The sequence below is a fragment of the Haliotis rufescens genome, unplaced genomic scaffold (genome assembly GCF_023055435.1).
Source record: "Haliotis rufescens isolate VD_foot unplaced genomic scaffold, xgHalRufe1.0.p SCAF_6, whole genome shotgun sequence".
NCBI lineage: Eukaryota > Metazoa > Mollusca > Gastropoda > Lepetellida > Haliotidae > Haliotis > Haliotis rufescens.
The window spans coordinates 51,889,561-52,122,685 of NW_025964334.1; the positions used below are offsets into that span (position 1 = coordinate 51,889,561).

General features: G+C 39.7%; 6 protein-coding genes across 7 annotated transcripts; 4 read left to right on the top strand and 2 right to left on the bottom strand.

Moving 5' to 3' along the window:
• Positions 1-6,193: 6,193 nt before the first annotated feature.
• LOC124138155 (phosphonopyruvate decarboxylase-like) lies at positions 6,194-38,030 on the top strand. Its single transcript, XM_048386627.1, has 12 exons — positions 6,194-6,222; positions 6,359-6,475; positions 18,351-18,440; positions 20,809-20,947; positions 22,303-22,433; positions 24,104-24,263; positions 24,905-24,960; positions 26,996-27,102; positions 27,542-27,652; positions 29,083-29,188; positions 30,502-30,702; positions 36,249-38,030. Exons 3-12 carry the CDS (start codon positions 18,408-18,410, stop codon positions 36,426-36,428), a joined length of 1,224 nt encoding a protein of 407 aa, XP_048242584.1. The 5' UTR covers positions 6,194-6,222; positions 6,359-6,475; positions 18,351-18,407; the 3' UTR covers positions 36,429-38,030.
• A 10,464-nt stretch (positions 38,031-48,494) lies between these two features.
• On the bottom strand, positions 48,495-80,110 carry LOC124138156 (26S proteasome non-ATPase regulatory subunit 2-like). The gene is made up of 22 exons (XM_046504683.2): positions 79,997-80,110; positions 79,371-79,427; positions 78,418-78,582; positions 77,677-77,798; positions 76,004-76,228; positions 74,992-75,150; positions 72,582-72,726; positions 71,970-72,030; positions 70,990-71,136; positions 69,828-69,934; positions 69,183-69,310; positions 68,811-68,898; positions 64,611-64,773; positions 64,028-64,129; positions 63,134-63,204; positions 61,598-61,694; positions 61,015-61,097; positions 60,362-60,530; positions 59,089-59,310; positions 51,027-51,145; positions 50,561-50,675; positions 48,495-49,016 (listed from the first exon to the last, which is right to left on the bottom strand). The coding sequence occupies exons 1-22, from the start codon at positions 80,087-80,089 to the stop codon at positions 48,949-48,951; spliced, it is 2,706 nt and encodes a 901-aa protein (XP_046360639.1). The 5' UTR covers positions 80,090-80,110; the 3' UTR covers positions 48,495-48,948.
• A 222-nt stretch (positions 80,111-80,332) lies between these two features.
• LOC124138158 (kinesin-like protein KIF17) lies at positions 80,333-114,832 on the top strand. Of its 2 annotated transcripts, XM_046504685.2 has the most exons (18): positions 80,333-80,543; positions 82,830-83,079; positions 84,010-84,125; positions 87,945-88,114; positions 89,637-89,870; positions 92,020-92,394; positions 92,887-92,981; positions 94,372-94,531; positions 96,120-96,161; positions 101,783-101,989; positions 103,887-103,942; positions 104,085-104,218; positions 106,423-106,541; positions 107,567-107,673; positions 108,136-108,403; positions 108,781-108,881; positions 109,216-109,309; positions 109,666-114,832. In XM_046504685.2, exons 2-18 carry the CDS (start codon positions 82,843-82,845, stop codon positions 109,872-109,874), a joined length of 2,724 nt encoding a protein of 907 aa, XP_046360641.2. In that variant the 5' UTR covers positions 80,333-80,543; positions 82,830-82,842; the 3' UTR covers positions 109,875-114,832. The 2 variants fall into 2 exon arrangements, with proteins under 2 accessions (XP_046360641.2, XP_046360642.2); XM_046504686.2 differs by lacking the exon at positions 96,120-96,161.
• A 12,579-nt stretch (positions 114,833-127,411) lies between these two features.
• LOC124138159 (xanthine dehydrogenase-like) lies at positions 127,412-163,065 on the bottom strand. Its single transcript, XM_046504687.2, has 35 exons — positions 162,917-163,065; positions 162,308-162,447; positions 160,649-160,818; positions 160,170-160,330; positions 159,716-159,792; positions 158,485-158,567; positions 157,634-157,844; positions 157,287-157,366; positions 156,996-157,145; positions 156,127-156,229; positions 155,305-155,453; positions 155,115-155,225; positions 154,246-154,312; positions 153,648-153,748; positions 152,535-152,693; positions 151,479-151,601; positions 150,149-150,241; positions 149,492-149,549; positions 148,354-148,503; positions 148,108-148,187; positions 145,839-145,954; positions 145,314-145,418; positions 144,656-144,734; positions 142,772-142,886; positions 142,346-142,426; positions 141,244-141,353; positions 139,341-139,454; positions 138,227-138,388; positions 137,155-137,283; positions 136,350-136,480; positions 135,430-135,558; positions 132,196-132,319; positions 131,009-131,105; positions 130,334-130,441; positions 127,412-129,537 (listed from the first exon to the last, which is right to left on the bottom strand). Exons 1-35 carry the CDS (start codon positions 163,051-163,053, stop codon positions 129,464-129,466), a joined length of 4,077 nt encoding a protein of 1,358 aa, XP_046360643.2. The 5' UTR covers positions 163,054-163,065; the 3' UTR covers positions 127,412-129,463.
• Positions 163,066-165,510: 2,445 nt separating this feature from the next.
• On the top strand, positions 165,511-196,965 carry LOC124138161 (indole-3-acetaldehyde oxidase-like). Its single transcript, XM_046504690.2, has 35 exons — positions 165,511-165,662; positions 167,330-167,469; positions 168,749-168,918; positions 169,220-169,380; positions 169,723-169,799; positions 171,494-171,576; positions 172,316-172,526; positions 172,788-172,867; positions 173,053-173,202; positions 173,633-173,735; positions 174,229-174,377; positions 174,455-174,565; positions 175,994-176,060; positions 176,816-176,916; positions 178,411-178,569; positions 180,106-180,228; positions 181,003-181,095; positions 181,842-181,899; positions 182,752-182,901; positions 183,337-183,416; positions 185,300-185,415; positions 186,314-186,418; positions 186,833-186,911; positions 187,072-187,186; positions 187,573-187,653; positions 188,325-188,434; positions 188,746-188,859; positions 189,664-189,825; positions 190,690-190,818; positions 191,761-191,891; positions 193,812-193,940; positions 194,595-194,718; positions 195,509-195,605; positions 195,766-195,873; positions 196,229-196,965. Exons 1-35 carry the CDS (start codon positions 165,610-165,612, stop codon positions 196,300-196,302), a joined length of 3,993 nt encoding a protein of 1,330 aa, XP_046360646.2. The 5' UTR covers positions 165,511-165,609; the 3' UTR covers positions 196,303-196,965.
• A 4,408-nt stretch (positions 196,966-201,373) lies between these two features.
• LOC124138160 (xanthine dehydrogenase-like) lies at positions 201,374-232,169 on the top strand. The gene is made up of 35 exons (XM_048386250.1): positions 201,374-201,497; positions 202,349-202,488; positions 204,010-204,179; positions 204,497-204,657; positions 204,925-205,001; positions 206,313-206,395; positions 207,102-207,312; positions 207,588-207,667; positions 207,851-208,000; positions 208,484-208,586; positions 209,143-209,291; positions 209,371-209,481; positions 210,422-210,488; positions 211,515-211,615; positions 213,197-213,355; positions 215,026-215,148; positions 216,701-216,793; positions 217,240-217,297; positions 218,210-218,359; positions 218,560-218,639; positions 219,745-219,860; positions 220,719-220,823; positions 221,267-221,345; positions 221,636-221,750; positions 222,037-222,117; positions 222,457-222,566; positions 222,716-222,829; positions 223,378-223,539; positions 224,636-224,764; positions 225,130-225,260; positions 226,780-226,908; positions 227,534-227,657; positions 229,387-229,483; positions 229,709-229,816; positions 230,020-232,169. Exons 1-35 carry the CDS (start codon positions 201,445-201,447, stop codon positions 230,091-230,093), a joined length of 3,993 nt encoding a protein of 1,330 aa, XP_048242207.1. The 5' UTR covers positions 201,374-201,444; the 3' UTR covers positions 230,094-232,169.
• The last annotated feature ends 956 nt before the right edge of the window (positions 232,170-233,125 follow it).

Sequence of the window (233,125 nt, forward strand, 5' to 3'; positions counted from 1 at the left end):
TTGAAAATACATCAGTCAATCAAAGATGAAGGTAACTTTATACATCAGAGTTCTTTAGAATTAGTTCATGTTTTGTTCTTAGACTAACATTTCAACCATCGATTGTGTTCACATGTAGACTCAAACTGGTATATTAAAAAAATGTATACAGACAACAACAACTGTATTAGAAACAACAAGTTCTGTAGAGACTCATGTCACCCATCCTTTTTTTGGTATGATTATGTCTTATAATTATTTTAGGATGGAAGGTACAGTTACCAAATAAAATATTCTGAAATATCAATTCATTATGACCATATTTCATAATCTATTTTTTAAAGTAACCCTCCTTACATTAAAGATAACTATTTAAAGAATATAGTACTTAAAGACATTGCAACAAACCGAATAATCAGGGGGGAGACTTTATACTGAGGGGGGCGCGAAATACATCCGCCCGGGGGAGATTTTATTTCAGAACAGATTCGCCGGGGGAGAATCTGTACCGGTATAAAATCTCCGGGGGGAGAATTTGTACGGGGGAGAGTTTATACCGGGACACCGGCATGGATGAGGTTGATACGGACGCAAGTTCCTTGACTCTTTCCATGGTTTCTTTCACCTACAAAAAAAAAAGAAGAAGAAAATTGTATTATTTAGTATTTTTTAAAATTTCAACATATCGAATGAACAACTTAAGAGAAAATTTGAGCTAAATTTTGCTGAAACTAAATGTTATTTCTTCCTACCTTAATATCAACAGAAACAGGTTCGTGGTTGTGCTGGTAGCTTTGTTGATCTTGTCGTCTTTGGTTGATAACCTCGCAGACACGTCTTTTCCATACATTCCCAGTACTGCCAGACTCTCTTTTGTTGTTGCTTTTAAACATATAGTTTTGGAAGCAAAAGATACGGCCGCCAAGATGAGAAGGGATGAACTGGACTTTTAGCTGTGCGTCTGCCATTTTGCAATGATTTCATGTCCCCATTTTGCTATATATAAGGGTGATGTATAAATTTAATTTGGCATGACTCATTTAACCATCAGCTGTTTAATCCAATCAAGTAATGATTACCTTACGAGTTTCTCTCTTGAGCTCGGCCACAACTGTAAAAACACTTACTTTTTGGTAACAACACCATTCACATCAAAGAAATACCGCAAGTCGGCCTGAGATGTATTGCGGGGACTTTAACTCGCGATTAGGGGACGAACAAGATCTGATTGCAGGTGTAGATGATGTACCAGAAAGGGAGGTAATCGATTTTGTAAACAACAGTTATGGTGATCTATTCTTAAACTTTCTTACTGGAAGTAATTAATGTGTACTCAATGGTCGCGTTGGCCACCGGGATTTTACATATGTGAAGAATGGTGCTTCAGTTGTTGATTATGTTGTTACCGCTCAAGAAAATCTTAGTAGCTATTTAGATTTTAACGTTGTTAGGATGTCAGATATGGTAGACGGTACAAACATGCCGGACACTATCCTGATCATTCATTTTTGAAATGGGCAATTGCTCTCCCGCACTCTGGCGCCCCAGATAACGTTGATCAAGGTCCTGTCTTAAAAAGTGGTGAAACGTTTCGACAAGATAAGATAGGATCAGATTTCTTAACTAACGATGACTCATTCAATAGGGTTAATACAACTATTCATAAAATAGAGAATATGCTACAGACTGCTGAGAATATTGATGATGCTTATCAAGAGTTTGTGACACTCCTGCAAGACGAAATGGAGAGGACGGTTGGATCATCGTCAGGACAACCGAGGAGACCAAAGAAATCTCTGTACAAGCCCTACTGGAATGAAGAGTTGCAACAGTTGTGGGAAGTCTCTAACACTGCTGAGAAGAACTGGTCCAAATGTAAGTCCACTGTTTTCGTAAACGTGAACTTAGACATGTTTCCGTTAGTGCTAGGAAAACATTTGATCGAACTCTACGTAGGTACAAGAGACAACATCAATTAGCAAGTCAAAAGAAACTACTGGAAAAGTATGAACATACCAATAGTAAAGAGTTCTGGAAGGTCATAGGAAAGATTGGTGTCAGTAATGAAAGGTCAAGTCAAATCCCATGGGAAGTGGTGAAGGGACAATGGCACATTTACAGATAAGAGGCTAGTGCTTGAGACATGGCAGGAATCTTTTGAAGACATATATGCTGCAGATGGAAACTTTGATGATCAACATATTCAACACATACGTCAACAGCTGTATAATGGTAATATCGAACCTGATTATAACGTTGACATTAGGGTTGCGACGGGTACTCGAGTACCCGATAACGGGTCGGGTAGCCTAGGACTCGAGTCCAATTTTCAGGACTCGAGTACCCGTTCAGGGGAGATAACTCGCAAGTCACTTCAAAATGGACGACAAAGCGGACAAACGTTCAAATGTTTGGGTGTATTTTGACCTTGATGACACAGAGAAAAAGACCAAATGCCGTTTCTGTGCCATATGTATCAGCTATGCAGGTAGTTCGACGAGTTCCATGAAAAAGCATCTAAGTTTTAAACACAAGAGCATTTACTTTGATATTCAGCGTCACTTGTGGTTTTAGGTAAGCAATGCAGGCATTTAATAAAAAAAACATAATACCTTAGAATAGATCAATAGATGTTTGATGACCTTTTTTTCGCAAAAGCATTACAAACAAGTGGGACAACATTGAACTACGGGTACTCGTCCGGTTCGGGTATTCTCTGCCGGGTACTCGAGTTCAGTTTGCGTACCCGGTCGCAACCCTAGTTGACATAACAAGGTTGAATTGCCCAATTACTCAAGCTGAAGTCGAGCAAGCAGTTACCAGGGCAAATCGTGGCAAATCGTGGCAAATCGGTAGGAGTAGATTTGATCTCAGCTGAAGCACTCAAAAATGCATCCTGTAAAGACATCTTGTTTAGAATGTTTACACATTGCTTTGAGAATAACATCTGTCCAGAGACATGGAAGAGAGCAATCATTCACCCATTGAAGAAAGCCAATGCTGACCCTAAAGATCCATATGGTTATCGAGGAATATCACTACTTTCTATTCCATGCAAGATATATGCTGATATATTGAATACCAGGTTCAGTAACTGGTTAGAAAGCAATAGCGTGTTAGTAGAGGAACAGAACGGTTTCAGAAAACATAGGAGCACACAAAAACACATACAGTAAACTACGGTTATAACGAACTCAAAGGGACTACTAATTTTAGTTCGTTATAACCGTAGTTCGTTATATATATGTACATATACAGCATGACTACAGCAAGTAGTCGGGACCAAAAAGTAAGTTCGTTATATCCGTCAGTTCGTTATAAGCGTGTTCGTTATAACCGTAGTTTACTGTATACACTTTATTCTCGTTAATTCACGGTAGAAACCAGAGTAAACAATCAACTTTTGTTTGTTTCATAGATGCGATGAAGGCATTTGATAGGGTGAACAAAAGCTGCCTGTGGTACAAATTACAGAAGCTTGGAGTGTCTGGAAAATTCTACGACGCAGTGGTATCCATGTATGAGAATACAACGAGTCAAGTTAGAGTAAATGGTTACCTTACTGACCCGTTTAATGTGTCCAGTGGAGTCCGTCAAGGCTGTATCTTATCGCCGTCTATGTTCTCCGTTTTTGTAAACGATTTAGCAATTGAAATCAATAACCTGCAGTGTGGAATCAAGGTCAATGACAGTATGTTGAGTATACTCTTATTTGCAGATGATATTGCACTTATTGCTCCAGATGAAAGAAGTTTACAGCGTATGTTGGACACAGTCAGCGCCTGGTGTTCCAGATGGAGACTAAAAGTAAACATCAACAAGACTAATGCTGTCCATTTCAGATGCAAAGGGAAAGACAAATCTGACTTTATTTTCTCAATCTCGGGACAGGTTGTGCACTATACAAAGGCATACAAGTACCTTGGTCTGTGGTTCGAAGAAAACTTGGACATGAATTTCGCTACGAAAGAACTAGCTAAGTCAGCTAACAGAGCTCTATCAGTTATAATCAGTAAGTTCAAACAAACTGGTGGCATGGCGTTTGAGGTTTATAATACACTCTACAACAATTTAGTTGTACCGATCCTAACGTATGGAGCTGGAGTGTGGGGAACAAGGGAGTTTAGATGCATAAATAATGTTCACCACCGTGCTGGCAGATTTTTCCTTGGAGTTGGCGCGAAAACCCCTAACCCAGCTGTCAGAGGCGAACTGGAATGGTACTCATGCCTCACCCAACAACAGATTGAAATAATCAGACTTTGGAAAAGGATCAATCGTCTTGACCCAAATAGAACGCCCAGAGTTGTCCTAGCTTGGTCTCTTCGATACAGGAAAGGATGGGCAAACACAGTGATTACTCTGCTTCAAAGACTGAACTTGAATATTCAGGATATACACAACATGAACGAATTTGAATTAAACTGTGTCAAATCAAAGCTGTTAGAACTTGACAAAGAAAAGTGGCTTACAAGTCTCCATGATGATAGTGGACAGAGTAATGGAAACAAGTTGCGGACGTATAGGATTTTCAAGACCTACCTGACAACAGAAACCTATGTAAACAAGATAATGCCAAGATCACACAGAAGTATCCTAGCTAAGTTTCGCTGTGGAACTCTCCCTCTAGAAATAGAGACCGGTAGAATATGTAGGCCATCTGTACGGCTGCAAAATAGAGTCTGTAAATTCTGTCACCATTCATATGTCGAGGACGAAATGCACTTCCTTTTAAAATGCCCCTTTTATTCTGATTTTAGAATCTTACTGCTCGAAAAAGCAAATCTGGCCAACGCGACCGTACATGATGTAGATAAACTTATGCTCTTGATGAATAACCCACATATACAAAGTGTTTTAGCTACAACAATTCTAAAAATGTTTCGCAGGAGGATGCAGACTAAAGACGTGCTTGTCTGAGATGTAAAGTCACTTTCCCTGAAAAATAACGGTCTTCATATTATTAGATCAATAATTTCATTGGAAAAGAGTTTAAAGATGTAAAGGTTGGAGTTATCACTTGTTATATTTGCTCACATTATTTTCTAAATTGAGAATTTAAAGACTAATAAGGTTACACAATGGCAACAGTCTAAACTATGTCTGCTGAAAGTATAATTTGTTATGCTTAATAGAAGATACTCTCTAATATTAACAGCTTGCAAGTATGTGCTAATCAAAGGGTTAAACAATGTCGGTGTTAACTTGCAGGTAAAGAAGTGTTTGTCTTGTGGTAGAGCGTCAGCCAGGAGAGCGGAAGGTCCAGGGTTCGATCCCGGGCCGCGTCATACAAAAAGACGTTAAAAGATTGTACTTGTTGTTACCCTGTCTGGCGCTCGGCATTAAGGGGCTAAAACAAGGACTGGTCGGCTCGGAGTCAGTATACTGTGTCTGAGTGGGGTATTCATGTTAAACTGCGGCATGGTATCTCAGTGAGCTAGCACTATAAATCGGCATCAGTCCGGACTAGTATAAGCAGCCACACACACACATACACGTGCATACACGTCGCTATATAAGTGCAATAATCTTGGACGCGACGTTAAACCCAATTTCACCTCACCTCACCTAACAGACCTGTCTCATCTTATGGTGATATTATTTGAATACATGTGTTGTGTCGGATCTTTCTGAAGAGCATGTTGTGCAAAACACGCTCATGTCAACTCTCTTTTTGAGTAACTAGTTTATTCCGGGATACAGCTGGTTGTTGTATGGCTGTCAGTGTAAACATGAAGTCACGGTATTAAATAAAATTGTGTATAGATCTAGAAGGCCTACATTCTTTGAGGTTCGAAATTGTGATAAAAAATTAAAAGAATTGACTTTTACTTTGTGTGAGTTCATTGGAATATGAACCTTTATAGAGTTAGGGCAAACTCGCACAAAGTGAAAGTCTTAAATATCCTTCTTCAAAAAGTGACTTCTACTGCAGTATAGGTATATTTGATATGCAGAATTATTCGCTTGGGCAATCACTCGTGTCAATACAAAACCTGTTATATCCAGGAACTATATACGCTATTATTAGTATTACATGTTCATTCGAACTGTGTAGTTGATAATCATTATCAGTATATATAAAATAATAACCATGTTATGCTAAACGGAACTTCGATGATTTTCATGAAACACTGAAGAACATAGAACACTGAAAAGATCGAGTGAATGGGTTTTCTAGCGGTATTCAATTGGGATGCATAGAGTTACCTACCTTCTTTGATCGGAACATGTGCTACATAGGTTGTTTATTATGAATGACTAGCTTAAATTCTTTTAACAATGTATGCGCATTTATTGATTACTTTAGATTAAATTTGCTGGTAACAATAGTACATGATTCCATATGCATTTTTTCAGATAGTTTTGTGGTTTACAGTTGGAGCCGGCTATGAGGGCGTGGCAAGTGTGTTGATTTTGACCTGTCATTCACATAGCGGTGTCGTCGATTTCAGCGGCAACACGTGCACTTCCCTGTTCGCCACCCTTCTGGTAGGTAAGCGTCATACACTTTTACCTTCTTATCAAAGTAGTGTGCGAAAAACGTTAAATCATGTTGAAAATAATCAAATGATTGCTTATAAATAATATGAGTCGACAAAAATACGAAGGTAGGGGTACATAATACCATATAGGCCTAGGCCCTAGCTTCGTTATATCACCGGCATTTCTCTGTCAGCGCTGTCTTCTCGGTGTGCCTATCTTATCTTAGCAAAAAACTGATATACAATAGTGGTCCAGTCCATTTATCTAAATAGAAATAAAACTGAGTTCCCAATGTGCCTACAGAATATCTGTGGCCCAGTCATCTAAGGTGCCGCGATTCGCAGTGCAGAGTTGTGTCCCTTGGGCACACCATAAACCTATGATTGTGGGTTCAATCCCGGTTCACCCTGATTATGTTCTAGGTTTGTCAGCACCATACCTGTCCTCGTGGGTTTCACCGAAGTGGTAAACGTCTGAGACCTGCATGATTTCGGGCTTTCCTCCCACGTTAAGCTGACACACCGTGATATAACTGGAATACTGTTAAAAGCAGCCTTTAACCCAACTCACTCACTCACTCACCTTAACATATACTGAACAACAAGAGTTCCGGTGACATTGAATAAGATTTAATGCAAAGTTATGTTTTTTACCAAATCTGAAACAATTTCAGTTTGCAACTGATAAATGACTCCTGTAAGTGTTCAAATGGTTTAATTTGCCATACTGTCTTCAGAAAATGCGTGATTTCATAAAAAACATGAACATGCCAAAATGTCAGTTTACAAATCAGTAGCATGTGTGTCCACTTCTGGTTGCAATGCAAGCAACACATCTTCGTCTCATGGAATTGACCAGGCGTCGCACAAAATCCTGTGGGATATCTGTCCACATCTGCTGGAGCACAACTTTACTTGTTTGAAAAATATACTAAAATATTGGTGTCACAGGAACTTTTGTTGTTGAGTACCGTATTTTTCTTGAGTAAAGTGCGCACCTTTTTTCCAAAAAACACAGCTGTGTAGAAGGGGGTGTGCATTATACACGAATTAATGAGTTTTGATGTTTTTCCCCCATGGAAAGACATTACCGTGAGCGCGTAACAACGGAAATACCATGTAAAAAAATCCATACTGAACTAGGCAAATTAGTCATGTAATTACACTGTCTGGCTATAAAAAGTGTTCTTTGTTTATCTGGGCTTATGTTTGTAACTTATTTCATTAATTTTATTCAAAATTCCTTTTAATATTGTTTTAATTCATTTCGGCGAAATTGTGTGTGAAGCGATCGGAAGATCGCACAACTCACCATTATTAACAGCAACCACGTTTAGATTAACGCTATTAACGCCTTGAAACAAACTTTAGTTGACAGAGAATGGATACATATATCATAAATGCCATACTGTGACTCGGTACATATCAAAACCCATAAAAATGACTGATCCTTATCATGCCTTAACTGTTTAGCGGTTTGGTAAGGACTATAGGATTAGTGCCAATTTCTATTGTTGATAATTACAAAGGTGTGTTAATATGGTCATCCTTTTCATTACTTTTCTATCATTTGCAATAATGATAAATTCTATGCATATCTATGTATTACACCGATTTCAGTACCTTTGAAATCTAGAATGACTGGACAGCTCAATTTATTTTATGTTTCATACGCTCCTAACTGATAAGTTGTAGGTATAGATCTAAATGGAAGATTACCATATGGCCAAAAATTAGCATTTACCGTATTCGACGTAATAAGCGCCCAGGGCGCTCTCAAAATTAGAAATAGGGGGCTCTTATTAGAATATTATTTTGGTGGAAAAAAGTGAGTTGAAAGTTAAATTTCGTGGTTTATGCTGACACACTGAAATGTTTATTTGCGACAGATACATTTTTCCAGAAATTAATTACCCATAATTAAGAATGCATATAACACACGAGTGCATATTATACGCGAATAAATAAGTGTTGTGTACATTGATCAATCGGAAGGGGTGCTAATTGGAATTGTTCACTAGCCAATATATTAGCAAATATCGCTGTGGGCGCTTATTAGAGCAGGGCGCTTATTATGTCGAATACGGTATTTATTATTATGGGCTCGTTTGTAGTGTGTATCAGCCACATCAGTGGTATAATGATGTAAGTAGTAACACATGCAATAACTACCATGAGACATGTATCAAACGATTAGATTATGCGTACTCTGAATTGACTCAAGCTTTATCTTTACTCAAACATATACAAGTCAAAAGGAATGTGTGCATTGTCAGAAAGAAATGCAAACATTAGCGACTTATAGTGTAACCACTGAGCTATAGTGAGTTTTTGTCATTAAACAATATATCACGTGACTAACCATGGATCCGGGTAGTCCTGTGGGTACCCGGGTCCTACTCAGGACCCACCCGAACCGAGTACCCGAGTTACCCGTCTCAGCCCCAGCACACGTGCTTTGCAGATCCTGCGATCGACCGAAATCTGCAGTTTACAAACCGGATGTCAATTTTGTTATGCGATTTTGACTATGCATTACTCGTTAGTCCAGCCAAAATATAACTCCTTAATTTCAGCAAGGAAAATGGACACAGCAACTTAATTTTGTTTTCAGAGATCAACGGGTAGTGAACAAACCCAATTCAAATGTCGATGACACGAAACCTGTTTCGATAATAGTTGCCAGGCAATAATATAAATCTGGAGTGCTGTTTTCCTGAAAAAGTCCCAAGACAATATGAACTGTGATGTGGAGTTTCAGTCTTAGTTGGGGCGCTCAAAAGGATTACTTACAGACTTGTCTAGAAGTTAGTCAGGTGTAGCTAATTGGAGCTGTGTGCTTAGTACGAGGAATACGGTAGTTTAACAGTGGCTACATTTAGTCCTCTAGTTGACTAGATACCGTTTTGGCAGCTGTTTCATCCCTTGGCAATATTCTACACGGAATGTCCATAAATTATTCTGTACTTAAAATATTCTTGACATCAATTTTGTAAGCTATATCAAAGTGTGTCGTAAAAATCAATGAAAAAGTGGGTGACATATGTGGACATTATTTCTGCAAAATATTAATTGAATCTAACTGTCAACCTGTCACTGGTTTCATAAAGCAGAGAAAACCAATACTGTCACGCCAAACATAATTTCAATTTTTTATGGTTAGGGTAACTCACTGAGCATATCTGGAGTTATCTGCCCTTGAGCAAAGTGCTGAGGTTCGTCCTTGACCCCTGGCTGTCCTCTCCATCCAATCAGAAGGAGCAGTGGAATACTGTAAACTTTTGGAGATGTCGGTGACATCAAGGGGTTCACAGTATTGCCCAGACCTGAGTTCTACAGGAAACAAAATATTATTACCTTGTTATTTTCAATTAAGGCTCAGAATTGTTCTGAAAAGAAATATACTGTTCCATTTCCGGGGAATTATCTTGGATTCCAAACTAAGTGCTCTTCCAGGCAAACTGGGAAAAAATCATTATTTTGTTCCAAATTGGGATTTTTTAAAATGTCTTATTTTCCTTTGATTGAATTTTAACAATGCGTTTAATGCAATAATGTTAAACTAAGCATGGAAGCCTCTACCTCTTTATTTGTCCTCAGTGATATGAATCACATTACATTACAGAAAGACTTGAAGGGGTGGCAACTGGACTTTTATAGTCAGTTAACTCCTTTACCTCTGGAAGACCGCCTCTGTGGTCTAGTGGTAGAGCGAAAGGTCTGGGGTTTGATCCCCGACTGCGTCATACCAAAAGGGGGCGGTCGGGTAGCCTGGTGATTAAAGCGTTCGTTCGTCACGTCGAAGACCCGGGTTCGATTCCCGACATGGGTACAATGTGTGAAGCCCATTTCTGGTGTCCCCCGCCGTGATATCGTTGGAATATTGCTAAAAACGGCGTAAAACCTCACTCACTCACACCAAAAGATGTAAAAAGATGGTACTTGTTGTTACCCTGTCTGGTGCTCGGCATTAAGGGGCTAAAACAAGAACTGGTCGGCTCGGAGTCAGTATACTTTGTCTGAGTGGGGTATTCATGTTAAACTGCGGCATGGCATCTCAGTGAGCTAGCACTATAAATCGGCATCAGTTCGGACTAGTACAAGCATCCAAACACACACACGTGCATGCACGTCGCTATATAAGTGGAATAATCTTAGACGCGACGTTAAACCCAATTTCACCCCACCTTTACCTCTGGAAGATGCAAGACAGTTCGTGTGATTTCTAGGTTTTGGAAATAACAGAGGCAGTGTAGTTACAATGTATGTATAAATGTGTTATAGGTTGTGGTAGACAGACTGTGAAGACTGTCAGATGTGACTCAAAGTTTAACATCAAGCATTCTTAAATAGTATTAAGTGCTCGACCTGTGCGCATTTGGTTGAAAGCTAAATGGCATCAAGATGACTGCTAACTAGGGACCCGGAAATCGGTCTGTGTGCCGGACTTGTCTGATTGTGACTGCAAAATGTCTGATTTGAAATAGTGCTGACCGGACATTTAAACATTTGGACAACATGAGTCGGAAACAGGGACATTGATTCTCCCCCATATATATCTACGATGTGTTTTACTGCCAACAACACTCGATACATACAAAGATCTAATATATATATATATTACATCTATGTATGTATCGAGTGTTGTTGGCAATAAAAAACATCGTAGATATATCCGTGAATTCAGGTGAACGAAAAGGTATAACAAACTTGGTCGATAAAAATATAAAATTTGATATAAAACTTCACTACACATGATGATTTACCATTAAAATTGTATTTCCTGCTTTCCAAGGCAATGTTTTATATGCAGAGGTAAGATTACCGTGTCTGTTTTCTCGTAAACTAAACAATCAGCTGTGCACACGTTCTCGCAACAATCTACTGGTGATTCAGTCAAAAAGTACCCAATGATACACCATCAAAGAAGTTTGATGCAATGGTCGGAACAAACTGTATCTGAAATTATTATTTTATCAGGAAGAATGTATTCCAAAATCATGTTATTTTAGTTGCGGCTTTTACTGTATACATTTATAATTATAAGAATCATAAGCGTAACACTTTGGTACAGTCGATTGCTATTTGCAGGATATTTTTACGTATGGACCAATTTGACCAATCACCGTAGGGACTTCCCGTCTTACATGTATTTTGATCGTGAAAACGTAATGTTGACATGTTTCTGTCACATTGCCACAAATATGACTTTTAACGAGTCAAAATATGGCATTTATGATAGATGTATCCATTCTCTGACAACTATAGTTCGTTTCAAGGCACCAAAAGCGGTAATCTGACTGTGGTTGCTGTCAATAATGGTTAGTTGTGCGATCTACCGATCACTTCACACACGATTTTGCCAAAATTAATGTAAACAATATGGAATTTTAAATAAAATTGATAAAATAGATTAATTTAAAGTCCAGATATATAATGAACACGATCTCTGATCTCAATTCATGAATGAGAGAATCTGGATTGCTGATCTCAGTTCATGAATGAGAGAATCTGGCTTGCTGATCTCAATTCATGAATGAGAGAATCTGGCTTGCTGATCTCAATTCATGAATGAGAGAATCTGGCTTGCTGATCTCAATTCATGAATGAGAGAATCTGGCTTCTGATCTCAATTCATGAATGTGAGAATCTGGCTTGCTGATCTCAATTCATGAATGAGAGAATCTGGCTTGCTGATATCAATTCATGAATGAGAGAATCTGGCTTGCTGATCTCAATTCATGAATGAGAGAATCTGGCTTGCTGATCTCAATTCATGAATGAGAGAATCTGGCTTGCTGATCTCAATTCATGAATGAGAGAATCTGGATTGCTGATCTCAATTTGAGTGAATGAGAGAATCTGGCTTGCTGATCTCAATTCATGAATGAGAGAATCTGGCTTGCTGATCTCAATTCATGAATAAGAGAATCTGGCTTGCTGATCTCAATTCATGAATAAGATAATCTGGCTTCTGATCCCAATTCATAAATGAGAGAATCTGGCTTCTGATCCCAATTCATGAATGAGAGAATCTGGCTTGCTGATCTCAATTCATGAATGAGAGAATCTGGCTTGCTGATCTCAATTCATGAATGAGAGAATCTGGCTTGCTGATCTCAATTCATGAATGAGAGAATCTGGCTTCTCATCCCAATTCATGAATAAGAGAATCTGGCTTGCTGAACTCAATTTAAGAATGAGAGAATCTGGCTTGCTGATCTCAATTCAAGAATGAGGGAATCTGGATTGCTGATCTCAATTAATGAATGAGAGAATCTGGCTTCTGATCCCAATTCATGAATGAGAGAATCTGGCTTGCTGAACTCAATTTAAGAATGAGAGAATCTGGCTTGCTGATCTCAATTCATGAATGAGAGAATCTGGCTTGCTGATCTCAATTCATGAATGAGAGAATCTGGATTGCTGATCCCAATTCATGAATGAGAGAATCTGGCTTCTGATCCCAATTCATGAATGAGAGAATCTGGCTTGCTGAACTAAATTTAGGAATGAGAGAATCTGGCTTGCTGATCTCAATTCATGAATGAGAGAATCTGGCTTGCTGATCTCAATTCATGAATGAGAGAATTTGCCTGTGACTCCAATTGCAGTGATTTCCAATTTTTCTCAATATTTTTAAGTTTGACCTTGTTTAATCGTGCTCTTAAATGCTCTCATAATGCATATTTGGCCCTGTAAACTTCTTCTCAGTAATTTCCCGACCTAGATACCTGAACTCTTGCATGTATCATGCTATATATTCCTTCTTATGAGAATGTAATAATTTATTCAAATCATTAGGGTTTTAGTGTTAGTGTCTTATCCTCAGTAAAACACTTGAATATCATGGTGACAGTAACTTTTGTTAAAGGGCAAGTTCACACGGAAATGACCCTATTTTTCTTGTACTTTTTCCACATTAAAAGTGTTAACCTAGAAATGTCATAGACAAAAATATAAAAATATCACAATTAATCAACATATTTTTCGCATTAAAACGATTTATATTTTTCACATTTACCAAGTGTTCTATTTCCACAACAAAAACACCATGGCTTATGCCCCTTGCAATATGACGTCATTGGTGCCAATTGATAAACATTATGACGTCATCATGCTTTGTTAGAGCCGCTTCACGTGGTGTAGGTACAGGTGTGTGATTCTAGCGTCTCAGATGCCAGCCAGCATAGTGTTATGCTGAGTCACCACTGCGCCGGAGTGTGTCGTAGGCCATGTTGTTTTACCGCAAACTGGTACTTGATATCTTTTGCGTTGAGAATAGACAGGGACCCAGTTGAATTGGCACCAATTACGTCATAATCTAAGGGGGATAACTCAGGCCTGTTTAGCTCGAAAAACGAAGGCCTCATAACGGCATATCATTTTCACACTATTGTGAGCTTCCTACGTTAACTGTGAAAGAAATGAGTGTATATTTTCAAACACAGATACTAATTAATTCTAAAATTGCGTTTTGTTTAGAAAAAGAAAGAAAGTGATTTTTGCGTGTACACTTCCCCTTTAAGGAACCAACCATTTAATATTCTAGGGGGGTCTGACATTTTGTATTTATTTCAAAACTATGAGCCTGAATTGTTTTTGAGCAAAGAACTTTGCAACAATGTAATTTTTGTGGCTGGCAATGTCTTTTTTTCCCAACATGATTATTTTTTCAAGAATTTTCGGGGACAATATATATATTTTATATATCAAACGGTCGGTCCCCAAGAGGCTGACATTTCAAACTGTTGTCTCCATATGCAGGTGAGCTACAGTACCATGGATGACCTGTAAGGTCTAAATATGATAAGCATGTGCAGAATATTGAAGAGAAGAATATGCTGTGTTGACAACTAAACTTTACATGACAATGTGGCTTAGCTGTTCTGGGAGTTCTTCCAAGTTATCTGAAAGTTGCAGTCAGTAAAGAACGGGAGAAGAGAAGGTTGACATTGGAGCTGTCCCTTCAGTAGAACATAAGGGTTATGCAGTTGATTTCAGCAACAACACGTGAACTGCCTTGGTTTTCAACTACTAGTAGGTAAGCTTTATATGCAATTACCATTTTAATACTGAACTCTGAGTAATAATTTGCAAAGGACACATTACCGTATTTTCTTGAGTATAGTTACGTGTTGACATAGAATCGTCCAACAAAAACAAATATGACTTTTAACGAATCAAAGTATTGCATTTATGATATATGTATCCATTCTCTGTCAACTAAAGTTTGTTTCAAGATGTCAATAGCGGTAATCTGACCGTGGTTGCTGTTAATAACGGTGAGTTGTGCGATCTTCCGATCACTTCACACACAATTTCGCCGAAATTAATTAAAACAATATTAAAAGGGATTTTGAATAAAATTAATGAAATAAGTTACAAACATAAGTCCAGATATACAAAGAACACTTTTTATAGCCAGACAGTGTATTTACATGAATAATTTGCGAAATTCAGTATGGATTTGTTGACATGGTATTTCCGGTGTTACGTGCTAAAGGTAATGTCTTTCCATGGGGAAAAAACATCCAAACTCATAATTCGTGTATAATGCGCATCCCCTTCTACACAGCTGTGTTTTTTGGAAAAAAAAGTGCGCACTATACTCAAGAAAATACGGTAATACTTCCAATCCAAAAGGTTGAATTGGTTGAATATCAAGGGGCAATCTTTTCCACATTGTATTCACGATGAGGGTTCGCATCAGGCTGCATTTAAAAAAGACTGGCAAATGTTAACAGAATAGATCCTCCTTGAGTTTCGCTGGGATCATACCCGGGGACCCACATGATTAGCCAGACCCGTGGTTAGTAGGGCTTGGACGGGTAACTCGGGTACTCGGGTCGGGTGGGTACTGATAAGGACCTTGGTACCCACAGTACTACCCGGACCCGTGTTTGGTCATGTGATATATTGTTTAATGACAAAAATGATCTAGAACTATATGGTTACACCACAAGTCACTAATGTTCGCATTTCTTTCTGACTATATGCATCCAGACTTTAATATGTTTGAATAAAGATACACTAAAGTTGACTGAAGTTGTATCTTTATTCAAACATATACTTCAGTCAACTTTAGTGTATGCATGACCAGATCGATTCATACATCTATCTAAATATATTTTGTCCAGGGCTACAGTCAAACTATTCCCAATTGGACATATTATATCTATCTCTTGAGACCTACAGTGGGTACCCGGGTAGGGTCGGGTAATAGGGGGGTGGGTACCGGGGTAGTAAATTTGGACTTGTCCCAACCCTTGTGGTTAGTCATGCGATATATTGTTTAATGCCAAAAATTATCTCGAGCTCCATTGTTATGCTACAAGTCGATAATATTGGCTTTTCTTTCTGACAATGCATGCATTGCTTCTGCTTACATATGTTTGAATAACGATAACAACTTGATCAGATCGTCTTATACTTTTTGCCAGAGCTCTGTTCAAACAACTCGCAACATTTTGTACCCATCTCTTGAGACTACAGCGGGTACCTGGGTAGGGTCGGGTAATGGGGGTTTGGGTACCCGGGTACTAAATTTGGAGTCATCCCAGCCCAATCCTCGAGTCTGTGGTCTTGATATATTATCAAACAAAAACTGGTTCACCTCATTGATGGCATCTATCAACGCAGCCAAACCAGCACTGTTGCTTCCTCCTGTCGCCATTTTGTTTTGCACAAGGCTGCAGCTACCAAAACTCTGCCCTGAGGCTGGAGTTTATGACCAGCTGCATTTGGTCAAGTCGCGAAAACATACCCCTTTGTCGAACAATTGTTCTCCTAATAGTGGCAAAGACATGCTTTGTTTGATTTTATTGCAAGAGTTGTATTGTGATATGTTTTAAGACAGAATGCCTTTGGTGAATTTTGTTCGTTTATCAACACTAAAGTTGATCCCACCAGCCTTCATATCTATAACACCGTGAAGATCTGGTTTAGAATATGTCTTCAGCAACTCCATGCTTGCCCTAAATGTGACTATGCTTTTCAGAATAGGGGACTAGCAGGATTAGTCCGACTCACTGATTTATAGTCGTGGGACAATACATCGCTGGATCGTGTTGTTTTAATTTCCCGATACAAGTAGCAACCACAGTCGCTCACTGAGTAAAAAATATTGATTCTTTCCTGAGATGATTGCTTTAATAACTGTTACACCAAACAAACACTAATCAGAAGTGAAAATATATGGTGATCACAGCTCAGTTTTCTGTTGTTTGTTGATGTGCAACCATTCCTTACATTTTAAGGAGACAACAAATAAAATAAGCGACAAAGTGCTGTGTATAATTTTATTTAAATGTTTGCTGAAGTACATGCAAGTATCGCGGTACATATGGGATCAGGTGTATCGTTCCAGCCCTACTGACTCGGTTGATGCATGTCATCGTATCCCAATTGCATTGATCAATGCTATGATGTCAATCATTGGATTATCTGGTCCAGACTCGATTAGTTATACAGCTGGAATACTGCTGAGTGCATTTTAGACAACACACAAGCAAACAAAACAAACATACAAACAAATCTGGTCTTAGACAAATATGGGTGGTTTTTTTTATTTTTTTATTTTTTATTTTGACATCGCAGCTTGAACAGTTGAACACCACCATTGATATCAATTCATTGTCAGTCATCACCCAGGTCATACAAGCACACGCTGTCATCAACACCTGCCATGTGTCAAGGTCATGTAATGTCAAGGTCACTGACACATAGTCAAGGTCATCCAAACATAGTTGCATAAAACTTCGTTATTTAAATAGTTCGAAACATGGGACTGACCATTGGCGTGTGTTTTCCCAGCCAGAAGCAATGTTATTTCACATGTTAAACCAAAAGTGCACCCTGGTCGCTGGTGTAGCCTATAGTGGCCAAAGCGCTCGTTTGTCATACCAAAGGCCCCTATTTGATTCCCTACATGGGTAAAAATGTGTGATGCCCATTTCTGGTTTCCTCCACTCTGAAATTGCATGAATATTTCTAAAAATTAAAGCGGGGTAAAACCTTACTCACTCACTCACCAGAAGTACACCCTATTTTTGATGTAGCTATCGGCATGGGACCTTCTGGTCTGAGCTTGTCAGCATGTGTTCCTCGAAACTGGAAGTCGTGTCATCAGTCTGAATGAGCATGTTATGCATTCTTAGCTCACCTGACCGAGAGACAAGTGAACTTATGTCGTGTCCTGCATGTCCGTTGTCCGTTGTGTGTCATCTGTTGGAAACATCTTTTCCTCAGACACCACTGACCAATTAATGAAGCTGAAACTTCAAATGCTTGTTCCAACGAATGTTGGTCAAATTCAATTTCTAATATGGTTTCCATGACAGTCATATTGATAAACCTATTTATGGCCATTACTCAGTCATTTTTGTTCAATTTTGAATGACATTTGGTACATCTGTAGTCAATACTAATAATTTTAGTGCGGCTCAATATGTATTTTTTGCTACATTTGTTTTGACCATACTCTTAAGGGGCGGTCGGGGAGCCTAGTGGTTTAAGCGTTCGCTCGTCACGCCGAAGACCCGGGTTCGATTCCCGACTTGGGTATAATGTGTGAAGCCCATTTCTGGTGTCCCCCACCGTGATATTGCTGGAATATTGCTAAAAGCGGCGTAAAACCATACTCACTCACTCACCATACTCTTAAATTCTCTCAAACTTATGTTTATGGCACTATTTTGAGACCTAAGAAAACACATTTCAATTTCGTTCGTTCGTTCGTTCGTTCGTTCGTTCGTTCGTTCGTTCGTTCGTTCGTTCGTTGAAATCGCTTTGACTAATTGTGCACATTTCTAGTTTGTTCTCTAATCACTGATTCCTTCCTTCATTCACTTATTCATTCACTCACTCACTCATTCATTCAAACAGGTAACATAGCTTCAAGAAGAAATATCAAAGTGCAGTGTGGTACCAACATCATTTACGATGACAAGGCATATATTCACACACCCTGTGATGGTAAGCATCTCTTTATCTCCAGTATCCAGAGGGAAGGAGGGGGGAAGGAGGGTGTGGTGGTGTGGTGGTGTGTGGGGGTGGGGGTTGGGGGGGTGGAGAAGAAGAGTCTGGTTCTCATCCATTTGAACACTTCTGATTGATTCATGTCGATTTATATCTCCTTCTTACAAAAATGGAGGGCAATCGATTAGCCTTGTGGTTAATAAGTTCGCTCATCATGCCAAGAGCCCAGGTTTGATTCCCCACATGGGTACAATGTGTGAAGTCCATTTCTGGTGTCCTCCATGATATTGCTGGAATATTGTTAAAGTGGCATACTCATTCACTCACTCACTTACCCACTCTTTAAATTCCTCACAGAATTCTTATCCAATTTTAAGCATGGGTATTATTTTTTCAAAATAGTCATCTCAGGTGCCACAATTTGCTGTGCAGAGTTGTATCCCTTGGGCACGCCAGAAACCTATGATTGTGGGTTCCAATCCTGATTATATTTCTAGGCCTGGGTTTCTTCAAGCGGTAAATGTCTATGAAACAACACTGAAAGCTGGAACTTCTCATGGCTTTTACTGAGCCATTTCTGTTCAAATTTAATGAAATTTGGAGTACTGTACTCGACATAATAAGCGCCCAGGGCGCTCTCAAAATTAGAAATGGGGGCTCTTATTAGAATATTATTTTGGTGAAAAACAATTGAAAGATCGTAAATTTCGTGGTTTATGCAAGACAGCCTGAAATGTAAATATATGTTTTTCCAGAATTTATTTTCCCATAATTAAGGATGCATATAACACACGTATTACACGAAGAAATAAGTCTTGTGTACATTGAATAATCGGAAGGGGTGCTAATTGGGATTGTTCCCTAGCCAATATATTAGCAAATATCGTCGTGGGCGCTTATTAGAGCGGGGCGCTTATTACGTCGAATACGGTATGTATAGTTAGCAATGGGCTCAACACACACGTTCTCTCTTTTTCAGGATAGTTTGCATTTCGACGTTGATTTTGCCTTTACACTTTGACCATGCTCCTAAAATATCTCAAAATGCATTAGCTGGTGAAACTAAAACTTGCCACCAATAATGATAATTGAGATTCAAATCTGGTTTTGAACATGGCCATCTCACCAGACATTTTTGGCTTTTAGACCTCAAATGTTTGAAAATATTTGACTATCATTGCTGTCAGCAACATTTGTAAAGTGTCTGACTTTTTTGACATTATGTGCTTATATAGTTGAGCTACAGTACAGTGGCACTAAGTTTCTAAATAATTGCACCAATTATGTTGATTGTGGGGCGGTCGGGTAGCCTAGTGATTAAAGTGTTCCCTCATCACGCTGAAGATCCGGGTTCAATTCCCGACATGGGTACATTGTGTGAAGCCCATTTCTGGTATCCCCTGCCGTGATATTGCTGGAATGTTGCTAAAAGCCAGCAAAACAATACTCACTCACTCACTGTTGATCATGTCACCATAAGGTGGAAGCATCATAACAATATTTCTTTAAAGTGCAGGTGAGCTACAGAGCCTTGTTGCACTATTTGCTATTATATTGTTTACAGCCCCCCACTCCCCTATAAATTGTCTTGTAGATGGGACAGTGCCCCAAATACTGTGTCTTGTACTAGGGAAAATACCAAAAATATTGTGTCTTGTACTAGGGAAAATACCAAAAATATTGTGTCTTGTACTAGGGAAAATACCAAAAATACTGTGTCTTGTACTAGGGAAAATACCAAAAATATTGTGTCTTGTAGAGGGAACAATACCCCAAATACAGTGTCTTGTTAAAGGGTCAATATCCAAATGATTGTGTCTTTTAGAGTGGACAATACCCAAAATACAATGTCTTGTACAAGGGACAATACCAAAAGTACTGTGCCTAGAAGTGGGAGACAATATTAACATTATTGTGTCTGGTAGAGGATACAATATGAAAAATACTGAGTCTTGTACTTGTCTTGTCCCTTTCTTTGTCCAGTAGAAGGAGGGGGCATGGGTGGCCCAGTTGTCTAAGGCGCTGCGATTCGCTGTGCAGAGTTGCGTCCCTTGGGCACGCCAGAAACATATGATTGTGGGTTCGAATCCTGGTTGCTCTGATTATGTTTCTAGGTTTGTCAGCACCATACCCGTGCTCGTGGGTTTCACCTAAGTGGTAAACGTCCGAGACCTGCATCATTTCGAGCTTTCCTCCCACATCAAGCTGACATGCCATGATATAACTGGAATACTGTTAAAAGCGGCGTTAAACCCAACTCACTCACTCACTCCAGTAAGAGGGACAATATAAAGACGACCATTCTTTTGGAAAAGGGGATAATTCCAGTGTGTATAAATTATTTGTTATTCTGAATGAATTCCAGCGAAGAGTCTGCAGCTTTGCATTACGCAGGATGTCCAGTGATGCAAGACAGATGAAGTTGAGTCCCGCCTTTTTCCATCAATGCGTCACTGACATTGGTGTGAACTTCTTCACTGGGGTCCCCGACTCCTTGCTCAGTGGTAAGTTCTGTGATGACAGTGTGGTTAGTTTTTATTTCCATGTGGCAGTTTCACCTTTCTTTCACCTTTTCATTACTGGTACTTTGGATTAGGGCTGTTAAGAGTCACTTGCGTATTCGGTGAATCAAACCGTATCCAGTCATGAATTAAATTCGTTATTTGTGGTCACTTGAATCGAATATTAATGAATATACAGTCATGTGCATTTACATACCCTGACCAATATCCATAAGAACATATTATATCTGTGTAGATTTCTTCAAAGACAACACTCTTTTATATATAATTTGACAGTATTGTAGTCACTGGTCATTGTCGCATTTTAACAGATACTACTATCTGGATAAGCAAAGTATATAAATGTGTAATAAATTAATAATTAACAAACCATCTCAAATAATGTATTTTGTTATTGTTTCACTGAATATCATAAATAATACATCAACTGCTGACCTCCTATTGTATTCGTGAATAAATATTCATATTCGTTACCCTATATTCATGATACAAATTGTATTCGCCTCATAGTGTATTCGTTGCAGCCCTACTTTGGATGTGTTTTTGTAAGAGTAGCAAAGTTACAAAGTAATTGTTGAAATATTGCCCAAGCTGCACAGCCAAATGTTTGACAATAAATAATTAATAGTAAGGATGTTGTTTAGAGCCTGAGGCTGGAACAAGAAGTTGATTGTGCTGTCGTACAACTTATTGGAATATGATAATATGTTAAAAATACCTCAGATGCTGACATATGTTTTCTTATCTGAAGGTCATATTACATAGATTTATGAAGATTTGCTCAGAGGCCAATATTCGGCCCCAAGTTTTCTAAGCAAATGTCAATAACAATTCCAAATTAAAAGGAAAAAATTGTCATGTTGTGGTAGTATGTTACGTGGTAGCAGTATCTTGAGGAGTATATATATGGTTTTATGCGCCAGCGTCAGGTTTTTATGCCACAAGAGGAAGGCTACCTTCTTAACTCTGATCTTCGTCCTTACTCTGATCACCGTTCCTTACTCTGATCACCGTCCTTTACTCTTACCACCGTCCTTACTCAGACCACCGTCCTTTCTCTGAATACCAATCCTTGCTCTGATCACCCATCCTTACTCTGATCACCCATCCTTGCTCTGATCACCCATCCTTACTCTGATCACCCATCCTTGCTCTGATCACCATCCTTACTCTGATCACCCATCCTTGCTCTGATCACCATCCTTACTCTGATCACCATCCTTACTCTGATCACCCATGAGACGCGACGTTAAACCCCATTTCCCCTCACCTCGCCTGATCACCCATCCTTGCTCTGATCACCCATGCATCTACCCCTATTGTTTGTTCTCTTTCAGACTACTGTGCTTATGTTCAGGTCAATGTACCAGAAACAGATCATGTGATCGCAGCTAACGAGGGCAACGCAGTAGGTTTGGCTGCTGGCTATCATTTAGCTACTGGGCACCCGGGGATGGTTTACCTACAGGTGGGTAGAGTGGATACATACTTCCTGATTGACAATACAATGTTCGATGTTTGTGACAATTCAAGTTGCCATCTTTGACTTGAAAAAAAATACCATGTCCCAAAGATCCATGACTCTGAAACGCTATAAGTGAGATTGATACATGTCGAAAACAAACATACAGCGATGGTTCTTGTGTATTCTGTTGTCCTCAAACAATTCTAGTCCTGTTATTCCATTATTATCCCCCTCCGTGAAGTAGAAGGGGGATATGGAAATGGGTGCTGTCTGTCCGTCCTTCATCCGTCCGTCACGTTTCATTTCCAGAGGGGCAGTCAGGTAGCCTAGTGGTTAATGAGTTCGCTCGTCACGCCATGGGTACAATGTGTGAAGCCCATTTCTGGTGTCCCCCGCCGTGATATTGCTGGAATATAGATAAAGCGGCGTAAAACCTTATTCACTCACTCATTTCCGGAGCTTAAAAACCATGAGAGATATCTCAACCAAACTTGGACAAGGATAGGTCCTGGTGGTGAACCGGTGCCTTTTCATGGTTTGAAATTTTAGAACAAATTATTTTTCGAGTTTTCATGGCAATGACTTTTTGACTTAGACTGAAAATGGCGGTATTGACAGGGGACAAGAGTATTTCATGCTTGTTAATTATGCAACATAAATATTAATGAATGATATGACTAAAACCAATTGTCATATTTATTATGGCTGATCCAGGGTATTAATTCTGTGTGCTACTTTCATTTTGGGGTACTGCATCGACTACAGATTGTTCAGTGAATGTCATTTTGAAATCCAGTTGGTCATATATATGTTATATGTCATACCATCAATGAATTAAAATATATCTACTTAAGTGGAGTTTGAAGATAAGCCCACTCTGTTTGATGTGTTTGAATTTTCATTGCTGACCTGTGAAGATCTGGGTTGGAATTGCTCGTCAGAAACCCATGCTTGTCGTAAGAGGCAACTAATGGGATTGGGTGGTCAGGTTTGCTGACTTGGTTGATACATGTCATCGTATCCCAACTGTGTTGTATCCCATCGATGCTCATGTTATCAATCACTGGATTGTCTGGTCCAGACTTGATTATTTACAGACTGGTTTCATATAGCTGGAATATTGCTGAGTGCGGCGTTAAGCAACAAACAAACAAACAAACAAACAAATAAACAAACAATTGTTGAACTTTAGTAATTCTTCATATATGAACCAACATGTTTAGTATTCACCTTTCTTTTGTTGAGTAAGTGGCATTATATTGATATAAAATTGTATTATGCAAGCCTTTGGCAAGCAATATACATATGTTTTATTCCTAATATTTGATATTTATGATATGGAAATACATATGGATAATTATCATATAATGTCTTTCTTTTATGTAATGTTATTTATTTCTCTGATAACAAGACAAGTAGAGGTAAAGCTTCCATGCTTAGTTTAAAATTATTGTAGTAAATGCATTGTTTAAATTCAAATAAAGGAAAAAAAGAAATATTAAAAAAATCCCAACTTGGAACTAAATAATGATTTTTCCCAATTTGCCTGGAAAAGCACTACGTTTGGAATCCAAGATACGTCCCTGGAAATGGAACAGTATTTTCTTTTCAGAACAATATTATTCTTAGGCATAATTGAAAATAATAAGGTAATAATATTTTGTTTCTTGTAGAACTCAGGTCTGGGCAATACTGTGAACCCCTTGATGTCACTGACATCTCCAAAAGTTTACAGTATTCCACTGCTCCTTCTGATTGGATGGCGAGGGCAGCCAGGGGTCAAGGACGAACCTCAGCACTTTGCTCAAGGGCAGATAACTCCAGATATGCTCAGTGAGTTACCCTAACCGTAAAAAATTGAAATTATGTTTGGCGTGACAGTATTGTGTCTCTGCTTTATGAAACCAGTGACAGGTTGACAGTTAGGTTCAATGTAGGGGTGTCACAATAAATCAAAATATTGATATATTGCTATTGGTAAGCACTTAAAGTCAATAAATCGATTGTTAAATCAGTTTCCGATCAATAGTATCGATTTCAGTTAGGAATATCGATAGTTTCGATTGTATTTACCATATCAACAAAATACATGCAATGCTGTTCAAATTTGTTTTTCTTTTGATCATGAGTGGTAGTAATTTACACAGGCTAATGTGGAAGTTTCTTTTTCTTAAATTATTAGGGTAAAGAAAAAAACAAATCAGTCATATCTCAAACTTTACTTTTTATTTGTTATGATGGTTATCTCATTCAAAGGAAACTTCAGTTCCAAGGTTTAATTCAACTCTAAAATCCATGTAAAATGATGCACTGAAAACTATCGATATTTATCACAATAGTTTCTTTCAATATCAATAGTTATCCCAACTGTCACCCCGAGTTCATAGAGAAAATACTGTCAGTCATAACATAATACCTTTGAAACAACATATGTCACCCACTTACTCATTGATTTTTTGTCATTTTTGTTACAGAATTGATGGACATTCCGTGTAGAATATTGCCGAGGGATGAAACAGCTGCCAAAATGGTATCTATTCAACTAGAGGACCAAATGTATCGTTTGTTAAACTATCGTATTCCTTGTATTAAGCTTTCTGTTTATGACGTCACCTGTTGCGAGCCCATGTTCAAGTCTTCAGAAATGACGTCATGATAACAATGTTTTATCGTAAAATTCAAGTTGGTTGTTTGGTTTGTTGTTTAACGCCACACTCAGCAACATTCCAGCTATAGGACGGCTGCCTGTAAATAACCGAGTCTGGACCAGACAATTCAGTGATTGATATCATGAGCATCGATCCACGCAATTGGGATCAATGACATGCTTCAACCAAGTCAGCGAGCCTGACCACCCGATCCCGTTAGTCGTCTCTTACGACAAGCTTTGTTGCCTTTTACGGCAAGTATGGGTTCCTGAAGACCTATTCTACACCTGATCTTCACGGGTCCCTTATGATTAAACACAATGTGATGAAATGTAAAATCCAATGACAAATGTTTTCCTTGTGATTACAAAGAAAACATTTGTCATTTAATTTTAAATTCCATTACATTGTGATGCAATGCAAATTCAATTTCTATTGATAAACATGAATATGTTACAATGTAACGGAAGTTGTATTAATAAAATCTCCAGGATATTATTTAAAATCCTGGGATATTATATAAAATCCCGGTGATATTGTAACATTATGTAGCAAATATCCCGGGGATATTATAATATCCCTGTTTGTAAGATTTAACCCGACTGGAGAAAATTACAGGGGTGAGAATCTTCCGCGGATCTGCAAATTTCTGCAAATTTTAGTGAGTACAAATTTGTTAAAATCTGATGGCTTCCCCCATAAACACCTCCAAATTATAGACCACACTCCATTGCAAAGAAGCCGCCTCCGTGGTCTTGTGGTAGAGCGTCCGCCCGGAGAGCGGAAGGTCCGGGGTTCGATCCCCGGCCGCATCATACCAAAAGACGTTAAAAGATGGTACTTGTTGTTACCCTGTCTGGCGCTCGACATTAAGGGGCTAAAACAAGGACTGGTCGGCTCGGAGTCAGTATACTGTGTCTGAGTGGGGTATTCATGTTAAACTGCAGCATGGTATCTCAGTGAGCTAGCACTATAAATCGGCATCAGTCCGGACTAGTACAAGCAGCCACACACACACAAACGTGCATGCACGTCGCTATATAAGTGCAATAATCTTGGACGCGACGTTAAACCCAATTTCAACTCACCTCACCATTGCAAAGAAGTTTCAGCTGGAAAGGAAAATATCCATTCTCATCCCTGACGATAGGATGACGTCATTGGGGGTTTATAAGTAATGTTAACCCATCAACCCATTCTCATGTATCCCATGTGTTCTGTTCCCCGTTGTGCATATGATATTGCTGGAATATTGCTAATAGTAGTAATAAAATCACTCACTCATTCATTAACATGACCAAAATGATCCTGTTTTAAGTGAAGCTTGAAGGTCCAGGTTAGAATAGGTCTTCTGCGACCCATGCTTTCTTAAGAGGTGACTAATGGGATCGGTTGATCAGGCTCGCTGACTTGGTTGACGCATGTCATCGTATCCCAAGTGCGTAGATCGGTGCTCATGATGCCAATCACTGGATTATTTATAGACTGCCGTCATACAGCTGAAATGTTGCTGAGGGGGTGGGGGGGGTTAAACAACAAACAAACAAACATTGTTTCATGTTCTCCAAGAAGCTCCTTACAGTTCTGTTTTGTTCCTTATGGAGAGCATTACTGATGCATCACATGTTGCCATGGAGCACTGCAAACAGTAGATGAGTTACATAGAACATGTTCACTGATTCTTGTCACAAAATCTTGTCTGATTTCTGTTGACTTAACCTTTTCAGACATGTTATGGTAATATTTATGTGCCTCATTTTGTTACTTGTTTTCCCTAAAAGATAGAAAATATATTAAAACCATGGGAATCTGACCTTGCATTGTAAAAGATATATCTAAAACTTTCTTTGTATGTAAGTAATTCCTCTTTGCTAAATTTTAAGATGCAACGCTTCTACTAATAATGTTTATTTTCAGGTTGTACAAGAAGCTGACCAACATTTCAAGACAAAGAAGTCCCCTTTCAGTATTCTGGTGGAAGCATCTACATTTTCAGAGTACAAGCAACCTCCGTTACAGGCAAAGTAAGCTATCTCCGTTACAGGCAAAGTAAGCTACCTCCGTTACAGGCAAAGTAAGCTACGTCCGTTACAGGCAAAGTAAGCTACCTCCGTTACAGGCAAAGTAAGCTACCTCCGTTACAGGAAAAATATACTACCTCCGTTACAGGCAAAGTAAGCTACCTCCGTTTCAGGTAAAGTAAGCTACCTCCGTTACAGGCAAAGTAAGCTACCTCCGTTACAGGCAAAGTAAGCTACCTCAATTACAGGCGAAGTAAGCTACCTCAATTACAGGCGAAGTAAGCTACCTCAATTACAGGCAAAGTAAGCTACCCCTGTTAACTACCTACTAGTTGATTTCTTACCTTCAGTTACAGTCACAGTATAAGCTACCTCTGCCCTTCCGTTACACTGAAAGTAATCCACGTCTTCCCATCTGTTATGTTATGTTTTGATGTTTCAGCTTCCCCCTACTGAGAGAAGAGGCTTTGAAGACTGTTGTAGATGCACTAGAAGAGTCAGACATCATCGTTGCGACCACAGGGAAGCTGTCTAGGGAACTGTTTGAATACAGGTGTTGTTAACAGATTCTTACACTGGTCTTGGTGCCACTGATTTTGCAAGTCAAGTGCCAAAACGCATGGATTTTGATCAGATTGTAATAATCTTTTTCTTATCCACACTTCATGATGAGCTGCACTGATGGAGACTTCTATTGATGCAAGTTCATTGCTGAAAGGATGGTGATGCCAACAATGATATGCTTTGATGTCATTACTGTTTTGACATTGTTAAACATGACCACCTGCCGTGGTGTTCAGGTTAAACTTGGTCCACAGCAACCTATGCTGGTCATAAACAGTGACCTGAACATCTTCCTGAGTCAAGGGAGTTACCTGCCTTTGAAAGTCCAGTTTCCACCCTTGCCGAACTAGCCTGGTCTTATGGAGTTATATTTTGGCTGGACTCACAAGTCTGTGCATAGTCCATTCGAAATGGTATAACAAAATCGAAGTTAGGTTCGTAAACTGCCAACTCAGGGTCAACAGATATTTTCCAAATCTTTTCATGATGTTAATCAAGGTGCTCACATGATTTGATGCACTTCGTGATGTAAGACACGATTTATCACAATATGGATATTGATTATTGATCAGATTGTCTTGACTGGGCGTTGCCATTTTGTTTGAAGCAAATGTAAGTGATACAAGAGGTGGAATCTGATTGGTCAATACGAGAGGCATAGAACTTGTAATAACCACTGGTGGCGCTGTGATGGACACCAGAAATTCCAGCCGAGTTTGGCAAGGGTGGAAACTGGACTTTTATAGTCAGTTAACTCCCTTGCCTCGGGAAGATGTGACCTGAATGGATTCGGTTGTCAGGATCTGTGATTTGGTTTAATGCGTGTCATTGTACCCTGATTGTGGGGATCGGGGCTGATGATGTCAATCACTGGATTGTCTGGTCCAGACTCGATTATCTACAGGCTGCTGTCACATGGCCGGCATATTTCAACAAACATCACGTCATCCAGAGTTGTTGCTTTATAAAGCTGGAGAGTGCATGAAGTACAGATTGTCTTTACACCCATGAGGATCCGGGGTAGAATAGGTCATCAGCAACCCATACTTGTCGTAAAAGATAACGATGCTTGTCGTAAGATGCGACTAACAGGATCGGGTGGTCAGGCTTGCTGACTTGGTTGATACATGTCATTGATACATCCCAATAGTGTGGATCCATGCTTATGATATCTATCACTGGACTCTCAGGTCCAGACTCGATTATTTATAGACTGCCGCCATATAGCTGGAATATTGCTGAGTGTGGCATTAAACACAAATTGTCTTGAACATGTGGATAATATAATACTGTACTGACAGAGCGGGTCGTTGAACCCTGAAGACTTTGGTTGTCTCATGCTATCAACCACTGATAACAGTGTGCTTGATTTAGGTCACTTTTCTGATGCAAACAATTTTGTTCAATGTTTCTTCTCAGAGAATCCAAAGGTGAAGGTCATGAGAAGGAGTTCCTCACTGTGGGGTCAATGGGTCATGCGTCTTCTATAGCACTGGGTATCGCTAAACACCAGCTGGACAGGAAGGTAGGTACATTGCTTGAATGAGCTGTCAGCATCAGTAAGTCCGTAAGTCCCCTATCTGTAAAACACTCAATGAAAAACTTCTGAGTCACGGCCCATGACGATTCGGGGTAGAATAGGTGCTTGCCATAAAAGGCGACTATGCTTGTCATCAGAGGCGACTAACGGGATCGGGTGGTCAGACTCGCTGACTTGGTTGATGCATCTCATCGATCCCAACTGCATGGATCGATGCTCATGATGTCAATCATTGGATTGTCTCGTCCAGACTCGATTATTTACAGACCGCCGTCATATAGCTGGAATATTGCTGAGTGTGGCGTTAAACAAAAATACTTCCGTGTCAGATAGACAAACACTTAGCAGTCAGTAAAATATTCCCCTTTGTTCCCAATGGTGTGGATTGATGCTCATGACCAGTGTCCAACCAAGGCGCGATTCACGCTAAAAATAATCAAATCGCCCCTCATAAAAAAATCAAAGCGCGATCTGTCGCGCACAGTAATTTCTTGTACAGTAACTTACTTCATCAGCTGTTTATCCCTACCTTTAGATTCAATACTCACTAAATCTTTAATCAATTAAAGAAGAAAGACAGTTCACAGCAAACACTGTAAACAACTGTCGAAGACTGATCGATATATCAACCGGAAGTTCGAACACGAGTGACGTCCCTTGGGTTGCTGAATAAATTATCGCCAGGATTGGCATAGGAAACGAAATTTGATTTACTTTAGTAGAAAACGTATCAAAACTTTGATCAAAATTTTGTTGTATTTTGTTGTCTTGAATAGTTCTGAAAATATTTTTGAGCATTTTACTTCATTTTAGTTTCGTTTCTGAAATCACACAATATGAATCGCCGACTGTCATAGCAGACAATCTTTTGAATAGTGAATGACCATCTCGCGCAAAAACAAAAGAATTACAGACTTTTTTAATCAAAATAGAAAAAAGCACAAAGCATTGTTATTCATTTCAGTTCTTTATTCTGATCTGTTACACTTTTATATGATGATGTTCCAGTACATAATACAAAATAAGACATTTTTAAAGAAAGTAATTATCCCCCCTACTTTTTCAAAATCCCTCCTATTTTCTACATGATGGGGGGACAAGTCCCCCCTTGATTTTCAATTCAGGGTTGGACACTGCATGATGTCAATCACTTGATTTACTTAATTTATTTTCAAACCGCCGTCATGTAGCTGAAATATTGAAAAATTAGTGTGGCATTAAACAACAAACAAACAAGAAAGAATTGTGATGTTGTATAAAATGTTTCACTTACACATTCTTTCCTGCTTTCATTAAAGGTTGTGTGTCTAGATGGTGACGGCGCAGCTCTTATGCATCTTTGTGCCATGGCAACTGTAGGTCAAAGGGCGCCCTCAAACTTCAAACATATTATCTTCAACAATGGATGTCATGACTCTGTCGGAGGCCAACCTACAGAAGCTAGCCATCATGAGACGTTCTCACTTGGTGGTATAGCTCTAGCCTGTGGGTATAGGAAGGTGGGTTACTAACATTCTCACTTGGTGGTATAGCTCTAGCCTGTGGGTATAGGAAGGTGGGTTACTAACATTCTCACTTGGTGGTATAGCTCTAGCCTGTGGGTATAGGAAGGTGGGTTACTAACATTCTCACTTGGTGGTATAGCTCTAGCCTGTGGGTATAGGAAGGTGGGTTACTAACATTCTCACTTGGTGGTATAGCTCTAGCCTGTGGGTAAAGGAAGGTGGGTTACTAACATTCTCACTTGGTGGTATAGCTCTAGCCTGTGGGTATAGGAAGGTGGGTTACTAACATTATCACTTGGTGGTATAGCTCTAGCCTGTGGGTATAGGAAGGTGGGTTACTAACATTCTCACTTGGTGGTATAGCTCTAGCCTGTGGATATAGGAAGGTGGGTTACTAACATTCTCACTTGGTGGTATAGCTCTAGTGTGTGGGTATAGGAAGGTGGTTACTGAGTGACATTCTCACTTGGTGGTATAGCTCTAGCCTGTGGGTATAGGAAGGTGGTTACTGAGTGACATTCTCACTTGGTGGTATAGCTCTAGCCTGTGGGTATAGGAAGGTGGGTTACTAACATTCTCACTTGGTGGTATAGCTCTAGTGTGTGGGTATAGGAAGGTGGTTACTGACTGACATTCTCACTTGGTGGTTTAGCTCTAACCTGTGGGTATAGGAAGGTAGGTTACTGACTGACATTCTCTCTTGGTGGTATAGCTCTAGCCTGTGGGTATAGGAAGGTGGGTTACTAACATTCTCACTTGGTGGTATAGCTCTAGTGTGTGGGTATAGGAAGGTAGGTTACTGACTGACATTCTCTCTTGGTGGTATAGCTCTAACCTGTGGGTACAGGAAGGTGGGTTACTGACTGACATTCTGACTTGGTGGTATAGCTCTAGTCTGTGGGTATAGGAAGGTGGGTTACTGACTGACATTCTCACTTGGTGGTATAGCTCTAGCCTGTTGGTATAGGAAAGTGAGATACTGACTGACATTCTCACTTGGTGGTATAGCTCTAGTGTGTGGGTATAGGAAGGTGGGTTACTGACTGACATTCTCACTTGGTGGTATAGCTCTAGCGTGTGGGTATAGGAAGGTGGGTTACTGAGTGACATTCTGATTTGGTGGTATAGCTCTAACCTGTGGGTATAGGAAGGTGGTTACTGACTGACATTCTCACTTGGTGGTATTGCTCTAACCTCTGGGTATAGGAAGGTGGGTTTCTGACTGACATTCTCACTTGGTGGTATAGCTCTAATCTGTGGGTATAGGAAAGTGGGATACTGACTAACATTCTCACTTGGTGGTATAGCTCTAACCTGTGGGTACAGGAAGGTAGGTTACTAACATTCTGACTTGGTGGTTTAGCTCTAACCTGTGGGTCCAGGAAAAAGGTTACTGTCTGACATTCTCACTTGGTGGTATAGCTCTAACCTGTGGGTATAGGAAGGTGGGTTACTGACTGACATTCTCCCTTGGTGGTACAGTGATCGCTCGCTATTGCGCTACCAATGGGGTCCAAATAATTGGTGGGCGTTATAGACGATGAGCCGTTTAACCGAGGCCGAGGCTGGGGAGCGCGCTCGGCAAATCTCAAATCATTAATAGGCCTATGTGTTTATCTCACGTCACGTCAAAATAGTATATATTTTTATGGACCTAGATCTACCTGTAATATCATTCATTTATTAAATCTGTCATATTTCACAATGTATGAAATACGTATTCCATTCTAATTTATCATTTTTTATCAATAAATTAAAAAATTATTCACTATTTCCCGCGATGTTATTGAAAATAAAATTCTCGGACACACATTTCGACAACGGGTCCGCATCGAACATGTCAAAGAGCAAAATAAAGACTATTTTAAGCAAATCTTTAAATATATTATACAAAGTGATAAATAAAATCAACAAAAATATATCTAAAAGTAATCAAACTTACATCTAAGTTATTATTTCCATCGTTTCGTGCGATCGCGTGTAATGTAAGTCAAATGACATCTCGGCTTTCGTCGCCTTGAATTCTCGGCTCGGACACAACGTTTAATGCAAAAATATATGCATGAAAAATCTTTGTCACAGCTCGTAACCTAGCACGATACATTCGCGAAGTTCCATATTTTTAATATATATCGTGATTTCCTGCTTAAAACGTTCAGAATAACACGATTTAACAAAAAATCTTTCGCTAACTTCTGAAATTTATCAAACACGAGCTTTGTATCAAAGCTTGATTGGCTGCCTGAGGTCACGTGCTCAAAATTGACCAATCACGAAACTTGTAGCAGATTTCGGCAAGAAAGTGTCATTAGAAACAAATTTTAATCCAATGAAATCGCTTGTTATAACTACGGGGAAAAAACAGGCGATGTTACGAAAGCGCGATTACGAAATGAATGACCGCCGTGTTGTGACAGCAACTACATTTGTGTGACAGTTTAGCCTTAAATTGGATTGCCCACTAATTAAGAATATAAACTTCACTTGTGGTTCTCTTTTATTGCATGCATGCGCTTCTAAGATCAAAGGATGTATAGTGTGAAAAGTTAACTAGTTGAACAATCGTATTTCCGGGACTTGCCGCGGATGTTTTCAAACAGATTATTAGAACTCCATTCAGCGATAAACCGTTGATTATGCAATGAGAAGCGTTATGTGCAAATAAACAACGAACAACAATACAATCATGTCTGTGTAAAACTCTCAGTATTAAAAGTGTACATGAATTTTGGGAGCCATGCGTTACCGCGCGTAATAACCGAAGTAGCGCTTTATCGAAGAGCGCAATAGCGAGCGATCACTGTATAGCTCTAGCGTGTGGGTATAGGAAGGTGGGTTACTGACTGACATTCTCACTTGGTGGTATAGCTCTAACCTGTGGGTATAGGAAGGTGGGTTACTGAGTGACATTCTCACTTGGTGGTATAGCTCTAGCCTGTTTGTATAGGAAGGTGGTTACTGAGTGACGTTCTCACTTGGTGGTATAGCTCTAGCCTGTGGGTATAGGAAGGTAGGTTACTGACTGACATTCTCTATTCGTGGTATTGCTCTAACCTGTGGGTATAGGAAGGTGGTTTCTGAGTGACATTCTCACTTGGTGGTATAGCTCTAACCTGTGGGTATAGGAAGGTGAGTTACTGACTGACATTCTCACTTGGTGGTATAGGTCTAACCTGTGGGTATAGGAAGGTGGTTACTGAGTGACATTCTGACTTGGTGGTATAGCTCGAGTGTTTGGGTATAGGAAGGTGGGTTACTGGCATTCTCACTTGGTGGTATAGCTCTAGTGTGTGGGTATAGGAAGGTGGGTTACTGGCATTCTGACTTGGTGTTATAGCTCTAACCTGTGGGTATAGGAAGGTGGGTTAGTGACTGACATTCTCACTTGGTGGTATAGCTCAAACCTGTGGGTATAGGAAGGTGGGTTACTCACTGACATTCTCACTTGGTGGTATAGCTCTAACCTGTTGGTATAGGAAGGTGGTTACTGACTGACATTCTCACTTGGTGGTATAGCTCTAGCGTGTGGGTATAGGAAGGTGGGTTACTGACTGACATTCTCACTTGGTGGTATAGGTCTAACCTGTGGGTATAGGAAGGTGGTTACTGACTGACATTCTCACTTGGTGGTATAGGTCTAACCTGTGGGTATAGGAAGGTGGTTACTGACTGACATTCTCACTTGGTGGTATAGCTCTTACCTGTAGGTATAGGAAGGTGGTTACTGACTGACATTCTCACTTGGTGGTATAGCTCTAGCCTGTGGGTATAGGAAGGTAGGTTACTGACTGACATTCTCACTTGGTGGTATAGCTCTAGCCTGTGGGTATAGGAAGGTGGTAACTGAGTGACATTCTCACTTGGTGGTATAGCTCTAACCTATGGGTATAGGAAGGTGGTTACTGACTGACATTCTCACTTGGTGGTTTAGCTCTAGTGTGTGGGTATAGGAAGGTAGTTTACTGACTGACATTCTCACTTGGTGGTGAAGGCTCTAGCCTGTGGGTATAGGAAGGTGGGTTACTGACTGACATTCTCACTTGGTGGTATAGCTCTAGCCTGTGGGTATAGGAAGGTAGGTTACTGACTGACATTCTCACTTGGTGGTATAGCTCTAGCCTGTGGGTATAGGAAGGTAGGTTACTGACTGACATTCTCACTTGGTGGTATAGCTCTAACCTGTGGGTATAGGAAGGTAGGTTACTGACTGACATTCTCACTTGGTGGTATAGCTCTAGCCTGTGGGTATAGGAAGGTAGGTTACTGACTGACATTCTCACTTGGTGGTATAGCTCTAGTGTGTGGGTATAGGAAGGTGGGTTACTGACTGACATTCTCACTTGGTGGTATAGCTCTAACCTGTGGGTATAGGAAGGTAGGTTACTGACTGACATTCTCACTTGGTGGTATAGCTCTAACCTGTGGGTATAGGAAGGTGGGTTACTGACTGACATTCTCACTTGGTGGTGAAGGCTCTAGCCTGTGGGTATAGGAAGGTGGGTTACTGACTGACATTCTCACTTGGTGGTATAGCTCTAGCCTGTGGGTATAGGAAGGTAGGTTACTGACTGACATTCTCACTTGGTGGTATAGCTCTAGCCTGTGGGTATAGGAAGGTAGGTTACTGACTGACATTCTCTCTTGGTGGTATAGCTCTAACCTGTGGGTATAGGAAGGTAGGTTACTGACTGACATTCTCACTTGGTGGTATAGCTCTAGCCTGTGGGTATAGGAAGGTAGGTTACTGACTGACATTCTCACTTGGTGGTATAGCTCTAGTGTGTGGGTATAGGAAGGTGGGTTACTGACTGACATTCTCACTTGGTGGTATAGCTCTAACCTGTGGGTATAGGAAGGTGGGTTACTGACTGACATTCTCCCTTGGTGGTGTAGCTCTAGCCTGTTGGTATAGGAAGGTGGTTACTGACTGACATTCTCACTTGGTGGTGAAGGCACTGTTTCTTTAGGCGTTAAACAACAAACAAACAAAACAAACAAAACAAAACTATTTCTTTAAATGTGTATGGTTTGTAATAGTTTGTGATCCATAACTTTTTTCGTTCAGTATGTATAAAACAGTATGTTTTAAACTCAGACACATTAAAGTGAAAAAAAAGAAGATAACTTGAAGTTGACATGACGGCTGTTTATTGGCTAGCACTTCATATGGACCTGTTAAGATCTGGGTTAGAATAGGTCTTGAGCAATCCATGCTTGCAGTATAAAGTGACTATGCTTGTCGTAAGAGGCGGCTAATGGGATCGGGTGGTCAGGCTCGCTGACTTGGTTGATGCATTTAATCGTATCCCAATTGCGTGGATCGATGCTCATGATGTCAATCACTGGATTGTCTGGTCCAGACTCGATTATTTACAGACCTCTGTCATATAGCTGGAATATTACTGAGTGCGGCGTTAAACAACAAACAAACAAACAAATCAAGCCATATATGTGTGTATATTAATCTCAACACACATAAAGTTTCTCTTTTAAGTTTATGGCTGCACCTTGACCACATCGTTGTTTCACCTCTTCTTCAGACTCTGATAGCCGAGACTGCAGAGGAACTGGTCACAGGTACTAGGCAGCTGTTGGACACCCAGGGGCCAGTTCTGATGGAGATTAAACTGTCCGTGGGCTCTCGGAGCAACTTGGGTCGACCAACTCGAACTCCCATAGAAAACAAGTCTGATTTTATGAAATACCTTGGGTCTGCTTGACGATCTGCTGTTGTCTAGTGCTGTTGTTTAGTGTTGTTGTTTAGTGTTGTTGTGTACTGTTTGAGCTTAGTATACACAACTCCAAAGAAGTTAAAGAACATCTGATTTTTTACATGATTATAGTTAATCTGTCATGTGACAGATAAACTATAGTCATATGAAACAAATCGGTGTTCTTTAACGTATTTTGAGTATTACATTTACATATAAAGATATATTCATATATCATTGGATCATTCGTTTTCGGACATCATACGTTTTCAGACGGCCATGTTTATCGCGATTAGTCGTGCTATAACACAGATCTTGTAAGTACTCAGATGATGGCCTGTTTTTAAGATAAAGTCGTCTTTTATAAGTGAGTGAGATGTTTTACAGTTGTTCTTGTAGTTTGCCAAAAACTATGATTGTTTCTTAAGTGTCTGATAAACTCATAACACATGGATATATATATATATTTATTATTACTGTATGCCCATGATGATTATTATTATTTCAGTGGAGGACAAAGTGGGGTTTACTGGGAGGTGTGTCAAATTTATTTATCATAATCAGCTTAGACTTTTTCTTTGGGACAAACCTGCCTAAAAGATGTTAAAAGGTAAAAAAAAACAATTGTTTGATTGCATTTCTTTTTCACACACATCTTTTATCCATTTATTATTCTTTTAAATTAATCTTTTTTAATTTTAATTTTAATTTTAATTTCATATCTGCATTATTATTGTTATTTCTTCACCACTGTAGATTGATAATAATTGAATAGATCAGGCAGAATTACCATGATTATAGTTATTTATTTTATATCAGAGGTTTTAGATCATATTACTGTTAGAACAGGTTTAGGAACGCCAGGATTAGATAGCACCAGGATTAGATAGTGCCAGGATTAGATAGCGCCAGGATTAGATAGCGCCAGGATTAGATAGTGCCAGGATTAGATAGCGCCAGGATTAGATAGCACCAGGATTAGATAGCACCAGGATTAGATAGTGCCAGGATTAGATAGCGCCAGGATTAGATAGCACCAGGATTAGATAGTGCCAGGATTAGATAGCGCCAGGATTAGATAGCGCCAGGATTAGATAGTGCCAGGATTAGATAGCGCCAGTCATGCGGGTGGATTGTTTTGGGCTTGAAGTTCCATTCTGTTCGATGGATCTGCGCTTGTATTGTAGGTGTCTGGTAGAGTGCCCTGCTGAATCGAAGTAGCTAGCGACAGGTTTGTCTTGGGTGATTGACATCGGCAAAGTGTTCTTTAAGTCGGATGTAGAAGTGATGTTTTGTTTGTCCTACATATTGTTTATCATATTTCAAACAGTGGGGTAAGTAGATTACATTTCTACAGGTGTGTAGAACTTGTATGTCTTGCCTAAGTGTGACTCCTGAATGTGTTTCTAGTTTTAACATTCATACAGATTTTGCAGCTCTCTGAGTAGCGACCAGTTTGGTGGCCAAATGCAACTTAAATCTTTCACTGGTGACCTACCATATTCGATGTAATAAGCTCCCAGGGCGCTCTCAAAATTAGACATAGGGGCCTATTATTAGAATATAATTTCGGTGAGATAAAAAACAGAGTTGAAAGATTGTAAATTTTGTGGTTTATGGTGACAGCCTGAAATCTGTGCGTATTATACACGATAGATATATTTTCAAGAATTTAATTGCCCATAATTAAGGGTGCATGTAATACACGAGTGTGCATTTTACACGAATAAATAAGTCTTGTGTTCATTGATCAATTGGAAAGGGTGCTAACTGGCATTGTTCACTAGCCAATATATTAGCAAATATCGCCTTGGGCGCTTATTAGAGGGGAGCACTTATTACGTCGAATATGGTAAATTTATCTACTACTTACCACTTGGCGACCTAGAAGTAAACATAATTGGCAACAATATCTGTTTTGAGATCTCTATTGGCTCCTAAAAACTTAGGTTTGGCTCCTAGAATATTCATGTTAAGAGCCGCTTGGCTCCTTAACAAAAATTGAACTTAGAGGGCTGTTTTGCAGACTTGTTTTTGGCAGTTGTGATCTACATCAATGACAGTTTGACCGCTAGTTTGTTGTTTGGTTGTGGGTATGTAATGGTCTCATCATAAGAATGTCACTTAGTGTTCGTTTTTTCCTGTATGCTGTGATGTGAGGGTCTTTAACCGTTTTTGTGCAGGCGTCTGACCTTTTAGGTAGGCGCCAAGTTTTGGAGCTGACCTTGACTGCAGGAGGGCTTTAATCTGTGATAACTGGTTTAGTGTTTTCAGAAAGTGTCTGTTTGTTTGTTAAGAAGAGCGTTCTCTCTTCGGTGTTTGCTCTAAGTTTGTTATTCTTTGGGTGTTTCTTAGGATAGCCTTTCCTTGGGTAGTACTTGACCAGATTGTTGCTGTGGAACTCATATTGTGATCGTGAACTGCATATCCTTTAAGTCCTAGGAATTGACCATCACTTGACCTTGATGTGACAAGGCCGTGTGTAGTAGATAAGACTGTGTATATGTTGGCTTGCAGTATAGGTCAAGTTTCAACTTGGATGTGTGGTAAAAAATGACCCATATGTCTGAGAAGGCTCCCATGAATATTCAGCACTGAATTTTATGCGGCATGGAAGTTGGAGTGGTCTAGTCTCCCTTCAAATTTCAGTGCCTTTCACTTCTGCATCTCCTGTGCCTTATTAACATGAAGCTTTTGAATGCAATATTAATCACTGATGATAAAATTGGGAAATAATCTTGATTCCTGGTGATCAACTACATGATCTGGTTTAGGTCAAAAGATGACACTATAAATTATGATTATGATTATGTTTTGACTTTAAATAAGACACGCTAGATCCGACACCAGTGTCTTTAAAGAACTTGCCTGAGACCTAACTGTTAACGTCCTTTCAGCCTTATAGTACTTTTAATATGGTGTGTGTTCATAATGTATAAGCAGCATAATTCTGTTCATTTTTTGTTGATTTTATTGATTTTTTTATGATTAGTGTCTTCGTTATTATTTGATCTGATATTTAAGCCTAGAAAACACAAGTAGAACAGTTAACAAACAAGGCCAAAACATGAACAGCGCTCCTGATGTTGAGCAAGTGAGTTTTTACTTTCGGGTTTCTATGTTAAATGAGTTATTGGGCTACCAATATTTTTGAAAAAAATGAAATAATGTTTTAGATGTATATAACTTTTCTAAATAGATGTGCTTGACTCGGGAAGTAAATTAGCTTGTAATTGTTATTCGGAAACAAGCACCTTTGTACGCATGCTGAAAAAGCTTCATTGGATATTTACGAGTGCTGTTTTTATACATTTGAGTTTTTCATTTAATGCATGTGTTTCTGTACGCAAGTAAATTGAAAGTAATAGGGTTTTGAATATTTTGGGGGGATATTTTTTACGCAAATACGCTGCTTATCTGTCGCTCTGCTTGAATGTCCATAATAATAATAATAGTATTAAAAAAAATGATTTCCACCTGAGCTTTCCAAATGTTGGAAAATATTTTTATAGTATATTTTTTGCTGTTGTGATGTTATTGTATCTGAGTTGTTTTTCTACATGTATTCATGTATTTGTTACATATTGAGCTCAACTGGGTAAAATTAATATCCCATTATGTTATTGCTGTGTGTGCAGATATTGTCTTGCGTGACAACCATATTAGGAATGCCATTTTGGCAGAGGAATATTAATTACATTCAGGGAAGCTTGTAAAAAGTAGCTTTCATTTTGGTTTTATTGGAACTTTTAATCAATTTTCAGTGTTCTTATTATATGAGGATTTAAGACACAAGTGCCTTTGGTGAATGTTGTTTGTGTATTAACGTTTAAATCCCACCAGCCTGCATACTTAAATTCTGTTGCACTTCTGTTTAAAATGTTAGACGTCATAACATTTAGAGGGCACATGTACCATGTTTTTTTTTATTCTGAGCAGCCTATAACATTGATATATCATACGTGTACATATACTGAAATTATTACACAATTAATGCCATCACCAACGGCTCTGCTACTGAGGCTGTTAGCAGTACTTTTTACACTTAAGACACTGCTTATTACTGTCTACAAACTGAAAAAGTTAGAAGAATGATTTTAGACGATGAATAAAATCTCACCTGTGTGTCTTTTGATATCAAATATATCAACACTTGTTGATTAAAGTGATATCAAAGGACACTCGGGTGAGATTCTTTATATATCAGAACTCCAGATAATTTTGAAGCCATTGAGTATTTACTTGTGTGTTATCATTCTCATTGGGTATTTGATTGTTTTCTATGGATAAACACGTAACTCCCTTGAATCCAATCTATTGGGTAATTTTAAGTGAGTGAGTATGGTTTTACACCGCTTTTAGCAATGTTCCAGCAATATCACAGCGGGGACACTAGAAATGGGCTTCACACATTGTACCCATGTCGGGAATCGAACCTGGGTCTTCGGCGTGACGAGCGACTGCTTTAACCATAAGGCTACCTGACCGGCTGGGTATTTTTAAACCTATAAGTAGACATTTTAATAAAAGAATCCGCTTACGATGCTGTTTCGTGATACTTCTAATTTTCTTCTCTGCATGGCCAAATGTAATATACCGTATTCGACCCAAAAAGTCCCCAGGGCGCTCTCAAAATTAGAAATAGGGGGCTCTTATTAGAATATTATTTTGGTGAAAAAAAAAAAGATTTGAAAGATAAGTTTTGTGGTTTATGCTGACAGCCTGAAATGTTTATATACGACAGATATATTTTTCCAGAATTTAATTGCCCTTAATAAGGGTGCATGTAACACACGAGTGCGTAATAAATAAGTCTTTTGTACATTGATCAATCGGAAGGGGTGCTAATTGGGATTGTTCACTAGCCAATATATTAGCAATATAGCCGTGGGTGCTTATTAGAGAGGGGCGCTTATTACGTCGAATACGGTAAGCTCAGAACAGTGATACATGTCTTTGTTGAAAAAAGTGAAATGTAGCTGTGATAGGCAGATCCAGAGGGGGTCCAGGGGGTATGACTGAGAGTGGATTTTGATATTTGGACCCCCCCCCTTTTAAAAATGATGGCTTCATCCTTGGCTGTAAAGTTAACGAAAAGGTGATACCGACATTCGATAGTAAATACATCTTCCCGAGGCAAGAGAGTTAACTGACTTTAAAAGTCCAGTTTCCACCCTTGCCGAACTGGGCTGGAATAACTGGGCTCGATCGTAGCACCACCAGTGGCTATTACGAGTTATGTCCCTTCTGTGTTATGACCAATCAGATTCCACCTCTCGTATCACTTGCATTTGGTTCAAACAAAACGACAGCGCCCAGTCAAGACGTTCTCATCGATAATCAAGATGTATAGATTGTGATAAAACGGGTCTTACATCGCGAAGTGCATCAAATCGTGTGAGCACCTTGATTAAAAACATGAACAGATTTAGAAAATATCTGTTGACAACAAGTTTGTGGTGATCATGCTTTGCAAATCCTGCAATCGACCGAAATCTGCATGGCAGTATACGAACCAGATTTCAATTTCGGAGCACGATTTTGATTGGACTATGTATAGACTTGTTAGTCCAGCCAAAATGTAACTCCATAATACCTGCCTCATTCGGCAAGGGTGGAAACTGGACTTTTATAGCCACTTAACTCACTTGCCTCGGGAAGATGTAGTAAATATAGATGAAAAGCATACTTCGCGTCATTATGCGTTATTGTTATACTACCGGTATTCTTTGTTTTTTTAGTTTCATGTGTACTTGTATGCAAGCAACTCAAACTTAATTTGGTTGTGGTGATAAATTTCTAATTTTTTAAACGTATCATATCTCACACTATGCATTTCTTCTTCTGTCTGTCCTAAAACCCGTCAACATGCGAGACATGCGGGATGGCGTGTGGACTGAAAAATGTCCGTAGAAACGAAAACTGGCCAGTTGAAGAGGGAAAATTAACCAAAAAGGCAAAAATCAAATGTATCCCCTTGGTGTATAAACACGTCACTGCAAGGTGGCGATGAGATTTGTTTGTTTGTTTGTTTCTTGTTTAACGCCGCACTCAGCAATATTCCAGCAATATGACGGGGGTCTGTAAAAAATCGAGTCTGGACCAGACAATCCAGTGATTTACATCATGAACATCGATCCACGCAATTGGGATCGATGACATGCATCAACGAAGTCGGTGAGCCTGACCACCCGATCCCATGAGCACCATACTTCATGGGTTTCACTGAAGTGGTAAACGTCTGAGACCTGCATCACTTGGGGCTTTCCTCCCACATTAAGCTGGAATACTGTTAATAGCGGCGTTAAACCCAACTCGCTCACTGACTATACCATGTTAGACTGACATAAGAAGATAAATCTACTGTGTTTTTTTATAGTGATGTGGCTTTGAACACAGATTCAGGACCTGTAAATTTCATTCAAAAATGATCATGTGAGCATTGATGTTTTTTATTTATTTGGAAAATTCATTGGATTTGAGTGAGTGTTGTTTTACGCCTTTCTTCAATATTCATTTGCATTTGTGATTACATAGTGTTGATGATAAACAGGTTATCATTGTCTTTGCTTCCCAGTTGTTTGCAAACCTAAAATGTTCATAAACATAGAAACTGAAAACCAGGCAATGTTAATACGAAGTGACATTCATTGTGATTTGCAATAAATCAATGTGTTCTTAATGCTGTAAAAGTTCACGGAATGTCAGAATAAATACGACTTGACAGTCAGCAGATAGGAACAAATTTCATGTAAATGATAGCAGGCAGGAAGCTATTTTGAACACTGGTGTGTTGATTTACACAACGTCGAGTTATGCCAAACACGTACGATTTGTGCAACTGCACAATAATGTGCACCCGATCCAACAAGGCTGATGCATGCCGCTCTTCTTCAGCTGATAGAACAATTAGATGTGCAAGTGATGTGCAAGTGATGTGCATGTGTTAACTGGTGCTGTACATATATGTCAGTGTAAAGCCAGTCCCTCATGTCTTCGACAGATATTGCTGTGTGTTTCGTTTTTCTTTCGTGCTTTTCATATATAACTTGTGTAGATTGGAAAAACTGAGTGACATATGATGGAATAGTTTCATGACTGATTGATTGATTCTTTGTGTTGTGGTGAATCTCTAGAACTTTTGGGTTTTTCTATTTCTTGTTTAACGCCGCGCTCAGCAACATTCCAGCTATATGACGGCGGTCTGTATATAATGAAGTGTGGGCCAGACAGTCCAGTGATTGACATCATGAGGATTGATCCACGCAATTGGGATACGACATGCATCAACCAAGTCAGTGAGCCTGACCACCCTATCCCGTCAGTCGCCTCTTACGACAAGCATTGTCACTTTTTACTGCAAGCATGGGTTGCTGAAGACATATTCTAACCCGGATCTCAATAGGTCTGTACAATCTCATTAAAATGAGATCTTAGTTCTCGCTACTGCTAAACAAAGATCTGGTCACGTCAGAACGACCTTTCATCCGACCAATCAGTGCGTCGCTTAGCAGATTATGAAAGTGACAGTCGGAATGTGATTTCTTAGCATGCAATCTCGAAAACTTTAACATGGGGTATTCCGAACGATAGTTACAGGTTTAACGACTGAATCCTTGCAGTCTAGACCATCTATTAGCCATTCCAGAATGTTTTTTTGTTCAGGTTTCAAATTTGTAATCGAGAATTTGTCAAAATATCTTTCGAAGCGTAGTCGCCAATTTGAAATTTGTGTCGTAAAGCACGAGAAAGTTGCCATCTGATTGGTCATTCCATTGGTCGGTCAAGGTTCGCGCAAGGTCGTTGTGACGTGACCCGTAATGGGATGTCCTCAGATCTTTGTTTAGCAGTAGCGAGAACTAAGATATGATTTTATTCATATTACAGGTCTGTATGACTTGAAGAGGCTTGAACATGTTCTGCAAGCTGAAAGTGCAAGCCAATAAACAGCCTTGCGAGCAATTTAGAGAACAAAGATTAAGGTTTCATTGAGGCCTGGTTATGAGTTTCCAGAAATTTAATTGTGGACACTCGGAGAAATTGACTAAATATGATGCAACATTTGTCAATATGATGCTATCCCATGCTATGATCTCCACATTGTTTTCACTCCTTCTCACTCATTTACTTTTCAGTGAAAATTATGTTTGGTGGGTGCTATTGTTGAGCAGGCCATGATTATCCTTTTGGCAAACACTTGGTGTCATCACTTATTTTCAGTGAATGATTTACATGTTTTTTTACTATTTTGGCTTTTGCACCCTATGTAATCTGTTTTGGCAGATATTCAAGACTGTTACCAAATGAAATATATACAGCGTATCATATGTTCACCATGTTTGTGTGCGAGATATCAGCAGGGTAAATTTCATACCAAACAAGATTCTATTTTGACAGTTCTTTTATTTATTTCCGTATTACAATTTATAGTCTATGTCCTACCTGCAGTAGATCTTACAATATGTCTACAAAGAGACATGCAACTGTTTTACATTCGAGTGTTCACACAAAGAACATATACTGTATTCGACGTAATAAGCGCCCCGCTCTAATAAGCGCCCACGGCGATATTTGCTAATATATTGGCTAGTGAACAATCCCAATTAGCACCTCTTCCGATTGATCAATGTTCTCAAGACCGATTTATTCGTGTTTAATACGCACTAGTGTGTAATATGCACCCTTAATTATGGGCAGTTAAATTCTGGAAAAATATATCTGTCGTATATAAACATTTCAGGCTGTCAGCTTAAACTACAGAATTTATCTTTCAACTGTTTTTTTTCACCAAAATAATATTCTAATAAGAGCCCCCTATTTCTAATTTTGAGAGCGCCCTGGGCGCTTATTACGTCGTATACCAAATTCTGAGATGGGTAAATTCGTCATACACCATATTTTGACACTGTCTGTAGGCATACAGGGATGAAAATGTTCCATGGATTTTGTTGCATCAAGGGTCACTTTTGTGATACATACCATTATAATATACGCATCACTCAGTTCTAGACCTCCAGCTAACTCAATTGTTTTTTATTCAAGAAAACAAGCCAAAAAATGAGCAGGGCTCACTAATACCCCCAACCTTGGTTCTGACCTCTCCTATTGGTATAGAAACTGTACCCCCAATTGAAAGGGGCCATGAAATAGTTTTCAAGTTATAGGTCGCACAAATGTTGAAGTAAAGAAAATTGAAAGTTCAAAACTTGAGAACAATCATCTTTTTTCCCAGATGACACATGTCATGTATCTAAATATGTTTTGCCAGGGCTATGCTAAAATTTTCCCAATCGGACATTTTGAGACATCTCCTGAGACCTACAGTGGGTACCCGGGTAGGATGGGGTAATAGGGGGTTGGGTACCCGAGTAGTAAAGTTGGACTCGTCCTAGCCCTAGATGTAGTAGAGTAAAATGTTTATGACTTCCTCCCACCCAAGCCTTGCAATTGGTGCCAAAGATATTGAAGGGCTATTTCATGTGGGCATAGGAAGTTTTAATGTACTGGCTGTGAATCATCCATTATTGATTCCCAGCCCAACCAAGGCCTTATCAGTGATGCCAAAGACATTGATGAAGATTCAGGGGCCCCACTGAGGGTGCTTTTCCAGGTTGGCTTATACAGTTTTCATATTGTCTTATTCATGTGCATTCACTTGAAAGTTCTATTTATTTTCTCTTTTTGCATTTATTGGCTCTTACTAATAAAATATTTTAAGCAGTTTGTCTTTGTCTGTTGTTGAAATTATTAAATGAAAAATTTGTGTCCCGATGAAATATTTGTATGTTAATGTGTGTGGTTCGGTCTTCATCAACCATTGCTTGTCGTAAGTGGCGACTTACGGAATTGGTTGTTCAGGCTTGCCGACTTGGATGATGCACGTCATCGTATCCGAATTTTGTGGATCGATGCTCATGGTGTCAATCACTGGATTATCGGGTCCAGACTATTATTTACATATCGCTGGCATTAAACAAAAAGCAAATATTTAAAGCTACACCCAGCTGCATGTTTGAGTGACAATAATCGAGTCTGGACTATCCAGTGATTGATATTGTGAACAACAATCCACAATGTCTGTACGATGATACATCAACAAAGTCACAGAGCCTGCCTGACCACCTGATCTGTTTGGTTGCCTCGTACGACCAGTGAAGATTGAAGAATTGATCTTCAGCAACCCATGCTTGCTGTAAGAGGCATTTAACGGGATCAGGAGGACAGACTCGGTCGATGCATGTCATCGTATCCCATTTGCATAGAACAATGCTGATGATGTCAGAGGATTGTCTGGTCCAGACTCGATTATTTACAGACCGCCGTCATATAGCTGAGTGCGGCATTAAGACAACAAACAAAACATCTTACTTCCAGCATAGGTTGCTGGGGACAAATTCTAACCCGCAATCCCAACGTGCTGTGAGTCAGTGTTTAACACCACAGTCAGCATGTAACTGAATCTGTTCCAGACAAACCAGTAGCTGAATCCACTGTTGGGGTAAGATTGTTCACAATCAGCATGGACAGGCATTGTAACCGTTTGGCGTGACCCAGTCAATACGACCTCTGCTAGCACTGACCGAAGTCCATAGTGGACCTAATTTCATGGATGAAATGGAATTATCATCATACATCCTGGTGGTATTCATGGACAATAAGCAACTGTTCAAATGGCATCCATTTGCATTTTGTTTACACACGTTCAAAAGTCGAATAGTATGTGATGTGGCATCAAATGTATCCATTCTTTTGAGTACGTTACCTTGGTTACAGCCTATCTGATTCACTTGTCAAGTAGGCAAGGATTGGAAACAAGGAATGGCCTTGAAAACATATTGCTCTATATTTTCTCAAATTTTTTTTGTAAAATATTTAACTGTCAGGGATGAGGATCTTCAAAAATGAGTAGCACAAGTACCTTGTAAGCAAACATTGAGTGAACATTCCACATTTGTTTTGAAAAGCTCACAGAATTTTAACCTCACTACAGGGTTTTACCTTGTCTTACAAAGTGGGGATTCAGGGAACACCCAATAATAAATATAAATGTCCTTGCAGGCAATATGAGGATCCTGTAAAGTAATGAAATTGTGGTCTACGTTTTGATAATTACTTTAGAGCCTGTAATGAATCAATGATATGTGGACAGTGGTCATGATTGATGGGTGAAATAACACACCTCTTACTGCTCTTGATGCACTGTAGGTACAATGAATATTATTGTGCGTCCCCTGGGACGCAGTATATGCTTTTTCTGCGTCCAATCTGAACATTTTTGTATCACGTAAAACCTTGTCATAATGTCCTTCAGACAGGACAGGGAGTCACAGAATTGTCATACCATAAACATGGCCACGTATTTTGCTGCATAAACTCAGAATATTCCAGAAACGGCAACTCTGCATTTTGGAACTTACAGTTGACAATATTGAGATTTGAAACTCTTACGGACCATACTGAGAAATTACTTTCCTATAATAGACAAGCAAATAATATACGTCAAATCAGCTGTTTTGAAACAAATTCCTATGATTGTGGCGTGAAACCTCTGATATACCAATCAGAAAAAAGTATGTACCAAAGTAATGGAAGAATGAGAAGTTGAGAGAATTCTGAATAACACAAATTGAGAAGCTTCAGTCAGCCTTCCTCATTTTAAAGTCATTTTACGGTGTGTCCTTGTATGTATCACTATTTGGGGCACTAAATGTTACATACTAACCAGCGTCCCTGACATTGCAGTCAACATTCCAACCATATCATGGCATTCTGTAAATATCCGAGTCTGGACCAGGTACATCAGTGACTTGAAGGATTGAGCAATGAAAGTAAGAACGTCACGGGTACCTATTGAGTGAGTGAGCATGGTTTTACGCCGCTTTTAGCAATATTCCAGCAATATCACGGTGGGGAACACCATAAATGGGCTTCACACACTGTACCAATGTCGGGAATCGAACCCGGGTCTTCGGCATAACGAGCGAACGCTTTAACCACTAGGCTACCCGACCGCCCGTACCTATTATGAAGGTCGATGAGCAATATTGACTGTGTAAATCAATCCCAAGACAAAAGTCAAGATTTCAGTATTTTATACATAGCATTTTATATATAAAGCGATGACATGATCATATATCAAACAATGTACAATGAAATGTTCCAAGTTTCACAAAGATTAACAAACATGACCAGTTTGTATAGTCATTCATACATTTTCATTTGACATCCTTGCTTGACACCATCACAATTAGATTTGAAATCTCATCAGTTCACTATGAAGGCTTCGTCGTAGGTGATATTCCTTCCAAGTAAGAAGCAGTAAGAAGCCAGTTGCAACGATCAGACCTAAGACTGTGTGTGTAGTATAGACCAGTCAACAAGCTGTTGCTTTCAAACTGAACTAAGTCCACAAAAGCAACAGAACAATGACTCTAGAAATCCAGAGATTTTCATTATAAATAACCAGTCAGGAACAGCATGTTGGGCTCTCCTGGACGATACAGCACTCATACATTGGTGTGAAGTCTTCTCATTCATCATAGTCGGGATTCTTCCTCAGGACAACAAAACCTTCCATGATGGGTGTGAGGGGAAGATCTTACATGGGTTAAGGAAATAATGATCAGGCTGTTTTTGACAGTGTATCAGTCACATCTTTAGTCAGTTTAAAGTATAGGAAAGTCCCATATGATACAGGGCCCAATTTCAAAAACAGGGTTAGAAACTAAAAGTTTTTGTCCACTAGTCCTTATAATGATAACATATAGCAAAACCCTTAAAATGGGCCAATTTCTACTCGTCCTTAGGATACCTTTACTATTGGGCAGTTTCGTAAGGACTACAGGACTAGTGCCCATTTCTAACGCTGAAAAAGTGATCTTAGTGCTAAGATGAGTACATACTTTAACATAGGCTTACCGTATTCGACGTAATAATTCGCTCTAATAAGCGCCCACGGCGATATTTGCTAATATATTGGCTAGTGAACAATCCCAATTAGCACCCCTACCGATTGATCAATGTACACAAGACCTATTTATTCGTGTATAATACGCACTAGTGTGTAATATGCACCCTCAATTATGGGCAATTAAATTCTAGAAAAATATATCTGTCGTATAAAAACATTTCAGGCTGTCAGCATAAACCACGGAATTTATCTTTCAACTCTGTTTTTTTCACCAAAATAATATTCTAATAAGAGCCCTATATTTGTAATTTTGAGAGCGCCCTGGGCGCTTATTACGTCGAATACGGTATTTGTTTTGTTGCTTTTATTATCATAAAGGTCATAGCACCAAGATTGCTTTGTGGAACTGGGAGCCGTTGTAGAAAGCGATCTTAGCGCCAAGGTGATTGTAACTCCCATACCTTAAAATAGACTTATGACAGTCGTAGTGCTAGGGTTGTTTTGTACAATGGCACCCTGGACCAGATCAGGGTGTTGTTGTACAAGACAACCTTAGCCCTACGATGATCATAAGCCTATGTTAAAGTATCGGAGTTACGATTACCCTAGCACTAAGATCCCTTTGTACAACGACACCCTGGACTGGGACCATAGTAGAGGTAAATATGGACTGCGGAATGAGTGAGTGAGTGAGTGAGTGAGTTGGGTTTAACGCCGCTTTTAACAGTATTCCAGTTATATCACGGCGTGTCAGCTTAATGTGGGAGGAAAGCCCGAAGTGATGCAGGTCTCAGACGTTTACCACTTCGGTGAAACCCACGAGCACGGGTATGGTGCTGACAAACCTAGAAACATAATCAGGGCGAACCGGGATTCGAACCCACAATCATAGGTTTCTGGCTTGCCCAAGGGACGCAACTCTGCACAGCGAATCGCGGCGCCTTAGACGACTGGGCCACCCGTGCCCCCGACTGCGGAATGACAAACAGTACATCCAAAAGTACCTTGCACCAAACAATCTTAGCATTAAGGCTATTGAAATTACTATGATTAAACACACGCTTACAATAACTGTAGGGCTACCTTACCTTTGTGCAAGAGAGTCCTGGTAGCAAGGTACACAATGCTGCACAGCAAGTTGTAGTGCATAAAATCAACTGATCAAACCCTTAAGTCAAGAACTTGCATGACAATATTCCAAGAACTCCTGTCATTTGGTAATAAAGGATACATTCATCTGTGGCCAGCTCTGCCCTCTCTCCATATGCCAGCAACACTGGTGTGGTGTGTGTCTGGAAGCCAGTGATTGTCTTCGGTTTACCGGCTTGTCCAACAACATCTACAGCCTGTACACGAAAGACAAGGAGAAAGTGAGACATTTATCTGTCTTATATTGTTGCTGCCTTAGATTAATTTCATCTGGAGCTCTGACACAAGGTCTTTCCACACAAAGTTCCCATTATGTTCAACATGTTCATATTTCTGTCACTTATTCCAACCAGCCAATTCAACATGACAGATAGCTTTCACTTGTATCTTGTAAGTATCAGCTTATAAATTTCACAATAATTGGCAACAGAAATCATGGACTTGTTACAACTGAATTAGAGGACTTATTAACCATGATGACAGTAACCACTTCAATAAGAAATAGTTTTACAGATGTAGAACTTTGACACAACAGAAGAAATCCCTACCTGGCCAACTCGAACAGACACTGCAAGAGGTCTCAGATCTTCATCAAATGTGACTAACATCCTGGGCTGCATAGCAGCAACAAGGTGGTAGAGGACATAGTGGGACTTGCCCAGGATTACTGCAACAGAAACAACAATAGGTGAGGAAAAGTTGAGGGGGAAAAGGATTTAATGTGAGTAATGAAAGCACATTTGTGCATCCGTAAAACCCTGCATTATACAGCGACGTGCACATGTGCACATGCAGATTTCGTGGCATTCTCATAGTGTGTCTAGCAAAAGAAAAAATGTATGTAAAACAAGAAAAAAAAATTCACCTTAAAAGAAACAAACAAGTTGATGGTGTTACACATTCAGCAGAATAACCTTAATTAATATATGTAAGCTGAACTTAGTTTGCAAGGTTTATACAAACAGTGCAAGTGGAATGTCAACATTTTACTCTTTGCCCAATTTGACAACACAGAAACATTACTGTAACCATGACAACACATATGGGCAATCATATCATCACTCATTTCCATGATTAAAGCAATCTTGATATCTGATTACCCTCTATCACACTGTTGACTAAATCACAAACCACAGTGCAAGTGGAGGTCAACACAAAGTTAAAACGTAATTTGACCACACAGAAACATCTCCATAACAATGAAAACAAACCTTAGACTTCATGTACCTGGGGAAACCCACTCAATACACAGGAATCATCTTCCCGAGTCAAGGGTGTTAACTTACTTTGACAGTCCAGTTTCCACCCTTGCCGAACTAGGCTGGAACTATGGAGTCATATTATGGATGGACTAATCATGCTAATGAGTCTATGCATAGTTCAATCAAAATTGGGTAAAGAAATCGACATCCGCTTCATAAACTACTGTGCAGATTTCTGTTGATTGCAGGATTTGCAAAGCATGTGTACTGCCAACTCAGTGTCGACAGATATTTTGCCAATCTTTTTATGTTTTTTATCAAGGTGCTCACATGATTTGATACACTTCGCGAAGTAAGACTCGTATTATTAAAATATAGATTTTCATTACTCATCAGATCGTCTAGACTGGGCGCCACCATTCTGTTTTAAGTAAATGCAAGTGATATGAGAGGTGGAATCTGATTGGTTGATAGGAGGGTCATAGAAGGGAGGAAACTTGAAAACCACTGGTGGTGCTCCGATTGAGGTTGGAAATTCCAGCCTATCACAGGAAGGGTGGAAAAAGGACTTTTACAGTCAGTTAACTCCCTTGACTCATGAAGATGCACCGGAATGGGCAAGAGTTGTACACTCTCTAATTGACTGTAACAATGCATTCCTTATCATGTTATTATACTGGTTGGTTAAGGGGGAATGTTCGTTGAACTTAGTTTGCAAAGTCCATACAACCACAGTGCAAGTGGAATGTCAACATTTCAATTTATGCCCAAATTGACAACACAGAAACATTACTGTAACCATGACAACACATATGGGCAAGAATATTTCAAGAACAATAGATTATCCTCAAATGGCTAGCTCCAACAGTTACTTTGTTCCCATACACAAACACATGGTAGCTGTTAGCACGGTTAGCACTATCTTCAGATAAACATGTCAATTGTTTCTTTTAAGGCAACAGACAAGATCATGGTGTTACAATTACTTGATGCCTTATTTCACATTACTAATCCTTGAGGGGTTTAACCAAGTCATAAGGAGTGTACACAACTTAAACCAAGGTAACACTGAGCAGTGATTAGAAGAGGGACACTAATTTCACAAGTAATATTATCATGATGATTTGATCATATTTTTTTCAATTTTTAATGTATGTTTGCTGAACTTAGTTTGCAAAGTCCATACAACCAAAATGCAAGTGGAATGTCAACATTTCAATTTATGCCCAAATTGACAACACAGAAACATTACTGTAACCATGACAACACATATGGGCAATCATATCATCACTCATTTCCATGATTAAAGCAATCTTGATATCTGATTACCCTCTATCACACTGTTGACTAAATCACAAACCACAGTGCAAGTGGAGGTCAACACAAAGTTAAAACGTAATTTGACCACACAGAAACATCTCCATAACAATGAAAACAAACCTTAGACTTCATGTACCTGGGGAAACCCACTCAATACACAGGAATCATCTTCCCGAGTCAAGGGTGTTAACTTACTTTGACAGTCCAGTTTCCACCCTTGCCGAACTAGGCTGGAACTATGGAGTCATATTATGGATGGACTAATCATGCTAATGAGTCTATGCATAGTTCAATCAAAATTGGGTAAAGAAATCGACATCCGCTTCATAAACTACTGTGCAGATTTCTGTTGATTGCAGGATTTGCAAAGCATGTGTACTGCCAACTCAGTGTCGACAGATATTTTGCCAATATTTTTATGTTTTTTATCAAGGTGCTCACATGATTTGATACACTTCGCGAAGTAAGACTCGTATTATTAAAATATAGATTTTCATTACTCATCAGATCGTCTAGACTGGGCGCCACCATTCTGTTTTAAGTAAATGCAAGTGATATGAGAGGTGGAATCTGATTGGTTGATAGGAGGGTCATAGAAGGGAGGAAACTTGAAAACCACTGGTGGTGCTCCGATTGAGGTTGGAAATTCCAGCCTATCACAGGAAGGGTGGAAAAAGGACTTTTACAGTCAGTTAACTCCCTTGACTCATGAAGATGCACCGGAATGGGCAAGAGTTGTACACTCTCTAATTGACTGTAACAATGCATTCCTTATCATGTTATTATACTGGTTGGTTAAGGGGGAATGTTCGTTGAACTTAGTTTGCAAAGTCCATACAACCACAGTGCAAGTGGAATGTCAACATTTCAATTTATGCCCAAATTGACAACACAGAAACATTACTGTAACCATGACAACACATATGGGCAAGAATATTTCAAGAACAATAGATTATCCTCAAATGGCTAGCTCCAACAGTTACTTTGTTCCCATACACAAACACATGGTAGCTGTTAGCACGGTTAGCACTATCTTCAGATAAACATGTCAATTGTTTCTTTTAAGGCAACAGACAAGATCATGGTGTTACAATTACTTGATGCCTTATTTCACATTACTAATCCTTGAGGGGTTTAACCAAGTCATAAGGAGTGTACACAACTTAAACCAAGGTAACACTGAGCAGTGATTAGAAGAGGGACACTAATTTCACAAGTAATATTATCATGATGATTTGATCATATTTTTTTCAATTTTTAATGTATGTTTGCTGAACTTAGTTTGCAAAGTCCATACAACCACAGTGCAAGTGGAATGTCAACATTTCAATTTATGCCCAAATTGACAACACAGAAACATTACTGTAACCATGACAACACATATGGGCAATCATATCATCACTCATTTCCATGATTAAAGCAATCTTGATATCTGATTACCCTGTATCACACTGTTGACTAAATCACAAACCACAGTGCAAGTGGATGTCAACACAAAGTTAAAACATAATTTGACCACACAGAAACATCTCCATAACAATGACAACAAACCTTAGACTTCATGTACCTGGGAAAACCCACTCAATACACAGGAATCATCTTCCCGAGTCAAGGGTGTTAACTTACTTTGACAGTCCAGTTTCCACCCTTGCCAAACTAGGCTGGAACTATGGAGTCATATTATGGCTGGACTAATGAGTCTATGCATAGTTCAATCAAAATTGGGTAAAGAAATCGACATCCGGGACACTAATTTCACAAATAATATTATCAAAATGATTTGATTTAATTTATTTCAATTTTCAATGTATGTTTGCTGAACTTAGTTTGCAAGTTTCACATTTATAACATTATACACACTTTGATTTCACACATGATCAGGAGTAAAAGATGCAGAACTTGGCGTCCTCACGCATCTACAGACAAATACATTGTTTGCTGAACTTAGTTTGCAAGGTTTATACAAACAGTGCAAGTGGAATGTCAACATTTCAATTTATGCCCAAATTGACAACACAGAAACATTACTGTAACCATGACAACACATATGGGCAAGCATATACTCTGCTTCAAAATGACTAATCATCCTTGTTCATGTCTAACACCCCCACATAACTTTACGTGTGTAAACTAGACAATTTGGATAGTGACAGTTGGCAGTCCCATAGCCATGACATGATCACAACCAAGGGCTAATTCTATCCAGGAACAGCCACTAGACACCCAGGAATGGGTAAGCGTGATACACTGCAGGGATTATCCTGGAAATTTTTACCTATGAGAGAAAATCTCCCCTGGTCCAAAAGCAATTAGATTTTATGGCGTGTGATGGGATTTTGCTAAGTTTCAGAGATATTTTGTCTTCTCACAGTGAAAACTGTATTTGACTTACAGTATTTGTGACTCAAATTATGTTGCAATTAATGTTACGAGATAATATAGACATATCCTCAGATATCCATTTTTGAACATTAATGTGAACAGTTTCCAATGTGAATATTTAAACATATTACATTGGTATGAAAAGAAATAACATTAGTATTTATATTTCTGTTCATTGTCTACTTTAGGAGAAATTACATTAATATTTATGCATTTCTGTTTATTGTTGACTTTAGGAGGAAATATATGCAAGGACAATTATAGATCGTTTAGGTGTGTTTACCACCGTCAGCTGTTCATTTCGGTGGCATGCAGGAGACAACAGTCTGCAGTTATCAAATATCTAGGTCTTTGACAATGTGTGTTCAGATCGTAATTTAATATATTCGAAGTAATGACATGAAATAGAGACTGTTGTAAATGTTGTTACAGTTTGTTGGCAAAAAATATATTTACACAGAATGAGATAACACATGGTGCTTTGTCAATATTGCTGTCTATGTCCGTCTGTAGTGTGTACCATATCAAGGGAAATATTATGGAATTTTTATTTCCCGGAGAAGGCGGCGTGTTTGCATGTGCAGCAGCCAGAAAATTTGTACGAACATCCGGAAATAGAAAAGACTGTTGACATTCAAAAAGTTTATGAGTATGAGTTAGATCTGAATAATAAGTCACAGTTTTCAATTTTTATGAATCTCTGACTAAGTCAATTCATGACAGTGTATCTAGTTACAAAGAGTACACTGACATATTCATACTTAATTGGTGGTATTACCCATAAACCTTAAAAAGCATCTAACAATGTATGTATGTATGTATGTATGTATGTATGTATGTATGTATGTATGTATGTATGTAAACATTTTCTTTCATAGGAAACACAAGCTAACAAGAGTGAGTGAGTTGACTTTAAAGCCGCTTTTAACAGTATTCCAGTTATATCACGGCATGTCAGCTTAATGTGGGAGGAAAGCCCGAAGTGATGCATGTCTCAGATGTTTACCACTTCGGTGAAACCCACGAGCATGGTGCTGACAAACCAAGAAACATAATCGGGGCGAACTGGGATTTCGAACCCACAATCATAGGTTTCTGGCGTGCCCAAGGGACGCAACTCTGCACAGCAAATCGCGACACCTTAGACGACTTGGCCACCCGTGCCCCCCACAAGCTAAGAAGAAAGGATACTTTGGTATTCAGAATATTCTTAAATTAACTTCATGTAACAAAATGTTTGTTGAACTTAGTTTGCAAAGTCCATACAACCACAGTGCAAGTGGAATGTCAACATTTTAATTTATGCCCAAATTGACAACACAGAAACATTACTGTAACCATGACAACACATATGGGCAAGAATTTTTCAAGACTAGATTATAATCAAATGGCTAGCTCCAATAGTTATTTTGTTCCTACACACAAACACATGACAGCTACTAGCATCATCTACCAACAAAACAGACACAATCATTTCTTTTAAGGCAACAGACAAGAGTGAGTGAGTGAGTGAGTATGGTTTTACACCGCTTTTAGCAACATTCCAGCAATATCATGGCGGGGGACACCAGAAATTGGCCTCACACATTGTACCCATGTCGGGCAACAGACAAGATATGGTGTTATGATTACTAACAGCTGAGGGGTTTAACCAAGTGATAAGTAGTGTACACAACTTAAACCAAGGTAACACTGAGCAGTTATTAAAAGTGGGACACTAATTTCACAAATATCATAAACCTGATATAATTTTATTTAGTTAAATTTTCAATGTATGTTTGCTGAACTTAGTTTGCAAAGTCCATACAACCACAGTGCAAGTGGAATGTCAACATTTCAATTTATGCCCAAATTGACAACACAGAAACATTACTGTAACCATGACAACACATATGGGCAAGTCTATTGTCTTCAATTGTATAGATTGTCATATGCCTAACCATCAAATACAATGTTAAGAAATGAAAAGCATAATTTGTTCAATTATCAAATTACCTTATGAGGAAGTTGGCTACAATATTGCCTGAATTATTTAGTTATTTTGGTGTTGACTGGTTGTAAGATATTACCACGAAGGAATTTCCAATCTGATGATGACTTTTTTGTTGTCTTGGATTTAATTTTGAAGGATCCATTTGTTAGGATATTCTGCTTGTATAAACTTTACAAAAATTGCCAAGTCCATTTTGATAGCTAAATAACGAATGGTTTTCCCTCTCGATGTTTTAGGCAAGACATGATATATTTCATGCCTCATTCAATGTTATGGTCCATTGATTGTTATTTTACATATGAACAGTTTGAGTAGCCCTAATGAGGTGAGGTGAGGTTCAAGATCACGTCTAAGATTATTGCACTCATATATCTATGTTTGAATGCACGTAAGTACGTGCGTGAGTGCGTGCCTGTCCAGACTAATGCTGATTTTATTGTGCTAGCCCACTGAGATACAATGCCGCAGTTCAACATGTATACCCTACTCAGACACAATATACAGACTCCGAGCCAGCCAGTTTAAACCCCTTAATGAGGAGCGCCAGGCAGGGTAAGAGTGAGTGAGTGAGTTTGGTTTAACGTCGCTTTTAACAGTATTCCAGCTTTATCACGGCGTGTCAGCTTAATATGGAAGGAAAGCCCGAAGTGATGCAGGTCTCGGACGTTTACCACTTCGGTGAAACCCACGAGCACGGGTATGGTGCTGACAAACCTAGAAACATAATCGGGGCGAACCGGGATTCGAACCCACAATCATAGGTTTCTGGCGTGCCCAAGGGATGCAACTCTGCACAGCGAATCGCGGCGCCTTAGACGACTGGGCCACCCGTGCCCCCAGGCAGGGTAAGAACAAGTACCATCCTTTAACATCTTTTAGTATGACATGGCGGGGAATCAAACCCACCTTACGCTCTGCGGGGCAAGCGCTCTATCCACTTGGCAACGGACGCCCCTAATGAGAAAATAACCCCAATGTTTGTTTCCCAATGTGCCGGCATCAATAGGTGAATGACCATGGTCAGAAGTGTACTACTCAACATTTGCTAAGGACCACAACAGTCATCTTTAGTCAAAGGTGTGGTCCTCAGCAAATGTTAAATAGTATAGATGAGGTGTGATCTCCAGTGGCCTAGGGACATTGGGAAGTTGGCAAAATGGGACTCAACCATTCTGATAACTCAGTAATGGATAGTAGATATTAGGGGGATGGTTATAGGGAGAGAGGCACTGATTAGGTAGATCTATGTATCAAAACCTTTCTTTCAAATAAAGTATATGTTTGCTGAACTTAGTTTGCAAAGTCAGCAAAAATAACAGTGCAAGTGGAATGTCAACATTTCAATTTATGCCCAATTTGACAACACAGAAACATTACCGTAACCATGATAACACATATGGGCAAGTTTAACATCATCAGCCATCGCAAGTCCAAAATCCATCACAACTATATCTCTATTCATGAGAAAATGACTGATGAATCATCCGGGATCATAGTGAGTGAGTGAGTATGGTTTTACGCCGCTTTTAGCAATATTCCAGCAATATCACGGCGGGGGACACCAGAAACAGGCTTCACACATTGTACCCATGTCGGGAATCGAACCCGGGTCTTCGGCGTGACAAGTTAACGCTTTAACCACTAGGCTACCCGACCACCCCTCCGGGATCATAAAGGACCAATGTTTTCCAAGGAAGCGAAAAAGGAACTCACTTGTTTTGACATCTAAAGCTGAGACCAAGACAGCCAGCAAACCAGCCACAGCTACTGGACTCATGAGGGCCCTGTCGCTGTGGTAGGGGCAGAGTGTGAGGGTGCCTTTACCAAGGTGAGTCAAGCCTTGTGCCAAGCGCACCATGAAGAAGTTGTTGGGGTCTTTAGCATGGTACACTGCAAGCTGGCGCAACATGGCTGCTAGACGAGCGTTGTTTGTTCCTGCAACCATAGAAGTGATGATGACTAGTGAATTAAAGCATCATGGTATAAACTTGAATATTCAAGGAAAAACATAACAAATGTGGGATACAGAGACGATTACTCTGAGCTAGTAAATGAAATTATTTTAAAGTTACTGTATAATGGAGAGGATAACTATACAGTGAGTGAGTTGGGTTTAACGCCGCTTTTAACAGTATTCCAGTTATATAGCGTTGTGTCAGCTTAATGTGGGAGGAAAGCCCAAAGTGATACAGGTCTCAGATGTTCACCACTTCGGTTAAACCCACGAGCACGGGTATGGTGCTGACAAACCTAGAAACATAATTAGGGCGAACCAGGATTCGAACCCACAATCATAGGTTTCTGACATGCCCAAGGGACCCAACTCTGCACAGCGAATCACGGCGCCTTAGACGACTTGGCCACCCATGCCCCCAATATGCAATGATTGAGCAAGTGGATCCAAGAATGGGGTCCTCTCCAAGACTCACCACCTATTTTTGGTGTGGTGGTGGGGTGTCATTTTCTAAATTTGAGAGTCATGATTTTCCTGGCCATGCCTGTTTGCTGTCAAATACACTGTGACCGTCAGTTATGACTTGTATGAAAAACTTATGCGATATTCCAGGATATAACTGTCAAATACGCAGGAATTACACGTCATGTAAAACCCTGTTCTCTCATTCTTCTGACACATGGATACCACCTTGTTAAAACCTGTCAGAACTCTTATGGTGCAGAGACACAGAGGATCATAATCAAGATTCAAAACCAAATCTGATTTCAAACCCACGTCCAGTACACGGATCCAAATCAAAGGGAAACAACTGTGCACAATGATTTCAGGCACCTTAGATCACATTCCCCAGAGAATGAGTGAGTATTGTTTTACGCTGTTTTTAGCAATATTCCAGCAATATCACAGTGGGGACACAAATGGATTCACACATTGTACTGTGGGTATTGGAGTGACGAGCAAACACTTTAACCACTAGGCTACCCCACCGGAGAATGACAACACAAAGATGAAGCAGCTATATGTTCTGACCTGCTCCTGTGATTCCCATGGCAAGGATGGAGTTGTGAGCTACTTCAGGGTCATTGTCGTGAGAGAACTTGCTGAGTGTGTCCAGGATCTGGAGCTTGGGGTTGGACACAGAGATCAAGGAAAGTGCCAATGGCACAGCCCTCTTGATTGACATCTCTCCGTACCGCAACTGCAACAATCAGATGTTTCACTGAACGTCCCCTAGTATCATAATTAACCTAAAATTCTCAAAACATTTACAATGACTTATTCATCATCCAAAACTGGCTTCCACGGGAGCTATCACTTGGGTGAGATCATGCAATCTCTCGCTGCATTGAAATTGCATCACATTCTTTGTAGACCATTATGTCATCGGATACCATGACGTCACAATCTAATAACATCACTAATCCCTCTGCCACTGAAGCTGCTTAGCTGTTATTTTTAGGCTCAAGAAACTGTTGTACAGTTTACAAACTGAAAAGGTTGGAGGAATTATGTTGGATGAACTAGTCGATACAACATTTATCAATGACTGTTGATATATTTGATATAAAAAGACACTCGGATGAGAATCTCAAAATCTCAGCACGATTTCAACCACAAATATGAACATGATGAAACAGTAAAAATGATCAATCTCCAAATAAAAAAAATCTTGCAATACTCACCAAATGCCCAAATGTACGGAATGACATTTCTGCTCCTATTTCTTCACCCATAGATATGAGAGCAATACCTAAAACTGCTATGCCTGAAAGTAAACAAAGAAGACTTGTATTACTGACGAGAAATTGAAAATAAAAGACCTAAGTTTCTGTTAAAGGACAATGCCTTTTATTTTTCGAAAGTTTCTTCTGTTTAATTTCAAATAATATGTATGTTTGCTGAACTTAGTTTGCAAAGTCGGTAAAAATAACAGTGCAAGTGGAATGTCAACATTTCAATTTATGCCCAATTTGACAACACGGAAACATTACTGTAACCATGACAACACATATGGGCAAGAATATCCTGTGCTTCAAAATGACAAATCATCCTTGGGCATCAGCCATTGAAAGTATATTAAATATCTGTGCTAACAAAAGCAACCATTCACAGAGGTAAATTTACGAAACATATTCGTCGGAAAGTTGAGTATTGTGGCAACAAAAGTAACATGTACAGAACATGAGTTCCTGAATTTTTCTTGTCATATACAATTGTTCCACAAGGCTGTAGCATGATGCCAATGTGAGATGAACGTCCAACTACCTTGTTGTATTGACAGGTCTGGCCCTGCTGGTTCCTTCTCCTTCTCCTTCTTATCATCCTTCTTCTTGTTCTTGTCTTCCTTCTTCTCATTGTTATCCTGGAATAGACACCAGTGTAAGTACAGTTTTCTGTTTTCTGGAGGTGAGGTGGTGAGGTGGTGAGGTGGTGAGGTGAAATGAGTGAGTATGGTTTTACGCCGCTTTTAGCAATTTTCCAGCAATATCACGGCGGGGGACACCAGAAATGGGCTTCACACATTGTACCCACATCAGAAAACCCAGGTCTTCGGCGTGACGAGCGAACGCTTTAACCACTAGGCTACCCGACCGCCCCTTGAGGTGAAATGAAGATACCCACCTTCCCAAGGTAAGGGGGATAACTGACTATAATAGTCCCGTTTCCATTCTTGCCGAACTAGGCTGGAATTTTGGAGCTACCTTTTGGCTGGACCAACAAGTCAAATCAAAATTGCGTAACAAATTGATATCCAGTTTGTAAACTGCTGTGCAGATATCGGTCGATTGCAGGTTTAGAAAAACATGTGTACCGCTTACTTAGCATTGACAGACATTTCCAAATCTTTTCATGTTTTTAGCTCAACTAATTTGATGCACTTCACGAAGTAAGACCCATGTTATTACAATATAGATCTTCATTATTGATCAGATTTATGTTTTGTTTGCCATTTTGTTTGAAGCAAATACAAGTGATATGATAGGTGGAATCTGATTGGTCAACGGGAGGGACATAGAAGGGACATAACTCGTAAAAGCAACTGGTGGCGCTACAATCGAGCCACGAAATTCCAGGCTAGTTTGGCAAGGGAAGATGGGAGATACCACGCCACAGTTTAACATGAATACCCTATTCAGACACAGTATACTGACTCCGAGCCGACCAGTCCTTGTTTAGTCTCTTAGTGCAGAGTGCCAGGCAAGGTAACAAAAAGTACCATCTTTTAACGTCTTTTGGTGTGACGCGCAAGGGATTGAACCCCAGACCTTTCGCTCTCTGGGAAGACGCTCTAGGTCACGGAGGTGGTCCATTTTCTGGAGATCTTTAAAGTTTATTAGCCAGTCTAAACAGAATTCTTACTGGACTTGGGTTTCGGACTTGTGGCTATAGTCACAAACTGTACACATTAAAGTGTAGGCAAGAAGAGAGACTCTTGTACTTGAGCGACAAGAAACAAATGTGTTCAAGTGTTCAGCCAGTTGGTAATAAGTCAGCTAATAACCGAATCTCGTCCAGACAACCGGATGATTGCTATTGTAAGCAATGATCCTCGTCATCAGGGTATGATGACACAATGAACCAATTCACCGAGTTCTACCACCTGACCCATTTGCTCGCCCCTTATTTGGTCAATATCAAAACAATAAATATGGCTGAAAAACACATATGAACAGGCAAGAGTCCAGCGTCCAGGGCCGATACAAGACACAGAAATGCCCTAATCTATATCCTAATACTTTGAAAGCTTCCCGGAAGATTGACTTTATATAGAGTTTGATATCATGAACATTGTTACCATACCTGATCTTTCGAATCGTCATGTTCCGAACATATATGTAACAGGTGTTGAATCTTCAGAACATTACCAGTGCCTGGAAGTCAAGAAGAAACATACTTTACAAACAACACCAAGATGTATCAGATCATACAAACTGCCTCATAGTGTACATAGTCTACCCATGGCATCTGTTCTCTACTTCTCACAAAACACCAATCATATAATGGAATTTTTTCTCTTTTTTCCAGATTGCAAATGGCTAGTCTGGCAAAGAAAACTTGAGTTGTTCTGATTATTAACTACATAGCTCGCAACTTTCCCAAATTACAATCAGTAATTAGTTATGATCTTCTGGACGGTACACCAATACCTGATGATATTGCGAGGGTGACAACAGTACAAAACTGTCATGTGATTCACAAACTCAGTTGATAAATGTATGGCTTAGTTTCCATCTTGACTACAGGAACTTCCAATAATACAATAGGAGTGTTTGGATTTGACAGATGCAACACTTTCAACATATTTCATACCAGTCAATAAACAAGAGGGTCTCGCATTTGTAGCAGATGGTGTAAGGCTAAATACTGACCCTCTATGAAAAGTTAGGCCTTGTGATTATATTTTTGTAGATTGGCATGTAAGTTATGTGAAATAAGGAAGAAAGTATATTTTCATAGTTTAGTTGCAAATTCGTAACAAACACTGAAAGAATTGGGGGTTATTTAAGTCCTTTTGAGTAGTACATACATATGTTTGCTGAACTTAGTTTGCAAGGTTTAGACAAACAGTGCAAGTGGAATGTCAACATGTTAATCTTTGCCCAATTTGACAACACAGAAACATTACTGTAACCGTGACAACACATTCTGGGCAACCATAAAGATGATATTATCATCAGTATCCTCTGTACATACCTGCATATGCACAGACATCAACCAGCATGGTCGCCATTGACTTGAGTGGCTCCCCTACAACCTCCAGAGCTACAAGTGTGGCATCCACAGCGTCTTGTTTACCTTCACGTACAAACAGGAGACATTAAACATTCAGTTCAAAAAGATTTATAACACACCCAAAGTATGTATTGAAAAGCACAAATTTTCAGCGAAATATAAGGCAAATACAATCTTCAAGGGATTTGTTGCACATAAGTTATTGTAGGCAGGGATGCAAATTCGTACTAGCCTGCTGGCTTTAGTGAAGATTATTTATTTTTAAGATATCCCAAGGGCTAGTAGAATTTCAGACATTTCACAGGTAGTCCTTATATTGTATAACCTTAACTAAACAGAAGTAACCTTAATCTCTCTTCCCTAAATTGCTTGCATATGGCCCAGTTGTATAGATCGATCCTCATGATGTCAATCACTGGATTGTCTAGTCCAGACTCAATTATTTACAGATCGTGTCATATAGCTGGAATATTGCTGAGTGTGGCGTTAAACAACAAAGTAGCAAATTTGACTTTTCTGAATACGATTTCAACTGTCATCTTACCTAAATAAGTTAATGCAAGCCCAAGAGCTAGGTATCTTGAGTATGTGTCTTTCAGGTCTGCTTCCGACCTCTCCATCATTGTCTGAAGAACTGTAGACGTCACATCACCATTGCAACTTCCAACTGATATCATGCCACAAGCCAAGGCAGCCATACCTATCACCTGCAAACAACATATTTTCACATTTTATAACATAATACACACTTCCATTTCACACATGATCAGGAGTAAAAGATGCGGAACTTGGTGTCTTGACGCATCTACAGATAAATACATTGTTTGATGAACTTAGTTTGCAAGGTTTATACAAACAGTGCAAGTGGAATGTCAACATTCTAATCTTTGCCCAAATTGACAACACAGAAACATTACTGTAACCATGACAACACATATGGGCAACTACGTCGTCAGCTGATCAACAGGTCACCCAACATAAACAAGTTTCTCTCAATTCTGTTGAACTAAATATTCTCATTACCATCTTGGTCAGAGGATGTTATAAGGGAGAAGCACAAGTAACACTGATTACAACCATAAATGTTTTAGAAAAGTTTTGGCAAGTACACATATAAACTACTCAAAACAAGCTGAAGAACTCCCAATTCTTTCACATAACTTCAGTTAATCTCATGACAGACAAACCATAGTAATATGAAAAAATTGGGTGTTATGTAAGTCCTTTTGAGTAGTACATATATACATATGTATGATGAACTTAGTTTGCAGGGTTTATACAAACAGTGCAAGTGGAATGTCAACATTTTAATCTTTGCCCAAATTGACAACACAGAAACATTACTGTAACCATGACAACACATATGGGCAACTACGTCGTCAGCTGATCAACAGGTCACCCAACATAAACAAGTTTCTCTCAATTCTGTTGAACTAAATATTCTCATTACCATCTTGGTCAGAGGATGTTATAAGGTAGAAGCACAAGTAACACTGATTACAACCATAAATGTTTTAGAAAAGTTTTGGCAAGTACACATATAAACTACTCAAAAAAGGTGAAGAACTCCCAATTCTTTCACATAACTTCAGTTAATCTCATGACAGACAAACCATAGTAATATGAAAAAATTGGGTGTTATGTAAGTCCTTTTGAGTAGTACATATATACATATGTATGCTGAACTTAGTTTGCAGGGTTTATACAAACAGTGCAAGTGGAATGTCAACATTTTAATCTTTGCCCAATTTGACAACACAGAAACATTACTGTAACCATGACAACACATTTGGGGCATCTGTATTTCATAAATATGACATCATGTCTGCAGGTAAATATATCTTCAGAGGTCAATAGCTCAAACATGCCATTATCACCTATGTCATTAACATAACACATTTCGTATGAGGTGGTCAAGAATGTTTTTGGAGTGTGGGAAACTTATCTTTAACAGCACACAGTTCATGAGCAACGCAACAGTGAACAACCATCTAAAGTCAGTCTGATACATTAATAAACAGTTCCAGAAAACAGAAATACAAACTTTAAGTCACATCTGACATGCTACCTTTGGAAAACACAAATATAACTAAAAGATATTATTTTGTAGGCCATAGGTAAGGTAAAGGCAATAGGGTAATTTAATATAACACAAAGCATACATGTATGCTGAACTTAGTTTGCAGGGTTTAGACAAACAGTGCAAGTGGAATGTCAACATTTTAATTTTTGCCCAATTTGACAACACAGAAACATTACTGTAACCATGACAACACATTTGGGGCAACTATATCTTATAAAGTTGATATTATGTCTGCAGGTAAATATACCTTCAGATGTCAAAACTCCAGTGTGCCATAGAATCTGTAGATGTTCTAGCCTTATTACCTGTATCAATAACACATTTTGTATGAGATGTAACCATGTTTTTGGTTTGTGTGAAACATACCTTTAAAAGCAAATGGTTTGTGAGCAAACCGACAATGTGAACCATTTTAAAGTCAGTCTAACTGATACATTGATAAACAGTTCCCTCACACAGAAACTGAAAGTCACATTTGACATGCTACCTATGAAAAGTCAAACAGAAAAATTCAAACTCAACTAAAAGCTTTAATATTGTAGTTTATAGGCAAGGTAAAGTGAGTGAGTGAGTGAGTTGGGTTTTACGCCGTTTTTTAACAGTTATTCCAGTTATATCGCGAAGTGTCAGCCTAATGTGGGAGGAAGCCTGAAGTGATGCAAGTCTTGGACGTTTACCACTTCGGTGAAACCCACGAGCATGGGTATGGTGCTGACAAACCTAGAAACATAATCGAGTTGAACTGGGATTCAAACCCACAATCATAGGTTTCTGGCGTGCCCAAGGGACGCAACTCTGCAAAGTGAATCACAGTGCCTTAGATGACTGGGCCACCCGTGCCCCCCAGGCAAGGTAAAGGCAACATGGCAATTAGATTTAATATAAACCATACATGTATGCTGAACTTAGTTTGCAAGGTTTATACAAACAGTGCAAGTGGAATGTCAACATTCTAATCTCTGCCCAATTTGACAACACAGAAACATTACTGTAACCATGACAACACATATGGGCAGCTAAGTTGTCAGCTGATGAACAGGTCATCCTCAGTGTTCCAACATTATGAGTTTGTCTCAATTCACTAGTAACAACTATCAGTCACTTTAACAGGATCAGGACCAAAACTGGTGATTTATTTCAAGTAGGTAAAGTCAAAATCTTACTTATACATGTTTTTATGGTTATAAATACAAAGAAAAGTGTCTTATAAACAGATTGATACCTCATTAGTTGTAATATATCTATAATTTCAGGATCTTAACATAAATGTTTACAACAGAAATGAAACCTTTCTTCTCAAGTTGTGCATTCACAATAATGACAGGATAATCTGATTTATGCAATAAATGCCCAGAGTGTTTAACTAAGTCAGACAAGAAAATAATGCCCTCATTATCATCATGGTCAAAGGAAATCAAAAGAGAAGAGGCAAAAATAACACTTTACACCTTAACATGTTTAGAAAATCACGTTCAAAAGTATATATTGTATGCTGAACTTAGTTTGCAAGGTTTATACAAACAGTGCAAGTGGAATGTCAACATAATTATCTTTGCCCAATTTGACAACACAGAAACATTACTGTAACCATGACAACACATATGGGCAACTGCAAGGATGAGCTCTAGAAGTTCTGGTTTTCTAATCTGTATCATAAATATTACCCATTTTGTAGGAGATCGTTAACCATGTTATTAACATAGACATATAGGTGTGTGTAAAACATTACAGAAACCATGACAACACATGTCACAACACATGCAATGACTTCCCTAATCATAACTAAGGTGGCATGTTGGATTATTTGTGAAATATATGATCTGGCGAAGTTCACAGGCTGCAATAACATCTATTAATTACTTCATCTACTGTCTGTGCCAAATACTTTTCAGCGGATGAAACTAATTTATAGTCCACTAGTACTTATATGGATAACATATAGAAACACCCTTAAAAATGGCAAATTTCTAATAGTCCTCATGATACCGTAACTATTGGGCAGTTTGGCAAGGACTACAGGACTAGTGCCAATTTCTAATGCAGCTTATAGATATCTAGCCCCAACTTCGCTCTAAGCATACTTTTCAGTGGATTTTAGTGTCATCATGTGGACTATTATTAGCTGAGCTAACCAGGTCGAACAGGATTTTACTAGACCTGAGTACCCTAGTACAAAACAACCTTAGCGCTAGACTGTTGTAAGTCTATGTTAAAGTATGGGAGTTACGATTACCTTAGTGCTACGATCGCTTTGTACAACAGCTTCAGTCACAGATTGCATGTATATATAGTGTTTATTTGATGTTTCTTGGTCCACACCTTCCTGGGGTACTGATAATGAATAGCGACACTACCAACAGCTGACGTCGTACCATCATCAAATACGAGTGAGTGAGCGAGTATGGTTTTATGCCCCTTTTAGCAATATTCCAGCAATATCATGGCGGGGGACACCAGAAATGGGCTTCACACATTGTACCCATGTCAGGAATCAAACCTGAGTCTTCGGCGTGATGAGCGAACGCTTTAACTACTAGGCTACCAGACCGCCCCCATCATCAAATACGACTTGGACTATGTAATAACCCATTTAACAAGAAAACTGTTCCCTCAACTTAAACTGATCTAAACAAGAAAGGAAACACTTGACATAATACAAACCTCCATAGATGATTTAGTCTCTCCTAATACTGGCAGAATGAGACTGAGCACATCTTCACGGTTTGAACCAGCATACGCCAAACCAAGACTGGAATAGAAGCACGTCATCTTATAACAAGTAAAAACAGTGCATGTTGCTCTTCAAGAATCTTACTGACATTCCAGTGTGCTAGCCTGCAAGTACATACATGTTGAAAGAAAACAAACGATTGCTGTTATGGTATCTGATTAATTCAACTGAAAAGGATGCAGTCATGACATCTAATTAATTCAACTGAAAAGATCGCAAGTTATGATATCTGATTAATTCAACTGAAGACTGCAGTTATGAACTCCAAATAATTCAGCACATGAATAACAAGCAATGCTTACCCCACTATGGCTCCTATCCTCATGACATTGCTGGTGTGTACAACGTAGTCAGTAAGCAGGGCCAGGGCCGGGTCACACTCATTCCTCACTCCAGAATTGACAATACCACACGCGAGGAGGGCACCAGCCTACATGATAAACACAACCATGTTACCTTGATGTAACTTCACAATACGATTTCTAATTTATGTTCATATTTCATTACCAATTCCATCTTTCACCTGTAAGAATCTCACCTGAACATTGTTCATTTTCGGCAGCACTGTATATATACTTGACCAGGGCTAACTAATCATAAATACTACAGATCAAGTTCAAGAACAGATATCATGCATCTGTGTGGTGTGGTGTGGTGTGGTGTGGTGTGGTGTGGTGTGGTGTGGTGTGGTGTGGTGTGGTGTGGTGTGGTGTGGTGTGTGACACACTGCACTGAGCAATATTCCAGCTACAAGACAGTAGCCTGAATATAATCGAATCCAGACAATCTGGTGATTGATATTATGAGCAACAATCCACGCCGTCAGGGCACACTGACACATCAAACAAGTCACCAAGTCTGACCACCCGATCCATTAATTCAGGCCCAGAATCCCTAAAGATTTGGTAAATGCCTATTCTCAGATCATAAAACCAGTCTGCACCTACCTTGATATGATCCTCTGCAGAGTAGAGGTACTTATCAATCTGTGTGAGACCTCCATCAACATCCCACAGCAGAATCAGACCCAGAGAAGCTGTCGCACTCAGCATACCTACAGCACATTCAGGCTCAGTTGAGATCACAAAATAATAGTCAACTGTGAACTGATATTTGTAAACAAACCACAAAACATCTAATTTTGACAAGAGATGGTGAGGTGAAATGGGGTTTAAAGTCACGTCCAAGATTATTGCACTGCGATGTGCATGCACGTGTGTGTGTGTGTGTGGCTGCTTGTACTAGTCCGGACTAATGCCGATTTATAGTGCTAGCTCACTGAGATACCATGCCGCAGTTTAACATGAATACCCCACTCAGACACAGTATACTGACTCCGAGCCAACGAGTCCTTGTTTTAGCCCCTTTTTGCCGAGCGCCAGACAGGGTAACAACAAGTACCATCTTTTAACGTCTTTTGGTATGACGCGGCCAGGGATCAAACCCCGGACCTTCCGCTCTCCGGGCGGATGCTCTACCACTAGACCACAGAGGCGGTTTTGACAAGAGAACAATTCAGAGCGCTGTATAAGGCGAGGTAAAACAACGCGTCCAAGATTATTGCACTTATATAGTGACGTGCATGTGTGTGTGTGTGGCTGCTTGTACTAGTCCGGACTGATGCCGATTTATAGTGCTAGCCCACTGAGATACCATGCCACAGTTTAACATGAATACCCCACCGAAGACACAGTATATTGACTTCGAGCCGACCAGTCCTTGTTTTAGCCCCTTAATGCCGAGCGCCAGACAGGGTAACAAGTATCATCTTTTAACATCTTTTGGTATAATGCGGCTGGGGATCGAACCCCGGACCTTCCCCTCTTTGGGCGGACGTCTCTACCACGAGAACACGGATTCGGTCAGTGCTTTATAAAATGGCATCTATACTCATGTCAAAACATTAAAATTTCCAACACATAAGTACATGCGAGTGTCTATTTAAGAATGACAGTGTAGCTGTTCTCATGATAATCTTAAAGATACATGTAGGGGCCGAAAGATGCAAATACCATAGCCGAGTCTATCTTCATTTTTAACTAAGTACCCAGGAACAAAAACACCAGTCAAATTCTATTTCAAATTACTTGAAACAAAATCCTAGCATACCATGTTCCTTGTTCTTGTACAGCCACTTGTTGCCATCCTCCATAAGAAGCTTGTCTTGACCAAATGCAGCATTGACAAACCCATTGACAAATGAAGATGCCAGGTTTTGGCGGGCCGAGTCCACATTGGAAGGACCAATAGAAGAACCTGAGGAATTGATAGATATCGGTTTGGTAAATCAGTATTGAAACGTTTAACATATGGATCATGACACCATACATCAAATCTCATCACTTTGAAAAGATGCTGAGGATGTGGGCTGCAGACAGTTTGCAAAGTAAGTTTGAATAATCCAAGTGGAATGACAATTAACATATACATGCCCAATTTTACCATCAGAATTTGGTGCCTGTCTGTGCTTTAGCCTCTGGTCCAAAGTCTGAGTCTGGTAACATCTTGTTTAGGTTAGTAAGTTCAGCTTATAAAAGTCTTTATGATAACACTAAATTATCAGCCTGAGCCAAAAAGCCCTTTCGAGACTACTCTTTTTGTTTTTTTGTTGTTTAACACCCCATTCTGCAATATCCCAGCTATATGATGGTGGTCTGCAAATAATCGAGTCTGGACCAGACAATCCAGTGATTGATATCATGAGCATTGATACACGCAATTGAGATACGATGACAAGCATCAACCAAGTCAGCGAGCCTGACCACCCGATCCCATTAGTCGCCACTTAAAACAAGCAAAAATCGCTTTTTATTCTACCCCAGATCTTTATGGGTCTTTGAGACTACCCCATTGTTGCCTCTTAGCATAATTTTCATTAGAATTTTGTGTTAGTATATGTACTATTATAAACCGAGTTTTAACCAGAACAGAATTTTGCTAGATTCTGGCTTTGGACAGTCACAGACTGGAATGCAGTTCGGGCTAGTATACTAAGTGTTTGGCACAGACTGTAGTGCAGTCACCACATCATTAAACTAGTAAATAATTCTCTTTTCATTATGGGAGGCAAAATTGTGAACTCCACTTACGATTTGGCTCAAGATGACTCTTGTAGATATCCTCTGGCACCTTAGCCTCTATGATGTCCAACTGCAAAAACATGTTACATATTTTCATGTTCTCAAAAACAACTTCCAAACAAACTGAACAGGGACTTTCGTTTGCCTGTTTCTACCACCACGTAGTATCACTGACTAAATGTATGAGTGAGTGAGTGAGTTTGATTTAACGCCGCTTTTAGCAATATTCCAGCAATATCACGGCGGGGCACACCAGAAATGGGCTTCACACATTGTACCCATGTCGGGAATCGAACCCGGGTCTTCGGCGTGACGAGCGAACGCTTCAACCACTAGGCTACCCGACCGCCAAACTAAATGTATGAAAAAATTAACTTCATTGTCTAACCCTCCCTAACCTATCACTTTTTCATAAAGGAAACAAAATGCATGACGGACAGAAATGTATGCTGAACTTAGTTTGCAATGTATATATATTTATACAAAGCAAGTGGAATGTCAACAATTTACTCTTTGCCCAATCTGACAACACAGTAACATGGAGTTACCATGACAACACTCATGGGCTGTACACTGATGTTCCACTGTATGAGTAAATGTGGGATTGTTAAATGCACTTGCCTCTCTAGCAAGAGCCAAGAAGTTGTTGTTAAGGTGAGCGTTGGACATGATCTCCATGAGCTCATCAAATTCTTCCATGTCATCATTCAACTCAAGGAAGATCTGCTGGCGACCAAGCATGTAGGCAAGTTGTTTCTGAATTGTCCTGTATGAAGAATAACAATATAACTTGTCAGAGAGGTGCACAAAGTATGTAATCTAGACAACCAGTTGTCGGACTTCAGCGATAGAAACTAACATTTTTGGTCCACTAGTCCTTATAATGATAACATATAGCAAAACCCTTAAAAATGGCAAATTTCTACTAGTCATTGATATCTTTACTATTGGGCAGTTTGGCAAGGACTACAGGGCTAGTGCCAATTTCTAACCCTGGACTTTCTTTTTTTTGGAAGCCTCGGTGGCTGAGTGGGTTAGATTGCTGACTTTGTGTGCTAGCGATTAGGTGTTTCACTCTGGCAGTGTGGGTTTGTCTCAACCCAAAAAAGTATGAGAATCTGTGCTTTACTCAGAAAGTGTTAACCCAAATATAACATTTGTTAAATAACAATAACAATAAAAAATAATAATAAAAGATAACAAGTATTTGTCACAAAGTGATGAAATGTCCCCCACCTGTATATACACCATAGTACCAAGTATGAAGACAATCCAGCGATTAGTTCTTGATATATTGCGGCAACACCGTTTTCCAACTCCAAAAGCAGATTTGCCTGCTGTGACCTTGAAAATGGGGTCAAGGTCACCAAAACCGACTGGTGTCTGCGGTGTCTGTATATACACCATAGTTCCAAATATGAAGACAATCCAGTGTTTAGTTCTTGAGATATCGCGGCAACAAACAGGTGGGACGTACGGCGGGGGACAATAATATGCCAAACCACACACCAAAGAATACTCAATGTGTGACATTATTACTCTGGTCAATGATTGATGAATCATTGTGCACTCTATTTTCATTCTCAGCTTCCTGGGGAGTATACAGCCTAAGCAGCCTTTGAGGCGCAAGAAGGTTAACAGTCACATTAACATCTCATCTACCGTGTACCTTTTCACTACTGGGTGAAGAGGCATATTTCGAACAAAGTCACTTGCCCAAGGAGACACCACATGTGCTACATGTGCTTCAGTGTGGGGCAGGACCGAAGCCCAAGAAACTCGTGGGAGACAGGTGCTGAACACAGTCACCTAGCCACCTATTCTCCATGACCAAAGTTTCTTAGCCACTCCTGATTTATGACATGAGCGCTGTACACAAGACCGCATGCCACCATGGATGACTGAATAGAATTTCTTTTAAGCTTGTATAGGTACTAGGTAATGCTCATCTTTGATGGATAATTTTCATTAATTACACTAAAAATAACTACAGGGTTCACTCTAGGAATGTTCTGACACAGGCCTTTTATGTGAAAATTTCACATACTCCAGACGAACACCCACACTTGGCCATACAGCAAAATGTTTAAATGCCCCATTGTATTTGAAAATGTGGGCCCTTTTTCAAACTTAGGGGCTAAAAGCACAAAGACCCACCCTAGAATTATCCCTGTGTTATCATAATAAGGACTAGTAGAAATAATACTCGCTTAGAACAGCCTTCTACTCGCTTGTTAAAATTATGCAGTGCATTTAAGAAATTATGAGGGAGAAAAATTTAGGGGCCACAAGGCTCCACCTTAGAATTATTCCTGTAACTAGATGACTGAAATGATACACCATTAACTCCTTAGATGATACTGCCATCTTCTACCAGTATTGCATCAATAATCATATCCTAGTGGGAGACAAAACATACACTTCATGTATTCAATACAGTGTTGACACTTGACACTAGTCCTATAGTCCTTGCCAAATCGTTAAGTTATCATGAGGACTATAGGTATTTTCTGACATGGGCATTTTATGTGAAGATATTACATATTCCAGAGGTTAACCCACACTTGCCCATACAGCACAATGTTAAAATGCCCCATTGTATTTGAAAATGTGGGCCTTTTTAAACTTAGGGGCTAAAAGCACAAAGAGCCACCCTAGAATTATCCCTGTGTTATCATAATAAGGACTAGCAGAAATTTTACTTGCTTAGAACGGCTTTCTACTTGCATGTTAAAATTCTGCATTGCATTTGACAAATTATGAGGGAGAAAAATGCAAAAGTCTGCACAGAGTTGATATTTCTGCAAAAGATTCCGCGGAATCACAGAATACGACAGGAACTGCCATGTCACTGATGTATGCTGATCTTAGTTTGCAAGGTGCATATCAGCTCAGTGCAAGTGGAATGTCAACAGTATACTGTATGCCCAATTCGACAACACAGACTCACACAGATGTCCATGACAACACATATGGGCAATAACACACATCAATTTAACAAATATCACAAAAACTGATAATATCTACTCACAGATCCTTGCAGGACATGAAGATCTCTTCAACAAGTTTCAGGTCATTCAGCTGCATGGCAAACCTAAGAGCTTGTGGGAACTGCTTGAACTTTCTGTACAGCTCCACAGCAGTTTTCAGGAGCACAATGTTCTCAGGGTCAGGGACATATGGCACACAGCTGAAAAGCAACAGGTTTGCAGGTGAATCACAACCAGGATTCATTTGTTGTTAAATTTCAGAGATCGAAGATGAGATATTGTATGTCAGAAACATATAGGCTAGAGGAAACTTTGAATTTTATGATAAATAATTTCAGTTCTGAAATAACTGCTTGTCCGCCTGCCAAGGGCTAGTAACTTTTCTGTGGGGCTGCTTGAAATTTTCCTCCACCTGCCCGACTGTCTGGCAGATAATATTTTAAGGCTACTTACGTATTCTACTCCTTGTAGATTATCTGGTAATTGTTTGCATTATTTCAGCTGAATCATGACGCGATTTCTTATATTAATAAAGTCTGAATGCAGGCATATAACTTTGAAGATGGGCAAGCAACACTTATGGGTTGCCTGCCGACTGTTTTCGGGTTATAAAATTATTTCGAACACTGTTTATAGCCAACAGGGAAATACTAGGGAATCTATGTAGCCTGGTTGGACAGTTTCTGTTATTAATCACATGTTTTTCCACCAACATAACTGTAATGTAATGTAACTTTTGTATCGCGATACAGGGGTTTAAATTAATGGATTGTATCTTGGGCCTTATATTGGGATACAAAACTGTATCGCCATATTGTATATTGTTTGAAAATGAGTTGTTAGATGATGATGCAACTGAATATTATTTTACTTCATCATGATCATGTCATCAATAAAAGGTTACAACTATTGTTCTAGTGGTTAGAAACATGTGAAACACTCTTACAAGCACATACAACCAACCCCCATATACAACAAGATATATCATTGCAAACCACATTTACTCATATAGGCAATAATCCCTTTAACACCGGTTACTGCATAAATTCCTACCTAGTGAGATAGAGACACACTCTAGGGTAGGCGTTCTCATCAACATAGTCAGTGAGAAGATGTAATTTCTCCATCTCCATGAGAACATCACATGCCTCAGCCTCTGCATTGTGATCCATGTGGTAGGGTACAATAGCCTTGGCCAGTCCGGTCAGTTTGTCACGCATATCAGTGTCCTTCTCTTCTGTGTCCTGCCACTCCTGGGCAACCTGACCGGCCAAGTGTCTGGAAAAGAACAATCATTTACGTGTGTCAACAATGTGGGCTTTATGAACAAAGCACATTCCCAGGCATTAACAATAAGCATATGCAATTGTCTGGTTTGTAACAAAGGCAGAGATGCAACCCTCATTAAATCTTTGGAATAATCAGTGGGGTAAAAAGTTTCATTTTATGTAAAAAAAAGAGTAATGTTAACAGTACATTGCAGGTTTTCGCTTCGTCCTTCCAATTAGGTGAAACGAGGTCAAAACTCCACACATTCATTAAATTCATCCTGTCACTAACTGTTTCAGAAAGGCAATGTGATGTTTCGAGTTTCAAAGTAATATCAGTCTACAGGTAAATAGTTTCCAGTCTGCTACTGCAAATATCCATCAACAAAATGACTTGAGTGTGTTTTAACATAACAACCAATCAGAGATATTGTATCAACGCGCAATGGATATTTTTACACTTTGAGAATTGAATGAAAGCATGGCTCATATTGTCTTTCTGTAGAGTGAGTGAGTATGGTTTTACGCCGCTTTTTACAATATTCCAGCAACATCATGGCTGGGGACACCTGAAATGGGCTTCACACATTGTACCCATGTCGGGAATCGAACCCGGGTCTTCAGCGTGACGAGCGAACGCTTTAACCACTAAGCTACCCAACCGCCCCTAAGCTGACATGAAGTGAAATAACTAAAAATACCATTCAAAACAGTGCTTAACCCACACAGAAATGCGAATGTTTACACAAATTACTGCGGGTTCAATGCTAATTTCATCGATATCGCAGAAGATGCCAATGCTTTTAAAAATCAAACACTAAGGTCGTCAGTAATACAAGCCCAAGAAAGACATTTTATACACATTCGATCTGATATGTACATGTACTACACAATCACTTATCTTGAACAAAGTACAATGGCGACCACTAGAGTATACCATCCAGAATAATTTTGTTTGTCGTTTAACTCAGCACTCAGCAATATTCGATCTCTATGAGAGCGGCTGTAAATAATGGAGTCTGGACCAGATAATCCACTGACCGATATTGTGGAAAACGATCCACAGCATCAGTGTACGATGACACCATCAACCAAGTCTCTGAGTCTGACTACCTGGACCATTGGCTGCCTCTTACAACAAGCAGAAGTTGCTGGGGCAACCAGAATCACAAATATTATGAAGCAGGGTATAAAATTAACATGAGTTCGCTAGCCTGAGACAAGCAAAATCAGGAAGGACTAGTGACATTTCCTTGTGGACAGCCAGTTTTACAATTCGGAAAATTGCATCTTTGTGCAGATAATTTTTACGGACAAGTGAAAACAAAAGTAAATTTGTAACCCTGTTAAGATCAAAAGTTCAACATTACATTTGGAAGCACATGCTAATGACAAAACATTTACATATAGTGCAGCATGTTTTAATTGTTAGCCGTGTGAAAGATCAGGTTTGCTTACCTTACATATTCATGACCCCATGAACCGATTTCTTCCTTAGACCCCTTCAGACGATACTGAAGGCTGTCACGGCCATCACTCATAGTCATGCCAAGAACAGAAACAATATCGGCACAGAAATTCTGAAATTGAGCATTAAGAGATTTTACAAGGGAAGCACTCATAAAATACACATGTCATGTGGATAACTCAGAACTATGCTTAATTTGAATACACAATCAAGTTAACATCGTACATATGGAAGTGATTTGATTGCAGGACTGCGTATCATGACTAAATGTTATTACTAGTCATCACTATTTGGGCTAGAAAACTTTATAGGTCAATTCTTATAGCTGATCATACCAAGATAATTGGATCCTCTATCCTACAATTTCAGTCCAGACTCCACAGTGAACGATGGTGAAGGAAGTCTAGATTACTCAGATTTTTCTGGATGATTTACCTGGTCAATTACAGATGCACATTTGACTGAAATTAGCCTGGTTTGACCAATTCAACTATTAATAAATATGTTATCTCATCAAAAGTTGAGTAATATACATGTCTCTATCATCTCTAACAAGGAGTCAGACAGTACTGATAGGAAATACATACCTACAGAATTCCAGCCAACTCACATTTGTATCTTGCATTTTGAAACATTAAATTTGGAATTACAAATATTTTCCAACAGTTAGTCTTCACTTGTACTATTGCCTCACACAGCATTCTTCATTGACCAGGATTTGTTGAGCTTACCTTAGTTTCAGTGTCCTTGATTTTCTCATGTATTTCCTTCATGGAATCATAGTGTTGGCGAAGAAACTTCAGTGGTTTGGGAACTGATGTCATTGATGTTGTAGAAGCCCGAATTAGAGATCGTAAACTCTCCAAAGCAGGTTTGTACAATTTATCATCTGATTCCTGAAGGGAAATATGTAACATCAGTTAGCAATTGCAGTATCATACACGTACAAACAAAATAGACATGCAACTTACAGTCGATGTATACAGTCTGCGACTTGAGCAACTGGTCTGAAGGCAGAGATTTAAAAAAATCTGTTCAGCTCAGTAAGCTAACTTAATATAAGTCCATACGACTAAAACTGAGACTACTAGACTCAATCTTCGGACTAATGACCAAATTCACCTGTAATAGTTAAAAAAAAGTAAGAAAAAAAGTAAGAAAAAAAGTAACTAATGACATAGTAACATTACTAATGCATGAAATATACGTCTTTGAGTTGCTCATGTTTCTAAATATACTCCTGACTGTCCCTGAGCATGCTGACCATGCTAAACAGCTGCTCTACATTCATTGTTCAATTCAGAGAATCATCATTATCACTACAGAAACTGAATATCTTAGTAATCATTAATACTACAGTTCTATCCTGTTAATGTTTTAGGTGATTTAAAGAATTAAAAAATTGAAAGAGTTATCACAATGAATATGATGACTACATGTGCCAAGCTAAAACACATTGGATGTACACAAACAAGTCTTGGGTACCTTCAAAAGATATCATTTGGAAGTATACTGAATTTTTTTTAGTAATACCAATTACATTTTGAATGCATCGAGTAGAAATATAGAAATTTCAGTACTTTAATATTAACGGAAAGCACAAGCACCAGGCATCATCACATGAGGAATAATTCACTTATTGCCTTCTCCACATTAATCATGTTAATGACTTATACACTCCTACCTTCAACCTCTCCACCAGCATGTCCAGTTCTTCACTGAGTAATCTGTCCTCTTCGGACTGAAACAAAAGGGATCAATACGAGTACAGTACATAGGCATTTTATCATTACCCGGGCAAGCAAAGTTTTGGAGTTTAGTTCTAAAACTGAATACTTGACACACATTGAACTTGCATTACTTTGTCACCGTTGTTTGCTGATTAATACAATTTTTAAATCTGTTTCAAATTTAGTTATGCAAAGGACTCTGTGATTACAATTTCACCATATAAACAAGGCCGGTAACACGAAAACAGGGGTCACACTCGTGTTGAGCACACGTGATGCCATCACATCTTTCAACATGATCCGAAGAGAAAGCTAATTGCGTTGCACGTGTTGAAAATAACACCAGCCTTAGGTCACTAAAGGATAATGCAAAAACAATGTCCGAAACATTGTCAACCAAATATGCAAACTTCAACTTGACGCCTCAATACCGACATGAGCATAAATGCTTGATATGACAAGGCAGTTTTGAATGCTCGGTGTTTGCTGTCCGTTGGTTTAAGATTACTAGTTAACATCAATAGGAAATCAAGCTAATTAAGAGTGAATTAATTGACCAGGTAATTATGATTAAAACTACCATTTCAATGGGTTCCTGTTTATCATCTTCCTTCTTTTTTTCGTCCTTTTTCTCAGACGCTGTTGGCTCTTTCTTTTCCTTCTTGTCCGCCATGTTTGTAGAATAACGCTGATGATCGAGAGTGCGAGATTTGGAGAGAAACGATACATTTCAATACAATTAATAATGTTTAAAATCCGTAAAGTAGTTTTAATCATAAAAAAATAGTTTCATTATAATATAGTTCTTTTATTTTATATTTTATCATTCCATAAATATATTGTAGAAGTAATACACATGTTGTATTACATAATGTTTCTCAATTTTGCACTATCATTATTAATTTCATTTACTAATTATTTTTAGAAATGTAGTTTATATGTTAATACTACTATTTTGTATTGTTATTAAGTTTTGCTTAGTGACAAAACAGCAAAAGCACATGTTCAAAATATGAGTAGTTGTTGTGTAGTGTTAGGAATATAGTATTACCCATAGACCAATGGGGCAAATATTTTTGACGGACGCCAAAGGAGCACTTGTTACAAGCGAATAGGAATAATCAACGGTAAGAACAATATTTTAAGAGCATTCACTTTTGATGTATTATATCTTCTCGACGTTCTTCGAAATAGCGAATATTCGTTGGAAGAAATGTGTGTTACTTTTGTTTTATTTGTAAATTTATGTCAACATATTCACGGCACCATCCCTCAGTTTACACGTTTCCAAGACAACTGTAAGAAACAGCTGATGCGGTTATAAAGTAATAATTTAAATGATCGGTTTATCCATGTTTATTTCTGCATTGGGCGGTTACATGTCACTGTATCGCTTCTTCATTCATCAATTTTCGCAAAGATGGTATCGATACATCTAGTTATCCGCTGATAATGTTTAATATAATTAAATCCGTACCCTGAGCTATTTAAAGTGTTCGAACAGATTATCATCTGCTTCCTTACATATGCATTTTTAGGTTTCCTGAATTTAGCTATCTTTTGTTTTCATTCCATTTTTAGAATCTAGATTAAATCATTGAAACGTCTTAGTTTAACTGACTGTTTTAAATATCAAATCATTAATATCGTTAATTAACTGCCCATGGGATCTAGGCCTAATCAATTTATGACCAAACCTATCTGTGACGGTTCACTTCCATTTGTTACACGTCATTTGTCACACGCTCTGTTTTTGCCAGTTGTCACAGAGGATAACGTGATCATTAAGACAATACCAACTGTTGCGATGGAATAATCCAACTTACTTCTAATAAGCAGTAGAAAATATGCTGAGAGCTTGAGGCACAGTTTATAGTAGACTCTATATTATCGCGGGCTCTATATTATCACGGTATCGGTACATCTCGTAATCCACATCCCCTGTCAACTGATGTAAATCACATAATCCACACCTATCACACCACAAAATAGTGATGCTGCGATAATATAGAGTTGCCTGCCCTTGAGTGGCTTATGACAGGTACTTTGTTTACCAAACTCGCTAAAGAAATTCAGCATCAATCAATCCTAACTGATGTGTAAAAAAACTTGAACAAAGAACAAGAAACATTTTGCTTATGACATATTCAATATGTTAGTCACCTTTACGATCCATTATAAAATAACTACCGCGATAATATAGCATACCATGCTACAAAGCTAATCCATTTTCGAAAACACACTGTAAACATTACTAAAACATAAAGTTGATACAAGTATTCCTATTAAACGCACCATAAACCAACACTTACTCTTTGATCTCCTTTTACTTTTAATTTGACAATTCTGCATGTAGTAGTTAACATCGGTAGAAACTAACAGTTTCAGTCCACTAGTCCTTATAATGATAACGTATAGCAAAACCCTTAAAAATGGCAAATTTCTACTGATATTATGATGGGCAGTTTGGCAAGGACTACAGGACTAGTGCCAATTTCTAACACTGAGTTAACATGTCGGCTCATCCATTTATTGTTTAGCATGATATGCTATTTTATCGCGGTAGTTATCGTAATCTTTCCTCCCACATAAAGCTGACACGCCGCGATGTAACTGGAATACTGTTAAAAGCGGCGTTAAACCCAACTCACTCACTAGTTATCGTAATGGGTAGATTGTAATGGTGCACACTTACTAAACTATCAAATATCTCATACGCAAAATGTTTCCTGTTCTTTGTTCAACTTTTATGACTATTAGGATGAACACATGAAAGACTACACTGCAACTGCAGTAGGCCTATAACAAGGATACATATTGCTCAAAGAATTGAAACAACAAAACCTACTGAAAACAATTTGGGGCTAGTTTCCAGGGCTGCATTAAGACACATTCAATATATCTTCATAAGAGATATCTTTTTAGAGTCCCCTCCCCCCCAAAAAAACATCCTCTTTAATCTTATTTCCCAAATCATCAAACAGGAACTTGTATGTACATTTGTTACGTACGGGATGAGTGAGTGAGTGAGTGAGTGAGTGAGTTGGGTTTAACACCGCTTTTAACAGTATTCCAGTTACATCACGGTGTGTCAGCTTAATGTGGGAGGAAAGCCCGAAGTGATGCAGGTCTCAGACGTTTACCACTTCGGTTAAACCCACGAGCACGGGTATGGTGCTGACAAACCTAGAAACATAATCGGGGCGAACCAGGATTCGAACCCACAATCACAGGTTTCTGGCGTACCCATTTGCAGTACGATTATTTGCAGACCGCTGTCATATAACTGGACTATTGCTGAGTGCAGCGTAAACAAACAACAAATCATTGAGAACAACTTAATTGTATTCTGTCTTTTTTGAACATGATATTCATCCATCTATATATTTGATGATCTTTTATGTGGTTTGCAGACACAAACTCACCATGGCGTCGTCAGGAGAGTGTGTCAAAGTCATAGTGCGATGTCGCCCCATGAACAGCAGGGAGAAAAACTTGAACTGTAAATGTGTTCTGGCCATGGAGAGCAGTCGAGGATCGTGCCAGATCACTAACCCCGGAGATGCGAAGGCCCCTCCCAAAGCGTTTACTTTCGATGGCTCCTATTTTACAGACTCCACAACAGAACAGATTTACAACGATATTGCCTACCCACTTGTTGAGGTTAGTCATTGATGTACTTAATGTATACAATTGTTTTATAGCGATGCATCATGAGTATTTCACAATCCGGCAAGGGAGTTAAGTGACTATTAAAGACCAGTTTTAATCTTTGCCGACCTGGCTGGAATTATGGAGTTACAATTTGGCTGGACTATCGAGTCTATGCATAGTCCAATCAAAATCGCGTAACAAAATTGACATCCGGTTTGTAAACTGCTCTGCAGATATTGGTCGATTGCAGGATTTGCAAAGTATGTGTACCACCAAATCGGCATCAACAGATATTTTCAAAACTTTTCAGGTTTTTAATCAAGGTGCTCACATGATTTGCTGCATTTCGTAAAGTAAGACTTGTTTTATCACAATATATATAGTTCTATTATCGATCAAATCGTCTTGACTGGGAGACGCCATTTTGTTTGAAGCATATGCAAGTGATATGAGAGGTGGAATCTGATTGGTCAATAGGTGGGACATAGAATGGACATAACTCATAATAGCCACTGGTGGCACTACGATCGAGCCCAGAAATTTTAGTCTAGTTTACAGTCAGTTTGCTCTCTTGCCTAGGGAAGATGGTATTTCCACAGATTTGCATACACAATGTTGCTCCTTTCACTTGAAACTATCAGACTTGTGACTGTTTTTGTGACATTTATTTAAACATATTGATTTATTTTTTCATTCATAAGTAGATATAATCACACCTGTTATTAATACACCAACAATAAGTCATTTTGATTTACAAAATGAAAATTTAAAACATATCAAATCAAGAGGATAATATATATATCTAATATATTACATGATATACTTTCTAGATAATAATAACAGATTATTATTGTTGATTGGTTGGTTGGTTGGTTAGAACTAAAGCACTACCGATTTCCCAAATGGTTTAACATCAGGTTTGATGATCTCTTCTTGTAGGGTGTGACAGAGGGCTACAATGGCACAATATTCGCTTATGGACAGACTGGATGTGGCAAGTCTTTCACTATGCAGGGAATAACAGACCCCCCATCACAACGAGGAATTATACCAAGGTAACTGTATAAAGAATTTAAAAAATAGCAAAAATTGCTGAAGAATGAATGTGCTATTAAATGAAGACATGATTGATTGACTTCTTCTGAAAATATGTACTCATATCTTTACTGAAAAATTGTATTGCAATGATGAAAAGTTGTTGAAATCTGCAAGTCACTCCTCTCATTGTGTTACCACAGCTTCCTCAAGCCTTTTGTATACTATACTCAATTATCTCCCTTTGGCCAGTTATCTCCCTTTGGCCAGTTATCTCCCTTTGGCCAGTTATCTCCAATAGACAACAATTTGTATCAGTGCTTGACAGCGGAGCTTGTAGATTATGTTCAATACCCACACAGTGACATAATCTTGTGTTTTACCTTACCTGACGCTACATAGTGCCTCAGCTTCCCTACCTTATACAAACAGACAGTTCTGGAACAGAGAGACTGTTGAAACAGGCCATAGCCTGTGACCTGATACCCAGGAGTTATCCACCTTGGTTTGTACTCCCTCATATTCATCTCTCTCTTTGCTGTCATCTGGGTTCGACCTTCCATCCAGATCAGGCAGAAACATTACCCTTTCCTTTCAATGGGTTTTGCTGACACATCTCATCCCATGAATGAAGATGTGCGGCTGCTCGTGGGGACGTCTTACCCCAGTTCATCGGTTCCCATGACAGATGCTCAACTTGTATGAATGCAGCTCTTTGCCACTCTCCCTATCCCCTGTTGGTGGCGGCCTCCACAAACTCGGCTATCCAAGAATGATTGGACAAGAATCCTTCAGAAGCTAATGAACAACTTCTCTCAGTTTTGGATTGGCAGCAATGCCAGCTTATTTATATGTCTACATATATACAGTATTGCCTCAGCTCTATCACCATTGCTCAATGCACAGCTTTCCTAAACCAGTCTTCATGGGATCCTTCCGTCAGAAACCCAAATGATGCGGCAACCTTGGTCAGGTCCTGCTCTCTTCCACAACCAGATCCCTCAAATCACAAAGGGTGCCAAGAGCGGTTTTGTCTCCTCAACAAAATGGAGCATTGCCTATCTTTATCACTATCTATCTAAAGGCCCAGTCTCACTAGGAAGAGCTCTTCCTTTCGGCCATAGCACCAATCCCCCAGAAAGGACAGGAACACAAAGGCCCCCCTACGAGGAGGTTTCCTTGGTGGGAATTGCAGACGTAAGTGACTTCTCACATGCACCTGATATCTGGCACCTCCTTCGGCCATTTGTCCCTGTCCGTTAGGACGGAGACTTCAGACTTACTGGAGGAATTGGCAGTTACTGTGGGACCAGTTCATCACTCAAATGCCATGGTTTCCGCCTACATTTCCATTCCATTCCTCCTCTCACCTCCAGGCCATTGGAACCTTGTTATTGGTCTCTAGATCTTCCAGCTCTGCAGGCCAATGTTGACACTCTTATCACCAAGAATGCAGTGGAAGCCCTGGATGTTAACAACATCATTCTTGGGTTCTACTCCTCTATCTACCTGGTTCCCAAGAAAGGTACCGTAAAGATGCAGATGATTCACAACCTTGCCATCTTCATTCAACACTACCGCCACATTTCCAGATTCTCACCATCTGTACATTTTCGCCACTTGATCCAGCCGATGGACCACCTCATCAGTCTGGAGCTGCTGGATGCTTAGCTGCACCGGACCATCCAAGCAGCACATCGTCGCTTTCTCTGTTTTGTTTTTGAGGCCATCACTTTCAGTGGAAACTGCTCCCAATTGGACTTTCACAGCCCCGTGGTTATTCACAAGTATAACCAAGCTCAACATTGCTTTTCTGCAATGGGGATTTGATTCGATGCATACTTCATCAGCTGCATCCTCGGCCACAGCATCCCTCAGGTCTTGGGCTTCACTCTTCATCATCTGGGTTGGGTGGTCAACTTGGAGAAGTCAGATCTTACTAACTCTCGCCACTACGTTTTCATCAGCGGCTGCTTTCTGACGGACCTCAACTTGATCCAAGTTCTGCCAGACCAGTTGGAAGCTATTTAATCCAGGGTTCAGCAAGCACTGTGTCAACCCCTTGACCTCCGCCACTGGCAAACCCTTCTCAGTCTTCTGACTTCTGCTCAAGATCTTACCTCCAGGGGTCATCTTCAACTGCATCCCCATCAAAGATTTCTCCTGTTTCTGCGCTTCAACGGGAACTCCCATTGATCTGATAGTAGAGTTACGCCCATTTCTGGAGTAGTGTCTAGTCCCCTCAAATGTCTTAAGCAGTACCTCTATAACAAGATGAGGCCACCCATTTTTGTCGATGCATCTCTTCAAGGATGGTGGGGGGACCGCATCCGGTCTTTGGACTCCGGACGAATGCTCCTGGTATATCAGCTATCTGGAGTTGGAAGCCTTCATTAGGGCCATTCACCAATGGCAATTGACCCTCCACAACACCTGTGTACTGGTCACCTCGGACAACTCCACCGTAGACAACAAGCAGAATCGACTCAGTCAACAGCTCTGTGAAGCAGACTTTTCATCTGTTCTGGTCAAGGCCTGTCACATCCCTGTGTGTTGCAACATGATAGCAGACTACCTGTCCAGGCCAGATCGTCCTTCACCCACGGAATGGATGCTTCATCCAGAGGCCTTCTGACTCTAGTGAGACTGCCTGGGCACGCCCAGCATGTATCTCAACGCCACACTGAGCAATCACCAACTTTCTGTGTACGTCTCGATTGTTTCGGAGCCAGCAGCCTGGGAGGAGGACTGTCTGACAATCTCCTGGGTCAGCCTAAGCACGTACGCTTTTCCATCCCCATTCTTCATCCCAAGGTCATTCACAAGGCAGACCAGACCAGGCTTCTGAGTTAGGTTTAGGTCATGCCTTACTGTCTGGCAAGAGTGTGGTTTCCTAGTCAACTCCACCTTGCCGAAGATCCTGTCCTGTGTCTACCACCTTGGCTTCTCAGCCCCCACACCAGACGGCCTCATCCTGACCCCGAAGTCTATCTTCTTCATTGTCCATGGTTTCAAGTTCAGGTCAGGTTTGATCTGCGGCCATGTCTGCCTTGGTCTCTCCTGGGACAGTTCCACATCCCGCCACTTTCGGAGATTGTCTTCCAGGTTGATTAACATGAACTCACCTCTGCCCAACCGTGTCACAGCAGCGGTGACCTGCAATATTGTCTTCTTTTTGCTCCAGTCGGTTATCATTCGTGTGTATCGCCATGCTGGCCTGCCGCCTCTTGTCGGCTCACAACCCACATGAGGTATGAGCCTCATCTCCGTACATCTGCAACTGTATTTGCCAGTTCTTATCTTCAAGGTCTCTGCAGTGACGTTGAGGGAACTCACAGCTTTGGACCCAGCAAATGCTCATGGGTATTAGGGCACGGACTATAGTCTGTTTCAACTGTCTGTCTGTTCCAGTAGTGTCTGTTTGTATCCTATAGGGAAGCTAAAGCAGGTCGTTTCAGGTCAGTATAAAAACATAGCATTTAACCCGAAAGGCTCATTTTTGTGATTTTCTTCAAAAGATAAATTGTCCAATGAGGATTATAGGGCAAAATGGATCCCCAGTACTCACTCCATGCTTGATGTACAAGGCTAGAATACCCATGGTTGGTTTGACCTTAAAGGAATGGTCCAATCCTTGCCTTATCAACTCCTGTGCAATCCGAGGAAAGGGGCTTCTCACCCTAAATTCCACCAGTATCATCACACTGTACTCCAAGCCTCATGATGACATTTTGTATTTTTTCTTTGTTGAATTTCAAAGATCTGATTCAAATTTCCTATATACTACTAGCTTCTCCTAAAATGTTTTTATGTTGATATTAGTTTTTATTCTATTCCAGAGCTTTTGATCATGTTTTTGAGACAGTGTCAGTTTCGGACGCAACAAAGTTCCTCATCCATGCCTCCTACCTGGAAATTTACAATGAAGAGATCCGAGATTTGTTGGGCAAGGATGTAAAGGCTAAGCTAGATCTGAAGGAACATCCAGAGAAGGGCGTCTATGTTAACAGTGAGTAGCAGTAGGACTCATAGTGATACATAAGATACATTACATTGCAAGTTATAAAAGCAACTGTTCAACGGTCAGCTTACGCATATTCCCTAGTTTTTCCTGGTTGGCTGTATATGACATTTACATTGCAAGTTATAAAAGCAACTGTTCAACCGTCAGCTTACGCAGATTCTCTAGTATTTCCCGGTTGGCTGTATATGACATTTACATTGCAAGTTATATATGACATTTACATTGCAAGTTATAAAAGCAACTGTTCAACGGTCAGCTTATGCAGATTCTCTAGTATTTCCTGGTTGGCTGTATATGACATTTACTTTGCAAGTTATATATGACATTTACATTGCAAGTTATAAAAGCAACTGTTCAACGGTCAGCTTACGCAGATTCTCTACTATTCCCCGGTTGGCTGTATATGACATTTACATTGCAAGTTATAAAAGCAACTGTTCAACGGTCAGCTTACGCAGATTCTCTACTATTTCCCGGTTGGCTGTATATGACATTTACGGTGCCCTCGAGCGTGTTTCTGCCCTGCAATGTCACAACTCTTTCTGAAATTTAAAAACAAATGATTCTGGGTTATGATTCACCTGCAAAAAGAAAGAATATCAAGTTATGAAATAAAAGTTCTGTATCAGGATACAAATCATATCACACCCATGGTATCGGGATATGTATCATATCTCAAATCACCTATCATTACACCTCTGGAGACCAACCAATGTTTTTGGACGAAAATAAACCAAACTCAGAGTTGTGTTATGCAGTGGAAGGCGACGATAACATATCTACCTTACATCCTAACATGAAATTATACAATTAATGGGGAACTAAAAGTGATTCTCTCATAACATATATGGGGAACTAAACATGATTCTCTTATGATGACATATGGGGAACTAAACGTGATTCTCTTATGATGACATATGGGGAACTAAACATGATTCTCTTATGATGACATGGGGAACTAAACATGATTCTCTTCTGATGACATAAGGGGAACTAAACATGATTCTCTTATGATGACATATATGGGGAACTAAACATGATTCTCTCATGATGACATGGGGAACTACAAGTGATTCTCTTATGATGACATAAGGGGAACTAAACATGATTCTCTTATGATGACATATGGGGAACTTAACATAATTCTCTTATGACATATGGGGAACCAAACGTGATTCTCTTATGATGACATATGGGGAACTAAACGTGATTCTCTTATGATGACATATGGGGAACTAAACATGATTCTCTTATGATGACATGGGGAACTAAACATGATTCTCTTCTGATGACATAAGGGGAACTAAACATGATTCTCTTATGATGACATATGGGGAACTAAACATGATTCTCTTATGACATATGGGGAACCAAACGTGATTCTCTTATGATGACATATGGGGAACTAAACATGATTCTCTTATGATGACATGAGGGGAACTAAAAGTGATTCTCCTCAACAAGTTGTTTCAATTGATTTTTTCTAAGACTTGGTATGTATTGCCAGGTTTATCTATGCATCCTGTACACAATGTGAAGGAGTGTGAACGCATCATGGAGAAGGGATGGAGGAATCGGTCCACCGGGTCCACGTTGATGAATGCCGACTCATCACGCAGTCACTCCATCTTCACCATCTGCATGGAGATGGCCACGGAGGATGACGAAGGGGAGGAACATATACGTGCAGGCAAACTCAACCTGGTGGACTTGGCAGGAAGTGAGAGGCAGGGAAAAACAGGTAAACAGTCTGTGATGGTCTTTGTTGTGATTGGCAATCTCATATTTATATATATATGTATGTCCACCTTACAGTTAACTGACTACAAAAGTCCAGTTTCCACCCTTGCCGAACTAGGCAGGTATTATGGAGTTAAAATTTGGCTGGACTAACGAGTCTATGCATACATAGTCCAATCAAAATCACACATCGAAATTCGGTTCGTAAACTGTCGTACAGATTTCGGTCGATTGCAGGATTTACAACTCATTGTCAACAGATATTTCCCAAGTCTTTTCATGTTTTTGACCAAGGTGCTCGTGTAATTTGATGCACTTTGTGATTTAAGACCCATTTTATCACAATATAGATCTTGATTATCGATCACATCGTCTTGACTGGGCCATTTTGTTTGAAACAAATGCAAATGATACTAGGGGTGGAATCTGATTGGTCCATAGGAGAGGCCTAGAAGGGACATAACTCGTAATAACCACTGGTGGCGCTACGATCGAGCCCAGGAATTCCAACCTAGTTATGAAAAACACATAGTGAACTTTTTAATGCAACATTTAGATGGTCTTGTTTAATATACTGTTGCCCTGTGAAGATCCGGGGTAGAATAGGTCTTCAGCAACCCATGCTTGCCGTAAAAGGCGAATATGCTTCTCGTAAGAGGCAACTTACGGGATCGGTGTGACATGACATCGGTCCCAATTGCGTGGATCAATGCTCATGATGTCAATCACTGGACTGTCTGGTCCAGACTTGATTATTTACAGACCGCTGTCATATAGCTGGAATATTGCTGAGTGCAGCATTAAACAAACAAACCAATCAATCTAATGCGACATTCTGTCTAGTCTAACAAAAGGTTTTGGTTCTAGTACAGCCCCCCAGGGGCGGTCGGGTAGCCTAGTGGTTAAAGCGTTCACTCGTCACGCCGAAGACCTGGGTTTGATTCCCGACATGGGTACAATGTGTGAAGCCCATTTCTGGTTTCACCCGCCGTGATATTGTTGGAATATTGCTAAAAGCGGCATAAAACCATTCTCACTCACTCACTAGTACAGACCCCTACATTATCATATATTATCTCGGCGTCATTCGACATCTGTGCATTCTGAATTCTGTCCCTGTTTTGTGTTCCATGAGCAAATCCACCCTGTGTAATCTGACTTCAACACTTAGGCTTTGTTCCCACATTAAGCTGAGGCACCATGATAGAGCATTTGTCAGACAGAAATTAGTTGTCATTGTTTTGAAATTTTTGCAAAGGAACTGCTGTGACTAGTGGTTTGTAAACACAGATTTGCCCTGATGATAGCTCAGCTCATTTCATTCATATAAGGGTAACGCTATTTTTAAGGGCATTATCATTTGCAGATGCCTGAGGTCTTCCATTAACGGCCCGACGAGGAGGGCTTCTGAAATGATAATGCACTGAAAAATAGCGTTACCGTTATTATAGCCAAAATGGATGGAATTTGTTATCAAATAAAAAGAAACAACAATATCGGTTTTGAAACATTTACTGCAATCAACACGAATGCCACTGACCCACTTTTACAAATATGGAAACGTCATAGAACAAACCAGATGACGTCACTATTCAACGTGACGTCACCTATCCCTATCCTATGACGTCATCTAACAAAGGGCGTGATAATGGTCCGTCGTCAAGTAATATGAGGGCATTATCAAGTTACAGTGGCCCGCTGATTTCTGATAACATACGGGCGGTTTAATGATAATTCTATTCATTTTAGCTGAGCGGAGGTCAGTGAATCGATTCAGGGCCATGTCATACCAAAAGACGTTAAAAGATGGTACTTGTTGTTACCCAGCCTGGCGCTTGGCATTAAGGGACTGATCGGCTCAATCAGTACACTGTGTCTGAGTGGGGTATCCATGTCAAACTGCGGCATGGTATCTCAGTGGACTAGCACTTTAGATTTGTTTGTTTCTTGTTTAACACCCCACTTAGCAATATTCCAGCTATATGACGGCGGTCTGTAAATAATCGAATCTGGACCAGAAAATCCAGTGATTGACATCATGAGCATTATCTCCCTTAGGCTTTGCTTCCACATGAAGCTGAGGTACCATGATATAACTGGAATACTGTTCAAAGCGGCATTAAACCGAACTCACTAACTCTGTTTCGCAGGTGCCACAGGTGATCGACTGAAAGAGGCCACTAAGATCAACCTGTCTCTCTCTGCCCTGGGTAACGTCATATCAGCCCTAGTTGATGGTAAGTCAAAGCATATACCATACAGAGACTCCAAGCTGACCCGGCTGCTGCAAGACTCACTGGGAGGCAACACCAAGACCATGATGGTGGCGTGTCTGTCTCCTGCTGACAACAACTACGAGGAGACCATCAGTACGCTCCGCTACGCCAACAGGGCCAAGAACATCAAGAACAAGCCCAAAATCAATGAAGACCCTAAGGATGCTCTCCTCCGAGAGTACCAGGAGGAGATCGAGAAGTTGAAGGCCATGCTGATGGGTCAGATGCCACTTGCTGATGGCTTTTCTGGTGAGTTGTTAGACAGAAATTAGTTTTCATTGTTTTAAAATCTTTACTAAGGAACCACTGTGATTACTGGTTTGTATATCGCAAATTTGCCCTGATGATAACTCAGCTCATTTCATTAACTATCATTTACAAGTGGCCTAGTGGTGAAATGTTTGTTGGGAGCCATATCATACAAAAAGACGTTAATACATGGTACTTGTTGTTACCCTGCCTGGTGCTTGGCATTAGGGGGATAAAACAAGGACTGATCGGCTAGAGTCAGTATACTGTGGCACGTCAGAAGCCTATGATTATGCCACACTTATGTTTCTTGATTTGTCAGCACCATACCCATGCTCGTGGGTTTCACCAAAATGGTAAACGTCTATGACCTGCATCATTTCTCCCACATTATTATGATATAATATAACTAGAATGCAGTTCAAAGTGGAATTAAGCCTAACTCACTCACTTTATTTGGAACACGACACTACATACTCTTTCGTGGTTTAGGTGTACAGAAAGCAGCCCAGGCCAAGGCTAACAGACAGTCACCAGGGGGCGTCACACGGGAAGAGCTGGAGGCAGAGAAGGAGAGACTGAGAGAGGTAGTGTAGATTCTGCAGGGAGAAATACTTAGCACAATTGTGAAGAGCATGGATGGCGCTGTGGTCATCACGTCACACTGTGCAGAGTTCTGCCCCTTAGCTGCCAGGATCTGCTGGGTTGGTTTTGAAAAACTGGTTGAATGAAAAATTGTGATTCTGATCTGTCTGTGCCATGCCCATTTTTGTGAATTTCACCAAAAATGTTATTTCTTATATTTAGAGCTTTAAGTCCTTTTTCATGACATGTAGTGATATAATTATAAGTAATACAGTGTTCACAGCACATATTAATCCCGACATACTCTCTCACTTTAGTTTTCCTTTAAGTGGACAAAGGTTTATGTTGTATTTCCCCCAAATACAGCACATTATGGTAAATGATATGTCAATTGCTAATAAACATACAGAATTAAAATGTCAATCAATTAACAGGGTTTCAGATCGGCTCATTTCTTGGACATTGACCCATCTTGAGACATTAAAATTAGATCTTAGTGCTCGCTACTGCTACATAAAGATCTGAGGATACACCATTAGAGGTCGCGTCAGAACTACCTTTCAAACACTTTGACACAAATGAAATGACTAACATGAAGTCGACATTAGTCAATGAGAAAGCAGCTTTCTTGAGGTTTACAGCAATAGTTTTTAACAGGTGACTTCCATTCTAGACTACGCCTTCCAACTGAGATTTTATAGCAGTACAAAAGTCTCTCCGGTTTTAAATGTTTATCCTACTGAAGTGAGAGATAGATGATGATATTGATGGACAGCCCGTAACTGTAATTCGGAATGCCTTGTATTAACCTTTTCATACTCCAATGAACTCACACAAAGAGAAAGTCAATTCATGATTATATCATAAGAGATCTGTTTGTCTTCCATGTCTTGATACATAAGTCATCTAATGCACTGCAATTTGCTGTGCAGAGTTGCGTCCCTTGGGCAAGCCAGAAACCTGTGCTTGTGGCTTCTAATCCCGGTTCACCCTGATTGTGTTTCTAGGTTTGTCAGCACCATACCAGTGCTTGTGGGTGTCACCAAAGTGGTAAATGTCTAAGATCTGCGGGGCGGTCGGGTAGCCTAGTGGTTAAAGGGTTTGCTTGTCACGCCGAAGACCCAGGTTCAATCCCCGACATGGGTACAATGTGTGAAGCCCATTTCTGGTGTCCCCCACCGTGATATTGCTGGAATATTGCTAAAAGCGGCGTAAAACCATAATCACTCAATCACTCTAAGATCTGCATCACTTTGAGCTTTCCTCCCACTTTAAGCTGACATGCAATATATTCCTGGAATACTGTTAAATGTGGCGTTAAATCAAACTCACTCACTCTTCATGAGGAGCAGCTGGGATGAAGGTTCAGAGAATACTTTTCTGTGTTTACAGGAGTATGAGACACGGATGGATGACATGGCAGATAAGTATGAGATGGAGAAAGTTGGGAAGGCCAAGCTTGAAGAAGACATGACCAAGCTCCGTAGCTTTTATGATGAACAGCTGCGGTCAGTGGACGGTCAGCTGGCTCACTTGCCTCCATCAGCAGCAGGTAATAGTTGCACTAATTTCCTTTCCCCTTTTGATCTAATCTTTTCCATACTTGCTTCTTCAAAAGTAAACCTTTTAAATAGATAGTGATAGTTGTTTAACAGCTTCAGCTTTGTAGATAAGTACTATTCATTTTCTTTCATCTTTTTGCTTTGATTTCTAAATTTAAATATGTAAGTACTGTACATATCAATAAAAAAATGTAGAATAAAATTTGTATGACTATGAAAAAAGTTACCGTATTCGACGTAATAAGCGCCCAGGGCACTCTTAGAATTAGAAATAGGGGGCTCTTATTAGAATATGATTTTGGTGAAAAGAAAAGATCGTAAATTTCATGGTTTATGCTGACAGCCTGAAATGATACAAAAGAAATGTCTGTGCGTATTATACACGACAAACATATGTTTCCAGAATTTAATTGCCTATAATTAAGGGTCCATATAACACAAGAATGTGTATTATACACGAATTAATAAGTCTTGTGTACATTGATCAATCGGAAGGGGTGCCAATTGGGATTGTTCACCAGCCAATATATTAGCAAATATCGCTGGGGGCACTTATTAGATCGGGCGCTTATTACATCAAATACGGTATTTAGAATGATGAGACTGGTAAGTAAAAGGATGACATACCGTAGAAAAGCTTTAAAGTACAGAATTTTTCTATGGGTCTCTTCAGTTTCTCACAGCTCAGCTCTTAGAATTTCAATCTGGGATTACTTAAAACTTTGTTGTCGTGACGGACATAATTTTATTCGTTGGTGATCCATTGTTCAATGTGTTGATGTCGTCTAAGTTTGTAAAGATCAATATTGATGTGAAATTGTTTTTGATCCTTAGTGCAACAGTGCTCCTCATCGGATAGTCAAGTCAATTTGTTGTCATACATATATATACTTTTTCTAGAACAGCTGGTCCTATGCAGGGTTTAAATATAGCTAACAATATAGGGTGTTGCTGTGTTTGCAAAAAAATATTTGAAAGTGATGCAAAAAATACTCTTTACAAATAGATTGATCATGGAAATATATTAAAATCTCGAGCAAGAGTACGGTGTAACAACCCATTTGCCTAAAGCACAATGGCGTCAATTAAGGATGCTTTAGAGAATTCAATTAATTTTCTTTATATATCAGCTTGAATTATTTTTTTGGTTATGATCTACTTCTTAGTAATCATGGTCATGTGATTTGAAATTGATTGAGATAAATGATTCATAGATTGAGTGAGCCAAAAAAACCATTCCTTAATAAATATCATTTTTGCTCAGAAACAACTTTTTCTAACTATCTCCAGATAGAAATAATGATGTCATATTCTAAATGTTCTATTAACACCTTTATCCAACTTTGTTTGAAATGATTACTTTTTGAAGCTGAATGTATGGAAGAATGTTAATATTTCTTTGTCCATTGTGATATTGACATCCACCACATGATGCTATTTCTCATGAACTAATTTCAATTACTAAAAGTTTGCAATCAACATGACACTGCCGTTAGAGTCCAATGCTATTTTAAGTACTAGATGTGCTATGTACACCCCATGTAATTGACTAATTGCTTACTACCTCATCACTGGCAGTGCTTGGAGAAATAGAGTGGTCACAAGAGGGAGTGAAGGACAGTGAGTGACAAGTTTGACTATTTCAGAGTGACGTGCATGTTGTTGATCCATGTCAGTTTCTTGCTCTCACACACCGGTTTACCTACACACTCACCAGTTTCACAGTTTGTTCGCCTTTTGCAATCAATCTCACCACAATTGACAACTTGTACATTTCTGTCATGGCGATTGATGTATCTGGTTTGATTGATTGGTGTTAATATCAAGTCAAATTACAATTCTAATGAAATAATTGTTGTGAACACAGTTAAGGATTGTATGTTTTAGATTCAATTGAACTGGTACAATGAATCATTGTCTTTTTGATGTAACTCCGTTTGGATATATATACTGTAGTGCACAATGGATGTTTAATATTGTTTGAATATTGAAATGTAGTCATGAAGACGTTTCATTTCATCTCTTTTTAGTTATGATTCATATGTTTAAATAGACATTTTGTATCCCCTTATCCCCATGTATACTACTGAAAAGAAGTTAAGGGCCACCTGATTCTTTCATGTCATGATGTTAATATATCATGACACATTAAGTACAGTAATATGAAAGAATCATGGCATGACACATTAAGTACAGTAATATGAAAGAATCATGGCATGACACATTAAGTACAGTAATATGAAAGAATCATGGCATGACACATTACCTATAGTAATATGAAAGAATCGTGGCATGACACATTACCTATAGTAATATGAAAGAATCGTGGCATGACACATTAGCTACAGTTATATGAAAGAATCATGGCATGACACATTACCTATAGTAATATGAAAGAATCGTGGCATGACACATTACCTATAGTAATATGAAAGAATCGTGGCATGACACATTAACTATAGTAATATGAAAGAATCATGGCATGACACATTAACTACAGCAATATGAAAGAATCATGGCATGACTCATTAACTATAGTAATATGAAAGAATCATGGCATGACATATTAACTACAGCAATATGAAAGAATCATGGCAAGACACACTAACTAGAGCAATATGAAAGAATCATGGCATGACACATTAACTACAGCAATATGAAAGAATCATGGCATGACACATTAACTACAGCAATATGAAAGAATCATGGCATGACACATTAACTACAGCAATATGAAAGAATCATGGCATGACATATTAACTACAGCAATATGAAAGATTCATGGCATGACACATTAACTACAGCAATATGAAAGAATCATGGCATGACACATTAACTACAGCAATATGAAAGAATCATGGCAAGACATATTAACTACAGCAATATGAAAGAATCATGGCATGACACACTAACTAGAGCAATATGAAAGAATCATGGCATGACACATTAACTACAGCAATATGAAAGAATCATGGCATAACAAATTAACTACAGTAATATGAAAGAATCATGGCATGACACATTAACTATAGTAATATGAAAGAATCATGGCATGACACATTAACTATAGTAATATTAAAGAATCATGGCATGACAGGTTAACTCGAGTAGTATGAAAGAATCAGATGGTCTTTAACTTCTTTTGAGTAGTAAGTCATCAACTTGAACTATTGATTATAATTCATTCTAGAAACAAACAGTGATGCCTCTCAAATTTGATGGCAGTAGAAATGAAAACAACTTTTATCTGAAGCGTCAATTTCAAAATAAGGCTGATTACCCACAGCAGTGTCTCATTTCACTTTGACTGACACCATCCAGAACAGTAGAAGTTGTCAATATCAGTTTTATTACACATACCAGGCTTTCTGTGGCCAGGCTTGTGTTGTTAATCAATTTCACATGCATTTGCTTGTATAATGTGGTTATTTTGAAATGATTTCTTTTTCAGCTATGCTTGCAACATAGGGAATGTATCCTTGTGCTTTGAATACCTAGAAAATATAATGCCATTAATAGTATGCTTGTATATGCTACTTGTAGCTTACTTGTATCGTCTTGGTAACCGTTGCACAGGAAAGCTACATTATGATCATCTGTTTGAAGAAAATGAATGTTTTTGCTGTTTTTTTAATATTTTTTATTGGTATTACTGGTTATAAGTGAATTGGCTTTTTATGTGTTCTGAAGTTTTAAAATGGGAATGTTTTGTTTTGTTCCGTAGACCAAAACTTAAATTGATAAAAGCAATTTCAATCACAGTAAATTTAGTGGCCATGTCTATTAAGTTCTGTTAAGGAGTCAGTGGGGTAGCCTTGTTGTTTAAGTGATTTCTGACCACAACGAAGACCGGGTTCAAATCCACACATGGGTTCATTGTGTGAAGCTGGTTCTTTTGCATGGAATATTGGTAAAAGAGATGTGAAACGATGCTCATTCAATTCTGTTTTGTTAGAAATCGGGGACGTTTACTGTTTGCATTTATTACTTGTTTTTTAGTCAACACGACAAGAATTCATAGTTTAGAAATACCATGAATCAATATGTGGCATGTCCACTTCGTAACTGATAGTATAGTGATACTGTATGTGAGTTAAGAACAAATTGGGGTAGCCTAGTGGTTAAAGCGTTCGCACGTCACGCTGAAGACCTGGGTTTGATTCCCCACATGAGCACATTGTGTGAAGCCAATTTCTGGTGTCCCACCGCTGCGTTATAGCTGGAATATTGCTGAAAGTGGCGTAAAACCATTGTCACTCACTATGATCAGATTACTATGAACACCCATGCCCTCTATAAGGAATTCCCAATACAGTTTGCAAGTTGTTGGAGTTAATCGATGCATGTGCCTCTTGCTGCATTTGGCTTTTGTATATATATATATATCCCATATGTTATACAGACTGTTTTTCCTATGCTGAATCCCCAAGTTGGATATGTATATTTCAAGTTTATTACCTATGCAGCAACTGTCAAACTGATGTATAGCATTACTTAATTGTTTATTTAAGTGAAGTTGGGCAATGCCATTGTGGGTGTATCAGTTTTAATTGCTAGTTCCTTCTCTTGAAATTTATGCTGCTGTCCCAGTTTGCCCCAATTATGTTTCTAGGTTTGGCAGCACCACATTGTGCTCGTGGGTTTCATTAAAGTGATAAATGTCTGAGACCTGGATCATTTCAGGCTTTCCTCCCACACTGACTGAGTGAGAGGGTTTAACACCGCCTTTAACAGTATTCCAGTTATATCGCGGCGTGTCAGCTTAATGTGGGAGGAAAGCCCCAAGTGATGCAGGTCTCAGACGTTTACCACTTCGGTGAAACGCACGAGCACATGTATGGTGCTGACAAACCTAGAAACATAATCAGGGCGAACCGGAATTCGAACCCACAATCATAGGTTTCTTGCGTGCCTAAGGGACGCAACTCTGCCTTAGACAACTGGGCCACCTGTGCACCCCCTCTTCCCACATTGAGCTGACGTGTCTTCATATAACTGGAATACTGCTCAAAGTGGTGTTAAACCCAACCCACTCACTCACTCATACTGCTGATTTCCAAACTGAAACACAAAGCTTAATCCAGAAATCGGTCTTACAGAACTGAATTGTGACATGGATACATGATCACACAAGATTAATGAATAATTAACAAGTTATATTGAAACCCACAGTATTAGTTTTTCAATCACAAAAGGCAATACAATAGGTCAAATATGTGGCAGCAGCATCAAGAAACAGACCCTATGATATAAATCGGAGCACTCACTAATGTCCAGAATATTTTAACTGTTGATTCTGAATCAGGAAGAGTGTTGGAAGCTGGTGTGAAGGTGGTATTTTCAGACAGGTCCTCACTTGACAAGAAGACGAGAAGTAAGTCAGGTCATAAAAGGCCTCAAATCTCCCTCGTGTTGCTCCCAGGCTTATGGAAACACCCACACTGCGAAATTGCTCGAATGCAGTACTGCATGTCTTGTTTGTCCACAAGGTAACTCTGTTTGTTGTTTAACGCCACACTCAGCAATATTCCAGCTATATGACGGCGGTCTGTAAATAATCGAGTCAGGACCAGACAATCCAGTGATTGATATCATGAGGATCGATCCACGAAATTGGGATCGATGACATGCATCGACCAAGTCAGCGAGTCTGACCACCCGATCCCGTTAGTCGCCTCTTACGACAAGCATAGTTGCCTTTTACGGCAAGCATGGGTTGTTGAAGACCTATTCTACCCTGGATCGTCAGGGGTCGGAATTGCTGTGGAATCTCGCTGTGATATTGCTCAACTGTATAGGTGAGGACCTACTCTACCCTGGATCTTCACATGTGTAATGTCAGTCTGTATACTCATAATCCCCGACCACGTCATACCAAAAGACGTTAAAAGATGGTACTTGTTGTTACCCTGTCTGTCGCTCGGCATTAAGGAGCTAAAACAAGGACTGGTCGGCTCGGAGTCAGTATACTGTGTCTGAGTGGGGAATTCATGTTAAACTGTGGCATGGTATCTCAGTGAGCTAGCACTGAAAAATCGGCATCAGTCCGGACTAGCACACACACACACACACACACACCACACACACCACACACACACCACACACCACACACCACACACACCACACACACACACACACACACACACACACACACACACACACACACACACACACACACACACACACACACACACACACACACACACACACACACGTCGCTATATAAGTGCAATAATGTTGGACGCTACGTTAAACCCTATTTCACCTCACCTCACCTGTATACTCATATGAAAAATTTGGGTGTTCTATTACTTCTTTTGAGTAGTATGTTCACCAGGATTATATTCGGAGCTTAGTGTACTCATAAAAGTTATATCATTAGGTGCATGGGACAGGAGGCAGTATAGTAATTCAAATGATCAGTTTGAACAGTTCTATAAAGGGGAATAATCGTCACCAGGACATTGTTTTCACTTATCACTTGTTTGTGTTCTTTGCTTTGTGTTAGAATTTTGAATGTTTCACGGGTTACATATTGTTTGTCTAGGTGGGGCTTGACGGGTACACTCATCAGTGTTGTCAGAAGAGATACTTTAATGTTGTTTGGGTTTTAATGTTGGTTTTTGCATTTTGATTGGTGGAAAACTATTTGCATTCAAATATATGTTTTATTAATCCATTTCTTTCAGTTAGCCCAGAATGAGTGTGTTTTACTAATTATGACAACTGTTTGAATTAATACTTCATATGCACACCATGACGTAAATTCATTGTGATTTCTGATAACCATTTTCCCAAAATCTGCTACCGTATTCGACGTAATAAGTGCTATGCTCTTATGAGCGCCCACAGCGATATTTACTAATATATTGGCTAGTGAACAATCCCAATTAGCACCCCTTCTGATTCATCAATGTACACTAATTTATTCGTGTATGATACGCATTTGTGTGTTAAATGCACCCTTAATTATGGGCAATTAAATTCTGGAAAATATATCTGCCATGTATAATAAGCACAGACTTTTCTTTTGTATCATTTCAGGCTGTCAGCATAAACCCCGAAATTTATGATCTTTCAACTCTGTTTTTTCTCTCACCAAAATTATATTTTTATAAGAGCCCCCTATTTTTAATTTTGAGAGCGCTTATTACGTCAAATACGGTAATTCAAGCCTTTGAAAACCTTTTCACCTATTTTCTAGCTTATTCATGAATATTAAATGTCTCCTGTGTTATCAGAACAATCTCCTGAAGCAGTAGGTGACAATGATGAAGAGGAGGAGGAAGAAGGGGAATTTCAGGAAGAAAGACCAACGAAACCTCGGAAGAAGGCCCGGTCAGGGACTTCCACTAGAACCAGTGGACGTGATGAACGTCCAGGATCGGCAGCTCCACGTGAACGGCCGACATCAGTGATGTCCGCAAATGACTTGCCAAGTGGACCGGGTAAGATTTGTGTTTTGTTTGTTGTTTAACGCCGCACTTAGCAATATTCCAGCTATATGACAGCAGTCTGTAAATAATCGAGTCTGGACCAGACAATCCAGTGATTGATATCATGTGCATCGATCTACGCAATTGGGATACGATGACATCCATCAACCAAGTCAGCGAGTCTGACCACCCGATCCCGTTAGTCACCTCTTACGACAAGCATTGTCACTTTTTACGGCAAGCACAGTCGCTTTTTACGGCAAGCATGGGTTGCTGAAGACCTGTTCTACCCTAAATCTTCACTGGTTGGAATTGCTGTGGAATCTTGCTGTGATATTGCTCAACTGTATATGCTGATAGGCTGTTGATAATGTACACTTGTCCAGTTTTACATTTTAAATGGATCAATGTCTTCTTTGAATATGGCCACAAATGGTAATCGGGATAGAATGTGCTTTGAATTATGTGTTTGTTGGATACTGGTAAAGACACATGTTATTGAGATAGATATTTTATAAAATGTACATACAGGACTAAAAAGTTAGTGATGAGAAACTCTTCATGGTGAGTTAAATTATAATTTGAATTTGACCCCATTGATAATTTCTAAAAACAGTATGAAGGATGTCGACTGGGATGTGGCCATTAAGCATCCTGAACTGTCTGCAAAAAATGCAATCCTGTTAAACTAAAATAACTAAAATCCAATACCATTACCATGATATGTTATCTGTATCTGAAGTGCACCTGGCCCTAAAAAATATTGTGACTTGATATTGTTTGATTCAAACAGTTCGGGTTTAATTGAACTATATGAATTTTGAAAATAGCTTTCTCAGAAAAAGACCCGTGAAGATTCTGGGGTAGAATAGGTCTTCATCAACCCATGCTTGCCGTAAGAGGCGACTATGCTTGTTGTAAAAGCGACTAACGGGATCGGGGGGTCAGGCTCGCTGACTTGGTTGATGCATGTCATCGATCCCAATTGCGTAGATCGATGCTCATGATATTAATCACTGGATTGTCTGGTCCAGACTGGATTATTTACAGACCGCCCTCATATAGCTGGAATATTGCTGAGTGCGGCGTTAAACAACAAACCAACCAATCTTAGAAAAACGTTACTAAGGATCAGCACACATCCTGATAATTTTATTTTTTTTAATATAATGTTAGTATTCCATAAATTTGATGTATGTATACTTGTGTCAAGTATTCTGGCTGTGTATATTCTGTGCAGAACTGCGTTCCTATTAGGGCTGGGATGAGACCAAATTTTCTACCCCGGGTACCCACACCCCTATTACCCAACCCTACCCAGGTACCTGCTGTTGGTGTCAAGAGATATGTACAAACTGTCCGATAGCGAATAGTTTGACAGTAGCCCTGGCAGAATGTATTTAGATACACGTAGAAAACGATGTGGTCATACATGGACTGAAGTTGATTGAAGATTTGGCTTTGTTCAAACATATATAAATCAGAAGGAATGTGTTCATAGTCATGAAGAAATGCGAACATTAGAGACTTAAAATTGTCATGTAACTATATAGTGAATTTTTATCATGAAACAATAGATCACATGACTAACCACGGGTCCGGGTAGTCCTGTGGGTACCTGGGTCCTACTCAGTACCCAACCGACCCGAGTACCCAGTTAACCGTCCCAGCCCTAGTTCCTATGGCAACCTTTGATCTCGGTTCAAATCCAGTTTTACCCGATTATGTTTCTAGCTTATCAGCACCATAGCCATGCTCGTGGGTTTCACCGAAGTGATAAACTTTTAAGATCTGCATCACTTTGGGCTTTCCTCCCACATGAAGCTTATACGCTGTGATATTTATAATTCGAATAATGTAAAAAGCAGTGCTAAACCCCACTCACTCACTCACTGGTTGTATGTTACAGAGATGGAGTACATGGACCCACAGGGCGAAGCAGTAGAAAGAGAGACAATGGCCAGTGTAAGTACATAAATGTGACTTCATAATTATTTCAAAGGTTCAAAAACATGTTTCAAAAATTGTGTATTTAGAACTTAGAATAGTGTAATGTTGTGTTCCAAAATAAGATCTATGGTATTTTTATTGTGTATTATGTTATCAGCGTGGATCTGAGGGTGAGAGTGCAGCTAGTCAGGTGCTGACCAACACCCCAACGGATGCTCCTGGTCAGCAGCAGCAGCAGCAGCAGCAGCAGCAGGCCACTGGTCAGATACAGTCCGAGGAGGCAGTCAGGAAGTGAGTCAAGTTACAATATGGTTAAGGCTAAAAAAAATAATAGTCTTGGTTCTCAGGCACCGCCCGCATCATCATGAAGACTGCCACACGTTTCATTTTTATTTCCAGATCTTAAAAAAATCTAATATGGCACACAGTTATTTCCTTTTACATGCACACTGCTTTACTGTGCATCTCGTGTTATGGTCATGGCAGCAATGGGAGTTTGTATGCTTGTTTATATAGTGTCCAAGTTGATGGTATACAACTGTTTATTTGGGAACATACTAGTTTGAACAAGCAAAAAAAAAAAGAAAATGCCACCTGTCCCTACTCTATTTTCAAAAGTCATTGCCTGAGAACCAATTTTTTAATTTTTTTTAAGCCTAAATGACTCTGGTGGGGATTCCAGGGTAGAATAGTTCCCTGTACGTCCTGCTTGTCGTGAGACCGTGCAAGGGGATTGGGTGGGCACAATACGTGGATTGGGTGATCCACAATATGGGACCCAGTTGATTGAATAGCATCGTGCTGTGTTTTTTTTTTGTTTTACGCTACACAGCAATATTCCAGCTGTATGATGGTGGTATGTAAATAATCAAGCATGGGTTCGCTGTAGGCCAATTCTAACCCAGATTTTCACAGGTTCATAATACCTGATTACATTGCTTGTTGGTCATTTGTTTGTTTACCTGACCATGCTTGAATTTCGGATAATGCAACAACTGCGTTCACTCACTCAAACTAATTTGTTATTATGAATGGCCTATGGACATTAAGCTAAAAGAGTCATACTATTGCCTGTATGCCTCATGGTTTTGTTCATGTTGAATGCCTCATGGTTTTGTTCATGTTGATTGTTTCTCATGTCTAAAACTGTATTATCCAACATCAGAAAGACTGTATTGTTCCTCTGGTAACCGACTGTATTGTGTCCTGTGACAAAGACTATAGTCCCTCATGTCACCGTCTGTTTGTTCTTCATGACAAAGGTTGTTGTTATCTGTATTGCTCCTCGTGTCACAAACTATATAGTTCCTTATGCTAAAGACTGTATTGTTTCTTATGCCAAAGACTGTATTGTTCCTTATGACGAAGACTGTATTGTTCCTTAGGACGAAGACTGTATTGTTCCTTATGACAAAGAATGTATTGTTCCTCATAACAAAGACTGTATTGTTCCTGATGACAAAGACTGTATAGTTCCTCATGACAAAGACTGTATTGTTCATTGTTCCTTATGATAAAGACTGTATAGTTCCTTATGACAAAGACTGTATTGTTCCTTATGACAAAGAATGTATTGTTCCTTATGACAAAGACTGCATTGTTCCTCATGACAAAGACTGTATTGTTCATTGTTCCTTATGACAAAGACTGTATAGTTCCTTATGACAAAGACTGTATTGTTCCTAATGACAAAGACTGTATTGTTCATCATGACAAAGACTGTATTGTTCATCATGACAAAGACTGTATTGTTCATTGTTCCTTATGACAAAGACTGTATTGTTCCTTATGACAAAGATTGTATTGTTCCTTATGACAAAGAATGTATTGTTCCTTATGACAAAGAATGTATTGTTCCTTATGCCAAAGACTGTATTGTTCCTTATGCCAAAGACGGTATTGTTCCTTATGACAAAGACTGTATACTTCCTTATGCCAAAGACTGTATTGTTCCTTATGACAAAGACTGTATTGTTCCTTATGACAAAGAATGTATTGTTCCTTATGACAAAGATTGTATTGTTCCTTATGACAAAGAATGTATTGTTCCTTATGACAAAGACTGTATACTTCCTTATGCCAAAGACTGTATTGTTCCTTATGACAAAGAATGTATTGTTCCTTATGACAAAGAATGTATTGTTCCTTATGACAAAGAATGTATTGTTCCTTATGCCAAAGACGGTATTGTTCCTTATGCCAAAGACGGTATTGTTCCTTATGACAAAGACTGTATACTTCCTTATGCCAAAGACTGTATTGTTCCTTATGACAAAGACTGTATACTTCCTTATGACAAAGACTGTATAGTTCCTTATGACAAAGACTGTATTGTTCCTTATGACAAAGAATGTATTGTTCCTTATGACAAAGACTGTATACTTCCCTATGACAAAGACTGTACACAAAGTTTATTGTTCCTCATGTCACTGTCTGTAATGTTCTTCATGACAAGGACTATTGTTCCTCATGTCACTGTTATCACCGTTGTGCAGACGTCTTGAGGAACTTCAGCAGCAGATGGTTGGAGGAGAGAACAAGAACAACCGTGAGGTGAAGGAGAGGAGGAAGAAGAGGAAGAGATATGCTGAAGAGCGGAAACAGAAGCTTGCAGGTATGAACTGTTGAGAAATAGTCACAGATCACGCCCTCTCAGCCATTTCGATCTGTACTTGAAGCTGTCTAGAGACCAGTGTCCACCTTTCCTTTTATCTCACAGTATATACTACTTAAAAGAAGTTAAGGAACACATTTTTTTCATATGACCACAGTTAATCTCTCATGGCCTGACAAATTAACGATGGTCATATTAACAAATCGGGTGCTCTTTAACTTATTTTGAGTAGTATATATTAAGTTGTATTGTGATACATGTCTGTAATTGTCTGTGCTTGTCATCATTGCATTTCCAGAATTAGCTTGATGTCCATTCAATTTCTTTTTCTGGGAAACTTTGCTCTCTTATTAACATCATGATCATACTAAATGTCTGTAGATTGAGGTTTGTACAGGCTTGAAAAAGACTTGAATTATTGTAAGGCCCTCTTGAAAAGCCATGTTTTTTAGTGTCAACCTTGAAAAGCCTTAACAATCACCAAAATGGCTTGAAATTTGAAAAACAAATGATATAGATATATACTTGTTTTTGAAAGTATTAAATTTCTGTTATTTGTTGGTTGTGAAAGTAAATCTTGTTGGAAAATTTGTTATGTTTATATTGCTTCTTAGGTCTTACAACTGATATATGGTATGCTGGATTTAAGAAAAAAAAAGAGACTAAGACTAATAACCCAAATAAATAAGTGTCTTGTATAATGTATGAACCTTGTTGTAGTTAAGTGACACTTGACACTTATGTCTTTCATATATTAGTGTGTACTGCCTTTTGATGGATTACGGTAATTAGAGCATAACTGTGAAGATACAGGTATTTTTGTACTATCTCTACGAAAAGATTCATGAAATTCAGGTAGGTGTGCTATCATTACCCACAATAACATACAGAAAAACATGTGTTTTCTATTGCCCCAGTCAGTGTATTATTAAAGGTCACATTAATCCTAAGTAACTCAATATGTCTCAGTGGACTATGACACATGAAATAGAATGTTTGTGTAATTCATTTTCTGTTTTTGACAGAGGCCATTGCCAACATGGATGATGATGGCATAATGATCGCCATCTATGACAACATTCATGATGAAGTGAGAGCTAAAAACAAACTTCTGGAGAAGGAAAAAAAGAAGGTAAACTGAATGCCTGTATCTTCCTGAGGCAAGGATGTTAAGTGACTATAAAAGTCCAGTTTCCACCTTTGCCGAACAACCCTGGAATTTCCAGGCTCGATTGTAGCGCCACAAGTGGCTATTACAAGTTAGTCCCTTCTATGTCCCTCCTACTGACCAGTCAGATTCCACTTGCATTCGCTTCAAACAAAATGGTGGCGACTTTTAGTCACTTAACACCCTTGCCTCGGGAAGATGGAATGTCTGGTGCATTTCAAGCCACTATGTAACTTCTACCTGATAAAGTTGATATATTTACTCTTAAAAACTTGTCAGATGAGATAGATTCACAATTTCTTTGACAAGATTAGCCATTTTGACGAATGCTACAGGTACATTTCTGGATCCAGGTGGGCATTTCTGTAAATATTCTGCGATCGCAGAGTACAGCGGGGACTAACTCAGCCTCTTGTATTTTGACAGATAGAGGCACTTGAGATTGAGATCACTGACCAGCGGTCTGAGTTTGAGTTTGACCGTATCGACTACCTTGACACCATCCGGAAACAGGAGAAGCAGATGCTGTTGATTCAGGCGCTTCTGGAACGTGTTCAGCCTTGTATACGGAAAGACTGTAACTATAGCAACCTGGATAGGGTCAAGATGACATGCAAGTGGGATGAAGACGGGCATAAGTGGGTCCTCCCCAAAATGACCATCGAGAAAACAGCACTGCCATCTAGTGGTCCTGGTGAGTGATTGGAGTTATCTGTCCTGATTTGGTGATTACAAAGTAGAAGTAGGTCCTTTGTGTGTAGTTTGAAGTTTTAGAAGTTTCAGCTTATTCAGTGTTAGAAATTGGCACCAGTTCTGTAGTCCTTGCCAAACCTGCCAATAGTTTAGGTATTATAAGGACTAGTATAAAATAGCAATTTTTAAGGGTTTTTCTATATGTTATAAGGACACGTGGACTAAAAATGTTAGTTTCTACCGCTGTTATTCATAACGATAATTATGTTATCCAAACATTAATGGGTACTCGAGTCAACAACTTTTTTGACCCATTGAAACCCAAATGGCATGTTATGACAAGCATTGATAAAAAACGACCCTCTTGTCTGTTGTCAGGTGGAGGGATGCCCGGGGCATCTGGCAGGGCCTACGACCCACGAGGACCAATGACAAATGGAGACTCGTATGAAGGGTTTGATGACCAGAGACTTAAAGAGGTGACTGAATTCAGACATTTGTGTGTGTGACATGAAAATTGAACTTAATTTTGTTTAAAAATGACTCCAAATTATTTTGATGACAATTCACAGCTACACCTCCCCTATGCATTTGAAAGAGGCCACTTATCTGTTTACCATCTGGGTGCCGGTGCACAAAAGCCATCTTAGCGCTAAGGTGATCATAAGTCCCATACATACATACACTTACGATCATCGTAGTGCTAAGATCGTGTGGAACAGGCCCTATAGTGTCAGAGCTGAGATGTAATCTCCATGTGGGAATGACTTAAGTTTGATGCCAGGCTTATATTTGATGCGACTTCTGTTACAGAAACTACGACAGAGTGAAGACATTTCCAGCTCGTACTTCCAGTCACGCCGCACTAGTCAGCTGATGCAGTCTCCAGATCCCGTCAACAAGATCAGTAAGTTCTCAAGTATAGGACAAATCAAGTTGGAAATATAACTGAAATATAACATCAACAGTATTCTTGTGTGTGGAAGCAGTGGTATTTTGTGTAAAATCAAGGGATTACAGATCAGCAACATGTGGTCAGCATACTCCCAGTGTTCCTCGTCCACTGATTGACACAAGGCAGTATCATATAACTCAACAAAAAATCAGGTGCCTAATCAGGATAAGTTGCATCATGAACAGTATGTTCTTGTCAAAATGGACCTGCTGTCGATGGACTGAGACAGGTGTACAGCTAATTTGATAAGTGGATTTTGTAATTTTTAAGGACATTGTGTCACTGTTGTGCTTCTTCTTATTCATCAGATATGCGTGAAATCCGTGACTCCTATGCCTCCAATGGGAACTCATTCTCACGAGCGGAGGAACCGGTCAGCCGGGAACTCCGAGCAGCCCAAGTTCACGGTCAACTACACAGTGATGAAGGTGTGTTTCGGCGACCAAATCGACTCGATGCTTTACCAACAGTCTCCGGGAAGAAGTCCAAGAAGAAGAAGGGAACCTATGATTATTGATGCTGGCTGTTTTGTAGAAACACTGAAAACTGGGTTCATCAGCCTTTTATCACTGTTGTCAGGGACTGATTTGAACTTATCAACTGATATTGAGTCCCATTTAAGATTGTTGAACATGATATGGATGATTGGGGTGGGGATGGCTCAGTGGTTTAAGTGCTAACATTTATGTGACAAGAGCTGCTTATAGTGGGTTTGAATCCAAGATATCATATTTGTCTATCACCTGTATGACATTTATTTATGCTGTCTGAAACTCACTGATTACTTGGTGCACAATGACAGGTTTTATTCACGGGTTCCATCACTTCTTCAGTTTACCTGTGTGTTCAGGTACTCTTTCAAAGTTGGCTCTGCAGAAGGAATATTTGCAAGGGAAATAATTTGTAGACCTTGATTGCTACAGTACTAGTCCCTTGTAATTCAATGTTTGAGACAGTAGACAGGTCTGAATACCAGACAAGTGACCCAGGTTGTGGCTGGTACACAGCATCTTCAGGAAGCTCCGTCCCTTACCCACTTTATATCATCGCTGCAACCTGAGTGCAAGTGGCCAAAACAAGAATTTTGAACATTTTCCCTCTTATGTGGTGACATTAATGACTTCACAGATGAATTTCGGTTTGTTCAATAAGATCAGTTGGAAATTGCAGAATAATGAAAATGCACCCTTGCATTCTTACTACAGGGTAGTTGAAATGGAAAATAAATTCAAATTGACAAATTACCTCTGGGAAGACGTCACCCCCTTAATTGTTTGAGTTGTGACAGTATGGAGAGGTGCACCTGAGATAATGCAGTTTGCTGTGCAGATATGTCACTTAGCTTATGGGTTCAAATATACGTAAGCACATTCCCATGCTTGTGGTAAAACAACTTTGACCTCAGTCACTTTGGGATTTTTTCCCACAGTGTGATGTTACTGAAAAACTGCTTTACGCAATGCTCACTCATCCACATACCATCTTTGTGGAGTCCTGTAGGTTTGACAGGAAGCTTACCACATCTTCATCTCGGAATTGTACTGAGATTTATGGATGCACCTAATGTGTTGAATGATGTTCCAGCACACATGTATTGATTTGTTGTGCCCTGGAGAATTGTTTCCCTATCTTCACTGTTTGTTATATCAAAGCATATTCATGTGATGTTCCTCGATACTTTTCACATTCCAAACACTTCTTTCCGTCCATTTTACACTGATTTTACACGATTTAAGCTTTCCATTGTTAAAGAATTGTTCTGATACGATGTGATCACTTTTATATGTGGACTATGCAATGTCTGTATGCGATAGTAACTTACAGTCTAGTCCTTGGTGTATAGAACACTGGAAGTGATACAATGTCCTTCTGCATCTGAATCTAAGGATGTTGTCATTTGCTATTGACCAGATATGTACGTATGAACCATGACTTGTACAGATGCCAGGTTGTTGGATAAAATTGATTCTACCCATGCACAAATGTGGAAAAAACATGACTGTCTCCGTGCCACTTACATCACCAAACACACAAAATGTTTTTGATTCAATTTATGATCATTTTAAGGGAGAGTTCAGATTGATAAATGTTAGAAGTAAAAGTGCTTTTAGAACGCCTTTTATTTTTTATTATGAGAAGGTTATGCTTCAAACCCGCATTTCTTTTATCCAAGTCTTGTTTAATATCTCAATTTCGGAACATCCCTTAAGGGGGTAACATTTAGAAGTTGGTGTAAAGGTAAACAAATTTTGTTTGAGAACTGAGCCATATGGTTTATTGATTTATCAAAAACATTGTTTACATAATGCATACTCATTTCATCCATAATGAATATGAACTGATCTGCAAACAATGGAAATACCTACTTACCTAAAAGCCAGTTAAGAGAATGCGCAAATCCAATGTTGAATACATTGAAGATGATAATACGGAGAATCAGCCATAATTCGAAAACAAACATTGGTTACTTGAGAAGAAATTGTTTATATTTGTTACTTTGTTGGTATTTCTCAAATGTTTTATATTTGTTAAAGATTTGGTTAAGGTTTAACCTACTTTTAATGTTTAATGTTAAAACCTACATCAATTTTTCCGTCCAGGTTTTTTAACTTTTCAAATATGTTGAGACCAACTGTTTATCTTAAAACTGGTGAACATGACACAAATTATACCATTGTAAATAGTCCTGATACTTGTTGTACCCCGTGGTATTCATCATCAATGTTATCTTTTATCGCTTATAAAATATAATTTCATATGTTCATTATTATCATCTACAATCATTTTTCCAATGCTTTAACTTATTTACGTGGTTTTAGGGTCTAAATAGGGTCACTCACATGAATCTCACATTCTCAACATGAATTGGTATTGAACATATTTCCATATCAAAGCTTTCTGTCTGTCATGATTCACCGACACAAGATTGTTTTTATTTGTTAAGAAATCATATGCTTCGCCCATTTTGGAATTATCTGATCTGCTATCAATATTTCTCCCTTGACAAGGGGCGATCGGGTAGCCTGGTGGTTAAAGCGTTCACTTGTCATGGCGAATCACCACTTGGGTACAATGTGTGAAGCCCATATTTGTGATACTGCTGCGTGAAACCATACTCACTCTCCCTTGACAAAACTGTTACCGTATATATCACTGATTATAATGCGAGCTTTTGGTACCAAGAGGGGGTTGTCCTGTGCACAGGGTAGAAGATCTCGCATGTCACCAGCTGTTTCAGGTTTCACTGCTGATGTCATCCCGCGTCGGAAGCAAGCTGGCACTGACGATTTTGTCTGAAAATACTACTACAACATTATAAATACCAGTTTGTGTGATATCCTTATCCATACCAAAAATATTTTCTGCAAAGCTAGCCCAAAGACAATCACAGATGAGGTATATTAGTTAGCACTGATTTGGATGGTTTCCACTGGGTTGTAGTGGGGTGTCACATTATAGGTGGGGATGTATTATAGACGGTGATATACGGTATATATTCTTGCCCAATGCCTTTACATTTCAGTCCTGTAAGAGGTGACTAACGGGATCGGGTGGTCAGGCTCACTGACTTGGTTGATGCATTTTATCGATCCCAATTGTGTGGATCGATGCTCAAGATATTAAGCACTGGATTGTCTGATCCAGACTCAATTATTTACAGACCGCCATCATATAGCTGGAATATTGCTGAATGCGATGTTAAACAACAAACCAACCAACATGTCTGTCCTCCCATGTATTCAAGAATTGTGATAACATTTATGTCTATAACATCTTTTTGGGGGGGATGAGTGCTTTAGCCGAGGTTTCAAATGTATGAATAAAAGGTGTTCACAAGATAAATGAACTGTGTATAGAAGTTTGAGAATTTAAGTAAAAACCTTCTGATTTATGCTTATTTTTTTTATTGACATCTATTCCTAGACTAGACTTCATGCCAAATGTTATACACCACAGAATGATCTGTATGCAGAGAATTTTCAATCAAAATAGTATGTTGTGTGTGATGTTGCCCGTCTGCCAAATGTTTATCTGTGAAAAAGAATTTTACTTATTCATTCATTCCCAGTTAAGTGATGGTGATGCCAGAGCAATGTTCCACTAAGATGGGTTATGATAGTCATCATGCTGGGATGACCTGGGACAGAATAGGTCCCCAGTCATCACGCTTGTTAAAGATTGAACTGAACTGGGGGTTGCTTGTCTACAACATCCCTTTCTGTTTTTGATGGTTTACAAAAATATAACGACGAAACAGAAGACATTTGTTCAAGAATGAACACTGGTTGAAACATTCCACTAATGGACCAAATTACATAATGCCAGAAAAAACTCACAAGAGTTCACTTTGTTATTGCTCACTCAAGTTATATTATATGTAATCTGTCTGGAAAGGTTATGCTAGTGTATGCTGGGATGTGGTGCATGTTTTATCACAATGTTTTATCATCGAAAACTGGCTTTGACAGGAAATATTGCTACAATGAAATGATGCTATACAGGCCATTGTGATGTCATCGGTTACCATGACATCAGAATCAAATGACATCACAAATCTCTGAAGCTGGTTAGCTGTACTTTTTACACTCAAGACACTGATACTAAAAAAGTAGGCAGAATGATTTTGGATGATGAATAGAATCTCATATCAAAAGACACTCAGGTAAAATAAAAATGGACAGATATATGAAAATAATATTATCTGTGTGACTTTATCATTGCAGTGTCACAACATTCCAGTTTAAACATTCTCACATTTTTTCAGAACCCTGGGCTCTTTAAGCTGAATTTCACAATCATTGGATATGATGTAATGTTAATGTATGTACAATGTTATTATGTGATATTTATGTAAATAGTACAAACAAGGCCATCCGTGAAGATCCGGGTTAGAATAGGTCTTCAGCAACCTATGCTTGCTGTAAGATGCGGCTTACAGGATCGGGTGGTCAGGCTCGCTGACTTGGTTGATGCATGACATTGTGTCCAAATTTGATGCTCATGATGTCAATTACTATTTTGTCTGGTCCAGACTTGATTGTTTACAGACCGCCGTCATATAGTTGGAATATTGCTGGGTGTGGCGTTACACAAAAACATAAAACAAAACAAACTAGGCAAATGAAAAGAATTGCTAAGATGCAAGTCAACGACCTATATCAGAATCACAGGGCTGCAGCCGGAATGTAGTTCTGGTGAGAATATCCTTGAAACTATATAAAGGCATATTGTGTTAGTTCAGATAGAAATTCCATATTTTGCGAGGGATTTTGCAATAATAGTGATATACTTATTGATTTGCTTAGACAGTTGAGAAGAGTATTTTTCAAGATGATTGTATTATTGTTTTTTCATTTGTATGATGTTGAGATTCACAATCTATACATTGTCTTTCATCACTGGCTGATCACATCATCATATGAGTTGTACACATTATTATGTTCCAGATGTTGATAAAAGTGTGAAGAAACTGGAGGTCTTTGTTATATTGTACTCTTAGATTCGTTTATGTTTACAGGTTTGTCAGCACCATACCCGTGTTTCACCAAAATGGTCAAGGTCCAAGAATTGCATCACATAGCTGGAATCAGAGCGGTGTTAAAAACCCAATCCATTCTCTCACTTTTAGATTCATTCTTGTCATAGGCAGTCACAGCAGTTTGCTGTTTTTAGACTGCACTCTGCAATATCCCAGCTAAGGAATCGAGTCTGGACCACACAATCTAGTGACCGACGTCATGAGCTTACATATTTGAAATTGGGATATGATGACATGCATGACCAAGTCAGCTAGCCTGACCACCCAATCCGATAGCCTCATACAACAGGCATGGGTTGCTAAATTCTGACCAGAGCTTCATGGGGGTACCCAGATAATGTATATAACATATATACTCTTAAAAAGAAGTAGAGGATACCCAGAAATAACTTGAAATGTCCCGATATTTAATACGTTATAAAACGATATAATAGTTTCTAGTAAAAATTATAGCCTGGTGCAAACTCCACATGTTCTGCTTTTTTATCATACCAGGTTTTCATCTCTTGGCTAACCTGCAAGCTTTTTCTTTGGGATGCTGCAAGCCTTAATAAACCTTAATTACTTTGAAACATAATCTAGCAAACTGATTTTCATGTCCTCATCTTACTACTACTCCTTTAGGGATTTTAATCGTCCTCCAACTGTACGTCCAAATGCCAACTCAAAAGGACTGAAACCCAGTGTACAGATTCACCAGCTGCAAACAACATGTATGGATCCCATCATCCCAATCTTTCTGTTTGTCCTCACAAGAAAAACTTAAGCATGTTCTTCAGAGTACACCGTGTGACTCAGGATGAGGGGCACTGGAACTGTACTGAGTAATACCCAACCCATTCACAACCTGTCGAAATATCCCAGACAAAGTTAGATCCCTGATCTCATTGGATGGACTTTGGTAACCCAACTAGCGTGAAGGACGCAATTAAAGCCTTAATAATGAGAGGAGCCTTAATATTCCTCAATGGAATAGCTTCTGGAACACGTGATTATTGTCAACAAATTGACATTTACTGTCCAAGTACGAGGGCAAGGTCCAACCCTGCTGAATGGTTATTCAAGTGTTGGAATTGTCTGCAAAGGATATCGTGTGATCTTCTGATTTGGTTTAACCAACCATCTGACAAGTGAGACATTTTCTAAAGACTTTTTGTCATCATTTTGAACTCCTGACCAACAGAAATGAGTCAAGATCTTTTGATAGTCAGAATGTCAGACTCAGCTTTCTGTTGAGTCATAGTTCTAGTAGCAGTACGTGAAGGTTACATTTACACTCTTCCCTCTCTTCCTGTTTTGCACATGATACATCACTGGCTTCAGGAAGATCAGATACAACCTTATCTTCTGCAATATCATTGCGATAAACGATATGAACGAACTGGCCTTAAAATCAATCAGACTGACATTACTGTATTATTCGCCTGAGGAGAACTATCTGCCAAGTGACACCTGGTTGTTGCTAGGACCTCCAAATGATGACTGGGAAAATCTATGACCTGCCATTTTACGACCTCTAACATTTGACCATGGATAATTAATCCCTGTAGCATTTGACTGACTTTAGAACTAAACCTTCCCCCAAGATAAACTGCATTTTGCAATGAAGCTTTATGTGCAAGTAGATAGTCATCTGCTGGAGTAGTTGTTTGCACTTATGGTTAAGTCTTTTGTTCATTCAAATAAGTTTTAATGTCACATAGAATTCACCTTTTGAACTCCTCATCTGGCGTAGGCTGCTTCAACTTCTAACAATCCTTCTTTATCTCTTTGGAGGAACACCATCTATCAAACATCATAACCTTGTATCTGGCAAACCCAACATAAATCTGTTGTTATGCTTTTTGCAGACTCTAAACTTTAGCCGATAGGCCTCAGCTTTCAATAGGATACTGTCAACCACCTCGTAATCAGAGCTCTGCTCAATGGATGTAACCAACCCCCCACCCACCAGAGATTGATTTATTTATACTTTATTAGGTCATTTATGCTAAAGCGATGTAAACCATTATATATGCCTATCAAAGACTTCGCAGAAACCGTGCTTGTATAAATTTTGTTGGCTTCCTTTGGATATGGCTGACACAGCCTACCCACATGTGTGATTCGAGTTGCTAAGCGAAATCAGTATACACGTCCCTGATATGCTGCCGATTGGTGCGAGTAGTGATTCAACTTGGATTGGAATTGACACTTATTGAGGTTAACTAATCTGCATAAGCACCGGTTACGTGTTCTTTCATAATGGGATTATCAGAGGATAGTAATTGACACAACTGTTCCCAAGACTTATTTATTCATAAAACTATACAATGACAAAAAAATCATGATAATATACATGTGTGTCTGTCTCAACAGTACAAGTCATCTTCTGGAATCCTGCCAGTTTTCGGTTTTTGATCAAGCGTGTGCCTGTTGGAGACTTAAAAGGGATTAACTTTGGACCACTGTCGTGGTGAATTTACTGCACTAAATTTATCGTGAAAGAACGGGGTAGCGTTCTGCAGAGATCCATCATTCATCGCTGACGTGATGACGCCAGGTCTTTGGGACCCTACCCACACATTGTCCATCTGGTAGCAGCAGTTGATGGCTGAGGTGTCGAATTGGTTGCCCGGTTCTTGGTGAATCTTCATCATGTTCAACGGCAAGGCGATTGGTGGTTATACCCGGAAAGCATGATATCTGCAGAATAAAAAAGACATGTCGATTTCATCCAATTGATGAATACCTGTTTTTCAGTTATTTCGAATACATCGAATGCTGTGTGTATAGCTGTTTGTAGACCATTTATGAAAATTTATGATATCTTTGAACGGTTGCATGTTCCACAAGTGTGGGTTTCATCTTTACTTCGCAAGCCTCAGAACTGTCGAGTCACCATTAGGGTAAGTCGAGTTGTTTCGGCATATGTTATATTCCCAAATCCCGTCGAATCAATGACATCAACTATTATCAGTAGTATATTTGTTGTAGCATAACACGTCATCCGTCTAACGTTTGCGGTTACACGCATGCGCTTTTAAAATAAAGTTTGGTAGCGGAATAGAAATTGAACTAGTACGCTGCTACAGTTCCTTACTTACCCATAAATTGTGGAAAATACCACTACAGGATACACCGACGCGTGTGTAGTGACTGGAAAAACTTCGAATCCCCATCCAGTAGGTCCACGGAAAGAATGCACATATTGAACTAAGGACGAAAACCTTTTCGTCAGCAGATCCATAACTTTAGTCTAGTGTGGATGAATAAACGGTTATGCTCACGCTTGACAAATCTAAATATGACGAATGAATTAACAATTGTTGAACAGTTACATTAATTTACATGACATCAACCACTACGTCGTGCATGGATATTTGTTCATAAAATAGTAATTGCTAAACGGTAACAACATATATTCAATATGAAACAGCACGGATCTACATGTGATGCAGGTGATTAAAATCGCTTAGTTGTGGGCATAGTCTGACCACCGACTGGCTCACACTGGCTAATCCCCTTCTGATCGATCAATATACAACTGTATCGTGTTAAAATATGCACTCGTCTATATTTATATTATTTCAGACATTGTCATGTTACTGATAATACGGGATTAAATACGAAATGCTATACATTATCATTGCCTGTTTTCAATTGTGTTCATACAAGAACATAATTCAATTTCGTCTGCTGTCATTACACCACCAGTTAAAAAATTATATGGGAGGGGGCATCAATTGGTGCGGGAATCGTATATAGGTCACTTTCGGGTCTCTCGAGGGGATACGTATAAATAGTAATCCTCCAGACTTTTACAAACGAAATATATTTTATACTGTTAGCACCTTCTTTGTTTTTAACGAGCCTACTATCAAAGTTCTTGCAGCAAATACTGTGCTATAGTTAATCACTGTCACTGTCACTGTCCCTGTGTAATTGAGGCTGTAATTTGAGAACACGGTACCAGCACCAATTGCCTTCAGTTGTATATTGTCGTTTAACAACGCGCATTTTGATAGGCTGACTGTTGACACGTGAGCAGCCAAGCTCAGGTATTAACCGTTCGCTATCGTAAACATTGTCGTTGACAATACACACGGGTTCTCTCTATACCCGTTATTTCGTTATAAGCGCTTTCATCATTGTAGTATCTATTCTATTCTCATCACTTTATTATGAGGACAACAAAACGCGGGTCAGTCGTCTCGCCGGCGCCTCTTCAATTAGATCGCGTAATCACAAGATGCAAATTAGCATAACACCGGAAATCCTGTTATTACACGATTGAATATTCCATTCAATACTTTTCAGATATACGAATCGTGCATCAATGAACGGATTTATTTCCAGAAACACAGCTGACGAACAGGTAGATGTGAGCTGATTGCTATTTCCGGCCTATAATTTACGAGAAAATACATGCGGTATTTTTAATATCTGCATATAAAACAATGCCAAGCAGAACAGAAAATATAGGATACTGCGCATAATATGATAATGATCGTGTATACACTAATCGACAACAAAAACACGTCAATGTGGCTGCTGCTCAGATAGGTGTCGTTTGGCGCAGCAAGAATAGAGCGAACCGCAATCAGGCGGATTTATCATGATGACTAAGCGTTTCTCCACTGCCACAAAAGGCTAAATTGTATATCACGTGATCGGACATTTTGATAGTTTTTCTTGTTATATCGCCGAGGAACAATTATCGCTAACCGTTATAGCGCGCACGTGGTTGCATCTCATTTTAGTTTTGAGAGTCTTAGTTTTCATAAGAGGAGAGAAATATTTATCCGAAAACAATGATCAAAAGGACTCTTGTGCGGAAATATTTTTCAAAACCCGCCATAATCACCTTGCTCAATATCTTCAATATCCTATCTTCCTCAAAATACAATTCTGAAATCTATTTGAGGTACACATAGGGATAAGCAAGATCGAATTTGGGGAATATTGTCAGTTTGCAAAGAACAAATTGATAATAGCATTTCTTATTAATTTTGGTGAATTAAAATAATATTGAGCGCGATAACTGAAATATCCCCAAAATGTAATTTGTAAACTGGAACTGTGGGCGTGATCACGTGCTGTAAGGCGATTGCGAGAGCTGGTACAATAAGTCACCGGTAAAGTTTCCACTGTTCCCTATCGTAGCACAGACAGACATTGTAACGCTATAACCGAAATCAACTGAATCTTATTCAAGAAAGCGCATATGCTCACAGTTTCACAAAAATTAAAGTTATTGGTACATTCAACTTTGTACCCTGCAGCCTCGGGTTTCGCGGGGCTGTCAGACTTCAGTGATTTGTCCAAAGTCAAATTCTGAATGTGTTATCATTAATACATATTCAAAGCATATTTCCTGAAAAGTAACTGAAAAGTAACTGAAAAGTTAGAACAAAAATTGAAAACTAATAAAATATCAGAAATGATATTTTAAGATTTTTGGGGATAAAAATTGGATGAAAATAAATTGTAAAAAAATGGAAACATGTTAAAAATATATATAAAGCACTCCTGTTATGCCAAAAGTATGTATTTATGATTTGGCTACTAGTGAAGAAAGTACTGCTAAGTATGACATTTTGGCCCTAATTATCTCCTAATATATCCTGACCACAGCGCGGGAAAATGTGCGGGCTACGTAACTTCCGTTACCTTATTAGTCGCCATGAATATGTAGATGAGCTAGTTCAGGTCGAGAGAGAAAGTTTATTTGGGAAACTGCCGGTCATATCGCTGTCCATTGACAGATGGGGGTAAGGCAATAATAAAAAAATAAAAAGATACCAGAAGTAAGTATCAATGCGATAATGACCCCTAACTTGCAGCAGACGGAACATTCCGAGGAAATTGAAATTGTTTACGGAGCGAGCACTTCCTGGTTACTGATTGTCATAACAGACACCCGCTAAAAGGCGTGTCCCGCGTGAGCGACCGGAAATCACAAATGCCGCGATACGATGAATGGCGCGGTACCAGGAGGTCAGAGTATACACGGAATATGCCAGAAATAACATGAAAAAATGGCGATAACTGGTCGCTAGCTTCGACGTGTACACTTTCAAGTGTATCCAGACCAGAATGACATGTTGACATGTTTTAACTGTTCGAAAATAGGGTATGTGAAAATAGGAAGGCGGATGCCCCGATGCACACGCGACCCGCCAGTCACGACCTTGGGTGGATTGTTGTGGCCCCTCTCGGCAGTGGGTGATTTTACACAGCGCTTTAATTACTTTCGCGGAGGTCGCGGGTGACAGCACAGCCACGGTGATTGAATTAATTAGTATCAAGCGCTTCACTGAGTACTGCGGACCGCACCGTCTCGCGTACAAGAGACGGCAGAGCCGTCACGCGTACACGTTACGTCTGTGACTGGTAACTGCATGAACTTCCCGAGCTTTGCCTATTAAACCACTGTGAATAAATGTAGTTGTACAGAACAACCTTAGCGCTACGATTGTCCTAAGTGTATGTTAAGGTATGGGAGTTACGATCACCTTAGCGATAAGATCGCTTTGTACAATGGCACCCAGCTCTCTTTCTGTCTGCTCTGTTTCTTTCCTACACTCTTATTCCATAAAGATTATTTTTTCACTCTTGTCTGTCGACTTAAATTCTAGACACCGATCTAAATTATTTTCATTCACAAGTTTTGAATATGGGATTTCCTAGCAAATGGGTCAGTTTCAACCTGGTAATATGTGGCTACCTGTATAACTTCAGATTTCTTCAGAGCAAGGATACCTTCTACACTAACTGTCCCTATAAAATCGTTCACTTTGAATTCCGTGGCTACTAATTGTGCTTTCTCTATTTACAACAAAATAAGATCAATGAACAATTTGAATTTGGAATTGAAAATCAATGGAAGTAAGTGCTTTCGTTGCACTTTAGTTCTATCTCCCTTTATTAAGCATTCCAATTTGTTATGAGTCGATCTAGTTTACAGTCTCCATACATAATGATGTGAAAGCCTAGCGAACGGGAAAGGGTTGCTTACCTCACAGCGTAAGCTTGGTGAGGGGGGGATCGAGGTGGTGTAACCTTCTGTGGTTCAATATTCGTCCGTTCAGTTCAGTCTCCAGTCTCGATCTGTCTCTTGCCACCTGTCAGATTTGGCGGGTAAGTTGTTCACGTGCCTCGATCACACCCGGAAACATACGAGTAACATCGGATGGTCAGTCCGATGTAACCCGATGTACGAGTGCTGAAGCACCAATCACTACAATAACTAAGAGAGACCACAAAACAGTTTAAAAACAATTTAATTCTGTCAGTCTAATCAAGCATCACATTATACACAAATATCAAGAGCAAGTATCAGAGATCACAATTAAAAAGTCTTACTTCATGCTGAAATGTTCACTCATGTGCCAACAAGATCCATGAATTTGTAATTGCACACAATCCACTGTACTTCATTTCTTGCAGGAAGTTCACCTATCGCCGACATGGCGCATCAGCTCACAACCGATCCCGACCTGGGAACTGACCACTTTGTCTTGATCAAGCTTGAAGAGATAAATAGCCAAGCTACAATTACATAACACCAGTCTTGACTTGGCCGTGAGCTGCGAGGCTTAAACTCAGACAATGTAAGGTGTATAATTGGTCAGTGCTAATCAGTGTTAATCACGGTAATCCCCACACAAGCAATATAATATATGGAAAGGATGAATATGCAGTTGATGAAAACTAAGTATATTTAATATATTCTTCATGAAAGGCAATACACACACACACACACACACACACGTACGCACGCACGCACGCACGTACACATACATACATACATACATACATACATACATACATACATACATGCAGAGTTGCGTCCCTTGGGTTCGAATCCCGGTTCATCCCGATTATGTTTCTAGGTTTGTCAGCACCATACCCGTGCTCGTGGTTTCACCGAAGTGGTAAACGTACTCACACACACACACACACACACACACACACACACGCACACACACGCACACACACGCACATATATATATTTCTATACAGGCCAATTCTCACGTACACCAGTTATTTTCATGAGGCAGAATACAGGAAAGATGATATAAGTAATACATTCCAAAGTAATTTTCATAGAAGGAACAAGACAGCAAAATATCAGCACAGTGAACATCAGAACTGTCTCTTTCCCGGTGATATTGCCGGATGAACAGATGTCCGGATTAACGTAGCTTGGGTTGAGGCTAATGTCCCTTGTGTGCGTTTCTGAGGGGTTGCTGAATACAACAGTCAGGGAAACCTTGTTCGGCTCCGGGGCGGTCGGGTAGCCTAGTGGTTAAAGCGTTCGCTCGTCACGCAGAAGACCCGGGTTTGATTCCCGACATGGGTACAATGTGTGAAGCCCATTTCTGGTGTCCCCCGCCGTGATATTGCTAGAATATTGCTAAAAGCGGCGTAAAACCTCACTCACTCACTGACTTGTTCGGCTCCAGCGTATGGCGTCTTCATTTCTTATTTGTTTAACTACTTAAGCGCATGGAAATATTATTCCAGTGCCAAGGAAAAACATATTTGCTTACAACTGAGCTTTTTCGTCTGGGTTTAACCATGAAATACCTGCCAAATAATTCCTGAAATGTTATGTTAGACATTCGGAGGAACTCAGTAAATATGACAGTAAATATCGCTTCAACTTCTAAAAATCCTTCTTTATCTCTTTGGAGGAACACCATCTATCAAACATCATAACCTTGTTTCTGGCAAACTCAACATACGTCTGTCGTTCATGCTTTCTGCAGACTCTAAACTTTTGTCAACATGTTTCGCAATGCTATCCCATGCAATGACCTTTACATGGAGTTTTCACACCTTCTTGCTCACTGGCACTTTGATAATGCAAATTGTGTGAGTTGCTTGTGCTACCAGAAGAGCAGGACATGCTTGCCCTTTCGTATTGGCTTTCGTTAACGATGTTACTGGACATATTTGTTTCGTTGTTGTTTAACGCAGCACTCAGCAATATTCCAACTATATGACGGCGGTCAGTAAATAATCGAGTCTGGACCAGACAATCCAGTGACTGACATCATGAGCATCGATCCACCCAACTGGGATTCGATGACATGCATCAACCAAGGCAGCGAGGCTGATCACCCGATCCCGTTAGTTGCCTCTTACGACAAGCATAGTCGCCTTTTACGGCAAGGATGGGTTGCTGAAGACCAATTCTCCCCCGGATCTTCAGGGGTCCACTGAAAATGTACCTTAGGCAAACAAACACTTGTGTTAACAGGTATCATGGTCCCAGTAGTTGGTGTCGGTGGGTAGGGGTTCTTTTCTATTTAATAAAAAGCTTGATATGGTTTGCTAAGTATCTAAAAATCATTCGTTAATTATAAATATAAAATAACTACGGGATAAGTCGCAATAAACAGTGAAAATGAAGTGTGGTTTATTTCACGATAAAACATTGTTTTATCCTGACGTCATTTCTGGAGATTCGAACATGCGCTCGCAACTTTAGTTTTTGTTATTCTTTCTGTACTTTTGGCTTGATCAAATTATCTGTATGCTACTTGTTATCTATTGCCTGTTTTATCTGTGTTAATATGCTGCTTATCACAGCATGTCATGCATATATACCTCTCATCGTTTGGGACCCGTGAAGATTCCGGGGTAGAATAGGCTTCAGCAACCCACGCTTACCGTAACAGGCGACAATGCTTGTCGTAAGAGGTGACTAACGGGATCGGGTGGTCAGGCTCGCTGACTTGGTTGATGCATGTCATCGACCCCAATTGCGTTGATCGATGGTCATGTTGTCAATTACTGGATTGTGTGGTCCAGATTCGATTACTTACAGACTGCCGTCATATAGCTGGAACATTGCTGAGTGCGGCGTTAAACAAAAAAAAAAGAAACAAACTCATCACATGGTTGATGTCACTCCAGCTTGCTAACCGTGTAAGAATCTCAAAGAAACGTTGCTATATGCAATGAACCACACGTTGTTATTCGAAAAGTTGAATAGCCAAGAACTATACCCCTCGTTGATTGATCAGTGGCAATCATATCGTATTGACCCCGAGCCGACTATGCATATATGTTGCTGCAGCATTCGCCAAGTCACCCTTGCGACTGACCAGAGCGCAGGTCTTCCCTCACGGACAGAGGTCAACATGACCCTGCACCATGACCTCCAGTCAGCGCCGATATGGATGTTGGCACAGCTCTTACTCATGCAACGTAATTCATCTGCTTCAGAAAACACACCACACTCCTCCAGAGGTCCATGTTGCCTCAGTCTTTTACAGCTCAACAGGTCTTCAGTGGGAGACTAAAGGGCGCCAAGGAGGAGATCACCAGGGCAACCAACCAGAGGTTCCAGGAATCAACATCAAAATGACGTCGAAGATTCAGAAGCGACTGGCAGGGACTACCAGAGCCCGCAAGATCCTCATAAGAGAAGCCTAGAGACGCCGGGGCCATTAGTGCAACCATCTGGAAGGATATATCTTCACGTTCCATGACAGACTCTCCAAGAGCGATCAGCCCTCATCAAAAGCTCAGCACATCTCTCCAAATCTTGTCGACCTTGCCTGTCTCACAGACATTGATTGACTACAGATATTCAACACTATGCCAACCCCAGGTCGGCCGTATGATGCAATACTCAGAAAATTGGTAAACCATCGCGGACGACACCTGGCTGTTAGAAATTATAAGAAAACATTCGTGACCAACTCGTGTTATTCCGGGACAAGCCGAATAGCGACTCGTGCCCCTCTCATGGCCATTTTTGCGACCGGGTTCCGTCTTAGCGCAAACGGGCATACCTAAAACAATTGTCAACTCGTTGCGTAATGGTTCACATATATTCCCCCATATATTATATATATTTTAGATGCAATTTAAAGCACATCGGGACATGCGGAATTTTACAGTATGATTGACCACATTTAACTGTGTCTTGGGTATATTTTTAGATGTAAGACGTATGTTAAATTAAAAATTGTTTCTGAGGGATTCTTTGACGAAGAACTTGAAATCATACGCGCATTCTGATTGGTTTGTCGTATTTTCGCACATAACATTCATCGATAGGGGGACGAGTCTTCTTGCAGGTTACGGAAAGGGGCGAGTGGTGACGAATGCACCTGGCTGTTAGAAATTATAAGAAAAGTGTACAAGCTGCATTTCCTGCAACGACCAATTCGTGTTTGTGACTGGACACTGTTTCCATCTGGCAGGGATCAAGATTCCAGGAGTATGTCAGAACTCATTGTTTTATTGTACGATAAACAACGAACACGAGTCGTTTATTTCTTTTATGAAATGTCAACATTATGTACATCCATTTTAAGGATGTTGTTAAAATGTGCACGCTTTAAAAATAGTTACCGTAATTTTATAATGAATAGAATCCGACCTCGGCAATGTCCATTTTACGAACAGGTGGGTTAACAGGTGGGTTAAGTTTGGTATTTACCCCATATTCTAACAATCATGTCGTCGATGATCTGTACCCTTTCTCCTAATACAGATTGTCAGATCCCTCCCACTTTTTAATGCGATCGTTCGGCTACTTCGTTTATCTGCGTAGCCCAGCTACATGTATGGGGAACAACTTACGAGACACTCCCAAAAATGCCGTCGTCCAATATATGACGTCATCAAGTTGCGAGCGCATATTTTAATCTCAAGAAATGACGTCAAGATAGAACAATGTTTTATCGTGAAATAATTCCCGCTTCGTTCTTCATTGTTCTTTGCGATTTATCATGTAACTATATTATATGAGGTGATATTTGGTATCTACATGATCCTGGGATAACGTCAAACTATACGTTTTAATATGATTAAGTGACGTCATCAGTAAAATAATAAGGCCTAGAAGAGGTAACATATCCGGAAGTCGCGTCATAAGAGGTCTCTGAACCGGAAGTGACGTCATTAAAGACAGCACACGAAGTGGCGTCATAGAAGACACCATAACCGGAAGTAACGTCACAGAAGACATCCGAACAGGAAGTGACGTCACAGAAGACATCGGAACGTAATGTCAGAACCAGAAGTAACGCTATAAGAATTCATCCACAGAACGGGAAGCGACGTCGGAATGACGGGCTACGAACTGACGAACTGACGAACCGACGTCAAAAGAAAGTAAGGTGAAAACATCAGGTAAACAATTTCCATTTTCCCGAAATGTGTACATGTACATATGCATTCCTACTTCACAAATGGGCATTTTATGTCAAATAAAGTATCCAATAACATGATATCTTAACATGACGGAAAAAGATTGGCAAAGGATTAATCGTAGCCCCCACAGATATAATGTGTCCTCAAAACAAAAATGGTTCCAATACAGTATTATTCATAGAATTATACCAACAAACGAGTTACTGTACAAAATGGGATATAAAGAATCATTTCATTTTTGTAATCGAGAAAAACAAACCTTAGTGCACATGTTCTTCGAGTGCAAAATTGTAAAACATATCTGGAACAACCTTACAAAATGGATCAAAGACAAAACTGGAATAGAACTAGAATTTTCAAAATTGACATTTTTATTAGGATATCAACAAAAACGAAATGATGTATTAAATCATATTCTAACTGTAACAAAGCAAAACATATTCAAATCAAACATTTCCGACTACCACACATCAAACAAGAAATAACCGATTTATATTACATCGACAGAAATATATCATATTCACAATGTAAATACACACAGTTCATAACATTTTGGTCTCTCTGTCACCACCTATTCGTTTAAAACCAACTTGCACAATCCAACAATATGACACTGAAATAGATTTTGTTTGTTATCATCTATAGATATACTTTGTAACTTGTATGTATTTAAGATTGCATGTGAACTATATTCTGTAAACATATTGTTTGTGTACTCAAAAAAGAAATAAAATAATAATAATAATTAAAAAAATAATACTTATGATTGTGCATAAACCTCAATTACATCAGGAATTTGTTCCCCTCCATACCCCTCACAACCACATCCTCCGCAATGCGGATTCATACAGTTTGCACATCGGTGTTTCGATTCATACCTCAATGAATCGAAAAAAAATACAAAGTCAATCCTTAAGAAACAGGGTATGTTTTAAGTTAACAAGTCACGGCATTGCATAGAAGAATTTATTTCGGTCTAAAAGATGCCATTTACAATCACCAAAGAAGGAACTAAAAAAATGGAAGATTTCTCAACCACACACATCTTTATCATGAGGCAGGATATATGCAAAACAATTATAAGTAATACATTTCAATACTAATTTTAGAAGGAACCAGATACAAACATGTCAACATTTTGAATATCTTAACATTGTCGTTCACGGCGATATTGTCCGGTTTAACGAAGCATGGCTTGGGGGGAATATCCTTTGTGTGTATTTCTGGAGACGTTTCTGACTGCAATCGTGTGGAACACTGGGTTTAACACCAGTTTATGGCGTCTTCCTTTCTCAAATGTTTGGATACTTCAGAGCATTGAAATTTTAAATCAAGGTTTTACCATCAAACCCTTGTTTAGTAATTCCAGAAATGTTATGGTAGACATTCAGAGGAATTTATTAATACATGATGCGCGATGCTGTCCCCTGCAATTGCCTTTACATGGAGTTTTCGCACCTCCTTTCTCACCGGTTCTTACTTTCTTCACGAATAGCAGGTGCTACCAGTAGAGCGGGTTCGTTATAACCGTAGTTTACTGTATATAATTTTCATTCACAATCTTACCTTTTACGCCTATGCATTCTATTTCGGCAGGTATTTGAGACCGATTTTTCTCTGACGTTAACAGGTAACATGGCTCAAGCAGTCAATATTGAAGGGTAAGGGTTCTTTTTTATTGAACAAAACAGTTTGATATGGTTTGGTTAGTGTCCAGGAATCATTCGTCGATTATAACACATGTATATAAAATGTAGTACGTGTCAATAAAGTAATCGTTTACATTAAAGTTGGTGAACAACATTCGATTACATATGGAAATACTCTCCGCTGAAACGTAGCCTCCACAGAAACAAATTTGTTTCTAACGATTTTCTGAAACATATAACCCGCACGACACACATCGTTGATTAACAATGACAATGACCTGATTGATATATGTAGCATACATAACGTTCCACTGAAGGAATCATTTTTGTCATGTTTGGTCTACGTCATTTGATTACTTATGGTAAAAACTCTTCAGAGATCTAGATCTGATTCAGTCATAAAACATTAAACCCGCAAACATAAATTTAAGCGGAAGATCCGATTTTCTTATGAATGTAACATGGGTCGATCGCTCTTTTGTGTGTTTTTTGGGTTGGGGTGGAAAGGGGGGAGGTATGCGTTGTACAAATGCTGATATGGAAATTGTAAATTTTACATTAGGAGGAGTCTTGCTATCACGTGTTATAGCGATTTTGACTTTCAATGCGTTATTGTAACAGCAGTTTGATTGTGATCAGTATCAAGGTATAATTGCGCGAAGTATATTTTGAAATCAGCATTTCAATGCTGCATATTTCTTTAATCTCCATCACTGATCTATGCTCTACAACACTTCTGGGCAGAATCTAGTTGACCTAGGTCCCATACACCAACTGGGAGCTGTCAAGTTGACAGGCTGTCTGAATCATCTCCACTGTTGCAGGGCCGTCTGAAACATAGTAATTTATTATTTATTCGATTGTGTAGTGGATGCATCAAATCATGAGAGAATCATGTCATTCTGCCCAAAATGGGGTTTTAACTTCATAAACCTGATGACAAATAGAGCAATGACATACATCAAATATAATGAACTATATATCACTGATAAAAATGTATTAATTAATGACCACATCCGTCATATGTAGTTCTATCTACTTGAAAACGTAGTTCAGGTAGAATTGATCATTGTTTTGTATCTGGTGTCATCACTGATTTTCAGTAACCCATTTACATGATTTTATCACCATGTTGCCTTTTAAGTCCAATGAAATCTGTTTCGGCATTTAATCGAGATTGATCACACTCTGGCGTTGACGCTTTTTTTTATTTGTGTACGAATCATATCATGAACCACGTAAGCAGTCTAACAACGACGAACACTGGACCGAAACTATAACGTTAAAGGATAACGGTTGTCTTATAACAGTATTTATCATGCCGTTAAAGATAAGAAAACTTTCAAAAATCCCTTGTCTTCGTTTTAAGGGAATACAAAAACTGAAAATACTGCTGGTTAATATAACAATCGGGATTTGAACAGCCAGACTTGATGTCACACAATGCAGTGATTAGTACGTTATGAATCAGTCCTCTTTTGAAAGATATGTGTACATTTCCAAGGTGAAAGTGACTTTGGATGAATGGATTCATTAAAATATGAATAGTTTTAGTCTTTTTAAAGATATTATTGTCTGACAGTAAAATATATTTCTTTAAATTTCATTATGACACAACATTAATACCGAGGGGGAAGAATGTGTCCTGTGAAATGTCCTTTCTGGCAGCCTCGATGGCGTGTTTCACAGCAAACAAGACTGATGCAGACAAACACACGGGTGGTTCCCCCACAGCTGAAACACAACAATTTACTGTTAACTATGAAATACCAACGGGAAATGCTGGCATCATATTTCAAGTAGTACCATAGGAGAAAATGCTCGACTTCTTTTGAAACTGCTGTATTTGGGAAATTGAAAAGGTAATATAAAATATATTATAGCTAAAATGGATAGAATAATCATTAAACTGCCGGCCTGTTATCAGAAATGAGCGAGCCACTGTAACTTGATAATACACTCATATTGCTTGACGACGGGCCATTATCACGCCCGTTGTTAGGTGACGTCATAGGATATTGTTGTTTCTTTTTATTTGATAAAAAAATCCATCCATTTTAGCTATTATAAAGGTAACGCTATTTTTCAGGGCATTATCATTTGCAGAAGCCCTCGGTCTTTTCAACTGCCCTCCTTCGTCGGACAGGTAATGGCCGGAAGACCTCGGGCTTCTGCAAATTGTAATGCCCTGAAAAATAGCGTTACCCTTATATTATAATGCATATTTAATCAGTGGTAACATTGAGCTGCACTTTCATATGCTGACACTGTTACAGGGCTGTTACAGTGGCTGTCATTTACCTTTTGATCTCAGGACTCCGCGTGGGTTGGGTGCATTCTTCAGGAACTGGATCCGGAAGTCGATAGGAATATCCTTTCCCATTGGAGGCTTGTATTCCTGTACAGACAAAACATCGTGTTGTACTGGTTACACTGCCCTTGACCAAGCGGAGCAACGTCGTAGCTGCATGCATATGTACATATTCGTCCAATACTGGCAGACCCACACTTCAGTATAATGTTGCAATTTTAAAAATCTAGCAACAGGCATCTCAATTTGTTTGGAGTTTGCAAAAATCAACATGGGCAGATGTTTTCTATTTGATCCGAATCCGCAAATTTCATTGTTCTTTAGAAAGTTATGAATCATACATCAAACAGGACATATACTGAGGGGCAGAAGAAAGTATACCGCGTTTGATTTTTATGCAATTGAAAATTCAAAGAAGCTTTTGCTAAATTTCAATGTGTCTATTGAGCCATTTATTATTCCTGCAATAGTTTTAAAAAGCAATCGGTTGTTAGATAATTGAGTGTAAAGGTGTATTGGTTTAATAAAGAAACGAATTTGCTACTACATGCCCCCTACTATGTTTGAAATATAAATTGTGCCGGAAAAAGCAAATTCATATATTTTCAAAGATATATGTGCTGTAACATTAACACATTTTGCACATGTCATCATGACCATATCTTGAGGGAAAATTTTCGCGCAAAACAAATACTAAGTTGTATAACATTGTTATGCACTGCGACTTCGTTACACAGTTCCTACGTCAAGACCGTTCTTGAACGGAGCTCCAGGTGGCTGTATTATGGCATATTGTTAAGTGAGTGAGTGAGTATGGTTTTACGCCGCTTTTAGCAATATTCCAGCAATATCACGGCGGGGGACACCAAAAATGGGCTTCACACATTTGACCCATGTCGGGAATCGAACCCGGGTCTCCGGCGTGGCGTGCCAACGCTCTAACCACTAGGCTACCCGACCGCCCCGCATATTGTTAAGATACATCTGTGCTCCGTGTCACTTTGCTGCACATGCATTCAAGGACGTAAATATTTTATGAAACCAGTCAATGACCAGGGATATGCTATCACCCATAAACATATAGATACCAAAGGTTTGTTCTTGTTGCTTTTCTGGCAGCTCTATTCTGTATCTTCTGAAGTCGGTTCAGCTGATCTTCTGATATTATTATACTTACCCATGTGCCATCCGTCAGGGCGGTGCCAGTCTGTGGGTCAAAGATCATCTGTTCGGTCAGCCAATATCCCACGCCCATCACAAAACCACCTTCAAGTTGGCCGATGTCAATATCCGGGTTCATACTGAATGAACAATGGAAACAAAATAAAGTAAACAAGTAGTATCTGGTAAACAAATTTGCTCTGGGGCATACATGAATAAAATAGTTCGTGAAAATCTTACCGTGCCTTCAGTCAACGCCCAGTCAAAAGGTCTGGCAGCCTTCGGCCAATAATGAAACATTGGTCATCCATATATCACAACACATACCTCAACAACACACTCTTCTACTTTCTGGCAGCTTTCGGCCAATGATGAAACATTGGTCATCCATATATCACAACACATACCTCAACAACACACTCTTCTACTTTTCGGCAGCTTTCGGCCAATGATGAAACATTGGTCATCCATATATCACAACACATACCTCAACAACACACTCTTCTACTTTCTGGCAGCTTTCGGCCAATGATGAAACATTGGTCATCCATATATCACAACACATACCTCAACAACACACTCTTCTACTTTCTGGCAGCTTTCGGCCAATGATGAAACTTTGGTCATCCATATATCACAACACATACCTCAACAACACACTCTTCTACTTTCTGGCAGCTTTCGGCCAATGATGAAACATTGGTCATCCATATATCACAACACATACCTCAACAACACACTCTTCTACTTTCTGGCAGCTTTCGGCCAATAATGAAACATTGGTCATCCATATATCACAACACATACCTCAACAACACACTCTTCTACTTTCAAACTGATCGAAATAAAAATTACACGCAGTAACCATAATCTTTCCACCTTTACACATCGCCTTTGTTGCCGCACCCCATTGTATGAGGGGTTGCTGAAACGTTCTGAACCCAACTACGAATGATGTACAGTCTTGACAGTTAACCTGTATCAAGTACAATACTTTCCATGCTAACAGCGTGCATGTGAAGGAAATACAGAACCAGACAGCATGTTTCTGGAGGAATCAAAATGGCTAGTATCTCTCTTCATGAGAATAGACAAAACTGGCCACTGTGCTGTCTTCAAGTATCTCTAACTGAAAGGGCTCCAATAGCCATCCACGCACTCTAGGGTTTGATTACCCTTCTTTCGCAAACGTGGAGAAGAGGGGAAGAGAAAGCCTCGAAGATGGCCCAAGACCTTCAAATGCCGACACTAAGGAAAATGTTTTTTGATACAGTTTATAATTATGGATGACCGACGACTCACCACAGTGAGTGAGTGAGTATGGTTTTACGGCGCTTTTAGCAATATTCCAGCAATATCACGCATTGTACCAATGGAATCGAACCCAGTTGACGAGCGAACGCTTTAACCACTGGGCTACCCGACCGCCCTTACGACGACTCACCACACGTCACATAGACAATACAGTAGGCATATCTCATTAGAGCAATGAAAACATTCTGAGGAATGTACTGAGCAGGACAGAGGTTTAATCATGCTGGGTACCAAGACTTCCGACTTCTGACTAGTAACGCCCCAGGTTTGTCATCTTTTGTGAGAATGTACTTCGTCTTGAAGCAGACCCAGATGATTCTGTTCACCATGGGGGAGTATTGGATTCACCAATGTCAGCCAGGGACTACAAACAGTAACAGCAACGGAAACAGCCAACGTTTCCTCCTCAGAAGAAGGCAAATTCTGTTCCATCAGCTGGAAAGGTGATGACTTCGGTTTCTGGGATTCCAAAGGATTGCTACTTGTAGACTACCTACCGAAAGATCTGACCTTTAATGGCCAATCTTATGCTAATCTGGTAAGACAACATGTTAGGACATTCAATACTAAACATCTTGGAAAACTCGCAGAAGATGTGTTTTTCCTGTGCACAAATCTGTTTCCCCCACAGCCATAATGTATGACTGTGGATTCGAACTCAATGAACATACTCCGTATCATCAGATTTGGCACCGTCAGCTTTCCACCTATTCCCAGCTTGAAGAAATAACCGCCTGGTTATGGAAACGGTCATGAAGACATTTCTGCCGTGCTCACACAGAAGGTCATCTCTGTTGCTCTCACCTCTCTCAACAGTCATACAGAAGGTCCACTCTGTTAATCTCAGCTCTCTCTACGGTCATACCGAGGGTCCACGCTGTTGATCTCACCTTCTCCACAGTCATACAGGTCAAGTCTGTTTGGCCTCAGTTCTCTCTACAGTCATACAGGTCAAGTCTGTTTGGCCTCAATTCTCTCTACAGTCATACAGGTCAAGTCTGTTTGGCCTCAATTCTCTCTGTAGTCATACAGGTCAAGTCTGTTTGGCCTCAATTCTCTCTAGTCATACAGGTCAAGTCTGTTTGGCCTCAATTCTCTCTACAGTCATACAGGTCAAGTCTGTTTGGCCTCAATTCTCTCTACAGTCATACAGGTCAAGTCTGTTTGGCCTCAATTCTCTCTACAGTCATACAGGTCAAGTCTGTTTGGCCTCAATTCTCTCTACAGTCATACAGGTCAAGTCTGTTTGGCCTCAATTCTCTCTACAGTCATACAGGTCAAGTCTGTTTGGCCTCAATTCTCTCTACAGTCATACAGGTCAAGTCTGTTTGGCCTCAATTCTCTCTACAGTCATACGCGATGTGAACTCTGTTGTCTCACCTCTCTCCCCAGTCATACAAACGGTCCACTCTGTTGGTCTCATCTCTCTCCACAGTCACACAGAAGGCCAAATCTGTTGGTCTCACCTCTCTCCCCAGTCATACAGAATGTCTTCTCTGTTGATCTCACCTCTCTCCACAGTCACACAGAATGTCTTCTCTGTTGGTCTCACCATTCTCCACAGTCATACAGAAGGTCCACTCTGTTGTCTCACCTCTCCCCAAAGTCATACAGAAGGTCAAGTCTGTTGTCTCACCTCTCTCCCCAGTCATACAAACGGTCCACTCTGTTGGTCTCATCTCTCTCCACAGTCACACAGAAGGCCAAATCTGTTGGTCTCACCTCTCTCCCCAGTCATACAGAATGTCTTCTCTGTTGATCTCACCTCTCTCCACAGTCACACAGAATGTCCACTCTGTTGGTCTCACCATTCTCCACAGTCATACAGAAGGTCCACTCTGTTGTCTCACCTCTCCCCACAGTCATACAGAAGGTCAAGTCTGTTGGTCTCACCTCTCTCCAATCACACACAGAAGGTCAAGTCTGTTGGTCTCACCTTTCTCCACAGTCATACAGAAGGTCCACTCTGTTGATCTGGTTCTCCCCGGTCAGGATGTCTACTTCAACTTCAGTGCATATGGCACCGTAAATGTTGTAGTTACTGAAGTCTCCTGTTGGAAAGGTTCTGAAAAAAGATGAAATCAATGTAACGCGTCTAGAGATTTCTTGATCCGTAAATAACCTCGTGTAACAAAATATTGCCTCATAACGCCCAACTTTTGACTCTGCATGAAGCACATTTGATCTCCCAGAGTTTTATATGGCAGGCATTTTGGTCAAATATCGTACCGATTTTAGCTTCCTGTATAAAACTAATGATTGGAACTGACCAAGCACAACCAACCAGTTCCGCCATCCTTATGTCCTGTGGATGCGGCGCAAAAAAACAATATGTATTAATTCATCATTATGGTCATTTATAATATAGTAACTTCATCGTCGATATTAAGACTAGGAAAACTTTGCTATGAAGCATCTTGCCTTGTGTGTTTCTATGTCACCATTATGACGACTATGAATAATCTTGTCTTGTGCGTCGCTGTCGGCATCTATATCACAAGGGTACCATCACAACGACTATGGAAAATCCTTTTCTCCGCGGCTCCATCACAACAGCATCAACACAACGACTACCATCATCTCATTCTGCGCGTGGGGCGGTCGGATAGCCTAGTGGTTTAAGCGTTCGCACGTCAGGCCGAAGACCCGGGTTCGATACCCGACATGGGTACAATGTGTGAAGCCCATTTCTAGTGTCCTCTGCCGTGATATTGCTGGGATATTGCTAAAAGCGGCGTAAAACCAAACTCACTCTCTCACTCATTCTGCGCGTCTCTATCACTTCGGCGTCATCACTTACAATTGTGCAGTTTGTTTTTAGAGCAACGCATATCTTATTGTGAATGGCATATTTACGAGCTTCTGGCTGACAGATCCACCCCTTGTTTGTAGCACTGAGCAGCAAGCTGTTGCCAGGTAGGGTTGACCATCTTGGCTTTGACCGGAGCCAGCCGAGCCTTCAGCTGTTGACAACACTGCACGACCCCCTTTAAGAAAATATTCGAAAGCTTGACAACATCGTTATTTGCCAGCTAGTTGAGATAATGATTGAGTGAATACGTTGAACGCAAACGTGCAACAAATGTTTAATATGGTATGCAACCTCAGTGAAACAAAGATCAAATGTAAGAGATTTAAGAAAGTCAAAGCAACTTTTTGTCTTTGTCATCTGCTTTAAGGAGTTCATACATGTAATGTGAGGTGAAATGGGGTTTAACGTCGCGTCCAAGATATTTACGCTTATATAGCGACGTTCATGCACGTGTGCGTCCGTGCGTGCGTGTGTGTGTGTCTGCTTGTCCTAGCTCGGGCTGATGCCGATTTGTAGAGCTGGCTCACTGAGATACCATGCCACAGTTTAACATGAATACCCCACTCAGACACTTTATACTGACTCCGAGCCGACGAGTCCTTGATTGAGCCCCTAAAAGCTAAGCGCCAGACAGTGTAACAACAAGTACCATCTTTTAAAGTCTTTTTGTATGACGTGGCCGGGGATCGAACCCCGGACCTTCCGCTCTACCACTAATACAAATACATAAAAAGCTGCTTGCACAATTCCGACGAACGACAGTAAGAGGCAATGAGCACTCCACCTTAACCGAAAACTAACACAACTGAACGTTCTAAAATCCTGGTCAATATAAAGATACATTCTTACCAAAGCATTTATTTCGGTCGTGATGCTGCCTCCAGTAGTGAACGAGTTAGAGTCGGACAGGGTGTTCGTTGCTTTAACCTTGATCGTATCCATTGGGATACCCAGCTCAAAGGCACATACTTGCATCATCTGTAAGCAATTTCAAGTATTCAAATCCTTGTGTATTTAACTTTAGTTATAAACTGTTCGAGTAAAAGTAATATATAACAGTATAATATATGTTGGTTGGTTGGTTTGTTGTTTTACGCCGCACTCAGCAATATTCCAGCTATAGACGCCTTTTACGGCTAGCATGGGTTGCTGAAGACCTATTCTACCCCGGATCTTCAAGGGTCTATAATATATGTATAACAGTATAACATACATTCAAAAGTAACAGTATAACAGATATATAACAATATAACAGCAACCCATGCTTGTCATAAGAGGCGACTAACGGGATCGGATGGTCAGGCTCGCTGACTTGGTTGATGCATGTCATCGTTTCCCAATTGCGTAGATCGATGCTCATGATGCCAATCACTGGATTGTCTGGTCCAAACTCGATTATTTACATAAAGCTTGAATATTGCTGAGCACGGTGTTAAACAACAAACAAGCATACACGCAAACACAGAGTCGTCAACATGGTGGCCTGTAAATAATCGAGTCTGGACAAGGCAAAGAGAAAGCATGAGCAACGATCCACGCCATAATGGCATCATGCAAGTAACAGTATCAACCAAATTACAGATCATGCGCACCCGGTGCCCCTTTTAGTTGGCTCTTACGACAATCAGGGATACTGGTGACCTACGAATTCTGATAAAGATGGCACTGTAGCTCTTGTATGCTATTGTATATCTCTGAGAGTGAGTGAGTAAGGTTTTAAGCCGCTTTTAGCAATATTCCAGCAATATAACGGCGGGGGACACCAGAAATGGGCTTCACACATTGTACCCATGTCGGGAATCGAACCCGGGTCTTCGGCGTGACGAGCGAACGCTTTAACCACTAGGCTACCCGACCGCCCCGTATATCTGTGAGATGCGTATATGAATACTGTTTCTTTTATTTTCATTAACTGAACAACCTTTATGTTGATTCCCTGTCCCATTTCCACGCCACCGATTGAGAGGGCCACGGACCCATCCCCGTGGTAGACAGTCAGGTAGACGTTGAACGTTTCATGGCGATAGTCCACGTTCCATCGGATAGGCATCACCGCAATGCCCTTCTTCTTCCATCGGTTGGCCTAGAAATCAAATTGTGTGAGTGAAAGAAAAGAATTTTATGTCTCAGACAGAATACATTCCCGGTTACTCCTTCAAGTTTCACAATTGTATTTTCTGATAGGTGGAGGTGTTTGCAGAACAATATATCACGTAGCTATTTGGTTGGTTGGTTGGTTGGTTGGTTTGTAGTTTAACGCCGCACTCAGCAATATTACAGCTATATGACGGCGGTCTGTAAATAATCGAGTCTGGACCAGACAATCCAGTGATTAATATCATGAGCATCGATCCACGCAATTGGGACCGATGACATGTATCAACCAAGTCAGCGAGCCTGACCACCCGATCCCGTTAGTCGCCTTTTACGACAAGCACAGTCGCCTTTTTACGGCAAGCATTGGTTGCTGAAGACCTATTCTACCCCGGAATCTTCACGGGTCACGTAGCTATTTGGAATATCATTTGAACCTTACATAGTTTAATAGACATCTGTGCTGACTTATGAACCATGTAACACTGTCAAGAGTAAAATATTCTGCTCTTTTTCATCCTTCTTTTTTATGTTTGTAACTGTTATGTTGAAGTTTTGTTGTTAGTTTATTTGTAGAGTCTATCAGTGGCAGCAAATGGGTGAAACGCTCCTCAAATATTTGGGTGTGTGACTTACAGGTACCTCCCTCAGTTGTTGACAGCTTTATCGTTCGAGTAGTTTCGTGATGACATAGGTTCAACACGAGGGATACTTGAGGATTTCACCAATTTCACGATTCAGTTCTGTACAACGATTTTGGGGTTACATCTTTCACATTGGAATCACCATTATCAGCAATATTAACACAAAACTTGTAATAGCCTCAGGATCAGATGCACTTCTTATCGTTTTTGACTACAATAAAGTCAAGTTTTGAAGCTGATTCGATGTTTTAATAATCAAATATTCTTCAGAGTAAAACAAAATAGAAGTATATTTACCTGGTTGAATGTTGCCACCTGTTGTTTTCTGGCCTTGACATCGGCCCACGCCTCCAGCTGAGCCACAATAGCCTTGATGTTGCAGTACTTCAGAACCCTTCCATCGACAGTTGTCTGAGGAAGAACAAAAACAAACTTTGTACAGTCTTAATTGAAAACAACTTTTCAAACTTTTCACTTCGGATCTTACACGTAAGCATGATTGCATTAATTGTTTGATCAAAGAACTTGGTATAAGTGACCTATAAAATAATGCAACATTTAAGGCCAGTATGTACTGAGGAAGAAACTTGCCCAAACCATGCATCAGTATTCTAAATTTTTTACTTGACTCTAAAACCTGAAGGTTGGTCCATTCCTCATTTGTACTGGATTGCAAAGCTCCATAACAATCCGTACACAGAGAGGTATATTGCAGGTTCCAGCAAATGTACACCAAACCCTGTTGCAACGATTAATCACAATCCTTAATACAATCAAGGAAGGATTTTTTTATATTCATATGTATTTATGTATTTGCGACAGGTGGAATAAATACCATGTGGATTCTCCATGACTCAAAGGATTTCCTTTCTCAGAAAGGAACTTTGAACACAACTAACTAACATGACGAACTTGAAGAAACACTTCCTTCCTTGATCCATTGCGCTTTTGTTACAAAACGTGGTGACAATAGATACAGTTACGTATCTATCTTCAGATGTTCAGGTCAGTTTGCCAAAAAATAAAGCCAATACCAAAACAATGATAAAACAATATATGAAATGCTGGACGTCCTAATTGTTTGGGTAAGACATTTGGCAAGAAGTATCCATCCCCATGCATCAATTGTGCTCTTCGTCTTGCTGATCTGTTTCATCATACACATGAATCGCAATTTCTGCTCGGATTGGCGAAGACAAAACAAGGTAATCTGGCCAAGAAGTTCAACTTAAGTTTCAGGTATATCGATGGTCTGATTTTGTCTAATAACCATAAATGGCAAATTTCATTCCACTGATTTACCAACCTGAACTAGAAATAAACGAGACCAGGAGTTTCACCTGTTTCATATTTAAATCTATGAATAGAGATTCAGAGTGACAAAACACTCTCAACAGGATTCTATGACAAGAGGGATGACTTCAACGTTCCACATTCAACTTTCCCTTTATGTCGAGCAATATTCCTGCAACTCCAGCCCTTGGTGTCTACATTTGACAACTTCTGAGAGAGTGAGTGAGAGTGAGTATGGTTTTACGCCGCTTTTAGCAATATTCCAGCAATATCACGACGGGGGACACCAGAAATGGGCTTCACACATTGTACCCGTGTCGGGATTCGAACCCGGGTCTTCGGCGTGACGAGCGAACGCTTTAACCACTAGACTACCCGACCGCCCCTCACAACTTCTGAGGTACAATCGAGCATGCTCTTTCTACCAAGAGTTCAAAGAGCCTCAAACGACTCTTGCTCAGAAGCTGTATGATCAAGGTTAAAACCTTCAAGGGCTCATTGAAGCTTTCAAACACAAACAGTTTTATGGTAGACCTGTGGGGGACATTTCGAGATGTGGTCAATGACAAGAATGATGTTCGATGCTATTCCCTATTTTGACTTGTACCATATATTCCCTTGTTTTTTCAGGTGTTTTCTTTACATTTCTTTGCATGTGTTTGTGACGGTTGCCACCGGTGGGCCCGGTCAAATAGCTGGAATATTGGTGAGTGTGGCGTTAAACAACAGACAAACAAACAAAAGTAAATCATAAAGCTCATGATGATGTCGGAATCGTACCATCGGCTTTGCTTTTGGGAGAAATTTGTTATGAAAATGGAAAGAGCTTTGTCGCTTTTATTCTTTTTCAGCCAGGTGCAGCACATGCAGTCTAGTTGAGGGAAAGAACTTTCTGACATTAACTCACCTGGCCTTTGTTGAACAGGTTCAGCTTCCTGAACATCAGCGGATCCATGTCCAAGACTTTGGCGGCGTGATCCATCATCGTTTCCATCATGAAAATTGATGGAACGGATCCTGAAAGAAAACATGAGGAACATTAAAAGATACTGCAATTTGTATGTAACCGTCCTTCCATAATATATGACCCATACGTTGGACAAATTATAAACGCTTACGCTGTGGTCATTATAATAGTGGTCAACGCTGCAATTAGTATATCTGTATCCTGAGGATATTTAGTTACTCTTTCATGAACACCCGAAAGAACAGGATTACTGTGATGGGCAGATATTTCGTGGTTTTCAACTGCTGTCATAACCGTCAGCGGTGATGAGTGAGTGAGTGAGTGAGTTGGGTTTAACGCCGCTTTTAACAGTATTCCAGTTATATCATGGCATGTCAGCTTAGTGAGGGAGGAGAGCCCGACGTGATGCAGGTCTCAGGCGTTTACCACTTTGGTGAAATCCACGAGCACGGATATGGTGTTGACAAACCTAGAAACATAATCGGGGTGAATCGGAATCCAAAATCATAGGTTTCTGGCGTGCCCAAGGGACGCAACTCTGCACGGCGAATAGCGGCGCCTTAGACGACTGGGCCACCCGTAACCCCGTCAGCGGTGATGACTGAATGAATGAATGAATGAATGAAAAAGGTAACCTTTAAAGATCATTATAGTAGCATTAACAGCACAAATGTTTATCACTTCTATTCCAGCTGAAAGTGACCCGTGAAGATTCCGGGGTAGAATTGGTCTTCAGCAACCGATGCTTGCCGTAAAAGGTGACTACGCTTGTCGTAAAAGGCGACTAACGGGATCGGGTGGTCAGGCTCGCTGACTTGGTTGATGCATGTCATGGATCCAAATTGCGTGGATCGATGCCCATGATGTCAATCACTGGATTGTCTGGTCCAGACTCGATTATTTACAGACCGCCGTCATATTGCTGGAATATTGCTGAATGCGGCGTTAAACAACAAACCAACCAACCAACCAACAACCAGCTGAAAGTCCCAGATGTTTAAACTGGAATCATGTCTACATATGTATTATGAATGGCAATTACCTGGCCCCCTGCAATATGTGTTGGTAGGGAGATTGGTCTTTAGGGCTACAGGTGTGAAATCCCATGCTGGACAGTAGTATGCTGAAAAGATTCGACACCAGTGTGCACAATACGCAGTGCCTTGTTGAAATCACCTTAAACAACCTAAGGATAATAACTTACTCTTATATGTTAAATAACAGACCAATCTGCACGGTAATAATTACTCTTGAGATATGTCGAAATGTATCAATCATTAAATCATTTGTGTCACAAATGAGCTATGAATATACCCCAAAGAAATAGCACATACCATTAAATGCCAAAGTATCCATAAATAGTTTTATTTTGGTTTTTTTCAGCCAAATAACTACATAAGGGTTACAGCGACATTACAAATTGAAACAAACATTATTTCTTAAAATTATGAGTGTGCTCATGTATCACCGTTGTCCATATGTCCAGGAAAGTCAAGAAAGTAACAGTCATTGGGTGATATTCCACAGTCAGCATGGGCTGTAAGCTGGATGCCATTAAGTTTCCCATCATTGCTGACCCCGATCTGGATACAGAGAAATTAGGTGAGGTGAGGTGGGGTTTAACGTCGCGTCCAAGATTATTGCTCTTATATAGCGACGTGCATGTACGTGTGTGTGTGTGTGTTTGTGTGGCTGCTTGTACTAGTCCGGACTGATGCCGATTTATAGTGCTAGCTCACTGAGATACCATGCCGCATGCGGTTTAGCATGAATACCCCACTCAGACACAGTATACTGACTCCGAGCCGACCAGTCCTTGTTTTAGCCCCTTAATGCCGAGCGCCAGACAGGGTAACAACAAGTACCATCTTTTAACGTCTTTTGGTATGACGCGGCCGGGGATCGAACCCCGGACCTTCCGCTCTCCGGGCGGACGCTCTACCACTAGACCACGGAGGCGGTCTACAGAGAAATGATACGGAGTGAGTGATAAGACATTGTTCCGAGTCAGCCACATCATAAACAGCAGACTGTTCCTATTATAACAACATGTCTCATATATCTTGCCACAAAGGATATCTTGACAGGCGGTGGATCACGCATTCAAATCCACTCAAAGCCCAATCTTCACAATGGCAGGAATATCATCAAGGACAATATTTTTTGTTCCTGCCATGGCTCCAAACATTCCTGAATATGAATTCAAAATATCCAGTGACCATATAAATACCACTAGTTCCGCCATGATGTAAACCTCTGGGCAAAGGAAAGTATGCACTTCAAACATGAATTACAAACGTTATCAAAACGTTACTAGGCTGAAAATATAAGGCCGAAACACCGCAAGCGTAAGACCCAAATCACACCTATGATTCCCGTATCTAATGCATCTCCAATGAATAACGGTTTATTGTTTGTCTCATATTTAGCCACGATCAAACATGGGTGTATACTGTATTGGTGACTGCGGCGTTAAACACACATTGGCCTTCTGGGTCTTAGAACTTAACACGGGGATATACGGTTTGGGAAAGACAAATCTTCGTAAAAGATACTAAATAATGATGACATCACTTGCATCGCTCAACCATGGCTGCTGTCAGAGTGAGTGAGTGAGTGAGTGAGTGGGTGAGTGGGTGGGTGGGTGAGTGAGTGAGTGAGTGGGTGGGTGAGTGAGTGGGTGGGTGGGTGGGTGAGTGAGTGAGTGAGTGAGTGGGTGAGTGAGTGAGTGGGTGGGTGGGCGAGTGAGTGAGTGAGTGAGTGAGTGAGTGAGTGAGTGAGTGAGTGAGTGAGTGAGTGAGTGAGTGAGTGAGTGAGAAGGTGGGTGGGTGGGTGGGTGAGTGGTTGGGTGAGTGGGTGGGTGAGTGGGTGGGTGGGTGGGTGTATGGGTGAGTGAGTGAGTGAGTTGGGTTTAACGCCGCTTTTAGCAGTGTTCCAGTTATATCACGGCGTGTCAGCTTAATGTGGGAGGAAAGCCCGAAGTGATGCAGGTCTCAGACGTTTACCACTTTGGTGAAACCCATAAGCACGGGTATAGTGCTAACAAAACTAGAAACATAATCGCGGCGAACCGGGATTCGAACCCACAATCATAGGTTTCTGGCGTGCCCAAGGGACGCAACTCTGCACGGCAAATCGCGGCGCTTCAGACGACTGGGCCACCCCTGACCCCGGCAGCTGCGTATCATATCTCAAGCCATTATAGCAAAGGGAGGTGACTAACGTGGCACACTTCAAACTGAAGTACTTTCAGAACCCAGAATTGGACCGATGATAATTAAGCGGATCCTGTTCTTGTCTACATTAGTTGAAATGGAGGAACGTGACACTGGCATTTTCATTTATCTCTTACTGTGTAATTCGCCAGGTACGGATAACGTTTTCCAATTGTCTTCATGTTGGTATGGAAATTCATATTCAGGCGGACAGGTCTGAAAGTTTGAAACATAACAATTCAACGTCTCTGTTATTAGGACACGAGTGGAATCTTTTGTCTCAGTCATTAACCATAAACATTCCAAAAATTACTTAAAATTTCGTGTTGCATTAATATTGAACATACACACAGAGACATACACAGACACCCACAGGCACTGATACTCACAAACAGACACACGCAGACACACACAGACATACAAAGAGACACAGATACACAGACAGACAGACACACACACATGCACAGGCACATACAGACACACACACAGACAGACACGTAGACAAACAGACACACGCAGACACACACAGACATACATAGACACACACAGACACAGAGACACAGACACACGCAGCCAGACACACACATACATACACAGACACAGACACACAAACACAGAGACAAAGACACGCAGACAAACAAAGACACGCAGACAAACAGAGACACGCAGACAAACATAGACACATACACACTCAGACACACAGACACAGACCACACAGACACACCCAGACAAACAAACACACGCACACAGAGATACAGAATACCTTAGATACCAGAAAAGCAGTATTCAACCCACCTTTTCATGACGTGCGTGGCGAGAGCAGCAGCACACGCTGTCATATTCGCTCGTGTTATCCGCCCTCCAAAAGATCCTCCAAGACGCTTGACCTTCACACTTACGCTATAAAATGTGAACACATGCCCCATTTAAGCATATTTACAGTGGAACAATAGAGTAAACATTCATGTTTTATTTGTGTGCTTCTCTTTCTGTAATTATACGCTGTTTGGACAAAGGATAACCTCTTTTTGTTAAAGGGACTTGATTTCTCTATGCCTAACATGTTTAGAGCAAACCTGATTAAATTGCCAATGGGTAGGGTACGATCTCAGATTTCTGTATGTACATGTGTGATTATGGAACTATGACGGTCAGCACAGTGGTCTGGTTCATTGTATGTCAATGCATCCTGTCGGGGTGGAACGTTGCTCATAATATCAATCACTAGTTGTTTGGTCCAGACTCGAGAATGTACGGACCACCGTCATTTCGCTGGATTATTTATTAGTGTGACGTTAAACAACCAATAATCACAGATACCTGCTTTCCGTGATGTTAAGTACTCTGGCTACGGACTGTTGGACAAGGTCTGACCACTGTGTGGCCGAGTAGAGATGTACTCCCACCCCATCCTCAGCTGGGTAGCACAGGCAGAACTGGAAAGTAGATATTTGTTACACCTATACCAGCCAGGCAAGGACATGTAACACGTACATTATGCATAGCCTGTGCCTGACATGCAAGGAAATGTTACACCTAACACAGTGTGTTATGCATAGCCAACACAGTCCATGCAATAACGTATTACATCTAACACAGTGCATTAGGCAAGGATATTTTACACCTAACACAGTGTAATTATACAGAGCCTTTTCGGGACATACAAGGATGATGAAGTAGAAAACGTAACAACGCCATTGATTAAGCAGGAAACACCAAGCCAAAGTAGGAACGGTAACTATTAGTAAAGCAGGAAATGTAATTACATAATTTGATAAGTAGGAAACATAACTACATCATCTATAAAGATGGAAGGTAACAACGTCATTAAGTAAGTAGGAAACGCAACTACGTCATTGATTAAATAGGAAGTGTAACAACTTTATTGATTAAGTAAGAACCGTAACTACAACATTGATCGAGTAAGAACCGTAACTACAACAATGATCGAGTAAGAACCGTAACTACAACAATGATCGAGTAAGAACCGTAACTTCAACATTGATTAAGTAGGAACCGTAACTTCAACATTGATCGAGTAAGAACCGTAACTACAACATCGATCGAGTAAGAACCGTAACTACAACATTGATCGAGTAAGAACCGTAACTACAACATCGATCGAGTAAGAACCGTAACTACAACATTGATCGAGTAAGAACCGTAACTACAACATTGATCGAGTAAGAACCGTAACTACAACAATGATCGAGTAAGAACCGTAACTACAACATTGATTAAGTAGGAACCGTAACTACAACAATGATCGAGTAAGAACCGTAACTACAACATTGATCGAGTAAGAACCGTAACTACAACATTGATCGAGTAAGAACCGGAACTACAACATTGATCGAGTAAGAACCGTTACTACAACATTGATCGAGTAAGAACCGTAACTACAACATTGATCGAGTAAGAACCGTAACTACAACATTGATCGAGTAAGAACCGTAACTACAACATTGATCGAGTAAGAACCGGAACTACAACATTGATCGAGTAAGAACCGTAACTACAACATTGATCAAGTAAGAACCGTAACTACAACAATGATCGAGTAAGAACCGTAACTTCAACATTGATTAAGTAGGAACCGTAACTTCAACATTGATCGAGTAAGAACCGTAACTACAACATTGATTAAGTAGGAACCGTAACTACAACATTGATCGAGTAAGAACCGTAACTACAACAATGATCAAGTAAGAACCGTAACTACAACATTGATCGAGTAAGAACCGTAACTACAACATTGATTAAGTAGGAACCGTAACTACAACATTGATCGAGTAAGAACCGTAACTACAACATTGATCAAGTAAGAACCGTAACTACAACATTGATCGAGTAAGAACCGTAACTACAACATTGATTAAGTAGGAACCGTAACTTCGTCATTGATTATATCACCGTTCTTTTTAAAGCAAATTGTGTGATTGTCGGGTGTTGTCGATGGGGGTGGGTGTGAGAGGTGCATGGTGGGTGGTGGCGACATGCTCACTTATTAAATCCTGTAGCTATATATCTTTAGAATGATTAACCCAAAGCCTCTGTAATGTATCTAGTCATGTACACATATTCTAACCCAACATATAAACTCAAGCTCTACGGATATCTCACCCGATGACAACGAGAAACTTATAATAAAAGGGTAGGACATTAATGACTTTTCTAGGCTGAATGGGACGAGGGGGATATGTGTAACTAGAAACACGTGTCAAGTGGATATCCTACACAACTGCACCTTACCATATCATATCCTGAACCACTTGAGATACTGCACATGTACATGAAATATCGTGCTTTACTGTATATGCCTACCCTTTTCGTGAACACCTGGTGTCATGACTGCTTTTCAGAAATATTTTCATATTATTTTCACCGCTATTTTGCTTTTTACGCCCATTGGAATCTGTTTGGTAAGATAATCGACGTTTAAAATGTGAAGCTCATCACTGGTGCCACCTCTTGACGTGAATGGAGTGCGGCGTAAAACAACAATCCAACAAGACAACCAATCCATACATATAAACATACATCTCGCCATGACATTAGAACTCATGTGATCTCTCGGTATATGACTGACCTGTGTTTCCAGGTGGAAATGGTACTGATGTTTTATCTTGATGGTGCCAGTTATCTGTTTGTCAGACCCAGCTATTGCAGCTGAAAACAACAACAATTTCAACATTTTCCGTTGTCTGTTCAGTGACTTGTTCACCGGGCTTACATAATTAAATCAGTGAAACAATATGACTGGTCACTTTAAAAATATTCATAACAAGATTCAGCTTGATGTACTGAAACCGATATCTACAGAATAATTGGGCACCTGCAGCATCGCCAACTTTTAGCTCTTGGGCAACATTTGGAAATATGGATTTCTTCTGAATGGCATCTTCCATTGTAATGATGGGAGGCTGGACGTTCTTGTAGGTAACTTTCACCATGCTGGCTGCTGTGTCCGCTGATAGTTTGTCCACTGAAAATAGATAAAGTGCAAGTGAAATTTGATTTGTTAACCAAGCAAAATTCTTACTGTTAATGTTTCCATATCCCGAAAAAGATAGGCCACGCCTGCTAATGGACTACTATTTCCTGATTGGCTGATAACAGAACGGGCGGGGCTTGTGTTGCCTTTTTGCGCTTAGCTATGTCACTAATTTCGTGTTGTCGTATACCGTTTTTATGTGTTAATGAAGAAATAAGCTGTCTGTGAAGTTATTATTTTGGTGGGTACAATGTGTGAAGCCCATTTCTGGTGTCCCCCGCCGTGATATTGCTGGAATATTGCTAAAAGCGGCGTAAAACCATACTCACTCACTCACTCACTATTATTTTGGACGTATTTATTTATAAGAATTGACTATTTGACTTATTATGTAAATATACGCGAATTTACACAGTTTGCACAGAGACTTTTGAGTCTATACCTTCATAACGCAAAACATATTGAAGTCAATTCCTAATACTCACACATATTAGCTTCAAGAAATAATGTCTCGAGACAAATGTTTCAAATTCGTTTGTTTTGTTTGTTTGGTTGGGTGATGATTTACTTGTTTTGTTCCAGTCATGAGTGACACGAACCAAAACAATTTGGAGTCATACCATACATAACATGTCTGATCTTCATGGAAAAGCGCGCAGGTAAAACATACAATGAGGTCACAATGAAGGTTAAACAAACGTCATCAACATGACAAGATAAATATGCCTGGTTTGACAACTGATAAATGAACTAAAATCATTTTAAATGTATGTATGTTCCTGAACATGTATGTACAATGATACCAGGTATTAGTTGTTTTATTCAGAACAAGATAGTTCAAAGCTTTTGAAACTATAATGATCAAATACACATTATGTTTTGTTTTATCTCTTTGATGTTTTACACATCACTATTCCAGATAAATGACAGCTAGAGGATGATACAGTCCAAATACTGTGGTCGTGTCAAGGTTCTCTACCTGCCACAATGAGACCGATTGGCTGTCCACTGTACAGAACCCGTCCACTGCAGAACAGCTGGCAAAATGAAAGGGATTGAGACATAATTTTTAACAGCTGTAACTAATTTCCAAATAAATGCATAATCTTTTAGCCACACAGTGGACAACTATTGACAAACGCAGATTAATGTCCACCTTAAGTGCAGTTCACTTCACATATGACTAAATCGGATATAACTTTCCTTTAATCTATAATATGAAATCAAATTGTAATCCCATATGGGTACTAATAACACATGTTTATGTCGACAACTAACTATGGTTTCAAAAGCATTAATTTGAAGGTCCTTATATTGATTGCATATCGGTTATGAAGGGTGTGTTTTAATTTGGTTGTTTTGTAATGTTTGAGTTGCATTTACCATACCGTGGTAAATCGCATATCCATTCCAGTATGGATGATTGACATCATTGAAATTTGAACCTTAAGTAATGCTTCCCAATGTCCTTTCATAAGAAATAAAGAACATATAGGCTGTGTAGTTATTTAGTTTGTTTGATTGAAACGACAGAACATATCAATGAGGGTGGATTCAAAATAAAATCAATGCAAACAAAGACAGTAGTTAAATTGAAGTGCACAACATCGAGTGTACATCTTCTTCTAGTCAGTACCTCCTCAGCAAGGGCGGTGGCTTCTCTGAAATTGTTCAGTCCTCCGGTCGGTATATCTGCTGCAGATATATACTTGAGCGCTCCCGGATAGGACTGTGGAAACAAAGATAGCATGATTAAGTATCAAGCTGCATACAAGGAATTATTTTGTCATTCCTCATTTTCTGGATCCATGTCCAATTATTTATTGTAATTAAGAACTATTTATAAACATTGCAGAATAGCATCACTTGAACACCATGATCCGCTGATGTGGATTCAAAATTTAAAATTTGGCATGAATGTGATCAGTGATTCCTCATTTATTGGCACCATCAGGAATCGCGGGTACCATCGGCACTTTGACCTCCCCAAACATTAAGCTCACAATTGTGATAGAGCAGAAATAGTGTTCAAAGCGGGGTTAAAATAAGTCATTCTCATTCACTTATTTAGACAGCACTGTAAGTAAAATTTTGCACTTGATTCATGCTTTCATTCAAGCTGCTTTGCTTTTGTAAAATGGTCCTTTTCAAAAGAAAGAGGTTATGTGAGGAATATATACATTGCTTTTAGCAGAAACTGACTTGATGAAAAACCTAACCAGTGCAGGTCGTAGTTTGTTGGAACCCAAATCCAGGTGAACGTTGCACAGCGCGATGGTTCATGTTATAGTAACATTGACTACGTAACCGATGTTTCATCATTAGCAAGCTGGACGAACACTACCCATAATCAACCTTAACTTATCACAGAAATGTAAAGAAACTATTATTTCATGATGGAGACTAACAATTGGTCGACCTTATTAACTTCGGTACATGCATGTGCTATCCCATTGCATCCCGTCTAATTGACATCTGATCGAGTTGATCATGCAAGTTGGCCACTCTTCTGTGTATCAATTATCGTTCTCACCTGCTTTGGGCCTTTGCTAGGATTGTCAGTACTGATCATAAGAGTGTTACAACATCGACTCATATCATCTTTTAACACTTTCACACACAGATAGAAGCTAGTGTGTTCTGTCAGATCTATAGGGGAATATTGGTACTGTGCATGGCCAGACAATTGGAATCCATGTGTTTTTCATGACACACATTACCAACATCATTCATGAAGACAGCTCACTATTTAAAGGTCCGTAGCAAGAAGGATAAAACAATATTTTGGAAGGAGACACAGAACTGCTCTTATACATTAATAATGCAAATATTTTCCAGATCTTAATACAAAGTTAATGAAAACACTAATCACTTTTAACAGATTTAAAACTACACTTGTCCTTCAAGAAAATAATTGATATTTTACGAATATATTTGAATTCAGTTTATTAATCTGTTTGGGTTACCATGGCTACAGATGTATCTACAGTGTCGATCTCGGCGTTGCCAACCCTGCTGATGACGAATGATGCAGCCACTTCTTGTGGAGCAGGAGGTATGTCCGCAACGAACTGGACCCGACCTGAAGTCTGAAATATATAGAGAGAATCTCACCCGAGTGTCATTTCTATCAACGAGTGTGTTGATATGTTTAATATCAAAAGACACGAGGGTGAGATTTTAGTTATCATCCAATATCATCCTTCCAACTTTTGCAGTTTGTAGACAGTAATGAGCAGTGTCTTACGTGGAAAAAGTACTGCTAACAGCTTCAGTAGCAGAGCCATTAGTGATGTCATTTGATTGTGACATCATGGTAACAATGATGTCACAATGGTCTGCAAAGCATTGTGATGCAATTTTATTGCAGCGAAATACAGATGAGGAGATGAATTTTGTTTGTAATTTACAGCATAGAAACACATTGTTTTGCCATTTAAGAGTATATATGTAATCATATTGAAAACCAGTACCAAAACCTTGAAAAATGTAGATGGTGATCGATACACGTATGCAAAAGAACATGACATACTCTTACACCCCGTTCTTTCGCAAATGGTACGTGGAGCGTAAGTAAAGAACAATGTACCAGTGCAAAAAGGCAAAGGGGTGCCTACGCCGGATCAAGAATGACATTCATTTATCCGATAACATAAAATGAGTTCTAACAGCAAGTATAGCTATAATTTCCGGAAATGGTTGACTCGCCGGGTTGAATGTTTGAAACCTGCGTTCGGCATTTACATGCATTATCCCTTATCCATGCAGTTGACAAGATGACAATAATCATGTTCTGATAAAATCCGAAATTAACGTTGTAAAGTTAACATAAGAAAAACAGAAGTATCCAGACATAAGGTCAGACATTACTGAATTGATATGTTAGTGAAAATGCGAGCCAATGGGTGGAATAGTTGAGGCCTGCGTCTGTCGTACATATCCATCTTCCATGCAGCTGACATGATGAGAATGACACTCGTGTTCTGATATAAGCATCGTAAAAAGTTAATGAAAATACACACCTGTAAGGTTGCATCCGCTTTCGTCATAGGTTGAGTCAAGGGGTATTCATCTTTACGACTGTCATATGTCTGAGTGCCGGATGACACGGGCCGCATCAAGTTGGTGCCTCCACTCTGGAATCTTGATGCTGCTTTCCGACCACACATGCCGAGCACACACTAAAGTAAAGAGTCAGAGGGAACATGGGTTTATACTTCATGGGGAGCTGAGAATATAATTTTACGACACTCTTATCCGTTGACCAGATAATAATGTAATTATGATTATGAAATTGTAATATAATAGTTGTATATGGATATGAATAGATGCTATTTTAACATGCCAGCATATCTGGATATTTGTGACGAGATAAAATTAAACAGAACAAAAATTCGCCAGACCACGGAGCATGATCATATGATTCCACTTTAGCCGGGGCTCACAACAAGGATGAGGTACTTGAAACCTGACCCCAAATCGTCAGCGAATGTTTATCATTGTCATCAGCGATGACATTTACGGCGTCGGTTGTGTTATGATTGTTGAAACTGTTATCAATATCACATAGATGTGTGTGACATATACAGATATCCCAATCTCATTAAAATCAGACCTCAGTTCTCGCTACCGCTAAACAAAAGTCTGAGGACATCCCATTAGTGGTCACGTCAGAACGACCTTTTATCCGACCAATCAGAGCATCGCTTACCAGATCATGAAAGTGACAGTCGGAATGTGATTTCTAACCATGCAGCCTCGAAAACTTAACTCCGTACGATAGTTACGGGTTTAACGACTGAATCCATACAATCTAGCCATTCCAGAATGTTGTTTTGTTCAGGTTTCAAATTTGTAATCGAGAATTTGAAATCTCGTGCCGTAAAGCACGAGAAAGCTGCCTTCTGATTGGTCATTCCATTGGTCGGTAAAAGTTCGCGCAAGGTCGGTCTGACGTGACCCCTAATGGGATGTCCTCAGATTTTTGTTTAGCGGTAGCGAGAACTAAGATCTAATTTTAATGAGATTGACAAATATCCTTGCAGTTGTACACAGATAACGCCTAGCTTCTAGATAAGTTTGACACCGTGACAGTGGCGACTGATACAAGGCCTCGGCTGTGTATGTTGACCGACCTTGTAGAACAGGCAGATGGCCAAGTTCTTTCTGTAGGCTGGACTCGATAAACCCGCTGTAGCGTCTGGGATCAGCTCGGCGGACAGACTGGCAATTGCAGCTGAATAATGAATTAGGTTGCATGAAGAGCGCGTGTTCATACATCACTGTTCAAAACAATAAAAGTAGGATTCACCACCATTTTATCATAGGTCGGACGAGAGCGAGTAATTAAATTCTGCCATGAAAGAGCCAATACGCATGCATGCACCCGTGAAACAGTATCATGTATACACACCATCAACAGGATTTACATCCATCTGATTCCTAGCCTCAATAAAGCTAAGAAATTAACTAGATTTGGTTGCAGCAACACATGAGCTCAACAATACCATTGTAACCATCTCTACCAGGGTGTACTATCTACCAAAGGCAACCATTTTATCCACTCGATCCCCACATCGCAACATGCCAGCCAACCAAGTCTCTACTCAGTATCTTATCTTGTAGAAACATGGCACCCTACCATTACAATGTTCTCATCATGATTTTATCCTTCGAAGCCATCCAACTGATACTGGATTTTCACTTGAATGTAAATCAAGACCTGCATCTCACCTTTAAGAACTGAAGTAGACCCCAATTGTTTGCCTTGCAGAAACGCCTCCGTATTGCTTGCATGTACCTGGATGTATAAACAAAAGTTAATGTTTGAATAACAACAAAGAGGATGACAAATGTTTGGTTTTTTAAATCCACTAAATCCGTAAGTGCACAATATATATCTGGATATATAACATGTATACCAACATTAGATTTTAATTTATAATAACCAGAAACGATTGGTAGAAAGACTTGCATGGCTCTTTGTTCAGTCGCACTGTGCATTTATGCACGTTGTGTGTAAGTTTTTGCAAATTAGGAATTGTTATCCAGGCCATTCCCAGACTTAGCCCCAGTGACTATTTCCTGTTCCGGCAAATGAAATCTGCCCTACGTGGAAGACGCTTCCAGGGTGACGAGGACGTAAAGGATGCCATAGAGGCGTGGTAAGAGGGCCAATCTGCGGATTTCTCTAAAAGCGGTATTTGTGCGTATGTGTTTCGTGCGTCTGTTCGGGATTGAAAATCGTGTCAGTGTCGTTGTCTGGTTTAACATGTAATGATTATCCTTCCTGTTTTGGGCTTTTGAAAATTATTATATATGATCTTTGGATGAACTATTAATTCTTTGAAGATTTATCAGAATTGTAGAAAATGTAATAATCTGTCAGGGGCATTTCAATTCATACTCAGACCTGGGAGTCCCTGTAGTTAGTGCCATCCATACTCGGATTTCGGGAAATAGGCATATGTAGCTATATTTAGTATTTCATTTCTACCACCGGAAATGGTGGTGCTTCCTAATTGCTTCATCTTTGCCGTCGTGGTTCACACACCACATTTTTGAGAAATCATCTGACTTGCTTTAGAATGTCCCTGACTTACCAGTGTCTTGTTGATGCCTCCATACACCAGGGATGGTTTTGTCTTGACAGTGAAGTTGTTGCTGCTGTCCAGCTGCAACCTGAAGCCTGCTGTCACATAGGCGTGGGCATTCTGTAACAAATGAGTGAGTGAAGTGATTGTTCCCTCTAATATACAATGTGTGGTCGTCTCATGAACTGTGCATAGCTACCTGGTGTCTGGGGGTAATCTTGAAGGTCTTGACATACACGTCTCCGGATGGGAATGTTGGAAGTATGACAGACAGGATGACCTTGCCCTTCATGTCGAGGTTCAGGAAGTCCATAAGACTGTATGACTTCTCTGTGCCATCACTTGATCCTGGAAAACGTAACCAGTATATTTTCACGATGGGGTATATTCTCATCTTTAGCTAAATGTTGTTTCAACATTGACATTCAGTGAACAGCATAGAAAATGCCTGATATAACAAATGACTGGGAAAGAAGGAACGGATACTTGAACTTCACTGTTAATAGTGAGGATTTTGCACTCTGATTTGTGTTTGTTTGATGTTTAACGCTGCAACCAACACTATTCCAATATTTTATCCCTTTTACATTTTGATATTGCCATTCACTCAAATCTTTCAGTTTGTTCAACCGTTCTACATGTTGTTATTTAGAGATTGATATAGACTACAAATATGGACAGGTAGGTAAATTGATTATAGTTTCTACACCAGAACACATTTGTTTGCTTCAAGTTGAATGCATTAGGGACCAAGCTTGTCCACTTCTCAATGAATCCTTCGAAACTCTGTATTTGCAGGTATACATTTAGCACTATACACTTTAGTTAAGCCCTCGGTATATATTTAAATATCAATGCTCATGCTGTCGTGTCAACAACTGTGTCAGGGATTTGACCATGATCCAGAAGCACATGTGATATGTCAATTAGGAACATATCTTTTTCTAATTACATGTATACTACCAGTCTGATGTTTTTCGTATTTTCCAGTTCCAATATTGAGCACTAACATACAGCCTACCGATGAACAGAGTTGCTCCGACTGTCTCGAACATTGTGAAGACGTCCGACGGGAACTCAGTGTGCAGGTTCTTCAGCATCAGGTTACCTGCCCAGCTGCCCAACTGAAACAGATGACTTGGTCATCTAGTAACTTCCAGACAACCCCTTCTGTATCATGTTATTACATTCAGCTAAGTGTACATTAGGCAAAAAGGTATTCCTTGAAATCAAACGAAGTGATGAAACCAAGAAAAACAATTCAAACGTGGTATTTTTTTACATATTTACTCAGCAAATATGCATATGAGTGAGTGAGTGAGTTTGGTTTAACGCCTCTTTTAACAATATTCCAGTTATATCACGACTCGTCAGCTTAATGTGGGAGGAAAGCCGGAAGTGATGTATGTCTCGGACGTTTACCACTTCGGTGAAACCCACGAGCACGGGTATGGTGCTGACAAACCTAGAAACATAATCGGGGTGAACCCACAATCATAGGTTTCTGGCGTGCCCAAGGGACGCAACTCTGCAAAGCGAATCGCGGCGCATTAGACGACTGGGCCACCCGTGCCCCCTGCATATGACATATAAATGCACATGTAAACTGGAACGGCAGGACCACATGACTTCTCATATCAATTGTCAGTCCTACTGCATCTACAAGGATAGTTCGAAGAAGATAATAATGGTGTGTGATAATTACAAATACGATTAGGCTGAGTCGGTTAACTGAAGCACAACACCCTTCCCTCAATACAGTGAGATAGTCTAATGGAAAGTCAAGTTCATACGGCTAACTGCACAAGATGAAAAACTGGCATAAAAAAACCCATAATATATGATAAAAACATGGTCAGTCACTGATGACATAAACTGGTGTCTTCTTACATTTCTCACTCCGATGTTACCAATGTAGGCCACGTGGCTGGTGAAATCCCGGAAGTAGGACAAAGCAGGGTTGGTGCTGTTTGTCTCAAACACCTCCATCATGTTGGTCAGAGTGATGCAAGGACCAAACATCACTTTGGAGGAGTCCACCTGTGCAATAAGAAGCCTTTGCGTTATTGGTATTGGATATGTGGACTTTGCTTGCTTTGAATATCTAAGAAGGATTCCATTTGTTTGGTATTCAATATTATATGCCAAGTATATCATTAAACATGTGTCCACTCAACTTACAGAAATGCTGTAAAACTCTTGAATTCCACGCAGGTCAATGAGGACATCATACATCCATGGGCCAATTTCTTTATACACTCCTGGAAATATATCAGTTAACAATACTTTAGTTCGATTACACAGATGAGCGATGTCTGTGTCAGAAACTGTCAGTCATAGCTATGGCAGAGTTGATGAAAAGAGCCGTTAAGAGTCTGTGTCACCATACCATGCCAGTCTTCATCTTGAAATAAGTACTTCAACATATGAAAAAATACCCATCACAGTCTTATGTTTTAACTAGAGTCTCTCTGGAACGTAATGCGTCTCCTTTATGTACTCGCATGTCAGCGATCACAATCGTTTACCGAATCCTGAATTTCCGAACACGAGTCTGTAGTTGTCCCCCTTGTGTTGGCCGAGGAGGGCGTACAGCTGCTGTCTGGTGGTGGGTTTGTACCACTGTGACCCCTGCAGCACAATGTGGAGGGGGACGTGCTCCGGGTCAGTCTGTCTCTCAGAGGAACAGCGTCCTGTGCAGGTCTTCCCGGTTTTGCTGCATATCTTCTTGTCCAGTTCCTGGAATTAATAATTGAGGGAGACAATCAGTTAGACTTCAATATTTAAAACATAACATGAGTGTTTATGTATTAGTTTTCAAATAATCGAGGTAACATCACTTTTCTTGAACACATGGTATCATAACTATTTGATAGTGATTCATAAACACATGCTCATGAAACAGTCGGAATCGTACAATCGACTCTGCTTTATGAGAGATTTCTATTGGATATGGAAAGGGTTTTGTCGCTTTTTGTATAATCTATCTGTAAATGGATATTAAAGGACTACAACCATTGCATGACATGAACCATCCCTTCATACTGCCATAGTTACACATGTATTAGGGAAGAACAAGTGCCATTATAGACCGACCGACCTGTACCCCTTTATATGACAAACCTGTTCGCCGCTATGAAACTTGATACTTAAATACATCCATATCAGTGCGAGGAAATATATACTCACTGTCATCATCCCATTGTTTAACAATATATATATTAACAGTTGTAGTTTGTAAACTATTCTCTTGTTATCACACCCAGGCCATTATTGTAGTGAACCTATATATCTTCTTTGAAGCAGTATCACACCTAGGTAATTTCTAGGAATTGGACGCAATAATGTGAAAGTTCTATATGAAGATGTCCAAATTCACCTCAATGTCAATAGTACCGCCGGGTAGTGTTGGTGGGGCGTCAGAGGCAAAGGACTTCATGGCATCCAGAATCGAGCGATACCCTGTGATAAGAAGAATGTGCAGCTTCATTATCATGATCAACACTGTAAATACTAATATCCTCAATATATGATCGCAAACAAATCAAGGATTCAGAATTAAATGGTCTACTAGTATTCATGTATTCCAAGTACTCAAGCACGAACCCACTTTCCAAATATATTTCTGCCAAATGCTGATATATGTAAGAAAAACCGATCATCTATAAGAAGATACCAGGTTCCACGTCAGTTCAAATACAATGGACTTCCTTCCTATAACCTTCTATTTGCAATGTCCCCTTTCCTGATTTCCCACTACATCACGATATTTTCACGGGTGTGTCTGGTGATAACAATGTGTGACATGGTTGGGTGTCATCGTGCTCTGATTGGATTGTTGCTCATGCTATCAGCCACAAGTTTCCCTGGCCAAGCCTCGATTATTAAGGCAATAGGTTTATGGCTCGAATCACGTTGACTGCATCATTGTTGATATATACCTTTTTACATTTATTTAAAAAATAGTCTTGACAAATGCTTAAAATATTACTATTCACTGAAGTAAAGTGTTCAACAAAACAACATGTGACACAAAGGTGTGGCGTTTTATGTGGTAAACATCATGACGAGGACACTTATATCTTTAGAATGAAGAAGGATAGTGTTGTACTCTCCTCTAACTATAAATGTTTAGAATTATTAGCCTAAAGCCTCTGTAATGTGATCAGGCACGATCACATATTCTAACCCAACGTATAGACTCAAGCTCTTCGGTTATCTCACCCGATAACAACGAGATATGACTATGATAAAAGTGCATTTTCTAGGTTGACATGACTGGTGTCACGACTGCTTTTCTGTGATAATTGTCATCGATATGTTGCCTGTTATCCTACAGGGAATCTGTTAGTTGGTCAATCGAGACTGATTATTCCTTGATGCTGACCTTTTACATTTAGAAATAGCTTCAACTGCGTTCTTAAAAGTTGGATCCAAAATTACTTTTAGTATGGACTGATAAGTGAAATGATGTTTCAGGAGTATTACAGTCAGAAAAGTACATAATTACAATTTGAAAACAAGATACATGTTTCTTTTAAATGAAATCACTTGGCCAGCAAGATTTATAGGGCGTTGCGTTTATTTCGACATTTTGAGCTACAACTAACCTGTACATCGGCAGATGGTTGCATCAAATGTATTTTCTACTTGCTGCATGGTAGGAGTGGGTGTTCTCTTCAGTAAGCTGAAACACAAATCAAGTCTTTATATTCTTTTAGAAGATTTGTCATGCTATCCATCGGCATATGTTATGGGTGTACGTGTCAAGGAAACAAAGTATGTCTCTATTACCACTGTACAAAATACAGAAGGAGTTTACATGAAACTAAGTTAAAGGGGAGTAAAATGTAAAATTTAGATATATATAAGGGCAGGGTTTGCTTTGAGTGAATTCCAAATTTAATTTCTAGATTTGAAACGTGAGCAATTGTTGCAGGGAGCACTGTAAGGCCCAGTGCAACAAACTCACACATGTTTCGTGTACAACTTGTGAAAATCTTTAATACAAGTGAAAACATACTTGTACCTATGTTGCAATAAACACTTAATTCATAGTCTTACCCATACATATTCATAACCTGGCCGGGGCTACAGAAGCCACACTGAGAGCCATTATACTGTGCCAGGCGGTCTTGTAACGGGTGTAGGCCATCCCAGGGGTTGCCCAGACCCTCTATGGTTGTCACTTGCATCCCGTCACAGGTGTAGAGAGGAACCAGACACTAATGGAATTAGAACGTTTTTCAGTTTCTAGTGTACGTAATACACCATCGTACGCACTTTAGGTTCAAATTGAAATAACACTCACAGATATGTAATTGTGCAGTAATACATCTATACTTTCAATACTATTAATCAGGGAGGTCTTCATGGTTTCCAAGATATCCTTAGTATGTCCATCAACAATCAGACAGTTTCGACCTTGACACTTTACTGCAGTCTAAAGAGGCCTCCAATGTTTTATTGACATATCATACATTGTCATGTGTAACTAAGAAGGGACTATTGCATGTAGTGAACATTATTAAACAACTTCTTACCGAGTTGACTGTGTAGGTCTGCACGGCCTTTGTGATGGGATCATACAGTGTGGTAGTGACGAGACACACGCCACACCCTCCCTCCATACACATCACCTTGGTGCCATAGGACACACCCTGGGATCTCATGAACTCATTCAGGGACAGAGCTGCGGCATACTGGTTGCCAACTGGAATTATTACACATGGCGAGTAGGTATGTGTTTGTATCACTGAAGATGTGTTTACATTATATGCACAAATTGTAGCAACCCAATCAGCACTATTCCCTTACCATCCTGAAAACTTCCTACCAGAAATACTTTTTCTACCTTTAACGGCATTTATTCATCATGACAAATATGTATCATGAATCATTCAAATTTTCTAAATCTTATAGTATTTGACCACACCAATATCCATAATTGATTCCTACTGTTGTACAAAGCAGTATGGCTCTAAAACTTGAAAGGGCTGCACATAAGCTATAAGACACAAAACCATAAAATCGATACAGTCCAACTTTGAAACGGGCACCTTAATAGCTAAGTTTAAGCACTTCTTGTTTAATAACTATATTTTCTGTTATCCACGTGTTCAAAACAGTTCAGCTTTGAAACAGCCCGATTAATGACATACTTTCCAGTTTGGATAATCATATGCCTAATGCAGCAACACTTTGAAACATAAAGCCTCTCAACTACCTTAATACATAAAGTTATATATGCACTTCTTTTGAATGACAACATGTCCTTGGAGAAATTTCATATGCAGTAGGGGGCACGGGTGGCCCAGGTGGCCCAGTCGTCTAAGGCGCCGCGATTCGCTGTGCAGAGTTGCGTCCCCTGGGCCCGCCAGAAACCCTTTGATTGTGGGCTCGAATCCCGATTCGCCCGGATTATGTTTCTAGGTTTGTCAGCATCATATCCGTGCTCGTGAGTTTCACCGAAGTGGTAAACGTCTGAGACCTGCATCACTTTGCATCGCTTTCCTTCCACATTAAGCTGACACACCGTGATATAACTGGAATACTGTTTAAAGTGGCGTTAAAGCCAACTCACTCAATCATATGCACAATGAAAGTTCCGTGATGCTAGCAACATCAAGAGAATATATTATATGCACTTCCGGTTGAATGAATACACTTCCGGTTTGGTTAAAACATAATAAATGCAAGACAACTCTGAAAATTTAAAGAAAGCCCAAATGCCTCTGATATGAAAGTTATATTCACGTCCATACACAGGTGTTTCGGAACACAATGAAAATAAATTTGTCTGCAGCCCACCATCTTGAGGATGACACCTCGTCGTTAAGACAAAATCACGGGCATAAAAGCTATGTCCATCACCAATATATCCAGGCTCCGTGTGGTTAAAAAAAACCCAGTCAAAATACAAATGCTCCCCATTTACACTGAAATGCTTAATTATATTGGCGAACAAGGGTCACACACAAAGAACATTCTTAATTTTATAAGGAACAGTCTCGTGTTTCAATAATTGTTTGCATTCTGATTTGGCTTCATTATTGATAACCATATATCTACTCTCCACATCTCTGTACTGCAGATTTGGAATGCATATAAACAGACGCCTACCTTCAAAAATCACATGACAATAAAGTGTTATACAAATGAATAACAAAGAAACGTTACATGTGACGGAACAATTCCTGTACCTGTGTAGGAAGTCCCATTGATGGTGAAGGTAACAGAGGACTTGAGAGGACCTGTTGCCTTGAACTTGAAGAAGTGGCCACAGTTTTCACAGGTAGAAGCATAGACGCCATCCTTCAGTGCTCCGTTGGTTGGGGCGTGGCTGTGGAGAAATAACTGTCCAAGAAACAATTGCATACACTATAAAAACACAAATGATATCAGTTCGTGATGCTTATTATGTGAATTTATTATGATGAGGAATGACATCGACATTTTTCCAAAACTAATTGCAATATTACTGAGGCATGAACTGAGGATAAATTAAGGATTAGGGCGATTCACAAAACACTAATCGTAAAAAAGTGTATGCCTTCAATACGAATGCACAGTTTGATCTTTGTTGTTTGACGCCGCAATCAAGCTATAGCAAGGCGGACTGTAAATAATCGACTCCCGTGACTGGTATTGTGAGCAATGATCAACGAGCAATGAGTCATGTATTTGCCACCGGAAATGCATTACGATACGTCTAGAGGGCCCGTATCGTTACAACAATCATACATCTACGATCACCTTAGCGCTGCGATCGCTTTGAGGAATCGCCCCAAGGATATGTTCCCGTCTCTTACCTTGTCCTGCACACCGGGCACTGCACAAAGTTCCCCAGCGACGTTGTCGTCATGTCTGCTGCGTCTGCTGCCGCTCCTCCACTGGTCCTATTTATTCCCGTGTTGTCTACGCTAGCAGCGTGATTGTCACATGACATGACATGGATGTGATGATATGTTTATTATCTTGATAAGTCTTTATCTGTGTACAGTCCATCTAAACGTACTTGCAGTTGCACACATGTGGAAGCGGTGTAGATGAAATGTACATCATGTATCCACACAATGAAGAACAAAGTTCACAGACGTACTTTACCTATCTGTATTCATACACTCTGTCTGTGTGTGTTTTATAATTGTGTGGAAGTGTTGTTTACAAATATCAAATGTGTGGGTATGCGAGGTAGATATAATTCATGCTATGATGAATGTACCACTAGCAATCTCGACAAAATAGGACATCATTTGTGCATGACAACTGTGAGTTTACCTTGGCGTTATCCTTACAATTTTCGCTTTAGGTCTCCATTTGTTCACCTCGTGTTCTAATTTAATTCATGAAATCATGATTTTTTATTGACAGTACAACAACTTCAAATAAACCTTCTTTGTCTGTTTGTTGTTTAATGCCACACTCAGCAATATTTCAGCTTAATCAGCAATTCAGACAATCCAGTGACTGATATCATGAGCATCGATCTACGAAATTGGGAAACGACGACATGCATCTACCAAGTCAGTGCGCCTGACCACCCGATCCTGTTAGTCCCCTCTTACGACAGTCATTGGTTGCTGAAGACTAATTCTAACTTGATCTTCACGGGGTACAAACTTGTCGAGGTATGGATTAAAACGTACATGGGAGCATGGGTTTCCCAGTCGTCTAAAGTGCAGAGTTGCGTCCCTTCATCATGCCAGAATCCGATGCCTCATGGGTAAACGTCGAGGGCGTGCATCACTTTGAGCCTTCCTGCAACATAAAACTGATTAGCTGTGATATAACTGACGTGGCGTTAAATGCCCCTGAACTGCCGGGCAAAAGTACAGATTCGAAAACTAGAATTGACCAAAATATTACAAACGTTATAAAACGTTTCAAGGCTGAACAGTCGCCGAAACACTGCAAACTTAAGGTCCAAAACACAACTATGATGTCTTGCATTTGTTTGTTTCATTTAAGCCACCATCAAACATGGGTGTATACATTCTTTTGTCCGGCATTTATCTCAATACAATACACTTAGCTATAGATCACTGAGCGAACACTCATTCGAGATCTTTGTATCCTTACCAGATTGGATCTTACTAATAGATTAGGCTCTCACATTGCCAATAATATTATGTTCAAATGATATCATACAGTGTTGACGACATATACCTATAAGTAATGAGTAGGACATTATCTGATAGTCATTATCTGATATCAAGGTTCATACACAGTTGGTTAATACATGTATGAACTTCTCAAGTTTTTTGTTGTTGTGTGTGTTGTTTTTTGTTTTGTTTTTGTTGTTGTTGGTTTGTTTGTTTGTTTTTTTGGGGGGGGGGGGGATATATTTATTTTCTTCAAAATTGGATATTAAAAAGAATATTTTAATAGTATTTTGGACTTCTCAAGGTTTTAGAGTGCAACTTAAAAATACGCTGATATCATCCATGCTTATTTTATAGTACTAGCGCACTGACAAACCATGCCGCAGTTTAGCATGAATACCCAACTCATACACAGTATACTGAGTCCCGGTTCACCAGTCCTTTTTTATCCCTTTAATACCTAGCACCAGGCAAGGTAACAACACGTATCATCTTTTAACGTCTTTTGGCATGACGCGGCTGGGGATGGAACCACCGATGTTTCGCTCTTCGGCTCTCCATACACTCCACCACGGTGGTAATCCACAGTGTCCAGACACAGGTATCAGCGCTATGTGTACACTGAGGCATTGTGTGTCCGTGTGGGTCGGTTGGTTAGTTTAGTGGTTAAAGTGTTCAGTCGTCACGCCTAAGACCCGGGTTCGATTTCCGACATGGGTTCAATGTGTAAGGCCATTTCTGGTGTCCCCCGCCGTAATATTGCTGGAATATTGCTAAAAGCGGCGTAAAACCATACTCACTCACTCACTCACTCTTTCATTGTGTCCATGTAATCATACCCATTTGATCAATGCATCGTAGCATTTAAGTTGTGCACAACTATGGCGCAAGCATGCCAACAATCTTCAACAGGGGCTCGCACCCACAATTATCGGATTCGAACATGAATATGGGACGAAACTCTGCACAATCAATTGCTGCACTTTGGACACTGCCGTAAGTGGAGGAGTAACCTAGTAGTTAAGTTGCTGGGTCGTCACGACGAAGTCCTGGGCTCGATTCTACACATGGTTCATTTTGTGAAGCTCATTTCTGGTGTCCGTCATGTTTCTGAATTCATATTTCTCAAATAACCATAGAAGGACACTCACTCACTCACACATACTTAGTTGCACACATAATTAATTACATACATACTAGGTGTACAATTTATGTATACCTGTTGCGTTTGTATGATTACATATGTGATCATGCACTTGTTTGGATGGACTGTACACAGATAAGAGTCATAAAAATATCATCACATGCAGGTCATGTGACTAGGATGCAGCTGCGCACTGGCTACTCAGAACAAGTATTAAGAACAGAACAGTGAAGGAGCGGCAGCAGATGCAGCAGACATGTCGACAACGTCGCTGGGGAACTTTGTGCAGTGCCCGGTGTGCAGGACAAGGTAAGAGACGGGAACATATCCTGGAGGCGGTTCCTCAAAACGATCGAAGCCCTAAGGTGATTGTAACCTCACGATTGTCATAGCGCTACGGTCGCTTTGTGGAACGGACCCTGAAGATGTATCGTAATGCATTTCTGGTGGCAAGTACATGACTCACTTAAGCTTCAATGTCAACACGATTCGGGTGTGTGCATGTTTATTAATACCAACATTGCCACGTTGAACTCAGACAGTGACAGGGGCGGTCGCGTAGCCTAGTGGTTAAAGCGTTCGCTCGTCACGCCGAAGACCCGGGTTCGATTCCCGACATGGGTACAATGTGTGAAGCCCATTTCTGGTGTCCCCCGCCGTGATATTGCTGGAATATTGCTAAAAGCGGCGTAAAATCAAACTCACTCACTCACTCACCATGCCTTATATTAATTAACAAGCTCGACAGATAACATAATGTCTTTAACTTGTAAATATAATCGTGAAGACATCGTTTTGGTCACTGATGCGTCGAATTTGTAAATCTCCTCCTCATGTCTCGCATAAAACGTTTTGAAAGCTTCACTGACGCTTTGAATGTTTAAAACTGATCTACAACTTATCAGCAAGTGTCGTATGATTGTCATCTAAAACTGCTCGATTGAAGCCTCAAAAGTTGTGAAATGTAGACACTATTAGATTAGATTTCGTTTTATATTGTATGACATAAGGTAGAGTTGATAATAGTAAAGTTGAAGTCATCCCTCTTGCAATATTATCTTGTCGATAATTTCTTGTCACTTTCAATCTTTATGCCGAGATAAGGGGCGGTCGGGTAGCCTAGTGGTTAAAGCGTTGGCTCGTCACGCCGAAGACCCGGGTTCGATTCCCGACATGGGTACAATGTGTGAAGCCCATTTCTGGTGTCCCCCGCCGTGATATTGCTGGAATATTGCTAAAAGCGGAGTAAAACCTCACTCACTCACTTATGCCGAGATTAAAATATGAACCAGATGTAGCGGTCTCACTGGTATGTCTTATTTCTAACCCCGATGGGTAAATCAGTGCAAGAGAATTAGCTATCGTCCATTATTGAATAATGTCAAATCATCGACATAGCTGCAGTTGAATTCCTTGGTTTTGATTGTTCCTGGCAGCAATGCATAAAGAAACAGATCAACAAGGTGGGGAGCATAATTGGTGTCAATGGGAATGCCAACTTCTTGCCTAAATGTCCTTTCCCTAAATCTCACATTGAGGAAGTCCATACCGTACCATATTTTCTCAGTATACTCAGATGATATTTGCGTTCATTATTGACTAATCATTGTATGATATTCTTAACGAGGTTTTCGTCCCTTGGGCACGCCAGAAACCTATGAGTGTGGGTTCGAATCCCGGTTCGCCCCGAATATGTTTCTAGGTTTGTCAGCACCATACCCGTGCTCGTGGGTTTCACTGAAGTGGTAAACGTCTGAGACATGCACCACTTCAGGCTTTGCTCCCACATTCTGCTGACACGCCGTGATATAACTGGAACACTGTTAAAAGCGGCAACTCAACTCACTCACTCACACTTAACGAGGTTCTGTGTTGTCAGTATTAGAATTATTATAATATTTTTTTTATACAAGATTATGATACCTCGTTCATGATGTATTCACCTTGCACAGTTACTTGGATAGTTTTCTCCACAGCCACGTCCCCACCAACGGAGCACTGAAGGATGGCGTCTATGCTTCTACTTGTGAAAACTGTGGCCACTTCTTCAAGTTCAAGGCCACAGGTCCTCTCAAGTCCTCTGTTACCTTCACCATCAATGGGATTTCCTACACAGGTACAGCAAAAGGAATTGTTCCGTCACCTATAAACATTTCTTTGTTAATTTTGGTATTACAATTTATTGTCATATGATTTATGGATATAGGCGTCTGCTTATTTGTATGACAAATTTTTCAGTACAAAGATGTCGAGAGTGTATATATTGATTTAGACCTTAAGTCAAATCAAAATTTAAAGAAATATATAAATAGATGAGGCTCTATTCGTCATTGAAACAAAAAAAAATCTTTTCTGTCCCTTTGATAACTGATGGGATGCTTTGGGGTTTTGTCTGAATCTGGCCGTCGCACGGCGCTTGGATGTTTAGGGATATCAATTACATCTACTTTCTAACCCCTGGATTTTGTCATGCCAGGACCACTCAAGGCCAAAGTTATCTTCAAGGTGATAGCCTGAAAAAAAATTTCACATTCGTTATGTACTGAAACCAAGCCACCCACCCCATCCCCTGTTGTTGAATGTGCATATTACTTTCATATGAGGGTAGTTACTGCTTATTATTTTTTACCTTACGTAAGACAAAAGCAGATGGCTAAGTCGTTTGTTTGTTGCTTAACGCCGCACTCAGCAATATTCTAGCTATATGACGGCGGTCTGTAAATAATCGAATTTGGACCAGACAATCCAGCGATTGACATAATGAGCATCGATCCACGCAATTGGGATACTATGACATGCTTCAACCAAGTCAGCGTGCCTGACCACCCGATCCCGTTTATCGCCTCTTACGACAAGCATGGGTTGCTGAAGACCTATTCTACCTCGGGTCTTCACGGGTCGGCTAAGTTGTACTGCAGTAGACAACATAAGGGCTCAAAGATGTTCAAGGTTAGATGTCACGTGAATCAGGAACATATTGGGGCATTCTTGAAATGGTGGGGATGGGGATGCTACTCAATTTGCATGTAAAAATGAGCGACAAAACACTTTCCATAATCATTAGACGTCTCCATCAGTGTACGATTCTGATTATATCAAATAGTGATAACATCACATTTAATTTCGTTTTGAGGTAAAACTGCAGGAAAATACACCAATATCTGGCAATGAAAGCAAGTGATTTATGTGCCAAGAACAGTGAACTAGTGCGCCACCATCTCACCACACCAAACATCAGAACATATTAGATCTGATCGCCTACTCCTCAGTAGATATGATCATATCATTTGCATTTGCCAATACCATATAGATCAGAAGATATGTCTTTATGATTCCCACTTTGCTCCTTTTTGGGCATATTATACATTGGTACTCGTTATGTATAATAATTCCAGTTGGCAACCAGTATGCCGCAGCTCTGTCCCTGAATGAGTTCATGAGGTCCCAGGGTGTGTCCTATGGCACCAAGGTGATGTGTATGGAGGGAGGGTGTGGCGTGTGTCTCGTCACTACCACACTGTATGATCCCATCACAAAGGCCGTGCAGACCTACACAGTCAACTCGGTAAGAAGCTGTCTAATAATTCTTGCTCACCACAAGCAATAGTCCCTTCTATAGTACAAATGTCAAAGTATAGCCATAAAACATCGGAGGGTCTCTCTGGCCTGCAGTGGAGTGTCTAAGGTCAAACTATCTGTTTGCTGACGGTGAGGTTACTATGGACACCGTAAAGATCCCCTTGCCACAAGAATCGCAATACATTTAGCTGTCAGTATTTCATTAATGTCATCAATGGTATGCAATTACATATTGCGTACGATGGTGTTATATATATACACTAGAAACTGTCTTCTTATTCATTTAGTGCCTGATGCCTCTCTACACCTGTGACGGTATGCAAGTGACAACCATCGAGGGTTTGGGCAACCCCTGGGATGGCCTACACCCGTTACAAGACCGTCTGGCACAGTACAATGGCGCTCAGTGTGGCTTCTGTAGCCCCGGCCATGTCATGAATATGTATGGGTAAGACTATAAATTTCGAGTCAACTGAAACATAGATACAAGTATGTTTTCAACTGTAACATTAAAAATTCTCACAAATTGTACAGAATTCTGACCTAATATAAACATATATTTAATTCTAAAATGGTCATTCTACTTCCCTTTAATGTTTTTCATCTATACATACACTGTATCAGATGACATGTTTTGGACCAGTGACAATATTGGTGAGAGAGGCACACTTTGTTTGACGCTTACATTCAGGACGTATGTCGAAGATAGTATGAAAACTACTGAAAAAGGATATGAAGACTAAGTCGAAATGTGCTACAAACTTTATGAATATTGATATAAACATTTCAGAATGCTTAAGAGAACACCAAACCCAACCATGCAGCAAGTAGAAAATGCCTTTGATGCAACCATCTGCCGATGTACAGGTCAGTGGTGTTTCACACTAAGCCGGTCAAAATTTATATGTGCCTTCAAAAGTTGATGTCTTCTTCAAGTTATTGTGATGTGTACCTTCCTCGAGGTATGCTTGTAATATGTCTGAACCCAAATTTCATGCACGATGTCTGCACGAAAGTAATTCTGGATACTATCTTGGTTGTAAAAGAACAGCTATTTATATAATACGATTTTCATTCACATGTAAAAACGTCTCAACTGGTTCAGGAAATGATTCGGTATTTCAGGAAGGGAAGCATATCCATTTGACACAATATATTAGTAGTGATATAAACGCAATCATATAGGTATATATATGAACCTCCTCATCGTCTTCCTTGAGGAAAGCCTCACGTGTAAGTTGTAGCTTATGCTGAGACTGTGAAAACAAGTATACGCCATGAAAACATCTGCCAATTGCTGGCCATTTTTGTATTTAAACGAAACATGTATCTTGTTTACATCTTCAGCTGGTAATATTAGGCCTTTCTGGTGGTAAGCGTGTGATATCCCCGAACCAATATGTCATTTATCAATCAACACGAAAAGTAATTTTGGATACAATTTTCAAGAACGCGGTTGAAGCTATTTCTAAATATATAACGTCATCGCCAGAGAATAATCAGACTGCCGAAACATATTCCATAAAGCAATACAGGCAAAATAGCGTTGAAAATCAGTGACGACACCAGGTGTTGGAGAAAAGGGTACGCATGTACGGTACACCACGTTTACACAGTATCTCAACTCGTTCAGGATATCCACTTGACACAACAGTTTATCATAGTTATATCTCCTTGTTATCGGAAAGTAGACACAATTTATCGATAACTTTTTTATTTATTGTAAAGGCGACAACGGTATACGGATAAAAAACGAAACGTCCTCTTCACTGTAAATGAAGTAGTTATCCAAACATGGTGTTTTTTTTGTCATTCGTCAACTTCTATGTAATGCCTATGAAACAACTTTTTGTTATCGGATGAGATATCCGTTCAGAATGAGTCTATACATCAGGATAGATACTTGTACATGCCCAGTTACATTACAGAGGCTTTAGGCTAATAATTCTAGACATATATTGTTATAGGATAGTGTAAGAGTGTCCTTCTAATGATATTTACTATATGAAACTCCATAGCTTTGTACCAAATGTTCTTATGTTTGAACACTTTACTTTAATATTTACTTACTGAAAACTATTTGTTCCATAAATGTCAGAAGGTATATGCCCACAATGACGCCGTCAACAGGTTTCAAGCCATAAACCGATTGCCTTAATAATCGAGTTGTCATCAGGAAACGAGTGACAGATAGCATGAGCAACACTCCACAACATCAGAGCACGATGACACCAAGTCAACCTGGTCACCAGTTGTGACCACCAGACACCCCCGTGAATAAAACTTGATGTTAATTGAAAATCAGGAAAGGCAATATTGCGATCAGTAGTTCGTCATATGAAGCAATGATTTTAGTCCATAGTGTGTGACGTGACGTGGAAGCTGGTGTGGTGTATTCACATTAATCAGTCTTTGGCAGAAATATATTTGGAAGGTTTGTGCTTGAGTGAGACTTAAACTTCAAGTCATGGAATTGACCACTTGATTCGGAATCCTTGATATATTGTACATATTTCGAGTCTTCTAAATTTTCAGGAATTTACCCGTTCTTCTGATCGCAGGGTATCGCTCGATTCTGGATGCCATGAAGTCCTTTGCCTCAGACGCCCCACCAAGCCTACCTGGCGGTACTATTGACATTGAGGTGAATTTGGACATTTGGAGCTGGCATTTTATTGCACCCACTTCCTAGAAATGGCCTTGGTGTGATACTGCTTCAAAGACGATAGATAGGTTCACTACAATAATGGCCTGGGTATGATAACAAGAAAATAATTTACAAACTACAACTGTTAATATATTTATGGTTAAACACAGGGATGATGACAGTGTGTATAAATTTCCTTGCAATGATCTGGATGTATATAAGTAACAAGTTTCATAGCGGCGAACAGGTTTATAATATGAAGGTTACAGGTCGCGTCAGTCTATAGTTGCACTTGCCTTGGTGTGATACTGCTTCAAAGACGATGGATAGGTTCACTACAATAATTGCCTTGGTGGAATGGCAAATGAATAGGGATCATGACAGTGCCACTAACCTCTTCGTACTGATCTGGATGTATTTTAGGATCCAGTTTCATAGCGGCGAACATCATTTAAAGGTTACCAGGATGTCTAACAAAAGTGCCTCAGGCTACACTCTGGAGGTCACAATTTCCGATTCCTATAGTTTCAATTGTTCTTTCCAAATACAGGTGTAAATATGGCAGAATGAGGGGATGGCTCATGCCATGCAATGGCTGTAGTCCTTCAATATCCTTTTAAAGTTAGATAAGTGATGTTATCTCGATTATTTGAAAACTCATACAGGGACTATAATTATCCCTCATGTTATCTTTAAAAATCAAAATCTGATTGACTCCCTCAATTATTAATTCCAGGAACTGGACAAGAAGATATGCAGCAAAACCGGGAAGACCTGCACTGGACGCTGTTCCTCTGAGGGACAGACCGACCCGGAGCACGTCCCCCTCCACATTGTGCTGCAGGGGTCACAGTGGTACAAACCCACCACCAGACAGCAGCTGTACGCCCTCCTCGGCCAACACAAGGGAGACAAGTACAGACTCGTGTTCGGAAATTCAGGATCCGGTAAACGATTTTAAACGATTGTGATCGCTGACATGCACAAGCGTATCTACTTAAAACAATAGACTGTGATGGGTATTTTATAATGAAGTGCTCATAACTAGATATATATGGATTGTCGTGTGTGGTAACAAGGACTCTCAATGGCTTCTATTTTGATTCAACTCTGCCGTACAATTTGTTTCAAGGTGATGCATGTTTCTGCCACAGATATCTCTCATCTATATTATCCAGATAAAGTATTGTAAACTGATTTTTTTTCAGGTGTGTATAAAGAAATTGGCCCATGGATGTATGATGTCCTCATTGACCTGCGTGGAATTCAAGAATTTTACAGCATTTCTGTAAGTTGAGTTGAAACAGGTTTAAAGATACACTTGCCATGCAATATTGAATACCAAGCAAAAGGAATCATTATTAGATATGCAAAGAAACTTAGACTGCGAGTATCCCCCTGTTGTTTTAGGACACATTAAGCAGAGTCCACATATCCAGCACCAAATCAGCAAAGGTTTTTTTTATTCCACAGGAGGACTCCTCCAAAGTGATGTTTGGTCCTTGCATCTCTCTGACCAACATGATGGAGGTGTTTGAGAAAAACAGCACCAACCCTGGTTTGTCCTACTTCCGAGATTTCGCCAGCCACGTGGCCAACATTGCTAACACTGGAGTCAGGAATGTAAGAGGACACACTATATGTCATCAGTGACTGACCATGTATTTACCATCTCTATGTTTTGCATTCATTTCTGTTTTTCATCCTGTGCAGTTGGCAACATGAACTTGACTTTCCATTAGAATATATCACTGTATTGAGGGAAGGGTGTTGTGCTTCAGTTAACCGACTTACAGCTCAGCGTTTATTGTATTTGTAATTATCACACACAGTGGTCTTCTTCGGAATATCCGAGTAGACGCAGAAAGTTAAAACCATTCCAGTTAAGCGAATATTTAAAAAAATACCAATTTGAATTTCTTTTTCTTCATTCTATTATTTCGTTTGATTTCAAGAAATACAATTTTATCTATTGTACACTTAGGTGAAACTAATAACATGATACAGAGGGAGGTTGGCTTGAAGTAGTAGAAGAGCACATCATCTGTTTTAGTTGGGCAGCTGGGCCGGTAACCTGATGCTGAAGAACCTGCACACTGAGTTCCCGTCTGATGTCTTCACCATGTTCGAGACAGTCGGAGCAACTCTGTTCATCGGTACAAAATACTCAAATATTACGTTGGTTTTGAAAAAAACGCTAGAACTAGAAGAAAACTAGTAGGCTCCATATTTGTAGTTAATGACATCAATATAGTCATATTAGCGATAATAGATTGACAGTGTGCTTGGGGGTAGTATGTTCCCATGTAACTTGTGATGAACCACTTGTATGTACATAACAACAATTATTGATTGTTGAATAAACTGAAACCTTTGAGTGAATGGCAATATTAACATGCGAGAGAAATATAACACTTTTTTGTTTTCTGGTTGCATAGTGTGCTATGATGTTGAATACCTAAACCAAAAGTTAATATGAACTGACCAGAGTGCAACTACTCATCACATAGAGTGAACGAAGTGTCCTTTTCTTCTTTCACTTTCACTTGTTATATCAAGCATTTTCAGTCATGTCAATTTTACAACATGACAGTTTGTTAAAAATGAGAATGTACTTGGTCATGAAAATATACTGGTTATGTATTGCAGGATCAAGTGATGGCACAGAGAAGTCATACAGTCTTATTGACTTCCTGAACCTCGACATGAAGGGCAAGGTCATCCTGTCTGTGACACTTCCAACATTCCCATCAGGAGACGTGTATGTCAAGACCTTCAGGGTTACCCCCAGACACCAGGTAGCTATGCACAGTTCAAGAGACAACCACACATTGTAGATTAAAGAACAATGAAATAACTCACTCATTTTTTACAGAATGGCCACGCCTATGTGACAGCAGGCTTCAGGTTGCAGCTGAACAGGAACAACAACTTCACTCTCAAGACAAAACCATCCCTGGTGTATGGAGGCATCAACAAGACACTGGTAAGACAGAAATACGTGAACGCAAGTCAGAAGGTTGAAAAAGATTTCCCAATACCAAGGATTTTGTGTTACACTAAGGCATAATGGAACGTCCAACTTTTTCAGTTTGTAGACAGTGATAAGGAGTGCCTTAAGTGTAAAACGTACTGCTGTCAGCTTCAGTAGCAGAGCCATTAGTAACAATGACGTCACAATGATATGGAAAGCATTGTGAAGCCATTTCGTTGCAGCGATACCTGCAATGTAAAAATCGTTTGATCTCACCCAAGCCATATATCCTGTGGGAGACAGTTTTGGATGTCTGTAGAAAATCAAAGTATAAAAAATACAGACTACAAAGCGAGTTGAAGCATGTGGTTTGTTTGGTTTCATAAAGTGTTGATCTCGAAGACATCTTGGGATTATTTAAGAAAGCAGACAAAACTTCGTTACGTCCTTTAATGTGTGGCCTAAGTGAGATCACAAATTGTGTTAATGGAATATGAGTGAGTGAGTGAGTTGGGTTTAACGCCGCGTTAAACAGTATTCCAGTTATATCACGGTGTGTCAGCTTAATGTGGGAGGAAAGCTCGAAGTGATGCAGGTCTCAGACGTTTACTACTTCCGTGAAACCCACGAGCACGGGTATGGTGCTGACAAACCTAGGACCATAATTGGGGCGAACCGGGATTCGAACCCGCAATCATAGGTTTCTGACGTGCCCAAGGGACGCAACTCTGCACAGCGAATCGCGGCGCCTTAGACGACTGGGCCACCCGTGCCCCCTAATGAAACATGGGATTTGGTGAGGTGAGATGAAATAGGGTTTAACACTGCGTTCAAAATTATTGCACTATATTGCATTATAGCGACGTGCATGCGTGCGTGTGCGTGTGCGTGTGCGTGTGCGTGTGCGTCTAAACTTTATCAAACATACTATCACTCAGATTAAGAAAATATACACCCAATTCTAAAGATGTTCACACATTAATATTAGACACGGTAGATAGCGACTATTTGTTTTTGTGTCTGAAAATACCCTGGATAACAATTTCTGATGTTTAACGTTTTATCCACAACGCTGAGCACTGCACAATGCGACTGAACAAAACATGAAGAACCGTTCAAGAAATCGTTTTTTTATGCTACCCATTGTATACTATTAACTAAAATCAATTTACTGAAACTGGTGTTGAGGATGACATGAAGTTGTTTATTGCTTTTGTGGCACTTTTATAAGGACGAATGAAAGGCTAGCTTTCTTGTGGCTCACACATGAAACATCATTCAAGCTGCCCAACGTTACAGCTGTGCACAGCTGATGCGTAATACAGGTTACATACTCCGATATATATTATACACTTATAGGTTTAGTGGATTTTCAAACTACACCTCTGCCATCCTGTTTGTCTGTTGCTATTCAACATTAACTTTTGTTTATACATCCAGGTTCATGCAAGCAATACGGAGGCGTTTCTGCAGGGCAAACATCTGGGAGATCCTTCAGTTCTTAAAGGTGAGATGCAGGTCTTGACTTACAGTCAAGTGAAGATCCTGTATCCGTCGGTTGCCATGATGCTCCGAAGTTAGTAAGTGAGTGAGTTAGGGTTAACGCCGCTTTAACAGTATTCCAGTTATATCGCAGCGTGTCAGCTTAATGTGGGAGGAAAGCCCGAAGTGATGCAGGTCTCAGACGTTTACCACTTCGGTGAAACCCACGAGCACGGGTATGGTGCTGACAAACCTAGGAACATAATTGGGGCGAACCGGGATTCGAACCCACAATCATAGGTTCCTTGCGTGTCCAAGGGACGCAACTCTGCACAGCGAATCGCTGCGCCTTAGACCACTGGGCCACCCGTGCCTCCACTCTGAAGCTTAGATTATGAAGAGAGCAATATATTGGTAGGGTGTCACGTTTCTACGAGGTGAGGTCCCGAGTACAGAAATGGTTGCTTGTCATGTTGCGATGTTTGGATGGAATGGTGGATAGTGCATCGTGATAGAGACGCTGATATGTGCCTGATATTTTGCTTCTACAAATGCTTCTTAAATACAGTAACTTTAACAAAGCAAGGAATCAGATGGATGCTCATCATATTGATGGTGTTTATGTGATGCTGTTCCATGGGTGAATGCATGCATATTGGCACCTTTAAGACGGAATGGAATTACATAAACACACTGATCATGGTAATGAAGCCTACTTTTATTGTTTTGAACAGTGAGGTGTGAACACGCGCTCTTCATGCAACCTAATTCATTTTTCAGCTGCAATAGCCAGTCTGTCCGCCGAGCTGATCCCAGACACTACAGCCGGTTTATCGAGTCCAGCCTACAGAAAGAACTTGGCCATCTGCCTGTTCTACAAGGTCAGTCAATATACATCAGTCGCCACTTTCTCTATGTTTGACTAATCTAGAAGCTAGACGTTATCTGTGTACAAGTGCAGAGATACATGGATGTGTCACACGCATCTATGTGATACTGATAACTGTCTCAACAATCATAACACAATCGTTGTACGACGCTGGGTCATCGCTTTTGGGGATTTCGGGTCAAGTCTCAAGTACCTCATTCTTGTCGTGAGACCCGGCTAAAAGTGTGATCGGATGATCGGGCTCCATGACCTAGCGTAATGCACGTAATGCCCCTATAGCGTTTAATGTTTTCAATTATAGGTTAGCCTGATCCAGATCTTCGTGAAACAGATGGAATATTGCTGACTACGCCTTTAAACAACAATCAATCACACACAATTTAAAATAATGTTTCCACTTACAATTTTACTGGTCAGAAACATAACATCTATTCAAACACATTTTCAACTAATGAATTACCATTTCATGATATTGTTCACTGGTCACCCAGGTACGTTCCATTTTCACTCCGGTCAACAGACAGCTGTGCAGTCAAATATATTTCTTACATCCCTGGAAATCATACAACCCATGTTACCATGAGATGCTGAACGATGTGCATTCATATTACCGTCTCACCCAACTTGACTTCAATTGCCTGCTCGATTAAATAAGGCAAATTTGGAACTAAGACATTTTGCTGTGAATACTATGAAAGTGTAATAGTGCCATTATGAGAGAACAATTGTATCATGTTATTTCAATATAATTATTTGAGAATTTTTTTTTTTTTAAAACGTCATTTTTTGTCGTTACTTCGATTATTTTTTCGTCATTTCGATTATTTTCTCGTTATTTCAATATTGTTTAAAAAACTCGAAATTCAATTTTTTTTACAGCCGAGAGTTTTATCGTAATTTCGATATTTTCTTGAAATTTTGATGTTTTTGTCGTTACTTCTACCTGTGTAATATAAGTGGGGAAGGGCTGAAGACCTGGAGTAAATAGTCCGTGAGCGGTGTTAACAACATTTCAGAAATATAAATGTGGGTAAGCAGTGAGCATTTCAGATGCATAACATCCCGTCCGCTTAATGTAAGAGGAAAGCGCGACGCGATGCAGGTCTGAGACATTTACCATTTAGTTGAAACCCATGAGAAAGGGTATGGTGCTGACAAACCTATATGGTGTACCGGTGTTTCAACCCACGAAGAGAGGGCTCTAGCACGTCCACACCACCAAGCATAGTGAGTGAGTGAGTGAGTATGGTTTTACGCCGCTTTTAGCAATATTCAAGCAATATCACGGCGGGGGGACACCAGAAATGGGCTTCACACATTGTACCCATGTCGGGAATCGAACCCGGGTCTTCGGCGTGACGGGCGAACGCTTTAACCACTAGGCTACCCGACCGCCCCCACCAAGCATAGAGAATTGAAGCCCCTTAGACGACTTCCAAGCCTCCATGTGTGACGGGTACAAACTCTTTCTGTCTCTTTACTTTAGTGTGTGCTCGGCATGTGTGGTGAGAAAGCAGGATCAAGATTCCAGAGTGGAGGCACCAACTTGATGCGGCCCGTGTCATCCGGCACTCAGACATATGACAGTCGTAAAGATGAATACCCCTTGACTCAACCTATGACAAAAGCGGATGCAACCTTAATGGTATGTATTTTCACCAACATATTAAGACTACGAATGTGTGACCTTATGACTTGCTTTGGTTTGTTGTCAACGTTAATTTGTGTTAAGAAAACGATTTCCTTTGTCATCCTGTCAACAGCATTTATAATGGATATAAATGGATAAGTTGGCACGAAGACCCATCAAGTGTTCACCTGAACAATGACGGCAGCATATTGTACATATTAGAGCATCAAAACACTTTCCAAAATCAGAAGAAATCTCTGCTAAAAGCAGAGTCCATTGGACGTTTCAGATAATGAACTAGCAATGATACTTGGGCTTTTTGCAAAGGCTATCATCGTATCCTGCCACGTGACACATACATGCAAAGGCAAGTCAGGTGTTTATCTAAAATATCAAACGATACAATTCAAAATAGAGAACTGCATCGGACAACAATTTGGTCAATGATGCTCCCAATTTGGAAATCATCTCCAAATGTCCACAAAAATTGTTTTGAAAGCTTTTCTAAGGCCTTGAATGCTTTTACCCTGAACCAAATACTCTTTAGCAAGATATTAAAATCTTTGTTGGAACAGCTCGATCGTACCTCAAAAGGTACAGTGCGTTAGTATTGTATCTGGTGTAATTTGCGAATAGTATGTTATAGCATGTGATGTACAAATTTGATACATGTGTTCAGTATTGCTACAGTATACAATAGAATGTCCAAACAATGTTCCTCTTTGCTCCACACAATTACTATTTACAGGACTTGCTAACCCTTTTCGCGAACACCTGGTGTCATCACAGATTTTCAGTCATCAATTCCTCTAATTTTCACCACTATTTTGCCTTTTACGCCCAATGAAATCTACTTCAGTGGATAATCGACACTGATTATTCTCTGGCTTGACGTTTTATATTTACTTGAACTGGGTCGACGTTTCTGCTGGTGGAATGAAGTCCCCGAATATCATAAAAGCCCAGTTGCATTTATCTATGCTGAGTCAACTACAAAAGAAATGTTTGGGCCGAGACATTGAAACTGCGCTCCACTGTGTTGCAAATCGAATATATTTCTTAAACGATTTTCTTTTCTTATAAGCAGCAGAATCCTTGCGCCTGTACACAGCAAACTTAATTCAAAATTAAAGTTTTTAGTTTCAACAAAAATTTATTTGCAGCCGCCGTCCCATGGCAGAGGTACTGTCACACGCCTGGTGTCATAAAGGATTTTCAGTGACACATTTACATCATCTTCTTTTAGCGGATAATCGAGACTGGTTATTCTCTGGTGTTCACGTTTCATATTTTATATTCACATTTCAAATTCCTATCAGTGCAATTCATTGGTATGAGTTTGTACTGAGACAAGTGTAATCGATGTAAATGAAGTGACAAATGGAACCTCATGTTGGGTAGCCAAGTGGTTAAAGCGTTCGCTCGTCACGCCGAAGACCCGGGTTCGAATCCCGACATAGGTACAATGTGTGAAGCCAATTTCTGGTGTCCCCCGCTTCAGGTGGTCTCAGCTCATCCACTTCATGTATGAGATCTTTGTATATATTTCAGACTTCAGGTCGGGTCCAGTACGTTGCGGACATACCTCCTGCTCCAAATGAAGTGGCTGCATCATTCGTCATCAGCAGTGTTGGCAACGCCGAGATCGACACTGTCGACACCTCTGCAGCCCTGGTAACCTAAACAGACTAAAATACTGAATTCATACAAATTCGAAAAAAGCAATTATCTTCTTTACGGACACCGAGTGTTAAATCTGTTATAACCGTTTCCATTATTTTTGCACTTATATCTAATAGGTATTTACATTACGAATGTGCACAGAGTGTTTGGGTTATCTGAAAAAGATTGTGGATTCAACTTCCTGTGTAAACAGCAGCCTTCAAGAATGCAATTAGTAGAATCTCTCAATTGTGTTAGTTACTCGTTGCTAATAAGGATACATGTGTGATTAAGTAGTCAGTTTTGCTGCATTATGAACGATTGTGTATGCCTCCGTGTTGTTCCTGGGCTCCAAAGCAATCTCAGATGTTTGAAAAATAGCATTGTGCAAAATCAACGATATATTAGGTTGATTGGAAGAAGGAATCTTAGTGCATTTTCATTGCACTACTGTATATAGGACTGAGTGAAAATAAGTGATTTGTTAACTCCACATTGAACAATATTTCTGTAGTGTCAGGAGTATAAATGCGCAGAGGTTTTCCCAGAGAACGTTAATATGTTTGGCGAAACCCACGGGTAGGGTACAAATTGGGAACCACAGATCACAACCAGGCCAAATTTGAAATCAGTACGTATGGCGTGGCAAGTGATATTATTCTGCAATGTTTTGAACCATTTCTTTTTTACAAATAAACAGACACGGATCCAACAAATGAGGAGAGGGGAATGATAAAATTATTTTTATGCATGTAGCTTGATATTTCATGATGTATGTTTCCACAGTCCTACCCGGGAGTGCTTAAGTATATATCTGCAGATGATATAGGGACAAACCGGAACAATTTCAGGGAACCATCTGCCGGTGGTGTTGAAGAGGTACGATAACAAGAATATATATACGAGCAACTGTTTCTTTGTTATCGTTTCTTTAGTAGATTCCATCCTCTGTTAAAGTTCTCTTCTTCTCAAATAGCTGCATATTCTACGTGTTCTTTAATTCTTATAAGAGAACCTATGGAGGCAGTTTTTGAGTTTCGGTGAGAGAGTTGGGGGTAACGCCGCTTTTAACAGTATTCAGTTATAGCGTATCAGCTTAATGGGGGAGGAGAGCTCGAAGTGATGTAGGTCTCAGACGTTTACCACTTCGGTGAAACCAACGAGCACGGGTATGGTGCTAACAAACCTAGAAACATAATCGGGGCGAACCGGGATTCGAACCCACAATCATAGGTTTCTGTCGTGCCCAAAGGACGCAACTCTGCACGGCGTATTAAGGCGCCTTTGAAGACTGGGCCACCCGTGCCCCCCCCCCCCCCCCCCCCCCCATTTTAAGTTTCAAATATAATTAGAATAGATATCAAAATAGAAAGTAAAAGCAAAACGAAAACACTTTATTGCTAGTGACTATGAAAATCATGTACTTAAAAAATTGGCGCCATTAACATTTATATTTATTTATTTGGTTTAGATAATTTGGTTTGATATCATCAAGGAAGTCTTATAATGTCATATATAATGTGAACTACACAAATTCGTCAATTGTGTATCTATAAGGTAATGCATATTGTTGAAAAGTAATTACAGCTGTTAAAATTATGTCTCGATCCCTTTCATTTTGCCAGCTGTTCTGCAGTGGACAGGTTCTGTACAGTGGACAGCCAATTGGTCTCATCGTGGCAGGTACAATTCCTTGACAGAACGGTTAAAAGTTTTACAAGCTTATACTCATCTTGTTCTGAACAAAACAACTAATGCCTGCTGTCCTTGTACATACATGATATGAAGATACATATATTTAGAATGAGTTTAACTCCATCATTTGCTGTCACTTCATTGGGAAACTAGTCCTACTTTTTCTGGAAAAGTTAATGATGTATGAGTTAAATCCAAGTCACCATCTGGACCAATTACTTCATGCACTTCCATGACTTTCAGTCGTGACAAGTCTTAATTGATTTTGTTCATGCCCCTTAGTATTGGAACAAAACAGCACTTATACCAACCAGGTACCACCATATAGTTGGCCATATTACGTTTCACCATACAAATTATCGAACAGCTACAGCGGTCAAGGGACCACATAATGAGTGAGTGAGTGAGTGAGTTTGGTTTAACGCCGCTTTTAACAGTATTCTAGTTATGTCGCGGCGTGTCAGCTTAATGTGGGAGGAAAGCCAGAAGTGATGCAGGTCTCAGACGTTTACCACTTCGGTGAAACCCACGAGCACGGGTATGGTGCTGACAAACCTAGAAACATAATTGGGGTGAACCGGGATTCGAACCCACAACTATAGGTTTCTGGCGTGCCCAGGGGACGCAACTCTGCACAGCGAATTGGGGCGCCTTAGTCGACTGGGCCACCCGTGCCCCGACCACATAATTTTGCTAATTAATTCACATTAGTGTAAACGCTGAAATAGATAGGTTCTTCCCCTTTAGAAGATACATTTGGTCCAACCTAAAAGAAAACCAAACGTTTGGTGTTTGTAGATATAAATAATCGGTGCAACAATATATGATGTTTCGTTCCAGTGGACAAACCATCAGCAGACACAGCAGCCAGCATGGTGAAAGTTACCTACAAGAACGTCCAGCCTCCCATCATTACAATGGAAGAGGCCATTCAGAAGAATTCCATATTTCCAAATGTTGCCAAAGAATTAAAAGTTGGTGATGCTGCAGGTAACCTATTATTCTGCAGATATCGGTTTGAGTACATCAAGCTGAATGTGCGGACATTTTTCGTTTCCATTCAGTGAGTGAGTGAGTCGGGTTTAACGCTGCTTTTAACATTATTCCAGTTATATCACGGCGTGTCAGCTTAACGTGAGAGGAAAGACCGAAGTGATGCAGGTCTCAGACGTTTACCACTTCGGTGAAACCCACGAGCACGGGTATGGTGCTGACAAACCTAGACACATAATCGAGACGAACCGGGATTTGAACCCACATAGATTTCTGGCGTGCCCAAGGGACGCAACTCTGCACAGCGAATCGCGGCGCCCACTGTCCGTTCAGATTGTTTCACTGATTTAATTATGTAAGCAAATTAATTATTTGGTTTAATAGAATTAGATAAACAAGGCACAAAAAAGACAATTGTTAATTTTACTTCAGCTGCAATAGCGGGATCTGATAAACAGATAACTGGCACCATCAAGATGAAACAGCAGTACCATTTCCACCTGGAAACACAGGTAAGTCAGATACCTAGAGATCACATAAGTACTAATGTCACGGCGAGATGTTAGTTACGCTTAATACTAAACCAATAACGATGTTACGTTTCCTACTTAATCAGTGACGTTGTTACGCCCTCTACTTATTCAATGACGTAGTGACGTTTCCTACTTACCAATGACGTTACCTTTCCTACTTCATCAATGACATAGTTACGCTTCCTACTAAACAAGTATTTATGCTTCCTTCCTTATTCATGACGTAGTTACGTTTCCTACTTCATCAGACTTGATTACCAACTTATTCAATGACTTAGTGATGTTTCTTACTTAACCAATGACATTACCTTTTCTACTTAACCAAGGACGTTATTACCTTTCCTACTTAATCAATGACGTTGTCATGTTTCGTGGTAATCAATGAGGTAGTTGCGCTTCCTGCTTAATCAATGACGTAGTTACTCTTCCTAACTTCACCAATATAGTTTTTACCTTTCCTACTCAATCAATGACATTATTACGCTTCCTACATAACTAGTGACGTAGTAACGCTTTCTACCCAAATAATGACGTAGTTACGTTTCCTACTTAATCAGTGACGTAGATATGCTTCCTACTGAATCAAAGACGTAGTTCTCGCTTCCTTTCTTGATTCACCAATGACATTATTACCTTTCCTCTACGTAATCAGTGACGTTGTTACGTTTAGTACTTAATCAGTGACGTAGTTACGCTTCCTACTTAATCAATAACGTAGTTACGTTTCGTAGTTAATCACTGACGTTGTTTTTTCTACGTTTGTTATATCAGCCTCATGATAGAAACTGACGGCTAAAAGAAATATTTCCACTTTAAATATGAAACTAAATCCTTGCAAAACACATCGTCAGAACAAAATGCTCTGTGCAGAACGTGATACACGTCCACAGCACGTTTCCTTTGTAGAAAATGACAAAAACTGAAAAAACACGAGCAGCTTGCGCAGCCGAAACTATACGTGCAGTGAGGGTACATACATGGTACCATAGCATGACTTTCATGATTACACTGACCACACATGCCACGAGTGATACCGAGCGGGCCCTGGGTATGATACAGACAGGTGCCACCCATGTCTTAATTGCCAGAGCTTTTGGTTGCTCCCGTTGCTCTGTTATCAACTGGTCCATTTTAACCAGGGCAGGGGTGGCCAAGTCGTGTAAGGCGCCGCGATTCGCTGTGCAGAGTTGCGTCCCTTGGGCACGCCAGAAACCTATGATTGTGGGTTCGAATCCCGGTTCGCCCCGATTATTTTTCTAGGTTTGTCAGCACCATACCCGTGCTCGTGGGTTTCACCGAAGTGGTAAACGTCTTAGACCTGCATCACTTCGGGCTTTCCTCCCACATTAAGCTGACACGCCGCGATATAACTGGAATACTGTTAAAAGCGGCGTTAAACCTAACTCACTCACTCACTCACTCACTCCCGTGTTATCTGATGCAACGTTACAGACAGACTGACCCAGGTCCTCCAAGAATAATGGCGACGTATCCCATGAGACGCCATCAGATGACTGACTTTTTCTGTGAGCCGGATGTGTCGTGTAGCATGGGGTGGTCATTCACACTATTGATTTGACGCTACCCCACCGGCAACTCTCATGCGAATATCGAATTTAACATTTTACTTCATGTATCTATCTTTGGTTTTTAAGCTAGAATGATCAAAAACATGTACGTCAGTTTACTCGGAATAGCATATTATTAAACATATATTTGTTATGATTATGAAAATGGTTTTGTCGCTATTATTTTCTGGGTTTTTTTTCAAACGTTTGGTGTAGGCTATGTATGACACTCGGTGTTACGTGTAACATATCCTTGCCTGGCTTGTAATTAAAGGTATAACATATACTTCCCAGTTCTGCCTGGGCTACCCAGCAGAGGATGGGGTAGGTGTACATCTCCACTCCGCGACACAGTGGTCAGATGGTGTTCAACAGGCCGTAGCTAGATTACTTAACATCAAGGATAGCAGGTACCTACAGTTTGTTTCTTGTTTAACATTAACATTAAGCATGTACATAATTGAGTCTAGACCAGACAAACCAGTGATGGATATTATTAAGGCCCCACGCCGCCATGGTTCATTGACACTTTGTCCAAACGACGTACAATAGCAGAGAGGAAACGTCCCTTAAAGGGGAAGTGTACACGCAAAAATCACTTTCTTTCTTTTTCTAAACAAAACGCAATTTTAGAATTAATTAGTATCTGTGTTTGAAAATATACACTCATTTTTTTCACAGTGAAAGTAGGAAGCTCACAATAGTGTGAAAGTGATATGCCGTTATGAGGCCTTCGTTTTTCGAGCTAAACAGGCCTGAGTTATCCCCCTTAGATTATGACGTAATTGGTGCCAATTCAACTGGGTCCCTGTCTATTCTCAACGCAAAAGATATCAAGTACCAGTTTGCGGTAAAACAACATGGCCTACGACACACTCCGGCGCAGTGGTGACTCAGCATTACACTATGCTGGCTGGCATCTGAGACGCTAGAATCACACACCTGTACCTACACCACGTGAAGCGGCTCTAACAAAGCATGATGACGTCATAATGTTTATCAATTGGCACCAATGACGTCATATTGCAAGGGGCATAAGCCATGGTGTTTTTGTTGTGGAAATAGAACACTTGGTAAATGTGAAAAATATAAATCGTTTTAATGCGAAAAATATGTTGATTAATTGTGATATTTTTATATTTTTGTCTATGACACTTCTAGGTTAACACTTTTAATGTGGAAAAAGTACAAGAAAAATAGGTTCATTTCCGTGTGAACTTGCCCTTTAAACATATACTTTTACCTGCTTGTTTCATTGTAAATATGCTCAAACAAGATATAAGTTCAATTTTATCTTTTGTTTCGAAGTGTAAGCGTGGAGGTCAAGCGTCTTGGAGGATCTTTTGGAGGAAGGATAACACGAGCGAACATGACGGCGTGTGCCGCTGCTCTCGCCACTCAGATCATGAAAAGGTGGGTTGGATGATGACAAATTGAAAAAGGGATGAGTGCTGCTTTTCTAGTATGTACTTGTTCAATCTCAATGCAAGATGAGACCTTAACAGACCAATACGTTCGTAGTCATTTGATCTCTTTTTTGAATCCCACAACCACAGATCTTGTACTTATATAGACCATGGGAAAAAATAATTTCAGAGTAATGTTCCTTACCCTGGGCTTGTTGACACGTGGTGTCATCACTGATTTTTCAGTTATCCATTCATATCAGCTACCCCTCCATCATGTCTTTTACACCCAATGGAATCTGTCGGTTAATCGATACTGGCATGACGTTTTATATATTATGGATGCGCAGATGAAAGATGGAACTAAATATCGATTACTTGTAACAACTAGGCTGAAAAAATGTACGATTCGTATTTTCAGACCAGTCCGCCTGGCGATGAACTTCCACACCAACATGAAGACAGTTGGGAAACGTATTCCCTATCTGGCGAATTACACAGTAAGAACATCTGGGCATCTTAATACAGAAAATGACAGTGTAAAATTCTTCTTTGAAGTAATGTAGGCACCAATACGATAATTGCCTTGCTTCAGTCTGTTGTGTATAATTGGGAGCCCCATGTCTTATCACCCACTCAGTAATGTTTCTCTGTAACCAGATTGGGATCAACAATGATGGGAAACTTCAAGGGATCCAACTTACAGCCCATGCTGACTGTGGAATATCACCCAATGACAACCGCTTTGCTTTATTTCCTCGATATATGGACAATGGTGATACATGAGTACCTTGATCCTAATTTTAAGAATCCTTTGAATTTTGTATTGTAGTAGGTTTCCCCTATATATATTGGCAATAAAATAAATATTGGCAATTGCTTTATTTGCAAGGAAGATAAAGGTTATACCTTTTGATGATTTTTCGTTATTTTGGGACTGATCGGTTTGTTCTCTGTATGTTTCTGTAGTTCATTTCTGATACAATAGTAGGAGTGATCAACACATTCTGACATGATGCCATGGTAATTGTTACTGTGCTGAATTTTCTCTGTGCTCTTTTTTACCCCTGTAACAATTCGCTTTTTCCCTAAATAGCTTTTTGAGATGACTATCCAGACTGGGTACTGCGTATTGTGCACACATGCATCCATTCTTTTCAGCATACTACTGTCCAGCATGGGATTTCAAACCTGTAGCTCTAAAGACAAATCTCCCAACCAACACTCCTTGCCGGTCGCCAGGTAATACCCTCCATCACGGGACACACATGTCTATACATGAAACATATACGCGAAAACTAAAGATAATATCGATCCGATCGCAGTCCATGAGCAGGGATAGAAATGACAAAGTTTTGTGATGTTTATACTACAATATTGATCTTCCATCGCATTCATTCATTCATTACCCGTGAAGATTCGGGGTTGAATAGGTCTGCAACAACCCATGCTTGCCTGCGACTATGCTTGTCATAAGAGGCGACTAACGGGATCAGGTGATCAGGCTCGCTGGTTGAAGCATGTCATCGATCCCAATTGCATGGATTGATGCTCATGATATCAATCACTAGATTGTCTGGTCCAGACTCGATTATTTACAGACCGCCGTCATAAAACCGGCATTTTCCTGAGTGCGGCGTAAAACAAAATTCATCCATTTATTCATGAACAATGTTTCCATCGCAAGGACGATTGTGAAAGACGCAACCTGGCGGGACATTGCTTTGGGTAATTAATTCCGTGCCCATCAAGTGGATCCTATGCCATTCTATGTTCATGAGCAACAAAGAGTTTCTGGTTGTAATAACCTCAATGTAATCTTTGATAATTTGCCAACATAATGAACTCTGTTTTGGGAGGACTGTTACAAACAATTTCTAATATATTGCAGTGCTTGTTATGTTTTCTTCCAGCATGCGTTCCATCAATGTTCATCATGGAAACGATGATGGATCACGCCGCCAAAGTCTTGAACATGGATCCGCTTACATTCAGGAAGCTGAACCTGTTCAACAAAGGCCAGGTAAGTTGATGCCACACAACTCAGACAACTTCCCCTCAACTACACTGCTTTTAAGGGAGAGAATTTGTGGATGTCAACGTTTCGGAGTACATGCTTAATCCTTCATCAGGTGAATTCACCTCATAATAAAGAAGTTGACATCCATAAACTCTCTTCCTTATGTGTATCGCTTCTAAATGCCTTTCAAAGATTTATGCTTCTTATTTTGTACTAAACAGACCGAAACAATATACAGGCATGGCCTGGTCGAAATGTTTGGAAAGTTGTTTCAATAGTGTGCAAAGTAGCCTAAGTTTTTTCTACTTTCTCAGACCGCTGTCAGTGGATTGGTTCTTAAGTACTGCAACATCAAGGAAATTGTCACTCAGCTGGAGACGTCAGCCGATGTCAAGGCTAGAAAACAACTGGTTGCAGCATTCAACCAGGTAAAGGCACTGATATTTTATATTACTTTGAATGTTGATTAGAATATCGAAACAGCTTCATTACCTAACTCTTCCACAATGAAAAAACCCGCTACCCCCAGAATGAAGCATAACTTTGAGTCAAGTATATCAGATTCTTTGGCAGATTCTTACTCCAGACGCCTTAGCATTGTTTGTGCAGCTTCTAAAAGTAGACTTTATGTTTAAAAAAAAGACTTAATCTAGTCTGTACAGTTTTACATGATTAAGAAGCATCCTCACATGTGTCTTTTAAACTTTCCAAAGGTTCAAACTATAGTCCAAATGGTGACATGATACATATTTCATTTAACATCCATCTGATGTTGAGTCCAAGGGCACGTGTGACCCTCAATATCCGAAACACTTTTATCCCAGATCTAGAAAGAAACAATTGATACCAAGGCACTATGATAAATATCATTTGTTCCGTAGATGTCCTGAAAGAATTGAATGCTGTGATTTAAAAAAACGGCTTGGCTTTAGATATCTGAGAATTCAATTGTATATTTTGATGTATTTAATAAATTATAAAATTCGTGAGAAAATATTTCATCTGTCAAAATCTATGTATGTAAAATTAGAACGGGAACGTAATGTTATCCAATACTATGATGCACGTGTAATGTGATATGACTGTATGATATACATGTATGTAATATGGGTCATATGGCCTTGAAATACAATAAACTGATTGACTGAATTTTGAAGCAAAAAAATATTGTGTCTCTATCAAAATACCTGGGATTAAAATTTTGTTCTTTCACTCGTCCATTTTACTTGTAGGCCAACAGATGGAAGAAGAAGGGCATTGAGGTGATGCCTCTCCGCTGGAACCTGAACTACACACACGTCGACTACAACGTCTACCTGACTGTCTACCATGGAGATGGGTCCGTGGCCCTCTCTCTCGGTGGAGTTGATGTCGGACAGGGATTGAACATAAAGGTTGTTCAGCTTAGGAAGATAAATACAGTGAAATATCTAGCGATATTTTGTATTACTTTTTATATATTTTTTAAGATTTTGCAAACTCTGAACTAATATTTAAGCTACACCACAATTTTAAAATATTTGAGGTCACTAAAATTCTTTATCATACATTTGGACATGATTATATACAAAATCTACTAAAAAATATTCTTGAGAGCTACGAGACCACTGTTGGAAGCGAAGGAATACACACTGGTCAGGTAACAAAAATGCCGCTTTGCGAAACGACTAGTCTCGATTGACAAGTTAAGTGAGACATTTTCAGTTTATAACGAAACATTTTCAAGAGAATAACAAATGGCGAGAAGTGATATTAACTTCATAAATGACCATCTGTCATTATTTTGCCTTGTCGATGTGGAACTAACGTGAAAAAGAAGTCAGCAGTGGGAGTACGGGCCAGACACTGACGATAATGGGAGACAATATGCGGGGAGGTCGCTCTTTTATGACAATAGTTCCTTCAAAGTGTTATGTTCACTGCAAGGACAATAGCACTTTTCTCAACTTCCGAAAACTCAATTTGTCACACTGAAGAATATAATAATATCTCATATTTGAATTTCATACAGGAGAAACACGTGTTTTGGAAAAAAAGGTAGAGCATGTGCTGCCAGACCTGTAGTATTCGGCTGGTATCAGTTATATTATTACGAACATCCCACTGATGGTAGAGCAGCTTATTTTTAAATTACAAAAAAATATGTATTACATATTACGTTCGCTTTTAACATGGTATCTATCATGGAAAAAACACACAATATAAATGTATAATTATTATTATGATGATGATGGTGATGATGAAACTTTTGATTACAGATGATGCAAATTTGTGCCTTTGAGCTGGGTATCCCTATTGACACGATCAAGATTAAACCAACGACCACCCTGGCCAACTCTAACTCGTTCACTACTGGAGGTAGCCACACGACTGAAGTGAATGCTTTGGTAAGCTGTACAAGGATAGAGCATATCTCTTTATATGGATGAGCAATTCGGTTTCGTAACGTATGGTGCTTATTGTCACTGTGTTTATTTCTTCGAAACTGCAAGTAAAAGCAGCAAAACCCCCAAAAGAGGTGATGTGTTCCCATGATGATGATGTTGATTTGGCTGCGCACGTTTTTTTGATGGGTGCAACCGGTTTGGAAGGATAAGTACACCTTTTTCGCAAACACCTGGTATCATCACTATTATACGGGTAACGCTATTTTTCAGGGCATTATCAAGTTACAGTGGCCCGCTCATTCCTGATAACATTCGGGCGTTTTTATGATAATTCTATCCATTTTAGCTATAATATCAATTATAGCTACAATGGATAGAATTATCATAGCTATAATATCAATTATAGCTAAAATGGATAGAATTATCATAGAAACGCCCGCATGTTATCAGAAATGAGCGGGCCACTGTAACTTGATGATGCCCTCATATTACTTGACGACGGGCCATTGTCACGCCCGTTGTTAGGTGACGTCATAGGATAGGGATAGGTGACGTAACGTTTAATAGTGACGTCATCTGGTTTGTTCTATGACGTTTCCATATTTGTAAAAGTGGGTCAGTGACATTCGTGTTGATTGCAGTAAATGTTTCAAAATCGACATTGTTGTGTCTTTTTATTTGATATCAAATTCCATCCATTTTAGCTATAATAACGGGAACACTATTTTTCAGGGCATTATCATTTGCAGAAGCCCTCGGTCGTCGGGCAGTTAATGGAAGACCTCGGGCTTCTGCAAATGATAATGCCCTGAAAAATAGCATTACCCTTATAGTTATTCATAAACACATTGTTATGAATTATTTGGAATCGTACAGTGGACTCTTCTTTCAATGGTAATTTCTCTTTATATTGTTGAAAAGCGCGCAAACGTTTTGTTAAAGGGAGTCGTGCAGTGTTGTCAGCAGTTGAAGACCCGGATAGCTCCGGTCAAAGCCAAGATGGTCAACCCTACCTGGCAACAGCTTGTTGCTCAGTGCTACAAACAAGGGGTGGATCTGTCAGCCAGAAGCTCGTAAATATGTCCATTTCTACCAAATATAACATGGTGTGAAATGCTGATGATTGATGGTGGCGTCATGGTCATGGTCGGCGTCATGATGCCAATGTGATAGAACGAGATGGCTATATTCTGTTGTCGATGTATACACATGCACAAACGTTAAGCGCCACCATATTCATAGTCTCTTGATTTCACGTGTGGGAATCAGAAATACGAAATATGATGATGTATGACTGAATTAGGCTTTCATAGTTTTATGAACCCAAATTTGTCCAGATACCACAAGGAAAGCGTGATTTACGTGTTCCTGCAGTTCCCCTACCCTATAAATAGTGAAATTCAAGTTTCAGACACGTGGTTGCATTTTGCTCCTGTGTGTGATTCCCCTTCCAATAGAGGTTGAAAACCAGCCATGGTGAGGAGAAAGTTAACAAAGGCTGAAAGATGGCAAGTGATAGGCATGAAAAATGCTGACATGTCATGCAGGGCAATTGCAAGACAAATGGGTCGTCATCACAGTGTTATCACTCGTTTGATTTTCAAACAACGTCAAACCAATGATGTCAATGACAGGCATAGGTCTGGTAGGCCAAGAAAGACCTCTAACAGAGAGGATAGACGCCTTTTCAGGATAGTCAGACGAAATCCATTTGCCACTTCAACAGATTTAAGACTGCAGTGGATTACCCACCAGAGACCCTCGACGATGACCGTAAGGCGTCGCCTCAGGGCGGCTGGTTATAACACCAGAAGACCAGTAAAACGTCCTCAACTGACTGAGAGGCACATGCGGAATCGTCTGATATGGTGTCGTGCCCGTAGTCGATGGAACTTGGCCATCTGGAGAAGGATCCATTGGTCTGACGAGTGTCGAATGCTGCTACGAACTGTTGATGGTCGAATACGTGTTTGGAGGCAACGTAACACTTGTTTTGCACCAAGTAACACCCAGAAGATATGGGGTTGTGTTTCCTTCGGCTGCAAACTTCCGCTGGTGACAATTCATGGAAACCTGAATGGCCAACAATACCAAGATACCGTTCTTCGTCCAGTGGTGGTCATACACACGTTACTGACGTTTCTGTCTTGCAATAGACTCTGCACTCCCTAGGGTGTCTATGTGACACCTGATATGGTCTGCTATCGATATCATGACAGTTACATGACAAAAACGTTTTTTCAATGTTTTCTAATCCTTCAATTTCTGGTCTTCGGTAAAATTCCTTTCTGCTCATATTCTTTTGGAACACAAGATAAACTTGCTTTGGGACAACTCTTGCATCACATGAGGTTTACATATACGGCTTATAACAATCGTACATCTCGTTATAATAGTCATCATTAAGTGCCAAAATTAACAGCTCACAAATATGATGGGTGGCGCTTAACTTCTGTGCATGTGTATAGTTAACTCGCAGAATTAGATGGCTTTGTGATGGTCATGATCTACGTCCTCACGTATGGCTTCAGGTTCGTAGCAATGGTGCTGATGTGACAGGGAAGCGCCGAGTTGATAGTTCCATGGTTGTTGTCATTATGCAAATCAGACAGAGACATCCGAACCAGATGGCTAGAAAGTCGTCTTGAGATTGATGATGTAATGGAGACGCGCAGAGCGAGATGGCTTCATAGTCGTTGTGGTTCTTTCGATGGCCTGCAACCTTTTCTGAGTAATGTTTATAGTGAAGATAAATGCATGGTTGGTAACATGTACAATCAAGTATTTTGGAATGTAAATTTCAGAGATGGAAAGTACTTAAAGTGGCACAACGTCATAACAAATATAGTGTACGTACACGAATAAGTCAATTAGCCGTAAACGCCATCATGTCAGTACTCAGTACTGCGACAAACAGGCTGTTTGTAGACTTTAAGTTGGCCATTCAGTGCAGGTCAAGATCGCAACACTACCTTCGCCATCGTCATTTTCAGAACAAATCCAACAGGAGACTTCTGTAACTACAACACCTGCGGTGCAGTATGCACAGAGGTTGAGGTAGACATCCTGACCGGGGAGAACCAGATCACCAGAGTGGACATCCTGTATGACTGTGGAGATAGGTGAGAGCATCAGATTCGGCGTGTACAATAACGTGTGCTGGGGTTGAGATATGCTGTTAAAGAGGTAGGGTTTGGCGTGACAGTGGATAGTTGAGGCGGGTGTTAAGAATCGTGATGGAATGTAAGATAGTTGAGTGTGTCGTCATGGTGGTACAGTGTGGTGTAGGTGTAGCAAAAGATAGTGGTGTAGTGGTGTTGCAGAAGAAGGTTTGCTCGCGGTAATGCGTAGTGTGGTGGAGCGTTATGTGATGTGAGAAGGGAAGGAGACGTAATGCTCATAGTAAGTGATGATGTAGTGCGAGATGTGTGTGTGTGTGGTGGTGTGTTGTGGTGGTGTGTTGTGGTGGTGTGTTGTGGTGTGTTGTGGTGGTGGTGTGTTGTGGTGGTGGTGGTGTGTTGTGGTGGTGGTGTGTCTTTGTTGTGGTGGTGGTAGTTGTGGGGGTGGGTGGGTGTGTAATACCATACGTAAAAGTGATAGGAGGAAGATCAATGGTTTATTGCTGGTCGCTTGCCAACAGTACACTGACTGTTTGGCTGTTTGTTCACTGAAGGGATGACAGTGTATACATCCACGCTGATGACAATTGTGTGCCAGGTCCATGAGAATAGATTTTGGCCAATTTCTTTTACATTTTGTTTCCATGGTTCATTCAGTATGAACCCGGACATTGACATTGGCCAAGCTGAGGGTGGGTTTGTGATGGGTCTGGGCTACTGGATGACCGAACAGATGATCTTTGACCCCACGACTGGCACAGCCCTGACTGATGGCACATGGGTAAGTGAAATAACACAAGGAGCACTACAAGGACAAGGAGTTCAGACAGAAACCATTGTAACCAATGTGACATGTTAGAGGCCATAGAAGATAAGACGTGGTACCCTGTGGTCCAGGAGCTCTCCAAATATTGTGATCTAAAATGTTATCGATAGTAACCTGTCAATAAAATGTGGATGAACAACCAAAAATATCTGCTGAACGAAAGACTTTTCGAGTCAAGGCGTCATGGGTGATAAAATACCGGGCTATCCACAATGTAAGGTTATCTATTTCTTTGAAAAGGAAGACCTTTCTGGAAATTCACAAAAGGTAATGGTTCACAAAAAATAATTCTAGAGATATGAAACTTTGGATAACCCAGTATATTTGAAATCAAAATAGAAAGACATATTCGAGTTAGAATTCAATACATTTAGAACACCTCTTTTATGCATTTTGACACTGAGTGATCTAAAGGGTTGGCCATCATACACTGGTAGTAAGACCATCTTCAAATATAATGTGGGAGGACAACCAACTGAGTGTGCTGCAAGAAGGACGCGCGGAGGCAATTGATAATTGAAAACCTAACAATCTACAATGTCTGGCTACTGACAGTGGTTGTCATCTTAAAACCTGTATATGTGTGGTATCCTATAATTAGTAAACTTATCATATGCATCATTATAACTTTCTTATGAACCATGTAATCCTCTGATTTATTCATGTTGATGTTTGCAACTGGTGTCATAGTGATATACCATTTACTAGGCTTTGTAAAATTGCACACGATGTTTTGTCTGTACAGGAATACAAGCCTCCAATGGGAAAGGACATTCCTATCGATTTCCGTATTCAGTTCCTGAAGAATGCACCCAACCCACTCGGAGTCCTGGGATCGAAAAGTAATGACAGATACTTACAATATCATCAACATATGAAAGTGTATCCCGTGTTTCTACGCCTTAAACATCTGTAATAATATTATTCTCCCAGCGAGCTACTTGAAATTTCATACCAGCAATTTACTCTGGGTAGTAACACATAATTAATGTTGGGTTTCAGCTGTGGGTGAGCCGCCCGTGTGCATGGCTTCATCAGCGTTGTTTGCAGTGAAACACGCCATCGAGGCTGCCAGAAAGGATATGTCACAGGACACTTTCTTCCCTCTCGGTATGATGATTGTTCTAATAGCGCAATTGAAAACAACAACATGGTATTATACTTTAGGACAATAATTGGTGTTTATTTTAATGTTAACATCGTAGATACATCCAAAGGCATTGTGCTTCTGTACCGTAAGTATCAAAGGAATAGACAATGTGTTACGTGAGTCTTTGTGTACAGAAACAACCACACTTCGAGAAACATTCACCTAAACTTATTGGGATTACCAGGCAATAGTTTAACGATCAATGCATGGAACTTTCATCAGTAGTGCCTGTGTGAGAACCCCGTTTCCATATTTATGGGATCGTAAAACCAAGTTTCATTAAATGATAAATTACTATGTTTATATACATTTTAGATGGCCCTGCAACAGTGGAGATGATTCAGACAGCCTGTCAACTTGACAACTCCCAGTTGGTATATGGGACCTAGGTCAACCAGACTCAGCCCAACAGGGCATAGATCAGCGTTGGAGCTTAAAGAAACAAACAGGGTTGAAATATCGCTTGAAGTAATCAACTCGTATTGGCTATTGATTTTCCTTCAGTGATCACACTATGTAAATGTGTTTACGTATGACAATGGACTGGTTCTTTGATATTGATCAAACCAAATCAAACTGCTGTTACAGTAAAGCATTGCTAACCAAAACCTCGTGATAGTAGAATTTCTGTCCTCACTCTTACAACACACAGGTATGTAAGGAAGACTTGAAAAAGGGTTTAGCACATCTCACTGATACCCATGTGTAACCTTCACAGAGTATAATAACTAATAACATGTATTAATCAGGTCAATGTTAATGTTATTCAACGATGTGTTGTATGTTATAGAAAATCGACACAAAAAAACACTAGCCTCAACCCATGCTTCGTTAATCCGGACATCTGTTAATCAGGACAATATCACCGGGAACGACACTGTTCTGATATTTACTGTGCATATATTTTGCTATATGGTTCTTTCTATGTAAATTAGTATTTTAATGTATTACATGAGGAAGAGAATTTATGGATGTCACCTTCTTTATTATGAGGAAATACAACGTTTTGGAGTATATGCTCACTCCCCCATCAGGTGAAAGAATACCTGTAAGTCCACCAAAAGAAATAAGATAACAAAGGTGGACCAAGGGAGGCCAACAGATATAAGCATATACTCCGAAACGTTGTGTTTCTACATAATAAAGAAGTTGACATCCATAACTTCTCTTCTTTATGTGTATCACTTCTAAATGCCATTCAAATACTTAAAATGTATTACTTATATTATCCTTCATATATCCTGCCTTATGATAATGACTTGTGTGAGAATTGTCTAGTTTTTATTCATTTTTTGGCGATTGCAAATAGCATGTTACTATAAGGGTAACGCTATTTTTCAGGGCATTATCATTTGCAGAAGCCCGAGGTCTTCCATTAACTGCCCGACGAAGAAGGGCAGTTGAAAAGACCGAGGGCTTCTGCAAATGATAATGCCCTGAAAAATAGCGTTACCGTTATTATAGCTAAAATGGATGATATTTGTTATCAAATAAAAAGAAACAACAATATCGGTTTTGAAACATTTACTGCAATCGACACCAATGTCACTGACCAACTTTTACAAATATGGAAACGTCATAGAACAAACCAGATGACGTCACTTTTGAACGTGACGTCATTTTTCTCTACCCTATGACGTCACCTAACAACGGGCTTGATAATGGCCCGTTTAATCGGTTTGCTTTTTCATCTGTATCAAAGCTTTTAGTTTTTAGTGTAATGCGAGTCATTAGTTAGTTGTTTTATATTTAAACCTTCTAAAATCGTGCTTCGTGGACGTTTTTTTTACAAAACATGTGTAGGCTGCTCCTGTCGTTATATGGCGGAAGTATTCCGAAAAGTGATTAATTAATCTAAAAAAGTCGTTAAGGAAATATTCACAACATTGCCTCCCTGTGTTTTGGCCAAAATAGGTCACATTTCAAGTTTAATCTTAAATTATCATTTTGCAATTGTTCAAATTTTACTATCACTAACTGTACACATACAAGACATGACAAGGTGATCCTATAAGCTTGTCACAACTGTTTAATCCTTCTTATTCTTATCCTTACTGTACATCTGGCTTCATTACCAGTGTGCTGTTTGTTCTTCTTACAGTACTTGTTAAATATTACCTGTTGTTGCAAATGTTACTCTGCTTCTTATCACAACATATCATGCATATATACCTCACATAACTAGGTTGGTGTCAACCCAGCTTGTTAACGGTGTCAGAATCTACATCGAAACATCGCTATATGCAATACATAAAGTTGTACGTTGTTACTTACTCACAAATTTCTAGAATGCCAATCACTCAGTTATGACGAGACCTGCGTTACGATTTGCATGAATATGCATGCGTTTACCCGTATCCGGCAACAACATCGTGCCCTCTCGACGCATCATCATACCGCCTGCTTCAAATCATGCTTCCTGTGTTGCTAAGCTGTAGATTTCACCAAGGAGATAGGAACTACATCATAACAATTATAAGTATAAAACCTGCTTAGCCCAGCGTACCAATCGTCGCCATCGTGTTGAAATTGCATTGTTATTACTATGTTATATTGCACTCTTTGTGTGATCGCCTTGGTCTTGTGTAGAATGAAAGCTCAATAAAGCTCTCTTAATTACTATTACTGTTGATGCTTCTCCTTTTGACGTCCAAGACCATGGTGATGAATTTTGTTTTAGGAAGTTGAGAGTAGGTGTTTCTTCCGATTACACCATAAACATATATGTTTTACAGTACATACAGTGGATCAATGGCCCATAGGTATCTATGGCACCAAATGTCGGTTTAAACTTGGAGCATAGACCTTAATGGTTCTGCTGGAGAAGAGACAATAGTAACGGACACACTGTATATGATACCATTACGGTTATTGGTTATTCTTTCTTTATTGGACTCGGGGGCACGCGTAGCCCTATAGGCTAGGGCGCCGTGCAGATCCTTCTCTTAGACATGCGTTGCTTCTGGGTTTGTCGTTACAGAAGCCATGCTCGTGGGTTTGACCAATGTGGTCAACGTCTGAGACCTGCGACACTTCGAGCTTTCTTCTAACATCAAACTGACACGCCATGACATAACGTGACATGTTCAAAGCGGGTTATATTCTCTCAATCTTATTAGTTTCCTTAAAGGGGTGCTGACAGTATAAACTGACAATGCTTCAGCCGGAGTGGATAGCGCTCCAGGTATATTCAATATAGTTTGCAACTATTTGATATCGACCTCATGATTTCTTACGATTCTTGGTTACAGATCTGGATTAATCCCAATTCCATGTGTATGTTTTCAAAATTTGATTTATCCTAATGAGGCATTTTGGCATAAAGCAAGTGAATATCTCAACAAACGGTATTATGGTTTGGTCCACCTCAACTACTGTATAGGTCGTTGCATTCCGTCTTTCCTTCAGGAGTCCACCTGACCAGTAGGAGGCACACATGTGATACATATATCAGGGGCTTTGCCTGAACAAATATTTCACTGCTAGCGCACCATGCAGACCTCTAATGTTCAAGGATAGTTTCATTGCGACATTCATAAAATATAATGTATTAATATTAACAAGTCCATATGTCTTTCCATGAAACCATTCAGCAAATACAATGTCGTAAGTTTTATTTTTTTAACAAACAATATACCCAATTACAAATCAACAAAATTAAAAAGGTTCCTTTCTTCTATGACCATCTATTTTACAATATTTAGAAAAAAACGAACGGGCCAACTGTAGCAGCAAATGAAAACATAGATCTTTGTAAGTCTTTATTTGATTATTAATGCCTAATACAAAAAAAACTGGTTGCACTGTTGGTGGTGTTTCAGTAAATAAAGCAGCTTTCTATTCATCTTCTTTGAGTGGCACTTAGAAGTTGGAATGGTAACTAAGACAAAAGTGTTATGGATGAGCAACTTCTTTATTACAATCATCATTTGCTTGATAACGGTGTTAGAATCTACACCGAAACGTCGCCCAATTGTAATAAAGAAGTTGCTCATCCATAACAATTTTGTCTTAGTTTCTATTTATCAACATGTGACAATCAGTGGATGACGTAACGGATCTATAAGCAAAACAGCCCATATCTCTGTCTAGCCACTAGTCAAAGTCAGTATCGTTTGTATCGAGCAGCAAACAGACACCGTTACCGCAGCTAAACAAGTCTTGTATCACATCTATTCGATACATGTTATGAAGCTACCCAGCACGATTACAGTTGACGGAGAATACATATGCATATGAGGGGCGATCGGGTAGCCTAGTGGTTAAAGCGTTCGCTCGTCAGACCAAAGACCCGGGTTCGATTCCCGACATGGGTACAGTGGTACAATGTGTGAAGCCCATTTCTGGTGTCCCCCTCCGTACTGGTATATTGCTAGAAGCGGCGTTAAACCATACTCACTCACTCACTCACTCACTCACTCACTCAGATGTGCATATGTTACCATGTGCACCAGCTTTGTATTTTCTTTAAATGTAACATGTCAACTGAAGTTAACAGGACATAAACTGCCGGGCAAAGTATAAACTTGAAAATTGGATTTGACCCCAAAATTACGTACGTTATCAAACCGTAACAAGGCTGTAAACAGCACCAGAAACACTGCAAACATAAAGTCCAAAACACAACTATGACACAAGTATCAAAACTTAATACATCACCATCGAATTAACATTTGTTTCATTTTTAGGCATCATTAGTCATAAATGTTTTCGTTCTTTTGCCCGGCAGTTTAGTTAGTGCCCTCTTTCAAAAATATAAAGTTCCTAATGATATGCATGTGTTGACACCTACAACGACACATTCCTTTTAAAATTGAATATAGGGGCGGTAGGGTAGCCTAGTGGTTAAAGCGTTCGCTCGTCACGCCGAAGACCCGAGTTCGATTCCCGACATGGGAACAATGTGGGAAGCCCATCTCTGGTGTCCCCCGCCGTGATATTACTGGAATACTGCTAAAAACGGAGAAGACCTATTCTAACCCGGATCTTTATGAGGCACACACATACTAAACATACATACTGTCAGGGTATGAAACTCCCAAAAAATTCAGACAGACCAAAGGACTGGCTAGCTGAAATACTTGCCAGCCCTGACCAAAACCTGCCTGCCCACTATAATCATATGTTTCTCAGGATAAGCTAACGGGGTTTCCTTTTGGTTACATTTTATCATTCATCTTTACATGTGAAGTAATGATTATCATCGGGAAATATTTAGTATTGTCACATATGAAATATAACCCGACCGTCGGGCAGTGGGATTTGAAGATCTGGCAGCCCGAGTTGAAATCAACCCGTCTCGGACGGGCGGGCAGGCAGGTATTTCGAACACTGATACTGTATCTGCACCACTTACACATAGGTCAAAGTCCATGTACTTGTTTCGATGCAATGTACATAGATAAAGACTTATCAACATAAAAAAAATTATCATCACATGCATGTCATGCGACAATCACGCTGCCAGTGCAGACAACCCGGGAATAAATAATAATAAAACCAGCGGAGCAGCGGCAGCAGACGCAGCAGACATGTCGACAACGTCGCTGGGGAACTTTGTGCACTGCCCGGTGTGTAGGACAAGGTAACAGACTGGAGCATATCCTGTAGGCAAAAACTTAATGCCTTCCTCGTAACAGATACATTTTTCACTTCAAGATACATTCTTTATTTTGTTTTGTATCAATAGTAATCCACTGCACGATTCCGACCATATCTTGAGCATGTGTGTATGAATAAAAAACTGAAGACAACAGGTGTTGGCGAAAAGGTGAGCCTATCCTGCCACACTGGTGGCACCCGTCACAACTATATGCACAGCAAGATAAACATTTACCTAAACACAGAATCATACTGCACATGTCAAAATAGGGAATTCATTTTGGTCACTGATGCGACACGTTTGGAAATGTCCGTCACATGTCCACCATAAAAATGTTTTAACAGCTGTACAGATGCCTTTAATTTTGAGACCCGGAATAAAATACTATTTGACAAAACACTAAACACTCTCCACAAGACTGTTTGACAAGAGGGTTGACTATTACTTTTCAAAAGACTGCTTTCCTTTATGTTGATCGATATTCCTGTAGCTCCAGCCATTGATGTTCACATTTCAAAACTTTTGAGACACAATCGAGCATGCTCCAAGATTTCGAAGAGCATCACACGACTCTTGTTCAGAAGCTGTTTGATCAAGGTTACAACATTCAAAGCATCAGTATAGCTTTCAAAAAGTTTTTGGGTAGATACGTGGAGGATATTTCCATACTTGACGTATCAGTAACAAAAATGATTTCCGATGCCAAATAATAATTTTTATACAAAATTACTACACCTTCTAAATATTGTATTCACATTATTAAGCATGGCGAAATAAAAAATAAAAATTTTATATTTTCATCCAGTTGTTACTTGGATAGATTTCCTCCACAGCCACGTCCCCACCAACGGAGCACTGAAGGATGGCGTCTATGCTTCTACCTGTGAAAACTGTGGCCACTTCTTCAAGTTCAAGGCCACAGGTCCTCTCAAGTCCTCTGTTACCTTCACCATAAATAGAAATTCCTACACAGGTACAGCTAAAGGAATTGTTCCGTCACAGCTTAACATTTGTGTGTCATTTATTTGTATGACAATAATTGTCACTGGATTCATGAAGGTTGGCGTCTGTTTATTGCATTACACAATCTGCAGTACAGTGACAGCAGTAACAAAATTGTCCGAGGGGGCGCTGGTGCCTCTGAATTATGTCTGTATCTGGACACAGAAATAAGCTTCCTTGAAGTGGTTCATGGCTACATGTACACCTGTTGCTCAGCATACGGTATTTAGAAATGGATACTGCAATCAAACAAAACGGTCGCTGTTACCCTTCCCCCACCATGTTCCACGGCGACGTCATATCATGGCCCATATCGTCAAGCGAGGTGGGTAACGGTATCATGGCGCGCAACTAAATCGGTAAGCCCACTATTTCATGGCTTGCAGTTGCTTCAGTCTGCTAACATCAGTGCTGGAAACAAAGTTGTAACTTGTACGACAGAAAACACCTCAGCGAGAGAAGCGATAGCTCGGCCCCTAAATGCAGTTGTGGAATTTTTCGAGTCACGTGATTTAAATGAAGCAAACAGATAAATAAACTTAAAGTTAAATTTTACTTAAAGGTACATGGCATCATGGATAACCACACAATGAATGGCTAATGACATGTGAACTACTTTGTTTAAAACGTAAATATGTCTCTTAACGTAAGGGTACAGGCGTTTAGGTTGAAGTGCCCGTTAGTTAGCCCTGTTCCAGGATTTTCAATTTATGTCACAGGTATTAACATATATAATTTTAAACCTAACTCCAATAAAACACAAGGTTAGTCTTAAATTCGGCATCTTTGAGAATTGATAACAATTGCTCTATCCCCATGCGTCTTCCTGCTTTAACTATAATAGTTCAGGGAAAACTATTCTTAAATACATGAGTCTCTATTTGCCATGGAAACAAAATGTCTCTCTTTTCCTTTGTCCACTGATATAAATTATGGGATGCTTTGAGGTTTTGACTGAATCTGTTCGCCCCAAGGTGTTTGGATATTCAGGGATATCCTGTACATCTCCTCTTCTGTCATGCCACATGGGACAGTCATGTCTATGGTCATCCATAAGTTCATCCTCAAGGTGATAACCTGTAGTTCATTTTCGTTATGTATTGAACTCCCGTGTTTTAAAGTTAATATAACTTTGATATTAAAGCAGGAAGGGGAACGGAACAAGTCCTTATTATTTGTTATTAGGGACACCAGGAGCACTGGGCTTAGTTGTACTGTAATAGACAACATAAGGTCTCAAAGATGTGAAAAGATTTGCTGGTTAAATGTCACCTAATTTGTTAATCAGGAAAGTATTGCACCATTCAGAAATGGTGGAGATGGGGATGTTACTAAGTCTTGTTTTGCATGTAATAAAATAAAAGTGACCACACCTTTCTACAAGACGTCTCTACCAGTGTATGGACCCGTGTATATGTCAAATGGTGATGATATTACATTTCAAGTTAAAAACAAAACATGTTGCGTACTCGTTATGTATAAATATTTCCAGTTAGCAACCAGTATGCCGCAGCTTTGTCCCTGAATGAGTTCATGAGGTCCCAGGGTGTGTCCTATGGCACCAAAGCGATGTGTTTGGAGGGAGGGTGTGGCGTGTGCCTCGTCACTACCACACTATATGATCCCATCACAAAGGCCGTGCAGACCTACACAGTCCACTCGGTAAGGAGATGTCTAATAATACTTTGTACTCCAGATGCAATAGTCCCTTCTTTGCAACAAATGACAAAGTAGGACGATGAACCATTGGAGAGCTTCTCTGGTGTTCAGTAAGGTGTCCAAGGTCGAACTGTTTGCTGTCTCTGACGTTACTGTGGACACCGTGAAGACCTCTCTGCCCCAAGTATCGCCAATGCACTTAGTTATCACTATTTCATTAGTGTCAATCATAGTATGATAGGTGTAAATGTACTTTACTATACATTTACATATTGCGTATAAAATACACTAGTAACTTTAAGACGATCTGATTCCTTTAGTGCCTCGTCCCTCTCTACACGTGTGACGGCATGCAAGTGACAACCATTGAAGGTCTGGGCAACACTATGGATGGCCTACACCCGTTACAAGACCGCCTGGCACAGTATAATGGCTCCCAGTGTGGCTTCTGTAGCCCCGCCCAGGTTATGAATATGTATGGGTAAGACTATAAATTTGGTGTTCACTGAAACATAGATACAAGTGATTAGCGATCTCAAAAACTGTACACAAAACGTACGTAGGATTGTAAATATGGGCCTTACAATGATCTCACAATCGCACATGTTTCAAACCTGAATATCCGGGAAAGTTTAGAATTCACTGTACACAAACCCTGACAAATTCTGTATAACGATGTGAAGACTAACGTCGAAATGTCCTTAAAACAAACTCTACGAATATCTATAAAACTCGATATGTGTTTCAGTCTACTAAAGAGGACTCCCAACCCTACCATGCAGCAAGTAGAAAATGCATTTGATGCAACCATCTGCCGATGTACAGGTCAGTGAGGTTTCACTCTAAGCCAGTCAAAATTATTATACACCTTCAGAGTCCACTTCCAGTGCGGGACACATCTTCTTCAGCCTTCTCGAGGTATGCTTGTAATATGTCTAAATCAAACTGTCATTCACGAACTAAACAATAAAGTGATTATGGATACAATCTTCGTTGTTGAAGAACGACTATTCATAAAATATGATATTCATTCACATGTAACATTTTATCAACTGGTTCAAGATATGGTTCGGCATTTCAAGGGGTGTAGCATATCCATTTGACACAAGATGTTTGTAGTGATACAATTTCATCGTCAACCAAGAAGAGAGTGAGTGAGTGAATATGGAATATTCCAGCAATGTCACGGCGGGGGATACCAGAGATGGGCTTCACACATTGTACCCATGTCGGGCCAAATAGAGAGCCACACGTGTTAGTTGTAGCTAACGCTCAAACTGTCAAGTAAATATTTACCCTACGAACCTTTGCCATGTGCTGGCCAAATGTTGTCATTTACAAAATTAATAGTGGTGAAAATTATATATATGTCTGGATCACTGAAAATAAGTGATGACACCCGGTATTAGTGACAAGGGTAAGCATGTACAGTAGAGCACGGTATTCATGTACATGTTGGAGTAGCTCAACTGGTTCAGGATATGGTATGATATTTGAAGTGGTGTATGATATCCCCTGACACAGTGTGTTTACAGTTACATAAACCCACCTCGTCAGAGTCATCCCTTTTTTCGTAGTTATATCTCGTTGTTATCTGTTGCGATATCTGTTAAGCTTGAGTCTATATGTCAATTAAATATATGTGCCTGGTTACAACACAGAGTCTCTAGGCTAATAATGCTATAGATATACAAGATATGATAAGAGTGTTCTTGTAATGATGTTTACCACAAAAATGCCACAAATGTTCTAAAGTTGAACACTTTACGTTAGCGAATAGAAATATTACACACATTTGTCTAAATAACTATTTGTTAGATATAGGTTAAAAAGTACATATTCACAATGACACAGTCAAAAGGTTTCAAACCATAAAGCGATTGCCTTAATAGTCAGGGAGTTTAGTGATAGCATAACACTCTACAACATCAGAGCTCGATGACACCCACCTGCTTTAAGTGGAAATGCTTTTTTTTCATTTATAAGCTTTTGGCAGAAATATATTTGGAACGTCGGTTTGTGTTTGAGAACTTGGAAAAGGGGTAGACCTTTTTATTCTGTTCCTTGGTTTTTCTTTCGATCGTGTATTGTACATATTTAGAGTGTTTTAAATGTCAATAATTCTTCTTATCGCAGGGTATCGCCCGATTCTGGATGCTATGAAGTCCTTTGCATCTGACGCCCCGCCAAGCCTACCTGGCGGTACTATTGACATTGAGGTAAACTGGGACATCTTCATATTAAACTTTCACGTTATTGCATCCAATTTATAGCGTGGTCCTTGGTGTGATCCTGCTTCAAAGACGATAGATATGTTCACTACAATACTGATCTGATCTTTGAAAGACCTTTAGAAGTGATACACATAAGCAAGAGAGTTTATGGATATCACCTTCTTTATTATGAAGATGAAGGAGTAAGCATATACTCCGAAACGTTAATTATGATCTGGGTGTGATAGCAATGGAATAGTGTACAAACTAGAACTTTCAATATATATACCGTTAACCACTGGGATGGCGACAGTGCCACTAAGGTTGATGTTACCAATCTGTATATTTCTGAATGCTGATCTGGATGCACTTACGTATCCAGTTTCATAGTGGCAAACATGTTTATCATTTAAAGAATATCAGGTCGTCTGAAGGATGGTACTAACAAAAGGGCCTCAGCCTACATGCTGGAGGTCATCATTTTTACTGCTTCGACCTATAGTTTCCTTAGTTCTTTCCCCATATAGGTGTAAATATGGCAGAATGAGGGGATGGCTCATGTCATGTAATGAGTTCTTCAATATTCATTTAACGATAGATAAGTGACTTTATATGTATTACTTGAAAACTGATACATTAACTATTAGTATCAGTCATGTTATCTTTTAAAATTAAAATTTAACTGATTGTCTCCCTCAATTATTAATTCCAGGAACTGGACAAGAAGATATGCAGCAAAACCGGGAAGACCTGTACAGGACGCTGTTCATCTGAGAGACAGACTGACCCAGAGCTCGTCCCCCTCCACATTGTGCTGCAGGGGTCACAGTGGTACAAACCCACCACCAGACAGCAGCTGTACGCCCTCCTGGGCCAACACAAGGGAGACAACTACAGACTCGTGTTCGGAAATTCAGGATTCGGTAAACGAATGTGAACGCTTTAATGCGAGTACATAGAGAAGACGAATAACGTGCACTAGAGAATCTACTTAAAACTTTAGGCTGTGATGGTTATTTTATGTTGAAGTGTCCATTACTGGATAAGGACTGGCATGCATTGTCACAAAGACTCTCAATGGCTTCTGTTTTGATTTAATTCTGCCGTACAATTTGTTGCCAAGTGATGCAAGTTTCTGACACAAATATGTCTCATCTATCATATCCAATAAGAATATTGACGACTGACTTGTTTCCAGGTGTGTACAAAGAAATCGGCCCATGGATGTATGGTGTGCTCATTGACCTGCGTGGAATCCAAGAGTTTTACAACATTTCTGTAAGTTGAGTGGACACAGGTTTAATGATATACTGGGCATACAATATTAAATGCGAAACATAAAGAATTGTTTTTGAGTAATCAAAATAACTAAGACTGCGAATTCCTCCGAGTAATTTACAAACACATCACGAAATGTGCACTTTTCCAGAACCACATATGCAAGAGCTTTTTATGTCACAGGTGGACTCCTCCAAAGTGACGTTTGGTTCCAGCATCACTCTGACCAACATGAATGAGGTGTTTGAGAAAAACAGAACCAATCCTGCTTTGTCCTACTTCCGGGATTTCGCAAACCACGTTGCCGTAATTGGAAACGTCGGAATGAGAAATGTAAGAAGACACCAGTTCATGTCATCACTGACTGACCATGTATTTATCATTTACTGTGTTTTTTATTCATGCCTATTTTGTGCCCTTTGCGGTTACCAAGATGAACTTGAATCTCCATTAGAATATCTCACGGTATTTTGGGGAGGGTGCTGAGTTTCATTTAATCGACTCACAGCTCCGCCTTAGTCGTATTAATTATCATATGGAATCATTACCTCCTTCAGAATATCCTAGTAAAACCCAGAAATGAAGAAATATAATATCCTGGCATTCCATTTTAAATGTATGGCACGTGCATATCTGCTCAGCGAATATTTAAAAGAAATACAAATAGGAATTGTTTTTCTTCGCTTCATCACTTTGATTTGAAGAAACATAATCATAAGTTTTGTACACTTAGCTGAAGGTTTATGTTTGATCCAATAAGATTGTGCAGAGGGGTGTTGTCGTGAAGTTACGAGATGATCACTTTATCTGTTTCAGTTGGCCAGCTGGGCAGGTAACCTGATGCTGAAGAACCTGCACACTGAGTTCCCGTCTGATATCTTCACCATGTTCGAGACAGTCAGGGCAACTCTGTTCATTGGTAAGGTATACAGTATTTAAAACTGGAAAATACGAAAGTATCACGTTGGTGGTATAATTGGAAAAAAAACAACACTACAATTAGAAGAAAACAATTTATGGAATCCGTGTTGGTGACTCCTGTGTGTTGTGTTGTAACAATTATAACAAATCTATCTACCTCTACTTATTTGTAGCCTTAATGATTTGAATATAGTCATATTACCATCATAGATTGAACGTTTGTTTGGTGAGAGTATTATGTGTTGAACCACATATGTGTACATAACAACAATTGTTACTTGTTGAGCAAACTGAAATCTTTGGGTGAAGGGCAATATTAACATGAAAGAGGAATATGACAATATATTTCGTTTTCTGGTTTGTACTGCGCTACACGAAGGAAACAAACACTGACCAGAGTGCACATATTCATAATATACACGCCAAGTATCCTTTCTTCAGTTTACTGACACTTGTTATATCAAGCAGTTTCTGTGACTATCAATTTTACACAGTTTTGTGGGTAAAAGTAAGAATATTCCTGGTCATATAAATATACTGATTATGTATTGCAGGATCAAGTGATGGCACAGAGGAACCATGCAGTCTTATGGACTTCCTCAACCTAGACATGAAGGGCAAGGTCATCCTGTCTGTGACACTTCCAACATTCCCATCTGGAGACGTGTATGTCAAGACCTTCAATACTACCCCCAGACATCAGGTAGATATGCACAGTTCATGAGACGACCACACATTGTAGGCTAGAGAGAACAAAATAATCACTCACTAATTTGTTATAGAATGCCCACGCCTATGTGACAGCAGGCTTCAGGATGCAGTTGGACAGGAACAACAACTTCACTGTCAAGACAAAACCATCCCTGGTGTACGGTGGCATCAACAAGACACTGGTAAGTCGGGAATTTGCTAAATAAAAAGCAAGTCAGAAGGGGGGGGGGGGGGGGGGGGGGGGGGGGAATGATTTCTCAATAATATGGAGTTCGTGAAACCCTACGGCAAAATGGAAACACGTTGAATGCGTGAGTGAATGAGTATACCAGTTATATCACGGCGTGTCAGCTTAATGTGGGAGGAAAGCCCGAAGTGATGCAGGTCTCAGACGTTTACCACTTTGGTGAAACACACGAGCACGGGTATATGGTGCTGACAAACCTAGAAACATAATCGGGGCGAACCGGGATTCGAACTCACAATCATAGGTTTATGGCGTTCCAGCGAATCGCGGCGCCTTAGACGACTGGGCTACCCGTGCCCTCGCGGAAGCAAGTTGAAAGCAAGTAGAAAGTACTCACCTGTACATTTCAGGTGTTTAAGATAGGAATGGAAGAAAGGCCGATGACTTGCTTCCCTATGACACGAACAGGGTGACATTATCAATATAGGTTTCGACGCCTGAGTATGGGTTGAAATGCTCCTGACATTATATGAAATTACCAAACATGAATGCACAATTATTTCTCCTAAAAAACATAAGAATTCTTGTAAATATCGTATATGACAATTTCAAATTTGCAAAAATACATGCAACTGAACAAATAAAGTGGAACCGTGCAAGAAAACGTTCGTCCATACTACCATTTGTTTATTATATATAGAAATCAATTTCTCAAATAGATGTTAAGGGTGACATGAATTTGTAACGTGCACTTATGACAGTTTTAGGTGGACGAATGAAAAGCTAGCCATTTTATGACTCACACATGAAACATAATTCAAGCTGTTCAACATTACCGCTGTGCACAGCTAATGCGTAATAGTTTCGATGTATAAAACAAACACGTGTCGTCCTGCTTGACTGTTGTTATTCAACATTGACTTGAATATATACAGGTACATGCAAGCAATACGGAGGCGTTTCTGCAAGGCAAACAGTTGGGGGATGCTTCAGTTCTTAAAGGTTAGGGGCAAGTCCTGATTTTCATTCAAATGACGATCCCGTATCGGTTGGCTGCCATCCGGTTTCGAAGTTGATATAATGACGGGAGTGCTGAAATGGTTGGTTGTCATGTTGCGATGTAGGAATCGAATGGAAAACAAATATTCCCATGGTGGATAGTTTAGATGTATAGTCTGGAAGGTAATTTAAGGTACCGACGTTTACTACAATATCTGAAAAATTATCGGACCTACTACAGTCAAAGTTGGTATGAGATTATTAAACAGTCATACATAACTGGATATTACATTTAAAGACAATCGGTGCATGAATAAAAAATCTGTCTATTTAGCTATCACTATATTTCATCAACAATCAGACCAGCAGATGGCTGTTTCAATGAATGCTCGTTCCACCCGTGATGAACAGGTCTGGTTGTTGATGAAATATAGTGATAGCTAAATAGACAGATTTTTTCGCATGCACCTATTGTCTTTAAATGTAATATCCAGTTATGTATGACTGTTTAATGGTCTCATACCAGCTTTGACTGGAGTAGGTCCGATAATTTTTCAGATATTGCAGTAAACGTCGGTACCTTAAATTACCTTCCAGACTATAGTTGTGATGGTTAGGTCAAAATGGAGTTGCTCACACACATGCATTCTCATGGCAATCAGACGGATGCTCAGCATGTTGACGGTGTATAGGGGCGGTCGGGTAGCCTACTGGTTAAAGCGTTCGCTCGTCACGCTGAAGACCCGGGTTCGATTCCCGACATGGGTACAATGTGTGAAGCCCATTTCTGGTCTCCCCCGCCGTGATATTGCTGGAATATTGCTAAAAGCGGCGTAAAACCATCCTCACTCACTCACTCACACGGTGTATATGTGATGCTGTTCCAAGGGTACATGCATGTGTATTGGTTCTTTTAAGGCAGAATGGAATTACTCAAACACGTTAATCATGGTAATGAGTCCTACTTTTATTGTTTTGAACAGTGAGGTATGTACACGCGTTCTTCATGCAACCTAATTCATTATTCAGCTGCAATAGACAGTCTGTCCGCCGAGCTGATCCCAGACGCTACAGCGGGTTTATCGAGTCCAGCCTACAGAAAGAACTTGGCCATCTGTCTGTTCTACAAGGTCAGTCATTATACATCAGTCTCCAATGTCTCTATGTTAGACATATCTAGACGCTAGACGTGATCTGTGTATCATTATAGGGATATCGGTTTGTGTCATCTATCCATGTGATATCGATATCAGTGTTAACAAACACGATCCAATCGCGCGGAGCTGTAAGTGTCATCACTGAATTTGTCAGTTGAGAATTTCGGGTCAGGTCAAGTACCGCATGCTTGTCGTCAGACCTGGCTAAACTGGGATCGGATGATCAGGCTTCGTGACCTTGCGTGATGCAGGTCACCGTGTCCCATAAAGCATGCACAGCTTGCATTGTTTATTGTTTTCAGTTAATATAGTTGCCTGATCCAGGTTGTCGTGTACTGCTCACTACTCCTTTAAACTACATTCGATCTCACACATTTCAAAATAATGTTTTCAGTTTTAATTTATCTAGTCACATGTAATCATAACATCTATTCCAACACATTTTTCACCATTGAATTACAATTTTATGACATTTATTAGTGGCCGCGCAGATACATTACGTTATTAGTATTGTGCAGTGAAACTAATTTCTCATCTCCCTGAAAAATATACTGAACCGCAAAAGAAACGTCACCCCAAGTAACATTGCATGAAAAGTTGTCATTTAAATATCTGGCTAATTTTTGTCAACGTTTCTAAAATTTAACATTAACTTGTCCGGAACAATGAAATTTTGATGATTAAAAAACCAAGCAGATGACAATAAAACCGATCGCCAAAACGCATCACGGCAACGGCCATGGTAACCCAATGCACGTGGGTTCCGTGCAAATTGAAATGCACATGCGTTACCCTATTTCTTGCCCTATAAAAATCCATCCATATAGATGACGTCCGACCAAGGCGTTCCTCAGAGTGTGGGCTCAAGTGCCTATGGCCTTCATCAACCTACTGTAAATTTGATTGTCAATATATTAGTTACAATTAGCTACATTTTGTGAATGAGGGCCTGGTGAAATTATTCAGGGCCCCAAACACTTACCTCCGAGATGCAAAACACGTGCATTCATGTTGCCGTCTCACCCTGCTGGATTTCAACTGCTTGCAAATTTGGAACCAAGACATTGTCTTGTGAATACTTTGAAAATCATTTTGGTAGCATAATTTTATTTGTTTAACATCATTTTTTTTAAATTATTTGTTTATTTTATCGATTGGAATTTTTTCTCGTTTCTTCCATCATATTTTCGTCATTTCGATTATTTCTTCGTTATTTGAATTTTATAAAAAAAACCCTTGAAATTCCTATTTTTTTCAAGTCATTTCGATTATTTCATCTTAATTTTGATCATTTTTTCGAAATTTCGAACTTGTCCTCGTTACTTAAAGTGGGCGAAGGCTTGGCGGAAGTAGTCTGTGAGTTGGGTTTAACATTGTTTCAGTCATATTACTGCGTTTAAGCGAGTGAACATTTCAGTTGTGTCACTTGATGTGTAGGAAAAGGTGAAGTGATGCAGGTCTGAGACGTTTACCATGTAGGGGAAAACCATGAGAACGGGTATGGGTGTATCCAATTTGTGACCGGTACAAGCTCGTTTCTAAATCTTTATTTAGTGTGTGCTCGGCATGTGTAGTGAGAAAGCAGCCACAAGATTCCAGAGTGGAGGCACCAACTTGATGCGGCCCGTGTCATCCGGCACTCAGACATATGACAGTCGTAAAGATGAATACCCCTTGACTCAACCTATGACAAAAGCAGATGCAACCTTACAGGTATGTATTTTCACCAACATATTAAGACTACGAATATGTGACTTATGACTTGCTTTGGTTTGTTGTCAACATTAATTTGTGTTCAGAACATGATTATCTTTGTCATCCTGTCAACCGCATTATAATGGATATGGTGACAGCAAGGCAAGTCGAGTATTCACCTGAACAAACATGGGAACATAAGTACATATTAGCAAGCGACAAAACCCTTTCCAAATAAGATGTCCATTGGACGATCCCGACAATGAACCAGTAATGGCACTAGGTGTTTTCGGAAAGGTGGTCATATCCTGTTCCAGCTTAAACGCCAGTCATTATTACAAAAGCGAGTCAGATGTTCATCTGAACAAACACCGATGTATCCAATTTGGAAATGAATTCCCCTGGTCTACCTTTAACCTTTTTGAAAGCGTTACTGTCACGGAGCTGATCTCCTGCTACTATTGTGTTCATAAATGTAAATACAGAAAAGCGAGACAACCTGGTAAATGTTCGCAGGTTTATTATCATCATCTGCATATACTCAACGAGAGAAAATCTAAAGTGGCTAGGCCAAAATTGTGACAGGCAAAGTGAGTGAGTGAGTGAGTATGGTTTAACGCCGCTTTTAGCAATATTCAAGCAATATCACGGCAGGGGACACCAGAAATAGGCTTCACACATTGTACCCATGTCGGGAATCGAACCCGGGTCTTCGGCGTGACGAGCGAACGCTTTAACCACTAGGCTACCCGACCGCCCCGACAGGCAAAGACTACCGATAAATACAAAAAGCAATCTTGGGGCGTGAACCTGAGTGGAGCCGCCTTGGGTGCAGATCATTGTGGTAGTAGCAAATATTGAAACGTTAACTATGCAACCGTATACCAGCTATTACATAAGATGGCTAAACCAACACTGATACGAAAATAAGGAAGACACATAGACTGCTGATTAAACCGGCTGGGACAAACAAACACCTGGAGGTTAGTTAACTCTGCACTCTCTGTTAAGGATAAAACACTCTGAGGTTTTGGTTCAAAATGTAAAATGGCGAGCGAGGGAAAAGCCTGATGGCTTTTCTTACAATTTAAATGTTAAACCTCTGAGCATGTCTCACTTGAAAGAAATACCGATCACAAGGTTACTATGCCATAATAACATGTCAATGTATAATTCAATAGGTAAACGTAGCGATGAGCTACTTAAGCAAGAAGACACTGGCTGCTAACTAACAGTGAAAGCTGTCTAACAGAATCGATGAACCTGTACACAGCAGACTTAATTCAAACATATCGTTTTTAGTTTCAACAAAATCAGTATATGCGCTATAGTGTCACTGGATTGTTCATGTTATATATATACATGTATATGTAATGTCTCCTCAACTCATCCAGTAATTAAAGGAGATCTATATTTGGAATGTTTCACACTATAGGTCGTCTCCTCAACTCATCCAGTAATTGTATGAGATCTATATATGTAATGTTTCAGACTATAGGTCGTCTCCTCAACTCATCCAGTAATTGTATGAGATCTATATATGGAATGTTTCAGACTATAGGTCGTCTCCTTAACTCATCCAGTAATTGTATGAGATCTATATATGGAATGTTTCAGACTATAGGTCGTCTCCTCAACTCTGCCACTACATGTATGCGATCCATATACATGTATATGTTATGTTTCAGACTTCAGGTCAGGTCCAGTTCGTTGGTGACTTACCTCCGGTTCCAAATGAAGTGGCTGCGTCATTCGTCATAAGCAGTGTTGGCAACGCCGAGATCGACACTGTCGACACCTCTGCAGCCATGGTAACCTAAATTGATTAAAATACTGAATTCATACATGTTCGTTAAATTTTTTTATCTTTTAAAAGACAATAAGCTGTAAATCTGTAGAAACCGTACCCATAACTTTTGTACTTAGATCTTATTTGTATTACATTACGAAGGTGCAGATCAATTTTGGGTTTCCTGAAAACCAATGTATTATCGTCTTCTTGAGGCAATAACTGCCTTAAATAATGCAATTGGTAGAATATGGTAGACACAATTTTATGGATAACAACTTCTTTAAAACTGCAAAAAGCGACGGTATAGATCCTAATACCGTTGTCAAGCAGGACTGAATGAGGGACAAAGTGCAGTAGAATCTGTGGGGCACGCTTATTACTGGCTGCTAATTCAGGTTACATTGGCAGCTAAGTGGTCAGTTTTGACGAATATGAACCACTTAGATCTGTATCTCCTGGGCTCCGTTACACAAAGCTATCCTGACGATACGAGTAACGGAAGTGTATGAAGAGCAACGTTATGGGAGTACTAACTGTCTTACCAACATGGGTGGTGTAGGGCAAGTAAAGTCATCTTAGCAACGTTGCAGATTTTAATACTTTAGGGCATAATTAACCCAAAAGACTTGATCAAAATTTAATAGGAAAAACGGAAACAGTGTAAAACAGACGATAAAACAACGGCAGGAGAAATAGTCCCTAAAAATTCTTTTACTGCGGGGAATCTCCTTAATGGAGGTTAAAACGGGTTCCTGGTGTTTGACGCGTTTACGATGATCGCGCCGACGCCAGGTCTGCCTGCTTCTGTCAGAGGTTTTGTGGTCATTTGCGTCTTTTTCTGTCTGCTCATCCATTTGAATACCGTGTCCACAACCTGTGCCATCTGAGTAACAACACTGAAGATGCCTTCAGTTGTTTACTCAGGGAATAAATCCCTGACAGGCATATTTTGTGTGGAATAGGAACGAGGGCAGCTGGTGTTTTATGAATTTCGGTGTGGCGATAACATGAAATATTACATGCAGAATTTACCTGGATTTTGATTCCCACCAACTACGACCTGCCCTGGTTGGTCTTTTCATCCAGTAATTTTCTGTTAAAGGCGGTTAGCTACATATTACTCAGGCAACCTCAGACGTTTGGAAAGTAGTATTTTACAATATCAAAGAAGGAAATTAGGTTAATTGAAAGGAGGAATACGAGTGCGTTTTCTTTATCGTGTATATAATTGAGTGAGAGTGAATGAATTTTAACTCCGTCTTGACCATTATTTCTTTTCAACCAGCAGTGTATGCTTAAAGTGCAGGAAACTCAAATTGTTGAAAACGTTATTATTTTTGGTGAAACCTATGGCTAAGGTGCTTACAAATCATGAACGACAGATCAAATTAGGGCCAAATTTGAAATTCGAACTCCTGAATCGAAGTAGGCTTGGCATGGAATGTTATTCTGCAATGTTTTAAACCAATTCTTCTAAACAAGTATACAGGCATGGATTCAACATATGAGGGGAGGGAAATGAAGACATTATTTTATTGTTTCTGTTTTGAGTTTTGAAAATCTTTCCACAGTCCTATCCGGGAGTGCTCAAGTATATATCTGCAGCTGATATACCGACCGGAGGACGGAACAGTTTCAGTACACCAAATCCGGGTGTTGAGGAGGTACTGACAACAAGAATATATATAGTGTCAGCTGTTTTCCCCGCCTTCTTCTCTTTTCTTTGTCATTGTTTCTTAAGTGGATTCTATGCTTTGTTACTGCCCCCTTCTTTTAATGAAGCAAACCAAATAGCTGCACAGCCTACATGTTCTTATAACTTTTTGAAGGAGTAGATGGTAGTAGATATGTGATTATATCACCATATGTTACAGGCAACTTTTTAACAAAACCAAAACACATTCCTAAATCATGTCCATGATTTCAAGTTGTCACATTAACAATTACATTTATTTCTACTCATGGGGGATAGAATTGTCTTTGATTACACCAAGGAGTTGTTTTCATATATGATATGAACTAAACATAGTTGCCAATTGTGTAGCTGAAAGGTTATGCATATATTTGAAAAACCTATAAAATTATGTCTCAATCATACCGTTTTTTCCAGCTGTTCTGCAGTGGACGAGTTCTGTACAGTGGACAGACAATTGGTCTCATTGTGGCAGGTAGAGTTCCTTTACAGAACCTTCGTTTATGGATTGTATGGTCATGCAGCTGTCTGTGTCTGTAATAGAGAAAAGCGCAATGTTAAATACACCAAACAAAACCACAAAGCATAGTGTATATGTAATTGCTATAGTTTCATAAACTTCGACTTGCCTTGGTCTGAATAAAATAACTAATGCCGGCTTACATTGTACATACATGTTGGACCTGTGAAGACCTGACGTAGAATAGGTCTTCAGCAATTGCCGTAAAAGACAACTGTGAGTGTGGTAAGAGGCGACTAACGGGATCGGGTGGTCAGACTCTCTGACTTGGTTGATGCAGGTCATCAATCCCAAATGCGTGGGTCGATGCTCATGATATCAATCAATGGATTGTCTGGTCCGCCGTCATATAGCTGGAATATTGCTGAGATTGGCGTAAAGCAAGCAACCAACCAACCAACATACATGTTCACGAAGATACATACCTTTGGAATGACTTTAACTCATTCATTAGCTGTCACATGTTTTCAGTAAACTAGTCCTACTTTTCTGGTCAGGTTAATGATGTTGGTTAATCTTCATAGTGACCATTTTGACCATTTACTTCACGCATTTCCAAGACTTTCAGACTTCACAAGTCCAAATTGTTTTGGTTCATGTCTTTATTTAAAAAAAAAAAAATACTTACACCAGCCAAATAACAACGTACAGTTATCAATATAACCTTTCATCAACATTCTAGATATCGAACACCTAAGGCGGTTAACAGGCCACAAAAATAATTAATTCACATTGGAGTAAATGCTGAAACAGATACGTTTTTCATCTTTCAGAAGATGCATGTGGTTTTACCTAAAATCTGCCACAAACGTTATAACTTTCGAGACACAAGTAATTGATGTGAAAATGTATGATGTTTTCTTCCAGTGGACAAATGGTCGGCAGACACTGCAGCCAGCATGGTGAAAGTTACCTACAAGAACGTCCAGCCACCCATCATTACAATGGAAGATGCCATTCAAAAGAAATCCATATTTCCAAATGTTGCCCAAGAGCTAAAAGTTGGCGATGCAGCAGGTGCCCAATTATTCTGTAGATATCGGTTTCAGTACATCAAGCTGAATTTGCTTGAGAACATTCATTTGATTTACAATGTCCACTGATATTGTTTTCTAGTGCAACTGTGTGAGCCACTTATTTATTTAGGTTAATAGAAATAAATTAACAAGATGCTGATAAGACAACGGAAAATATTGAAATAGTTTTTTTTTCTTTAGCTGCAATAGCGGGATCTGACAAACAAATTACTGGCACCATCAAGATGAAACATCAGTACCATTTCTACCTGGAAACACAGGTCCGTCATATACCTAGATATACCATAAGTACTAATGTCATGGGGAGATGTATATTCATATGTATGAGAGAATGCAACCATGTTCAGCAACATTCCAGTCATGTCAAGAGGGGGACCAGAAAAAAGCTTTACATTTTGCATAGATGTGAAGAATTTGTTGATTGCCGTTGATAAGTTTCCTAGTTCATCAATACCATAGTCACCTTTCCTACTTAATCAATGACGTAGTTGCGCTTCCTACTTCATCAGTGGGGGCGGTCGGGTAGCCTAGTGGTTAAAGCGTTCGTTCGTCATGGATTCCCGACATGAGTACAATGTGTGAAGGTGTCCTCCGCCGTGATATTGCTGGAATATTGCTAAAAGCGGCGTAAAACCATACTCAATCACTTACTTCTTCATCAGTGACGTTGGAAAGGGTCTGTTCGCTTGTATTGTTATGCCTCCTACATAGCGACGTTGTTACGATTCCTACTTAATTAAGGATATAGTTACGATTCCTACTTTATCAATGACGTATTAACGCGTCCTCAATAACGTAGTTACGCTTCCTACGTAATTAATGACGTTGTTACGCTTCCTACTTAACCAATGAGGTGGTTACGTTTCCTACCTAATCAATGACGTTGTTACGCTTCCTACTTAACCAATGGCGTAGCTACGTTTCCCACTTAATCAATTACGTAGTTACGTTTCCTATGTAATCAATGACGTTGTTACGCTTCCTTCTTAATCAATGACGTTGTTACGTTTCCTAATTATTCAATGACGTAGTTACGTTTCCTATTTAATCAATGACGTACTTACGTTTCCAGCTTTAATATAAGGCCTAACATGTATTTTTTGTTTTGTTTTTACACCACACCTATTAAAGGTATCTGCTCCTATGGAATTCTATATACTATATATACAGTGTTCAAGACGTCTATTATACCATGCTTATGACACAGTCGGAATCATACAGAGGATATTTCTTATGATTATGGAAATAGTTTTGTTGCTTTTATTTCCAGCTTTTTCAAACGTTTGGTTTAGGCTATGTATTATACACTGTAACATGTCCTTGCATGGCAGGTATAGACTGCATAGCTATATAAATACTTCCCAGGTCTGCCTGTGCTACCCAGCAGAGGATGGGAAGGGAGTACATCTCCACTGCGCAACACAGTGGGCAAGTGCTGTACAACAGGCCGTTGCCACAGTACTTAACATCAAGGAAAGCAGGTACCTAGTTTGTTTGTTGTTTAACGTCGCACTGATAAAGATTCCAGCTAAAAGGACGGTGGTCTGTGCTCAATCGTGTCCAGACCAGACAAACCAGTCATCAATTTTAGAACACGAAATCAAACCAAGTCACCGAACATGTCCACCCGGTAAACGGAGTTGCCTCTTATCATAAGCCTAGATTGATGTGGACCTTTCATAACCCGGAAGTACCTTTTGAATAACCTTCTATAATAGTTGCACATATCATTTAAGTACATACATGTTTAAACAACAACAAATCTAAGCCTCTTTATAACGCACAACATTTATCAAGAGCAAACACTAATTTGTATGGTTTGGAGGTAATTCATAAAGATTTAGATCCATATATAAAAAAAAATAAACATCTACTGGCTCGGTTCCATACTCTAAATAGAGGCACGTGTACAAGACAAAAAAGCTCGAGTTCCTTTGCAATGTAGTCCGTTGAACTGCTCAAAATTCAAAAGATAATAAAATCTCAACATTTGTCAAATTTGTCATTATCGTCTTTTGACATAATTATTATAGTGGCTGTTAGTTATATTTAATGTGCATATCAAATCCTTAAAACAAAATTACAACAGATTCCAACAAAGTTGGTCTTGTCAGTTTTTTTATTAATAGATACATCTTTTAATTTTTTGAATCCGCTTGTTGAAGTAGTTTTCGAATGTGTTGTTCTGGTAAGCGGTTAAACAATGATACACTTTGTACAAACAACGTACTGTAGCAGAATGGACACATCCCTTCAGCATTTACTTTCACAAAATTGTTACATTGTATGTATGCTTAAACGGGACATATGTTCAAATTTTATCTTATGTTATTTCGAAGTGTAAGCGTGAAGGTCAAGCGTATTGGAGGATCTTTTGGAGGGAGGATATCACGTGCGAGCTTACCAGCGTGTGCCGCTGCTCTCGCCACGCGCATCATGAGGAGGTGGGTTGAATGTATGAAAAAACGAATAATGGATGAGTGCTGCTTCCCTGGTATCTACACGTTGAATCTCAATGCAAGATGAGAACTTGATAGATGAATACGTTCGTAGATATGTGATCTCTTTTGTGAATCATACAACCACAGATCTAGCAGTTAGTGGCTAAGGGTCGAACAATTTCAGAGGAATGTCTCTCTCTGTGGCCAGGTTAACATCTTGTGTAATCGCTGATCTTCGGTTATCCATCCTTGAAACCTTCACCGCTATTTTGCCTTTTACGCCCAATGGAATCAGTTTCGTAGAAAAATGGAGATCTCTTGTGTTGACGTTATCTATCTATCTATCTATCTATCTAGCTAGCTAGCTATCTAAGGATTGCATAAACGAACTCAATATCGATCGCCAGTAACATCTAGACTAAACAATGTACGATTCCAACTTTCAGACCTGTCCGCCTAGCGATGAACTTCCACACCAACATGAAGACAATTGGGAAACGTTTTCCCTATCTGGCGAATTACACCGTAAGAACATCTGGACATCTTGGCAACAATGCGATCAGTGTTTTGCTTTGAAACTAGGGTTCTGACAACACATCAACCAGAGTATGGATCACTCCGTGACAAACATTTAATGCCTAAATTTTCTGATCACGAGAAAATATGCAAACATTATTGCTTTTGCATACATCACAACTCGTGAATATTAATTCATGGATGTATTTGATATCAGTGAGCAGATGAATACCGTGTTGTTATGATAAGAATAATTGGGAGCACCATGTCTTATCTCTAACTCATTCCTCTGTAATTAGATCGGGGTCAACAATGATGGGACACTTAAAGGAATCCAACTGACAGCCCATGCTGACTGTGGAATATCGCCCAATGACTGTGCCCTTGGTGTATTTCCTCGATTTATGGACAATGGTGATACATGAGCACCTTTATCATTATTTTAAAAAATAATGTTTGTTTTGATTTTGTTTCCCCTGTGTGTTGTATATTTGTCATCAATGTATACCTGTAGCTCATTTCTGACACAATGGTTGAATGATCGGCGCATTCCGACATGATGGCATGATACTCGCTACTGTGCAGAATAGTCTCTGTTTTTTTAGTATCAGTAACCAATAAGTTATTGTCCTCAAGCTGTTCGAGGTGACTACCCGACTGAGTACTGCGTATTGTGCACACATGTATCCATTCGTTTCAGCATACTACTGTCCAGCATGGGATTTCAAACCTGTAGCCCTAAAAACAAATCTCCCAACCAACACTCCTTGCCGGTCGCCAGGTAATACCCTCCATCACGGGACACACATGTCTATACATGAAACATATACGCGAAACAGAAAAATCAAATCTGTTCCAGTTTAGGACCTTCAGCAGGAAGTGAAGTGACAAAAATTTGTGCCTAATACTACTGTGATGATCTTCCATCACTATCATCATTCATTCATCTCGAGCAATGTTTCTATCGTAAAGACGGCAGTTGTGAGATTCTGGTTGCAATAATCACAACATAATCTTTGATAATTTGCAAGTATTATGAGTCCTCTTTTTGGAGAACTGTAACATACAAATTCTTAAATCTCTTTGATGCTAACTTTCGTTTCGTTTCGTTTTCTTACAGGATCCTGTCCATCTATCTTCATCATGGAAACGATGATGGATCACGCCGCCAAAGTCTTGAACATGGATCCACTGGCGATCAGGAAGCTAAACCTGTTCATCAAAGGCCAGGTGAATTAATGTCAGAGAACTATTTCACTCAACTACACTGTATTTGCTGTACTAAACCGACTCAAACAATATCAAGGTATGAAATGTTTGGAAAGTTGTTTTCAATTCAGACTGTGCAAAGTAGCTGAATATTTTTTAATCCTCCTCAGACAACTGTCAATGGAATGGTTCTGAAGTACTGCAACATCAAGGATATTGTTGCTCAGCTGGAGACGTCAGCCGATGTTCAGGCTAGAAAACAGCAGGTTGCAGAATTCAACCAGGTAGACGCACTTTTATTCAAAACTTTACACCCAGAATCAAGCATAACTTTGATTCCAATATATTGCTATTACTATATTGTAATTTTTTAGCATATTCGCCAGACGCCCTACATTTTTGTGAGGCTACTACTGAACAGACTTACATAATTTACTCTATACAGTGTTAAATGCTTGTATAAAACCAGCAAATTGTCTGTTAAACTTTCCAAATGATCAAATGATAGTCCAAATGGTTACATGATATGTATTTCGCTTAACATCCATTTGATGTTGAGTTCAAGGGTACATATTATCCCTAGTATCCCTTGACTGTCCATCGAATAACAATGGGGATTTTTTAATTCTGAAACCGCTTATCCCAGGTCAAGAAAGAACATTTGTTCTCTGGATGTCCTGAAAAGAGTGCCGTTTTTTTAACAAAACGGTTTGGTTTTAAATATCAGAGAATACACTAGTATAACTTGAAGCAGACACCAAGGACATATTCTGTCTCAATCAAACTGCCTTAGACTAAGTTTTGTTCGTTCACTGTTCCATTTGACGTGTAGGCCAACAGATGGAGGAAGAAGGGCATTGAGGTGTTGCCTCTCCGCTGGAACCTGCCCTACGGATACGCCATCTACAACGTCTACCTGACTGTCTACCATGGGGATGGGTCCGTGGCCCTCTCAATCGGTGGCGTGGAAATCGGACAGGGAATAAACATAAAGGTTGTTCAATAAAGACAGATAATATCTCACATTTCAATTTCATACAGTAGACACATAGACACATACTATGATATAAAATATACAGTCAATGCTTACAATTTAATTCGGCAACGAAAACATGTGTTATATTTGAATAAAAAAATACTGACGACATTGATAAACATGCCAGGTGACTGTTTCATTTATGCACTTAACTTGAAACGCCCACTTCAACGAAATTGCCAAACAACAGCGGGTAGGATCAAACAAAGTTCATAGGAAATGTCGATCAAGGCAAACAGTCAAGACGAACTGCAACAGTCATACTGTAATGAACCGGAACAAATGTGTCCGGGAGAAGGCGGCCTTTCAAATGACATGGTCAATATCCGCCAGATTCTAACAATAGTTCCCTGAGAACGGGAAGATCCAGTTGAGACAAAGCGAGTTACTAATGAAACCCAGGCGAGCGAGCCTGCACGTTTGCTTTTTAATTCCTTCTTGGTCTTCGGCTTTGAAGAATGGTTCAGACGATTAATATCCATGAATTTCGCAAGAAAATGTGCATGATGAGTAGAAAGGGAACTCTTCCAATGTCAGTCAACAGATTTGGAGGTACGAAAACTAAGGCACCAAGAACAATGGGGAGTCAGACAACTTAGTACTTGGGACATTTCGTAAGCGAGGTCCGCATATTTGCCGTGTTTTCTTATGAATCCTGTCAATCACACTAGTGTCAAAATGGACAGAGAATTCACTGATATATAATTTCATTGGATTTAACAAGAAGCACAAGATCAGAATTGTTAGCCTGGATAGGTCTGAGACTGTACATGGGCCAATTCCAAATGAGTTTTTATTGATAATTTTCCATGACGCCCTTTTATTATTCTGGGTCGTACCCTGGATGGACCTCTGTGTCGAAACCACAAGCATTGCGAAAACGGGAATAAAATGATCGAGCCACTCCATTATATCGCTTACGATACTGTGTTTGTGCCAAAGCTGGGCATCCACTGGCAATGTGTTGGACAGTCTCATTACATTCATTGCATAATCTTACATTTCATCTTTACATTTTGATGTAATATTCGAGTGGGAACACTTTTGATTACAGATGATGCAAATATGTGCATATGAGTTGGGTATCCCCATTGACACGATCAAGGTTAAAGCAACGACCACCCTGGCCAACTCTAACTCGGGCGCTACTGGAGGGAGCCACACGACCGATGTTAATGCATTGGTAAGCTGTACCAGATTAGATTTGTCGCTTAATAATTGGATGTGCAATTCAGTAGTATGTTGGTTTTCAGTTAAGGTTGGGTGCTTATTGCAACTTTCTTTATTTCTTTGAAACTTTAAATAAAAGCAACAAACCCCCAAATAGTGCAGTTGTGTTCCCGTCATGGCGATGTTGACTTGACTGTTCACATGTTTGCCACCGGGCGGCAGGATATGTTCACCTTTTTCGCAAACACCTGGTATCATCACCATTTGATAGAAAGTCTTTACCACATGTTTATAATATAGTCAGTATGGAACATTGACTCTGCTTGTAGCAGAAATTTCTCATTATTTTTTAAAAAACGCGCAAACGTTTTGTTAAAGGGAGTCGTGCAGTGTTGTCAACTGTTGAAGGCTCGGATGGCCCCAGTCAAAGCCAAGATGGTCAACCCTACCTGGCAACAGCTTGCTTCTAAGTGCTATGGCGATGGGGTGGACCTGACAGCTAGAAGCTCGTAAGTATGTCAAACAATGCCTGATACAACGTGGTTTGAAACCTAACTGCACGGGGAAGATGGTGCTGTTGTGATAGATGGATTCATGGTCGCCGTCATGATGTCAATATGATAGATTGGTTGGTTTGTTGTTTTAAGCCACACTCAGCAATATTCCTGCTATATGACGGCGGTCTGTAAATAATCGAGTCTGGACCAGACAATCCAATGATTGACATCATGAGCATCGATCCACGCAATTGGGATCGATGACATGCATCAACCAAGTCAGCGAGCCTGACCACCCGATCCCGTTAGTCGCCTTTTACGACAAGCATAGTCGCCTTTTACGGCAAGCATGGGTTGCTGAAGACCTATTCTACCCCGGATCTTCACGGGTCTTAATATGATAGAACCTGAACAAGATGGCTATATAGTCTGTTGCCGATGTCGTTGACTCGCATAATGAGATGGCTTTGTGATAGTCGCGATATGATGGAGACGCGCATAACACATTGCTTAATGGTAATGGTGCCGATGAGATAGGTAAGCGTCGATTAGACCGCTCCATGGTCGTTGTGATGATGCCAATCAGACAGAGAAATCCGAACCAGAAGGTTAGAAAGTCGTTGTGAGAGTGCTGAGGTAATAGAGACGCGCTGAATGAGATGACCTTTAGTGGTTGTGATCGTTGGCCTTCAACCTTTACTCAGTATCTTTATAGTGAATATGTTAAAAGAAACGCATGGGTTGTAACACTATTTAGAATTGTAAATTTCGCAGATTGAAAGTTTTCTATGATGCACCGCTTCATCACAAAAGGGGAACGTACATGTTCATCTTTACTGTAAGTGTCACAAAACGGTATTATTGTCTTTAATCGAGTTCAAATTGATGACCTTTGACGTTTGCATGGTATCGTTTCTAGGGAAACAGAAAAGTATTGTTTCACGTGCAAGTCATGGAATTTGTCATTGGTTTCTTGGACGAGTTTTTGATACATATCGTTTTCATAAATCAGTCAGATAGTAAGTGAATTTGGGAAGCCATCATGCCAATACTCAATAGTTCTGCGAGGAACAGGCTGTTGGAAAACTTGAAGCTGGTTATTCACAGCAGCCCAATATTTCATCATCTGGGTGGGTCCCTCACTTACGAATCAGGACACTCAATGCAACATGCTCTGGAACAAATCCTGGTGTCCCATATCTATGCAGTGTCCGTAACTGTTAATAACCTGCCGGAAATCGAGTAAGAAGGCCTTAAGTCGGCGTTATTTTATCTCACCATTAGTGATGTGGCTGCAGTGGTGTCGATTGCATCGGTGGCTTCGCCAAATCTGGCGTTGCATTTGATTTCCTGAGAGCTCAGTTCCTAAACGTACTGCTGTAACAGTGAAAGTTATCTCAAACGAATATTGAGCATCTGTGAGGTGAACTGAACAGACGTTTACTCCAACGTCAATAAGTACCACAAAATCTGCAGGAATTAATTTATAATTTCAAGAAAATTAAATTTACATTAAGATCCTCATTTTCAGAACATTTCCATCGGGAGACTTTAGTGACTACAACATCTACGGTGCAATATGCACAGAGGTTGAGGTTGACATCCTCACCGGGGAGAACCAGATCAACAGAGTGGACATCCTGTATGATTGTGGAGAGAGGTGAGATCAACAGAGTGGGCATCCTGTATGAATGTGGAGAGAGGTGAGATCAACAGAGTGGGCATCCTGTTTGAATGTGGAGGGAGGTGAGATCAACAGAGTTGGCATACTGTTTGACTGTGGAGGGAGGTGAGATCAACAGAGTTGACATCCTGTATGACTGTGGAGAGAGGTGAGATCAACAGAGTGGGCATCCTGTATGATTGTGGAGGGAGGTGAGATCAACAGAGTGGACATACTGTATGACTTGAGAGAGGTGAGATCAACAGAGTGGATATCCTGTATGACTGTGGAGAGAGGTGAGATCAACAGAGTTGGCATACTGATTGACTGTCGAGGGAGGTGAGATCAACAGAGTGGACATACCGTATGACTGTGGAGAGTGATCAAATCAAATGAATAGACATCCTGTATGACTGTTGAGAGGGGTAAGACCAACATAGAGGACCTAATTAAGATGGTAGTAATAGTGGTAGAAGATAGTGTAAGGAGAGCGGCGTGGTAGAGTAACAGGGGTTGAGACATGCTGTGAAAGAGCATCTATATAGATGACAGTTGTGACCAGATCCATGAGTATTGTTTTTACCCAATGTCTGAATGTATTTTGTTTCAATGATTCCTTCAGTCTGAATCCGGACATTGACATCGGCCAAGTTGAAGGTGCGTTTGTGATGGGCTTGGGCTACTGGATGACCGAACAGATGATCTTTGACCCCGAGACTGGCACAGCCCTCACCGATGGCACATGGGTAAGTGAAATAACACAAGACGTAATAAAGATTACGCCAAGGGAAATGAGTTTAGACTTACACAATTGGAACCAATGTGTAATGTAAGATTACAACAGAAGAGAGGACGTTGTATCCTGGGGGATGCTTACCTGTCATCAAAGGGATCTTAAAGGTGGGTCACCATATATCGATAACTTGTCAATAAACAACCAACAATATCTGCTGCACAGAAGACTTTTAGATTAAAAGCTGCATTGTTACAACAAGAACAAATACTAGAGAAGTTGAACGTTGGACAACCAGTATGTTTGACATTATGATGTCGTTTATATTTTAAACAGCGTTAATATTTTAAGAAGCGTTATTACATTGTTAAAACATTGATGTGGACTTCCGATTTTCTTAAAGGCTTATGGTTATGTGTTGTTTACCGTTTACAACAAAACAGAAACTATATTTTACTTAGTCGTGAATCACTTCCGGTGTCTTAAGATCAACATTGACGTTTCTCTCAGTCCATATATAGAAAGCCAAAGAGCTAAATTTCCCAGAATTTTAGTAACATAGCACACCTAGTATTCGGAAGTGTTGACGTCATGTTCAGTTCATTCAGACAAGTTTTTATGCCTGTTTTCAAAAGTTCGATGTTTGTGATAGGTGCCTTTGTTCATTTCGCTCATTAAAATGAATCATGTTAATATATCGTGTTGGAATCAAGGTAGTTACCTCGCACCCGAGTCCATAATTGCTATTTCGTATTTACACTATTATTTTCGTTTCGATCACCTATGACCAAAAAACATACTTTTTTACTAGAACGTTCTTAACATCAATCAAAGATCAAAGACAAAGCATTCGCAATGCTGTTACAACGCTATTGATATCTGCTGTTTGAGTTTCAATCTCGAGTAATCAAGTTCATCTCATTCCAATCATGCAATCTGGGTATTATCACACAATTCGTCCTCCTCCATGCAAACTTGTTATACTTGAAGTTATAAAACAAAATAAAATAATAAAAGAGTTGTTACCACTATTTGTTTTTACCACAGGTTCCAGAACTGATCCTCAGACATTACCCAAGCATGACCAAGTGTCAGCCCTCCCGAGTACTAAACAAAACTGTTTGCTTTATGTTGATTCCTCTTCACTTCACAAAAGTTGTAATAAGTAGAACTTTGCACTTTTATTTGATATCTTGTTTATGTCCCTCGTGAAAAATTTTTTTCAATCGGAACACAAACGTGATATTCAATTGAAGCAAGTGTAATATCCAATGATTAGAAAACAAAGCATGTGGTCGAATATGGTCATGTTATTGTCAACAGGCACAACTGCATTTTAATATGTAAAGCACTTATTTCTATAGTGTGACAGGAAAAACGTCACAGACCAGAAGTACGTAAAGCAAGAGGAGATATTATTCTGATGATATTGTTGTGGTTGATCTCCGTAGGAAGTACAATGACACTTCTGGAGTATGACGATTGGATTGATCCCGATTGCTGTATGGTTCATAACTTTCTTATTGAATCATACAGTCTTCGGAAATTGAAAATATCTTTCCACGTTGATGTTTGTAAACGGGTATCACAGTGGGATGCAATTTACTAGATTTTGTAAAACTGCATGTCAATATTATACTTGAATGTGGGTCCGACAAAATTAGAGCAATTCATATAAATATATATATGCATCTACGGTGTATCTCCACTTTGTCAAGGGCAGTGATGTTTTGCCTGTACAGGAATACAAACCTCCAATGGGCAAAGATATTCCTGTCGACTTCCGTATCCAGTTCTTGAAGAATGCACCCAACCCACGCGGAGTCCTGAGATCGAAAGGTAATGACAGCCACTGTGGAATACCTTACAATATGGATATGTGAAAGTACATCCTGTGTTGCTAATGTATGAATATGCATAATAATAGAAAATATTACCCTTATAATGTCACAAATACAGTAGTTCCAAAAGAAGTCGAGCATTTTCTTCTAGGACACTCCTTGTATTTTCATGCCAATATATATCACTGAGTATGTCTATGATAATAATTATATCATGTTTCAGCTGTGGGTGAGCCGCCCCTGTGTATGGCTGCGTCAGCGTTGTTTGCTGTGAAGCACGCCATCGAGGCTGCCAGAAAGGAAATGACACAGGACACGTACTTCCCTCTCGGTATGACTGAGGCCATAGACTGCTTAGGTCCACCATGCACCCCAATCTACACTACATCTCCCAACAAGGCTCACTTTATCCTGAACATGCAAACCCAATGTTAACATTGAAAATATAGCGATGCACTGCCTGTTTTCATCACCTTAGAATCGCGATTACTTTACATCCATTTCATGCTAAATTAATACATATGTGTATTTCAGACGGACCCGCAACGGTGGAGATGATTCACACAGCCTGTCAACTTGACAATTCCCAGTTTGTATATGGGACCTAGGTCAACCAGACTCAGCCCATTAGTGATGTGGGGCATAGATCAGCGTTGGACATTAAAGAAAAATGCAGCGTTGTAATTCAAACATATTCCAACGCGATTCAAACATACACTTGTCGCAATCAATTTGTATTATCTACAGTTTTTCAGTCAGTGAATCACACAATAATCATGTGTTTATGTATGACAACGGACAAGTTATACATTGCTAATGATCAAGCCAAATGAATCTGCTGTAACAGTAACACACTGGACACTATATATCAATAGCTCGCGATAGCAAACGAAGACCTGGTGAAAATTTTACAAATTCTCAGTCCTCACTGTAACACTGATATGGCCCCACCTTCTTCTACATTGGTTTGGGTCAAGACAGTTTTGGGTCGACCTAATGTAATTTTTACAATTCAGTCCTCACTATAACTCATATCTACCTCTTTCTGACTGTTGGCAATATCTGTATTGAAGTAACTGATTAAAAACCCCATGCTATGGATCAATGGTTAATCAACAAGGTTGGTTGGTTGGTTTGTTGTTTTACGCCGCACTCAGCAATATTCCAGCTATATGACGGCGGTCTAATCAACAAGGGATATGTTATTATCTGACGGTCAACAAATATATGCAGGTGCAACCTGGGGTAAAGAAGTTCAATATAATTGTTTGTATATTTTGATTCAATGACATGGAACGTGAACTTGAAAATATGTTGGCACATTTCACTAATGTGTAACCTTCACAGAGTATAATATTATTGATAACATGTATCAATAAGGTCATTGTTAATGTTACTTAACCATGTGTGTCCTACAGGTTGTATGTTATAAACTGTGTAGATAACTTTTCACTACAGATTATTTCCATACGTATTCGAATGTCGTTTACTCAATATAATGTAAATAACTCCATAAGTGCAACGAACTATATTTTATCTCCATCTGGTTTCTTATAACGGAAGAAAGATTCCCAGACAGTAATCAAACCATATTTTATAAAGAAAATAAACCCTTGATAATCATTTGATAGGCCCATGTTACCTTTTAACACAAGTGTGTTTTTAATGTAATGTGATTTCAACATATTTTATTCAGATTGGGAACAAGTTATCCAACTTAGGACTCCCTCTCCATCAATGTAATGTACATGTACAGTGACATCATAAGAAAACGTCACCACCAGAGCAAAACAAAGTCTCGAAAATCTGCTGAAACAGATTCAGGGCAAAATGCAAAGTAGTGAAGAAAATTATGTGAATAGACCACTGAAAATCAGTGATGATACCACGTGTTCGCGAAGAGGGTACGTATGTCCCGCCCTACCGGTAGTACCTGTCCCTCACACAATTGTCAGTAGAAAAGTAACAGCATGTGACAAAGGAGGTAGATAAATACCATGTAGAGGTCAATGAATTGAAGAGCATCGAGCATCATGTTGATCTGAGCGGCGACGTGTACATAATTATGTAGTACATTCCTAGTAGTACACTCTCCAATTCCTGGAATGATGACATTTGATGCTCTGAAGTACTTTAGCCTTCCTAACGGTTGACTTTAGGAGTTTGTTTGCTTGTTTGTTGTTTCAACGCCGATATGACTGCTGTCTGTAAATAATCATGTCTTGACCAGACAATCAAGTGATTGATGTAATTAACATCGATCCAAGCAATTGGGATACGATGACATGCTTCAACCAAGTCAGCGAGCCTGACCACCCGATCCCGTTAGTCGGCTACAACTACAAGCATGGGATCCTGAAGACGCGTTCTACCCCGGATCTTCACGGGTTCAGAAATATACACGCAAAGAACAGGACATCGTGCCCAGACATCCTTAATATGGATTATATCACTTCAAAGACAATGTTCAGGGAAAAGAGGTTTCAGTGTGCTGTGAAGTTGAAACTTGTTCGTTCTATGATAATTGGTGGCGGATGTGTTTTACTCTAGTATCATATACCGCTTCATGATAATGATTCATGTGGATGAGAACAATCCAGTCATTTAGTTCCATCCTTGGTGACTGCAAATGGCATGTTGCATATATTCATACGTACCACAATAAAGCATTTTGTGTAATGAAATGACTTCAGCCAGCCTTGTTTATTTCTTCTTGTCTTCTACTGCTTCATATGTTTACTTAAGGTCATAACAGACAAAACAAATCTAATGAATCGAATGAAATTTAATGTGTACATGGTTTAAATGTGCTTCCTGTGTGTGTGTACGGACTTTCGTGCACTTGATTTTGACATTTCAAAATAATGTTCAACGTCAATATCCTTGTTTTGGGGATTGAGGTTTGGGGGTTGGGGCAGTCATCTAAGGATCCTCAATTCGCTGTGCAGTGTTGCTTCCCTTAGGCGTGTCAGCAACCTATGATCGTGGGTTCGAATATTCGATCCGCCCGGGTAATGTTTCTATGTTTGTCAGTACTATGCAGTAGTTTCTCAGTACCTTGTCGCATCATAGCAAAATACATTAAAAGATTGTACTTTTCGTACCCTGCCTGAGACTCGGTATTAAAGAGAAAGAACCTGTTAAACTGTGACCTTGTACCTCAGTAGGCATGCCAACACAAGTTCAAAGAAGAACTTGTGTTACAGTAAGAATACATTTTGTTATTGTGGACCTTACATGGTGTCATAAAGGCATATCCCCCCAAAAAAACGTGAGTCATGGAAGCAAATAGTTTCGCTGTGACAGTCAGTAAACATGCAGGGACCTTGAACTTTTTTGAAAATGCACAAACTACCATAAACATATATATATATATATATATATCATATTTTCGTTGTGTTCATTGAAATTCCTGCCTTCTGATTAATTGAATTGGTCACGTGTTATTGCATTCATTTCCCAAGGAATGTAAAAAATAAGCCAGGCCCACTGAGGCGGACTTTTTTTATTACTACGAAATGTCGGAATTCCCTTTCTGCTCACCTGGATCGTCATGCTAAGGACATTTACCGATTTCCTACATATTCATTGTCCAAACAACAATAATACTAAAAGAATAAACGTAATAAGAATAAACACC

Bases quoted from the DNA above. Each gene is read 5' to 3' on its own strand.
- LOC124138155 (XM_048386627.1), top strand. From the start codon at position 18,408: ATGACAAGGCATATATTCACACACCCTGTGATG. The intron at 27,103-27,541 runs GTAAGCTATCTC...TTGATGTTTCAG, and splicing joins CAACCTCCGTTACAGGCAAA to CTTCCCCCTACTGAGAGAAG. The intron at 27,653-29,082 runs GTGTTGTTAACA...GTTTCTTCTCAG, and splicing joins AGGGAACTGTTTGAATACAG to AGAATCCAAAGGTGAAGGTC.
- LOC124138156 (XM_046504683.2), bottom strand. From the start codon at position 80,089: ATGGCGGACAAGAAGGAAAAGAAAGAGCCAACAGCGTCTGAGAAAAAG. The intron at 76,229-77,676 runs GTAAGCAAACCT...GTTCTTTTCCAG, and splicing joins TGGGGTCATGAATATGTAAG to ACACTTGGCCGGTCAGGTTG. The intron at 64,774-68,810 runs GTTTGTATTATG...TGTTGTTTGCAG, and splicing joins AGACTAAATCATCTATGGAG to GTGATAGGTATGGCTGCCTT.
- LOC124138158 (XM_046504685.2), top strand. From the start codon at position 82,843: ATGGCGTCGTCAGGAGAGTGTGTCAAAGTCATAGTGCGATGTCGCCCC. The intron at 96,162-101,782 runs GTGAGTGACAAG...CTGTGTTATCAG, and splicing joins ACAAGAGGGAGTGAAGGACA to AACAATCTCCTGAAGCAGTA. The intron at 108,404-108,780 runs GTGAGTGATTGG...GTCTGTTGTCAG, and splicing joins ACTGCCATCTAGTGGTCCTG to GTGGAGGGATGCCCGGGGCA.
- LOC124138159 (XM_046504687.2), bottom strand. From the start codon at position 163,053: ATGTCATGTGACAATCACGCTGCTAGCGTAGACAACACGGGAATAAAT. The intron at 142,427-142,771 runs GTGATACATGAG...GAATCTTTTCAG, and splicing joins TCCTGGACATATGGACAACG to CATACTACTGTCCAGCATGG. The intron at 131,106-132,195 runs GTAAGTATAATA...TTGTCTGTACAG, and splicing joins CCCTGACGGATGGCACATGG to GAATACAAGCCTCCAATGGG.
- LOC124138161 (XM_046504690.2), top strand. From the start codon at position 165,610: ATGTCGACAACGTCGCTGGGGAACTTTGTGCAGTGCCCGGTGTGCAGG. The intron at 168,919-169,219 runs GTAAGAAGCTGT...TTATTCATTTAG, and splicing joins AGACCTACACAGTCAACTCG to TGCCTGATGCCTCTCTACAC. The intron at 176,061-176,815 runs GTGAGATGCAGG...TTCATTTTTCAG, and splicing joins AGATCCTTCAGTTCTTAAAG to CTGCAATAGCCAGTCTGTCC.
- LOC124138160 (XM_048386250.1), top strand. From the start codon at position 201,445: ATGTCGACAACGTCGCTGGGGAACTTTGTGCACTGCCCGGTGTGTAGG. The intron at 208,587-209,142 runs GTAAGGTATACA...TATGTATTGCAG, and splicing joins CAGGGCAACTCTGTTCATTG to GATCAAGTGATGGCACAGAG. The intron at 209,292-209,370 runs GTAGATATGCAC...AATTTGTTATAG, and splicing joins ATACTACCCCCAGACATCAG to AATGCCCACGCCTATGTGAC.